This window comes from Diabrotica undecimpunctata, chromosome 2 (genome assembly GCF_040954645.1).
Source record: "Diabrotica undecimpunctata isolate CICGRU chromosome 2, icDiaUnde3, whole genome shotgun sequence".
NCBI lineage: Eukaryota > Metazoa > Arthropoda > Insecta > Coleoptera > Chrysomelidae > Diabrotica > Diabrotica undecimpunctata.
Window position 1 is genome coordinate 56,962,613 of NC_092804.1, and position 266,467 is coordinate 57,229,079.

Sequence of the window (266,467 nt, forward strand, 5' to 3'; positions counted from 1 at the left end):
ACCTTAATAATATCTTACAAAGAAATGAAGGAAGCGCGATATGGTAAACAGTTAAAAGGTAAAAGAAATGTATAGAAGAATTGTATAACAGGAACACAATATCTGAGGAAGAAATTGTGCTTAGCTAGAAGAGGGAGATCCCGTCGATAAAAGAGGAAAGTAGTAGAAATGGTCATTCAAAAATCTTTGAAAGAAGAAAACTACATCAAATCTACACACATTTAGTTCAAAAACGTTTATGATAATCAGCTAAGCTCTATATTTATACCCTTACCGAAGTAAATATCTCCCAAAAAATACAAACACCGCATAACCATAAGCTTTCTGAGCCACATATTAAAATTCTTCTTATACATCAATATACAGGCTGTCCGCAAAAATAGTGCGAAAGGTATAGGTAGAAGGTAGAACGTAGACAGTCACAAGTAAACAGATATTTTGGAACAATCGTGTTTAGTGTCATCGCGAAAATGTTTCGATCGATTCGTGAGTACCATTATATGTTTATTATTTATAGCAAAGCTGTCCAAATTTATGTGCATTCTTATCCTGAATGCTCGAACTTTTGTGAATGTTTTTCAAAGTTTATTAAAAACGGGTTCTGTTGAACCCAAAAAAAAATAACCAAAGAACAGGAAGCAGCAGTCGATTAAATGTAGAAGTCGATATTTTAGATGCTGTGGAGAATAATCCAAACTTAAGTACACAAACGGTGGCTTAAATGGTTGGAATGTCGAAAAACGTTGTTCATGGAACATTTCGGGACAACTTCTACATCTATACTACTATCAAAGAATACAATATTTACATCAAGGTGATGTTTATCGTAGATTAACATTTTGTAGATAGTTTTAGGATAAACTCGTCAGAGAACCGGAATTTTCATCTAACGTGTTATATGCGGAAGAAGCACATTTCAGAAACGGTGTATATAATTTTCATAATTGCCATCTATGGGGCGACGAGAACCCTTATTTAATATGTAGGACAAATTTTCAACGAAAATTTAGCATAAATTTGTGGGCTGAAATAATTAACAATCGTTTGATAGAACACTAAATGAAAAGGCTTACTATAATTTCCTACAAAACTTTTGTCGGTACTTTTTGAAGATGTGCCTTTGCAAACACATCGTGAAATGTCGTTTCTTCACGACGGAGCTCCAGCCCATTTTACTAGAGACGTTAAAATATAGAACATTGAGGACACAACTTCTACATCCATACCACTATCAAAGAGTACAAGATTTACAAGGTGATCTTCCTCTAAAAAAACACTAAATGGAAAGGCCTACTATAATTTCTTACAAAATGTTTTACTGGTACTTCTTGAAGACGTGCCTTTGCAAACACGCCGTGAAATGTGGTTTCTTTACGACGGAGCCCTAGCACATTTTACCTGAGCTATTAAAAATCTTCTTGATACCACTTATCCTCGTCGTTGGATTGGTAGGAATGGACCCATTCTGTGGCCATCACGAAGTCTCGAATGCAATATACTGGATTTTTTTGGGGACATCTGAAATCGTTAGTTAATGATAAGCGAGACGAACTCGAAACAGAAGCTGAATTATGGGAACGAATTGTTGAAGCTGCAGAAATTATCCGACATATCTAAGTTAACTATGGCATAACTAACAATTGAATTCGTCGTATCAATGCATGTGTTCGCGCAAGTGGAGGCCACTTTGACCATTAGTTTATTAACCGAAGATAGAATTATTAAACGTTGTCTGTCGTATTTAATTTCCTCTGAAAACTATGTAATTCAGTTAAAGCACTCGGCATTCAAGATGTTTGAAGCGTAATAAATACATAATACTAACCCAGTTAAAAGATAAAGTATTTATTGTAAATAATTTACATTTTAACAATTCGTTTGAAATTCTGCCATATTTCAATACATTGCAGAAAAACATTACAAATAATTTTTCTTAGTTGCATTAATTACTTTTTAGAAATTAAACTATTATTATTTACTTATACTTACTTACTTATACTTATTACTAACTTATATTACTTAAGTAAAAATAATATTGTATTTAAAATTTCGAACTTTCTCCAAAAGCTTAATTAATTTAGATAATAGCAAATGCCATTATTAAAGAAAGAAATAATTATTTTTCAGATAATAGGTACATTTCCTCAGATGTCAACAACCTTGAATAGTGAATAAACAAGGGTTGGATTATGTTAAATACCCTAAGTCACAAACGAGTTTTTATTTAGAAGGGCTTTCATTGCGTACGATTTTCTGAAAATAAAAATTCCCGTATATGGAAAAAATGTAATTTTTTTTGGAAACGGTTAACTTTGGAAAAAAATATTATAGGACTTTTTTGTTCTAAATTGTGTGTTATATCCATACCTTGAAAAAAAAAGCATCATTTTTGGTGACACCCTGTATACATGGACAGTGATAGATGGATTCCAAAGTTGGTTACCATAAGTACAAATAGGTCTTAGTGTAGTACTTGTTCATAAAGTTAAAGGCTTATTGTGTATAGATAGACGGGACTTTCTTTCAAGCATCCGATACATTTTTTTGTATCTTATGCCAAGTTTTTTTCTGAACTTGAATTTTTCAGCGCAGTTGTGCATCTAATGTTATTCCCAGGTATTTTGCCGTATTTGTATATGGTACTTGTTTATTAGTAACTGTAACAGGAATATTTTGTATCTTTTTATTGTTAAAGTTAACGTGGACAGATTTATTTTCGTTCAGCCTAATTTTCCATTTTTTCTGTAGAAGAATGTATTTAGTCTTGAATTTGTACGGGAGTGAATCGGCAAAATCATTATATATGTAAGATATAGGTTAGAGAGAGACAGAAGATATATTTTCTCTCTCTAGAATAAAAATGTTCCTTTTGTAAATATATTTAATATTTATTAATATTATTATTATTTTTCCATTCTATTCAGATTTGTCTTGAGCCTCGTTAGGCATATTAAATTATAAATTAAAACTTGTAAATATCTTAAGAAAGTTCAAATGTGTACTTATATCACAGAATATTAAACAATCAGAATGCCCACTCTGCTTGAAAAAATAAGTACGCGCATCTCGTTCGCGCAAACCTAATCAGCCATGTTTTAGTCGGAACCAGTGCTGTTCAGTAACATTTTATCTGGTGTGCATAGAAAAATTAACACGGTTTAATTTATTTACAGCATAATATGACATAATAAGACATAATATGCACTATTTTATTCGTACTTTTAGTTGAAGAATAGGTTAAATTATTGCAAATGTACTAAATTATTAATCTCTAAAAATTTAAATTACAGTTCTGTCGTAGATTGTCACAAATTTCTCAATTCGAGTCTGTTTCCGTCTAAAACATGGCGTTCGCGTGCTGACAAACTTCAAAGGCGGCATCTGAGAGTGGGCATTCTGATTGTTATTTATTCTGTGCTTATAGTTCGTCCCAAACCCTTCTTTTAGTGCGTCATAGTTGATCGAATTCTTTCTAACACATTAAGCTAGAAGTGACAGAAAAAAACGTGAGTCTGTGATTATTATACACAGAACTTAGAAAATTTTTTATCGTTCACGGGTATTAGCATATTAAAGCTAATTCTTTTTACGGATGTATAATTGGTTGGAGTTTAGAACACGCTAAATAGATATCCAATCAATGATGCATATAAATATAATTTGACGCAGATTGTCTCGATCGTGAAAGTACTTTCACAATGTCAACTGATAATTGTCATTCTAGGTTAGTATTAAAATATCAGACATTTTACAGTAAAAAATTAATTTTGTATTTCTTGTCATAAAAATATTTAAATATGCCGAGATATATCGAGAAAGAACAAAGACTAATTATTAAATTATTTTCAATTAGAAAAAGGAAGATTACGATCCTGCAACTCTCAAATTTAACTAAAATGTCATGCAATAATTCTCGACATTCTTAAAATTCTATATGACGTCAAAATTAGTGACGCACTGAAAGAAGGGTTTGGGACAGACTGTATATACACAACAAACAACATTTAAATTTTGTATCTGTCAATGTCAGACAAATTGACAGTTGTATCACGAAATAATATTTTTATTTTATTAATATTATTAGCATGGTAAATTAAACATTCTCTTTTTGCTCTCTCTTACCTATAGCATTACATATGTAATGATTGTGCAGATGGACTCTATGGACAGATAACTTCTACCAGCAGTCCCACTGGACTGCCACACCCGTTTCCTTTTTTTTATATATGGCTGCTGATTACGAGGGTGGATTTTAATCCGAGTGGTCAAAAAAATTTTTATAAACAATTTATTTATTAACAAGGCTCTATCTCGTAAAATAAAAGAGCTAAAAATTTTTTTAAATAAATTTGTTCCTTAAAAAAAAGGCGTTTACTAAACTTTAATCCAATATAGTATTTTTCATATAAAAATGCGTGCACGTCACAATTTATATAAAGTGACGTCACTTATATTCAAAATTTCCAGAACGTCAACCTTAGAGTTCAAATTTTCCTAACACAGCTACTAATACGAAACCCATACGGAACTGCTCGATCTTTCATAGGCGTCAACATGGTATAATAATCAGAAAAATGTAATCATCATTATATTGGGAATTTTATGATTAAATAACCAAAAACATTTGTTATTATTAATAATATAAATTTTATGAAATAACTCCATAAGTCTAATATTTAACAAAATAATAATTTTAGTTAAATATATTAGACAATTGTACGCAACTGATACGGGTATACTTCAAATTTTTTGACAGTTCAGCGTGTGGCAAAATGGTTGCCGCTTTTTTAGAGTAAGAATTTTGTTTATGTTTTGATTTCTTATACAATTGAATCATAATATATTATATATTAATAAATTGTATTTATAAATAAATATTAAATTTATATTAATAGCTTTAAAAACTAATTATTGTTGTGTATTGTGATTGTGATATGCCAAAACAGCTAAATAATCTGTAGAAAGCTGATAAGCTTTCATATAAGATAGATTATTTTGAACAAGAAATAATGGCGGGACGTTTTTACTATTAATGCTCTAAAAGTGGTAAGTTTAAAACTTAGAATATATAATTTTGTATTAAAATGTTTTCTTATGTATTTTAGTGTGTTGAAGTAATCTTAAAACTAAGTGTATTTACTGTTAATATAATAGTTTGACAAATAGTTGACATTTTAAAAATTCCTCACTTACTTACTATTCTGATGTTTAAGCAACGCTGTGGGGTTCTGACGTCGTAAATCTTGAATGACTTGCACGCATTTTTATATGAAAAATACTATAACTAAAACTGGGGATATTGTAAAATTGATGCAAAATGGTTGCAAAATAAGTATTTTTAGAAAATTCTTCATCGTCACTTGCCTTCTATGCATGCAAATGAGCTTTACAACATCTCATTTTAAAGCTTACTCTACAGATTTCCAAACAAAATTACTTATCTGTGTACTGTTAAACTACTTTATCTTTATTTGTATTAAAGTTATACCCGTTTAAATTTGTAAATTTCTTTTAAAAATGTAAGTTAATTTTTGTTAAAAAGGATTTTAAGCAAATTGGAGCATTAAACATTAATGATAGAAGAACCGAAAAGAAACAAAAAGTAAAGTACGTGCTTGGTAAAGTGCTTAGGTTTATTTTTGGCCAATATATCTATATTTTTGACATGCGCCTCGTGTTCTGAGGCCTCGCGAGAGTCTCCGAGACCCCAGACACTACTACACTGATCACCAACCAACCAATGAATTACTGCCACTGGGAACAGAGGACAGTTCATTTATACCGTCGATGGTGACGTGGTTTGGGTGGAGGTTGGCGTGGTGGTTAGCGTGGAGATTACCGTGAGGGTTGGCACGAACATTTCTGATAGTAGTATTTTGATTCGCGGGTGGAGCGGACGATATTTTCTTTATGAGAGGTCTCCATGTCGAAGGTAACCGTATGCCGTCATCTCTTTTATTGAGAAAATTTGGTCTTTTTTAAATTATTATGGCTTCTTGGATAATTCTTGGTTTATAGAAGCGGATGGGGGCTATAGATATGAAGTTATAGAGTTTTCAAAATCAATTTTGTGACCAGTATGAAGTTGGTGTTGACGTAGAGCTGAAATTGAATCGGAATTGCGAACAGAAATGGAATGTTCCTAAATCCTATTTTAAATTCTACGATTTATTTGGCCTATATAGGATCGGGGGCAGTCTGCACAAGAAATTTTATAAACTTCTTGTTGTTCATTTGGGATGTTGTCTTTGATTGATCGGACAAGAGATGAAAGTTTTTGTTGGGGGGTAAATATTGTCTTTATTTCTCTTGATTTAAGAATTTTGTCGATTTTGTCAGAGACACTTTTGATGAAAGGAAGAAAAGCTTTCATATGATGAGGGTCCGAGTGTTTGAGTTAAGATTAAGTGAGAGATTATTGTCTGTGAATGCTCCTATTGATGTGATTTTCGCGGTAAGCGTTTTCGATGAGGACTTGTTTTAAACTAGAGAGCTCAGCGGGTCTACTTGCATCATCGCAAAGGCGTATTGATCTAGAGATAAGGGTATTAATGACTGAATAAATTTGTGAAGGTGGCTGATGAGAGTCGGCATGCAAATAACGATTTGTATGGGTGAGTTTTCGATAAACAGGGTCATGGAAACCTTGGGATTGGTTTTTTTTTATGATAACGTCGAGAAACGGTAGGGATGAATCAGTTTCCACCTCCATCGTAAACTGGACACTAGGATGCAAAAATCACATCAATAGAAGCAGTCACAGACATCAATCTCTCACTCAATCTTAACTCAAACATTCAGACCCTCATCATATGAAATTTTCTTCCTTTCATCAAAGGTGTCACTGACAAAATTGAATTATTAGGAATCAAATAGACTACATTGAAGTAAATAAAAGATTCCGAAACAGCTTTACATCTGTCAAGATTTATCCTGGAGCAGACTTGAAGAGAGACCACGTTCCACTGGTGGGAGTATTTCGAGTCAAACTCAAAACAGTGCAGATAAGGAAAGCACAATCATATCACTTACATATGCTGAAGAACCTTGATACGAGGATGAGAGTCCAAGACACGTTAAACGAGCAAGTGACTGCAATTAGAGACGAATCGAACGAAGAACAAACGATCAAACATATTACAGAAATAGTGCAAAATGTAAAGGATAAACAGATAGATAAGAGTGCAAAATGTAAAGGATAAGACAGATAGATTAATAAAGAAAAAATCATGGATGACAGATGAAATCCTGAAACTAATGGACGAGAGAAGAGAAGCCAAAAATGACCCAGACAAATATAAAACCATAAATATATTAATAAGAACGAAAATCAGAGAAGCGAAAAAAAAAGATGCGAAGAAATTGGGACTCTGCAGTCAAAGTGCGATAGTCACAATGTACATAGAAAAGTTAAAGAACTACAGGGGGACTAAGACGAAGGCAGAAGGGAAATATAACTGATTCTGACGGAAACATCATCTTGGGCAAACAGAGTAAAATAAGAACGTGGAAAGAATATTTAGAAAACTATTTGAAGACCAAAGAGGTAACACCTTTGAGCTAGAAGAAGAGGTAAATGATGGACCAAGAATATTACAGCAGGAAGTTTATTCCTCAATAACACATTTAAAGGATGGCAAAGCGGCAGTCCCTGATAATATAGAAGCAGACCTACTCAAACTAATGCACAACGAATCAATAACAATAATCGCAAAGATATTCAACAACATATACAACTCTGGAGAAATACTTATCAGAATCGCTGAAATCTGAGTTTATTGCACTTCCAAAATCCAGGAGCCAAGAAAGCCGAAGATTACCGTACTATAAGTCTCATGAGTCATCTCCTAAAATTGTTCCTAAAGATAATTCATAAGAGAATCTACAAGCTGTGTGAAAGTCAAATTTTCCCCAACCAGTTCGGGTTGACAAATGCTGTTGGTACTAGAGAGGCTTTGTTCTCAGTACAAGTCTTATTCCAGAGATGCAGAGACGTCAACTGCGACGTATAGGCATGCTTGATTGATTACGAGAAAGGGTCTGATCGAGTACAACACGCCAAGATGATGCAAAGATGATGCAAATAAACACACTAACTATGTGGAAATCGTGTGTGGTACAAAGCTGTATTTTATTTCCCCTAATCTTCAATCTGTACTCTGAAAGATCATTTATCGAAGCTTTACACGAAACTGAAAAAGGTATTCTACTAAATGGTTACCGGCTAAACAACATCAGATATGCAGATGACACCATAGTATTTTCGGACAACTTAGAAGATCTACAAGTTCTTATGTACAAAATCACGTATTACAGTCAACAAAATGGACTCAATATATCAAGAAAAGGATAACAGAAGGTCAACTCTACGTCAACCAATCCCATGTAGAAAGAGTGACGCACTACAACTACCTCGGCACCATAATAAATGAAGAATGGACCAACAACCAGGAGATTAGAGCACGCATCGGAAAAGCTAGATCCACCTTCAATCAGATGGGGGCCTTCTTCAAGAGTCACAACCTCTCTCTTGATACAAAAGTAAGAATGCTACGATGCTACGTCTTCTCTGTCCTTTTTTATGGTGTTGAATCGTGGACCTTGAATGAAGATATGTGCAGAAAACTGTAAGTATTTGAGATGTGGCTTTATCGGAGAATACTTAAGATCCCGTGGACTGACCGAGTCACAAATAAGGAGGTCCTCAGAAGAATGAATAAGAACCGAGAGGTACTGACCACCATCAAATCTCGAAAGTTACAATTCTTCGGACATATTATGCGAAATGAATCCAGATATGCTCGCCTTCAAGCCATCCTGCAAGGAAAAATATTTGGAAAACGAGATCCAGGAAGAAGAAGAACATCTTGGTTAAATAACCTCAGAATCTGGTTCAATACAACATATGTGCAGCTGCTGCAGATAAGACAAAGATTGCCATGATGATCGCCAACATTGGTAACGGTTATGCACATCAAGAAGAAAAAGAAGGATGTATACTATTCAGATGGATCTAAAAAGATACCAAAGTATCCCTGTCATGTGGATAGTGCTCGTACCTTGAAGTCTTCCATAAAGATATTGGCAATTACTGAAGATAGCGTGGAACCCATTGAGGCTCCATTTGTTTGTCTGTAGAATTGATTTTGGAAGATGAAATAAGTGTTGGACATACGGTGTTTAATAAGAGATAAGTGGTCTTGCTGATACTGCATTTATTTTTCAGAATGTTTAGACTTTTGTCTATAGGGATGTTTCTAAAGAATAAAACGACATCGAAACTTACTTGAATGTCTGACGGGTAGATAAGGTATTGTTTAAGAAGTTCGACGAAATGAAAAGAATTTTTGACGAAGAATGAAGCATCTTTGGCAAAAGGTTGTAGAGTTTTGGCCAAGTACTTGGGCAATGGTTATGTAGGGCAGTGGTATGAACTGACAATGGGACGTAGACGAATATCGGATTTGTGAATTTTGGTAGGGGGTATATTCGAGGTGTTCTGAAATACTTTTCCGGAGGAATTAGAGATTGTTCTATGTCAATAGGTCACATATGTCTTCCAGAACACCTCGAATATATGGCGTGCCCAAAATTGACAAACCCGATATTACTCTACGTCCCATTGTCAGTGCATACAACTACCCTACGCAACCATTGGCCAAGTTTTTTGCCAAAACTCTACAACCTTTCGCCGAAAATGCTTTATCCTTTGTCAAAAATTCTTTTCATTTCATCGAACTTCTTAAACAATACCCTATCTCTCCGTCACGATATAGCTTCGAACTATAGAATATACCAGGAACCAGATATCATCAAACAAGTATAGCCAATCAAAACCACTTTTCTAGGAGCTTCCAATTCACACTCGTTTCCAATACAAAAATTTGGGACAGTAAGGAGTAATTAGTATTCTTTTAACGTTAATTTTTTTCTTATTTGCTTAAATAATTTTGTTTTGTTTGTTTAAATTGACAAGTCCCTCCGTGGTTGCGTTTAATATCTTCATCTTTTTAATTAAATTTCATATATACCATTTAAATAACTTTGGAAATTCGTTTAAAGAATATTTAAATAAAATTACCAATATTTTATATTATTACATTTTATTTGTTTAATCAAACGATAAATTTACAATTATCTACGGTTACAAATTTTCAATAAGGCACGAAACTTAACAATAATGTTCTAATAATGTTATTTTAAAATAAATATCATATAATGGAATTTTTTATATACCAAACTTGTTTTAAAACAATTATTTGTTACAATTACTATTTCGCTAGAAGTATTTATCATTAAAAATGAAGTAAAATACATTTTATTATATAGGATGACGCACATTTTTGGTCTAGGAAAATTGTGTAAATATGATGAAGCTATTATAGTGCTATTATATATATTATATTTCAACAAATGTTCTTCATTTTGGAGTTCTTTATTTCCTCAAACTTTTAGAATTTTAAAATCAATATTTTTTAGGTTGTTGATAGGAAAATAATTACTTATTTATTCTCCGTCGATATAGTGGAAGATTTAAATTTACTTCTTCTAGTGTTTTCGTTATCTACGTTTCTATATTTAACATCAAATTAAATATTAGTAGATTCAACTCTTTCCACAAAGTTTTCTTTAATTCCTTGCAAACATTCTTCAAAGTGGAAATTCGAGAAATTTCCTAGCTAGCATTCTGAGCTTTACTGAGCTGTAAATAATTTTGAGAAACTCACTTACAACATCGCTGACAGAATCTAAGATAAAATAGTTGCAGAACAAGCTAGTTTTTGGTTCAATAGGAGCTGCAGCGATCAGGTATTAGCCCTGATAATCTATATCAAATATTTCTGGCGTTATAGACATGGCAGCAGATTTTGACACAGAGCTAGCAAAATAGCTGCTTGAATAATCAACCAGATGTTATATGGCATGAGGTTATAAGTTATTATGATCGATAAAATAAGCAATAAAAAAACTAAATAATGTTTATTCCAAGAGGAGCCTATTGTTCACAGATTAAAAAGCTATTAAAAGTTATATCAAAGAATATTTAAATTAAATTTAAGTGAAAATTAAGTATTACTTTCTAAGACAAAACACCTTTATATCATAAATACCTAGGAATTACACTACACCGAACCCTCTTCTGTAAGAAACATCTTAAAAAAGCCTCTGTCAAAAACTAGAATTAATATGTTAACCATAAGCTCTACAGAATAACCAATACATCTTTATGTAATCGTCTGCGATGTTTAACGATGAACCTTTTGTATTTACAGTTGTTATATGTGTGTAGCATTTTTTGCCAACCCTATATATCATAAAAATCTCATAAGGTTTTCGTTAAATACTTTAAAACTGCATTTTATTTTCAAAGAAGAATAAGCATAATGTAAATGTTTATTTACAATGCCAAATTGCTTTTGTCGAAAGCAATCGCTATCCCTTTTTTGTATCACCTTTTTCTGTCAATGTTACATGAATTTTAAAATAATATCTGAATTAAACAACCAAAATATGCGAGGGACCTTTTGCACCTCAGAGAAATTCTACGTCAGGTTCCCCACCAAAATGTTGAAGGCTAAGGGAATTCTTATCATAGCGAGAAACATTTTACTTTACTTTCGTTTAGATCGTTTTCAAATTCAATTATGTTTAAATTTTTTTAATGTACCCGTGAAAGCCAAACTAAGCCAAAATACCAACGAGTTAATAGGTAAATGAAGACAGCTGACGGAAAAATACGGCTCCAACTACACAACAATGAAGATATTAAATAAAGATATCCACCGGTCATTCCGAAAAGACGTAAGAGAAACCAATACAAGAGAAATAACTAAAATAAGTAAAGAAAACAAAAGATTAAAAGTTTTGAGGCGAAATATGAACAACATAGACAAGAAAAATATGTACGAAATAAAAAACAAAGATGAAAACATTACCACTGATAGAATCTAAATCCTTGAGCTCGTTGAATCCCTTTATCGCGAAATGTATGAGAGCACCGACGAAAGGACCCCTGCGAGAAATTACAAACCAGGGATCAGAATTAATGCCAGAAATAACTCCATAAAAATTAAAACGGCACTTTTAGAAATGAAAAATAACAAATCCCCTGGCGATGACGGAGCAGTGATCGAAGCGATCAAACTAGGTGGAAATAAAATTATCCAGGCTTTGGCCAAGCTTTTCACCGAATGCATCTACTAAGGAAAAACTCCTTCTCAACGGTACAATGCAGTCATTATTTTATTACACAAGCAAGGGGACATAACAGATCTAAAAAACTACCGTCCTATCAGTTTTGCTTTCACATATATATATAAACTTTTCACAAAAATTATCAAAAAAAGACTGGACGCTAAATTAGACTTCTATCAGCCTAGAAAACAAGCTAGATTTAGATCGGGATACAGCATTAACGACCACTTATTAGTGATAAAAAACCTGATAAAGAAGTCTGCAGAAGACAACAAACCATTGGTACTGATATTTGTCGACTACAAGAAAGCATTCGATACCATAAGCCATCAGAAACTGTTAAAAGCATTGACAGAATGCCGAATAGATCATCGCTATACTAACATAATCAAATATATCTACCAAAATGTCGCAGCTAGCGTAAGACTATCTAAACAAGAAACAAATAAATTCTGTATACAGCGAGGAGTATGGTAAGGAGACACCGTCTCTCCAAAGCTATTCACGATTTTTAAAATATACTTGTAAGAAGGCACATCTAAACGATCATGGTATCAACATAAATGAAGAGAAACTCAGTCATTTGAGATTTGCAGATGACATCGTCCTTATAGTCGATCGTATGGATGATGCAATAATATTGTTTGAAAAATTATATCACGCTTCTTTGGAGGTCGGACAAATGATTAATATGAACAAGACGCAAATTATGACTATTGTGCAGACTACATCATATAAGTACTTAGGACATGAAATTCGGTTGCGCAGAGATAACCAGACATGGACATAACCAGAGATAACAGACATGTAAGCTGCCACGTCGAATTGGGTGTTGGGAATTTTTCACCGTTTAATTTTTTAATGTTGGGTTGGTAGGTTTTAGTAGGTAAAGATTTATCTCATATTTAATTTAAAAATTATTTGTTTTTATTAGATCCATATCAAAAATATCTCTCTAAACTAATGTTATGGGTTAATGTGTCAATGTGTAAACAGATGATATACAAAAAATAATATAAATATTTTATGAACAAAAATATTGATAATAACTAAAAATGATAATTAGTTTAGGAAAATTAAATAACTCAAAATAATATTCTATATTACTCCAGTCGTCAGAGACGAAAATGCCACTAAACCTCTAAAAATCCTACGAACAAGCTGAATTTTGCCGAGAATATTAATTTTGGGACCCAAAAAAAGATGCAAAAAAGTTTAGCACTTTTACGCCCGGGCTGCTCCCTAAAACCCCCCTCGTAGGGAGATGAATACGAAAAAAAAAATCGATTTAATAAGAATCTGTACGCCGTAAAAAAATGTGTCAAATAAGAAATGTAGCCTAGGTAATTTTAAAGAAAAATGTTTATTAGCACTTTTTTGGTAGAATTTCTCTCACAAAAAACGCTTGAAGCTACCGTCGATTTTGAATGTTAGTTACGCGCGCGAAATCAATGTTCAATAAAATTTGTTTCAGGTTGACGGTAAAAATTTCATATCTTTTGATGCAGGTGTCCTATCGTCAAAAATCAAGGTGCATTTTAAATTTAAAAAGTTTAGCTTTCGTACGAACTTTTTGTATTTTGAATGGGATGACTCGATGACTCTCATGAGATCAATACAGTCTATCCCCTTCATTGACTGGCCATTATAAAGGTTCGATTACTAGAGCCTAACCTTCAAAACCTATAGCATGAAATTTTAGTTTTAAGTTTTGGCAACAAATGTAAGGTATTTGAAATATGCTTAAAAAAGCTGAATTTAACCTTTCACATAACAAACGACCCAAAAAGTTTTTTTCGAATTACACTAGTACGTTTTTCAAAAGTACCAAACTTCTGTTATAAACAACACCCAAAACCGTCTTCTTGGAGGCATTTCCCGTGACGTGCGAAACGTCCCATACTTGTTGCCCCATATGAAAATTGAAATTTTTTGTCATAGGTTTTAAAGAATGATATCTAAAAATGAAAATTTTACTACGACTTGTCAATGAAAGTGATCAATTCTATTGATCTCTGATCGTGCCACATTTATTTATTTAACAGCTTTAAAAACACTTAGTTTATTCGCGGCAAAATACAAAAACTGCGTACGAAAGCTGCACTCTTTACCTTTAAAACGCATCTTGACATTTGTCGATAGGACACTTGGATCAAAAGATATCGAATTTTTACCGTCGAGCTGATAAAAATTTCATCAAACATTAATTATCGCCCAAACTGACAATAAAAATCGACAGTTGATTCAAGCGTTCTTTTTGAGAGAACGGTTCATTTTACACAAAAAGTTGTTATAAACTTTTTTGTGTAAAATTGTGTCAGCTACATTTTTAATTTGAAACATCTTTTTCTACGGCGTACAGATTCTTGACAAATCGATTTTTTTACGTTTTTACCCCCCTACGAGGTTAAGGAGTTGGGAGTACGAAACTGGAAAGCCAAGTCGAAGAATAGGAGAGAATGGAGACATCTGGATTCTTGAGCAGGCCAAGACCCACCATGGGTTGTGGAGCCAATGATGATGATGACCCCCCTACGAGGGGGTTTTAGAAAGAAGCCAGGGGGTAAAAGTGGTAAACTTTTTTTAATCTTTCTTGGGGACCCAAAATTAATATTCTCGGCAAAATTCAGCTTGCTGATATGATTTTTAGGGGTCAAGTCTCTGACGACTGGACTATATCCTCGGAATATCAGATGCTTTAAAATATGCCTAAATAATAAAAAATACGTGATCGCATAATGTATGTATAAAAAAGGGAATATGGAAAGAAATAAAAAGAGTTTTATAAATTGTGCAAACTTTTTTATTACACATATTTTCACAATTTTTTAGACCAGAAGTTTAAGACACTCTGTACATTTTTTATTTACATTCCGTGCAACGCATGGATTTAATTATAATTTTAATAATTAAGAATTATTTAACGAATCTTTACCAGATCCTGCATTTATTGGACGGATTCATGTTGCTTCCTACAGAACAGTTGAATGCTTCAGAAAACTCCTCCATATTTGAAACTACTCCATTTACTCTATATTTCGAATTAGCGTGCTCGTTAGTGGACATTTGTTGTAGATAGTTATTGGAAGGATTGTTACACCACAGCTTAAATAAAGAATTAAAGTATATTAAAATAACATTTGTATTTAAAACCATTTAAAAATAAAACTTTTCTGTGTTAAAACCTAGTTCAAGAAAATTCTAATTAAAATTTTTGATTATAAAACACTTTATACTCTCATTATTCACATAGAAAGTTTTGATTTACTCTTTCAGTATTATTAGTGTTGATAAAAGAAAAGGTGCAGCCTTAGAGGTTATGCTAGACCTTCTTACTGTACATATACACGTAGAGGATCGCTCCAGAAATCTCCTATATGTTAAAACGGGCTCAGTATCCAAAACCCAGCAACCTGATTGGACATTTGGAGATTTTCAGTGCTGAAACAACGCAATACATGAATGTATCCATACACCTTATAGCTCTCGATTGATTTATGGTCGAAAACAATATTTCGAACTCTCACTAAATTTACCATAAAAAAATTTGAAACTCTAATTAAGTTTTAGTGAGAATTATTTTTAATCTCTCTGTTTATCCCTCCATGTTTCACTTTAGTCGATTTGAATAATTTGTTATTACTCAGCAACTTTCTTTTCTTCATCACGATCTCTTGTTTTGTTTTATTCGTATTTTGAGAATCTATAACATTCTCGTCAACTATCGATATGGCAATAAAACAACTCTCAAACGATAAATAAAGTGAGGCAATCATCATTATAGACTACAAGCCCGTAGGACATTTTTAATGGGTCATTTGACCCAGCATGAAGCACATATAAATCAATACTACAATATGTAATATTAACTTTAGAAACTATGTTGTCAATTTTTATCGGTACAGGTGACTACACAAGTAAGGAAAAGTTACCACTCAAGGGGGGGCACTTTGGCCAAACATATTTCTTAGGTAGGTATAGTGAGGGACAAGATCTGTGCGAAATTTTAAAGACCAACCTTCTGATAATCCGCTATTGATACCTATTGTAACACAGACTTCTAGAGAGACCTTACAGGGTTGTACTAACCTTTATCCAACATTCAAATAAAATTACCGGAGCAGTGTTGAATTTTGAATTATTAGTTTGTTTAAATGTTTTTACAAATTGATCGGACCAATAGTTTTTAGCAGTAAACAATCTCGCAATATACTATTAGAAAATACTTGCGTTCATCTTTTTTCTAAACTTAGGACTGACAAAATAAAATATTTTTTAGTTACGAAAATAAGTAGACATTTTGTTTTGTGGGTTCGTCAACACTAATTATTGATATACACAAAAAGAAGTAAAACTTATTCCAAATCATCGTCATTTAATATTTTTGTGAAATGTTATCAAAAATATGATGTCTTTGTTTATAACATTTAAAAATAATTAAGAGAAATTCCTGCGGTTGACCTAAATAAAAATTTACAAAGAATTTTATATTTCCGGTATATTTCCAAAGAAAAATATGTGGCGGCCATGGGAAAGTGATGTGCGTTTACCTGACGAAAATGAACCTTCGGATAATTTAGAAGATGAAGATGAAAGTGCGGGACCAAGTACTCAGCAAAGGAAGAATTTGTATGTAGCTGAGCAAAATATGGTGTTACATGTATTTGATGGACTTTCTAAAAAAAAAATGACCAAATATGAAGCTGTTAAGCAATCGGCGGTTTTAAAAAAAATTCTTGTGCAACAGTGTACCGTTTAATAAAGACAGGTTCGAAAAGTAGAACAGCAAAAAAGGATTTGGGAAGCTCTAAAAAAAATCAACCTCACCTCTTGGAACCTATTAGTGAGACAATATATAATAATATGTATGCAGCTAAAGTTATGCCTAACCTAAACAATATTATGGCAAAATTAAAAGAAAAACATATTGTTGATGATTGTTTCACAAAGACTTTGGGAAGATTTTTGACCAAAAATGTTTTAAATATAAAGCTGTCAATAAGAGACAAACCATAATGGAAAGTAGCCGCCTAATAAAATGGAGGAATGAGTATATCGAAAAAATTTCACAACATGGCAGTGATTGTCGAGAAATTTATTATCTGGACGAGACTTGATTTTTTTTTGCAGTGCAGTACATATCGGCTGGTACAGGGGTGAGAAATCTAGGGCGTACCCCTCTACTTTAAAGTAGTACAAGGGAGATGATTCGAGCCAGTATGAAACACACTAATTTAAATTTAGTTGCATACAATAATAACATTTTTGGACATACCGTACATTTTTCAAGGTACATATGTTTTTAGAGGAAAATTAATTTCCCTCTAATAGGTGGGATATTACGATCAAAAATTTCTGTACGGCATTGATACATTTCGTAAATGTTGACATCAATTATCAACAAAAACAAATTTCCGGCCCACTTGGAAAAATTAAAAAAACATACATTTGAACTTGAAAAATATATACAATCGAGAAAACAAAGGTTTGGTGCGGTAAAAATGCAAGAAAAAATTAGTCGGTATATGCCGTTTCTAAGCGTCTTTTTAGAGGTAAACCACTAGCCATGCCTGGAAAAACTCTTACCTCACAAGCACAAGAACTCGTTTTTAAATGTAATCGAGTACGAATTAGAAAAAAGGAATTGGGGATCGTTGGAACCGTTGTCATCTGTTCAAGAGGTACAAAAAGTACAATTTTCAAATGAATACTATTATAAAGCTTTAATGATGACAAGCATATGTAAACCAACTTTCTGTTGAGAATTACCAGTAGGACTTAACATGTTATCATCGTCATCATCATCCAGCCTCAAGAGTCCACTGCTGAACATAGGCCTCTTACTCATGTTTCCAACCCCGTCTATCTTGCGCCGCTCTCATCCAGTTTTTATTGAGTCTTCTTAAATCGTCAGTCCATCTTGTAGGTGGTCGACCGACGCTTCTCTTGTCTTCCCTTGGCCTCCATTCCAATAACCTCTTTGTCCATCGCCCATCTGTCATTCTGGCTATGTGTCCTGCCCATCTCCATTTTAGGCTATCTTCTCGATGATGTCAGTCACTCCGGTTCTTCTCCTGATGTCTTCGTTGGTTATTCTGTCTCGCAGAGTTATTCCTAACATGGACCGCTCCATTCTTCTCTGAGTGACTCTCAGTTTGGTAGCTGCTGCTTTTGTTAAGGTAAGTATTTCTGCTCCGTACGTCAAGACTGGGAGGACGCACTGATCAAATACCTTTCTCTTTAGGCATGTGGGCAGCTCACTTTTAAAAGTTTCTCTCAATTTTCCAAATGCTGCCCACCCAAGGCCGATTCTTCTCTTCAGTTTATGAGTCTGGTTATCCCTGCCAAACATAATTTCATGTTCCAGGTATTTATATCTATCTACGAGTTCTATTTCTTTCCCACCAATACTGATGTTCTGGTTGGGTACCAAATTGATCATGATTTTTGTTTTCGAGATATTTATATTTAAACCTACACTTTCTGTAGCCACAATGAGTTCCTGTACCATCTCTCTTGCCATACCTAGATCTTCAGCTATTATAAGTATATCATCGGCGAAACGTAAGTTGTTTAGATATTCTCCATCTATTTTTATTCCCTTTGTCATCCAATCCAAATTCTTAAAAGCATGTTCTAGCACCGTATTAAAAAGTTTAGGTGACATTGGGTCTCCTTGTCTAACCCCCCGTTCTATTTTTATGCGATTACTGTTAGTATGTAATCTGACAGTGGTTGTTGCCTGCAGGTATATTTTGTATAATAATTTAGTATATCTATAATCTAGCCTGCATTCTTTAAGCGCCTGTAATATTTTGCTTAGCTCAACTTTGTCAAAGGCTTTGTGAAAATCGATAAATATTAGAACTAGAGGTTTATTGTATTCCACTGCTTTCTCTATTAGGGTTTGTATACTTTGTAGATGGTCATTTGTTCCGTAACTTTTTCGGAATCCTGCCTGTTCCCTTGGTTGATAAGTCTCTAATTTTCTTTCCATTCTCTTAACTAGTATTCGCGTAAACAACTTATATATATGGCTGAGGAGGCTAATCGGTCTGTAATTCTCTAAATTTGCTTTGTCTCCTGCTTTGTGTAATAGAATCATAGTAGCGTTGTTCCAGTCTGTTGGAATATTGGCGCTATGAAGGCAGATATTGAAAAGTTGTTTAATTTTTTCAAGTAATACATCCCCTCCAATTTTTAGTGCTTCTGATACTATTCCATCTTCACCCGGGGTTCGATTATTTTTCATTTTCTTCAGGGCTTCTTTGATTTCTGATTTTGTTATATCGTTATATGATATATAACATGATGTTATATGTATCCGAATGATATATAACATATAACATGATGTTATATGTTATATGATAAAATAAATAACTTTTTAGAGAAACATATCTCGTGAAGCGTTGATCAATGAGCTGCAGGGTAAAGAAATTGTTTCTACAAGTAAAACATCCTTGAGAAGAATATTAAAAGATTTGGGCTTTAAATTTAAAAAAGATAATCATCGAAGAGCTTTAATTGAAAGAACTCATATCGCAGCACAATGAGCGTGTTTCTTACGTAAATGCATGGAAAACAGAAATAGTACGTATCCACAAGAAGTTGTATTTTTAGACGAAACGTGGATTTTTTCTGGGGAAAATAAAATGATGTCATGGCAGGATGACAACAGCAGAATTGTACGTAAACCAGATGATTAGGATGAAAAAAGATTTATTGTGGTTCGTGCCGGTTCAGCCAAAGGTTGTATTTCATAAGCCAGTTTGTTATTTTGTTGCAAATTCTCGACTGCAGATTATCAAGGTGAAATGAATAGTACAATATTTACTAAATGGATAAGTACACAATTACTTCCTAATTTAGAACACCCAATTTTGATTGTCATGGACAACGCACTGCCATAGTGAAATCATAAATAAACAACGTTCTGCTAAATGGTTAAAATCAGAGACTATAGATTGATTGAACAAATATAATGTTAATTTTAATGAACATCGGTTTAAACCAGAATTTTCACAATTGGCCAAGATAAATCGACAAGAAAATATTTTTTTTTAAATTGTTTATTTATTTAGTAATCACTAATGAGATTAAAAGAATTTTTTAAGCTACTTCAAACGTAGATGTAATTCTGCACCAAAATTTTAAAGCAAAACTAACATTTTACATTCTATTTATTTATTAGATAAGGTGAAATTTTATAGTATAATCCGTGATCAGAGCAGTAGAAACTTTCTGTGACTTGCTGTTGCGTGGAGTAAATTTCCGACTTAATTCGTATGCTTTAAATGCTGACGCACATATCCAGCAACTAAACCCAAATAAATCTGCGTTCTGGAAGCTATCTAAAATACTAAGAAAAGATAAAAACCGATTCCACCCTTACATGGAGAAAATGGAATGGAAACGGAAAGTGCACGCAGAAGAAGACAAAGCGTAAGTTATGAAAAACACGCTAGAAAGAGGATGTAGGAAAAATTATCATCCTGATGAAGAACTCGACTTCACAGAAAAAGTAAAAAAAAAGATACAGGACAATAAACATGAGAATGGGCAACATACCTTCCCTGAAGAAGTCAGACAGTTGATCAAGCGTACTAACGCCAAAAAAAGCTCCAGGACCCAACCATATTACGAATAGAGCTCTGAAGAATCTGTCAGCAAAAGCAATAGTATACGTAATAAATGTAATCAACCACATCCTAAGATTAAGACATGTTCCTGGCAGATGAAAGGAAGCTCACGTAATAGTGATCAAAAAAACCGGTGTGGCAGTCCAGTGGGACTGCCGGTGGAAGTTACACTTCTATACACGCATTCGCCGTTACAAATTTATTTGGGAGGCAATCTGCACAATCATTACATATGTAATTTTATAGGTAAGACATAGCAGAAAGAGAAACAGAATTAATACCAACTTACTAACAATGATGGATTAAATCAATATTTTGATGAAAATGTATATTTTTATTTTCATATATGTATGAAAGGAGTTGAATGCAAAATTTTTTTACACATACTCTGCAGTAAAATTCATTGTTTATTTTGTTAATAATATAATAATACAATACAAATTAAACTGCAATATTCATAAGTATTTAAAAATGACAATAATATACATAAAAAAATACACTACAATACAGTGCAACATAATTCCATATAATAATAAAATACAAATTAAAATGCAATATCCATAAGTATTTAGAAATGACAATAATGTAATAACATTAATAAAAAAGTCCTCCCCGACTGGGAATCGAACCCCGGTCTCCCGCGTGACGGTCGGGGATACTGACTACTACACTACCGAGGACATAACACAAATGTATTTCAAAATTGACAGTTCTGGATCATACAGTGATTTATTGAGATTATTATTTTGAAATACAAAAGAATAATATAATTATGAACATTTAATAAATAATACAAAACATATCACATAAATAATAATATTAATAAATATTTTATTATATGTATAATATTATAATGTATATATATATATATATATATATATATATATATATATATATATCTTTATATAATATGTATAATATTAAATTATATATACAAAAGGAACATTTTTATATTCGAGAGAGGAAGAGAAAGAAAATATATCTTCTGTCTCTCTCTTACTCATTATCTTACATATGTAATGGTTTCACAGATTCACTCCCATACAAATTTCCAACGTGGAGCGCGCGTATATAAGTATAACTTCAAAAACCAGGGAAAACTGTCACATTTCCACAGAATTAGCGGCCGATAAGCTTAGTACCAGCAATAAGCAAAATTGCAGAGCGGGTCATACTAGCTAGACTAAAACAAGAATCAGAAGAAATCGGAACAATACCTGAAGAACAATTCGGATTCAGATCCGAACACTCATGTGAACTTCAGGTACTTCGTCTAGCGGAATATATCACAAAAGGGTTCAATGAAAAGAAATATACAGTAGCCGCCTTTCAAGATGTCAGTAAAGCATTCGACAGTCTGGCACGACGGCCTGCTGTATAAAATGAATCAATATAGTTATAGTGAGGCGATAACATGTCTTCTCTCGTCATACCTAGCCGACAGAAGGTTCAGAGTTCGGATAGAGCCAACCCATATCTATGCACCATATACACAGCAGACACCCCAACCGAACCCAGATCGTTGCTAAGTCTATACACAGACGATACATCGATAGCTATTAGCAGTACCAACCCAGATCTAGCAACAAGACACCCACGAAGGGCACTTAACGAAATACAAGATTGGTGTATTCAGTGGAAGATACCTGTCAATCCTGACAAAACACAGGCCGTCATGTACCAAAGAAGAAGAGGCGGACTAAATGAGGTTCTATCCCTATTTGATACGCAAATCGAATAATCAAATTAAGCCTACATTATTCTGTATGATTATTTTTGTTATTGATTATAAATAAAATTAACTATTGTATGATAATTTTAAATGCTATTGCTTAGGTGACATAAATATCACCCACTATAATAATGACGTAAATGTCCCTGACTATACGACTAATAATTCAGGTTTTGAGAACCTTAAATGCTATTATTTATTTTTATGAGAACGTTCTGAGTCGTAATCTGGGGCGAGGACGTACTTTATCTACTATAATTTTATTATTGCAATAAAATATTATTTTAATTTAATAAAAATTACCCATTTGAGCAAATATTTTTCGAGTTATCGGCATTTCAGAAAAAAATCAATAAAAGTTTTATAAACTTTCTACAATGATCATACTTACTGTCCCAAATCCGATGAAAAATTCTTGTTCCGGAGTAAAATCTTTTGTTCCTTTAGTGATATTTTTTCTCAGCATCATTTTTTTCAGAGCTCCGTATGCTTCCCTTACTCCACCATTGTCCGCTATGTTTTCATTTAAAGTAATAGTTCCATTGACCTAAAAATGTTGTAGTGATAAATGGCACAATTGGTTGCATGTATTCGTAGAGAAAATCTGGAAAACTTTGAAAAGATATTAAATATAAGACAAAATGAACATACTTTAACGGCATTTTATGTAATTTGCAAGGTTCTATTTTTATACGCTATTTGGTTATAACTTTCAATTATACAATTGGTTCTATTAGAACTATAACACATAGAGTGAAAAATAAATAATACAAACAGGCGTTTGTCGAAATAAAACTGTATGTCAAAGACACCTATAATTTAAAATTATTTTCGATTATACAGGGTCAGTCAGAACAACGAAAGGAACCAAAGTTGTGTTTTATAAATGGAATACCCAGTATATTCAACCATTTTTGAGTATATTTTCTTAAAATATGATGAGTTTGTATATTTTTTATAGTGAATAATTTTTTAAATTATTTACATTTTTATTAGGGAAAGGTAATATTTAAAGGGATGTTGATTAGGTTTCCGAGATAATAAAAGTGTAAATAAAAATGTAAATGTCAAAGTTGTTCTTCTTTCTTCTTAAAGTTCCATCTCCTATCGGAGGTTGGATATCATAACGGCCATGGTCACTTTGTTGGCTGCAGCTCTGAAAAGTTGTAGTGAACTACAGTTAAACCATTCTCTAAGGTTCCTCAGCCAGGAGATGCGTCTTCTTCCTATGCTTCTTCTTCCTTGGATCCTTCCTTGCATAATAATTCTCAGCAGCTCATATTTTTCTCCTCTGGTTATGTGACCCAAATACTCTAGTTTTCTTCTTTTTACGCTGTTCATAATTTCTAACTCCTTATTTAGACGTCGTAGTACCTCAGCATTGGTAATCGTTTGAACCCACTGAATTTTTAATATTCTTCTGTAACACCACATTTCCAACGCTTCTATTTTTCTTATGTGTCATGTAATATGCACACTGTGTTTACTATTTTCAAATATACAATTTTTTAATTTTTTTTTAATGTAGCAATAATTGTATTTTTGTAATTTTAAAAAAAATCGTTTTTTTTTTAGCTTCTATACTGTCCTATACTGTACTATCTATAGCGCCACACGATGACATCGTCACGGGTAGCGTCATAAAATAGCGGTTCTTCACATCGATTTACTACTCTTGATCAGTTCATGATTAAAAATGGGTGAAATTATGTCTGTGCCTTGATAGCACATTATGTTTATGTTACAATGCTCCAGTATACGCGTTCTGATATCTCCCAAAATATGTGATTCGTTTTTTACTCATAACTCTAACTCTAACTATAACTTATAAAAGCTAACTAATATGTGATTATTTAGCTTTTAAGCTATGAGGTACTCAAAAAACGTTTTTGTGGGTTTTTTAAGGACAATAAGATCTTTTAAATAATTTTTCTAATTTATTTTAAAAGGGTTGTAGTTAAAAGCGCTTGAACGAGTTACTAATCACGACTGTATGCAAACTTTGAACAGCAATATATTAACCAAATTTTTTCTTACAGAAAAACAAAAAACATTTAAGTTATTTTGAAAAAAATGCATTTTTTTCAAAATTTAAATTTTGTTTTTACTTTAAATCCATTTGTTTTAAATAATCACTTTAAACTGGTTAAACTCACAGATCATATAAACAATATATAAATACAGTAAATTTTAAAGCTGTAATGAATAATGTTATTTGGGGTGTTAATTGGGGGATGATTTTCACGATGCTGTTACCAAAAAAACGGGACCGACTTTATTTTGAGCGAAACTCGGTTAATTTTAATGCTAGAAACTTTAAAAGAAACAAAAATAAGGTTTTGTATACAAACTTTTAAATGTTTTGATAAGTTTCCTCTGAAATATGCTTTATTTTTTGTTTATTTCACGTTGAAATATTTGATTTGGGATTTGACCAATAAGAACCTACTTTTCATAAGCTACAACTCTCTACTGGGTATACTGACTTTATTTTTACACCATGTTTAGTTTTTTTTATAAGCTGCACATTTGCTAAGAATATTTTTTTTACTAAATACTTACTTTTTGACTTATTTGTGAAAAACAGTCGTAAAAACGTGGTTTTTATTTTGAAAAATGAACATTTTCACTTGAAATTATTTCAAAAAGTATTAACTTTATTTTGAATTGACTTTTGAAAAAAATTTCTAGAATAAAAGTTGCACATAATTAGTCATTTATCCATTTCAAAGCAACCCTGGGCTCAAGTCCAAAAGTGAAGAAGAGGGTAAGAGGAACCTAAATCCAAATTTTCAAGCAAATCTGTCGTGACGAGGAAAATTACATTCCAAAATGGTCACTTACATAAGTACAGCGGAATAAATACGGCACATTTATATTTTTCATATAATCTTTATTTAATCAAAAATTATATTATTAGAGTAACAACTGTAAAAAGGTATAAAGCACTATGTTTAAGTTTTACATTAAAAAATGCTAGTTTTTCACGTACAGCTCATGAAAGTGTCATTAAATATATCTCATTATGACAATCGACAACAATCGACAGTAATCGACGAAAATCAACAATCGATCAACAGCAAAACTGCTGACCAATTTCCATTGTAGCCCCTTTCAATGTGCAATATATCCTGGTAAAATCTTTAACCATGCTTATCTTATACGGCATCCAGATTTTCGGAAAAAAATGTATGTGCGAATCTAAAATTGAGAATATTTTTGTTTGCATAAGTAAGATTTTAAAATGGCTTTCAAACTAATCTTAAGGGCATCAATAAAAGTCTTTATTCTTCATATTTTTCTGGAAAATTCAGTTCTTCAAAAAACTCGGCAGCATCATTTGAATACACCAAATCATCCTCTTTGGAAACTTAACTTCGGAATTCTACCTTTCCTGTTTCGAGTTTATCTTCGATTCTACTATTCTCTGATGAGTCAAACTAGACTGAAGCATGTCGTTATGTGAACGAAGATAGACTTGTAAAACGAAAAGATGGTTACTAATGCTTTCTGGTAGACAATATAGTCTACAAGCCCTTGGGAGATTTTTAATAAGTCATTTGACCCAGAATGAATCACATATAAAACAATACTACTGTAACCTCAGAAACCTTTTTTGGATGGTGGTAGAAAGGTCACCAATGGAGACACTGCGGACGGTAGCCAGATGGTTGGTAGAGAGCGAGTCGTGGGTTCGAAACTAGCTTTTGGAACCGGGAATAGGTCCAACGGACGAAATACGTAAAGATAGGGCAGGATAAGATATATTAGAAAAGATACAGAAATAAACAAAAAGATAGATAGCTAAAATTACCAAAGAAAAGATAAGATAGAAAAAGAGCGCCACTTAACTTTTCGGGGTTCAAGGGGTAAGTTAAGAAACCGTAGAAACGAAAAGAGATAAGGAACGATATTTAGGTTCTGAGACCGAATCCAAGGAAAGATATCAACAGTTAATTATTAAATACATTTTGTCAACACACTACATAAACAAATAATAAATATATTAGGTGTACTCCGTCCACCTATTTACCTACGAAACTTAATCAGCCTGATCTTTCTCCTGGTCGAAGGTATAATAATAACTTAATGTAATAAGCAAATATTTAGAAGTATTATTTTATCAGGAAACTTAATACGACTGGAGAAATAAAATTCATGGATAAAACAAAACAATATATTCAACATCACACTTAAATACTCGGCTGAATGTAAACAAGTTAAAAAAACGCACCATCAATTAATAAATGGTTGTATACATATATGGAAATAAACAGTATTCTGATCAAGAAATACCTTTACAGATACAATATAATAAAATCATGCACAAATTAAATTATCAGCGAAGACAGCCTGGTAATCTTTAAAAAACTGCAACTTAAGCTGATTAAAGAAGTTTCTCTTCGCTGTTTATGGGCTTATCTCGAGATAACGGCTACAGTGCATTTAAAAATGGGTAGCAATTATGCAAATGAAACAAAATTAATTAAATTTAAATTTAAACGAATACAAAAAGATTACAAGAATTATCAAAACAAGTATTATTAGTATACAAGTATTATCAAAATGAAACCAACCTGCACTTGGTTGTAAGTTAACTGTCTATATCGCACTGGTTTTAGTTTAATTAATAACTGTTCGTACTGAATATGGAATGTTCGTAATTATTATTTGTGAGAAGTTCTTAATAACTGATTGAAAGTTCGTATGAAAATATTAAATGTTCTTCTAATTGAATTGTTCAATCGGTAGTTAACCTTAACTACAGGTGAGGAAATGGTAGACGCAGATTCGTCCAGGATTGGATAATATTATTACAATATTATTCGTCCAGATAATTAAAGGTAATATGATTACGATAACTTAAAATAAATCTCGATGACTGCTGCACTATTTCACTGATTCTACTATACTTTACTAGTATCCAGCACTGAAGTTAATTAAAATAAATATATTTTATAACAACAGTTAATCTAATATGGTATTAGATTAAGATATTTCAAATATTTAAGTGTATACACACTTAAAGAAAAAATTCACAGAGAACGGTAAGATAAGCAAGCGTCTTTACTCGAAGACTGCCCTTCCCAGAGTCCCTTTCCTCCTGTCAAAATTTAATAAGCTTCCCAAAAAAAAAGTGGGATATCCCCAGTCAAAAATGTCAACTTGCCTAAAAGAACGTCAAGCTTTTTCCATCTCTAGGTAGATACCCGAACATAGAAAAGTTATAGGTAAGTAACGGGACTCTTCTAGTTGGAAACGTGAGAAAAGATAAAATCTTTTGAATTAGGTTCTTTCAAAATGATAGCGTAAAGAGCTTTTACGACTTTGTTTACCAAAGTTCAAAAAGGGCCGAGTGAAACCGAAAAAGATTAATCACAGCTCTGCCATAAAATATTCTATTTCGGCTTCTTTTGAATGAGTACGACCATCCGTACATTGCGAAACCCGTGATAGTCGGTAGGTTCCAATAAAATTTGATAAGGGTAAGCGAAGCCCACCAGCAGATCTATTCGCGGATACGGCCATGGGTGTATTAGCAACAGGGGTAAAGGGATTAAAAAAGCATTTACTATTTTAATTATAAAAAAAATGTTACACTAGAATATGTATATCAACTTAAAAATTATGCCGTCAATTCTTATCGGAGAGTCACAGGTAAGATAAACTTACCACTCAAGGGGGTAAGCTTTTTTTGGCTAAACATTTTTGTATGGAATTTATAACTTAGGCAGGTAATACAAAAATAATGACCTGCGACCTAATGCCGTACAAAAATATTGATACCAGGAGTAGGGAAAATTTTTTATTTTCGGAACACTTATTCCCAATTTTTGGCAATTTGAGACAGTACGCATTTATACACATAGGTTCAGATTGGTATATATATTGATTTTTTTGCAATTTTTTGTACATTTTTGCTGAGACAGAGGTGGATCTAAGGCGCAACACTTAGTTTGAACCCCCATTGCTTTGTATACTGATTGAGAATTTAGAATTTAGAAATTTGAACTGATTAACATTGAGATATTTATATGAGAATTGGCGGCATAGTCTCTAAAGTTGTTATTAAATATTGTAGTATTGATTTATATGGGATTCAGTGTGGATCCAATAACCCATTAAAAATATCCGATGGGCTTGTAGTCCAACACGCCACTCTCTATACAACGAAGTATTTGTTTCTGGAAGACAGATGTACTGAAGAGTGACTAAAAGAATAAATCAAAGTAATTATAATTATTGTAGACTACGTTTACACCAGATTCGAATTTCCTCAATATCATACTGAGATATTTTAGATGGTGTTGAGAAACAAAGGCTGAGAAATTAATAGAATTTATCTAAGCAACTGTACCAGAAGTCCTTTCGACAAAGGTAGAATCGACAAAATTACAACAATAGAAAGTGATACTGATAAAGCAGCTGTAATAGATGGCATAACAGTGGAACTGCTTAAATACGCTGGCAAAAAAAATCTGGAAAATCTTAGCAGGTATATTTACGAACTGCCTAAGATCAAGATGCATACCAGACCACATAAATACAGCAAACACAATTTTCATTCCTAAGAAAAATAGCAAAGTGAATATTAAAAACTACAGACCTATAAGTCTACTACCAATTTTATATAAGATATTTACAAAGATCATCAACAACAGATTAACAAATGCATTTGATGCTCCACAGCCAAGAGGGCAACCTGGCTTCAGAAGTGGATTCAATACCCTAGATCATATCCATACGCTTCGAGAACTAATGAGTAGAGCTAAATAATACGAAATACCACTAGCATTAACCCTCATATATTTCGAGGAGGCTTTTGATTCTATATATCCCAAGGCAGTAATAGAAGCTTTGACCAACCAAGGCATTGACAAACCGTACATAGAGACAGAATTTCTTACTACCAAAGGCGTCCAACAAGGCGACACAATATCAACAAAGCTCTTCACTGCATTTCTAGAAAATATATTCAGCAAAATGAATTGGCAGAACAAAGGGCTATTTATTGATGGAGAATACCTTAGCCATCTAAGATTTGCAGACGACATCGTTCTGATTGCTAATAATTCTGCAGAACTACAAAAACATATAACCGACCTAAATGCAGTTAGCATGAAGTTGGTCTAAAAATGAAATTGACAATAACGAAAATCATGTACAACGAGCTAGTGAATGTTCTAAATCTAATAATAAACAACACTACACTTGATACAGTAGACGAGTATGTATATATGGAACAATTAATACATAAATCTGGATTCTCACTCCCAGAAATTAACAGAAGAATCAAACTGGCTTGGGCATCTTTTGGTAGAAGTGCAGGTATATTTAAGTTGAAGATGCCACTCCACCTGAAGAAAAAAGCATTCGATAAGTGTATACCACCAATCATGACATACGGCTGCGAAACTTAGACATTAAAAGTAAAAAGCTCCACAATGGAGCGATGAATGCTTGGTATAACAAAGAGATATCGAAAAAGAATCAGATCAGATAGAATGAATCAGACCAAAAACCAAGGTCACTGATGTAATCCAGAGAATTAAATCTTTAAAATGGCAGTGGGAGGGATAATAAGCGAGAAGAACTGACAATAGATGGTCCACTAGAAATACACTGTGGTATCCACGAGGTGTCAAGAAGACGTCTAAATTTAAGATGAGACTATAACATAAGGACATGAGCCGGTACAATATGGCACAAAAAATCGAATATGACAATCGTGGACAGGAATGGAGAACGACTGTGTAAGGGAGGCTGCACCATAATCGGTATAATACGCTGAAAATGTTGATAATCAAATCAACTAACCTATATTTCCTCGATTTAGAAAAGCTCTTGGATTAAAGATAAATATTCTTTTATTTGTCTTTACTCTTTGTAATATTTCTATTTCAAACTACCTGATGTAAATGGCTCAAAGCCGTTTCCGTTTATCATAGTTTAGTGTTTTTAAATACCGTAGATACTAGACTCGTAGATCTATACATCTGTTTTCTGGAGTAATTTATTTATTGCTCTATAAATCGCTATTTTCAGGTTCTTAGAATGGGCTAAAAACAAATAAAAGAATATTTCTGAAAATACTATATAGTAAAAATTTGAATTATTGTAGATTACATTCACACCATAGTTGAATGGCCTCAAGACGAGATACAAATTAAAAACTGCTAACAACTTAAAGTGTCTTGAAGCATATCACCAAAAAAAAAAGTGTAAATGATGTAACCACATTATAGTTTATTTTTATAACAATAATTTTTCTATTTAAGTAATTGACCATAACACGACGTGCAAATTATTGTCACACCGACAAGAATCTCCCGATTAACTAACATTTGGAAAATAGTTTAATGCGATTTAAAATAAATGTACACAAAGAATATCATATAATAATTAAGGACAAATAGTATTGTATTCTATGTTTTATGACCTCTACTTGTGCGAAAAATATCTAGAATTATATTGACAAAACGTGTTATTACCATTCAACCGCAACTGTAAAATTATGCACAGGTACTCAACCCTACTAATGATTTAATGATTTATAATAACTATTTTTATATATATGGTCTGTCTCTCAGTTCATACGATCTAATATATATATATATATATATATATATATATATATATATATATATATATATATATATATATCTATATATATATATATATATATATATATATATATATATATATATATGTATATATATAATATATATATATATTATATATATATATATATATATATATATATATATATATATATTTATATATATACAAAACTTAGTTAAAAAATGTTTATATGAATTTCTGTGTAAAAATCTGGATGCCTTGTGATGTATTGATGTCATACAATAATTATTTAAAGTTTAAAAGAATTAGGTATGATCAGTAATAAATCAATCATAATATGAAGTAATTTTGTAATTTCATATGGCACAAAATATGTATATTATAGCTATAATATAAATTAGTTAAACACTCTTCTCAGACCAAGTAAACCAAAAACTCCCATATCTCCCTGTCCCCAAACATACCTTCAACTTTTCTACAATTCTCTGAGGTAGTATTAGAAGCAGGGCACAACACATAAAAAAATACAAGCGAGCTTTTAACAAATTCAGACGATGTCCTACTACAAAAAATCAAATAGAATATAAAAAACTAAGAGCCGAATCTAGATATCAGATTAAGCAAACTAAAAAACTAAACTGGAAATCTTTCGTGGCATCCATCAACAACTCTACTCCCCTGTCTGCATTATGGGGGAAAATTCGTCAACTATCTGGAAAACAGCAAAACGCCCGAAGTAGTTTCTTAAAACATATACATAGATATATTAATTAATTGATAAATAGATATAATAAAGAAGGAGTTAATAACTGCAGAGAACACGGATGACTACATGAACTCCAATTTCACCAGAAGAACTGGACGATGCATTTATCATCCAGCCTCAAGAGTCCACTGCTGAACATAGGTCTCTTCCTCATGTTTCCAACCCCGTCTATCTTGCGCCGCCCTTATCCAGTTTTTATTGAGTCTTCTTAAATCGTCAGTCCATCTTGTAGGTGGTCGACCGACGCTTCTTTTGTCTTCCCTTGGCCTCCATTCCAATAACCTCTTTGTCCATCGCCCATCTGTCATTCTGGCTATGTGTCTTGCCCATCTCCATTTTAGTTTGGCTATCTTCTCGATGATGTCACTCCGGTTCTTCTCCTGATGTCTTCGTTGGTTATTCTGTCTCGCAGAGTTATTCCTAACATGGACCGCTCCATTCTTCTCTGCGTGACTCTCAGTTTGGTAGCTGCTGCTTTTGTTAAGGTAAGTGTTTCATGGGGGGGGGGGGGGGGATGCATTGTTTGGCATAAAAAACTCTTCTCCGGGTCCAGATGATATACTAATAATTTTTCTCCAAAAACTAAGCACAAACGCTAGAACATACCTCCTTAGTGTTTTGAGCCAAATGTGGATACAGCACTTTCCAAAGTGACTTTCAACTGTCAAGTGACAACCAAATGTGACTTTCCAAAGTCTTGCTCAGAATCATATATTATCCCAATCCCTAAACCTCAAAAACGAAAAACAGATCCCTAGTCCTAGAGACTAATATCCCTAACGTCGTCAACCTATAAGCTATTCGACAAGATTATAAACCGTCGCCTTACATGGTTTCTGGAAGATAAAAAACTACTTATAACGGAGCAGAACGGCTTTCGTCAAAATAAATTAACGACGGATAACCTAGTTGATCTTGAAGTTCACTAAGCACTCATTAACAAACAACACTGTCTGGCTATTTTCTGAGATATAAAAAAAGCCTACGATTGAAGTCTTCACTACGGGGGTATTATTAGACAATTCCCAAAATTTATTCAAAATTTTCTTTAACTCAGAACATTTAAGGTACGAGCAAATGGAACACTATCATTAACTCGAATGCAGGAAAACGAAGTCCCCCAAGGATCGGTGTTAAGTATAACTGTATTTCTTATTGCAATTAACGATATTTTGGAACAATGTCAAAAACCATTTAAAGGAAGACTGTACGCAGACCACCTGGCTCTGCTGCTAAGAGGAACAAATCTAGAATCCACCCAAAGAATTCTTCGAAGCACATTAAATAATATTTAAAAATGGTCTGATAAAACAGAACTCAGCTTCTCTAACGAAAAAACAAAATGCTTGTTGTTCTCAAAAAAGCGAAAAGAGTATAATCCAATTTTTACATTGAATGGTAAGAATCTGATCTTTGAAAAAGAAATAATTCTTCGGTCTTACATTTGACAAAACATGGGTTTGGAAAAGTCACATTGAAAATCCATCCAAACCAAAAAGTTATTTGCCAGCAAAGCATTATTATTTTGAGGACACTGTCGAACATTACCTGAGGCAGCGATATGGCAACTCTTCTACGAATCTGTTCATTCTTAGTTCGATCAAAAATTGACTACGGATCAGTGCGAATCCTCGAAATACGGGACTACGAGCTCGGGTGCCTTTCGAACAAGCCCCATACTAAGTATATGCAGTGAGTCAGAGCAAACCTCTCTAGAATTTAGAAGAGATTTTTTAGGTTTGTCGTTTGCTTGTAAAGTTCTATCCTCTCCAGATAACCCAGTCTACCATAATTTTCTAACAATAGTTTCAGCCACTACTTCTCATCTCACCCTCAATGCAATCCGCCTTTCTATGAACGAATTAACCGATTACTTCATAAAGATAGCATATCATTCCCGACAATATACAATCCTTCTAAAAACCGTCCTCCTCCGTGGACTACAAATAAACCACCAGTGATCACTGATCTATCAAAATTTTATAAACACACCAGCCATATTAATAAACCACTTCAAAGATATTATGGATAGATTTAGCGACTACCGACAGATCTACACAGATGCATCAAAACCAACGGACGGAGTGGGGGCAGCCATTTTCTGTAATACTCATAATGCTAAATTTAACTTGCATAACAACTGGACTATCTCCAATGCAGAAGTATATTCAATCTTTGAATCTCTAAAATTTATTAACAAAACGGACCAGAGAAATTATATTATCATAACTGACTCAATGAATGCCCTTTGTGACATCCAAAACATATACTCCAGTAACACTTTGCATAAAGATATGTATAAAGAACTTCAAAATGCTGCAAAGGAAAACAAACACGTGTTATTAATCTGGGTTCCATCTCACATTGGAGTACACGGTAATGAGGTTGTGGACCCTAGCTCAAGAAGCAGCGACAAGTGATGGTCAAGTTCAACTATAGGCGTAATAGCAAGTTTTTAACGACTATAGGCATAAAAGATATTTAAATTAAAACCTAGTTTGTATCAAAAATTGTATCAATCTTTTTTTATGTTAGTATGTAATTAATATTGTAACCTTTCTTTGTTTTAAACATTGTATTTTTTCATTGTTGTTCCAATCCCAGTGGTTCGGACGACATTAAATAAATAAAAAAAATCTGTTCTTGCATTATAAATCGGTTTGTGTACAAAACATTTCTGTTTTAATTCCATTATTATTATTATTAAAGTTCTTAGAATCGCAAAAATGTGACTAGGCATTTCTTTGACTCTTTCATGTATTTTCAACTGACCTATTGCTGATAGAACTTGAATCATTTGTAGTCCCAATTTGTTTGTAGGTATTAAGTTAGTTATTAAGCGAGGAAATAAAACACTAAAAATACTTAACCTACCAATTTTACACAGCAAGATGAACCGCTGTGAAACTTTTTGCATTCGATTGGGGAAAGTATCAGGAAAGTTTGTAAATAACAGGAATGAGTTCAGTTATCTTACTCGGGGGGTTTCGAGATCGCCGAACACGAATATGAGAACGACAATGCTCCTCGAGCTGCTTGGTGGTCAGGGTGGACCTCGTTCACCGTAGTATGTAAATTTTCTTTTAAATCTGTCGAAAATCATTACTCGGGGGTTTTCAAGGTCACTGACCACAATATAATAACGATGATCATCCTCGAGTTACATTGTGCCTAGAGTGGACCTCGTCTCCTAGACTTTTATTTTATTTTTATTCGAAATCAGTGGAAAGTCATTACTCTGGGGGTTTTAGGGGTCTCTGAATACGAATATTATTACGGCCATGGTTCTCAGGCTACCTGATGAACCTCGTCTCCTGAAGTTTTTATAATATTTTTATTCGAAATCAGTCAAAAAACATTACTCGGAGGTTTATGGTGTTGTTAAACATGAATATTACGACGACGATGGTCTCATGTTAATTTCCGCTGAACTAATCACCGCTGAACACGAATATTCCATTGATAAATGACCTCAGAATACTTCATGCATCTTTGTATAAAACTTCAAAAAATGATACAAAACATTATTTTTTTTTAAATTTGGCGCTTTTAAACACTTGGTAGCACTGATGAAGTGATACGTGATACATGTTATATCACTAGACACAAAGCTTGAGGTAACATGTGAGCTTTTTCCGTCCGATAGATGGCATGGAGTGTGGAGAAACGAGGGAGCTGAGCGGGCCATAACCTTTACTATAGATGAATTAGTCAAAGCATTGGATGCACTTAAGACACGTAGATCCCTTGGACTAGACCAGATACCGCTCGAAGCGGTAAAGAGTCTATGACGCGCGGAACCAGGGTGGTTTTTGGTGTAAATGAATGCATTGCTTAAAACACAGACATTTACACACATACTATTAATTGTCGGCCTGATGTGTGTCCCAAAATCACAATTTATATATAAATAAAACAAAGGTGCATACCTCCAGCAACCTTCTACAAGACTACGACAAATTTAAATCGTCGTGTTATTGAAACAAAGATTAAGGCGTATAGTAGATTATTGAACAATATTTCATCGGTGTTTACGAAGACATAAACTATGCGATATTCTATAGTTTCGGAATTACAAACACAATTGTTCTGAGAAGAAATTGTTTATGACAGATTAAACAAGTCAGGGAACAAAAGAAACAAATATATTATCTAAAAAAGCCTTATTATTGTGCATTTTAAACGTTAAAAAGTGTTGTGAAAAATTTAGTACTTACTTTTACTAGGTGATCTGATAAGTTAAAGGGACGATAAGGCATACATAGATATGGCTGCCGAACAATTTTAACATATTCAAGAGGATCAGGAAAGTAGTCAGGTAGAATGATAACCTTGCAAATCAAAGGACAGAAGTTAGACGAAAATTTAATTTTGGCAAAAGATCAGGTGAGTGAGAGATTAGGAACTGAGAAGGGCAAACTAATGATCTTGAAGAAGGCATTGTGAGGAAATAGAACAGACTGCAGAAATATCAAGGCTCAGAATAGTGAAGATACCCGGAAAGAACTGTTTAAGGTGCATTTTCCTGAGTCCGACAGAAAACTGATATCACTAGACACATGGCAAAGTGGATTGGATACGATGACTTATGGTTCTAGGGAAAACTGGCGTGTAGCACAAAGAACGTTAAACCAGGACAAAATAAAATGGCAATAATTTTATCTGAGAAATATAAATCACCGTGTCTGGATGGAATTTATCCAATACTTTTACAAAAGAGAAATGACCTTCTGTGCAAAAAATTATACATGACACTGCAGGTTAGCTTAGAACTGGAAGACCTGCCAAAATCATGAAGGATAATAAGGCTTTTATACCCAAACCAGTCAAAATCGGACTAAAAAAAGTTAAGTTCCTACGGCCGATAAGTCTGCTGTCATTCGTAGTGAAAACTCCCAATAGGCATATTGGGGAATATGTATTGGTTTAATGTCCGATACATTAGGGATAGTATGCTTATCGACCAGGAGTCTTCACAGAAACGGCACTGTACCATCTCGTACAAAGGGTGGAGTACGTTCTGGAAAACCAAGAGGTGATATTAGGTGTATTTCTCGACATAGGAGAAGCATTCGACAATAATTCCTACGAAGCAATCACAAGAGCGATTCGTCTAAAACAAGCTGCAGATGAATAGCCTGCATGCTGAGGAATCATGTGATGATATACACACTGTATCCCCTTGCTGGGGGTCCACAGAGGGGAGTTTTATGTTCTCTCTTATAGAATCTGGTCATGGATGGGCTGATAGCTAGACTCAGCAACGGCAGGCATTATGTCCTGGGATATGCGGATGACCTAGTCATCTTAGCACATGGAAATTTTAATGGCACAGTAAGAGACAGAATGCAACAGGCTTTGACAGTAGTTATAGAATGGACTTCAAATGTTGGACCTAATTATAAGATAGGAAACGAGGATAGGATATTATAGATTTCGCGAAAACCAAAGTAACGTACCGGTTAGATCAGGACATATAAATGAAACAATAAAATACTTAATAAAACTAGATATGCCGAATGGAGAATGATTTCTAACAATATGGCATCCAGATACAAGCCTAATATACCTTTCCAAGTAGACACTTGCCAACGAGAGGCATAGGGCAGGAAAAACTCTCCACTTAGACTGCAAAGTTATATCTGGTATACGGATGGGCCTTAAACTACAGAAAGGTCAGTTGTAGGAATATTCGGTAGTGATGGAAACTTAAACATTTCTATTTCACTAGAAAAATGTACCTTTGGATTTCAGGGAGAGATTTTGGCAATCTTGTAGTGTGCAAGAAAAATTAATCCGAGGGCTTTCGAATTGAAGCGGATCAATATGTGCACAGATAGCCAAGCAGTCATGGAGCTCTCATAAGCCCCCCGATTTCTTTATTCCATCGGCCATCCGTAAGCCGTTCGTTATATCCAGCTCATTTCCATTTCAGTTTAGCTGCCAGTTTGACAGCATCTTTTACTTTTGTTATATTACGAATGTTTTCATTGGTTTTATGGTCTTTGAGTGAGATACCCAGCATCTGCCGTTCTTTAGCTCTCTGAGTTTTTCTGATCTTCTCCATGTTTATTTTAGTGAATGTCCAGGTTTGAGCTGCATATGTAAGTACAGGTAGGATACAGGAATTAAATACTTTAGTTCGCAGTCTTTGAGGTATATTTTTATTTTTAAGTAAGCTGGTTCAAGTATCTTCCGTTAATAGGGATTCCCTTATTTTCTCAGTCTAAAGTCTTGACTTAAAGATATGTTCTAGGGAAGCTGTAAATAATTTTGGAGATATTGTGTCTCCTTGTCTTATTCCTGGGTTGATTTTTACTGGTCTTGTTTCGATTCCATTACCCAATGTCACTATCATTTCAGCTTGTTCGTAAATATTATGTATTAATATTTTGTACCTGGAGTCGATCCGGTTGTTGACTAATGCTTCTTCTACTGCCCACAGTTCTATCAAAAGCTTTTTCATAATCTATAAAAGCCAGACATAATGGGAGATTGTATTCGTTTGTCTTTTCTATTAGGAACTTTGAAAAATATCGAGCACAATTGTAATAATCAAATCTTGCCCAAGTACTTTCGCTTTCTACAGCATCATCAGGGGCATTTCGTCAAATTTGGGCTATCCAGCAAGCGCAGAATGTAATAAACATGAAATTGAAACATAAATTGTACATAACACTACACTAGAACAAGGACAAATAGTTTAAAATTATTTAAAAAGATTCTACGATACATTCTTGTACATTTCAAGAATGCTACATTTCAAGAATGAAATTCTACGCTACATTTCAAGAATATAGCGTAGAATCTTTTTAAATAATTTTAAACTGTTATTCCTTGTTCTAGTGTAGTGTTATGTACAATTTATGTTTCAATTACATGTTTATTACATTCTGCGCTTGCTGGATAGCCCAAATTTGACGAGATGCCCCTGATGATGCTGTAGAAAGCGAAAGTACTTGGGCAAGATTTGATTATTACAATTGTGCTCGATATTTGCCTTTAATTTTTCAAAGTTAATTTATTCGACCATTCAACCTTATATCAGTTTTTTATTAGGATTTTAAAAGTATATAGATGGTTACAGGTGCTGTACCCTTTTCTAAATCCGGCTTGTTTTACTGGTTGATATTCGTCAAATTTAATTGTTAACCTATTTGTAGTAATCTTTGTAAAGGTTCTGTAAAGTTGTGAAAGAAGTAAAATTGGTCGATAATTTTTCAGATCTGTAGTGTCTCCCTTTTTGTGTATTAGTATTGTTTTAGCAGTATTTCATTTTTCGGGTATGTTGCCTTGGAATAGACATTTATTAAATAGTATTTTTAGATATATGATGGCTTCTTCTCCGCCTACCTTCAGCATTTCTGCTAGGATTTCATCGCTTCCAGGAGCTTTATTCCTTTTTATTTCTTTTACTGCTCTTTCTATTTCTTCGTGGCTTATTTTGGGCATCACTTCTGAATTGACATTTGTTATCTGCCTTTTCAAGTTCTGCTTTGAGGAGTTAGGGGGATCGTTTCTGGAACGGTACAGATCGGCGTAGAACTTTTCAATTGAGTTTGCAATATCAGATTTAGTTTTTCTAGTTGTCTTTGTTCATATTTAATGGTTATTATGTTTTTCTTTCCTAGTTTCGGTTTGGTGCATTTGAGACTTGCCACTTCTGAGCTTGCATTTAATAGTTTTTTTGTTATGACTTCATTGATTTCATTTAAGCTAAGTTTATCTAGATTTAATACTTTCGCGGGTTTTAACTTGCGTTTATATTGTTCTTGTTCAATATATTCGAGGAATATATTGCAATCAAAAAGCTGATACACTTGTCAGAAAAGCATCAGCTAAAACATACTTCGGTTCAGAGCTGGCCGTGGGAGTACGAAACAGTATCGTTCGTGACCGAAAAAAGGCCTGGATTCGAAGCCAACACAACTAAGACTGTGAAAATATAAACATATACCAAGATGTATATTGGATGGTTTGACATGCGCCAGTAAAGAGACACCTGCATATAATGGGACTGTTTCATGGATACTTAAGCTACAGATTTTGTTTCAGAGGACTTAAAACAGTCTATCATTCGATGCGTTAGATCGCAGGCGCCAAACACTTTTTGGAGAGAACGAAGTGACTACAAATGATCCCTTTGACCTGTATAAGCTAGTATAGGGTTCCAGAATTCTGGAATGGGTATCATAAAGGAATGGAAGATGTACAATATGTTAATTGGCGTTTAATAAATGAACAATAATTTATAACAGGCCATTTACAAGAAAAGAAAAAACCTCTATTGAAAGGAAAAACATGTTTTTCCAGAAAATTCTTTTAATTTAAATTTAATATTCTCGTTTTAGCGCAAGTAATACGATTATTATGAAAGCTCTACAAAATAAGTGTTTGTCTCGTCAATTATCTGTTTGTTTGAGGGGGCATACATATTGGCCTGTATGACGTACGTTCAGTACGTTATCACACCGGTCTTTGGTATGTAAGTGAACCTCACTTTTTGCCACGGCAAATCAATATATCTTCATGCTAAATTTGTTTTAAAGATTTTATTTGCATAGGTGCAGTAAAAGCACACCATAGCTCTTCTATAGAAGAGTTAGAAAAATTAGATATATAAAAACACTGTTTTTATTTTCCTCATAATATAGCCAATTGAAACACAGAACTTAACAAGTTGTTTGAGCGAAATATGTGAAGTAAACTATATTGTATGTTAAGTTATATTTTTTATGTTATATTATTGATAATATTTGAAAACTGGTAGCTATTACATGGCTTTAATGATGACCAAAACAAATAATGGATGCTGTCACTTATTTATTAAAAAACCGGGATATGCAATTGTGTAAACTAATTAATTCCTACGAAGCATTCTCCTAGAACCTATACATATAATATACAAAGTTTGAATAAAATGTGTTGCCTTAATCATTAAATTAATAACAATTTTTTATCTAAAAGGTATAAATATACTTACATATTCTTGGATTTCAGGTACATAAAATTTGTTATATTCATCTATAAAACAGTTTACTTTATTAGCGAATTCGGTTTTGGTTTCATTAGTCCACCACGAACGTCTGGTACCATCTGCATCATATGTTTTACCATCATTATCAAATCCATGAGTCATTTCATGGCCTATTACACTTCCAATTCTACCATAGTCCAATATACTAAAAACACAATAAATAAACTCAGATTTCATTTAGATTGCTTTTCTCTTTTAAATATCAAAGTATGTTAAGATACGGCAAAGTGAAACATAGTTTCTTCTTCTTTCTTGACTCTACAACTTTAAGTGAGTCTTGGCCTCGTTTACTATTTTCCTCCACTCTTGCCGGTCTTGTGCAGCAATATCTAATTGGTGCATACCCATCTTATGTAGATCACGTAGTTACTGCATCTCTCCATCTTTTTCTTAAGCAATCAACTGACCTTCTGCCATTAGACCTTTCCCATAAGGTTGTATTTAGTAGTCTTCTTTAAAAATTAATCACTTGAAAATTTGAAAATAAAACGAAAAATAACGTTTGAAAATTTATCTAAATTTAGTGAATGAATTTACAGAATGGTCAAGTGCTACATATGGTCCATCTTGTTTTATGGCATGGAAACGTGGAAAAACATCTATCAACAAACTTGAAGCATTTGAAATGTGGTCATTAAGAAGAATGATGCGCATACCTTGGGGGGATAGTGTTCGAAACGATGACGTCCTTAAGAGAGCCGGCGTGGAAAGAGAACTCTTTAAATTAATTAAAAAACGCAAGATTGGTTACCTTGGGCACATATTGAGAGGAGCAAAATATAAAATACCACAGTTAATCCTACAAGGGAAGATCGAAGGTAGGAGAGGTGCCGGCCGCAAACAATTATGCTGGTTAAGGAATATTAAAGAATGGACAGGAATACACAATACAGGCGAGCTGTGTCACGCCGCCAAGAACAGAATTCTAGTAATGAGATAGTCGCCTACGCACTTTGGTGTATGGCATGTTAAGAAGAAGAAGAGGCAGCTAAATAAATATATCGATGATGTTTTAAATTCATATGTTAATTATTTTTAAATTACGTACCTGTTACCGCTACCAAAAAACAGTGGATTCAGCATAGCTATAGGAAAAACTGTAATAAAAATAAACTTTTGAAACCAAAATAAAAACATTTTACAGATCGTTATACTTACTCATTTTGTTATTGGGTTTATTATAGTAAGCATTTACTTCAAACGGTGATTTATCCCAACTAAAACAAAGAGAGCAATATGATCGGTAAATAAGGTTTATTAATTATTATTAAGGCTTTACTTTTTTAAATTGTTGTAGATATTTATAGATATATTAGAATTAGAATTATAACTATAGGCCATGCAGTTAGGCGAGGAAATGAAGCACTAAGCCTACCAATTTTCCGCAGCAAGATGAATTGCTGTGAAACTTTTTGCATGTGTCAGGAAAATTTGTGAACAAAATTCATGGTGGTAAAATATGCATAATAAAATGCATTTCCAAATTGCATAGTTCCCTGGTGCACAGGGAGGACCACGTCTTCTGGAGTTTTATGTTCTACTGAACACGAATATTATGATGGCGATGATCCTCGAAGTACCTGGTGCCCAGTAGGAACCTATTATTTTAAAGTCTTATATTATTTTCATTCGAGAAAAGTCATTACTCCGGAATTTTCAAGATCGATGAACACGAATATTATGACAGCGATGATCCTCGAGCTACCTAGAGCCCAGTGTGGACCTCGTCTTCTCGAATTTTATGTTATTTTTATTTGAAATTAGTCAAAAGTCATTACAGCAGACCTCGTCTACTGAAGTTTTTTGATAATTTGTTATTTACGATTTTTATTGACACAAAACTAGATGAGACGAGACTTATAGAGCGTGTGCAGCATTTTTGTAGCTTTATCAACTCTATCAGATATTAAAACGATGTCATCGGCAAATCTTAGGTGGTTCAGATCTTTCCCATTTATATTAATTCCCATGTTATCCTCTCATTCCATTTGCTTGAACATATATTCAAGAACAGCTGTAAACAATTTAGGGGAGATAGTATCACACCCTGTCTAATTCCATGTTCTATTCGAAATTTCTTGGTATCTTCATAAGGGCGGACACAGGCTGAACCAGTTTCGTAAATACTTTTAATCAAGGCGATATATCGGTAGTCAATGCGGCAGTCAGCCAATGCTCGAATCATTTTATGATGATCTATAGTATTAAACGCCTTTTCATAATCTACGAATATAAGAAAGATAGGCTTGTTATACTCTGTACACTTTTCTATTAGAGTTTTTATAACTTGTAGTTTGTATGTATGGGAGAGCAAACTAATAGGTCTGTAGTTCTTTAGGTCTGAAATGTCACCTTTTTTGTGCATTATGAACCTACATTTTGAACTTTTGGTATTTGATTTTGAGCAGGATCTGGAAGTTCTTCTCGCTTATACAATTCTGAGTAAAAATCTTGAGCAATTTTTAAAATATCTTCCTTATTTGTTGTAGTTGCTCCTTTTTTATTTACAAGTTTACAAATATTTTTCGATCCTTCAGTCATTTGTCGGCGCAGAACTTTTAATTAAACTTTTATTTTTATCAATAGCTTGAGTAATGTATTCAGTGTTCTAATTTCTGACATCTTTTCGAATGGATTTTGTGATATCTTTGTTTAACTGTCTAAGTGATATAAAATAGACATAGGGAAATTCAATTAAATCACAAAAAAATATATATTTAAAATCATTTTTTTATGTACTATATATATGATATGTTATAAAATGTTTTTGTCAATGAAATAATTATATTTAAAATTTACTTACAAATCTCTTTTCCTTTTAGATATTTGAGATATTTGGTAAGCGTTTTTAAAAGCTTTGATTCTTATTGAATTCCCGTAATGATCCCATTTGCAGATTTTCAAGTTCTCGTAAAATTGATCTAAGTTGTCCTTGTCGTAAGAAACGTCTGGATGTCCCAATATCATTATCATGCGTTTTAATTTACCAACTGCGTTGTCCTTTGATTCTTGATCCATCCAGCTAGTATTTTCTATTATTTCTCTAAATGAATCTGTTAGGTCTTCTATTAACTTGATCACCTACAGCCAAGAAGATGAATATATTTAGCACTGTTATATAATAAGAATTAGTCAAATTAATATTCATACTTCTGTACAAGAATAAAGAACCTATAATATTTTTTTTATTTAGAATTGCCGTATTAACCATTAAATGTTATTAGCGGGTTTTACATATTTTACAGTAACAAAATACACTAATTACAAATTAAATTACAAATAATAAATTATAAATTACAACATAATATATATAACTATTAAATTTTATGTAACATACGTATGTCCTTAAGGAATTTGATTGTATTTGGTATATTACAGTTTAAAATATCTATATTAAGTTTATTTGCTTCTTCTGGTATGTTGTTGATGGCTCTTTCGTAGGAATGAAAACTGCATTCAATCAATATAATATATTCCAGCATATTATGCTGGATAGTTATTGAACATTCACAGTAGGAACATTCAGGTGGTAGCTCTTTTGTTATGAGATGCTGGTAAGTTAATGCCGTATGTATAATTCTTAATCGGTTTATAATCACCTGTTGCCTTCTATTTTCTGGAAATTGCAGTTTAGTGCCAATCCTAGTTTTAACATTTTTAAGTTTAGCCGTAGTAGAATTCCACATTTGTTGCCAATTTTTTACACAATGTTGTTTAGTATTGAGCTGGATATCACTGAATGGAATTGTTGTCATTATTTCAGTTTGCTCGTCAGTAACAGCTTTCTTTGCCAATTTATCCACTTTTTCATTTCCTGCGATACTTGTGTACGACGGTACCCAAAGAAATTTAACTTTTGCATGTCTGTTTTGTAGGTGGTAGTGCCAATTGTTTTTGTTGAAGGATAGCATATGCTGGATATATTTGTCTTAAGCTCTGAAGAACAGATAAAGAGTCAGTAATGAGAAGAAAGTTTGAGCTTGTATGACTCTCACATATGTCTAGTGCCTTTAAAATGACGATTTCTTCTCCCGTAAAAATACTGCAGAATTGAGGGATACGAATTGCATATTCAGTATTTTCTAGTATAAACGCCGCTACATGTCCATTTTCAGTTCTTGATGCATCCGTAAAAATCTTGTTATAATCAGTGTATTCTGATATCGTATCAGGTATAGTTCATTGTGTAGGATAAGAAGGTGTCAGCTGCTCCAGGTCAAAACCATATCTCGTTAAACGTTCTTTAAGGGGAGGATATTTTAATTTTTGAGGGAAATGTCTAGGTGGATGTGTTTTGTAAAAAAGTAGGTTGTTTAAGTTATTAGGGTTGGAAGACAATCTCGCAGCACAATTTAAAGAAATGTGTTGTCTTCATATAGATAGGGGGTTCATCAAAGATAACCTGAAAACTTGAGATAGGACTAGTTCGGTAAGCATTCAGAACAAGTTTTAAACATGTACTTTGCATAATGTCTAGTTTTTTAAGAATATGATTAGTCGCAGTTGAATTACATATTGCACGGTAATCCAGTTAACTTCGGATTAACGATGCAGCAATTATATGGTGTCCGCTCCCCAAGATCGGTTCGATAGCATTTTAAGGAGATTTATTTTAGTTTGACAGGAAACGACTAGCTTTTTAATATGTTCTGCCCATGTTAACTGACTGTCAAGTCTCAGGCCAAGAAAGTCAATGCCCTCTACTTGTTTTAGGTTGATACTATTTAGAGTAAGTGTTGTTTTGCAATCAGTTTGTTGAATATGATGAAACGAGATTTATCACTTGAGAACGTAAAACCAATTTTTCGGGACAAGTCTTTAATCAATTAATTTCTTTAGTTATAAAAAAACGTTTCTTGGCTTATTTCAGATGCCCCTTATACAGAAATGATTGCATAATTTTTAAGGCTAGTGTAATATTACAGCTACTAGTATATACAACTAAGTAATCTGCATACAGATTTGCTTTCAAAAGTAGCTTCATCTCTTGTGCGATATTATTCATTGCTATTAAGACAAGAGTGGGGCTTAAACGTGAACCCTGTGGAATTCCGTTTTGAAGACATTCTGTTTTTGAAGTGATTCTATTCACGCGGACTTGGAATACTCTATTATTCATGAAATGTTTCACAAAGGCAAGAAAATTTCTCTGGATACCCCAGTTACACATGGTTTGTAAAATGCTGTATTTCCATGCAGTATCAAATTCTTTAAACTCCGCCAAAGCCGGTCCCAAGCCCGGTTGAGAAAGGAGGGTGAAACGGCTGACTTTGGCTAGAAGAGCTACCCCCAGAATGGAAAACTGCATATATCAGCAATCTATACAAAAATAAAGGCGGCAGAAAAGATTGTAAGAACTACCGAGGGCTTAGTGTAACTAACTCAATCTGTAGAGTCTACGGGAAGATAATTAAAAGCCGAATTGAAGATTGCTGGGAAGACGCTGAAGATCAGAGTGGCTTTCGTACTGGTCGTTCTTGTATAGACAATGTGTTCTGCCTAAAACAAACAATAGAAAAGCGTTTGGAACATAATATGGAGACACACATGGTATTAATTTATCTTCAAAAAGCGTATGACAGTGTCCCATTAGCCAAGCTATGGCAGGTGCTAGAAGACAAGAATATTCCACCAATTTACATTAATGCTGTAAGGGAGTTGTACGATGATATGGCGAGTGTAATAAAGATTGAACAAAAAGTGACAAAAAAGATAAAAGTGACCAAAGGACTTCGCCAAGGCTGCTGCATTGCGCCTACACTCTTTAAGATTTATTTGGAGGGGGTTTTGAATATTTGGAAAAGAAAATGTGAACCTATGGGTGTTAAAATTGGAGACCATACACTGTACAGCTTGCATTATGCTGATGACCAAGTAATACTTGCAGAAGATCAAGATGATATCCACTACATGTTACGAAAAATAAATGAAGAATATACTAAGTGGGGCTTATCAATTAATCCATCAAAAACAGAGTACGTAGTAGTGGAAGGTGAAGGAAAGCACTAAGAACTAGGAAGCAAACAAATTCAAAATACTGATAGCTATAAATATCTCGGTATAAACATTACAAACAATGGTCGGAATACAAAAGAGATAGCTATTAGAATTATTCAAGGAAATTCAGCAATACGTCAACTGAATAGTATACTTTGGAATAACCACATCACCCGAAACACAAAAATTAGGATATACAAAAGTATCATAGAAAGCATTGCTACATATGGTTCAGAGCTTTGGGTAATAAATAAAAATGACGCATCCAAAATAAAAGCAATGGAAATTAATTATTGGAGAAGATGTTGCCAACTCACTAGAAGAGATAGAGTAAGGAATACTGAAATCAGAGAGCGTATGGGCATAGACATTGACGTCCTGCAAACTATAAAATGCAAAAGGCTGAAATGGTATGGCCATGTAGAAAGGATGAATGATGAACGATGGCCAAAGAGAATGTTACAGTGGATCCCCACCAACCGCAGGAAAAAGGGAAGACCAAGAAGATCGTGGAGACAAGAAGTAAAAGGTGCAATGGAAGATAGAGGTCTACAAGTAGATGACTGGAACGATCGCAAGCGTTGGAAGCTAGGTTGCGAGAAACGGCGGCAGCTATAATAAACTCGTTATATATATATATATATATATATATATATATATATATATATATATATATATATATATATATATATATATCAAATTCTTTATTTATATAAAAAAATATGGCAATTACTTTTTGATTATTTGTAAAGGACTCACATATATTATTGTCAATAGCTACTAAGGGATCATGAGTTGATCTACATTTTCTGAAACCTCTTTGAAAAGGGTTTAATAATTGGTTTTTTTTTCAAGAAACCATATTTATCTGTTATTTAACTTTTTTTCTAGTAGTTTGCATGTATTATTTGTAAGAGAAATTGGTCTATAGGAAAGAGGGTCAGTTTTTAATTTGTAAGGTTTTAAAATTGGAATAATTGTTGATTCAGACCAGATTAAAGGAAATGTTTTATTAAGAAATATGTGATTGAAAATATCTAGGAGAATTAATTTTTCTGTGTACGGCAAGTTTTTGATAAACATAATTGGTAAATTATCAGGACCCGATGAAGCGTTTTTTGATTTATCTAGAGCTTCTTCAAATTCTTAATATTTGATGGGAAAATTTAGTGGATTATCGGTATTTGGTATATATATACATATATATCGGTATAATCTAAAAATGCGGGATTAAAGTTTGCATTGCTCGAATTTGTCTTATATACATCTGATATAATATTAATAATTTCTTGTTTGGGAGATATTAATTTGTTTTGATAAGAAAGAGTGGTAATGTGAATTGAGCTTTGTTCCCCTTTGAGTATACGTAGACTATTTCAGACTGTAGTCATAAGTGTTGATGAATTTATAGTAGAGACATAGTTTGACCATGTTTCTTTTTTACTTTTTTTAGGTTTTGCCCCAAGTTTCAAAATATTTAGTTTTTGCCCTAAGTTTTTTAAAATTGTTAATGTTTTCTGTTGTTTTATTTCTTTTTAAAACATTAAAAGCATGTTTGCTAGATTGCATAGCTAGAGCTATTTCTTCGTTCCGCAATGGTACCGGTTTTCGTTTACAAGGTTTTGTTTTTCCCACCGCAATATTAGCACATTTTAGTATCTTCTTCTTCAAGTGCCATCTTCGTTCCGAAGGTTGGCGATCATCAGGGCTATACGTATTTTCGAAACTGCTGACCGAAACAATTCGTTGCTGCTACAGCTATACCATTCCCGTAGATTCTTTAGCCAGGAGTTTCGTCTTCTTCCTATGGACCTTTTTCCTGCTATTTTCCCTTGCATAATTATTCGAAGCAGTTCATATCTTTCGCCTCTTGTAATGTGTCCCAAGTATTGCAGTTTTCGTTTTTTGATCGTAAATATGACTTCCTTTTCTTTATTCATTCTTCATTTTAGTATAGTATCATTGAAATGCTCAAGGGTAGAATCTATGCTATCATCTGGAATAAAGTTCGTAAGATAATTATTTATATAGTATATATTATATAAGTCCCAGTTTGCGGAGTTTAATTTCCAGTTTCAATTGTTAGAGGAAAATGGTCGCTATTATGCAAGTAATCAAGACTGTTCCAAGAGAAACTTGCAGTTAAAGAGTGATCACACAACGATATATTGATGGCAGAGAAAGTATTATTGTGGGAGCTAAAATGAGTAGATTTACCAGTATTCATTAGTATTAGATTTTGATTATCTATTAATTTCTGAAGAAGTTTTCCACATTTTTCCATTTTTATACTACCACATGTGATATTATGACAATTCAAATCAGCAAGTATTAGTTTGGGAACAGGAATATTATAATAATAATAATAATATATAAGTCCCAGTTTGCGGAGTTTAATTTCCATTTTTGGTAAATAGGAATATTTAGTGGATCATGGCCAATGGTTTCAATTGTTAGAGGAAAATGGTCGCTATTATACAAGTAATCAAGACTGTTTTAAGAGAAACTTTTAGTTAAAGAGTGATCACACAACGATATAACGATGGCAGAGAAAGTACTATTGTGGGAGCTAAAATGAGTAGATTTACCAATATTCATTAATATTAGATTTTATTGTCTATTAATTTCTGAAGAAGTTTTCCACATTTGAGCGTTTTTATACCACCCCATGTAATATTATGACAATTCAAATCACCAAGTATTAAATTGGGAGCAGAAATATCATCGATTAAGCGCTGTAAGTCTTCAAATAAAGAGGGAGGTAAATATTACATATGTTAATAGGTCTTCAGTTGATATTGCATGATATAGATACAGCAACGGCTTCCAAATTAGTGTTTAGGTTAATTTTTCTTGCCTCTACACAATTTTTTTACGAAAATAGCAACTCCGCCGCTGGCGTGTTCTTTGTCGCGATTTTTGAGAAAGTTAGTATAGTTTTTAATATGCACGTTGTTGGTTTTAAGATGTGTTTCTTGTAAACAGATTACTAGGGGAGATAATTCTTTAGTTAAAATATTAAGAGATTCTATGTTGTTGTAGTAGCCGTTTATGTTCCATTGTAAAATAAATGTATTATCCATTTTGGATAGGCGAATGAGAAATAGAGATATCACTTTCTACATAATACTTTTATATCCGATGAGGACTCAGTGCTATTGAGTTGTAATATTTTTCTTAGTCTTGTTAATTTGGATTTTATACCGCGGTCTAAAATATGATCATGTGAAAATAATAGAATATCTCTAAATGATATCAAATCCGTTGTGTAGTTTTCTACAATGGAGTTAGGGATTTTTGAGCTTAAGTCATTTTGTATCTCATCACAAATAACATTAAAACCAAGAGAAAATTTTGAGGACCTAGACTCAATTTTGTTTTTAATGGACTCTAGCTCCTTAATAATATCAAAGGATGAGGCTTTTTTTTCGTTTAATTGTGTGTTTAGGTTTTGCATGTCTTGTATATTAGGTGAGGTAGATATCTGTCTTTTGGTTGAGTGGAGGGGTACTTCGATATTCAATTGAGGACAATTTATTTCTTTGGTCTTTTCTGTGGACAAAGTGTGTTTTTCTAATGATAGTTGATTAGATACCTACTATGTTTTCAGCATTAGAAATTTGAACGTTAGTGTGGTGAGTATTACCTGTACAATAACCTCCCGAGTATGGGAGGTTTTTGTACAGTTGGAATAACATTCTCGGGTTGATATTGATTATTTATGTTGAGGGTTGTTTGTTGACATATTGATGGACAATCGGTTTCCCGATGTCCTTTTGTTGCACACTTAGTGCAAATTAAGTTGTCGAGGGTAAAATATATACGGTAGTTGGTGTGGTCATAGGAGATTTTAACAAAGTCTGGGATAAAGATATTATTATCAGGAGTAACAAATACTTGGCGGCGAAAACTTAAAACATGGTTATATTCAGTATCCGGCATGTCTACTTTCAAAAAAGTTATTCGAGATACTGTTTGAAGTCATAGTTTTTTTAGTTCATCTTCTATTATTAGACTTCTAATTTCTATTTTGTATTATTCAATATTACCGAATTATGTAGTAAGGAATCCACGACGTTAGTACTGGTGAGTTAAATAAAAACTCTATTGTTGGAGATACATAAGGTGAATAGAATATTTTTCTTCTTCTTTTTCTTCTTTATTTTCTTCTTTTTATATAGACATGACTCTGTCTGTTTTTCGATGTGCCTACAGAAAGTTGTCGTTACATCGATTTCGTGGTCTTTCTACTGATCGTCTTCCTATTAGGGAACTGTCTCTTGCCGTCATTACTACTTTACTTGTTGTTATTTGGCGAGAAAAGATCAAAGAAAAGATCAAAGAGCAAGCGATAAAAGGCAAAATCGGGGAGGATCAGGCAGGCTTCACGGCAGGAAGATCATGCATAGACCACATATACACACTGGAACAACTGTTGGAAAAGAAAAAAGCAAAAAATAGAGATATACACTTGGCATTTGTGGATCTGAGAAAGGCGTATGACTCTGTACCAAGGTCAGAACTATGGGAGGCAATGTACAAATTAGAAATACAGACGGAACTCATAGAAGCAACAAAAGCTCTGTATAAAGAAAATAAAGTGTCCATTAAAATGGGAACAAGAATCATAGGAGACTTCACCACAACAAAAGGGCTCCTGCAGGGTTGTTCCACATCTCCAACCCTATTCAAAATATACTTAGAGAAAGCCTTGACTACATGGAAAAGAAAATGCGAAGGCATGGGAGTACCGGTACGGAACGAATACCTATATACGTTAATTACTATTTAAATGGGAATAAGCCACATTTAAAGGTTAAAATACGTTTATTGACGTTTCAATTTCCACTTCGGAAATCGTTCTCAAAATACAGACATTAGTAAATTAAACAAATTTTGTTTTTGTTACTTAGTGAAAAATTCTTCTAATAATTTAATTTTATCTGACTCATCTATATTGAGAATTCAGACATACATTATACATTTTAAAGTAGACGACTTTAAAATAATATTGCCAATATTGTTGAGTTGCGTTCCTGGGACGACTTTACTTATAAGATAGTTCATTCGATTACATGAAATCAACTTTAACTTGAGAATATCCGTTAGAAAAGATCATAACATGTAATTCGTCTTTAAAAAGACAAATACATGCCATGATGACAGTACAATTCTCCTGTTAGTGATTCCATAGTAAATTATGAGGGAAAAACCAGGAAAAAAACCTCATAATACTATCCCGACATGGTAAGTATTTGATCTTGCATTTAGTTTACCTTCAATAAATACCAAATTCCGATTTTATATGTTTGTTATTTAAAAAATATAAATGATGTATTCTCTATATGTTACTGACTTACCAATACTGGTATTTTCTTTTTAATAACTTCCTCTTTCAATATGGGTAACCAGATCCTACTACATTCTGCCGAGGAATTCGCGACACAATTGGTCTCATTTAGCATAATTAGAGCCGCTTCTTTGATTTTTCTCTTTTTACCGTCCGTTTCTTTTAGGACTATATTTGAATCATTCCATTGAACCCTATGTTCATTATCCCATGCATGTTTACATATTTGAGATCTATCAAATTCTCTATTTTTAATATAGGATTGATGTTCACTTATTCTAACATTTAATGGCCTTGATGTTTCACCTAAATAAAACTGATCGCATTCACAAGGTGTTTTATAAATGCAATTCTTTGTCCTTTCTTGTTCATTGTTAGGTTTAGTTTTGGACAAAATAGATCTCAACGTGTTTGTTGTTTTGAATGTTGTTGAAATGTTGAATTTATTTCCTATCCTTATATACGTTATATTATATACGTTAAGTTTTGCAGACGATCAAGTAGTGATTGCACAAGACCAAGACGACCTCAGCTACATGATGAAGAAACTACAAGAAGAATATAGCAAGGCTGGCCTAGATATTAACCTCGCGAAAACAGAGTACCTATCTACAAGTGAAGAAGACATAGAAGATCTACAGATTGATGACAACGTAACAATCAAAGGAAAGGATAAATTCAAATACCTGGGGTTCATAATCACGAAAAAGGCAACAACAGAGGAAGAAATTACACAAAGATTAGGACAAACAAGAACAGCAATCCGACAACTTAACTCAGTATGGTGGGATAGACACCTAAATATGAAGACAAAAACGCAGATTTATAAAACATTAGTGCGAAGTATTATGACATATGGGGCCGAAAATTGGATCATAAACAAGAAAAACAGCAGTAAGATAATAGCAACAGAGATGGAATGCCTGCGAAGATGCTGCAGAGTAACAAGAATGGATAGGAGAAGTAATGACGAAATAAAGCAAAGAACATCAATAGAAACAGACATACTAACATATATAGAACAAAAAAGACTAAAGTGGTATGGACATGTAAGAAGAGCTAGCGACAGCAGATGGATAAAAAGAATAACCGAATGGAGCCCCATAGGAAGGAGGAAAAGAGGACGACCCCGAAAATCCTGGAGGAACGAAGTAGACGACGCCATGAGTAAGAGAGGACTAAACGATGGAGAATGGAACAACAGAGAGAGAGATGGAAACGGTTGAGCGAGGGAAGGCAGTGAATACTGTAGAATCCCTAAATATATATATATATATTTGGCAATGATCGTTCCATTTTACTCTTCTATTCCTTACCCAGTTCTTATATTCTCCACTTTGCATCTACGTCGTATATCTGTACTTAGAGTTCTGTCCCATAGTGTCTTACCATCAATTTTTCTAAGTGTTTTCATCTCTGCTGTTTCTAACATCTTTTTTGTCCCCTCTTTGTCAGGTCTTGTTTCTGCCGAGTATGTCATTATTAGTCTGATGACTGTTTTGTAAATTCTGCCTTTCGTTTCTTTCCCGATATTTTTATTTCTCCATATTGTTTCATTTAGGCAGCCTGCGGTTATGTTTGCTCTATTCACTTGATCTTCCACTTCAGTTTAGAGCTTTAGATAGTAGTAGTTAGATAATGTGATGCCTAGATATTTAAAGAGTATTTTTCGGTTTCACTAAATTTCCCACAGCAATAATGCATTCATGAATTTTTAAGTCATTGATACTAGAGAGAACAACAGCTTGATCTTTTGTTCTATGTTTGAAAGAGGTAAGGGCACTGAAATATGTATTTGGTTAGTTGGGATGGTGAGAAGCCGAAGCATTTCCATTAGGGTTGTCATCCATTTTTTAATTTATTTTTCATACTTCCCCAACTTATATCCTCGAGACGGTCCTGTCTCGAAAACCAGAAGGTTTAAAAGGTAATAACAAAAAAAATGGTTCTTATCGGTACTCTTAATATCAGCTTTTGAGGTTACAGTATTGATCGATAGTTAATAATTTAGAAAGATGCTACTTACAGTTATGATTTATAGCACAAATTAACACACTAACTATACTGGTTTCACTGATGAACTAAAATGGATCTTTGTTGAAATTTTTCATAAAAATATATTAATTCAGAAGACGTTTTTAAAAGAATAATTTGATTGTTCTTACAGTGAAAATACAAAATAACACAACACGTGTGTGTCATACACCATAAACTAAACAACAAAATTGAAAATTTAATATTCAATAATTATTCTAGATTTTTGGTTCTTATGCAAAAATTTGAATCTTAAACAACGCTTGCCACTTATTGAATTAAATAGGTAATTAATAGTGCAGTCGTTAAAATTTTTTTTCTCTAAAAAACAGCTGTAGTGATAATAAGTTATAACAAATTTTGTGGATGTGTTGAAAACAAAAGTTTCTATTGTTTTATTGTTCTTCAAAATGAAGAGTTTGAATATTATCTTGTTTTAATGTCTGTAGTAGGTATATTGTGTCAGAATTGAACAGTAAAATATTTAAACTCAGTCGATATATCACGAGTAAATAAAAATTATAAAATCAAAATTTTGCTGTTTCCTATATTATGTATATAAGTACATATTCACCCACTCCAATCAAAAAAATTTTCCTTAAAAAAAGATTTTATTACGAAAATTTAGGTAGCAAATTTAGCAAATCCGGTAGCCGGAGAGTTATGGGTTTGCGAGTTTTAAAAAATTGTGCTTACCTCTTGATAATTATTAACATTAAAATGATTTAGTTGATATCCATACGCCACTGCAAAACTTAAACCTGCTGTTCCCGTAGAGTCCAATATTTTTCTTACACAATATTCTTGCCTAAAAAATGATATTAAGAAGCTGTAATACTAAAAATATTTTTTTAAATTGTTTACGTTTCTTCGCATTGTAATTGAGTCGTTGCTACTTTTATTTTTTTAAACTCTTCTACTCTATTATATCTACTCCTTAGTTCACTTTGCAATTGTATCTTAATCCACTTTATCCACGTGATAGTATTTAACTAAGCAGATGTCCCGTCTAAAATTCTTATTGCAATAAATTCTAATATAATAGATATGTTTACTTTTTATAAAGACTTAAAAAAAAACATACCAATCAATATTACACAAACGATATATTGTACTGGTATACAGTGTATACCAGTACAAAGCAAAATAATATAAGCAGTACGTAAAGGTCATGGTTACAGAATGGAAAACAAAGAAATCCAAATATTATGTTATGCAGACGACGCCGCATTAATCGCCGAGACAAAAGACGAACTCCAAAGATTAACACACATCTTCAATACAATAGCCAAGAAATACAATATGATAATATCAGCAGAAAAACCAAATGTATGACAATATCTAAATACCCACTACGATGTAAAATCGAAATTGATGGGAAGATAATAAAGCAGGAAGCAAGGTTTAGATATCTGGGAATAGATATAACTAGTTACGAAGATGTTGAAGAAGACGACAACAAAACTTAAAAGCAAGTAAAGCGGCGGGATCTCTTAATGACACACTCTGGAACAACAAACACCTAAGACAAGACACAAAAACAAGAATTTATAAAGCAGCAATTAGATCTATATGAACATATACGGCGAAGAGAAGACCTGACACATCTAAAACGAGACGACTACTAGAAACAACAGAGATGAAAATACTCCGACGAATATCAGGAAAAAGTCTGTTGGATACAGACCAAAGAGTCACCAAATGGACAAAGAAGTATTGGCAGTCCAAGAAAAAGATGGTGCGACAATTTAAACAACTTAGGAGGCCAATATTGAAGCAGAAACAGGTTTTAAAGCCTATATACAAGAAGGAGGAGAAGAAGAACTTTTTCCGTTATTAAAAATTTAAATTATGTCAAGATGTTTGTGAGTTGGCCAACATTTTCGGCAAATGTTTCGCCTCTGAAGATGTAATTCGCTATACACTGTTCTTTGTTTTTTAAATTATGTTTAAATTCTGTTCAATATAAGAAATCTAAAAACGAAATACGTTTTAAAGAAACAATAGACCTACACAAATCACAGATTGTGTTATTAGAATAGGTGACTTAAATGTAGGGATGCCGGCAAAATTCAAGACTTCGGGAATTTCGTCTTGTCTCATCTCGAATTCGAGACGATATCGACACAAGACTTTTGTATTAAGTTTTAACATGAGACAGGATGTTGGGCTCGAAAAATTTTAAAAGTAAATTCAAATTCAAAAGATTTTTTTTTAATTTAAACATTATTTTGGAAAAATTCATGCAACTAATACAATAGCAATTTAAGATGAAGGTTTGAACGGGTTTAAAACTTTTAATTTTTAAATAATAAATGTAATTGTCTCCCTGATATACAGTAATTGTTATAATTAATCCTGCTGTAGAAAATAATCTTTCCGATGGAACCTACGTTGCAGAAATACACAAAAAGTCTCTTGCCATTTTCGATAAACAAATCTTTTGCAATTTTCGGAAAGGATACGTTTGCGTCGACTATCATTCTAAAATATACTCACCTTTATTTGCTCTCTCAGAATTCAAATATTCATTAAGTTATTTATGCCAATCGTTATTATTGGAAGTTATCTCATATAATGAATTTATATCAATAGTATGTGGATCGTAATTAGAAGTAAAATTGTTCAAATCAGATTTATCTTTATTAAATGATTCGAAGTAATTTTCTTTACACATTTTTTTGAATTTTTCTAACGATTGACAATGCTGCTCTTTTCCCTAATTAGTTAATATTCCTAACTTATGTCTAGGATCTAACAGCAAAACAGCACAATAAATCCAATTGGTTTTGTTAAAATATTAAATTATCCCTTGCTGCTTTAAATGCCAAAAGCAAATTTTCATCAGTTTGTCATTTTTCTTCTTTGACCTGAGACCGCATGATCGTCGAACCGACCGATGAGAATTCAGCGGTTGAGGGGCAGCGATCGATGTTGCCTTTGAAATCGAGCCGAAATGTGCACGACCTTAACAGACGTGATTTAATAGATCGATCGATCATTACTGGTCACAGGTCCAGTCGGTACTTATCATCCATGGTAACAGGTATGAAAAGTTGTGAGCAGTCATAAGATTAACCCTGTATATTTTTTAATTAAATGATAATGAAATACTATTTATATACATAATTATTAATGAAATCGATATTTTTAAACATATTACATATCGAGAATTTCGAGACAAGACAAGATTTTCGGGTTCGAGATTAAAACAAGAATGTTCAAATTCATTTCAAGATTTTTTCGAGTCAAGACGAGATTTCCTGAAATTTCGTCTTGTGTCATCTTGCGGCATCCCTACTTAAATGCTAGAATCAGAAACACTCTATTGACGTTAACTACAACGGTCCATGAATTAAGGCACTTAGCTATCAAGAACAAATTTAAAATCACGAACACGTTCTTTACACATAAAGATATTCATATCAGTAAACACAGACTGCCCGAGGAAAAAGATCGAATAAATAGTACAAAAAAAATACAAAATCGAGTATAAAATACTCGAGTATACAGCAAAAGTGGCATATATTCCAACCACTATTTATTAATTACAACAATTCAACATTGAATCGATGTAATAACACAAAGAAGAAGTATTCAATGTGTATTTCCTACAAAAAGAACGTGTAAAAATTTTTAACGATGTAGCATAATAATTTCCTTTAAAATGTAAGTAAGTAATAAATGTATATATAAATTTTGGAGTCTTGTTTATATTCAAATTCCCCAAAGAAAGAATAAAATCATCAATATAGTACGTGTTTATTTCTACGATTTTAAAAACTGGAAGTGATTCAAGGTTATTTTCGATAGTTTTGAAGCGGTCTAACAACAATTTATGGTTTGCTAGTCCCCTTTTGATGCGCGGGGAAAAGGGCGGCATAGGTAGCCGGCCGGTATTAGACCAAGGTCGAGGGGAATTAAAGTCAGGAAGATGGCCCATTGAAGACAGACGTCGTTATGTAGTTTGCAGAAGTCGACAAAATTTGTTGAAAATAGTAAATTTTACTCTATGTAATATGTCAAATTTGGAAGAGTAATCACTATTTCTATTTTCCAAAGCACCTAAGAGATTTGTGTCGCTTGCAAAAGCTCTGAAAAATACCGGCATGTTTTCAGTTTTTTGAAGGAGCCGTTTCCAAGCTGTATCCAGTGCCATCCGTTCATGAATAGTTTCATCTAAAAAGATATGTTTATTTGTAATAATTTTTTTGCCACAGTTTAAAGCCCAGTATTTTTTTTGTAAGTTTTGTAGTATCTTGTAAACGCATTTTGTAGACAAAAAGGACATGTAAGTTTTTCTTTGTTATTTTTATATTTATCTTTATCTTAACTATTTATATAGTAAGTATTTTGTGCCATTTATAATTTGTAACTGTTTGTGTTGAGACATTAATAAATGTTTAATTTATTTCCCGAAATCATTTTTGTTTACTTATTTTAGAAGAGTCTCCTAACCCCTTTTAGGTTTCTTTTTTAGGAAGAAGGAGCCTCTTTCCTTCATCCAGCAAGACAAGGGTCATTCGAAGCAAAGTTCTTATTTTAAATAGCTAGAGGCCTTTCTTGTTGTTTTTGTAACCCATTTGTCTAGTAGATTCATGTAAGTACCCATTTGTTTAATTTTTTATAGTTGCCCCAATCCAATCCCCTTGCCATTCACTTATACACGACCCCAGCTCTCCAAATAAACCCCGAGTGCCGTTCGCATAAGTTTCGATTTATTCTGCTTGCCCTATCTTTGCCCCAATAATTTCCGTCCCCAATTTTCAACCCCTTATAACAATACCCTATGTGGTAGGCAAAATATTTCGTTACAATGACATGCTTAAATCAGTAAAAGAACTAACGAAGACCAATGAAAAAAACCAGCACAGAGAACTCTGGCACAAATAAGAAAAGATCATAAATAATAACACAGATGTAGACGAACCTAATGAACGAAATAAATAAACTAACTTTTTCTTTTAAAAAGCCTTATGTGGGGTTAACGGATGTGCAAAGATGAAATATTATTGGTCTTTTGAAGCAAGGAATCTATCAGAGGGACATAGCTACAGTGGTAGCCATAGCACAGGGCGTTGTGTCAAAAACCTATGCTAGGTATCAGGAGTTAGGAACCCTTAAAAATAGATCAAGATAAAATCCCCAAAAAGTAACAACAGCTTGCCACGATCGTTTTATTATCGAAGTAGCTAGAAGAGAACAAAAAATTTCTCACCAGCAACTCCAAAAGCAGCTTTTGGAAGTCTAAGTGTTTCAGTTGAAACGATACGAAGACTTCGTGCTCAAGGACTATATAGTAGTAGACAGTTACAAATCTTCCAGTTAACCAGGCAGCACGAGATTGATCGCTTAAATTGGTGTCCTCAATACCAAAATTGGAACATTGGAAATTCGCAAAATGTACTATTTTCAGATGAAACCAGGATTTGTTTAAAATCTTATGACTGATGAATTCGTGTACATAGAAGACGAGGAAGACAAGCAAGAAAGGAAACAGCTAGATCTGTTTACAGACCTAGTCGGTGGAAAAACTTCTTCAATTTCCATTAAACCAACTTTAATAGCTCGAGAATATGTTAATTTGGTTCTAGAACCTCGAGTTAGACTCTGAAAAAGTGCAGTGAAAAAAAAAATTTAATTTTCATGCATGATAATGCACCTTTACATAGCAGAGTTACTACAGACTTCCTTGAAGCAGAAGATACCGCTATTCTGTAGTGACCTGTTTGCTTACCCGACCTTAACGCTATAAAGCATTTGTAGGATATGCTTAAAAAAGAATTCGACCTCGCCGGGATATCCAAAAAATACCATACAGCTAGTACAAGTTGATCTTAAAGAAAGGAAACAACCTACCACAATAAAATGTTAACAATTTGTTTAGGATAATGCCTGCGCGAATTGGAGCTTGCATAAGGCGTAGGGATAGTAACACTGACTACTTAAAAATAAACATAAATTATTAAAAACAATTTAAACATCATTTCTTGTACACTGACATTTTGTAAGCTATTGACTTTAAAACAAATAATTTCAAGTTTATTATTTAAGAAATTATGAGTTTTTTGGTGATTAAATTGCTTTAAAATAAATATTCTTTGACTTGAATGTTGAATGTTGATTATTGGCACGTGTTTTTGTTCGTTCTTACTTGCTTCTTTATTTTTAAAATGGTTTATAATATCAAAAATTATAGACCATGTTGTGAGACCGCTTCCGGACGAAAAATTTTTCAGATTCGGTTTCTTTGCGGATTCTACCTCTTTAAACAAATCTGAAGGGTACTGGGCGAAATTTTTGGGCAGAAATTGTTTAAACAATTTTTTGAAACAAAATACCAAAATATCCTTTTTTGCTCCGGAAAGCATTTTTTTAGGTTTCTGGTATCATTTTGAATAAAACAGTTGCGTTATTTTTGTCTTAAGTTGACAGTTTTCGAATTATAAGCGATTTAAAATTTGAAAAATGCGAAAATACACTTTTTAGAGGCGAAAAAATTTTTATTTTTAAAGTTGCCAAGTGCTTAAATTGATGTTTAAACATTCAGTTTCAAGATTCTAAAGAGCAGTTGGAGCTTATTTTAATTTAGACTGTTGTTTTTTAATTGTTAATTATGCGCGTTCACTCGATTTTTAAGGCAGCACGTCGCACTATATGGTGGATTTCTATCGAACCTTTATCTATATAAATAATATACGTACTTACGCGAAAAATTCTCAACAAGTATTGACATTTATTAAAATTTTGCAACAATAGTACACAATAAATTTCAAAATCAACTATGTTAATAATAAATTGCAAAATTTTAATAAATGTAAATATTTATTGGGAAGTTTTCAGGTAAGTACGTATATGTATACAGTCCATCTAATTTACTTACCGTTGCACGTCATTATCATTGACAGAGATCGAAGTTTACATAGTTGCCAAAGTATAAAAAAATCCTGAATCCATTTTAAATCAAATTCATTCAAAAGAAATTTTTTGTGTATCGTAATTTACTTTCGGCCTACAGTAATAATGTAGTTTTTCATTCTGGGTTTAAATATTTTAAAAATAGTTATTAGTTTCGATTTTGATACAATTTCGATTGTATTTATTGAGTTATTATTGGTAAATTTCTTAAGCCTGGTACGTTTTTTGGGCGGTGATAGAAGTGTATTAGAATTGAACTCACAGTTAAAATATGTAAATTTAAAGCTGCAGCTACACGCTTAAACAAGAATGTATATTTTAAGCATCTACAATAATATACAAAACATACATTTACATACTTCTTTAACAGTAGTCAAGGGTAGTACGGGGCTGTTATTATCACGTTCCTGTTTAAAATAATGAATCGAAGAAGCTACCATCTCTTTACAACGACTATTTAAATTCTCACGTGACATTTTTGAAATAAAACATACTAATTTTGTTCTAAAAAGAACAGATTTTACTAAATAGGTAAAAATATAGAACAAGAGGTATTCACTTTAAAATTCAAAATAATAAATTACAAAAATTGTCAACACCGCACCTGTCAAATAAGTGTTACCAATTTTTGCCAAAATATCACCTTCGTTCGATTATAGTTACAGTGTGTTCCGAACAAATGTTCTTCATAAAAACGCTTTATATTGCATTTATACAAATTAAATGAAACAAATTATTGTGTATTTTTTTAAGTTAACATTAATATAAATCTTTAAATATTATTTCTACGTGTATATAATAAAATATGTCTAGTGGCTGTAATGCCAGCGTACTCGGCAAAGTGATTCTAAAAAAGAACACACCTACCGCCTAAATATTTCGTGTTGGTATCATGTGACCTCATGGGCTATGACGCTGATGACGTGCAACGGTAAGTAATTTAGATAAAGTATAAGTGCGACAGAGACATACCATATAGTATAACGCACCACCGCCGCAGCGGCTTATAAATCGAGTGGACGCGCATAATTAACAATTAAAAAATAACGGTCTAAATTGAAATAAGCTCCGATTGCTCTTCAATTTGCTCTTGAAACTGAATGTTTAAACTTTAATTTAGACATTTCGCAACCTCAAAGATTTCGTATTTTCACATTTTTCAGAACTCAAAAACTCGAAAAATGTTAACTTTAGAGAAAAATGACAGGAGACCTTGTTTGTTTAAAATGACACAAAAAACCAAAAAAATTTTCCAGGGCCAGAAAGTAATTTTTGAAATTTGTTTAAAAGATTGTTTAAACAATTTCTGCCCAAAAATTTCTGATCCTTCTTCTTTATCTTTATCCTCTTCTTCTTCTTCTTCTTCAGATTTGTTTAAAGGGGATATTTTTGAATAAGAATCCACAAAGAAAATGAATCAGAAACATTTTTCCTACGGAGCGGTCTCACAACATGGACTATAAACAAATGTAGTTTTTCATTAATATTATTTATATTCTAAAATAGTTTTTCTTACCTAGAGTAAATTTCAACATTTTTTTCAGCAAAATAATTCTCTATGAACTCTCTTGAGTCTGCATCACTGTCAAGTGCCAAATGTGTAAAAAGTCGCATCATTACATAACTTTTAATCACATGATCTTCAGTTGATTTTACCATATTCAATATGCCGTATAAAAGTTTTTCCAACCCTGAATAATTCAGCAGCCTTGTGGTTGCTGTTATATCTACACCCGCGTTTGCAAAGTAGTGTTGGAAGAATTCAATCCAATTTAGCTAGAAAAAAAAAATAAAAAAAAAATAAAGTATTAGATTTTTTTTTTCGATACAGGGCAGCGACAAGCCGCTTATACGTATTTCGACCTCTTTAGGTCTCCTCAGAGCGTATGTAATATATATATATATATATATATATATATATATATATATATATATATACATACATATATATATATATATATATATATATATATATATATATATATATATATATGTATGTATATATGTATACATATAGTAAACTCTTATATATTGGGGAAAGCTGCAAGAAAGACTCTAATGAGTATCAAATGTTTCGCCAAACGTTTTCGACAAAGATAATTAATTTGGCTTCTTCAGGGCTGAAAGAGAAGAAATTATAATTAGGTACCATATATTATCTATTTAAACACACTGGAGATCTTACCGTAACTTAGAATTGTATAGTTAGGATGTTAAAACAAAAAAACTTAACTAGTAATAACATAGTGGTTTTTTTTGTTACTATGTGAAAAAAGTTATCGTTGGAAATGTATGGTAGCTATGTACTAGAAAAGTAAAGGTGTACCCACGGCTGACCGAAAAAACCAATGCAACTACAATTAAAAGAAAATACTTAATTCTTTGAGTTGTCGGCAATAAATAAATTTTCTGATTGTTGGAAAGTTCACATGTGATGTTCTGTTTTACCAGAACGCATGCGCTGACAAGTCAAAGTAGTTCTTGTGATTCCTTATAATGTCATTAAGGTTCATTGGTGTAACAAAATGAAGTCAATTCCCAGTTTAGGGTAAATTATTATTTAAGATTTTTCTTAATCAAAATTTTTTTTGTTTTAAATGTTATATTGTTCATTTATTATTATTATATATCTTATTTAGATGTATCTAAGAAAAAGCAAGGGAATAATATCTTTTTTTAATTACTGAAAATTATTATTAAAATATATATATATATATATATATATATATATATATATATACATATACATATATATATATATATATATATACATATATATATATAAATATATATATATATATATATATATATATATATATAAATATATATATATATATATATATATATATATATATATATATACTTTGTCACCTAACAGGCAGTATTGTTACAAGAAGGATATTAAAGGACAATATCCAGAATAATAATAATTATTATTTCCAATCTAGTATCTTGTTTAGTGTAAAATATTAACAATTAAACTTACTTTAACGGTATCATTAAATTGTTGTGTAGTCCAAGTATTTATATCCTCCAACGTTACTGAATATACGTCATCTCCCAGTATAGGTGATATAGTAGCATTGTCCACATACTAAAAGGTTTTATAAACATTTAAAATTATCATACTCAAATATTTTCTTTAAATATTTAAAAATATAATTCTATAAAGTAATGCCCCAACAAATTTTCCCTACAAACTTGTTAATGTAATACTTCTAGTCACAACGCAGTAGAAAAAAATATTTTAAATACGTTTTCAATGTTTTTTCATTCTTAAGATTGTAAATATATTTTTTCTTACCAAAAGTATTAACTTGACTCTTAGTGACTAAGAACCTGCGTTATGCCCTATTATAGCATAAACGAAAATTTGGTGCAGTCTGATTTTTTTGTACCATATAATCAATCTACATCTTTTAGGGCAAATACAGAAACATGATATACTAATTATACCAGGTGCCAATCAAATACGCCATTTAGTAATAAAAGAATCAAAATGATATCGGTTTATAACATTTTAATAGCTCTCCGTACATTTTAATTTGTAATTTGCGGTCCTCTGTAACAACAGACGTATTTACGATACGTTGTAGCAAATTCAAATTTGGTCAGCACATTTTATCCCAATCCTTAATTACTTAATCTCGGCGTTTCATAAAGGCATCTTAAAAATACATCATAAAGTCTACAGCGAAATTTGAATTTTTTTGGGACATTTATTTGAATGGAAGATTTGGTAGATCATTGTCTCAGACAGAAGGTAGAACTTATTCTCGGCTGCGATTTAAACTCTCACCATCTAGGTAGGGCAGCAGAGATCACAACGCTCGAGGTAAGTCTCTTTATGACTACAATATTAAAAAATATTTTTATATTTTAAATAGAGGCGCCGAACCTACCTTTATTAATGTTCGTAGCCAAACAGTCATAGATATCACGCTAGCAATAGCTGAAATATCGAATAAAATTTAGAACTGGCAGGTATCGGAGGACGTCTCTATGTCTGACCATCGCTGGCTAGCCTATACTATTAGTCTTGAAAAAAAAGTCTTATCAAATCTCGCGACCCTATAAGAACGGATTTAGAATTCTATAACCGACTCTTAAAAAGGCTTCAACTCAAGAACTAATACAGAATATGAAAGGTAAACGATATCTATCTAAAACAAAATAAGCCATGCTTATAAAAAATCCTGTCCAATAAGGATGGTCCAGGAAAGTCGCAAAAACAGCTCTTTATGGTACACTGAACTGGAACCCCTTAAAAGGCAGAAACGGGCGCTAGGACGGGGAAAACACATTTTCCCGGTCCTAGCGCCTCAACAGCACCAAAGTGGACGGAAGAAACAATCATACCCTCACTGAACGACTGGCATCTGGCCAGTACAATGACTAATGAGGAATAGAAACATGTAAACAATACATACAATTATTTATTTACTTTATTTAAAGACGAAAAGCAAACAAAATATAGAACTATGTAATAGTAGAGAAACTGGACCCAGTATAAGAAAAAATCATCTAGATATGATATAGAATAATATTAAAACTTTACTTTAATCAAGTTGCAGCTGTAAAGGTTAGCAACGAGCTATCAGAAGAAATAGAAATACAACAAGGGATAAGGCAAGGATGCATACTTTCTCCGCTGCTTTTTATTCTATATTTAGAAGAGATAGTTCAGAAAGCGCTAAAGAAAACATCAATTAAAATTAAGGTCAACGGAGAACCTGTGAATAAGATCAGATACGCCGGCTATACGTTAGTAATCGCAGAGTCAGCTGAAGAATTGCAGGTTCTGATTAATAACGTTATAGATAGTAGCGAAGAGACCAGACTTACTTTTAATATCAAAAAGACGAAATTCATGACCACTGGAAAAGGCACAACAACAAGAGACGTGATGGATTAGGGACGAACTCATTTAAAAGGTAACTAATATACATACTTGTAAACAATCGTAACCGAAAACAACGATTATAAACAGGAGATAAATTCACGTATAGGAAAATTCCAATCAACATTTAATAATATGAGAAAAGTACTTTGCAGCAATGATCTGAGTCTGCAACTAAGAGTACCATTACTGAAGCATTATCAACTTGTTCAAAAGGTGGACAGATATACATACTTAAGAACAATTGTCACTGAAAACAATGATTACAAATAGGAGATTAAATTACGTATAGGAAAATCCCGATCAACATTCAATAATATGAGAAAAATGCTTTACAGCATTTATTATATGGAATGGGGGCTTGGACGCTTAAAAAGAATATAAGTAACAGAATAGAAGCGTTTGAGATGTGGGTTTATAGAAGAATTTTAAAAATAAGTTGGGTCGACAAGGTTACGAACAACGACGTTTTAAAAACAATGAACAAGGAAAATGAGATTAAGTACAATTTAAATAAGGAAATTTCAGTATCTGGGTCATGTCATGAGAGGTAAGGGATACACATTGCTGCAGATCATTATACATTAAAATATACTCAGCAGAAGAAGCATGGCAGAACAATTTGAGACAATGGTACAATTGTAACTCTGTTGAGCTGTCTAGAGCAGCAGGATCAAATATAAAGATAGCCGTAATGATAACTTGTTATAAAAGACGGTACTTGAGAAAAAGAAAGAAGAAGAAGACAATATATTTTGCTGTGATCTCGCCACTCCTTATTCCTGCCAATCGATTTATTTTTTTTACTTGATCTCTTACTTTTTTTTCTACGCCTCCATAGCTGGGCAATATAATCCCTAGGAACTTTACTTCCATTACTTGTTTAATACTAACTTCATTCACCTCCAGTTTACATCTTATTGGTTCTTTACTGATTACTATTGTTCCTGTTTTCTGCGTTGAAATCGTTCTTGTGACAATTTCAATCATTGACATTGTGTCCATCAAATAATGAAACTTAACATTACAATATAAAAAAATGACACTTTACATTTAAAATGCAAAGTTGTCATTATCGACTGCCAGCGCATCCCTTTTTGCCGTCTTCTATTGGACTAAGTAGATGCCGTATATTATCAAACTTTGTGTTATTCCCAGCCCTTCCGAGGTATTAATTTAATATACTCACGAAAAAAGAAAGACACTTTCTAACCAACTTGGGTCAAAAGCTGAGAAAATTAGGCCTAACAAATACGAAAGCTAACCAGCAAACTGCTCCTTCAGTGTAAACAACAAGAAAAAGGTTCGATGTGTGCCCCAAAAAAACAGTAAAATCAGGAGTATTTTAAATTCAAAATTTTAAAAAGCGTTTGCAATCGGTGTAATCACTTATTGTGTAATTGATATTTTCAGTAATTATAAAACTTTATATAGCATTACAAATATGCCTCGGAACCTTTAGATCCAGTCCTGAAGAAAGGCTTCGCTGTGGAGACAGGTGAATTTCTCCTTCGGTTTCACAGATAACTGCTTATAACATATTTTGCTAGGGTAACTTCAAATCGGAATAACCTTGCATTTTAATTAATTCACAAACCCCATAATTGTGAGCCTAGCAATAAATATCAGACATTAACTCAAGTTTTATTTCCCCTTCGATTGATCTTTCCGTAACAGATGCTCATTTACTATCGTCAACCTCTTCTTGGACAGTACAGTCCAAAAATTAACATTTCGTTCAACAAGTACCACAAAAAAAACGCAACAGCCAAATCTTCAGACAATGTTTCCTAGAGTTGGTCAACAGAATTTCATATGACGAGAACCCCTTCACATATGCATCCAAAAGTAAGATAGTAGTTGTTATCAGTATTATCCAAAACTTTTGTCTTTCTACCATCCACCATCCACTTCCATCCTACAACTAATAAACTGTTTATCTAACGAAACTAAAGCTAAGAACATTGCATTATGTACAAGCTAGATGAACTTTATCAACCCAATTAAAAATATATAAGTATTCCGAACATCTATTAGCTCATGCCATACATGAAGTAACAAGCCGTTTCACTTCCTCTGGAACAAACATAAAATTCATTTGGATTACTTCTCACGTTGGCATTAGACAATGAGACCGCTGACAATGCTGTAGAGAAAGCAATTATCACCAATTAAGATGTCAAAACTGTTTAACTAGCATCAGACCTAAAACCACTTCTCAGGAGTGATCCAACACCACTCCACCAATGGAGCCGATCTACCTCGAAACTACGTAAAGTACAACCTACCATTGAAACCTTTCAGCTATCCTATTTAAGTAGAGGACACAAATGTATCGTCCGCAGGCTAAGAATTGGACACACGCTGCTGACCCATGGACACCTAATGGCTGCGGAGGAATCACCTGACTTTAGAAAGTGCAGTGAACTATTAACAGTTCAACATACTCTTACACAGTGTATCGAGTACGAGCAAGTGCGAAAAGAATATGGTACGTAAATAAGGTTGTACGAATGCGATCCTCAGCCAACCAGAATTTTTTCAGAATGTACAGGATTTCCTAGAAGAATCAGATTTGTATCTCAACAGTTAATTTGTTTTCCCTTTATTGCAAATTATAACCTTATGTAAAATTTATTGTAACAGAATTTTTCCCATTCTTGTAGTTAGGACACAACAACCTAAATTTAAAACTTTTTAAATAATGAAAGGTTGCTGGTGTGAGCACATATTCATGAACGTTGGGAAAATAAATAAGTCTTTTACTCACAATATGTGATAGGTTTTATTAAAGTTGAAAAAACAATGGGCTACCAGTTTCGCCTGTTTACAAACTTTTAGATCATTTTTAGCTCCTCAAGAAACTTCAGCTAAAATACATAGTGTGTATAAATGAATGTGCATGTGACACACCAAACAATTATTTGAGTAGTACAGAGGACTTAATCAATAGTCCAAATGTTCTTTATGACATCAAACAGATAAAATAAAAGAGAAGTATGTACGTGTGTTTTAAATTTAAATTAGATTTTAAGATATTTTGGACCAGCTTCGCTCTGGTGTTAACTCTATAAGTCATTTTCATACATACTTCTATTTTATTTTATGTGTTTGTTGTCATTGTTGACTGTCTATTATTCTCTGTACTACTGTACTGTACTGTTAGCTTCTTGGGGCCCTGAAGATGCTGTAAAAGTTTGTAAATAGCGAAACAGGTAGCCCATTCTTTTTTTAACTTTAATAAGACCTATTACGGATTGTGGGTAAACAACTTATTTCATTAACATCCATTTAAAACTTTTGATTTGTTTGTAGGTACTTACTTACAATATCAATATAAAAAAAAACAATTCACACAAACTTTCAGTTTTAATGTTTTTAAGACAAATGATTTAAATTATACATGGAATTTTCTTTTGTATTGTATCTGACAAATATAAAAAAAAGGAAATAAAAAATGTGTTAAGAGTTTGAAGCTAACATCTAAGCTTAAATTTATTTTTAAAATCTCCGTGCTTATAATGGCGTATAAAACTGTATGTTTTATATGTACATAGATTTTATTACTTACACCGCCAGTAAACACAGCCCTTGTAACCTGGACGACAGCTTCCAAGTTAGTAAAAACCTGACTATCAGTTAGAAAACTTTCAGTGGCATTCCTCATCTTTAATGACATTTGTCTAAGGAAAATGTCAAATGGTTTTAAAACTTGTGAACTTTTACTCTCAGATGTACCTACACATACGAAACCTTCCTCGATTAGTTTTTCGTATGATGTGCCATGGTTGTGCCGAATTTGTACAGGGGTCAAACTTTGAGCATCTAACATAGATAACTAAAAAAAAAGTTTGATATTAAAATTAGATGTAGTTGACATACGTCATTGCCGACACAACTTTTATATTATATTTTTAGTTTTGATTCAGCTATTGATCATATTACATATTAAATTAACTAAATGTGTAAATTGCCGGTGTAAATAGTCTACTACTACCAATGAATGAGTTGGAGCTTGAATATACGGAGGGAAACAAAACATAGTGAAGGACAACTTCTTAAGTAGACAGATCAACATAGCGAAGGGACATCGACAGGAGTGTCACAGGGCTTGATCCTAGGACCCTTGCTCTAGAACATGTTTTATAATAATATACTGAAGGAAGACTAAGGGTATAGCTTATGCTTATGTATAGCTTATGCGGATGACCTGGTCGTCTACAAGAAAAAATAATGCCGCTAAAAAAAGATAAATATCTAGGAGTAATTCTGAACAGTAAACAGATATTTGGCGAACCTGTCAAATATGCTGCAAACAAGGCTGAATAGAGAGCAACAGCATTAGCATATGACAAATATAGAAGACCCAGGTACGGGAAAAAAAAAGGATTCTGATGGAAGTGGTGTATTCCACAATTATACATGCGGCACCAATGTGGCATCAAGTAACTATCAAACAAAAGTAAAAACCAATTTTAGAGAAGGCCCAAAGAGAAGCCCTATTAAGGGTCGTATGTGCCTATAGAACGATTTCGACGGTAGCTCTAGCTAGAGTACCACCGATACACCTGCAGGTAAAAGAGAGGGTGAAGACATACGGCAAGAATAATCGAAAAAAGGCAGAAGAAAGAATAAAAACCATCACAAAATGGCAGGAAGACTGGGTAAATGAGCGAAGGGTTTCATGCACAAAGACTCTAATCCCAGTTGTGGAGGAGTGGGTGGAGTTCGAATATAAAGGCACGAACTACTTATTCACGTAATTCCTTGCGGGACTCGGGTCATTTAGAGCATACCTTAAGAGAATATGTAAGCTAATAGATGCTAGCTGTGTGGACTGCGGAATAAGCGACACAACAGCAAACTATATGTTCAAATGCAGTAAGGTCAATAACGAAAAATCGGAGCTATATACAAAAGTGAGTATCTTAGGCGCACACACTTTTATGGCCGTAGTAAGAAAGAGGAAGTTTAAACAAAATTGAACTTTAAACGAGTTTAATGAAGTGCTGAAGGCTATGACCAAAATCGTTAAAAGAAAAGATATTTTAGAGAGAGAAAGAGACAACAGGGGTAAAGAAAAGTTGCATAAGCAACGGAGCAAAGGTGAGCTGCGCGAGCGAGAAAACGGTCTGGAAACACTTGCCACGCACGTAACCTGAGAGTGGTTTTAGTTGCGTGGTTGATAGGCATTATACCATGGACGCATCCGAAGGCAAGACTCCCAAAAGAGGAATTGCGTATGGATGTACTCCGTCTACTCTGAATCCAATACACACCAGGTACGACTCGCCTTGTACGGTCTTTAGAAGATTTCCACTTTCACACACAAAAAAATTTAATATTATGTTTATATGGGATATAGTTACAATTGATTGTAATGAAAATTGCATTATCAACTAACTAATCTTTGACTTTTCGATTTCCACTCCGAAAATCGTTTTTAAAAAGATTTTAAAAAAGTCTGCCAAAATGTATAACCAACAAGTTCTGGTTTATAGGTTATGTTTTTCAAAATTTAACTTACTTAGCCTCGATCTTGTAGGCAATAGGATACATGTGGTAAAATATGAAGGTGATGTTTTTTACCCACGGAATATCAAATTCTGACTATTTTGTGTGTTTTTGTATATGTTTTGGGTAAAGTGTGGAAATGTAATCTAACACAAATAAATAGGGTGAGAGCTGCTTAGTTGACTTTTCATTCTATTGTACTCAGTGTTGTTCCAGACATGTTTGCATATCCGTGGTTCGTCGACGACTCTGTTTTTAACGTATATTTTATGCTCATTCATTCTGGCCCTTAGTGGTCTTAGTGGTCTTACGACTATACGAATAATACACTTGCCAGAGACAAGAGGGGATTTTAAAACGTTATAATGTGCTCTACTGCCTTCTATGATGAATTAAAAACATTTGTTTTTTTTTGACTTGATTATTTTATTATAAAATGAAAAAAAAATATTTTCCAATAAGTAGAATTCCAATAGGTAGAATTTTAATTTAAAAATCTATACTTTTTAGTATTCATTTACTTAAACCTGATATCCTTAAAATTCTCGAATATTTACGTCTGTCTAAACAAAAAGAAGACAAAAAAAACAAAATTTACTTACATAAAGTATATTATTGGAAGCATTTCCAGGATTTCCAGTAGTTATAACGTTAAACAGCATCGGGATACCATACTTGCTTACAGCATCAGCAATATTTAGAAAACTATAGTTTGTGGCTTGTTGTTGACATGGTAGCTGTGTTAACGGAAACCCTTGTTCATCGGCTACAATTATTTTTTCGGGGTTTTTCCTTTGTGCTAGATACTCTTCATCTATACATGCACTGTAAGCAGATTTTGCTTTTTTCAAAGCTATTGGATCGTCGTCACGTTCAGGCTCTGAGAGGATTACTAAATCATGTGTATAATTTGTCAAGAAATAATATATAAAATTAAAAACAAAAATATTGGGCATAATGTTAAATATTTTTATATTTTATTCAAAATCAAATAGATTACAGAATTGTCCCAGATTTATTATTTGCAGATTAATTATCGGTTGACCATAAAATCATGTTTATTACTTATACATCTAATAACGTGAGGTAGGTTAAAGATAAATTTTATGAAATATCAAGTTTTAAAATCTCATGAATTCCAGAAGATCCTGATGAATTAAGACAAGAACTAGCCAATATTAAACGCAAGCTCATCACAAGTCAAAATCTTCTATGAAAGTTGAATTAGAGAACGTAAAAAGGAAAATAATATTTAAAAACATTGAAAATTTAACAGCCAATAAAAATAAAGATATTGGTCCGCAATATCCCAAAAAGGTTAACGTTTTGGCAGAAATTGTTGGAGATCATATTATAGACACCTTTTTTATTGATAGCACTTTGAATGACGATAATTATTTAGTACTGCTCCAAAATAACCAAATCCAGCTAACCATAAATTATAGCAAATACGATATGGTCTCCGGAAGGTGGAACACCGCCCCATTACCGAATCAATGTCTAGCAGTACCTCAGCCGTATCTTTCCAAATCGGTGGAAAGGGAGATTTTATATGATTTCTTTCTATGGGATTATGTCAAAATTATTGTATACAAAATTTAATCCCCTGACTTAACTGACCTAAGAAGACGCTGGCCTATTATATTAAATATTAAATGGAAATTATTTCTACGTCGTACTGGCAACCCCATTTAAATTCGGAAGGTACGAATGAATCGCAGGAGAAGAATTCACCACCGGATTTAAGGATTAAAGCAACATTGGTGCTAATAGCCACTTAGATTTAGAACATATCCCCAGGAATCGACACCTTGTTCCTATCTGTCTGAAAAGGAAGTTGTGCACTTTGCTGGCGGTAGCTTCCACTACCATTTCCTGAAGTACAAAAATCAAGACTTAATTATACTTTTTGTTGCCAATTTACATTTGCTGAAAAACAAGTAAGTTTCCTTATGTAAAATTGTTTGTTTCATTGGTATACAATTATTCGTTGGAAGTTTACTTCCTATTGTTTTTTTCTGCACTATTTTCCATATTGTGTTAGTTTTAAACTCTATTGTGTTTGAAGATTTAGCCAAACGACTCACACCCCCTTTAAGCGGAAAATTCACTCATCCCAGATACCTATGGTATAAAAAGGATTGAGCTCTAGTGGGACCCTTTCCTTGTTATCGAGCCCTAGGTGACTTGGTATGCTGGAGTATCTCCCAAAAATTTTCATACACATCTGGACGTCGCGTCGCGGGGAGTACAGCTTTCTGCATGTTGTGTTTGCTATTATTAATATTTGTATTAACATCATTATTATTAGCATAGGTATTTGTATTAACATTATCATTGTAACCTATGAATAATGATATACTGATGCTATATTGATCTGTTTCTTTTAATAATTGTATTGATTTTATTATTATTCGTATATTTATCGCTGATTGCATTGTACATGCCTTTATTAACAAGGTTGATTTATTCCATTATTGATTATTTGAACTGTTATTAATAATTTACTGTATAATTATATGTATGTATTTCGATTTTTCACCGAGTGTATAAAAATAATTACATATTGCTTGCATTATGGTTTTACGTTGTTAGTGCATATAGCAATCAACTGGCAATGGCTTAAATCCATTTGTTATTATTGTGTTTTAATGATTTTCACCGGAATATGGGTACCTAAATCCGGATAATTTATTCACAGCCTGCGTCGGTTATTACTCCTTGTGCGTTTTACCGATTGTTATTATCAATGCATATTTTTGCCTGTTTATATTATTGTGGTTTTGTATATTCACCTTTGTAATTAATCTCAACTTAAAGAAATATTTGTTGTAGTCGGATTACGTCGTATATGTTAATTTTGTAGAACTTGATGAGTTAGAATTGAATGTATTATATTATATTTTCTTCTTGTATATATATATATATATATATATATATATATATTTATATATTATTATAATATTATAATTATATATATTTCACTATAGTATATTTGCTTATTTTGTTTGTATGTCGTAATATACATACTCAATTCGAAGAGGAGAAACCAGCATGTTCTAGACTGAACGTATATATCCAGATTGCCTTTCTGATGTCCTCATATAATATTATAGAGGCCACCGCGGCAGATATTTTGAATATCCTCTACATTAACATTAAGTTTCCCTTTTTTTTTGACATTATCAACATAATTACTTATTAATTGTTAAGTATGCCAAGTTAAGGTTAACGCAAATTTTTCCAATGAATTTGAATACACATAATATTTCGGAAAGAGTTAAAAAGATAGGTATGGAACATTGCACATGAAATGTGCTTAGAATGTTATTAATATACATTATTAATATACAGGTTATTGTGTTTAAAATAAGAAAGGTGGTATCGGCCCCTGTTACATGAGACACCTTGTATAAATTGTTGTTAAAAAATGCATAATAAAAGATACTGATCGATATGTTCTTTCTCTTTTTCGAATACAATTCGAATACAATAGCATGGATTGCGAAGCGGAGATTGTCTAAACGTCAAAAACTACAATTTGAAGAAAGTTCGTAAATATTTTGTAGTATTTCCTGTTGCATTTTTTTTTTATAAGATCAAAAGGCTTGTTTTGGGTTTTCAAAAATTATTATGCAATATTCAAATCTGTAGTTATCAAATTATAGAAATGTAATGATTTGATCTGTAATTTTTCAAGTTAAGTTCAACAATGATTGTTTTTAGATTCCAGATTTTGTCGAATTTTTTAATAAAACCCGAAAAGTTTACTTATACGAAAAGTATATAATATATATATATAAATCCTGAAATAGGTCGATTTTTTTAATACTTTGTGAAAATGATGACGTCGCCAGTTTTGACACGGTAATTTTGATCTTTGACCTTTAATTTTTTTATTTGAAATGGGACTTGTAATACCTCATTTGAAAGGTCTTTTAATAATTTATTAAGTAGTATTATACCTAAATGACTCATGCTTATACAGAGAAGATAAAAAGTATTTGAATTTAATTAGTGAATAATTGTTCAATAGACAAACTTCAATATTAAATTAATTATTACATAATACTCTTTAGCTAAATTATATGCTCAAATACCGGTGTCTTGATAATAAGCAAATCGACTAACACAATGTTTTTGCACATTACAAAAAACTTCCGGAGTACCAAAACCAGACATGAACTTACTGAAGGAGTTTCGTCTAAGCCTTGAAACAGAGTAGACGTATTTTATAGCTGTGTATTGGTGACAATATATTATATATAGTGATATGTCTGTTAGAAAGGAAATTAATGATCCGCATGGGACAATGATGGATATTCCTGGTGAGTCCGTTTCAATTAAAGATAATTATAATAAAGATATTCCTAGTTCTGAGAAAAAACATTATGACAAAAACATTCGTTATCGCTTAAGCGAAACCAGCCCATTTATTGTTTACGTAGAATTTACCAACAAAAATGTTGGTAAATTACTCCAATTAGAGTTGGTGAGCAATAATCACAAAGATATTCAACAACATATACAACTCTGGAGAAATACCAACAGAGAGTGGCTGAAATCTTAGTTTATTGGATTTCCAAGAAAAACAGGAGCCAAAAAATGCGAAGATTACCGTACTAAAAGCCACATGAGTCATTTCCTAAAATTGTTCCTAAAGATAATTCATAAGAGAATCTACAAGCTGTGTGAAAGTCAAATTTCCCCCAACCAGTTCGGGTTCACAAATGCTGTTGGTAGTAGAGAGGCTTTGTTATCTGTACAAGTCTTATTACAGACATGCAGAGACGTCAACTGCGACATATAAGCATGTCTGGTTGATTACGAGAAAGCGTTTGATCGAGTACAGCACGCCAAGATGATGAAAATACTAAAAGAAACAGGAATTAACAACCAAGATCTGAAAATAATTAGAAATCTTTACTGGAATCAGACAGCAAATCTTAGAGTTGAAGATGAACTCACTGACTGTGTGAAAATCATGCGTAGATTGAGGTAAGGCTGTATTTTGTCTCCTCTAATCTTTAATCTGTACTCTGAAATAATATTTATTGAAGTTTTGCACGAAACTGAAAAAGGTATTCTACTAAACAGTTACCTGCTAAACATCATCAGATATGCAGATAAGACCATCGTATTTGCGTACAACTTGGAAGACCTACAAGTTCTTATGAACAAAATCACGTATTAAAGTTAACAATATGGACTCAATATAAACGTTAAGAAGACAAAACTTATGATAATAAGCAATAAAAGGATAACAGAAGGTCAACTCTACGTCAACCAATCTGCTGTAGAAAGAGTGACACACTACAACTACCTCGGCACCATAATAAATGAAGAATGGACCAATAATCAGGAAATTAGAGCACGCATCGGAAAAGCTAGATCAAACTTTAATCGGCTGGGAGCCTTCTTTAAGAGTCACAACCTCTCTCTTGATACAAATGTAAGAATGCTGCAATCCTACGTCTTTTCTGTCCTTTTTTATGGTGTTGAATCGTGGACCTTGAACCAAGATGTGGGTAGAAAACTAGAAGCATTTGAGATGTGGCTATATCGGAGAATACTTAAGATCCCATGGACTGACCGAGTCACAAATGAGGAAGTCCTCAGAAGAATGAATAAAAACCGAGAGGTACTGACCACCATAAAATCTCGAAAGTTACAATTCTTCGGACATATGCGAAATGAATCCAGATATGCTCTCCTTCAAGCCATCCTGCAAGGAAAAATATTTGAAAACCGAGGTCCAGGAAGAAGAAGAACATCTTGGTTAAAGAATCTCAGAATCTAGTTCAATACAATATCTGTGCAGCTTTTCCGCGCTGCTGCAGATAAGATAAAGATTGCCATGATGATTCCTAACATTCGTAACGGATAGGCACATCAAGAAAAAGAAGAAGAAATAAAATTAAAATAATTTTGGATAATACTTTATCTGCTAATAATTTTGTAAGTAACGACTTTTTCGAAGCCAACAATTTAATTGCCTATGTCCCACAGTTTTTTGTGGAACGCCGTATTTTAGTTAGATCAGTTGATAAAGTGTTTAGCGAAGCATATCTATTAGAAAAACTTAAATCTGAGAATTCAGATAGTAGTATTAAAGAACTAAAATGACTAAAGCTTAGAATTATTACAGAAACAAATAAGACTATACAAGTAGATAGACTTGTATGTATAACATTCATCGGCTCTTCTTTACCAAAGGATGTCATAGTCAATAGTTGTATTTTTTCGATGGAACCGTACATATATCCCGTTATACAGTGTCAGAAGTGCTTAAGGTATGGACAAATGACACAACATTGTAAAGGGAAAAAGTGTTGTAAAAACTGCGGTGGAAATCATAGTTACAAATGTTTAAAATTTTCTAAAATACTTACATCTTGCAGTTTTTGTGAGTTTTTCCTCTAATAGTGTAAATTGGTCAATGGTTGATACTCCTTCATTTAGTGGATATATTTTTTTAAAATTTCCGCAGGTGTATTCAAAAAAGTCTTCACATGGATCTGAACTTAGATTCATGTAATTGTATCCTGGAAATTCTAAAATCAAATAATGAGAAAAAATATAAACTCACAAAATTCTTAAAATAGGTTTTATTTAGCTGTAAGTGTGGATGACATATATAGTGAATAAACACAGCACATAAACATACATATATACAAATGACCAATCCACGCCAACTGAAACCAAGAACTTCCTTTACGCTGATCTTGCAGTATCTGCAGGGAAAAGTTTTGACGAAACGTAGAAGAATAAGTCGAAACTGCTTTAAAACGTAACATTTAATCCTTCTAAAACCAAAGTCTGTACCTTCCACCATCGCGCAAATGTATCTAAGCGAACACTCCAAATTGCTTAGAATGGCAATACATTAGAACACACAGACCCTAAATATCTTGAAGTGACTTTGGACCGGCCCTTTACCTACAGATAACACTGCATTTAAACGAGAGGGGAAGTAATAACTAGGGACAGCATATTCAGGAATTTAATGAGAAGTAAATAGGAGTATGTCCTGTCCTAGCGTCTTAAGAACAATGGCACAGGTACTTTGTTTTTCAACTGCTGAATATGCATGCCAAGTTTGGAACAGATCTTAGCGTATGGGTGTTTCTTCAATAAAGTCATTCCATAGTGCTGTATACGTTCCTTAGTCATACACTAGTACCATCACTTATCATCACAGATCAGCAGCTAGAGATATATAAGTTGTCCTACAGAGCCTATAAATAATATTATTTCTCGTTTTCAATTTGACAGAACTTTTTCTAGATATTTCTTTAAGAAAAGTTTATGGTCTAGAGTAATTCCTAAGTATTTAGAATACTGATTATTTGGGACATAGTCTCCATTTTTCATGATTTTTTAAGCCGACGGTTAAGATTTCTGAGGTTTCTATAAATATATGTCTAGTCGTAGAGTCTATTCTAGTCGTTTAGTTTTTTTTTATTTATTTTGTGACCCATAAAAATTTGCAATCTTTTGTCACTCAGCATCTGATTGAGCAGTTTTTTGATAGGAAATGATATATAAACACCACGCATGTTTTGAGGTGATTCTGAAAGCCAGCATTGATATAAGTCGTTATTGCTAGTACCTAGTCACAACAGCTCCGATTGGGTCGAAAACCAATTTGCTACTCAACTAATTTCTGTAAGATTCTATCAGCGAATTTGTTATAAATAAGTTTTTCCAGAAGTTTATCTGTACAGCTCAGTAAAGATATAGGTCTGAAGTTCTCTGGTTTGTCATTTGATTTGGCAGGTTTTAAAATAGTGATTTACTTTACGAACATAGAGAACTTTTGAAAACAGCTTGGGGCGTTTATTTTGGAATTTGTTTCGGTAGCGGTTGTATGTTAAAATTATAAAGTATGCCAACTCAAAATGTGGTCCTAACTAAGTCGTCAAACAAAACTAATGGTTAATTATTGAAACTATAAAATATCTTTCCTAGAAAGATATTTATATTTATATAATTTATATAATTATTGTTTGATTATATTTCATCAAATTAGATTTAGATCTTATGTTGTCCTAAAATGAATAAAACTAACATAATTATAAATGTTCATGTGTTAATAACGTATGTGTATATAGTTAAATTATAATGTAATTTGTTAACTTGATATAATTTGATAAATCATTCATATACAACGACTACTGTTTGCCATTTAATTTGCAGTGTTACCTTAAGATATTAACAAAACAATATTTCTGTATTTTTCTAATTATTTTTGTAATTAAGCACTAATTACAGAAAAACGCACATTTAAAAAAAAATACTGCGTAATATATCCAATTTATATAAATCCGTATAGAATGTAAATCTTCATAATATTTTGGAGACAAAAAAATACAAAAAGTAATAAATATTTTAAGATCATAATATGGTCAAAAAACTTATCTGTAAACATTTAATGATACCTGCACACACACTCGCAAATATATATACATATATATATATATATATATATATATATACATATATATATATATATATATATATATATATATATATATATATATATATATATATATATATATATATATATATGTATATATATATATATATATATATATATATAGGGTGGCCCATCCTATACGCCTCGGTCCCTGGACGGAAGGACGGAAAACTACTTAATATTTACAGTTTTTTTCTTCATGGAACTATACAGGGTCATTAAGTCATTAATACTAAATAATTTTCAACATTTTTCAGTCACAAAAATTTTATTATTATTTTTTTGTCAAATTGTGGTTAATTAGTTTTAAGAAAACCAAAGCAAAAAAAATACATCAAGGTTTATTAAAATCGAAAAAACTACATAGATGCGGAAATTCAAGTTTTGACAAAAACTACGTTTTTAAAACTAGAGGACAGTTAATCTTCAGATCTAGTTAATCGATTTTAATAAACATTGATGCATTTTGTTTGTTATTACAGGCGATTACAGCGCAAAATATACAGATTGTGGTTTACAACTAATAACAGCTAAAGGAACTGTTCAAATCTTGTAAACAACTAAATTGGTAACTAAGCTACTAGTAATATAATTTCAAATTATTTTAAAAAGATGTGAACTATAATACTTTAATAAGACGTGAACTAAGATCATTTCCCTGTTCTGATAATCAGTGACGAAAAAATGGAAAAAAAGTTACCACCTAGATTAGTGAATAAAAATACTGACTGAATAATCTTCTTTTCAAGTGAATTGACTATCAACTTTTCTGTTTCAATAAAGAACAACTTGAGGCTGATCCAGATATTTTCATAAAGCAGAGTCAGTAAGCAACCTGGAATAATACTCCAGGTTGATTGATTTTAAAAACAATCTCCAGCAAGAAGCAATCAGATAATATTTCAGAAAATGGACCTAGCGGCTCGGTGTCACTCATTCCATTGATCCTTATCGGAGAGAGCATACAGTAAAAGCTGTAGGACCGCTGCACAACATAGGTAGACGAATCAGTTCATATAAGAAATTTCCTTCGTTGAAGATACTCAATGACCAGATAGGAGAAGTTGTTGGTAATACAATATTAGAAGGAGTTCAACGGCTTCTCAGTGCAGACAATTTACGGTTTTAAAGTATAGGTAAATTTCTTTACCCTTGATTTTTCCGCGAAGTTAATACCAGAGCCCTTTTATAAGGTAACTTTAATTCGTTTATGGGAATATCAGACAAAGGATAGTTTTTACTATAAAAAGCGTATTTCTCAAGATTGAATGAAAAATAAGACATATATATATATATATATATATATATATATATATATATATATATATATATATATATATATATATATATATATACAGGGTGTTTCACGACGAGCTTACAGGAACTATTTATCAAAAACTACTTAAACGATATTTATGAAAATTTGTTTATAGAGATTACAAGTTGTGTCAAACTTACAGAAAATATTTTGACAGACATGCCACTTTTAGTTATCAATAATTTTAAATAAAACACCCTGTATTTTATAATCTTAATGAAAAAAAAAAAAGAAATTAGTTGTCTTTAGTACAAGTTAATATTTTTGGAGATAATTGGGATTTAATGTTAACAATAAGTTGTAAGTAATGTTATTGTTTTATTCTATGGTGATGATGCCAACGAACGTACCATTTTATGTTAAACATTTATAATTTCCCGAGCATTTGGCTTTTGCGACAATAAACAATAAACAAATCGCAAAGCCAAATGTTGGAAGTTTGCGAAATTACTCTCTTATTAGAGTTTAAATGTTTCTTGCATGGACAATTATTCGTGTGTCGGAAAACCGTCTTCGTTGTATCTTTATTTAACGCAAAATAAAATAAAAATAATTTTAAAAGAAAGCATTAAATTGATTTTACTTATTCATAGTTATTGGCACTTTTACACAGTGATATATATATATATATATATATATATATATATATATATATATATATATATATATATATATATATATAATATATATCACTGTGTAAAAGTGCCAATAACTATGAATAAGTAAAATCAATTTAATGCTTTCTTTTAAATAAATTAATGAAACCTCGCTAGAAGTAGTAGATGACTACATATACCTGGGACAGCTCATACATAAATCGGGATCACTACTTCCGGAAATCAACAGACGAATAAAACAAGCGTGGTCAGCATTCGGACGAAATTCCATAGTCTTCAAGTCCAAAATGCCACTATACCTCAAGAAGAGAGTATTTGATCAATGCATATTACCCGTCTTGACATGGATGTGAAACTTGGATCTTAAAGAGAGAAATAACGTCGAAACTCCAAGTAACTCAAAGAGCAATGGAAAGATGTATGCTAGGGATAACAAAGAGGGATCGTAAAAGAATTGAATGGATACGGAGGCAAACCCAGGTGACTGATGTAATCCAAAGAATAAAATCCCTGAAATGGCAATGGGCAGGACATATGGCAAGAAGAACAGATAACAGATGGACCACTAGAACAACTATGTGGTACCCCAGGAACGCTAAGAGACCAAAGGGGCGCCCAAATCTCAGATGGGATTATGATATTAGAAAATTAACAGGAACAACGTGGTCTCGAATAGCACAAGATAGAAAAATATGGGCGCAAATGAGCGCAAATTATTAGAACAACGTATAACTAAGACATCGTCGAATAATAATAAGAACATAAAATAACATTGAAATAAGGGAGGCTGCACCGTAATTGGAAACGGTTGATAAAGCTGCACATGATGATGATGATATATATATATAGCTCATTTAGAATTATTAGTACTAGAATATGTATTTTATTTGCTAAAAGATATCCAGATCGATCATGAACCACCGTGATACTATGGATAAATTACTTAAAAATTCAACACATTTTGGTTGTTTTTAAAGGCGAAGCCTATTGTTGATAACTAGACTTCGGCAAATATGCATATTGCATATTTTGCATATTGTGCAAATTTTATGCAAATATTTCATATTTTGGCATATTTGTATATAAGTTTGCATAAAGTGCATAAAAGTTCAGATTTTTATACTGTATTTGAAAATTTTTAAACATACCAATTTATTTCAATTCTTGTATAAAATTTTGTAGTCATTTTAATCAAGAAATGATCTAAGTACGTAATCTCTACAGGTACAAAACATTTACAATTTCAAAGAAGATCAATTTAAGTAGCCCTCAACATTCTTAGAAAGTCTCGGTCACTGAGGCATTAAGTTATTGGATAATCGCTAATCATTTGCATTTTATGATCTAATCCCCAAATCTATCTACAATTGATTGTATCTTAACAGCAGGTAAACGGCTAATAGTGTTGTTCCTAATTTAGGGATTTTCCAAAATCTCCCAGTTTATTGAATTAGGTACCTAAACATTTCTAATTTGATGCTCAGATTTGTAAATCATTTTTGTTTTGATATTCAAAGCGTAAACACTCGTTGTGCGTAACAAAAAGGAAGATTGTGATTTTATAATGCCTAAAACAACCAGTGCTTTAACTTGGATTAAACCTTATAAAGAGCTGTCTATGGATATGGGAAAAATCTACTGTTCAGTCTGTGGCAAAATTGTAAGTATCTAATATTTTCTAATATATAATAGTCTCCCGTTTTATACCGCTGTCGCGGCTTTGGGAGTATAGCAGGGTAGTCTGCTATATCTAGGGCCTACGGTATACAAGGAAGGTAACATGGCCAGTGCTACGCTTCAACCGTCTATTATTACCCCTGGTTTTACCCAAGGTACTCATTTTTATTCAGGCTGAGTCGACCTGGGGCCTATAGACATTTTTAAAATGTCTAGATGTTCTTGCCGGCGGTAGGATTCGAACTCCGGACCACCGGCTTGCGAGGCAAGCATCCTACCGCTTGCGCTACGCAGGCCCTAATATATTTTCTATAATATTTTCTATTAAATATCTAATATTTCATACATACAGGGTGTTTCCAAATGACACTTACAACGTTTGACTGTAGATACTTCTCGAAAAATTGAACAAAACGATATAGTTAATGAGGGGTCAAACTTATTTACTTTTCGAGATACAGGGTGTTAAAATTAAAAAAAATTAAATTCTTTTAGTTAATAACAACAATAACTTTAAAACCAATAAACGTATTTACTTGAAATTTAGTACTCGTAGGTTGTTTTTAAATGAAAAATAGCTTCCTTTAGTGAGAAAAAATTGTCCATGGTACAATACAATGGTGTGTATTTAGAAAAATTTTTCACCTTTACTTTTTTTTATGAAGTCAGCTATTCTAAAACACAATTATTTTTATTGTAATTGAATTAACAAAAAAAAAACTTTTGTTGAATTTTAAAATAAGTTATATGATGTACTAATGGTTAGTAACAAAAACTAATTTGTGGATTAATACTGCATTTAAAACACTTAGCGAGTGTTTTTTTTTCCAAACCAGTTATTTGATTAACCAAAAACACCTTGTATATTTTTATATTTTAAAGGTTGGGTTAAAATAAAGGTTTTTATTTTTATTTGTAGATAGCATGTGAGAAGAAATTTCAGATAGACCAACATGTGAGAACTGCTTCACACATTGCAAAAAAAGGAAAAATAGTAGGAAAACATCAAACTTCAATGGCTAAATGTTTCCAATCTACTTCAAAAAAATTAGATGAGCAAGAAACTTTTAATGAAGACTTGTGTCGCGCATTAGTGTCTGCAAACATACCGCTTTCAAAATTAGCAAATGTAAATTTTAGTTCGTTTCTAAAAAAATATTACAAACTTAATGTTCCAAGTGATCAGTCTCTAAGAAGAAATAATGTGAACGGGCTATACTCGTCGGTGTTAATTAATATTAAGGAAGAAATTGCAGATAATTATTTTTACATATCTGTAGACGAAACCACTGATTCCTCAGGAAAGTATATTGCTCATTTATTGATTGGTGTTCTTAAAGAAGATACCTTACCAAAATCTCATCTTATTTCATGCCAGCAACTTGAGAAAACAAATGCTTTAACAATTTCGCGTTTTATACAAGAAACATTAGCAACTTTTTTTCTTCCGACAACTATTCCTTCTAATAAATTACTGCTTATTTTATCGGATGCTGCTCCTTATATGGTGAAAGCAGGACAAAATTTAAAAATATTTTTCCCAGATTTAATACATGTTACTTGTGTAGCGCATGGATTAAACAGAGTTGCAGAGGAAATACGAAAAAAGTTTCCTCTTGTAAATACCATGATATCCAGTGTCAAAAAAGTATTTCTTAAATCTCCTATAAGAATTCAACTTTATAAAGAAATGCTACCTAACATTCCTCTTCCACCACAACCTATTTTAACGCGATGGGGAACATGGTTAGAAGCAGCTAATTTTTATGCAGATCATTTGGTTAAAATAAAGAACATAATTGATACGTTAACAGATGAAAGTTCCCAATCTCTTTTGGATTCTAAACATACTTTTCAGAGTAACTTGCCTCAACAAGAACTTTCATTTATAAAATCAAATTTTAGTTTTGTTCAAAAAACAATTACTCAGTTAGAATCACCAAAACTGTCATTGTTCGAAAGTACAGCATTAATAAAAGAATTTGCGTCATGTTGTCGGAACGTTAGAGGTAATGTTGGAAAAGATATTTTAAAAAAATTTGAAGCTACTATGGAAAAAAATAAAGGTTACCATATTCTTTCTGAAGTAGTCAGTGTTCTAGCTGGAAATATTTCGGAAACAATTAATTTAGAACCAAATGTTTTGGTTAGTTTGAAAAATGCTCCCGTTACATCAGTTGATGTTGAACGAAGTTTTTCCATATACATATAAATATATGTACTCAGACAGAAGCCACAAGTTTTTGAAGAAAATTTTGAACACCACTTGGTCATTTATTGTTACCATAATTCTAAATAAGTTTATTCATACTTAAAAATGATGTAGTTACTTAAAATAAATGTAAATCTTAATGAATAGTAGGAAATATTTAGTTATGTACACTTTTTTTTTAAATAAAATTGTTACTATTTTACGATTTTTTTATTTATTTGTATGGATATTTTGTAAAATATTTGCATATTTTCGGGTAAACACGTGCATATTTATGCGCATATTTTCTACATTTTTATTTGCATATTTGCCGAAGTCTATTGATAACAATGATCATACTATTAATGTTCTTGGTTATTACGCTGCTTATCCCGAAGCGTCATTAATCAATCGAAAATTATGACAATTTTGACATCTTCATAACGGCCTGCTAAAATAAAACAATAAATATATTATCTTTATTATTATCTACAATTATCTCCAACATAGAAATGTATTTTTCCTTTCGTTATGGCTAATAAAATAAAACTATAAAATGGAATAAGGTAAACGTAATTCTATGGAAGAAGTATTAGAGCTGGATGTAATGCAGTGTTGCAGGATGTTCAATCAATGATAAATTATAAGAGAATATAAATTTATAATCGTGATTTTTGCAAATGGATTCAGTGTCCGCAGTCATATAAACCCAAACAAACAACAACAATTATCTCCAAAAGTATTAACTTTAGGTACAGAAAATCCCAATACTGAAAGATAATTGATTCCTTTTTTTATTAAAATTATAAAATACAGAGTGTTTTATCTAAAATTATTGACTTACTGTAGTTTGAAGTTTAAAGAAACGGCGTTTTTTTATTTGTGAACGCCCTGTGTTTATAAATTCGATTTCGATGTAAAGGTACCTACTTTTTGTTTGCAAAGGTTTTCAAGATGTTATACTTGTAAATAGATGAGGTATTTGAAAAATTTGTCTTTATCTGTCAAACTTTTTGAAAAAATATGAATAAACAAAGTTGCTGTTCATTTCCGGTAGGACCGGAAGTGACATGTGCTAATTTTCATAAATATCATTTAAGTAGTTTCCAATATAGATAGTGTAATCTCGTCGTGGGGCACCCTTTATAAATATTGATGGAAACACGAGATAGAAACATGCGAAATAAGAAATGATGAATGATGTATAAAGAATAATAAAGATTAAAAAGGAATAATCCGAACATAGAAGTAAAACACTTCTGTTGTAATTGGTATATTTAATTAAAAATTAGTCTGGTTCGGATTGATTAGTCCAAAAACGTTCTGAACTTGAATACTTTTGGGTTTTTTAAATTTAATTTTTTAATTTAATTTATTAATTTTAATTTTTTAATTTAATTTAATTAAAGTAAAAATTACAATAGAATTGTTTGACGTTACGATTTCTACTTCGGGAATCAAAAAATAAACGTATTTTCAACTGAAATTGATTTTGGCTCTGATTAAAGATTATAAATAACTTAAAAAAGGCCACAAGAGAATAGCTTCAGTACCATACAAAGGAATAACTTGCCTATGTTAGTGATATAGAAAACCATATTGAATTCTAAGTAGATACTCTCCATATCGTTTATAAGTAAAACAAATACAACAGATTTTAGACTTACCATCATTAGCATCTATGTTAAATCCTTTTAAAGATGACACTATTGTTAAAATCAATAAAACTATGGGCAATTTCATCATATTGTAATATAGACAGTCACCACATACTTTTTATTGTCTTAATACATATATGTATAGCATAAAAAAATCAATGTGAGATTTCAATAGAATACGATAAGATAATCAAGATTTAAGCGAGACTTGTAGAAGCGCAGTACAAAAAGGTTTGAATAGTCTTATCATTATTGATATCTTACAATTTGAAATATTAAACTAAAATTTAAAGTAGATATATATTATCGGTATTTTTTGATTTTTGATTTTGGGATATAAAAGCATATCTATAGTACTTCAGTACACGTAAACAAAGTTTTGCAAGTGATGTTACTATTTAAAAACTTAGCGGCTGACATATGAGTAACAAAAGTATTTATAAGATTCAGTTTTTTAGTTTTTTATTTAACATAAAAACGCAAGCTGGAATATGTTGGTCACATCTTAAGAAATGATAAATACGAACTCCTAAAATTATTAATAGAAGGAAAGATTAAAGAAAAGGGACTTCAAGTCGTAGCCGTAATTCCTGCCTAAATAGCCTTAGATAATGGTATGGCACAACGCACAACGACATATCCTGTATCCTCTTTTGTGATTAATACATCTAAAAAAGAAAGTGGATTGTTGTTTTTTTTTATCGTAAATTTGTCAAATCCTCCTTTATTGTCAATGTTCATCAGAAATTTATTCAATGCTTCTGGTCCGCGAGGAAAAATAAAGAACACATCATGTATATACTGTGTGTTGTTTGTCTGGTTTCTGTACAATGTTTTGTTCGAAACCCTCCATAAATATATCTGATAATATGGAGATATGGATAAGTCCATGTCTAATACAAAATTTTGCTTATAGAAATCATTATGTAGTAGTAGTATTATGTAGTATTATGTAGTGGAAAATAAGCATTGTCTGTGCAAAGACATATCCAAAAGACCTATAAGTGAGTTAAAAGAAATGACCAAAAACAAAGATCTTTGGAGACAAACAATACAAGACATCACGATGACCACTACATTCCCTTCGGATGATCAGGAATTTTTCTAGGATAAGGAAAGAGGGATTCTTGGTAAGACCAGCGACCTGTCAAAATACGACGATTTTCTTATAGAATAAACAAACCGTCTCAGATCAGGATGGTTATTTAGCTAAGAAGACAAGTGAAAATAAGGAAAAATAGTAAAAATAAAAACTAATAAGAAAAGGAACAAAATAGGTGAATCGCGACTTTAAACATTAAAGCATTTAATGACAAAAACAGAGACCAAGAGATAATTAATTCTTCTTCTTTTGGTGCCTATCCTCTATGGATTTTGGCGATCACGTTAGTCCATACAACTTTGTAAACAGCTGCTCTAAATAGATGTATGGTAGTCATTCCTGCCCCTTTGTCTGATGTTCTTCAACCACGATGTCCTTCTACGCGCTTGAGATCTTTTGCCTTCTACCTTGCCTTGTTAAATTAGTTAAATTAGTTGATACTTCTCATTGAGCATCACATGCCCTAAGTATGTCATCTTTCTGATTTTCACGATACGCATAATTTTCATATCTTTATTCATACGTTCGATCACGGTGTAGTTTGTAACATGATAAATATAGAAAATTCTGAGCATGCGGCGGTAGCAGCACATTTCGAAGGCTTCTAATCGTTTGGATGTTGCCTCCATCAAGGTCCAGGCTTCGACTCCATATAAAAGGGTAAAAAATACATAGCAACTCAAGACTCGTGTTTCAGGTGCATATTACATAAAATCTTCCTGAGGCGATTGAAGACAGCTCTCGCTATTTCCTGTGTGGTCCAATTTCTTATTTAGGCTGTATCCAAGATATATAATTTTGTTGATTATTTTTAATGGTCCATTATTAGCTGTGAATTGGTGCGATATTACGTCGTTTTTACTTACTATAAAAATTTTGGTCTTCTTACAGTTTAATTTCATGCCGTATCTGTCACAGGCTTCCACTACACGGTTTATTAATGTTTACAGATCCTTCGCATTTTCTCTCTCTTTAAAGATCTCTTTAAAAAAGGTGTTGACAATGTACAGTTTGCTCTGATAATAGCCAACGTTTGTCATGAATATGGTACTTGAAGTACAAGTTTTTCCGTTTTCTATCAGTCTGTCCATAAAATCCTTTTAAATTATTTTATAGGTATATTTTATATATCTACTTTCAATCACCCATTCAAAGTTATTGAATTTTTTCCCACTCTTATTTTATTATAAATCCTTTTTAAAATTAATTGCTTTTTATTTTTTAAGTTATCCAAATTCATTCATATACCATAGTGCTTATTATTATTATAGCATGTTTAATAATAAAAACGAGCGGTTCTAATTTATAGTTATATAGTAACTCCAACAGTTGCAATAACTCCATCACCTACACAAAAACCAGATCCACGCTAACTCCAACAAATTAAAGCATTCCATCGCCTCGGTATTTTATAAACTATTCTCAACACAGATGGCAGTATCAAAAATGAAATAGATTATATCATAACAAACAGAAAAGATATAATCAAAGACATCAAAGTACTCAACAAATTTTCAATAGGAAGCGACCACCGATTAATCCGAGCTTAGATACTATTAAATGTCAAATTGAAAAGAACAAAGATGATCCTAAAAACAAGAAAAAAGAAATGTATTCCCCAGAAAACAACAACCTGTATGAAGATACACCAATCAGACATATACAAGACTTGCAAGATGAAAGAGAAGATGTAGATCAAACAAATGATGGCATAATGAAGGCTCTAAACGAAACAGAAAGGTAGTGCTCCCGACTGTTCTGACCCATAGAGAAAAACTAAGCCAAAATACCAAAGAGCTAATAGTTAAAAGAAGACAGCTGATGGAAAAATGCGTCTCCAACTACACAACGATGAAGAAATTAAATAAAGATATCCACCAGTCAATCAGAAAAGACGTAAGAGAAACCAATACAAGAGAAATAAGTAAAATAATTCAAGAAAACAAAAATTGTAAAGTTTGAGGCGAAATATGAACAACATAGGCAATAAAAATATATACAAAATAAAAAACAAAGATGGAAACATTACTACTGATAGAACCAAAATCCTTGAAGTCGTCGAATCCTTTTATAGCGAAATGTATGAGAGCACCGACGAAAGGCAAGATCAGCCCCTGCCCAAAATCACAATCCAGGAATCAGAATTATTGCCAAAAATAACTCAATACGAAATCAAAACGGCAGTTCTAGAAATGAAATATAACAAATCCCCTGACGATGACAGAGTACTGGTCGAAGCGATCAAACTAGGTGGAAATAAACCAGAAGCTTTTCACCAAATGCATCTACCAAGGAAAAACTCCTTCTCAATGGAATAATGCAGTCCTTACTTTATTACACAAGCAATGAGACATAACAGATTTAAAAAACTACCGTCCTATCAGTTTGCTTTTACACGTATATAAACTCTTCAAAAATTATCAAAAAAAGAGTGGACGCTAAATTATACTTCTATCAGCCTAGAGAACAAGCTGGATTTAGATCGGGATACAGCACTAACGACCACTTACTAACTTACTAGTGATAAAGAACCTGATAGAGAAGTCTGCAGAATACAACAAACCATTGGCACTAATATTTGTCGACTACGAGAAAGCGTTCGATACCATAAGTCATCAAAAAATGATAAAAGCATTGACATAATGCCGAATAGACCATCGCTACACTAACATACTCAAATATATAAACCAAAATGCCACAGTTAGCGTAATATTATCTGAACAAGAAACAAATAAATTCTGCATAAAACGAGGAGTACGGCAAGGGGACAGTCTTTCCAAAGCTTTTCACGAAAATAGCTTTCCAAAGCTTTTAGAACATACTTGTAAGAAGGCACATCTAAACGAGCATGGTATCAACATAAATGGAGAGAAGCTTAGTCATTTGAGATTTGCAGATGACATCGTCCTTATCGTATGGATGATGCAATAATGATGTTTGAAAAATTATATCACGCTTCCTTGGAAGTCGAACTAAAGATTAATATGAACAAGAAGCAAATAATGACTAATCTGGTGCTAAATCGAAATATTGCTGTTGATGGAAGGGATATTGTGCAGACTACATCGTATAAGTACCTAGGACACACAAGCGTTTGGGCAGAGATAACCCGACATGTGAGCTCCTACATCGCATAGGATTAGCTTGGACAGCGTTTGGTAAATTAAACTATGTATTTAAATCGGATTTACCCATATACCTCAAAAGGAAAATCTTTGACCAATGTGTGTTACCTGTACTCACTTATGGAGCGGAAACATTAACACTCACAAAAAAGGTAGTTAATAAAATTCGCGTGACTCAGATGGCTATGGAGCACCAGATGTTGGGTGTCTCTCTTAAGACAGACCCTGAAGATCCCCTGAGGACAGACCCGGGAGAATTATTAGGAATCAAATAGACTACATTTTAGTAAACAAAATATTCCGAAACAGCTTTACATCTGTCAAAACTTATGCTGGACCAGATTTGGAGACAGACCACGTTCCACTGGTGGGAGTATTTCTGAAAGACCTTGATACGAGAATAAGAGTCCAAGCCACGTTAAACGAGCAAGTGACTGCAATTAGAGACGAATCGAACGAAGAACAAACGATCAAACATATTATAGAAATAGTGCAAAATGTAAAGGATAAACACTTAAAGACAGATAGATTAATGAAGAAAAATCAAGGATGACAGATGGGATCCTGAAACTAATGCACGAGAGAAGAGAAGCCAAAAAATGACCCAGACAAATATAAAACCATAAATATATTAATAAGAACGAAAATCAGAGAAGCGAAACAAAAAGAAGAAAGGGAAAGATGCGAAGATATTGAGACTCTGCAGTCAAAGTACGATAGTCACAATGTACATAGGAAAGTTAAAGAACTCACAGGGGGACTAAAACAAAGGCAGAAAGGAAATATAACTGATTCTGACGGAAACATCATCTTGGACAAACAGAGTAAAATAAGAACGTGGAAAGAATATCTAGAAAAACTATTTGAAGACCAAAGAGATAACACCTTTGAGCTAGAAGAAGAGGTAAATGACAAGAATGTTACAGCAGGAAGTTTATTCCGCAATAACACAGTTAAAGGATGGCAAAGCGGTAGGCCCTGATAATATACAAGCAGCACTACTCAAACTAATGGACAACGAATAAATAGCAATAATCACAAAGATATTCAACAACATATACAACTCTGGATAAATACCAACAGAATGGCTGAAATCTGGGTTTATTGCACTTCCAAAAAAACCAGGAGCCAAAAAATGCGAAGATTACCGTACTATAAGCCTCATAAGTCATCTCCCAAAATTGTTCCTCAAGATAATTCATAATAAGAGAATCAGAAGCTGTGTGAAAGTCAAATTTCCCCCAACCAGTTAGGGGTTCACAAATGCTGTTTGTACTAGAGAGGCTTTGTTCTCTGTAAAATTCTTATTCCAGAGATGCAGAGACGTCAACTGAGACATATAAGCATGTCTGGTTGATTACGAGAATACAAATGCAAATACTAAAAGAAACTGGAATTAACAACCAAGATCTGAAAATAATTAGAAATCTTTACTGGAATCAGATAGAAAATCTCAGAGTTGAAGGTGAACATACTGACTATGTGAAAATCATGCGTGAAGTGAGGCAAGGCTGTATTTTGTCTCCTCTAATTTTCAATCTGTACTCTGAAAGAATATTTATCGAAGCTTTTCACAAAACTGAAAAAGGTATTCTACTAAATGGTTACCGGCTAAACAACATCAGATATGCAGATGACGCCATCGTATTTGAGGACAACTTAGAAGACCTACAAGTTCTTATGAACAAAATTACGTATTACACTCAACAATATGGACTCAATATAAACGTTAAGAGAACAAAGCTTATGATAATTAGCAAGAAAAGGATAACAGAAGGTCAACTCTACGTCAACCAATCCCCTGTAGAAAGAGTGACGCACTGCAACTACCTCGGTACCATAATAAATGAAGAATGGACCAACAACCAGGAGATTAGAGCACGCATCGGAAAAGCTAGAAATACCTTTAATTGGATGAAGGTGGAGGGGGCCTTCTTCAAGAGTCACAACCTCTCTCTTGATACAAAAGTAAGAATGCTGCGATGCTACGTCTTCTCTGCCCTTTTTAATGGTGGTGTTGAATCGTGGACCTTGCACGAAGACATGTGCAGAAAACTGGAAGCATTTGAGATGTGGCTATATCGGAGAATGCTTAAGATCCCGTGGACTGACCAAGTCACAAATGATGAGGTCCTCAGAACAATGACTAAGAACTGAGAGGTACTGACCACCATCAAATCTCGAACGTTACAGTTCTTCGGACGTATTATGCGAAATGAATCCAGATATGCTCTCCTTCAAGCCATCCTGAAAGGAAAAATATTTGGAAAACGAGGTCCAGGAAAAAGAACATCTTGGTTAAAGAACCTCAGAATCTAGTTCAATACAATATCTGTGCAGCTTTTCCGCGCTGCTGCAGATAAGATAAAAATTGCCATGATGATCACCAACATTCGTAACGGATAGGCACGGATAGGCACATTAAGAAGAAGATGCACAAAACCTATATATATATATATATATATATATATATATATATATATATATATAGATATATTATATATGTGTATATATATATATATAATATTAAGTATTTACTTACCTTCATTAATTCCTTCAAAACATGTATTGTCACATCGCAGGTTTAAATTTATTATTAAGGAAAGACTTTGTTTGGAAATAGCACTATGAAACTTTAGATCTTCTAGAGATTTTTAATCTCTAGATACCTTAATAGTATTGAAAGCCGTTGAAAGGGCCGCCTTGAGTATGTAGACTGAACATTTCAAGCTTGTTTTTTCATCTCTTATTCGAATTACTCTTGTGATTGCTTCGTAGGAGGTAACACCTTTTGGTTTTCTAGAACGTAACCAATCCTTTGAATCCTGCTTTATACGGTTATTTATCGAACTTTTAGTCAGATTTTCATGGAGAAGTTCTTCTAGAGTCTTCGGTAGGAATGACATCAAACTTATCGGTTTCAGGATTTAAAATTTTTCTGTCCAGTTATGCCAGGCCTGGAGATAAAAACTACTCTTATGACCCACCATGCTCTTGGTATGTATATATTTTAAATTAAAAATAAACTTTTTGATAAATAAATTCATTTTAAAAATTAAAAACTCAGATTTTTACTGCTACATGGAGAGGCTATTATTTTGACCATTTTAAATATACATAAAAATATTTTGAAGTTCTTGTTAGTAAAAATGTTTAAAACGATAATAATTACGGTAAATAATTACCTTTATAATACCAATAAGTTTTATTTTTGAGAATTTAAGCTACAGAATAAGAAATACTGTATAGATGGTTGCCTATAGAATAGATATGTCTTTTATCTATCTACCTAAAAAAAACATGTTTTTCTGCTTTAAATAAAAGATTAAGATCGATGTACGTTGATAGATTGTAATTATAAACGATATTTATTGCAACGTTTTTAACCGAAATTATTGAAACGTTCCAAAAATTACAGTTACTTAATTGAAAATACGAAAAACTGAAAATTAAAAAAAGTTATTGTCGTTAAAAATTACATACCTAGTAGAGAAACAAGATCAGATCAAGGTGGATGTTCAGGTAATTCATAATAAAATAATCAATACTGTTTTTATAAACATTCAAGCATTCTCAGCAAGTCTGCTTTATTCTTATCTTCTTATCAGAAATAGTTAAATGTTCTCTGTTGATTGGAGAAAAGGCTTCTGGTTCAATAAGCTTATAAACTGTATTTCGGACTGCAACTCATCCTCTTGGTATTTTTAGTAAAGATGATGTCTCTCATGCTTGCAGGATATTAAGTGTTTGTCTTATCAGCAGAACAGTCAGATCGTTTGCTGTGACCTGTATCCAACGTACTTCTGTTATTTTATTGTTGTCTTTTTTAATTTGACTCTCAACTGAAATCAGGTCAACAAAATCGTCCTGTTTCATTTCAACTACTTAAAAATATTTTCTTGATGTTGCTAATTTGATAAGCTCAAGTACATTTTGAGTCTGGATACCAAAAATGTTTTATTTGCTTCAGTAAAGAACTTTGCTGACAATAGATAGTGACACAATGATATCATCTTCCAATTATTATGTTGACCGACACATCGGTCAGACCATAGTATAAGTTTTCATTCTAATCCAGCCTCTAGTTTCTTAAAATTGTCAAGAACATATCTCAAAATACAAAGTAGCTTCAGATATTCCCATATTGTGTATAGCAAAATTGTAATTTGCGTACTGATGCTGGTAATAAACATCGAAATGTAATAAATTAGGTATAAAAATGAAGAATTCAATTTGGCTCCTTCTTCAACCGCCTTCAAAGATGCAATATATGCATTTTGTATATTTGCCTTAGTCTAATTATACTTAAGTATAACCGTTTAAAATGGGCACGGAGTGGAGGGAGAAGGATGATGTCCTAATTTAATTTGTTAATTACCAAAGACCAGGTGAAATTTCTAATAGAAATACTATACAAGAATGTCGTTATAAAAATAAAGATAAATAATTACACATTAGAAGCAGCAGACAAATTTTAATTATATTGGTACATGTAGATAGTTTTATATATTTTTAGTTATAGAAACAAAGGATTTTAGTAGCAGGCATATATTTAAACTTTATAATTAGATTAGTTATTTATTAGGCAGCTTATTTGATTACGGATGAAGTTCTTTGAAACACAGGTACATAAAAACTATTTATCTTAAAGTTTTTTAGTTATAAAATGATAAGTAATCGTCATCGTCATCATCGTAGCTATCCTCATTGCCTGGTTCGCCCAAAGCGTTAACGAATTCTAAAATAAAAAAAGTAACATTTTAAATTTGAATCTAATCTAGTACATTATTTAGAAAATTTGTTGCTTCAATTTTAGAAATACATACATGAAATGATTTCTTTTACCGTATGTAAGCATTTACTGTAAAAATATTTTCCAGTGTTTCACTCATCTACATTAATTCTATATTAAGTTTAATCTGATCTATTCTCTAAAGCAGAGGAACGAACCTCAAAGAATTATTCGAATGCTTTAAGCTTTTCTTCTTGATTTTGGGCCACTTGCCTGTTTTATCTTTATACACATGCCCTTCCTATGGTCTCGTGCTGAGGCTATCGCTTCACCTCTTTCGTGGACGGCCAACGCTGCGATGTTTTACTGAGGGTTTATCGCCACCGATTCTCAACACACTTTTCTTCTCTCTTAAATCCAATTATTGATGTCTTCAACCTTGCATGAGTTTCTTGTGTTTTTGCTTCTTGGCCTGTCGAAAAGTCCAGTTCCAGTAATCCTACCACGTGTCATTATTTCAATTGTTTTTATAATCTTTTGTTTTTTTATTCTCGTTTAGTACATCATATGTGATAATAGGTCTTATAGATATCTTATAGATTATTGATTTTGTCCCAATCATAATGTTTTATTTTGTCATTTTGTATTTATTAGAGATCGTGCTATTTTTGCTTCTATTGTTGTTTGTTGCCATACTTCCGACTCAATATCGTAAAAAAATTCGTTTCTTGCTTCAAAATTCACTTAATCTCTTTCAAGCATCTTACATTTTAGAAGTATCTTTGATATTCTTGCATTTTGATTTAGAGGCTTAAATCATTATGTTGTAAGATTTAGCTCTTCTACTAAACTGGTGCAGATGTCTTTGCACATCGTTTTAGTAATAATTTAATCAAAAATTAATAATCTGTTTTTCACCAAAATACCAAAAAATATAATAATAAACTTAAATTATATAGAGAATATTCTTACCATAAAAATCTATTCGTCCATCTCCATCTACATCAACTTCTTTAATCATTTCTTCAACTAAAAAAGCAAAATATTTACGTTACCAAAAATAAATAAATATTGTTAAACTGGCAATCAAAATTTAAAGATCATCAAAATTAGTCTTCACTTTAAAAATAAAAAAGCATTTGGGATTACTCGCCTCCTACAGCCAAGAGGGTCAATATAATTAAAAAACTTGATTTTGTGCAGCGTGTGTAAAGGGTGTTTTTTAGAGGTATAGTAATGTATGTTGGTAACACTTTTTTTTAACTGCCAACTATTTTGACAGCTGTCAAGTGACTTATGTTAAGTTTGGTTTGGCATTTCAGCACGAATAGACTTGACGCCTGAACAACGCTTCGAAATTGTACAAATTTATTTTTAAAATTGTGTACCCGTGGAAATGTTTTGTACCACGTTTACTCTAAATGATAATATGCATCCAAAGACACGTCGTAGAGAAGAAGTTGTTGCTGGTGTAGATCGTAGCTTACAGGAAACCCGAATCAGTCTATCTGCCATCGTGCATAGCAGTTGGATACGTGTCCATCCACTTTATGGAAGATTTTGCGCGAAGATCTTGCTTTGTGTGCTTACAAAATCCAACTTACGTAAGAATTAAAAGTACTTCATCACCTAGCAAGGCGTAAATTAGTAGATTCGGTGAGTAAGTCCAAAACGAGATTGCCGTTGATTTCGATTTTCATAAGCGACTTTGGTTAGCAATGAATCTCACTTTTGGTTGAATTGCTACATCAACAAACAAAACTGCCCTATTTGGAGTTAAGATAATCCTCAAATGTATGTTAAGAAACCATTACATCCAGGAAAACTGACTGTTTGTTGTGCTTTGTGGCCTGGTGGAATCATCGGACAGTATTTTTTTCACACAGCTTGTACCACAATTGATTTATTGAAGGAAACGTTAGGTAACCGCGTAGTTTCACGTTTCGGACCGTGAATTAGCCTCCAAGATCGTACGATTTGACACTGCTAGAGTATTTTATGTGGGGATATATGAAGGTGCTAGTCTACGCCGATATGTATGAAACGATTGACTACTTGGAGGATAACATTCACCGCGTTGTTGCTAATATACGGCGACAAATATTGATAAAAGTGATCGAAAATTTAACCTCTAGATTAGACTACGTCAGAGCCATCCATGACGGTTATATGGCAGAAATCATATTTAAATTATAATGGCAAAATATTATCTTTCGAATAAAGGCAATTTTATGTCAATCTATAAAAATCATTTTTGTTTTATTTCATTTTAAAATTATATACCTCTAAAAAACCCTTTATATTTTGTCTAAAATATAACAAACTTATAAAATATTTTTTGGATACAGCCGAACCTGCTTATAAGAATACCGATTATAGGAATATAATAATAATAAATTTATTCGTTTTTAGAAATACGTTTTAATAAAATAATATTACTTAATAGATCATTTTTGGGTAAACGAATAACTAACTGTACATGTACAATGCCCTAAAAATGTAAATGATGTCAGGTTTATTAGTGTATAGACCAGTCGTCAGAGGGTTGACCCCTAAAAATCATACGAACAAGCTGAATTTTGCTGAGAATATTAATTTTGGGACCCCAAAAAAGATGCAAATAAATTTACCACCTTTACCCCCGGGCTTCCACCTAAAACCCGCCTCGTAGGGGGATAAAAACGCAAAAAATCAATTTACCAAGAATCTGTTCATTGTAGAAAAAAATGGTTCAAATAAAAAATGTAGCTAATTTTCAATAAAAATGGTTATAAACACTTTTTGTGTAGAATGAACCGTTCTCTCAGAAACACCGCTTGAAGCGACCGTCGATTTTGAATGTCACTTACGCGCGCGAAATCAATGTTCAATAAAATTTGTATCAGCTCGACGGTAAAAATTCGGTATCTTTTGATCCAAGTTTTGACAAAAATTAAGATGCGTTTTAAAGGTAAAGAGTGCAGCTTTCGTATGCAGTTTTTGTATTTTCTCGCAAATAAGCTCAGTTTTTAGAAAAATGTTAAATAAATAAACGTGGCGCGATTTTTGCCTTTTTTACGAATCTCGTGAAATCAATAAAATTGATCACTTCCATTGACCAGTCATAGTAAAACTTAAATTTTTAGAGATTAGTCTTTAAAACCGATCACATGAAATTTCAATCTTGAGTTGAGGCAACATATATGAGGCATTTGAAATATGAATAAAAGCGCAGCATTTAATGTTTTACATTATCGCACGTCACGAGAAATGAGAAAAAATTTTAGATCGTTTGTTATGGGAAAATGTAAATCCAGCGTTTTTTAAGCTTATTTAAAATACCTCACATTTGTTTCCAAAACTCAAAACTAAACTTTCATGCTATAGATTTTGAAAGTTAGGCCCGAATAATCGAAACTTCATAGTGGCCAGTCAATGAAAGGTATAGATCGTATTGATCTTCTGTATCTGTAGAGTAGGGAGGGCGAGTTAAGTTTCACAGCACTTAGGCCACAATTGACCCATTGTGCATCCTCCCAGGGAGCTGTTACCCTTAGCTCATTGTCCATCCTGCCATTTCTAGGAAGGTGGACAAGTCACCAGGAGACATCTCTCTTATGTGGGCAGGTGTGGGCCAGGACTCGCCGAACGCGTACTCTCGTATTAACGATAACTCTGGGCATTCACATAGGACATGCTCTACAGTTTCGTCTTCTCGTTCACACTTTATACATAGAGGTGTGTCTGCTAGCCCCAGTGTGTGGAGGTGTTTGCTTAGTTGACAATGACCAGTTAAAAAACCAACTGCCAGACGTAGGTTTTTTCTGGTCATTCCCAAGTACTTCTTTGATCTTGACTCTTCAAGGTTGCTTAGTGTTACCCTGGCAAGTTTACATCCTTTCCCTTCCCATCTTCCTATCTTTTTACGGTTTGCGTATGGGAGTGACATTTGACAATTTCCGCGATTGTTGTAGTTGACCAACCAAAAAGATCCCCAGGTCCTAAGAGTCTTAGGCACTTCCGCCTTCCTAGATAATTGGTCAGCAATGCGGTTGCCTTTATTCCTATTGTGTCCTTTAACCGACCTCAGGATGATGGTATTACCATCCGAAGCTTGAGTTAGTGACTCGTGACACTCCATTACTAAACCTGATGTGACACGTGGTCTATTCAAGGTTAGTAGCGCTTGTCTGCTATCTTTGCAGATCATTATAGTTTTCCCTGATATACCTTTTTGGGTTATCTCTTTTGCGGCTATGGAGATACCAGTCAGTTCTGTCTGAACTACTCTGGCATTTTTGCCCATACCCCACTGTATTCTTAGGTTCAGTGATCTGGAGTATATCCCGCATCCTGAGCCTTCATTTATTTTGGAGCCATCGGTGTATATGCAATAGGCATTTGCCACGTTTGTCTCCATATACTGTCTTTTTTCAATTTTGTAGGGTTTGTTAAAGACAAACTTTGGTTCAATTGAGTCGCAGCCTGCCTGTAGCAGTGGTAACGCATCCAGCTCTCCCTGAATTGACCCATTTCTACATCAAGGTTTGCACCAGCTGAGCGCAGTCGCATCATTGTCACTAGCGCCACCTCTTTGACATATATATCTAGAGGCGTAATGCCAATGATCAACTCCATTCCAGCAGTTGGTGTTGTTTTCATGGCACCTGTTATATTTAATGTTTTGCGCAGAATTTAATGTTTTACATTATTGCACGTCACGAGAAATGCCTCCAAGAAAACGGTTTTTGGATCTAGTTTATGGCAGAAATTTGGTTCTTTTGAAAAAGGTAATAGTGTAATTGAAAAAAAAGTTTTAAAAATTTTGTGTGTGTGTGTGTGTGTGTAGATAGTGGATGGCATTAGAACTTGTCTATTTGCCACAGAATATTTGTATTTTTTTTTATTATTATTATTAAGGATAGGATAGGGATAAAAACATGGCCACTCGTTTCTTGTCTAGGGACCCATCAAGACATTTTTATTAAGACAAACGACTAGGTCACGGGCAGGAGGTATTAACAAATGGGGTAAAACAGAGGTTTGGATTCTAATTACATTACATATTTAAAAATTTTAGATCGTTTGTTATGGGAAAATGTAAATCCAGCGTTTTTTAAGCACCTCACATTTGTTTGCAAAACTCAAAACTAAACTTTCATGCTATAGATTTTGAAAGTTAGGCCCCAATAATCGAAACTTCATAGTGGCCAGTCAATGAAAGGTATAGATCGTATTGATCTTATGAAAATCGTAAAAAATGACAAAAATCTCGCCACGTTTATTTATTTAACGCCTTTATAAAATCTGAGTTTATTTGCGGCAAAATACAAAAATTACATACGCAAGCTGAACTCTTTACCTTTAAAACGCATCTTATTCATTAATCATTTGAAACATTTTTTTCTACAATGTACAGATTCTTAATAAATTGATTTTTCTGCGTTTTTACTTCCCTACGAGGGCGGTTTTAGGCAGAAGCCCAGGGGTAAAAGTGGTAAACTTTTTGCATCTTTTTTGGGGTCCCAAAATTAATATTCTCGGCAAAATTCAGCATGTTCGTATGATTTTTAGAGGTTCAGGGGCATTTTCGTCTCTGACGACTGGAGTAGTATGTCAGGTAAAAAATACTTTATTATTTTGTTATCAGTATCAATTCGACCCTCTCCCGAAACATTTACAGGTCGTAAAGCACTTTTTCATTTGTCCAATAATTTCTATTGCTCACTTCATTGCCGTTCATATTTTTTTAAGAAAATGAAGATAACTAATTTAGAATTCATACAGAGACCTACGTTTTTGCAAGTGAATCATGGCTTCGTTAAATTCGAAGAGAAAGGATCTTACTTCAAAAGAAAAAGTTAATGTAATTAAATACGTGACACAATCCAAGTGCAGTTAAATAAAATTGAAAAAGTTTGAAATTAAAGAAGCTCAGGTGAGCAAACTGTAAAAAACCAAGACAGTTTCATTGGCGAGCTAATTCAAATTTAATCCAAAGATGAAAAGTGGGAAACATTTAGACGTCGAACAGGCATTAGGTTAGTAGTTTACTGAGAAGAGGGTCTTACATGTTGCTTTCAGCAGTCCAGTTTTAAAAGAAAAAGCTGAAGAAATAGCCAAAAAATGGTTCTGCAGATCGAAAAATCGTTCAAAAGTTTCCTTCAAAAAAATTGCTAGGGAAGCAAAAGATGCCAATTTATCTGCCACAAATACATGGGTAACGGGTGTGTACCTTCATTAATTAAAAATTATGAAGCAGTGTGCTTGTACAATAATTGTGACGAAACTACGCTCTATTACCGAGCTACTCCGGATGACAACTTTTGTTTCTCAGGTGACCAAGCTATTGGCTGAAACTTTAAAGGACATATTGACAATTATGTGCCGCGCTAATTTCGATGGATGCCATAAACTCTCACTGTTTAATATTAGACAATCAAAAAATCCAAGGTGTACTAAATGCGTGAAATAATTGCCGTAAGATAAAGTTTCAATAAACATGCTTGAATCACAACAATCCTGATTAAGGATTGGTTTATTGAAGAAAAGAATAGAAACGTGCTGATATTTTTTGGTTACTGCTTTGCCCATAAAACTGACGGGAAGTTGAGTAATTAGAAAATCCATTTCTTGCTTGCCAATAGACCTATTTAACCGATGGCTTAATGAATAATTTTTGGTTTTAAGAGAAATTATTGAAAAGAAGTTATAAGAAAAATTATAGCAAATATGGATTTTTATAACACGACGTCGTCAGCTAGTTCTAATGATATGGCAAAAAAATTTTAGTCTTCTCTGCTATTTAGATGACGAACAAAAGTAGGCGTAATATGTCCGAACATAGCATAACAAACTGTTTTACAAAGTACAAATTTTTCAAAGAGGCAGGAACTATATATCACATGTAGAAAATGAGGAAAACCCAGAACTGACAAAATGACGGACGAAGATTTGTTTCTTTGATGATAATTTATCTGTTTTTGAAGATACTAAAGATCTACAATGAGCCAGCCAAACAATGAAACTACACAACTCAATATTGAAGTTACAGATGGGACAGAAGACAAAGAACTTTCCGATTCAGTGATAATTCCATCCAATCAGCCTATAAGTCCTAACCGCTAGTAATATTACAAGAAGTTTTCAAGAGGGCCAATTTCATGTCAACAGTTCTAATTATTATATTTTAATGACTAGTAATTAAGTGACTAATATTTTATATAAAAAAAGTAAGGCTAAGATTAGGGATTATTTTTCAAGAAAAAATAAGTAATTTTGTTGTATGTATTTTAATAAATATGTACTGCTGCGGTCACTGAACCGTTTACACCTTCATTTTTACATTGTAATACTGTAAAATCGTCGTATCATACGGATTTGCTAAATGACAAAGTGCTTGTCAAAAATTTCGGGCGTATTGAAAAATAAAATACAATACTATTAAAGCTAAGGCAATTTGCTGCAAATTTGAACGTGAGCTATATGTGCATATGGAAAATCAAACAAAGAAGGCATCATTTTCACTTTATAGCACGGTTGGGTGGATCAAAACGGCAGAAAATCTCCACAGAGCAGTAATATGAGGTGAGGTGTATCAAAAAGATAGCGTTTCCGGGCAGCATTCGCATTGCACGTAAAAATATTAAAGCAAGTGAATTAGTACATTGTGCAGCTGCAAAGAAATCTTTTATGACTGAGGATTATAAGAGGAGACGAGTTGCAGTTTGTAATGAATTCATTAACCATGAAGACAGCTTTTGGTCTAACGTTGGATTTTTTGAAGCAAAAGTGTTTCAATCATATAGCAAAGGTCGAATAAGGTTTATAGGCCGAGAAATCATAGGTTTAGTGAACGAAATACTCATTATTTAAGAAATAGTGGAGGATTCTCGGTCAGTATGAGGATGGATCTGAAGACCCGGGCGTTTGTTTTCATATAGAAGAAAAATTAACAGGATTATATTACAAACATATTCTTGAGAATATAATGTTGCCATCAGTGATCCAGAGATACCCCAATAACAACACCATCTTCCAACATGACAATTGCCCGGTGAATACGAGTAGAATTATTCGAGAATAGTTGAAAGAAACTCATGTTAATGTTCTTCCGTGAACTTCCGAAGTTCAGACCTTAACCTTATCGAAAATGTGTGGGCAGAGTTGACAAAGAAATTAAATGAAAGAAACCTACAGGCCACGGAATAGAATTGAAGTATTGAACACGCTTCCACCAAATATTAGTGTTGTTACTGTTCATCATTATTAAATATATACATATATATATATATAAATTATGTAAATATATAAATAAATAGATTTAAAATAAAATGAATATTTTAACCCTTAACTTATTAACTTTAACTTATTTTTGTTATTAAGAACATAATCCGTTTTATTCAAAAAAACTTCTTTCTATAATTTCCATTTTGTTATATTTTGTAAAATACATTTATTTTATTTTGATTGTTTAATTTTAATCAACCTATTCTTGGTCCACTACTGGTGATTAACGCCACTTTGACGTAAAATGTGAGTAATGGGGTAAAAATTCAAAAAATTGGCTATTAGATATGGAAGCGTGTAATTTATTCAATGGCCACATCTAATTTGGTAATTTGGTTTTTTAATAACATAATTAATATTTACACTACTGTAAAATTGACATAAAAAGACAAACCAAACATACATAGTATATCATATTATTAGGTATATTCGGTACATTTAAATTTGCTAGCCATCAACGATCGGATATTAGAATATCGCAATATAGAAATATTCTTACTTGGCACAAAGGCTATTCCAATAAGCGACTTTATATACTTACTTTCTTCTTCAGATAAGTCTTCTCCAAGACAATGCAAAACGGCTCGGAGGTCTGAAGAGCAGATATAGCCCCTGTTGTGTTTATCAAATACACGGAAGGCATCTCTTAGCTCTTTTTCTTCTTCCTCCAAAGATATAGTGTGATTCGGATCACGTCCTGAGCTTGCAGACCAAGCTATATCTACAAATTCTTCAAAACTAACATTACCATCACCTAGAAAAAGACTTTTTTTAAAAATCCATCATTTATTAATTGATTTCAAACTTAAGTGCCAAGTACCACACACATAACTTATTTAAAAAGTTTAGCATTATTGTTATTACCATCGACATCGATTTCTTGAAGCATCTGTTTAAGTTCTTCAGTACGAGCGAATTGTCCTAACGACCTCATCACTCTGCCCAATTCTTCTTTTGTTATACTGCCATCACCGTCTTTGTCAAACAGTCTAAAGGCTTCCCTGTATTCTAAAAAATATATTAGTGGATAAATAAAGCACTAAAATATATATCTTAAAATGAAATATAATAACTTTAAAAGTAATTTTACATTGAAACTTTAAATCATATAAAGGTATGAACTCTATCATCATATAAAGGTATCAACGCTTAAACGCCCAAGGTGGGTAAAAAAGGTCCACCTCATGCGTATTATCTTGTAACATATTAATTACGTGTTTTAACGAATGTTAATTTGGTTCTACCGATATTTTTCAAAATAAAAGTAATATCTTGTGTTAAATATGGGTGGGCACAAAATGTCCACCCTTGGTAAAACTTGTTACTAAAGGTTTCTATATAATTTCTCGTTGACAGGAATTTGTTTAGAGTTGCCTACCCCTTCAAAGAAAGTGCTTGGTTATATATTGTACTAAGAAGTAGTGTAAGTTAATACGAAGAAAAGAAAGTACATGATAATCAGTAAGCGCGAAATATTAAATACACAGCTTTTGGTTAACCAACATCCAATTGACAGAGTGGACAGCTACACATACCTTGGTACCAACATTAACAGCCAATGGGATCACTGCAGTGAAATAAAGCAACGCATAGGAAAAGCGAGATCGGCGTTCATAATGATGAAGTCTCTTTTCAGAAGTCACGATTTACCACTTGCTACCAAAATCTCTCTCATTAGATGCTATGTATTTTCTACGTTATTATACGGAGTAGAGGCCTGGACACTTTCCGAAGCTTCTTTAAGAAAACTCGAGGCATTCGAGATGTGGTGTTACAGACGTATTTTAAGAATTTCATGGGTGGATCGTGTGACTAATGTTGAGGTCCTACGTAGAATAGGCAAGGAATGCGAGATTATTAACACCATCAAAGAGCGCAAACTAGAATATCTTGGCCATGTTATGAGGAATGAACAGAGATACGGCTTGTTGCAACTCATTCTTCAGGGCAAGGTATTTGGAAAGAGAGGATCTGGGAGAACAAGAATATCTTGGCTTCAAAACCTGAGAAAGTGGTTTAATACATCGACAACCGGACTATTCAGAATAGCAGCAAGCAAAGATAGGATAGCCATGTTGATCGCCAATATCCGGAACGGATAGGCATCGTAAGAAGAAGAAGAAGAAGTAGTGAACGCAATTGATTCAAAATGAGTAAGTATTTGTCAGAACGCGAGTTGAAATTAGAAATAGAGAAGATATAGAATAGTGCTTGTCATTCAGAAATTGAGTATGACGATAATGATTTCTATGTAAGCGAAACAGAAGATTCTATTGTAGTATGTGAGTAAAAGAGGTAGAGCATACTTGACAGAAGATCGAAGCAGAACATCTTCCGAGATCGAGAAGGTCTTCGTAACTAAGGAATCGTTACGTATATAACAGAGTCATATTTCGGAATCACTATGGTTGGTACAATAACACAAAACCGCGAACATATACCTGACGTTATTAAAAGAACTTCAGAATATCAAATATATTCGCCTTTACGGATTCTCAGTCCGAAACTCCACCAGTTACCTTTCTCTCCTATGTCCCTAGGGGAAAGCCCACAAAAATACTAATTTTCTTATCTACACTACATGGTGATGACATGGTGAGCAACTATGCCAAGAATAAGTCTGATATAAATCTATTCTATAATGCGACCAAGGGTGGAGTCGACACAATAGACCAAATGGCGAGGAAATACAATTCCAAGAGATCTACGCGAATGTGGCCATTGTCAACATTATTTACATTATAAGACAGACATTGCTTCCTTGAACGCATTTTCTTTATTTACACTTAACCACCCACAATGGAATATAAAAAAAAACGTAATAGAAGGGTTCTTTTCCTCCATCGAAATAATAAGGGCTCTTGTCCAACGAAAGGCTAAGAACCAGAAGGAATTCCATCTTCATATTCTAGTTTCAATATTTTGGGGTAAAACCTTAAAGGAGTAAATAAAGCTAAATCTGAAGATAGTCCTCACACTACAAAAACGAGGTGTTCCATTTGCGTCGAAGAAGCTGAAGGTGTAAAAAAAACTGACAACCATAGTGTGTAAGAAGTGCAATATGTATGTGTGTCGCAAACACAGTGAAAAAACCAATGTCTGCTTCAGTTGCAGATATGTTGCAGTTGAACATTGGTAGTGAGATTAGCCTTCTTATTTAAGACGGTTTTTTAAATAGTTCGTTAGTTTCGTAAGGTTTGTACATCGTTTATATTAATATTTTAGAAAATGCTGTGTTTAATAAGCATACGATTTCTAAGTTTTATCCATTTCTAAAATTTATAACAACTCTCAATAAATATATTAGCAATTTTCGAGGTGGACAATTTTACCCATCCTTGGGCATACATGGGACCTAAAATTGTTGGGAGTTTAAGGGTTAAGGAAGAAAGTATTATTAAATTAGTTCTCATCATCTGGGAAAAACGCCATTTACTAAACGATCTAGACAGGGGATTTAACAACTTTTTCCGTCGACCGTCCATTTATGATTAATTTTAACACCCTCAAAATCGTTGATTAATGACCCCTATTAATGAATGATTTTCTATTAATGAACAATTTTATTATAGGCAACACAACATACATTGCTTGTATAAATTAATTTAACCACATTTAACGCTCTGTGATTGGCAGTGACCTGTGGTGTAGGCAACCAAACATATACCTATATATTATATTCCCACTAAAAAATTATTTAGAATGAAGTAGCCGCTGTAAGTAGGCTGTCTCTCATTGTATGTCATTATTTATCGTTAAGTAAATAAAAATTTAAACTAAGATATTTTTATTTCTGAAAAGTACGGTCGACGGAAAATTTTTGTAACGAACTAGTGAATTAAAATGGCGATTAACAATCTCGAACATTAACGCCCTCGCTTCGCTCACGCGTTAAAATATCTCAATTGTTAATCGCCCTTATTAATACACTTGTTGGTTAAATAACTATTTCCGATCGCATCTCGTAGATCTTAGATTGCAACTATCGGATCTTACTGGGATTTAAAACTTCCTTGTCATTTACCATCCTTTTTAACACCTAAACATTAGTTACTCGATCTACTCACATTATTGTAACGTGACTTGTTCTAGAAATTTAAGCGTTGGAAATAATTTAAAATATGGCGCAGTAGGTGGTCGGTCTAGAAAGGTTATCTAAGTTATTTAAAATTGTAAAAAACCAGTGCTCAATGTATAACATTATATAATATTGTATCGGTGGTAATGTGACTAAATTCTCATATTTCACTTGACTACATAAATGTTATGTTAAAAACAAAAAATACGCCTTATTTTTTCAATTGTTGCCAATAAGCACTTATCTATAAAAGCTGTAAAAATTTTCAAATGCATATGCAAATGTGTAAATGCATAATTATTAAAAAACTCTATTCATTACTAATAACAGTGCTTACAAGATATAGAGGTCATCTAAAGAAGATGAATTAACCGGATATAAGTTTATATAATATACGGATATAAGATATAATTTTAAATAAAAATAAGTATTTACCCTTCATTTGGCTTCTGGAAACCTGCATATTTCTGATAGAAAAGCTCTGATTTCTTGAGCGGTCCTCTGGTCTTAGTTTACTAAGTTCGTCAGACGGTGATCTGGAAGGAATTCCATCGGATTTTTCAGTGTGTGTTTCAAGTAGCATTGGTGGAGATGATTTAATATCCACAGATTCACTTTCATGTGACATTGTTTTGATTTCGGTATCTGAAGAACTTGCTTGTTTAGTCTATAAAAATTTAAAACGGTGTATGTACCTAGATATTTTTATCTTAAATTTAAATTTTAAAGTACTTTATGAATTATAACTTTAAACATTAAATATATTTTATGCGAATAAAATAAAGTAATGGATACTGAGGTTTAGGTAGAACACAAAGAAAACAATGATAAAAAAGTGGGTATTTGTAAATTATAAAAACGTGAAATTTAGCTTAGACATCATGGCTAATAATAAATATCGACTTACTGCAGTTAATTTTACATATTACATCTTATTTTAGTTATTTACTTTATTTTCACTAATCATTTAAAACATAAAAACAAAAACCCAAAAACATATACACTGGATGTGTGAGAGCATTATACACTTGGGAATGCACATCCCACCCACCCTTAAACCCCACCCTATTATTTTCACCCAAAATCCCCACTAACAAACAAACTGTTAACTTTAAGGATTTAAAGAAAAAATAGTTAGACACAGATCCACACGTCATTAAAGCCAAAACCCTTCAGGAAACAGCCCTTCAGGACCAATTGCCCTAGGCAAACGCGAAACCTAAGCATTGAAGCCGTGTGCGACAAGCACGGGCTTGATGGCCAGACCCATCGATCACTCAGCCGGCAAGGAGACCAAAACTAGTTTTTGCCAAATTGGCGACTGTTTGATCGAGCACACAACTTCCGAACAGGAGGCCGTCAGCCTGCTGCCGACCCCCTGATCGGACACACATTTTTTTCCGGGACACAGAGCCCAAAGTCATGCAAAAATTAAACTCAGTAAAGTAAATAGGGAGAAAAGCTACACTAAGCTACCCCTACAGTCAGGTGGCCTAACCACAAGTCAAGAAAAACGGAGGGTGTTTTCTTTTCCCAAAATCGCCCGCCGTAACAGTTCATAGCCTCCTCTGCGTATGTCAGACGTAGAGGAAGGGTGGAGGAAAAACCTGGGGGTCAGATAGGTACCGAGCCAAAACGATTAGCTCTTTTGGAACGTGACCGGTCTGATCTTCGGACATGGGGGTCCCAATGACTAGCAGTGGTACACTCATGTTCCTAGGGGTTGGGATGAACTCATGTGTGTGTGTGTGTGTGTGTGTGTGTGTGTGTGTGTGTGTGTGTGTGTGTGTGTGTGTGTGTGTGTGTGTGTGTGTGTGTTAATTTTACAAAGCGAGACTAAGGGCAAGAGAGAATCTGGACGCAGATCAGAAGTTTTCCAAAAATTTTCCACTGAAACCTTTTATTATATTTATTTATAAATTTTTTTAACAAATTATAAAAAAAGAATTGCTTCGAAACTGCTTTTTATTATAATTTGGGCTATGTTAATACGAAATATATTCTTGTCCACACGATAAAATGCCAGAAACAAGCAGTGTCGAATCTGATTTTTTTTTTTTTTTTTTTTTTTATTAAATTTGTAAATTTACAATCTGCTATTACAAGCTATTAGTAAATGTGAGTATTGCAAATACATGAGAGGAGAAATTATCCACTGATAACACTCCCAATACTAACACTAACAAATAAAATCAGTGTAGGATTATAATTTGAAACTAGAATTGAAATGGAAATTAAAATTAAAGGTAAAATTAGTGAATAAAGTCTGTTGGCCACTGTCTCTTCAATCTTCGTCTGACTTCTGGTTGTAGGTGTAGTTGTCTTGCTTCCTCGTTGGGGTGGGCTGGCAGATGTTCTAAATAATTTCTTGTTAGTCTGCTGATTTCGTCTTCAACGAACGGTATTCCAGAGTCATCATGTAGTGTTTTATTACTAACGTACCACGGCGCATTGAAAATCATTCTGAGTATTTTGGATTGGATCCTCTGAATGATTTTGGTATTAGAAGGCTTTGCACAGCCCCATAGTTGCACCCCATATGTCCATATAGGCTTTATTATGCACTTATACAAGAGAAGTTTATTATCTGTGGATAACTGTGATTTTCGGCCTATTAACCAATTCATTTGACGTATTTTCATGTTGATTTGGATTTTTTTTGCCAAGATGTGTGCTTTCCAAGTGAGCTTTTGATCAAGTGTCATTCCCAGGTATTTGACTTCTGTTTTTACTGGTAGTAATGTGTTGTTCAGTCTAATTCTTGGACATATGATGTTCCTGTTGGTGAATGTAATTTGATTAGACTTAGTATGGTTAACTTTGATTTTCCATCTATTCATCCAGTCTTGTAGTAGGTTCATGTGTATTTGAAGGTTTCCTGATGCTACTTGGGGGTCATCATCGATGGATATTATGGCGGTGTCATCTGCGAACATGGCTACTGTGGTCGTATTTGTTGTTGGAATATCAGCAGTGTATATGAGGTACAGGAGGGGACCCAGGACACTTCCTTGAGGGACACCGGATTTTATGGGATAGTAATGAGAGGTTTCTGTAAGGAATCTGACTTGAAAGTGACGTTCTGTGAGGTATGATTTTAAGAGTAGATAGTGAGGAGTGGGAAAGGATGACTTAAGTTTATACAGGAGACCATCATGCCAAACACGGTCGAAGGCTTGTTCTATATCCAGGAAGGCAGCAGTGCAAATTTTTTTCTCTTCGAGGCATACATTAATGTTTTTAACAATCCTATGACACTGTTGTAGAGTTGAATGGGCTTCGCGGAAACCAAACTGGTGTGTGGGGATCACTGAATTAATTCCGATGTCTTCTGAGAATCTTTGGAGCAGAAGTCTTTCTAAGATTTTTGACATTATTGGAAGTAAGCTGATTGGTCTATATGAAGTAGTAATATTTGGTGGTTTATTTGGTTTACTAATCATAATTATTTGTGCGAACTTCCAATTAATCGGGTAGTAGGCTAATCTTATGATACTATTATATATCATTGTTAGTAGGACAATTGCTTTTCTCGGTAATTTTTTTAATATTAGCCCAGTGATCATGTCAAAGCCTGGTGCTTTGTAGTTATTGCATCTAGAAATTTGTTCTTTGACATTATTAGGAGTAAAGTATTTGATTGGTAGCATCATTGGGCATGGAGCGTCTAAGAAGTTTTTAACTTGTTCTTCGTTATTATTGTTATTAAGTTCAGGTGCACCAAAAACGTGTGAGAGATGTTCAGCAAATATTGATGCCTTTTCTTGTTCAGTTTTTCCCCAGCTTCCATCGGCTTTCCTTAGAGGTGGTATGTGCTGTATAGGTCTCTTGAATGATTTCGTTGCTTTCCACATGCTGTGGTCTTCTTTTGACAGGCTGTTGATGAATAGTTCAAATGTATCATTCCTCGCGTCTTGTAGAGCAGTTTTAAGTTGCCGTGTTAATCTATTGTATTCATTTTTATCTATAGGATTGCGACTTCTTTGCCATATGCGCCTGGCTCTTCTTTTTTGTGCAACAAGACGTTTTATATATACGGGTATGTTGGTGTCACTTGGTTCTTTGTCATTCTGAGGGGGTGTAGCTATTTCAGCGGCTGCATGTATAGTTTGGGTGAGAAGAAGCACAGCATTATCGATATCGTCTGGTTGCTTTAATCTTATATTTAAATTTAAATTTTCATTTATGTAAGACTCGAATATATTCCAGTTGGTTTTTGATGTTGTCAACTTAGGGATATTCGGACGTTTTATAATTTGCGTAGATAGTGTCACAATTATGGGAGTATGGTCGGTGGACAGATCCCAGGATGCTTGTATGTCAAAATAATTTAAGGCCATGTTATGGAGGATAAAGAAGTCGAGTAGATCTGGGATTTTGTTTGGATCTGATGGCCAGTAGGTGGGTTGCCCTGTAGATAAGTAAGAGCTGTTTGTGTTAGCTATGGCTTGTCTGAGATTTTTTCCCTTTGTCGTACATAGTCTTGATCCCCAGTCTGTATGCTTGGCATTCCAGTCACCTCCAATTACGAATTTGTTTGATAGATGTTTGAAGAAGTCTTCATATTCTGCTGTGGTGATATTATGCCTTGGAGGGCTGTACATTGCCGCAATGTCAAAAGACCATGATTGAGAACTGATACAGATTATTGCAGCTTGTATTTTTTCCGTCTGATACATTATTTCCTCATAGTGTGGTATAGTGTTACGTACAATAATAGCAGCGCCACCGTGTGCTGTTCCATCAGGATGGTTGGTGTTGTAAATAGAATAATGAGGGATCTTGAACATCGTTCTGTCAGTGAAATGGGTTTCCGATATGAGTAGAACATCAATTTTGTTATGTTTAAGAAAGTTAGTAACTTCTGTGTTATGGTTTCCTAGGCCGTTGGCATTCCATTGTGCAATTCGTAGTGACTTAAGTTCCATTACTAATTTTATTTATTACTGTGGAAAGCATGTTTAAGATCACGCTATTTTGATTAATTAGTTGTGAAAACATAGCTTTGAATTCGTTAAGGAAACTCTTCATCATCTCTCCAATGTCACTGTTTGTATTACTTACATGTGTTCCACTTGTTATTTGAGCGTAAGTTGCATGATTCTGGTTGTATGAGTTCGTATTTTTATGGACATTATTTACATTTATTCCACCCGTTGCTTGTGTGTAAGTCGCGTGATTTTGATTGTTTAAGTGCGGATTATTCTGTACTGTATTTCTGTTATATTGTAGTTGATTGTTCGCTGGAGTGTGCGATGATACTCCTCTTGCTCTGTTTCTACTGCTAATTAACTCTTTATATACCATGCATCCTTTGTAATTTGCGGTGTGTGCTCCATTGCAGAGAGCACATATGGCGGGTGTGTCTCTAGGTTTTTTACAATCAGCTGACATATGGTTGCCTCCACATTTGACACAGTGATAAGGTCTATTACAGTATGTCTTAGAGTGTCCATACAATTGGCATCTGGTACACTGGACAATGTTATTCTTTTTATACGGTGGCTCAATAACTATTTTCGCATTGTTTATAAATTGAATTTCATATATTTTTTTATTATTTCGATTAGGTTCTATATCGACGTAGAACATCATTAGAGGGTCCTTACTTACTCTGTGTTTTATATTTACAATATTGCGTACTAAATGCCCATGTTTTTCTATTTCGCTTTTTATTATATTAATGGGCACTGTATGATGTAGATTACGAATTACAACTCTGTATGCTCTATCCTCTTTCATTTGGTACGTATGATGCACAATTTTTTTGCTGTTTAAATGTCTTACCAGTTTTCGGTATGTTTCTGAGTCACGGGAATTTATTTTTATTGTGTTGTTCTTTAATGCTGTACAATAGAATGTCTCTGGTTGTGTTACTTCCGATAGGCTATTAACCATTTTATTGTATTCAGTAACACCATATATAAAAATTGGTGGGGGTTTAGAGGTTGCTGGAGTTTCGTTGGTATTTTCTGTACTGTTATTGTTGTCGTTTTCGTTTTCATTTTGTAGAATCTGAAATTTATTGCTAGTTACTACTGTGTCTTCGTTTTCTGTTGGTGTCGGAGGATTAATTTTGCGTTTTTTGTTACTATGTTGTATAGTTTGCCATTCGTGGATGTCCGATGACTCAATGTCGCTGATTTCCCCTGAAGATTCTTCACTTTGTAATGTACGTGTCATCTCAATCGAATCGTAAGCTCCATTTTGAGGTGAAGATAATGTGGGATTTATTTTAGGATTGTATTGACAGTTTGAGGAAGATTGTGATAGTACTTGGTTAGGAACATAATATATTGTTGTTGGTGGGTTATTTAAAATTTGTGCTGAATTTGGTTGTAAATTTTGTGGAAAAAGGACATTTGGGCATTCTGGTTGAATTTGCTGTTGCTGATATTGAGTATTTATTATTTGACCATTAACAGTAGCAGTATAAAAAGGAACACTCACCGATAAATCTGGTGGAGCACTCATTTTAATTGTTAAAACTGTATATTTTAATTTTTAAATAGTTTATAAATAGTATATCCACTTGAACGATAATGACGGTAAAAACGCGGCCGGAGCCCGTTTTTAATCACCACTATAAACTTTCGCCTAATTCGTATCGATGTTTACAGGTCGAGAGTCAAATGAATACTGAATCTGATTTAAAAAGAAAAAGGATAAAAGTGACAAATTTACAAATATGTTGTTCAAGAATACATGGTAACATCTATGTTAATGCAATGCTCCTTCTTCTTATGAACTATTATCAGGTTTGCTCCCTCAGATAGCCCGAAAATGGACCCAGAATCTTCGACATCACACCAGTTTCGTATGTTTCTAAACCAAAAATATAATGTTCTTCCAGACCTCCTCTCCCCTTAATCTTGCTTGTGAGTAAAAATTTTAAGACCTTGATCCATGCAAGACATGTCCCAAATGAGAAACCTTGTGCTGTTTCACCACACTCAACAGTTCTCTCCAGCCCGTTGTAATACCCCCTAATTGGTAACTCTTTTAAAATCCACATTTAACATATTTCAAATGCATTGCTTAAAATTGGAAAAGACTAGAAAGAAGGCTCATTGACAGTGATACAAGAAATTCGATGGATACTACACAGGTCCCTTCACTGATCATTGTGAAATAAGAAAATATAAACAAAACAAGAAAAGTGTGTCTATAGATACATACAAATAGAGCATGTTGAAATTATATATATTTGATAGAGTACTACAAAACATATTATTAGAGAAAAAGCTTTCAGTCAACATTAGAGAAAAATATGAAACAACTAGAGATTTTTGCAAGTCATACATATTGATTGGTTATCATTAGAAATTAAATTTTGAATACCATTAGATATATTTTTACACATCGATATGATATGTATTAAAATAATTGAAGGGTAATAAAAACAAATGATGTTCATTTTATATAATAAGAATTTCAGGTCATCAACTTATTATGTTGACAATATCCGGTCCCAAACACGTGCTAAATTGTACGGGAATAACACCAACGATGTCCAAATAACAAACCATTAAAAAATACCCATACTGGTTAAAAACAAACGTTGTCCACGCGGTACTGGTAAACAACCGATGTAGTCCAACTAGTTGCCTAGCAATGACTGCTAACCGGGCCTGACAATCTTCCATGTTTGGTTCTTTTCGCGGCAGTTTATGTCGAGATAAGTTCGAGTGAAAAGTATGCCGGGCCTGACAGTATTCATCTTCCATGTTTGGTTCTTTCGAAGATAAGTTCTTTGGAGTTTCTTTAGAGATAAGTTCGAATGAAGAGTATGTGTGTTGTAATCTGTTAAAAAAACCAAGAAACGAAAGAAAATTGGCTGAACTGCAGATGTAATGAAAAAGTTGAGGTTGCAGTCTCACAAGGATATGATTGTAAGGGTAGAAGATTAAAGTGTTTTGAAAACACTACTGCTCCAGAGAGGCAAAACATACTTAACGCATTCAATCAATTAGGATTAATAGATGTTCAAAATATTTATTTAGCTGGCTTGATTGCTATATTGCCAGTTGTAAGACGAAGGTCACGATAATTCGATGGAGAACAACATCATGACGCTACCTATCTCTACAGAGTATGAGTGAAGAGGAAAAATATAATAGAAGAAATATCTATCTACAATAGTGCCTTTACTTCAATTTATGGTATCTCTAGATCTAAGTTGGTCCATATTCAAACCTCACTGAAAACTTCCGGAATTGCTCCTGTCGAGAAAAAAGGAATGCATTCTTTTAAACATCGTCAATTAACTTCTGATTAGAGTACCCAGATTCAGCCACATATTGCTTCATTTCGGGGCAGGTTGAGTCATTATAGCATTCATGACTCCAAAAAAGTGTATTTAAGTCACGAGTTAAATATTATGAAAATGTTTCAAATGTTAAAAAAAAAGTGTTTTACTGCATCTGTTTCGTATGACACCTATCGGAATATTTTTTTAATAGCAAGTTTAACATTTTATGTATATATACCCTACGGCAGACATCTGTAGCAAGTGTGATGAGTTTATTGCAAAAATTCAAGACTCTTCATTTTGTTGATAATGCAGTGCAGATAAAAGCTCTATCTATAGAAAATAAATTGCACAAAACTCGTGCCTAAGTTTTCTATGATAGAAAACGATTCAATATGAATCAATCGTCATGGCCCAATAGAAAAACATTTTGCTACCCAACATCAGCACTAACGATGTTTATTATGGGAGATAACTTTCTTTGTTTTCGTTTAACATTCACGTACTATCTTCAGGAAAATCCTGTTTTTACATATCCTGAATATATGTCAAGGAAAGGATCTGACAAGGTTCGATCATCGTTTCTGTTCTTCTTTATTTTCAATGAAGTGCCAAAAGAAGTACGTCATCTTCACAATTTCTGCGACTCAGCTGGCGGACAAAATAAAAAGTTCACGGTTGTTCGGGTATTTCATTACATTGTCCACGATATAAAGCGTCCAGATACTATCTAGGAGTGACATTGCACCAGAATGGAAAATGGGGAGAGCACGTGCGGGAGGTGGTCCGGAAGGCTGCAAATAGTACGGCTGTGTTGGGGAGGGTGATGCCGAACATTGGAGGACCCAAATCCGAAAGGAGGAGGGTCTTACACGGTGTTGTACAGTCAATCGTCCTCTACGCGGCACCAGTCTGGAGCGAGGCGGTAGAGATAACTGCCTATAGGAGTCTCATGACACGAGTAGATAGAACAAGTCTGTTGCGAGTGGCATGCGCCTACAGGACTGTGTCTGCGGCAGCCTTATGGACCTTCACTGGATGTGTTCCGTTGCATGTTTTGGCGGTGGAAAGAAAAGAGCTTTATGAGAGAAGAGGTCCAAACCTTACTGTGGCCGAGAAAAGACAGGAAAGGGAAAGGTCAGTTGAAAGATGGCAAGAAGAATGGAACAACATGGAAGATGTGGCACAGTGGACGAAAATGCTGATCCCGAACATAAGAGATTGGGTGGACTGTGGCCACAGGCGACTGGATTATTTCCTGACGCAGGTGCTCACAAAACGGGTGTTTTAGGGCCTACCTCTATAGGATCGGAAAGGCTGATACAGATGAATGCCTATACTTTGGATACTCGGACACTGTGACACATACGATGTTAGATTGCAGCAGATGGATAGTGGAAAGGAACAGAATGGAGAGAGAGACAGGTGTGAATTTTGTTACAGTGAGAGAAATGATGGAGAGAATGATTGAAAATAAATTAGTTTGGACTAACATACACAGCTATATCCGTACAGTGATCAAGAAAAAGGAAGAAGAAGAAAAACTGCTAAACCAACGCTAAAGGTAAGAGTGAATGATGCTGAAAGGTGAAGCTAGAAAAGTGGGTCACACTGTATGAGTTGGAATGCGTGAGTCAGACTGTGGGGAAGGAGGAAATAATGCCGAGCTAGGAGCGATGAGTGTCTTCTACGCGCTACCTGGATTGAGACAGGGAACCTCCTTGCTGATGAATAGAGTGTGGATGTGTATGAATGGAGAATGAATGAATAAAGGTAGTGATTCGGAAGTGATGCCGGCCTTACAGCGGCCATTCCGCTTCCGGATCGCTGGATGACAGAGGAGGGTCTGGTTTAGCAGGTAGGCGTTCGGCGTAGACTCGGCGACGAGAGGGCATTCTAAAGTACCTCGGGAACTATCGCCGGGAGTACGAAGAACGAATCCTGCACTAAAGTTAGTCAGGCGGCGTCTTGGACTGAGATGTCTTTTGAAGATTCCAGACCCCCCTCTATAAAGACGAAAAAAAAAAGATACTATTTAGAGGACATTCGTGTTTAGAATGTGATAAAAACATAGGCTTGATAAATTTGAAGACTAGGATGTAACTTAGTTACAAGATGCAAGCAAAAAGCCGGAACCGTTCAAAGCTATAGACGTTAACCAGAAATTAACGAAACAATGGACTACTTTTCTGCAAGAAAAATTTATTCGTAAGTGTCCAATAGCTCTGCAGCAAGTAAGGGAACTTCGAGTGATGAAAGTTCGTTTTTACGCGGATTGGTTTTTACCGAACCACTTATAATGACATTTGGAAAAGCAAGCAAATAACCAGTAAATCAATAAAATCTGTTATTCCTGGAAGATGGCGAATTTGAGCTGCCAAGTCAAGCATACCATAGACCATTACCAATTTGCCAAGCTAACATAATATGAAAGTAAAAGATTGCATTTTATTTTAATTCGAATTCCATCATTGTTCTACACGTTGTTCGAGTTATTTAACTCCTCATCAGGAACACTTAAGGAAGAACTGGCACTGAAATTCTTACGAAAGAAGATGTACATTTGATTAGAAAAAATATTTATAGAGACAGAAAACTCATTAAACTCCATGGAAGTGGCAGACAATTAAAAAGAAAAAATTTTATTAAAAAATGATCTGGTACAAATTTGTTACTTTTTCTTATACAGATTGAACCAATTTAAAACGGAACATACAATTTAATATATGTCTGTTTGAACTGCATTTGAAATAGTGGACCAATATAAAACTTGGACAAAAATAAATCCATACCCGGTGATAGACATTGTATAAAATCTCGTTCAACTATCTGTCTTCTTTAAAGGAAAGAGGAGCTTGCCTAATAGTCGGAGAGATAGAGCCGAAATTTTGAACTGATCAGTAATATGACATTTCTCTATTGGAATATATTCATTGTAACTATTGGAATATATTCATTGTAACTGGGTTAAGACTTTGCCTTACAGGCGGACGCCCCTCGTGGTACAGGGGCTGGCTATACAGGGATGAAGTTGTAATTTTTTTCGGAAAAATTAACGATCGATAATATGGCTGAACATTTGCCCAGAGTAAGATCTTGGTATAACTAGACGAAATCGCAAAGGGCGAACGCGAGAGTGGATACATAAGGGGTGGCGGACAGGGGTGAGGTTGCAATTTTTTGGGGAAAAATGAACGATAAGTAATATGTCCGCCATTTTCATGGCTCATTATTTAGCCCCTAAAAACTCTAAATATAAAAGGGCGGACAGCTGGGTTGGTACAGAGAGCCATAAAACGGGGTCAAATGTACCACTTGCCTGCGCATTTTAGGTCTCGGTAACAATTTTCAAACTGATTTTATTATGATATTTTTATACCGATTGATTTGAAAATTTGTATGCTCACTTCTGTTACTATTCTGAAAAGCGTCAAGTAGAGTTTTCCTCAAAATTTTCCAAAAAAATTTCCGTAAATGAAAATTTTCGTTATTTTTTGAGGTAAAATCTAATTTGTAGAATCCTTTCGATTTTCTGTCAGTTATACCATGATTTTTTTCCAAAAATTTTCAAACGATTTTTCCGGTAAGAAAAAAAATTTAGAAAAACTTTAAAAATTTCGTCATTTTTCTCACTCTCATTGATGTCATCACATTCTTCATCTTCGTCATTTTCACTTTCAATAATATCACATTCATTATCTGCTTCATTTTCAATCACTACTTCTCGAACTGATTCTGGCATCTGAGGTCCACTAAATCATTTGAATTTATATGTTTCATCTTCAAACTCCCAACCATGTTCTTCAACAATCAATTCTGTTGGTACTTTTTTTTATGAGTATTTGTCCAAATATTTGAAATATAATGAGCTCGCAGTAGATGTTGGTGTAATTCATCTTGACATGGTGGTAAGCTTGAAGCATCGAAATTTTTTAGTTTTTTTTTAAGGCTCGTTCACATCATGCAACTTATACTGCCGGTTAAATAGTGAAACTCTGACATCGTTTACTTTTCTTTTTGGAATTGTTCTCGTCAGTCCTGTTCCATATAAGTGACATATGAAAGTTTCTAAGGTTTCAAAAACTTCATTACAATCGAAGTCAGTTTCACCAAGTTGAATAAAAGCATCTTGATACTTATTACATTTAGCGCATGCGTCTAGAATTACTGATCTAAATGAACGCGCATCATTATTATTTTAATATTTTAAAATAATAATGATGCAAAATTAATGTCCAAACAGAATTTGTAAAATTATAATTAACTAATGAAAAAAAATTCAATCAATTTGAAAGTTAAAAAAAATATTGAAAATATCTACAAAGTAAATTTCAAAACTTAAAAAATTGATACTATTAAATTGATTTTTATTAATAATTATTTGTAAAATGTTGAAGGAATTCTACAAATTTAATTTTACCTATTGATAAATAGAAATAATATATTTTGTAATTGATTATTAATGTAATAATAAATCAAATTTTTCTTATATCTGAACAATCATTATTTATGCAATATAAATTTAAAAACCTTTTTATTGTAATAAAAAATAAGTAAAATTACTATTTGTTATACGTTATACCAAAAATATTTAATAGTTAACATTATAAAATTACTTTAACTTAATAAAATATCAAATATCAAACATTTATTCAATTAAAAATTAATTCGTAAAATATTTATATTTAAGAAAAAAATGTGATTTGTAAAGTAAATATGACTTTAGTTTGAAAAAAAAAACATTATCATAATATCATTTTAAAACTACAAAATATTCTATAAAATATTCAGACGATGACGTAGAGTTTTATCAAATGTTTTAGAAAAGTTTTTCTAAATTTTTTTTTCTTATCGGAAAAATTGTTTGAATATTTTTGGAAAACAAATCATGGTATAACTTACAGAAAATCGAAAGGATTCTACAAATTAGATTTTACCTCAAAAAATTACGAAAATTTTCATTTACGGAAATTTTTTTGGAAAATTTTGAGAAAAACTCTATTTGACGCTTCTCAGAATAGTAACAGAAGTGAGCATACAAATTTTCAAATCAATCGGTATAAAAATATCATAATAAAGTCAGTTTGAAAATTGTTACCGAGACCTAAAATACGCAGGCAAGTGGTACATTTGACCCCCAGCTATCCGCCCTTTTGGATTTAAAGTTTTTAGGGGCTAAATAATGAGCCATGAAAATGGCGGACATATTACTTATCGTTACTTTTTCCCCAAAAAATTGCAATTTCACCCCTGTCCGCCACACCTTATGTATCCACTCTCGCGTCCGCCCTTTGGGATTTCGTCTAGTTATACCAAGATCTTACTCTGGGCAAATTTTCAGCCATATTATTGATCGTTAATTTTTCCGAAAAAAATGACAACTTCATCCCTGTATAGCCACCCCCTGTACCACGAGGGGCGTCCGCCTGTAAGGCAAAGTCTTAACCCAGTTACAATGAATATATTCCAATAGAGAAATGTCATATTACTGATCAGTTCAAAATTTCGGCTCTATCTCTTGGACTATAAGGAAGCGATAAGTGGTTTGACAGCATAATAACTGCTTGTTTAGTCTAGTTTTTTCAGTGATTCTAGGCAACCTATTTGGGTGGAGTTTTGACTTGTTCTTGAATGAGTTCCGAATCCAGCAGCCCGCTGAAGTATTGGATTTTTATAATATAATTAGTTGACAACTTTTTGTTGGCCAACCATCTAGAGCGGAGTTGAGCCGAAATACATTGATTTCGTATGTTCCGTTTTAAATTCGTTCAATCTGTATATCCAACTTAGCATTTTTAAGTAAATTAGAAGGTATTTATATTAATGGAACTTTTAAAAATACTGCATAAAATTGTTTACTCAACTATTTACAGTTTATAGGCTTGAAAATGGACACTATTTGCCGTTGGTATTCTTTTTGCTTTATTGAAATTAGCAAATGGAAATGTAACTGTCTTAAGTTGTTTAAAGACGGCGTGTCAAAAATTCAACCTAAATAGTCCCAAGATTAAGTATGCTGATTTCCAAAAAGCAATCTATGCAGTTGAGAGTGAAGTGTTTCCATCTCCGAAAATAAAAGGAGGTAGATTTCATCTCGAGCAATCATGGTGGAGAAAATTTTAAAAAGTTGGAATGACATCGGAGGATATCCCGAATGTTTTTACACTTGTATTGCCTTGTCTTATATAATTTCGAATTAGCACAAATTATTTCAGTAATTTTTATAAACAGAATTAATATCCAAATAGCTAACAAAATTCCTAAACCAGATAAATTTCCTAATAAAATTTTTAAATCAATCATTAACATTTTTCAAAATAGGGACAAAAATGAACTGAATATAATCTAAATCCACTAAATTCCACTGTCTCATAATTAAATATGAATAACCATTATTTTATTTAATTTCTATATAAAATACAAAAGTCACAGTACCAATTTTGCGATATTCCTAGAACTTGGTAGATAAATACTTAATCCGCTTAACCATGGGAGTGAACTAGTATACGGTCTTCGGAGCGAACTAGTATATAATTGAAAGGGTTTTTCTAGACCTCGGGAATAACTAGTGTGCTCAGAAAATGGTTGTAAAAAACGAACTGATATTTTTCGTAATATTGTAAAAATATACTCTTTTTATATTGTTTATCACAAATTTTTTGTATTAAATATAAATTATACTTACAACTAAGTCTTTAATTTGGTTCACCAACGGTGAACTAGAAAAAAAATTATTTACGGCAGAAAAAAATTTTCCCTCGAACCTCGCCACTTTCTTGAATTTCTTCTCACTGGGCTAGAAATCTAAAACAAAAAAAAAAAGTTTAGAAAATTATTTTTAAAATATCAAATATAATATTAATACCTTAATATTTAAATACCTAGTTATAATAGATAAATAAAATTTAAAACATTTTTTGAGAGACAAGAAATTTACGCAATTTTTTTAAATTTAACGTTTTTGCTATTAAAGATTTGTATATTTTTACGATTAGTAAAACGATCTGTAACGTAAGAACGTAAGTAAATTATGTGATGATCACATTATTTATTATTATAACTACTAAAAACGAAACAATAGTTAAACGAATTTGTTCCCACCAGATGTTGAATTTTAAGGAAATTTTAACTTACTATTATAAATATGATGATGAAATTAATCATGGCATAACTGACACTAGGTAAGTATAGGAGAAATCTAGCCATGTTAATTTACTTGTTATATTAGGAATTTAAAATTGTGCATTTTGTGAGTGTAAAATTCGAATATGTCAAACATCATATTAGTGCGTAAGGGGTTAACACTTTAACTAGTTAAGAACTACTAAAATAATTTCTCTTTTGAATACAACACAAAATATATAGAAGCACGACGCCGACGTCGCACAAATCATGCCTTCCAAATAAAAGAAGAAAACAACAAAAGTAAAAATAAATTAACTTTTGACCGTGAAATTTTAAAATGTATATATATATATATATATATATATATATATATATATATATATATATATATATATATATATATATATATATAGACGACTTTAAAATGATATTGCCAGTACAGTTGAGTTGCGTATATTAATAAAAAAAATCATCCTTAGGCGACATCACAGAACGTTCTCGTAATAACTATTCCATTATCAGTGTTCTGGATCTGGATTTGCATGTTTGAAATCACTAAATATATGGATAAAAATTCTTTAAATGTGGATAGATTAACTTGAATAACTTCTTTGATATTAAAAAACTATGATGTTTAAGTTATAAGGAATTGATCACATAGTATCGTAGCACTCCACTGGGGTTGCTAGTCCTTAGACGAAGTGTCTGTGATGACTTCTTGATAGCAAGTGTGTCAATAAAATGACATATTAGGGCGGAAGTCTGAACAAAGCAGTCAATGTAACCGGAGGTATGTGTCTAAATAGGACTATAGCCAACATTATGTATAATTAAATATATTAAAATTTAATGGATTATAACAGTCCTCCTCCTCATTCCTTGAGCTCTTGTCAGGGGGTGGTAACACTAAATATTATTGGCTTGCTACCTCCATTAGCTGCGATGCTGTAGGGCGATCTTATTTTTATCGATTTTTTGGAGTGTCCATATTTCAGCTGTGTGTGTAGCAATAGGAAAAATAAGGGCATTGACCAACCTGAGCTTAGTATTTCTTGTTATTGTTCGGTTTTTCCATATTTTTCCATATCAGTTTAGTTGTTGCGGTTCGGGCCATTGCTAGTCTACGCTTGATTTCTGAGGAGCAATCGGCATTGTTGGTTATCAGGGAGCCCAAGTATACAAATCTGTCTATCACTTCGAAATTCGCCACCTGGTGTATGTGCGGTAGATTATTATTTGCTCTGTCTACGACCATTATTTTTGTTTTTCCGTTGTGATGTTTTTCCGTAGACGTTCAGTGATGGTAATCATTTCGACTTCATTCGCTGCTAGTATAAGTGTATCTACAAATCAGAGCAGCATGGGTATGTTGTGTTCTTTCGATTTTTCTATTATCTGTCTGGTATTTAGTATCTGTTCTTCGGCTATCTCAAGGAATATAAAATTCTTTAGCTGTTTATTGATTATAAATAGTAGGACTTTGCTTGCATGAGGAATAAGGCCAACAGTTCTGTAATTGTTGTATACGGTTAGTGATCCATTTTTATTGATAGGGATAAATCTTGATTTGCACCACTCATCAGGCCATTCACCTGTGATCCATATTATGTAGCTACATATCAACAATATGTTGGACTTTAGAGTGTGATTTATCCTGAAAGTTTGTTAAAAAAAATGTAAATATTAGCTCCGGTTACATTGACTGCTTTGCTCAGACTTCCGTCCTAATATGTCTAACCAGTTGCTATCAAGACATCCTCACAGATACTTCGTCTAAGGATTAGCAACCTAACTGGAGGCCTACGTTACCATGTGGCTAATTCCGTATATAACATCCTCGTTTTTTTATCGTGATGTATCGCGATAGGATTTTTGTATTAATATATATTTTATAAAGGAATTTTTTTGAAACAAAAATTTTTTGAATAATCTTGTCCTTGATTAAAAGCTTGACCTTGCATTCCTCGTTTATTTAATTGTTCTTTCACTAATTGCACACCATGCTAAGGAACCATGTGATATACTTAACGTTACTGGGGGAATACAGGGTCGAAATAAGTAACTAGAGGTTGTCCGCAGTGGATTCGAAATAAATATATGTAGGATAGTTACACAGGGCTGCGTATTATCGCCGCTTTTATTGAATTTATGTTCTGAAGAAATATTAAAAGGTACAGTCATTAATATCAAAGCAGGAGTTGCCGTTAACGGAAAATTATTGTACTATTATTGTATGAACTTGCGATATTCAGATAACAATGCGATGATTGCGGCGAACATAGAAAACGTACAGCATCTAATGGAAAACTTACGTATAAATAATAATGAGATGGGAAATAAAATAAACTTTAAAGAATAGGAAATATATATTTATTACAAAGAGACCAAAAAATATCGAACAAACATTAACAATAAATATTAAAATATTTTCATGTGAAAATAAATAATATTTTTTCAAATATTTATAGTTCGGAAAATAGTATACCTCAAGGATCCATACTTAGTCCAACATTATTTCTAGTAGTAATAAATGATATAATCAAAAACATTCAAGCCCACTTTCAAGCCAGTTTATACGCTGACCACCTAGTGGTATCTAAGGCAAAAATATCTCCTTAACGTACTCAATTCTTCAAAACTTGTTAGATACTCTCAACAATTTGTCCTACCTTACAGGTTTTTAATTTTCAATAGAAAAATCAGTAAAAGTTGTATTCTTTTAAAGCTCCTTATCACAACCCCCAACCCTGAGAATCTATGAGAAATAGCTAGAGTTTAAAGATTATCACAAATTCTTAGGTTTAATCTTTGATTCAAAGATAACATAAAAAGATCACATCTCACAACTCATATTTTCCTGTAATAAAAGATTAAATGTATTAATCTACTCTACTTCTTCTGTATAAATCTTTAATACGTTCTAAGCTAGATTATGCAGCAATTGCCTGTTCCACTGCTAATCGATCTCTTTTTAAATCATTAGATATTATTCATAATAAAAGTCTTATATTAATCACAGGAGCTTTTCCAACTTCCCGTGTACCCAGCATTTATGCTCTTTTATGAAAACCACCGCCACATCACCACCGCATGTTCCTCGACCTCAGCCTCAGTCACTTGTAATATTTCAAAACCAATATATTAAAACACTTTTACAAACAAATATAAAAACATATTCCAAAATATTCGCGATAACATGAAATCTAATAAGAGGGTCAAAATATGAAACACTAAGAATTAAATTACAGGGAAATATCCAAGAAAGAAGATCTATAAGCCGAAGAAGAATTTATGGTTAAACAATCTGCGTAATTGGTATCAAAACAGTGATTTGTTTAGAGCAGCAATTTCTAATATAAAAACAGACATTGTGATTGCCAACTTGACTTGCACTCTTAGGAGAAATAATTCACATTGAATATTACTGAAGAGTAAAATAAAGAATTTTGATCACTGTTTATCTTGAAGAATGCCTATTGGATCTGTCCTTTGTATATATTTCACACACGTTTATAAGCTTAGTTAATAAGTATTGTTCTATTAAAAAACACACAATCTAAAAAAAGGGTTAAAATTATGAAATATGAAAAGTTAAAATTATAAAAGAATTCATAAATTTTGTATCATGAATTGAAAATCAATGGCATGACACAACTAATGGAACCTCACGACGATATAGCTTATTACTTATTGTTCAAAGGAAAACTCCATAAAGAAAGGGAATTGGAAAATTTTTCACTCTTTTACAATTAAATGATAAAAGGCGGACAACAATTTTAAGACATTTTATATATTAGTCACACTCTATACTGGGAAACTATAGTGGCCCGTCATTCTCTTTTATTTTTCCATTTTAAAACTCTAATGGAATCCTGCATTACTTTACTTTGCTTAAAAACGCTAAATGCTTTGACGTATAATGAACAACAAATTTTATTGGCACACATTTTAAAAGACATGTATTGATTATATTTCATACAGTAAAATAACATTTTGCCACTTTTATATAGCACATACCACTTTATCTCCCGGCTTCCCCCCTAAAACGTCTCATAGTAGGGGGGAGTCCCATAGTAAAAACGGTTGAAGCAACCGGTGATTTTGAATGTTAGTTACGCGCGGTAAATCAATTTTAAATAAAATTTGTATCAATTAGCCGGTAAAAATTCGATATCTTTTTATCGGAATGTTCTATCGATAAAAATCAAAATTATTTTTAAAAGCAAAGAGTGTAGCTTTTTGTATGCAAATTTTGTATTTTGTCGCAAATTAAGATAGTTTCTATAAATCTGTTGAATATTTTAACGTTGCAGGATTTTTGCAGTTTTTTACGATTCTCGTGAGATCAATAAAATTTATCACTTTCATTGACCTTTCGTAGTAGAATTTCTATTGTTACAACCTAATCTTTAAAATTTATAAGATGAAATTTCGATTTTGTGTTTTGGCAACAAGAGGCATCTGAAATATGCCAAAAAACGCAGAATTTAGGCTTTTACATTACAAACAATCGCACGTCACAAGAAATATTTCCATGAAGACGGTATTCGCTGAAATTTGTAGCTGATGTACAGTTTTAAAAAATGTACTTGTTTAATTAAAAAGAAGCAATCTAAACGTTTTAAATCGTTTGTAATGTGGTCAGTTTAAATTCAGCATTTTATAGGCATATTTCAAATGCCTCACATTTGTTGCCGAAATTTTATGCTATGTCGTTTGAAGATTATGCTCTAACAATGAAAATTCCATACTGACCGGTCAATTAAAATGAATTTTGTGGATCTTACGAGAATTGTCGAGAATTAAAAACTGTCTGAATTTGCGGCCAAATACAAAACTGCATATGAAAGCTGCAGACTTTATCTTTAAACCATTAACGGCCGGAACAAACACAAAGAGAAATTTGATAATTTATTAATTAGATTGGATTAAAAACACATAAATAAAGACTAATTTACAACCAAAAAGAATTTCTTTTCCCATAAAAGAAAGGTGGGTGCGTTTACGCACCTTTGGCCAAATACGGGTACAGTTTTTAATAAAGGAGCATATTGTAACTTAAATGTAAATTAAATATTAAGATAAAAATTTTCGGAACATTCGGTGTGTAGATGCACTCTACACTTTTTACATAAATAAATAGTATTACTTTTGCTAATCAGACATTTTTTCTTGCACTATTATCACTTTTTTATAATTTGGCAAATATTGTCCAATCTAGTTTCATCTGGTAAGACAAATTTAGATGGACGTCGATGTATTGAGTGTGACACTGATGTAGCGGTTTCTTCACTATTCTCGGCACGTCCACTATATTTTAGTAAGTTAAGAACTAATCTCGAACGAAACTTCAGTTGGAAAATTTTAGAATCATTTGTAACTTTAAAAATTTTTGTAACTATTGACCCCCATACTGTCAATCATGTTGGTAAACAATGGCTACCACCACTTTTTTTCTCTTATTTTAATACGGTAATTCGCTATGCCGTTATCATGCAGATCCACTCCACCGATGTATTGGTTATATTGGTGAATTAAATTAGGCTAAGGTATAAGAATTTCTTTGTTTTCTTTTCGATTATAACGGTTAGCTTACATAAGGGGTAAAATTTCACACGTATGTGTCATTACAGTCACTACTGAATTATCCTTCCATCGTGTCATCAAAATATCTAAATTTGAATCGAATGCACATGTACAAGAATCTCTTTCCTTTTTTTTTTCATAATTTTGTTTTCTTTTAGAGGGTAATTAGCAGTGCAATTTTCCCTTACTGTTCCTGTTGCAAAGAATCCTCTTTATTTTAATAGTCCAATAAGAGCAGATGACGTAAATAAGTTGTCGAAAAAAACCCTATGTTTAACTATTGAAACTATTATTTTTCATTGTTTTTTCCTTGGACCTTTTGATCTGCGGTTCAGAGGAATATCATAATCAGAATCATCAGAATTCCCATTCACTTGTATTTCATCTTCTACCGCCGCAAACTTCATCTGTTTCCGGCAGCACATAAATCACAATCAATGATTTCACAATCTGAGTCTTCTTCTAACAAAGTCATTAACTCCTTTTAATTTATATGGAATATGAAACAAATAAACAAATGGAAACTTTTAAACTGATTCAAGTTAAAAAAAAAACAAATATAACGTTTACAACACAGAGAAATTCTATGATGAGATCGTATGCTAAAATTTCAGACTGTTTATGCATTTTCATTTTAGTCAATGGGACACTTTGATCAAAAGATATTGAACTTTTACAGTCGAGTTGATACAAATTTGACTGACATTCAAAATCGCCGGTCGCTTCAAGCGCTCTTTCTGAGAGTTCTGTTGATTCTACACAAAAAGTGCTATTAAACATTTTTGTTCAAAATTATCTCAGCTACACGTTTTATTTAAAACTTTTTTTTCTACAGCGTACAAATTTTTGGTAAATCAGTTTTTTCCGTTCTCTCTTTTCTCTCTATCTCTTTAGAAGTTCAGTGGCATTTACATCTCTGACGGCTGGACTATATTTCCGGATTGAAAATCGAAACGTCCAAAAACAAATGTTGTTGTCGAAAATCAGTTGTTGTTTTATTCCAATTGCAATTTGTTCCGAAAATTTTGTCCATATTAATTTTTAGTTCAACAAAAAATAAAAATATATCTTCTGATAAACTACTGCGATCTACACATTTTGAATGTTGCCAAAGAAAATTTTTTTTCTGGAAATGCATGGCAATGTTTTAGGCGAGTCTCGACTCGAGGTGTGTTTATTAAATATTTAACAAAATTCAAGAAATTTATAATCATTTAATCTCGGTTTAAATGTATCTTAAATTAAACTATTTTAAATATACATATCTTGATGTATTACTACACTTAATCGGTTTTTTTAATATTTATTGTGCTTTATCATATTAATCAAGTTTAAAAGCAGGAACAAAAAATTACACGTCCTAATTTTCATATCTTATACGGAATGAGTGGGTGGTTCTTATCAAAGGATTACAGAAAGTAAATTTATTTCGTGATTTAAATGTTATAATATATATTGCAAATTGTTATTAAAATAATAGCTGCATTTTAAAGCGATTTTCTCGTAGTATTTTATTTTTGTCATATAAATTGGGTATTAAGAAGTGTAAGATCGACCTAACACAATTATTAAGATCAGATAAGCTAAGATAAGATTCCTTTTTTCTTTATAGTAAAATGCTGAGACAACCGTCACGGAATTAGCAACACGGTGAAGGCCTCAGGGTTAGTGTCACAAAAATATGTGCATGAAAAATAACTAACAGAATACAGACATTAAATGAGAAGTAAAAAATTTTAAAAAATATATAATATATTAATGAGAGATTCGATTCGTACCGATTGTCAAAATTTAAAAATCATAAATGCCATCCAATTAGTAACAATATTGAATCATTTATTTAAATGTTTATGTCACTTTTTTAAAAATCTCGCTCGCGCTAGTTTTAAAATAATTTCGTATAAATATAATTACTATTTTTAAACATCCTATTTAGTTTGTACAATAATTAAATTTACGCTTAAATAATATCTAGTTATATTTTAATATTAATTTAAGATCTCGTCTGAATTTGATAGGTCTATTAGAAGCAAACAACTTATACTCTGTGAATACGTTAGTAGATGGCGTTAGGAGCAAACATAATAATTTATAAAATATTTTAATATAATATAATTTGTTTAAAATATAAATCATAAAATAAATAATAAAGTTACTATATTTAATTTTAAAAATATTATTTAAATTTTAAAAATACAGAAAATATAGTAAGAAGCTTCGCGCTAGTTCTACTACTACTACTACTTTCACTATTACTACTACTACTCTACTGTACCACCTACTGCATCATTTTTTTTCTATGTGCAAAGCCCTAACTGTAAGGTTGAAACTGTTGTATTGACGTTTAGATTTCTGCGGCAAAAGCGGTTTCCAAAATACAAGTTTTTGAAAAATTAAACAAATTATTTTGTTTTGTTGCATTGGAAATAAAATTTTTCTAATAATAATTTATATAAGTTTTAAAGTAGAAGACATTCTTAAGACGACTTAAAAGACTACATGCAATAAACTTTCACATACAAAAATGACAACACGTGATTAGTATTTTTAATTAATATATATATCAATATTTAATCATAATAGTAAAATTTACTAATAGAAGTAATTTTAGTGTTAATCAACCAATAAAAAGGAGTATCGAACGAACCGAATGAACGATTTTACCCTATCCTTAATACTAAAACAGTGACAGAGTCGTTTAGATAATAGTAGTGGAAGTTAACCTAATTTGTGACAAAACTAACTAAACATCTAACAAACTAAATATCTTTCGAGACTCTCTTCATCTCTATTTGGAGTTATCTGTAACTTTGGTAATCTTTTACCCATTGATCCCAAATTCAATAGGTCTATTCCTTGAACTAAAGAAAACCTATATACCAGTATTCTAGCTTTTAGGACGTCTTGTGGCATGTTTAAGTTAAATATTATTTTATGTGGGATTCTAATGAGAAATACATTTTACGTTTGTTTTTAAGGCCGTAATTAAGGTTAAGATTATTCATAATTTAATTTTAGAATTTTTTGAAAATGCTTTCGGGATTGGTAATCCAAACGTAAAACAATTGTGGCAAAACAAATTGGATACAATTGTGGCATAACGCCATAAAAAAACAATATTTAACTTATCGCTAAGAAACTCAGACTGTAAAATAGCGAAACAATTTCAAGAAGGACTTGTCGTGTCCTTAAAAATGAATAAACAATATAAACAAGAGATAATATGTATTCTGGTAGATGCCAGAAGGGGTACTGGGGTAGTAACTACTTAGCCGTTAGAAGCCTAAGAGGGACGGATGGAGACAAGGATCATTTTCTGGTAAAAACGAAGGTAGGAACAAGAACAACTTCCCAAAAATCCACAAGAATACGAAAATAACAATATGCAACAGTGCAGAAATTTCAAAAGGCCAAACAAACAGCGGTAAAATAGACAGGGGATTATAACAACATAGACTCTGCTTGAAAAAACATAAAATTAACTTTGACAAGCGTATCAGATGAAATACTAGTACACAAAAAGAGAAGAGCGAAAAAAGTCGTTCCATTTCATGAAGAGTGCCAGAAATCCATACAAAAAAGAAACATGCTACAAGATTCTTCGCATAACAACAATGAAAGGTAGAAATAGACAAGAGCAGAGACAAGAAAACTAATGAAGAGGAAAAAAATGAGTATAAGAAACAAATAATCAGAGATGTAGAAGAAAATCGAAAGAACAACCAAGTAAGACAATTCCTTAAACGAATTTCAGAGATCAAAGCCGGGTACTAAGCAAGAACAGGAAACTTCCTTCAAAACTGCAGCGAACAGTTTATAACTAATGACAAGAATATGTTAAAAACTTGAAAGGAATACTTCTATTAACTATTAAACGACCAATCTAGCAGAAATACATCAAACATAGAATTGCATACAGCTGAAATAGAAGATCAATATTCCACATACGACGAAGTAACCCAGGCAATTAAAAAACTTAAAAATAATAAGGTAGTAAAGAAAGCTATACCACTCCGGCCTATTTCTCCATGTTAAATCCCATAAGAAATCGCTAAGGTTCAATCTGCTCATTTTTTGAGAGTTTTGTGTTGGGGGTAGACTAGCTCGTCGGATCGTCGTGTGCGAGGTATCATATGTCAGAATTTAAAGAACAGAATTCAATGAGAAAAATTGGAGAAGACCAAGCAGGGTTCACAGTAGGAAAATCATGCCTAGATCATACGTACACATTAGAACAACTGATAGAGAAGAAAATGGAAAAAGGTAGACCAGTCCATCTGGCCTTTGTTGATCTAAAGAAAGCATATGACTCAATACCTAGAGTCAAATTATGGGAAGCAATGAATGATCTCGGAATCCGACAAACACTAATAAAAGCAGTTAAAGCACTATACAAAGAAAACAAAGTAGCTATTAAATGTGGAAATAAAGCCTACAATCCATTTAAAACGACAAAAGGACTTCTACAAGGCTGTGCTACGTCCCCTACTCTGTTTAAAATATTCTTGGAAAAGACACTCAAACCATGGAGGAGAAAGTGCGAAGGAATGGGCATACCAGTAAGAGACGAATACCTATACACCTTAAGTTTTGCCGACGATCAAGTAGTCATCGCACAAGATGAAGAAGATCTCAGCTTTATGCTTAGAAAACTAGAAGAAGAATATAAAAACAACGGAATGGAAATAAACTTAGAGAAAACCGAATACCTAACAACAGAAAACAAGGATATGAGAAACCTAGAGATAGACGAGGGAAGACAAATAAATGGAACAGATAAATTCAAGTATTTAGGAACCATAATATCGAACCAGGGAACAACAGAAGAAGATATAAACAACAGACTGAGACAAACAAGAAACTGTATAAGACAACTAAACTCAGTGTTGTGGGATAAGAACATTACGATAAAGACAAAAAAGAGAATATATAATACCCTGACAAGAAGTATCCTGACATATGGGTCCGAAAACTGGACAATAAACAAGAGAAATAGAGGTAGAATAAGAGCAGTAGAAATGGAGTTCCTGAGGAGAAGCTGTAGACTTACAAAAGAGACAGAATTGAAAACGCAGAGATTAAGCGGAGAATGGGAGTGCAATCAGACATAATCGACTATATAGAGGAGAAGAGACTATCCTGGTACGGCCACGTCAGAAGAGCGGACAGAGGACGCTGGATAAATAAAATCACAGAATGGAGCCCGATTGGAAGAAGAAAGAGAGGAAGACCCCGAAGGTCATTCAGAGATGAAATCGAGGAGGCTATGGAGAAAAGAACCCTACGAGATGGAGACTGGAATGACAGGGAAAATTGGAGAAAACGGTTGAGTGAAGGAAGACAGTGAAAACTGTGGAAATCCTTAGTAGTAGTAGTAATTCGATGACAAAGAAAAATTAAACACAACGGCATGCCAAAGGGGCTTTAGACACAAATCTTTGCTACTATCGAGTCAATCGCGTCGTGCGAGGTGTCATATGACAGGATTTACCGAATAGAATTCGATGACAAAGAAAAATTATACATGGCGGCATGTCAAAGGAACTTTGAAGACGTATTTCTGCTACTATATTAAATTGTCGAATAGATAGGTAAAAGGTGTCATATAATTGGATTTGGCGAATCGAATACTATGACAAAGAAAAAAATATGTATCTTTACTTTGTCCCTTGACGATACACAGGCGCACAGTCCTGTTATAGATACGTGCGATATTATTACGAACGTAAGGTAAGTAAGGGGATTCAGTTAGATAAGGGGATTAATTTACATAAATGGATTAAGTTACATAGGGGGATAAGGGGATTAAGTTACATTAGAAAATTAAGACAGAGAAGAAGAAGGGGATTAAATTATATTAGGGGATAAAGTAAAAAGGGGATAAGCTATTAAATAATATAAGGGGATAATGTTATAAGTTATATAATAAAATAGTTAATTGTATCCATTAAATCCTGTCATACGACACCTCGTACGTCACGATTGGTATAGTAGTAGCAAAGGTACGTGTTTAAAGCCCTTTTGGCATGCCGTTATGTTTAATTTTTCTTTGTCATCGAATTCTATTCCTTATACCAGTTCATCGGATCGTCACGCTCGCACGTGACGATCCGATGAACTGGTCTACCCCTACCACAAACTCTCAAAAAACGAGAAGATTGAACCTTAGCGATTTCTTATGGAATTACACATGGAGAAATACGCCGGAGTGGCATAGCTCCTTTACTAATAAGGCACAGTCAGCGATGATATACGCGCAGAGTGCTTACAACTCTAAGGAGAAGGTTTGTACAGTTTGTACATAGTTTGTAAATAAACAAGTTACTTCAAGGCATTTGGCGAGACGAAACAATGCCAGGTTATTGTACCAATCCACAAAAAAGGAAACAAAAAGCAATGTATTAACTACCGGAGAATAACGCTCCTAACTACCACCTGTAGAGTACTTGCAAACATCCTGCTAGACAGAACCAAAATATACACAGAAGAAATCGTTGGGGATTATCAATGCCAATTTAGACCGAACCGCATATTGACCAGATATTCGCATACAGATCGAACAGATAGTGAAAAATGCTGGTGGGAGTTTGATCATGAGCTTCTCCAGATGTTCATAGATTTTAAACAGGCATTTGATAACGTATGCACAGTTAGACTGTAAACAGTGATGCAAGAGCTTGGCTTTCCAAAAAATCTAGTCAATTTGATACGGATGCGTATGGAAGTGTGACGATGTAAGATGAGAGCTGGACAATAAAACTCGGAGGCATGTTGTCAAGTCAGCTAAAACCCACGAAGGTTTGTAACGATACGGAGTAAGTAAGTAATATGTATGTAAATTATAATTAAAAAAAATATATCAAAGTTTCAAAAATTAGAACGAAATAACGGACAAATAACATATGCATATAATATAATTAATAAAACGAGCTGCTGGAAACTTCTGAAGCTGTGGTGGCATTTTACGTTCTCATTATTTTGTTTTCTGGAGCCTAAACCAAATGTCATTATACATATTTAAAACGACGTTGCGGTTTGTCTCAATTTCAGCTCAAAATAAACACAACAATGAATAGGAACGAACAAACAAATACCTTGCAAATGCAAAAATTACATTTAGATAAAATCTCAAGACCAATAAATGTTAGAATAAATGGACATGAATTGTACTATAAAAATAGAGAATTTGATAGATCTTAGATATGCAAACACATACATACATTTAAAGAAAAAATGACTGAAAATAGATAACAACATTGGTAAGTTAATAAACGAATAAAAAAAAGTACGTATCAGGAATACATCTTAATAATTTAAAATAATATATTCATATAATTTAATAATGTAAAAATTAAAATTTGACGTTGATTTGATGTTAAATTTGATGTTTTTAATTAAATTACAAACGAGATAATTTTACTATCATAATTGGGTATAATGAGTTTCTGGTATTTTTTAAAGCCAAATCGGATGCTTTTATTGCTGTTCAGACAGGAGCCGCTTATCCCTTGATGGCAACAAAATCATTCACGGAAAGCTTCCCAAAAATATTAAAGCATCCATTTTAAAATTCTTAGAGAACTAAGAGACTTCCGGGTTGAACCGAGTCGATTATCACTAAACCCGGATGCCTGTTGAGTTTAATATTAATTCTTGTAACATTATTAATCTTAGCATTAGCTTTAGGTTTGATTGTACTAACCGCGGAAATCTTTCGAAATCAGAGGGGTTGTACTTTTGCTGGTAAGAGCAAACCATTAAAATCTCCGGTAAATGCCTGATAGTGACGAACGGGTTACAGCTGATCTGCAGGCTGCTCTGCCAACGAATCCTACCTCCTACGTTCACGAAGATGTAAGTCGCGCGATCCTTGGGCAATATACGGCGTATTATGGGAGTATGTTATAATGCAAAAGAATGAGGATTTCTGCGCTATATAATTGGAACACACCAGCGAAGCCAGGAGGGCAGAAAGTGCTAAGAATCTGCGGAATCTAAACCGCTCTCCAAATAAAACAACAACGCTTTATATAGCGATATATAACTGCCACTCGCTATCAAATCAATCCAGACTTGTAGAATTGAAAAAAGAAACTGAAAATATAAAATACGACGTCATAAGAATCAGCAAAGTAAGATAGAAAGATGAAGAGCTATTGAAATTAGCGTCAGAAAACACATTCCACTACCGAAAAACATCAACGGACAAAACAAATGGTATTGGGTTCCTAATTAACAATACGTGGAAATAAAGTGTATTAGAAAAAACTAGTATCTCGGATAGAGTAGCTAACTTAACCTAATAACTATCAAAGAGATACAATATACAAATTTTGCAAGTATACGCTTCAACGATTAGTTGCAAGATAAAGGAATAGAAGAACTCTACAGTAACATTACTAATGTATTAAGTAGCAATAAAAGTCACTTCAAGTATGTAATTGGTTACTTTATTACTAAGGTGTAAAAGAGAAACGACGCAGAACAAGTCATGGGAAAGTATGGAGTCCTGGAGAAAAATGAAAGGACAGAAAGGCTGGTTCAGTTTGCACACAACAAAACATGCTTATTGTAAATATATTCTTTAAGAAAAAATCGAACAGAAAATGGACTTCGGTAGCACCAAATGGAACCACTAAGAACGAAATTCACTTTATTCTAACCAATAAGATTTCTGCTATGATGTCGGTGTAATAAATAAATTTCAAATAGGCAGCGACCATAGACTAATCAGAGCAAAAATTATTCTAGATGTAAAACTAGAAATAATAAATGTAATCACAAAACCACCAGTAACCGGTATAAAAATTAACAATCTAAAAGAAAACTCAGATCACTTCAAAGGACAATTGATGAAAGATTACATAACCAAATCGACAGCTCTCAATTAATGGAAATAATTCTTGATAGTGTCAAATTCATTCAACACAATGCAAAACAAAGAAGTGAAATTAAAGTAAGTAGCAACATTCAAAGAATACAACACATAGATCTTTGTAAAACAATAAGGAAAAGTATTAAGGAAGACATAAGAAAAAACATTCAAAGGCTGGTAAAAAATGCAATTAAAAACAAAAAAAACCGATAAGTAAACACGAAAAGCATTAATCATTGGGAACAAGCAAATCATTGGTATAACAAATGAAAACACCAGAATTATATAAAGGACAGAAATGAAATAATGCAACTCTTGAATGAAAACTAAACAGTTTTTTCGTATGTTGCAGTACACGTTGTAGAGAATGTCAAAGTTGTTATATTGGTCAAAGCCAACAGTGGCTTAAGCAACGTGTCATTCAACACAAATTGACTGCAACATACGATAAACTCTTGTACCTTAGTGGACCACCACTTAAAGTCAGAACATAGATTTGGCTTTAATAATATAAAAATCTACGAACAAGTTATAAAAACTGGCTCTTCCTTAAGATGGTACATATTAACAACTTCTGAATCTATTAATTATAAGACTGACACTAACGATTTGAGTAATATATCCTGCAACATTCTAAGTAACACATGACATAATAGAACATTTATTAACCTTTAAAAAACAAACACAATACTCACTTAATCTTTTAGGTACTACATTAATTTTTATTCCATTTCTGAATATCAGTTTTACACTAATTCACTATGTACGATCAATTAGATTTTATAGATCAATTTAACATGCTCCTGGTCCTTCTTATTTCTCTAACATTAATTGTACCTTTCCACCTCACAATTTCGATAATGTTTCTTGTTTGTTTCAACCTAGTCACTACTAATTTTTCAATATCATACTGCATTCTATTAAAATAGAATGTATTGCAGTTACCATAACTCCCAAATAAATCAAACTCAAAAAATTATTTAATCAATGTCATCTAGATATACTACAACAAATTTAACCTTCTACTCATATAGTGGTAAGTAATGAACTATTCAAAATTTGTTAGCATCTAATCCTACTAAATTTGCAGTTTTCTCCCTGCAGTTTTATTTCTTACTGACCGAATTGCTGATATTTTAAACCCATTTCACACAGTGCGGTATATATATATATAATATATATATATATATATATATATATATATATATATATATATATATAATATATATATATATAATATATATATATATATATATAATATATATATATATATATATATATATATATATATATATATATATATATATATATACAAATTAGACCAAATGTAACTATTATTCAATTTTTGAGTTGGAAGTCGAGACTTCAAATAAAATGCTGCTAATTACAATTGTGGTTGATTCCCAAGAAATATAATAATTAAAATTTACATTTTTTTAACAATTTTACCAGAAATTTAGTTTATAATAATCTAAAAACTATAAACCATTAACAACACATTTAATTGTCTGGATTTTTGAAATGTTTTAAATAAAAGATGTTTTAAAGAATATTAATTTCTAGGGACTATAACAAAAGCCCTGAATTAACTTTCTTTGAACAGGCAACTATTAATGAAAATCATATTTCTTGGTCAGCCAAATAATTGTACTTTCAATTCAAATCTATTCATCAATAATCCACAAATAGTAAATACAAAATACATGCCCAAAATAGATCATTTAACAACCGTGGTTGTGGTCATATGTTTGTTAATAATTTTTGTAAAAATTATACTTTATCAATTAGGTATTTCAAGTGCAACATTCTACGTTATAACAATAATTTTAAGCTTTTTACAAAAACAGTCCCGACATGAAAAATTTACCGTCTTTTAAATATCGTTTTCAATCATACCTTTTATTTAATTAATCAGTTTTAATTACTTACAGTTGGATAATTACATCCGAAACGGCTTAAACAACGATAAACTTCACTCTGGAGACCTCATTCACAGCTTGCTGGTAAACACTGCAGAGAGGTGTGTCAGATTTTCGTTGATTTTCTCTCCCCCACCACCTACTCACAGATTTTCCATTTATATATTATATATTTTTTTATTTTTATCAGTCGCCGAATTTGTTTTGATTGCTACAGCTGATGAGAGTGATTCTTAGGGCATCCTTTGTTTATTTTGATTGAGTTTTTTACTGGCAGATTAAAGCGAGCACAGGGTTGGATTTTGGCTCGGAGGAAATCAATATAACGGACACCTACGTACTCTTGAAACTATTCGTAACTTCTATTTCAATGTGAAAGGGCAGCAAATGTTCTAATTTTATTAAATGATTGAATTTTTATTTTAAAAAACAAATTTTGAATTGTATTTTTAGATTTTTACAGGTTGTTTTCAGATCACGAAGGCCTGGATAAACGTATGAATATCTTAATGTACATATTTGTCAACTTTTTAAAAACTAGTTTGTCTTCTTGGAAACGAGTTCATTGTTTTTCATTTTAAGTCTTTTTTAACTACCCTATAACATCTATTTTTGAGCACTTCTTCTTCTGAGCCTTTTACCATCCATTTTTGATCTCCATAGACCTCTCCCAACCCCTTCCATCGATCTGTATCCTGTGCAACATATTTGTTCCGTCTATTTTTATAATCTCATCTACCCATCTCATCTGTGGTATACCTCTTGGTCGTCTACTTTTGTAAGGTCTCCTTTGTTGTATTGTAGCGTTTCAACGTTTGTTTTTTTGTCCAGCAGTGTGACCTGCGAAGTTCCATTTGAGTTTGGTAATATTTGTTGTAATATCCTTGACTGTTGCTTTTGGTCTTACCCATTCATTTCTCTTTTTTCTAAGAGTCGTATACCTTGCTCTTTCCATTGTCCTTTTTGTTTTAGCTAGTTTACTCACATTTGCTGTGTCATGAGTCCAGGTTTGACATTTATATGTCATGATAGAAAGGGTGTACTGGTTGAATACTTTACTCCTGAAGTATTGAGGTATTTTGCTGTTCTTAAGTATCCAACTTTTCCAGTTTTTTCCAGGAGTTTTCCAAATCCTGTACATGCCAGTCTTGCTCTTGTTCCTAGACTAGACTCGCGTTCCAGTCTTTAAGAATTTTGCAGTTATGGAGACATCTATTAAATAGCTGTGTTAGTATAGAAATTGTTACTGTCTTGATTGTTTTCAAGACCTCGGCAATTAGACCGTCGTGTTCTGGATCTTTATTATTTTTAGCTCTTTTAAAGCTCTTTCTATTTTAAATTTCTCTATATTTGATAGAACCTCTAGAATTGTAGTGTTTCTGATCACAGCCTCTAATCACGTCATAAAAAGTAGATTCGATAGTGAATTACTCTTAATCTGTAAATATTTACAATGGTTCTATCTATTATTCATCTGCTCTTACTGTAGGTATTATTTTCCAGAGTTGTATCCTTCCTAATCTGTTTAGTTTTTTGGTTCTTATATATTTTACATTTGTACGTTTACATATTTATACATCCAGCAGGGGAGGCAGTGTAGCGGTCAGAGCTTCTACATAAGTCGCTCTCAGAAGACCTTATAAGGCCTTATAGGACCTTATGCGAAATACGCATAAACAGATGGCAGGAGCCCTGTATTGAAATTAAATCTCAAACGTCTTTCTGCTTCATGCATAGGTCTTTCGCATATTCCTGTAATTGGTCGATCAATCTTGTTGGGGATCTTTCTCGTAATATTCGTCCTTCTGCCTTTTCTTGGAAAATAAGCCTTTCCATGTGTTCTGTATCTGCTCTAATAATATGTCCAAAGTATTTTAAGTGTTGGAGATCTCTTTTGCTGAAGAAGTTCGTTACATTCTTCTCCAACAGAGTATTTCAGTGGTATCTATCTTTCTTCTTTCCGCTTGAAATTTAAGAGTGCTTCCACGTTTCGGTCATCTTTTCTACGGCGACTTTTGTTAGATCACACATCTGCGTTTTATTTTTTCCTGCAGTGACCCTGTGTTTGTGATCAATGATCCCAGATATAAGTATTTGATGACAACTATAAACCGGCCAATCGTGGTAATGTGTGGATAATTTTTATGTAATACCTATATCCACTATCATGATCTCATATTGCATGATAACCATGCAATTTTTTTGTCACTACCCTACTTCTGGTTTTACGGGAAATACCCTCAACTTATTTAATTTAAATGGAACACTCTGTATGTTTAGGAGATTTTAAAATAACTTATTATTCCTAAGAGCCTGTACACATGAGGGAGTTAGACGCCACGTTTAGCATACGTTAGAAAAAAGTGGTATCGTACACGACAGCGCTTAACGCTGCGGTTTACGAGAATGTCGACACCCGGTAGGGTTATGGAGTTAGAGGAGTTAGCATGTGTTTGGTTGTTATACCGTAGATTCAGAGTAAGTCAAAGACGACAAAGAAGATGGTGGGTGCATCCTTTAATTAATGATAGATTGACCATGGGTTCTTTGTGGACTCTATATCTCAAGTTGAGAAAATACCCTCAACAGTTTTTTAACTATTTCTGACTTAGTATAATATCTTTTGATGAACTGTTAACTTTATTAAAATACTGTCTATTCTACGAACGCCACGTTTTGATGACGTTGGTTCTAAATGCGCGCTTGCATGCGAACGATATCATTTGTTCCTTGGTACTTGGAACGCGGCGTTAGGTAAACGCGGCATCTAACGCCCTCATGTGTACAGGGCCTAATTCTCAAATATCAAGTTTTGTAGAAAAAACTTGTTAAAACGAGAAATAAATCATTTTACAGTTAAAGAATAAGTAAGTTTATTTACTGAGGTATATGAGAATAATAATTTTAAAAAATCACTTTAAACGTTCAAAAATTTTCGCATCTTGACAATGTGTACCTAATAGACAAGGCAAAAAGCTTGGGTTCGTTCAGAAAAATATTCCTATGAGATTCTTTTGCAATGACATGAGATACCCCAAATAAGGTTCAAGAGGTCAAAAGTTGTTTAAATTTTTTTTAACGATATTTTTTTAAACAAATTGTAACAATAAATTGTTTGGAACCAAATAAATTTTTTTAGGTTTTTTGGATCATTAAGAACAGAAAAGGTCTGTTGTAAGTTTTCTCTAAAGTTGATCTCTTTCGAGTTGAATGACGATTTTCACTGTTCAAAAACACAAGTAAAAAATATTATTTTTGAAATTATCAATTGCCTAAATTCAAGTTCTAGCCTTCTTCTATCAGCTCCCTATGAAAATTCTGGGTTTGTTTTATTTTAAAACATTGTTTTTTAATTTTTAATGAAGCGCGCATGGCAGGGCGGGCGATCATTTGTACAATGAGAATTTAAACCAGCAAATATGTGTGCTATAGATGTTGTTTCTCTCTCTTATACACGCCGCAACCCGAGCGCCCGTCCTGTCATAAGCGCTTTATCAACGATTAAAAACAATGTTTCAAATTGAAATAAGCCCAAAATATTTATCGGGGAGTGAGAAGTGATAGAACAAGGTTTGAACTTTAGATCCTTGGTGAATTCAAAAATGATATTTTTTACTTGTTTATAAATTGTTTATAACTTAAAAACGATCAAGTTTACAGAAAAATTACAGGAGACCCATTTTGTTCAGAATGATCCAAAAACGTACCTAAAAAATTGATTGATATAATTTGTTTATAACAAAATGTTTAAAAAACTTTTTGCCTATCGATCTATTGAACCTTATTTTTTGCTATCTCATGAAAGTGATTATGCAAAACCAATTTGCATAAGAAAATGAAAATGAAAAATTGAAAGAACGAACCCGAACTTTTCGCCTTGTCTATAAGCCTATATTAATTTATTTACTGGTGTAATGAGAATAAAAATCGTTGTAAACTCGTTTTTTAAGTAGATAGATAACAGGCTCCGTGGCGCAGTCCGGAGGAATTGTGACGTCAGTCACATGTAAAGGATGGGAGCTGAGGTCACAATTTCAGTAGTTTTTGGGAAATTTTATTCATCTATATTTTAACTGTAAGGTGTTTTATTTCTCGTTTTAACAAATTTTTTCTATTAAACTTGGTATCTATGAATTATGAATAATAATTTCTTTTATTTTGATATGTCAGGTTCTGTCGGTTTGGAATTAAAACAATTCTATTATCTAGTCACTTATTATTTCGTCAATTAATTATTCGCTTTATCAGAAGTGCACTGAAATTTATTGAACAAAGACGTAAGCAACTTAAAAAGAATAAAATTACATGAATTTGTATTTACAGAGGTGGAATTGTTTACAAAAAATATATAGCAAACATTCATATTACACTTTTTACAATTAAGTTATTAATTTTTGAAATAAAGCAATGTCAAAGTCAAGTTTGGTAGATATATGATAAACTAATTTTAAATTAAATAGATTGCAAAATATTACAATAGATGAAGTAAAAGATGTGATCAAGATCACCTAGTTTTCCGCAACTACTAAGTTTATTGGGGTCTGTTTTATAGTTTATTACATTTTTTGTCTTTGTAATGTATCACATTTCGAGGAATAGCCTGTTTTATAATTATTTACAGTTTGTAAAATTGTATTATTATTATAGTCAAACTGGTGACCTATGTAAATGAAATGTTCGCCAATAATGCATATGCCTTTACCTTTGTGACTTTTGCCAATATATTCATTGTCACTTTTGTGCTGGGTAATACGTTGTTTTAGCCATTGGCATGTCTGTCCAATATAGCAAACAATTATGAATATAATTGTTGAAGGTATAATATTAATGTTTGTTATATATTTTTTGTCAGCAATTTCTCCTCTGTAAGTACATAATTATGTAACTTTATTCGTAAGTTGCTTGCTTCTTTGTTTAATAAATTTCGGTGCACTTCTAATGAAGCCAATAATCAATTGGTGAAATAAGAAAAATAGAATTGTTTTAATTTCAGACTGACAGAACCTGACATCAAAAAGATTATATATATACATATATATATATATATATATATATATATATATATATATATATATATATATATATATATATATATATATATATATATATATATATATATATATACTTCTCGAAGAAATTAACGCACCACTTCAATAAATCAATTTTATTTGTAAACAGGCAAAGAATAAAAAATAAAACTTCACCAGATTTATTCTACATTTTATTAGTAATTATAACAATTTGTCTAATCATCAGAAAATGTTGAAGTACAGGAGAAAAACAATAAAACGGAAAATTCTAAAAAAGTAATTATAAGAAAAGTAAACTTAAATATAAAAAAAGTCTTAATAACGAGTGTTTCCACCTCCACTACGTATAACAGCCTCACATCGTTGGCCCATACTTAAAATTAATTGCCGTATTTCATTTTGCTCTAGTTCTCTCCAAATCTGGATCAGCCTCTCTCTCACTTCCTGTAAGTTGTTTGGTTGGATCGGTATCGCTCTTAATCGCCTACCAAGGATATCCCAGAGATTTTCAATCAGATTTAAATCCGGACCATGTGCTGGCCATTCCATAGTGTTAATTTCTATCTCCTCTAGATAATTTCTGACGATCTGTGCATCGTGAGGTCTGGCATTATCTTGCATTAGTAAGAAATTTTCACCGATATAAGGAGCGAATGGTACTACATGTTGCTCCAAAATCTCTCATATGTACCTTTCAGCTGTAACAGTTCCATTTTGTATGACCACTAGGTCCGTACGTGCGATCAAAGAAATACCACCCCACACCATAACGGATCCTCCACCAAAAAATGTGGTGTGTGGAAAGTTACACTGAGCATATCGTTCGTTGGGTCGTCGTAACACACGAACACGTCAGTCGTTATTGTACAGACAAAATCGGGATTCGTCAGTAAATAGAACTCGTTCCCAGTCAGCCTCTAACCAATTAACGTGTTCTCTGGTAAAATATAGTCTCCCCCTTCGATGCTCTGCAGTTAATAGAGGACCTCGGGCAGCAATCCTAGGTGTTAAGTTGTATTCCCTAAGTTGCTGGCGAACAGTTTCAGTATTAATTTGTATAGCATGCGCGTCTCGAAGCTGAATTTGTAGACTTCGATGTGCTACAAAACGTTTCGAAGAGCAGATATTCCTAAAAATCGAACTTGAATAGGGGTAGTTACCCAGTTTCGTCCTTGCCCTGGTCTGCGAGTATGATCCCTTGTTTCGAGGAATCTTTCTAACACCCGTGAGACGGATATGTGGGACACATTAAACCGACGACAAATTCTTCGGTAACTCCAACCTTCTTCCGACAGTATCACTGCTTGGGCACATTCATCTTGGGTTAAGTTACGTGATTGACACTCCATAATAAACACAATTAACAATAATCAATAATTAAATAGTAGCCGAATAAAATTCGTGAACACTTGGAAATTAGTATATTTATAGAATTAGTACATTTTTTGGTTCTTTTTGTTTTGTTGCAAAAAAAAACTATAGCAATAAAAAACAGTCAATAAATATAGAGTGTACGAATAGCATACACAAGGGGCATGGAAAATATAACATTACAATGGAAATTTTTATTAACGCTAATAAAATATTTTAATATTTCAAAGTCTTGAGTTAAATTCTTGGAGAAGCATATATATATATATATATATATATATATATATATATATATATATATATATATATATATATATACATATACACATTTATAATATGTATGTAATAAATTTATTATAAAAATTTTAATTTTTCAAAAAATTATAAATAAAACAAGCATAAACTAGATTTTATCTTTTTGAAAAAATACTGAATTCGATAGAAAACGTTAATCTTTGAAATTTTTCATAGGTTTTACCAATGTTTTATAAAATTAGTTTTAGTTGGCGTAAAAATTCTTTTTTAATTTTTATCTTTTCTCCAAGATAAAAAAAAATGGAGTTTGTCAAACATTAAAATGTCAAACATTAACCAACAATTTAAACTTTTGGAAGACTAAATAAAAAGAAATAATTTACATACCTCTTTAATAAATTTTAATATACTGAATGACACGTTTTTAAATATTTTAACCGTTTATAGTTTAGTTTATTGTTATCAACAAGAAATATATAACATTTTAAATCAACACATGTTCGTTCATAGGTCATCCAAACAAGATGTAGATTGCTTCGTCTGCCGTTCAAATTTTTTGCCTCTTAGTAATACTCATTAACAGAACAATAATAGTAAATTAAAAAAATATTTACTAAATACTTTTTAAACTTAAATTACTATAAAACAATTATCAAATGATATCGCTAGAAATTTTTTTTATCACTTGTAAATATGGTATTCTGTGAACTCTGAATAATTAAAAATCGCTAGAAAAAATTATTTAATTTCAAAAATATCTATTTCGAAACTAAAAGTATTTTCAATGCGTTTTTAGGAAAATGCTAACATAAATTTAAGAAAATATACTGGGGTGCAAAATTACCCGACACTCAATTTTTTTTGTTTTTTGTTCTTGTTTAGATCGAAACTTGTTTAATTTGTTTGAAATTGTATTTTATGCCTTATTAGCGACAAGTTTTTTTCTTGTTTGAACTTGTTTAGATGTTTTTTGCGAACAAAAACACTTTTACACATACGTTTTTTTATTAATGTGAAATATTGACTTAGTATTAATTTAAGTTTATTGTGGTACTGTACCTGATTATAATTTCGGCTGTAGGTTTTTGATTGTCTCCTGTTTGAAACTTGCATTAAAAAAATTATGACACCAGAAGCAAAGTAGCACAAGCTATTGCTTTACAGGATGATGGGCGGAGCATTCGTTACATCGCAAATGCTTTAGGAATTTCTCGAAGTACAGTGTTTAATGCAATACAAATATTTCGGGAAACAGGACAATACACTAGGAGACCAGGTCAATGTAGACAAAGAACCACAAGTCAAGTTGAAGATCGCTTTCTTAGGTTACAAGCATTATGCGATCGTACATTATCAGCACCAGTACTTGTTCAACGATTAAATGATGTCTATAGAAATACAGTTTTCGTTTATACCGTTCGAAGATGCTTAAATGAATATGGATTAAGGTCCAGAATACCTGTCACGGGACCTATATTAACAGCAGATCATCAGAGGCAACGTTTACACTTCGCTCGCGAACATCTTAATTGGAGTGTTGACGATTGGAGTGCTGTGCTTTTTACGGATGAATCAAGATTTAACAGATACTCATCGGATGGACGGCATAGGATATGGAGAAGAACTGGTGAACGTTATCAGCAATGTTGTTTTGTTCCGAGAGTTCAATTTGGTGGAGGTGGTATAATGGTGTGGGCAGGCATTTCCCTAGAGGCTCATACAGAACTTGTTACAATTCAAGGAGGCAGTTTGAACGCTCAACGGTATATTCAGCAATGTTTGGAAGATCATGTAGTGCCATTTGCCCCATTTATTGGAGAAAACTTTGCTTTTGGAGAAAATGCTCGTCCGCACATCGCAAGAATAACACGGGATTACTTGGATGAAGTTGGAATTCGTTTATTACCATGGCCGCCAAGAAGTGCAGACTTAAATCCAATAGAGCATGTATGGGATATTCTGGGACGACGTATTCGACGTAACCATGGTGAGTTTGAAACCATGAATGATTTGGAGCAAGCAGTTCGTGACGAATGGGAGCAAATCCCTCAAGCAGACTTTGCTACCTTGATCCGAAGTATGCCTGATCGAATAAGGGCCGTAATTAGGGCTCGTGGAGGTAATACACTCTACTAAACATTGTTTTCCATAAAAATTGTTTATATTAAAATAAAAAATAATATTTTTTTCTTTGCGGATTTTTAAATTTTTTGAATTGTTTATTGTTTTTTCTGAGTAACATTCTTGACTTGTAATAAATTTGACTTTTAAATTTTGTCTATTATTAAATACTTAATTGCGAACATCTTAAACTCTTTTAAACTCCAGTTTTTAGGAAAAATCATAAGTGTCCGGTTAATTTTGCACCCCAGTGTATATATATAGTGAAACAAAAATTATAAAACATGTATAATATGCAATAGCAATGACTAAAACTACTTTTATGAAAATGACATTTCTTTGCAATATTCTTCATCTCAGTTTAGAACTAAGATAAAGAATGGTTAAGTGTTTTATTTGGTATGTACCTTTTGTATGAAGCAGAAGTGTGGACACTAAAAGTATCAATCATGAATAGAATTGAAGCATTGGAAATGTGGATTCATAGACAGATACTGAAGATATCTTGGACAGCAAGAAAAACTAATGAGGAAGTACTAAGGAGGGTCAACAAAGAAAGAGAATTGCTAAAGACTGTTAAACACCGGAAAATATATTATCTGAGACATACAGTGAGGGGAAATCGATATAGAATACTACAACCCTTAAAGGCAAAATTGAAGGCTCTAGGTTTCATAGTTAAAAAACATTCGTGAGTGGACTCAGATATCAAATGCAGGGCAATTCTTCCATGTGGCAGAAGATCACGAAGCCCTCGCAATGGTGATCGCCAACGTCGGATAACTCCGATGTGGTACGTGAAGAACAACTTGTTATAAAATAAATTTCTTAACAATATAAAAGTAAAGTCACTAATGCAACTAGATTGGTGTATCTAATATAATGCAAGAACAATTTAAGAAATGTTTGAAAGCAAAGCTAGAATGTAAATAAAGAAAAAAGTAAATAGAGTACAGTACAGAAGTTAGATCCCCCGAAAAATCTGTGACGTGAGCATTAACCTTCTCCCAGCATGAATGGCCCTGTCGAGATTTATCATTTTTATTCATCAAATATCTGTTCCTTAGCTTTTCGTGGAAGAAGAATAGATTATGAACATATAAAAAAAGTAGCTCCAATGATTAGGAAAATATGAAACTAGATCCCGTTAAAAGTCATACTTTTAAAGACGGAAAAAAGTCAGCAAAACCACGATAAAGCTCAACAAGAACCGAAAAAACTCAAGTGAGCGAGAACAAATTGCGTAGCGAGAAAAAGGGGAAGGCACCTGTTAAAGTAAAATAACGACCCGAAAGAGGCTTTATCGCCTGCTATTTAAAAGTTACAAACATGGTTGTAAGGTATAGACAAAATATTTTTCAGGTCGCAGTATGAAAAGCTCAAGAACGCCAAACGACTTCTTTGAAATATTCTACAATGCCCAAATAGGATACGGACCATCAAATTAAAACAAATAGAACAACAATAAGAAATAAAAATAATTCCATTTATGGAAAGGGGAACAGAATCAAAGGGCGTAGACGGAGAAGAATGTCAAAATTGCCTCAGCGGAAATTTCACCACAAATTTTGGGGTAATGTTCGGCATTACAAAAGAGGAAGATTCACCGAATTTTAGCCCAAAATATTGACACATAACCTTAAAATTCCATAAAAAAATCAATACTCTCTTTTTAAGAGTTTCGACAGTCAAAAATGATGGGCTTTTTGGGCGGCTGAACAAAACAACACAGCTGGTCAAAATAAGAAAAAGACACAAGTAGAAAGACAGAAATATCTAAGGTAAACGTGGCATAGCTGTTAACAAAGACATAACACCAAATATGGTAGCCAACATGGTATTCAACTATCGATAACATAGTTTCGATTTCATAGTGGTTTCTGAATCATGGGCTTATGCATTTTAGCTCATAAAAGCTGGAGCTCACTGCAGTTAGTTTTAAAATATAAAGAAGACGCGTTCTGGACAATAGTTTTTAATATCACTTTAGAACAATTTATTAGGAAGATCACAAATACAGAAGAAAGCATTTTCACAACAATCTGCCAAAGTGTAGCATATACAGACGATGTCGATATATTTAAATGGACGTTACAAGACTTAGTTACTTAGAAGAAATAGTTACTTATTTTAAAAATAGAACACTAAGTATGGGTTAAATCAAGTTTTTAAGTTGTGGAGGTATAAGACAGGCAGGATCCATAAAGTGGAGCCATCCAAAAGTCTTACAACTTCTCCTTCTAGATCGTAGAAAATACTTTCTGGTGGTGAGTATGCTTACTAGCCACTATAGACTCAGTTGACACCTTCAGCTGCTTGAATTGCACGTCCCACATTGCCGCCTTTGTAATAAGGAGGAGGAAATATCCTCACATGCATCTGGAAGTGCCCGGCCCTGGCCTAACAGGTGTGGAAGATTCTGGGTTCGGCCTTTACGCAATCAAGCCAAATGAGAGAGTTGCCCTTAAAGAGACTTGTGGCTTTCTGAGAGGCCACAAGGTTACTAAAGGATTAGATGCTCGAAACAACAGAAAAATACCCAGATTTGGAGCTCCTGCTGATTATAGCAGATATGGGATCCCGAAGCAGCCTGGGTCCCAGAAACGCCAAAGACTAGGTCCTTATGGGCCTAGTCCGTATGATAGGGATGATACAATAGACCTGTCTTAGGAGTTCTAAGTGTCTGAATTGCTCATAAATCGGCGTGCCCTATCTACCATAACAATAACCATAAATGTGGGTTTAGAAGTTCTCTATCTCCAAAACAAAATCCATGAACTCATCAAGAGGCAATATGTCTATTATGAGCTTTCACACAACATTGAGAGGTCAAATATTTTTAATGTAGTTGGCTATTGCAAATACCTTGGTTAATAACTAAAGGCGAAACAAATAAAAATAAACAATTGAATAAATAAAATGTAAAATCAAATTATAAATGAAATGCAATGAAATTTATATGAAATCTATTAAAAAGGAAATACAAAGTAAACGACAAAGCCCGAAATACAAAAAATGGATGATAGGAGAAATACGAAAACAGTATTGAAAAAAGAACTAGAGAATAAGAGACCAACGGACGGTAAAAAAATTGATCGCTGGTATAATTCACGACATAAAAGAATTAAGAATAAAAGTAATGTAAGAGAGAGCAAAAATGGGCAATGATAGTGAAACATGCAATCCTGGCATTAAGGCCAAAAACAACTAGCATTAGGACCGGGATTACTACCTTACTTTTAGCGAGACAAAATAGTATAAAAAAAAAGAAATGGAGTGTGTAAGCGGTGACCACATTGTTTAAAATAATAAAGCCGAGGACATTAAGATCTAATTTTTAAGTTTCATCAGAAACACCGTATAAAAGAAGGACTTTCATTTAAAATTCAATTTCATTTAAAATAAATAATTTCTTATATTTATCTTACCTACTTCTAGCAGCAAATTTTAGGTCTCTTGCAGGACTAAATAATTACAACATCGTATATATTTTAGTCTGGAGTTATTACACTAATAAGATTTTAGATATTGTTAATCTTGCATAATCTTGCCGGAAATAAAAACAAATGTTGATATATTTAAATCAACATCCACGTGTAGATAATAATAAAATAATCGATCACAATCGTGAACTAAAAATTGCATACAGTATTATAAATTATGGAATTGTCTACAATAATATGGCAACATAAAATTTTAAAATATAAATAACAAAAATTAAGTACATAATAATAAATTCACAATCGGGGTTACGTAAATTATAATTCGCAAAAACATTTTTTTAAAATGTATTGGACGGAGAATGATACTATGATTACTTTTTATGGTTTACATTTATCAAAAATTTAACAAGTTTGAAGGATTTTATACCGCTTAAAATAATTTTCTCGCGCATCGTTTTTTAAAGTTTTTAATAAATATTTTAGAATACTTTGTCTATAGTTGTAAGACAACAAAAAAAGATCTATTCATATTAAATTGATCGTTTATCGTTTATTCGTTTCCAGAGTATAAATTACTTTTTTTAGGTATACCCTACTGTAGCAATGTCGATTAGCCTAAGCACATCCATAGAGATCATACTTGACCCTCCATATATGTATTGGAAATGAAACGATAATAGGAGCATACAGAAGGCGGATAAGATGCCACAAGCAGAGCAAAAGGATACCGGGATAAAATCTGGACTGGAGCGATATTTAAAAAATCATCCAGAGTAGGAAATAATACCAGATACTTCTTCTTCTTAGAGTGCCATATCCCTACGGAACGTCGGCGACTACCATGCTTATAATATTGTTATACTGATCTCGGTCTTGCGCTACGTGTAGCAATTGGTCCGCTGTCAAACCTGTCCACTGCCGCAAATTAATCAACCAAGAGAGTTTCTTCCGTCTTATCCATTTCTTTCCTTTTTTACCGTTGAGAATTAGCCGAAGGAACTCATATCTTGGTCCTCTTGGTCCTCATTCTAGTTTACGCCTCTTAATAATATTTAATAGAGTTCGTTGATGTCCCATTCTTCGAAGAACTTCTTCGTTTCTGGTTCTACTAGTCCATGGAATTTTTAGTATCTTTCGATACAACCACATCTCAAAAGCCTCGATTTTATTCAACCTAAATAAAATTTCGAAAAGTCGTTTACCGTCATCTTTCCAGCAAGAGAGTGAGGTTAACGGAAAGAAACCAAGTCTAAGCTTTAGTAAAAGCCTAGATAATCACTCCACTATCTTTCAAGCCGAAATTTATACTATATAGATGTGCCTGCAGGAACTAATAAACTGGAACTGCTGGGATAGATCTATAAAAAAGGCACGGGAATCAAATCTAGTTAACTCCAAGTTAGTTTGAAACTGTCTTTAGAATCTGATTCGAATCGAAAAAAAGTAACAAAGTACGTTTACGTGTGTCTGGACGTACTGGTATTGAAGTAAACGAAAAGCGGACCTACTTTCCAGGGGAAAGGTAAAAGAAACATGGAAAAGGTAAAAAAAAACACTCATAAGTCCAGAACATGTCGTTGGACTAGCAACAAGCACATCTAAAAGAATGATATCGGACTGCGATGAAAAGTAAACACTGGTACGACCAAATGGGTCTTAAACATTCGAAGACATATAAGCGAAGGTGATACATGAACTTTCTAAGAGATTCAAAGATCTACTAGATATAAATACGAATGATCTGCGAATGATCGTAGGTCTCCTAAGAGGACAGTGTCGTCTCAAGAGACATGAATAAAATCGGACTGACAGAAAGTACAGATTGAAGATTTTGTCAAGCAGAAGACAAGATGGCGAAACACTTTCTGTGGAACTACCCAGGGTTGGATAGGATAAGGCTCAATACATTTGAGCATTATCAATTTAAGCCCTAAGACTTCCTTCAAGTGTCAACAAAGGCCATAATAGAATTTGTTAAAAAGACTGTGTTAAAAGGACAACTTTAACACAGGAATGAGCCACAACAAACCCGTTTATGTCAAGTGGAAAAATGGTTAAGCGTCCATCTTATTGAACCTAACCTAACCTTTTTTTACATATTTCAAGAGAAGAAGGGTTCTTAATACCCTTACAAAGGTGTGCCAGGATGAGATGCCAACACGAGATGCCCAAGAAAGTTAGACCTTTGACACTTCATCCCGTCACCACTCCGAGACGGTTGGCGTCCTACGAAAACCTCTCCATGTTACTCCAGACATCAGGATGGAAGGGCTAATTAAGGAGAAACATATCTCCTGCAAAACTGCTATCACCCAATTCTCATTATTTCTGCCACACATTCATCGAGAAAACCATACCCACACGAATCACAAAAAACTTTCACCGCCCTGCCTTAACGAGGCTGCAATCTCTCTCTCGTCGTCTGCCTCTCATTTTATCCTAATACGACCCACAACAGTCCGAACCCTACCAAGGTGCTACTCGCTCGTTTCAGAATTCTGTTGCGAGGTCCCTCTGCTCTAGTTTTTTTGAAGAGAGCATCACCCAGATAAATTTGTGGATCTGTATCCACCACCACTCATTCCTCATCATTTTCTCCACCATTTTTTTCACGGAATCAAACATTTTGCAGTTATACTCTCTTTTAAACTTGACGTGTGTGCCATAGTATCCAAAAGACCGTAGTAAAGGCACTGATTGGACTGTCCCTCCTAAACCAGAAAAGGTAGCTACGGAAGCAGCCATAGCTTTTGAACATTTGCATCAACTAATAATCCAGCTGCCTATGCCCACAGTCCATCCAGCTTCGTAGGTTCGGGATTAGTGACTTCGTCCACTCCGTCACATCACGTGTTGCCTACCACTCTTTCAGTCAATGGCCGATTAAAACTTATCTCTCGGCCAGAATTATCTTACTTACCTCTCGCTCTTCAATGTTCTGCCCCCTACGACTATAAATCCTGGCCTTTTCACCTGCCAGCACATGTAAAGGAACGCAGCAGGTGATCACCCACAGAGCGGCAGCTGACAACTTGAACCTAACTTAACCTGAACCTAACCTAACCTAACCTGGGTATACCCTAAACTAAACTGTTAAATCTCTGGTCTGTCCCGTTTTCCATCATCGAGGATTTATCATATTCTTCGTTTTTTATACAATCAAGAGCTTTTCGATATGATCTGAGAGAAACGTAAGCGGAGCGCCGTAAATTTTTGTCATGAAGGACTTTACGTAGAGAAGGAAGGGGACGCGATTATCTGGTCACTTTAACATAAAGTCCCTTAGATAGCGATACAATCTCTCGTCGGTAAAAAGTATTGCCAACATTGCCCCTTCGAAAGCTCTGATACACAACACAGATATTATGGAGAGGAGCTACCTACGCTTAATGTTAGGTATAACAAATCAAGAAGCTATTCCTTAAGAGTGTTTAGTTTACGAGTATTTTTTGAGTATTTAATATACTCAAGAGAAATTTCTTTATGTAAGCTCTCTTAGATCTATCTAAACAAATGATAAGATAATGATGTGATCTAAAATTCATTGTTTATGCAAGCATTGCATCCAGCCTTTTTTTTGTTATTTTATTGTATGAAACCAAAAACCAGGAAACATCTACAACTGTAAGTTATAAATGTTTCCAATATTATTTCCTCCGATAGCAAAACATGCATAGATGTGTGGTTATACTATCATTAAGTTCATAGATTTTGTACCAAATTTTTTTCAGTGGTAAATAAAAATAAACTTTAAAAAATAAAATTTTTTATAATTAAGTAAGTATAATTTACATTTTTTATAAATAATACGAGTGGTTATAATTTTAAAAAGAAAAAATAACATTCTTTTTAGAATTTTAAATTTTATTAAAGTAGTCCAGTTTTTTTTTGTTGATATAATACAAATAGTCAGTAAGGCAAGTTATTTAAAATGTAAAATTAATGGGAAAATTCCAGTAGTTGGCTGTATATTATAGTTAAAACTGATACAGAAGTAAAAACTTCAAATTTGTATATTGGTATAAAAACTTTTTTATTAAAACTTGTTAAAAGTGTCGTCCAAAAATTAGAAATGCATAACTTTTTCAATCTGAATCAGATCATCCTCAGTGCATTCTGTTAGTACTTGTAGCTAACACTAAAATTGCAGTGGAGACATCAATATATGGTTTACATATTAGAAATTTAAAATATAATGCGACCATAGGTCGATGACAATGGTGGTAAATGTTAATACTTAAAGAGCAACATGCTTCCTTGCTCGACTGGAACACGTGGTTCTTGTCAGTTCAAACGACACAGACCAACTGAACAAAGTTGGTCTGTGTCGTGTTCCAGTCGAGCAAGGAAGCATGTTGCTCTTTAAGTATAAACATTTACCACCATTGTCATCGACCTATGGTCGCATTATATTTTAAATTTTTAATATGTAAACCATATATTGATGTCTCCACTGCAATTTTAGTGTTAGCTACAAGTACTAATAGAATGCACTGAGGATGATCTGATTCAGATTGAAAACGTTATGCATCTCTAATTTTTGGACGACACTTTTAACAAAGTTTTAATAAAAAAGTTTTTATACCAATATACAAATTTGAAGTTTTAACTTCTGTATTAGTTATTTAAAATGTATTACATATAATCAGGTATGCCAATCCACTTTTTTCGGGCCCATCTTTTGAGATTTTGTCGAGATTATCTTAACTTATTGAAATAGTTTAGGGGTTGTGTATAGTTTAATAGGTTAACAAAAAACGTAGCAGTTAATAACAAATGTTTCATTAATTCACGATTAAACGTTTTACTGTTTACAGGAGAGAGAAAATACAGAATTTTTGTACTCCGCTCCAAAAGCTTGATTGCGCTTTCAGAGTAATGTTCAGAGCTGTTTTTTACAAGTTGGAAAATAAATTCTAATTTATAATATGTTTTCCAAAGTAAAATCGGATAATCTTGCTTAATATACTGATCCATTTAAAATGGCGGTGCAAAATATTCAAACTAAGATTTTGGAAAAACTATTTGTCGGACAGAGTCCACCTTACGAATGTTTAACAAAATATTATAAATAAACATTACCCAGAAAATTACCTTTCCAGCTTTTAAGTTCATAGTGCCTAAGTTATGAATTTTTCAAAAAAAAAGGTCGCTTTAGCAATTTTTTCGAATTTTTCCTACGATAAATGCACTGATAAAGTTGTATAAAAAAATTATTTGCTTTTTAATTCTCTACAAAAGTATCAATCGCTTTTCAAAATATCACTCTCAAAAGCGGAGGTTTGCTGTTAAATTTTAAAAGCCAAAAAAACTTTATAGTTTGGCCTATTTGGCGAAATGAATAGAGCTATAGGTTTTCTTCAAGCTGGTATGCCGCAAACTGACGTAACCGTACGTAGCCTACCACATAAGATTCTCCCTAAAGTGTTATAAGTCGATTAGGGTGGTGTTTTCGAAATACTGGGAGCCCCCAATATCTGTAAATATCCGTACTGAGCACTATTTAGGACATGGACGTGCTACAACTGCATCTTAAGAACTATTTTTAATTTTAACTTCTAGAAGACAAGCTACAATTACAGCATCTAAATTGGTTACCCACTTACAGCAGACGTATTAAGTAATTTTAAGTCGAGATACTATAAAAAATTATCTCCACAAAGTCAATATTTGTACCTCTCAGATACCTACCTCTTTCCAGAAGTAAGCAAGCTGCAAAATTGGAGTGATGTGGGGAATATCAAGACTGGGGAGAAAATGACTGATACACAGTTTTATTTTTATTTACGGATGAATTCAGATTTAAATTTCATCAAAATTCGCATAAAATAGGAATACGGTGATCAGAATATATCGAACATGTAAGACATTTCCAGGAAATCTACACATACAAAGGTGTTACAATAATGGTATTAAGTGGAATATTTATGGGTGGCAGAATCCACCTCGTTTTTCCAAATTGATTCCTGACAACTCAGCAGTATCTTAATACCATTCTTCAACTTATTGTTTGTCCATTGGCAGGTACGGTTTCATACGACAGAAAAACTTTCAGTTTATGCATAGTAATGCTCCTCTACATGTGGCATGTAGCAATGTGGCAATGTATTATGTAAAACTGGTCGATCAACGAGGGTATTGATCGTCATAAACCAGCACAATCTCCAGACCTTAATCATATTCAACATGTATGGGAGATGCTTCAACACTAAATCAATCTACATAGGAGCAAACCCAGCAATATAGTTTGTTTCCGGCAGCTACTTAAAATGGATAATTATATACAATAGGCAAATTTACTTCAAGTGGGCATTGACAATAAAAATAATCATTGGAGACATGAACGCCCAGATAGGTAAAGAGATATGCTACCAAGATTATATCGGTAAACGCAGCCTTCGTGATGTTACTATTGATATTGGGTTAAGACTTATTAGTAGAGCAGCTGCCAAAGACCTTAATTTAAGAAGTACATGTTATAATCATAACAATTTTATACTTTTTTTACGCTTAAAAATGTCAAGTTATTTCAGTGTAGATTATAAGATTTTTTTAACAGTGAATATAGAACATAAGAACTCATTTAACCTATTAGCATTAAACAACTAAAACAAAACAAATAATAATTACGGAAATCATTTACTTAATTTTTAAAGTGGACTTAATCTAGGTTTTTTCTATGCTAAAGAACATTCGGTTTCCCTATTAAAGGAAACATACTGGCAAATTCATACTACACGAAGTTTACGGAATTTATACAATTAAATAAGTACGTTAAAAAATACTTAGGACCGTTTATTAAGTCGTTAACCAATGGCTAAAAGGTTCATTTATGAAAAAATTACTTAAAAACCAGAACGACAATAAAATCTATAGTATTACTTAAAAGGTGGTTATTAAACTGCAACTAAAATATTTTTGATGAGTTGGGAATATCAAACTATATCCTCTAAATATAAAAAATATAAGGCATTAAAAAAATGGTAGTAAATAATGCATACTTTTAAAGCTAACCATATATGTCAATAGATAAACTATAAACTACGCCATTAAAATAAAACATAATAAACAGGAAAATGTAGATTAAAAGTAACTGCCTAAAATTGAACTGGCACAAACATTTCACGAAACTTACTTCAACCTAATTACGTGATGAGCACCATTTGAAAACAAGAGTACTTCCGTTTGTCATAAAATTATACTCGGTGACATTAGAAGTGTTACACCAAGAAGGAATAATTTCTTGAACTTAATTTTTTGGCAACATGCTAGATTTACGTCAAGAATGAAACGATAATGTTGTCAAGAATTTTTATTAACAAGTAATCAAAAAAAAATTAATAATGCGTTTGGCGACCCCGTAGCTGAATACACTCCTGTATACGTCTAGGCATTGACAAAATGACATCATCGATGTCTACTTGTGGCACCTCGTTCTAAGCAACTCGAACTTCATATATTAACTGTGCCAGAGTCTGTGGAAGATGGTGCAAAGTGGACAGTTTCCTTGTGGTGCAAAAGTCCATACTTTATTGAGCAATATGGAAACGCGCGTTGTCTTGTTGAAAAGCACGTCTCGGCGACCGTCGAGATAAGGCAATAAAGTGGTTTGTAAGATGTCATCAACATAACGCTATTCATACTGCCTCGAATAAACACAAGTAGTGAACGGCTACCGTAGGCAATAGACCCCCAAACCATTACTCCAACTGTCCTGTGCATGCCTCTCAATAGGAAACTCGATATCTCGTCGTTCTCCACGGCCGCGTCTTACCATCCTACGACCATCATGCATTCCTAACAGAATCGTGATTCATCGCTGAATGCTACCTTACGCCATTTTGACGCCCAATGCTGCCATTCTTTGCAACAATTCAAACGTTGTTAACAGTGGTCCGCAGTCAAAGGAAGCACTAGTCCTGGGCGGATGGCGGAATGAAATCAGTCCAATGGCTCGAATTCGATGATGTCGTGTACGCATACTAACAGGTCTACCTACTACTTCAAACCATTGGTCAGCAGTTTGACGCGTAGTAGCAAAACGGTCTCGCAGATCCAGTAATCTAAAGCGCCTATCTTCACGCTATGTGGCACGCCTCGGTTGACAAGTTGGTCTTCTTCGTGTTCCTCTACCTTCGTTTGTCCACACACGACAGACACACATAACCTTCATTGCCGTAAAATTAACACAATGGCCAATTTCGCGATACGACAAACCCATATCTCTATACTCAATAATTCTACTCCTGCCAAATTCGCTAACATGGTAGTAATTTTGGTGTCTTCTGTGTAGACTGAGGAATAATAACTAAAAATTTCTATACGAACCGGTTTTCACAAATCGGTCTCTTCACAAAAAATTTAAAGATAAAACTTTATTTTTACAAAAATTAGGGAAGATAAAACATTGGTATTTTTATCATAACATGTTTTAAATATAGTCATTCTGTTGTCAAAAAATTAAGTTCAAGAAATTATTCCTTCTATGTGTAACACTTCTAATGTCACTGAATATATATACCAAAACAACACCTGATAGTTTTAAGAGTACCTGCCCTGGCCAATAAAGGGAACGATGACCAAAAAGAATAATATAAATACGATCTTAGAAACGTGAATAACTAATTGGAAACGTAGCCGAAATATTTTTTATTCCAGAACAGCAAACAGTCCAAAACACCGTATGATAGGTTTGGGGAATACACAATAAATGATAACGGAGTATAACACCAACTTAAATGTGAACAACATCAATATCGCATAATGAATAATGGATACTATAACATCCATAGTATTAGTTAACTCTAGAAAAACTCTAAATCTAAAATATATCATTAATTTAATATTTAATTATTAAACAACAAAAAGGATGAAAACTTAAGATGGTAAAGCATACAAGGGAACGAAATAAGAAACTCGCCGCTAAGTGATTAAGTGCTCACCGCTAAGTGCTAAGATTAAGATGCGGCTTAAAACACCTAGATTAAAGATTCGAAGCAAAGAAGAAACAAATATCAATATGATAAAGATTAACAACAAAAGTAAAATCTGGAAAATTTAAAATGCGAAAGTATATTATTACTATAAAAAATCAACTTAAAAGAAAAGAATATGAAATATAAGAAGCAAAAACTTAAAATACTTAGATGAGTACAAAAGAGCAACAATCAGCCTCTTAAACAAAAAATCACAACAAAAAATGAATAATGGGAAAACAAATGCAGAGAACTAGATCTATACGTTGAAGGAAGAAAAAGTAAGGACGCTATCACCGTTTCGAGAAGTATCAATAGCAAAAAAATAGCTGCTTCCATTCTCGACGGAGCTTATCGAGTCCACCAGTGGAGGGATCCGTTCACATCTTGGTCCAAATCCGACGTGCAAGGATCTGGCATCAAGTCAATCACTATTATTTAATTTATATTCATATTTCCATAGTCTATGTGTAGTTTTCATTTCCATATTTATATTATTATTTTTTTTTCATTTCCTCATTTTTATTTATTTTATTCCATTTCTATTTATTTATGATTATTTTTAATTTAATTCGAATTTTCCATTCTCGTAATGAGAAGGCCGGCATCAAGTCATCATCTATTACCATTACTTCGGTAGGGGAAAGGTTTAATGGTAAAACTCAACAACCAACCTCAACAAAAGATTCTCTTCTTTTTGGGAACAAAGTCTATGAAGAGAATAAAAAATAAGAGCAGAGCTCTTAATATAGAAATCATATATTGGGGATACCTGGCTAGGCAGAAGGCTCGTGGAGCTCTGAGAACTGAGAGAGTGATTGCCTCGAATCTGAACGTTATAACCTTGTTTAAGCTCCTTTTTCTGTGGGAGCTTTTGAGTAGGGCGAGCACATTAGTTGTGAGTCCATTATTTTGGGGTGATACGCGGCTACAGAGCAGGGGCTTAGAAGATGGTGATATAGAAAAGAAGCGCTATGAAGGAGAATTTAGATTAGTACGTACAAACGTACGTACGGATTTGAATTAGCGTGTTTTGGTGTGCAGTCAATTTATCTGCGATTTTTGAGGACAGTTGCTTCGAGAATATCATAGTAAGTAGTCATTAGGAAGTTCGTTTTAGCAATGTGTAGAAGCTTGGCTGGAGGGAATGGAACTTTTGTTAGGGGAGCCTGGTGAGTATGTTCCCTCGACGGTGACAGGGAGTGACAAACAATGTTTGTATTTTGAGAACGATTTCCGAAGTGGAAATTGAAACGTCAATAAACGCACTTTAACCTTTAATTGTGGCTTATTTCCATTTAAATAGTAATTACTTTAAAATGTCACAAGAAACTAGCTTCAGAACAATGATAATTGTGTTATATTGAAAGATACAGAACTTGACATGGGTAAAGAAGCTGGTCCTATTAAGGCCCACCGGTAAAGTTGTAAACAAGGTCCATGGGCCTTATTTGGTACCTGTAGATTTTCAGTAATATTTATTTATTTAAAGTCAGTTTTGATGACTATATACACAATTCTTTTTAATTATTTTTGATAATTTTTTTAAATGAATTTTTTTTTAAATACATAATTTTGCTATAGATTAATCTAATAAAGAAAAAGCGTGCTCTTTCTAATGGACATCAGTTGAAAGAAGCACTGGCAGCTGTAAATGGTAGTATGCCAGTAAGGACTGCTGCAATAAGATACAAAATTCCTTGTAGAACGTTTTGTAACCACGTAAGTAGTGGAAAAACTATAAGAAAATTGGGAAGGGGATCATATTTATCATCGTTCAAGGTAATAAATATTATTTAATTATTTAATGACTTTAAAGATATGGCTAGTCGCAAATGGTAAAAAATGTTTTTAAAATGCCACCCAGGTGTTGCAAAAAGAAAAACGCAAAGCATGAACCCTGGAAGAGCAACTTATAGTTAACAACTATTTCAACAAGTTAAACAAGTTTTAACAAGTTAAAAGAGGTACTATCAAAATTGGACATTTTTGATAATCCGTTTTTGATTTTTAATATGAATGGGATGTCGACTTTCTTTATATAAAAAACAATCAAGCTATGCTAAAAATGACCAAAAAGGGTACATATACAGAAGATGATGAAAATGTAATTATAGTTTTATGTGGAAACGCACTGTTTAAGTCATAACTCCAATGATCCTCTTTAAAGGAAAAAGAGTGAAGCCAGAATGGCAAGATAATCTTTGGTAATGATAATGGTTTGACCATTAAAATGACAAAAACGATTAATGACAACATGAACTTTTATGAAATGGGTACACTACTTTGCAAACTTCACACTGCAAGGTCCCGTCTTACTGATTTTCATTGGAGCTAAGTCTCACTTAAACGCAGGTATTGTTGATGAGGTTACTTACATGGGATTACACTTTTTTCTGTTCCTATCAAAACTACTTACGAGCTACAACCTATGGACAAATCCCTATTTACACCTTTTGAAGAATATTGGGACCAAGACGTTTTGTTGTACTGGACCAAAACTATTGACAGCCGTACGATTAATAAAAGAATTTTATTAGAGAAGGAAATGATGAACAAACTCCATCGTAATCGAAGACCAATGACGGTACCCAGGCACTAATGATACAAAAGCGAAATTTATAAATAAGTCTCTTCCTAAGAAAAAATGTGACAAAATAAAGAGTTATTCTTCAGACTCAAGCATAACTTCAGTTTTCTACATCGTGTCTTTTCACGATGATTCCAGTTATGATGAAGGTGTTTTGGAGACTTCCTTTCAGGAAATTCTTCGAACCCCTCAAGTGAAAAAAGAAATTGTCAAGCCACGAACAAAATATCTTAATTATACAGCTACTACAGTAACTAAAGCTCTGACAAGGAAATTAAGAACTCTACGGCGGACGATGAAAAACAAGAAAAAAAAAAACGGGTGTGGCAGTCCAGTGGGACTGCCGGTGGATACACGCATTCGCCGTTACAAATTTATTTGGGAGTCAATCTGCACAATCATTACATATGTAATTCTATAGGAAAGACAGCAGAAAGAGAAACAGAATTAATAACAACTTACTAACAATGAAGGATTGAATCAATATTTTGAAGAAAATGTATATTTTTATTTTCATATATGTATGAAAGGAGTTGAATGCAAAAATTTTTTACTCATACTCTGCAGTAAAATTCATTGTTTATTTTGTTATTAATATAATAATACACTACAATACAGTGCAACATAATTCCATATATAATAATAATAAAATACAAATTAAAATGCAATATCCATAAGTATTTAAAAATGACAATAATGTAATAATATTAATAAAAAAGTCCTTCCCGACCGGGAATCGAACCCCGGTCTCCCGCGTGACAGGCGGGGATACTGACTACTACACTACCGAGGACATGACACAAATGTATTTCAAAATTGACAGTTCTGGATCATACAGTGATTTATTGAGATTATTATTATGAAATACAAAAGAATAATATAATTATGAACATTTAATAAATAATACAAAACACGTCACATAAATAATAATATTAATAAATATTTTATTATATGTATAATATTGTGTATATATATCTTTATATAATATAAAGGAACATTTTTATATTCGAGAGAGGAAGAGAGAGAAAATATATCTTCTGTCTCTCTCTTACTCATTATCTTACATATGTAATGATTTCACAGATTCACTCACATACAAATTTCCAACGTGGAGAGCGCGTATAGAAGTATAACTTCAAAAAGGATAAGGGAAAATACACGAAACTGAAAAAATCTCTTAATGACAAGAAAAATAAAGGAAAAATTCAACCTTCATTAATAGATAATCTTAAAGGAGGTTTCAAACTAAGGGAAAAAAGAAGAATGCTGGTGTTGTTACTTATGTTAAGATAACCGAATAGCTAACGTGAGACTCTGAACCAATTGCCTTGTACCTACACGAGGAATGTATAGGACTAACAAGTAGAGACAAAAGACCTACATTTCTTTGTCCAAAGAGTGATTTGTAGACTGCAGATTATCACAAAACTGTGTAAAATTTCTTAAATGTTAATAAGTATGTTTCTGTAAATGCCTTGATTTAATATCTTGCAATAAAATACCACAAAACAGTTAACGATAATTAAATTAAAGTTTAAAATCAATAATCAAATTAATGAACAAAATTAAACAACAATTAAAAAAACAGGTGGGCATTTTTTGGAATCACCCAATAAGGACTACAACACTGATTTTGAAAAAATTGTTAAAACTTTAAAAGTATTAAGATTTGATAAACTTTGCCATAGTTAAATAAAAGAGCATACAGCGTTCATTCGTTTTCCACTGCTTTACGCAATTATAAAGAATATTTTAAAAAATAATTAAATAAGACGAGTCTTATTTGGGGTGGGGTACCTTATATAAATATCCAATACATTCAATTGGCATGGTCACCTAGAAAGAATGCCAGATAATCGAGCTGTAAAAGTAGTCCAGAGATGGAAGCCCCAAGGAAACAGAACAAGAGGAAGGCCCCGTAAAAGATGGATAGACGACGTAGAGAGGGATCTTAAAACCATGAACATCAGGCAGTGGCGAAGGAAAGTATCCGACAGGGCAGAATGGAAGAACATTGTTAAGCAGGCCAAGACTCACAAAGGGTTGTAGCGCCATTAGAAGAAGAAGAAGAATACATTCAATTTAAATTTGTTTTTTATTAGCTATTAGATTTAATACCGTCAATTATTTTGATGATTCATGTCTTCCAATGTATCTAGTTTTTTGAAGATATGTATTAGTGTTATTCATCAAAAATAATTTATTTATTATTCTTGTTTTATCATAGATAATAATATTTACAAAACTTTACATAAAGATCATGTGTATGTTTCTATTTAATAAAACATGCCCAACAAATATGCAACACACAATACAATTTAACACTAGCATTACGATTAAGATATAAATAAACGGTCAAATTCTTATAAAATCCAACATTAATGGAGATAAACAATATAGATTATGTAAAGAAGATATTTTAGCTATAATAGCCTTAAGCCTGGTTAAGAAAAATATTTTAGCGTATCTACAACTAGTTGTCGAGAATAACTTTTTGTATTAAATTTTATAAAACGAAGTTTAGTTAGTAAATAACTATAATTATTTTCCCTAAGCTTCGGAAACAAATCCAACCCTGTGCCCTTTAAGCAGATATTGACGCATTCTGGACCAGGATGCCTTGAGCAAGCGCGTGCGTTACGCGGGTTTAAAGTTATTATTTCCATCCCCGTTTATTTGTTGATTCCACCAGTGATGCCAGATTATAGTACCTCCAAAAAATTTTTCCCATATGATTGTGGGGCTAAAAATTGATTAAAGCAGTTCAAGTTGTAGGTACTAAGAGATACCAAACAAAAAGTTTGTTTTATCTAAATTAAATATATTTTTATCTACTTATAGCTAACCACAAATTTAAATGATTTTTAATTCTTCGTCTTCCTAAGGTGCCTAATCAATTCCACTTGACGTTGGCTATTACCACGGCGAGACTATCTCTGTCTTGAGCTATTCTGAGTACCTAGTTGTTCAACAATATCATATATTTCCAACAATTGCAATAATAACCACAAATATACTAGTCTACGAGGAATATTCCAAAGGCATTCCACCATCGTTGATGTTTTTAACTGCTTTATTCTTTGTCTTTATTAAATTATTTAATTATATGTATATCAGCAGCCTACGATACCCTATGAAGACGCGGGGTAATATATAAATTAATGCGAGCGATTCCATGCAGAAAGATTACTGATGTCATTAAAGCTATGCTATGCAACATAAGTTTTCAAGTCATCATCTGAACAACGGCCTCCCACAAGGACTTTAGTCTTTATGTGCTGACCACTTTACTCTTTAGTCTTTATATAGCAGATATTCCCGAAACTACATCAAAGAAGTTTTAATATGCACACCCCTGGGCGCTTGATACGAACCATAAAGAATTAAAGACTACTAAGCAAACTTTATCAAGCGATCTAATTATCCTCGGAAGATATTTTCATATATATATATATATATATATATATATATATATATATATATATATATATATATATATATATATATATATATATATATATGTTTGGAAAAGTATCAAGACTGATTTAAATATTTTATTTTTAATATTCAGAATATGACCTTATTTAGTTTTAAATCTTTTATTCAATCATAGCATATTAGCTAAGTATAGTATGGCTTTAGTTCATCCTTTAAATTCTCGAACTCAAATTGGCTGATTAATTATTGTCAAGTTCTGAGAATTCACTTGTCTGAAAACAACATGTTTTTGGGAAACATTTATCAACCCAAACACGTCAGAGTCCTTAAGGAAACGTACCCATTCTTTGTGTAGAAAATTTAAAATGCCACTTTAAGCTTAATTTACGGCTATTCACGGAGGTCCTAAGAACAGAAGAACCACCCCAATGGATTCGCGTACATACATATTTTGTTTCGTATGATCGGCCACTTTACAACAACTTCTCATCGTGGACAGAACCAAGAAAACCAGCATCGGGTGTGCATCCCATTTTTTACCCTTAGATCTTAGACTCCGAGCGAGGCCCAACCACAGACAAAAGGTAAGTGAATTTCATATAGAATTGACAATAAGATATTAAATCTGCCAATTGTTATTTGAATTGCATTTTATTTTACATATCTATTTACGAACATTTGCTATTTTTCGCTAATTTACTTACAAACAAATTATTTCATTTTTTCGTTATTATTATTTATCGATTATCATTTAACCAGCGACCTCATTAAGTTTTATACAAAACATTTGGTTACTTCGGCCGGATGATAAATAATTATAACTTCAATTCATTTTGTTTCATTTAATTAATTGTTTTTTTTTCTATTCGGTCCTTCGGCATTATTTTTAGACTTAATTTAGATAATTAAATTTGGTCATATTTACGTAACAATTTTTAAATTTATTTCGACTTTTATAATTTATAATATCAATAGGTACTTTTATATTACACATTTTGACTTATATTATCATATATATCACTTTTATGATTTATTAACGTTGTATTACATTTTTTTTTTGTGTTGATTTTATGAATTATTTTTATTCTACTTTTATCACTCTTTCCAACTTATTCTCTACGTCTTGCATAATAATTTAAACACAGTTCTTTTGATTTCTTTTGTCGCTATACCTTTCGTTAGTTAGCTTTTTATCGATACTTCACTTGTTTGTTCAGAATTTTGTCTGAAACCAAGAAGAGCATTTCTCGTCTTTCAATCTAAGGCATTTCTTTAGTGTTCGATTTGCTTAATTTTGTTTGCATTGTCCTCTTTTTCGTTTCTTTTATCTTACAATGTCCAGCAAAATAAACAAAGCCAACTTGGTGCGTCAAACAGCGTATTCTAGATTAAGGAAGCCCATGAGGCAGGTATTCAAGCCTCAAGGGATGATACTGTCAAATCGTTATTCTTAGCCAGGGCAGAGGAAATCGATGCTATTTACCAAGAATTCCATACAGCTCACAATCTAATCATCGGATCAATAACCGATAAGGAATTTTCAGAGCAAGATAAGTTTAGGGTGGCCGCCGATCAGGCATACTACGGAGTAAAATCCATCAAGAGTGATTTTTTAATTAGGGATTCGTCTTCTTCTTCGAATATCTCCTCACATTCCAATGCACAATCTTCAAGGCCTTCAGTTAGACTTCCAAAGCTTAATATACCCACATTTTCAGGCAACTTTCGAGATTGGCCTAGTTTCTTTGACCTATTTAACAGTTTAATTCATCACAATCACGATTTGTCCCATGTGGAAAAATTCCGGTTTCTTATTACGTCTATTAGTCAAGAACCTTTGGCTCTTATTAAAGGCATCCCCCTGACCGATGCAAATTATCAGATTGCTTATGAGATTCTAGGGAAAAGGTATCAGAATAAACGAATTCTTGCTACCCAATAGTATAACGATATTTTCAACGCTTCGGTTATTAAAAATTCCACTTCTTCTAATTTAAGAAATCTCTTAAATACTTTCACGGAAAATGTTGCTGCTTTACGTGTTCTTGATTTCCCGGTTGAACAATGGGATTTCCTATTATTCAATATGTTGTCGAACAAATTGGACAATAAAACTCGTACAGATTTTGAATTAGAAAACAGTCGAAGCTGTGACATTCCCACTTACAGGCAATTGATTTCATTTCTAGAAAGACAATGTATAGCTTTGGAATCTGTTCAGTTTAATTCATTAACCCTTTCTACCTAGTCTCACTCGCGATCATTTGCTCATCATTCTAATAAAAAACCGTTTACATCTAGTTTCGTCAGTGCCACCAATCGAACGAAGGTAACTTATCAAGGGGATAAATGTGTCTTGTGTTCTGATGTTCACCCTTTATATAGATGTTCATCCTTTCTCGCTAAAACGACGCAAGAACGTATCTCGTTAGTTAAACGCCATAATTTATGCTTCAACTGTTTGGGTACATCTCATCCCGTCGTGAACTGTAATTCTTCGGGAACATGTAGGGTTTGCCAATCACGACATCACACTGTTCTTCATTTCTACCCAAGTTCCAACAAATCTTGTTTATTCAGTCAACCGCCTCCTCAAATTCCAACTTCTAATGAGAATCACAACCCTACATTAGAGACGCCTCAAACCTCAACGTCTAGTTTTGCGCCGACGTCTCTAATAAACGCTAACCTTTCCACACAATACTAGACCGGTCACTAACGTATAAATTCCACTGTCAGAACACAAGACAAAAGGTTTCTACGAGAAACAACCTTCTCCGGAAACTTGTAGGGAGCAAGTGGGGTGCAAACCCCCAGGTCTTGAAGACAACAGCTGAGGCCTTATGTTTCTCAACAGGGGAATATGCTTGTCCCGTCTGGGGTAGATCTAGACACGCCCAACAAGTCACCACGGCGTTAAATGAAACATGCAGAATAATTACCGGTTATATGAAGCCTACCCCCCTACCCCTACTGTACCGGGTAGCTGGATTCTCATCACCAGATGACCGTAGATGCGCCTCACAATATGTGGAGAAGTTCAGGCAAACTTTCGATGAAAGACACCAATTATACGGGTTTGACGAACCACCAGGAATCAGCCGACTTAAATCAAGGAAAAGGTTTATGAGAAATGTCAGCGTCGAACCACCCGAACTGTTCCCCCTACATCCAGAACGACCTAATGGAATGAACCTGGACTGGAGAACCTGACGGACACTGAATCGCATACGCACAGGTGTTGCCCCTGTAAAACAGAACCTCATTAAATGGGGCATCAAGACAGACAGCGACGCACTTTGTGAATGTGGGGAAATACAGAACATGGAGCACCTGAAAGTATGCAGACTTTGCCCATCACAGTGCACCCTCGATGATTTATGGCTCGCAAATACAAAGGGTGTAGACGTAGCCCGATATTGGGCAGAAAAACTGTAGTCGGATCCAGACACGAAAAAGTAAAGTAAGTTCCACACAATCACGTTTAACATTCTCGTCTGTATTATTGTCAACATGTTTGATACACATTAAAGATGTCTACGGTAATTTTCAGATAGTTCGTATCCTACTGGATACAGGCTCGATGGCTAATTTTATTTCAGATAGTTGTTTTCGACGCTTAGGTCTTTCCCGTAATAATTTATCAATCCCAATGGAAGGTCTAAACGGAATGTCGACGTGTACCACTCAGGGTACCACGTTCTGTCATATTAAACCGTGTGATCGTGACGGCCCGATCTTCTCGTTGGACGCAATCATTGTGAAAAAGGTGTGTTCAAATCAACCTAAGGTATTTATCAATCCTCACGATCTTATTCATATACGTGATCTGAAATTAGCAGATCACACATTCTATCAACCCGGTCCGATAGACATGCTGATAGGTGCTGAATTAGTTCCTCTCTTTTTAAAGTCTGGTCGAATTCTTGGCGAACCAAACCAACCTGTCGCTTTAGAAACCATTTTCGGTTATGTGCTACAAGGGCGAGTCTCTACGGATCTTTCAAATTGTAATTTTACCGCTTTACATACGTCTATGGATAAAAACATAGATAGTCTTTTACAAAGGTTTTGGGAAGTCGAAAATATATCTAAACCTGTCATTTTGTCCCATGACGATCAAGTTTGTGAAAATATTTATAAGGCATTTACTTTCCGAGAGTCAACAGGCAGATTTTCTGTTCCTCTACCGTTTTGACAACCCAATCCTGTCTTTTGCGATACTTATTCTCAAGCATATCGTCGTTTTTGCATGTTAGAGAATCGTTTTAAGAAAATTCCGGATCTCAAAAAAAAATATGTTGAGTTTATGAATGAATATATTACTTCCCAACATATGGTTCCGGTTCCTGAATCCGATTTTAAATCGCCTACCTCGTATTATTTTGCTCATCACGCAGTTTTCAAAAAACAACTTGTTAATTCGTCTCTTGTTTCCAAAATTCGTGTTGTCTTCGACGCCAGTCTACGTGACGTTCGAGGTGTGTCTCTCAATGATACTTTATATACAGGTCCTAAGCTTCAAAAGGACATCTCTTTGCTTTTACTTAATTTTCGATATTTTCGTTACTGCTTCACGTGCGATATAAAGCAAATGTATCGACAAATTAAAGTAAACAGAGAATTTTGGAATTGTCAAAGAATTCTCTGGAGGTCGGATTCTTCTAAACCTCTCCAAGAATACTTTTTACGTACTGTTACGTACGGTGTTTCTTCTTCACCTTATCTCGCATTAAAAACCTTACAAGAGTTAGCTGAGTCGGCAGAGTCTCGTTTCCCTAATGCTTCACAAGCTTTAACGCGACATTTTTATATTGACGACGGTCTATTAGGAAGTGATTCTCTGTCATCTACCCGCTCTCTACAGTTAGAGCTCATTCAACTTTTAAAGCTCGGGGGTTTTGAGCTAGGCAAATGGGCCAGCAACCATCCCAGTCTACTCCAAGATTTTGGCTCCGATATTCTGACATCTTGTTCGTTTGATAAAGAGGAACCTTCCGTTATTAAGGTGCTAGGCCTGAAATGGGACCCGTCGACTGACGTCTTTTCTTATTCTTACTGTCCCCTTGACAAAACTTGTACAAAGCGGGCTATTCTTTCGGAAATTAGTCGTATTTTTGATCCTCTTGGTTTCATCTCCCCGTGTCTTTTAAGGGCCAAACGTCTGCTACAACAGTTGTGACAATCCAATGTATCTTGGGATGATGAACCACCTGAACAAATACAACAGGTATGGCATCAGTTTAAAACCGAGTTACCTGACCTTGCAAACATTCAAATCCCTAGACACTTCGGCTTTAATAAATCTTCTAAAGTTGAGATTCATGGATTCTGCGATGCTTCAGAGTTAGGATACGCCAGCGTTGAATATTTCCGATTTAGTACTTCTGATAAATTTGAAACTGTACTTGTGTGTGCTAAATGTCGAGTTTCTCCTCTGAAGACACAATCTATTGAAAGATTGGAACTGTTGGCAGCTGTATTGCTGGCGGATCTAGTCGCCTTCATTAAAGAGTCGTTTAAGCATATCTTTTCCTTTTCCGATATTCATGTTTGGTCGGATTCCACGATTGCTCTTACTTGGGTTAATTCTTCTCCGCATAAATGGAAAACCTTTATTGCCAATCGAGTAAGACACATACAAGAACTTATACCATGTTCTTCTTGGCATTATGTGCCATCTAACCAAAACCCTGCTGATTGTGCTAGTCGTGGTTTGACACCGGCACAACTACTACAATTTTCACTCTGGTGGCGTGGTCCTGATTTTCTTTCGAAGTCAAGGGAGTGTTGGCCCTCTCAAGTTAATTTTTACTCCTCCCACTCCACGGAAATGTTAGAAGAAAAATTGCCCACTGTATTATCATTGATACCGGTCATTTCGGATAATATCATCTCTACTTTACTTTCAAAATTTTCATCCCTGATAAAAATTCAGAAAGTCATGGTTTACGTCTTAAAATTCGTGGCTAAACTTCAAAGAAAAAACAATGCTGCATCTTTCGATTCCCTGAACAGTCATTTAGAGATGGAATCTGCGTTACGATACATTGTTAAGCACGTACAAGCTGACGTTTTTTCGGATATTTTCCTCAAAATTCAACAAAATTCGCTGTTACCCAAACCTTTTCGTAAACTTGCACCCTTTATTGATGAATATGGTCTTTTGAGAGTAGGAGGTCGATTACAAAAGTCTCGGTTGTCTTTTGATGTAAAACATCCATTGCTATTACCCAAAACTCATCGTCTCACCGATTTAATCATCGAATGGACTCATCAAACGCATCTGCACCCTGGTTTAAAGGCTATGCATTATTTATTGCTTCAACGTTTTTGGATTCTGTCTCCGAAAAGTGCCATTCATCGCTGTTTGTCGAACTGCATTCGTTGTTTTAGATGCCGACCTAAATCTTACAACCCCTTTATGGCAAACTTGCCAACTGTCCGAGTTACTCCGTTACGGGCTTTCCTGTCTGTTTGTGTGGATTTTGCAGGACCATTCTCGTTATTAATGTCCAAACATAGAGGTGCAAAAACATATAAAGGATATGTTTGTGTATTCGTGTGTACGAGTACAAGGGCCATTCATCTGGAAGTAACTTCAAATCTTAGTTCTGAGTCCTTTTTGGCTGCCTTTCGTAGATTTGTATCTCGACGCGGTAAGTGCCTAACCATTAGGAGTGATCAAGGTACCAATTTTAAGGGAGCCAGCAACGAAATCATTAAACTAGCTCAATCTGCTGCTGAGACTCTTTCTATTACCTGGGATTTTAATCCACCCGGTGCCCCTCATTTTAATGGGTTAGCCGAGGCTGGGGTCAAATCATTCAAGAACCATATGTATCGTGTTTTGGGTACACAAATTTTGACATATGAAGAGTTCTATACTCTTATGGCTCAAATCGAGGCAGTTCTTAACTCCCGTCCTTTGTGTGCAGCAAGCTCTGACCCTAATGACTTGCAAGCACTGACTCCTGGTCATTTTTTAGTTTTTGAACCCTTAGTGGATTCAATTCCCGATCCAGATCTAAGCGCTTTAAAGATTAACCGTCTGAATCGTTGGCAGTTAATCCAAAGGATAAGAGGGGACTTTTGGAAAAGATGGTCTAAAGAGTATATTCATTCTCTTTAAGAGCGATCTAAATGGCATAGTCCAACCCCATCTCTCATTAAAGGTTCTCTAGTCCTCATAAAAAATGAACAACAGCCTCCTCTTCGCTGGCAATTGGCCAGAATCATTGAGTTGCATTACGGCGCCGACGGTATTGTACGCGTTGTTAGTCTGAGGACAGCTTCAGATGGCATCCTACAACGTCCGGTGGTCAAGATCTGTCCACTACCTATTTGTTAACAACTATATTTCTCTTCATTTCTATTGTTATTATAGTAATAGTTAAGTGTTTGTTTTTTGTCCTTATCATTGTAGTTGTTTTTGAAAACATTCGTTTTGGGGCGGAGAATGTTTGGAAAAGTATCAAGACTGATTTAAATATTTTATTTTTAATATTCAGAATATGACCTTATTTAGTTTTAAATCTTTTATTCAATCATAGCATATTAGCTAAGTATAGTATGGCTTTAGTTCATCCTTTAAATTCTCGAACTCAAATTGGCTGATTAATTATTGTCAAGTTCTGAGAATTCACTTGTCTGAAAACAACATGTTTTTGGGAAACATTTATCAACCCAAACACGTCAGAGTCCTTAAGGAAACGTACCCATTCTTTGTGTAGAAAATTTAAAATGCCACTTTAAGCTTAATTTACGGCTATTCACGGAGGTCCTAAGAACAGAAGAACCACCCCAATGGATTCGCGTACATACATATTTTGTTTCGTATGATCGGCCACTTTACAACAACCTCTCATCGTGGACAGAACCAAGAAAACCAGCATCGGGTGTGCATCCCATTTTTTACCCTTAGATCTTAGACTCCGAGCGAGGCCCAACCACAGACAAAAGGTAAGTGAATTTCATATAGAATTGACAATAAGATATTAAATCTGCCAATTGTTATTTGAATTGCATTTTATTTTACATATCTATTTACGAACATTTGCTATTTTTCGCTAATTTACTTAAAAACAAATTATTTTATTTTTTCGTTATTATTATTTATCGATTATCATTTAACCAGCGACCTCATTAAGTTTTATACAAAACAATATATATATATATATATATATATATATATATATATATATATATATATATATATTAAGGGATTCTACAGTATTCACTGCCTTCCTTCGCTCAGCCGTTTCCATCTCTCTGTGTTGTCCCATTATGCATCGTTTAGGCCTCTCTTACTCATGGCATCGTCTACTTCGTTCCTCCAGGATTTTCAGGATCGTCCTCTTTTCCTCTTTCCTATGGGGCTCCAGTCGGTTATTCTCTTTATCCATCTGCTGTCGCTAGTTCTTCTTACATGTCCATAACACTTTATTCTTTTTTGTTCTATATATGTTAGTATGTCTGTTTGTATTGATGTTCTTTGCTTTATTTCGTCATTACTTCTCCTATCCATTCTTGTTACTTTACAGCATTTTCGTAGGCATTCCATCTCTGTTGCTACTATCTTACTGCTGTTTTTCTCGTTTATGATCCAATTTTCAGCCCCATATGTCATAATACTTCGCACTAATGTTTTATAAATCTGTGTTTTTGTCTTCATATTTAGGTGTCTATCCCACCATACTGAGTTAAGTTGTCGGATTGCTATTTTTGTTTGTCTTAATCTTTGTGTAATTTCTTCCTCTGTTGTTGCCTTTTTCGTGATTATAAACCCCAAGTATTTGAATTTATCCTTTCCTTTGATTTTTACGTTGTCATCAATCTGTAGATCTTCTATGTCTTCTTTACTTGTAGATAGGTACTCTGTCTTCGCCAGGTTAATATCTAGGCCAGCCTTGGTATATTCTTCTTGTGGTTTCTTCATCATGTAGCTGAGGTCATCTTGGTCTTGTGCAATCACTACTTGATCGTCTGCAAAGCTTAACGTATATAGGTATTCGTTCCGTACCGGTACTCCCATGCCTTCGCATTTGCTTTTCCATGTAGTCAAGGCTTATCTCTAAGTATATTTTGAATAGGGTTGGAGATGTGGAACAACACTGCAGGAGCTCTTTTGTTGTGGTGAAGTCTCCTATGATTCTTGTTCCCCTTTTAATGGACACTTTATTTTCTTTATACAGAGCTTTTGTAGTTTCTATGAGTTCCGTCTGTATTTCTAATTTGTACATTTGCCTCCCATAGTTCTGACCTTGGGACAGAGTCATACGCCTTTTATCGCTTGCTCTATCTTTTCTCGCAGTATCTTCTCATATAAGCTTCCTATATATTTCAGATATTCCAGATATTTTCACTGGAAATTAAATCACCGCCAAGACGGAAGTATCGTGCTTTCATTTAAACAGTAGACTGGCCAACTACCAATTAAAAATCCACTTTGAAGACAAACTCCTCAACCACACTAAACACCCAAAATATCTAGGTGTGATACTTGGTAGAACGCTAAACTTTAAAGAACACCTTACAAAGATGATTACAAAACTTTGAACACGAAATAACATTCTGCAAAAGGTATGCGGTATGCGGGTTTCTTAGCGTCTACACTTCGACAGCACTGGGAATCATATATCTCGTTGCGAAGTACTGTGCACACGTGTGGCTCAACAGCCCACACACCAAACGTGTTGGTGTCCAACTAAACTAGGCTTTACTTATTATATTGGGAAAAATAAAGGCCACACCAATATACTGGCTTCCAGTACTAAGCCACATAGCCTCCTCACAGCTTGCCGAGAACATGCCCTTGTCAGGGAGTATAGAAAATGAACGCTGATCCTGTACTCCACTCCCACGTTGGTATCACCAGCAGAGATATAAAGAGACTTCGTTCAAGAAACAACCCTCTAGATTATGTAAGAAGTCTAATTGAAAGGAACTTTAAGACAATTGACCGTTGACAAAAAGATTAGGAAAAGAATACACCGCCTAACAACCGGAATATGTCATGTATCACAAGTAAGCCAGAGGGTTTCGACCAACCAAGACGAATCTGGGCCACACTGAACAAAATCAGAACAAACTATGACAGGTGCTCCGACTCACTTTTTAGGTGGGGCAAAATACCTTCTTTAAACTGCAATTGTGGTGCTGAAAGAAAAACCGTTAAATATCTAGTGGAGAAATGTCCAATCAGATCCTACAGTGGTAATCCGTCCGATTTCTTAGTTGCGACTACCAAAGAGTTAATTTAATATATTCTTCAACTAAATGTTTGATTGTAAAAATTAATTATTATTATTTACTCTTTGTAATGTATTAGGTATACAATATTATATTATTGTACAATATTATATTATACCGAACTTAACTGTGATATAGCCATACGCTAAATAAATAAATTTGTCTTTATCCCTTCCTTTGTGTTTTCAACATCTGCTGTAGAACTTCTAGCTTTAAATAGATATAATTCTGCATTACTAATTCGTTTTCCATTTTTTTTACTCTTCAGTGACTATTCGTCTGTAATTGTCACACACTTTTATCACCTTTTTTTTTAATAAAATCCCTTTTATCTCTTGTTTCATTTCTTCTCGTTGCTCTGATACCTTTAATGTTTGTTGTGCATCTTTGCATCTAATAGTGTTTCTACGTATTTATTGTTTCGGTCCTATCTACAAGAAGCAAACCTTCTTTACTTATATAATATATGATGCTTTTACTGATTATGGTTTGCTTTTTTGTTTCGCTTCTAAATAAAACTATTTTTACAACAGTTTTTAGCAATTCTCTATCTTCGTTGACCCTCCTTATGACTTCCTCGTTAGTTTTTGTTGCTGTATAAGATATCTTCAGCATCCGTCTATAAATCCACATTTCCAATGCTTCAATTCTGGTTATACTTGACGACACTTTCATCATTATTTTACAATATTCCACGGTCTACACTGAAGAATCGAGTCAAAGGAACGCGTGGGACTGGACTGATTTGAAAAGAAGGTAACAGTGGTGGGGGAGTTCAGGCATATTTGTCGTCTCTTGAGGAAATAAAAATTGCAGATTGCATAAAAATTATGGACAAAAATAGTTTGGCCTATTTAGAGAGGAAGTATTAGACTTAGTACAATGGTATATAAGACAGAATAATATCAAAAGTAGATTTAAAGACCAGAGACCAGGCCGCCCTGACTGGTTTAGATCGTTTAAAACTAGTACTTTAATTATTTAAAAATTATTTAAAAACTTATTTAAAACTTTTTGAAGTATTAACAAAACTGTGGAAAAACTAAATCTTAAGGGAAAACCAGAACAGATATTTAATTGCGACGAGACGTCATTTTGCCATGACCCTAGTAAAACAAAGGTCGTTGGTACAATTGGTACAAAAAGCATACGGAAGACCAGTTCATCTGGCCTAAAAAGCACATCTGTTTTGTTGTGTTGTTCTGCTGATGGCAAATGATACCTCTCCTTTGTGTAACGTAAATACGTAATGGATAATTGGATTAATGAGAATGGATGGAAACTACTTTGTTTTTTAATTGATTTAGATACGTAATGGATAATTGGATTAATGAGAATGGATGGAAACTACTTTGTTTTTTAATTGATTTAGAGATGTTTTTTACCTAATATTACAAAGGAGAGACCAGTTTTATTAATTTATGATGGCCATGCTACCCATGTGTTCACAGATTTGTTTAAGTTAGCACAAAAAAATGAAATTACTATTATGAAGTTACACACGACACATTTATTACAACCATTAGATGTGTCACTTTTTAGAGGGTTGAAAAATAGTTGTGACAAGGCACTCAATAAGTAGCAGAGGGAAAATCCTCGTAAAAAAATTCCTAAAGAAATCTTTGTACAAATGATTACCAAGCTGGCACATGAAATACCTAGTATTAATATTATTAACGGATTTAAAGCCACAGGAATTTATGATGCCGATAAAGTAGGTCCTAACAAAGATGCAATTCCTACGTCAATATTAAAAAAATATGATTTGCTTAGGTATAAAAATAATCTTTCCAATCCCACTACAGTACACTTGGAAGCCACTACTTATTTGAATGTCCTACATTCAGTAACTATCCCTTCCTCAGCCACAGTACAATCAGAAGACAGTAGGCCTACATCTTCAGCAGCACTACAACCAGATGCGAGTCCTGTTATAGCCACTGAAAATCAAGAAGACTACAATTATTCAAATGTAGGGCAACAAGCATCCCATACTTCTTCAGATACAGTACAATCAGATGTCTCGAACGCTTTAATCCTAACAGAACAACCAGAAACCTCTGTCTCTACCTTTGCAATGGTTAAAAGAACAGAAGCTAGATCTACAAACGAACTTCAAGTAGAAAAAGAAAGCCCTGTCTCGCCAATTGGACCTTCTTTACAAACACGTAAATCATTTGAGGAATTGTTGTTAGAAATTATGAAAAAAGATAAAAGACCACAGAATTTAGAAAAGAAACTAGAAAGGCTGGTCACTTACTGTGAAATTATCACCTACAAAGATTACCTAATATAACAAGAACAAGAGGAGAAAGAAAAAATGAAAGAAATTGAAAAAAAATATGAAAAGAAACGCCATACCTAAAGCTAAACGAAATAGGCCTACACTAAGTTTTTAAAACACAAGAAAAATAATAGAACCTAAGACTACCAAACAAACCCAATCAAAACAAAATTAAATGTTTTAAATTATCTGGAGAGCGTCTTTAAATAAAGTCCCATAAATAATATTCGTTAATTAAAATATTTTCTTAAAGGATATCTGTTTAATTATCTAATATTAAAATAACATTATTTCTTTATTGTATATCAGAAAGTAGTGATGATGTTGATTTGCAAGATATTGTAGAAGAAAATTAAAGATATTTAGATAGCGAGAAGAAATTTGAAATGTAATAATATTGATAAGCAGACCTGTGGAAATTTTCAGCAACTAGGCCTTAATTAAATTGTCAAAAAAGTTGGTAAATATGTAATCTTTAAGTATGAAGAAGATTATTTTCCAGGAAAATCTTAAGTTTTACAGATGACCAGGTTGAAATTTCATCGACGCAGAAATCTTTGGCAGCATTTGTGGGACATTATATGAGATTATAAACGATTCTTTACTGTCCTATTTTTCAACTTGCAGTTTCTGTTTCATGAAAAATTTTGTTTAGGAATATATTAGCTTTGATTTGTTCAGTTTTAATAAACTCTTTATATGTAATGGCATTAAATACAAGCTGTTAGCTGCAAACTGTGTATAATTTGTTTATAAACCTTATCTGCTATACGAGACGATACCCTTACATTGAGTCTGATTTCAAATCCGCTCAATTTAAATTATTGTTTGAGGTTTCTTTGAAAAGTGTAAAGACGTGCAATCAGGCCCAGATAGCCCACAATGATTTCTACCAGCTCTTATGAGATTTTAGGCAGGCTGCTCCAGTTACCCCTGTTAATTGAGGTAACTGTACCCACCGTACGTAAAATTTTATTATTTATTTTATTATTATTGTAATACTTTTAATCAAATTAAGGTTCCATACATTTAAATAGGTCATGTTTTTATACATGACCTATTAAACAGTTAAAATTTACTTATACTTTGATCATTAGATAACTAAAAATCTGAGCCGAAGGCAGATTTTTTGTAAACTCATGATCCAATTACCCCACCTAACCCTACACATAAAGGAAGAAAATAATAATATCGTGGCTGAAAAACCTAAGACTACCAAACAAACCCAATCAAAACAAAATTAAATGTTTTAAATTATCTGGAGAGCGTCTTTAAATAAAGTCCCATAAATAATATTCGTTAATTAAAATATTTTCTTAAAGGATATCTGTTTAATTATCTAATATTAAAATAACATTATTTCTTTAATGAAATAAAATAGTTCCCTTATCTGTAGTTTATATGACGCACCATTTTCAATCAAAATCGATTTGAACTCCAATGACTCACAAATTAATAATTGTGATACATAACTGTAAAATAAACAAAAAAAAAATATTGTGCAGATAGAGATATTATTTATTAGTTAGTGATATTCCAAACTGGTATTCTAAAACTGGTTTTTCTATAAACGTCAATTTCAACAACACAATATTTTTATTAATAGGAACATGACAAACAAGTTCAAATTGAATTATATCTCTAAAACGGTGCCTCATCGGTATTTCAGACAACGCAGAGGTTTAATTTTTGACTGAAAAATCTAAATTTCACAATTCTTACGTCAAATAAAACTAATACAATTGTTTAAAAAATAATACACCGCCGGATTTCAATAGAAGTTCATCCACGATTTTATCCCTCATGCCTTCGAGAGTACTAAGATGAAATCAAGAAGGGTAAAATTTGTGAAAACTAGAGTTTCCTAGGAAAATCTGCGTGAAAACTAAATTTTATTTTGTAAAGCGAATCGAATGTGCTGCAACGATTTCTCCCTTACATGTAATGTTAATAGGTCAATGTCAATGTCCCAGATTTTCTCCTTTATGACACTTGCAATTTTGTTAGTTTTCACGATAAGGAACCTGCAAAAAAAGGTAGAACGGGCGGTTGTAAACGAAAAATTGTACCTTGGAAAAGTTACAGAGAATGAGAAAAATGTTACATGCTTTAAATGATGACGCACCGGTAAAGAACCATGGACTCAACTGTATAAAATGTTATCACTTAAAAAGCAACTATTTGGAAGATTGAGTTCAATTAAATTGATGTTAGGGCGTCATCTTTAAAAAATTCCAGCTTCTTATGATTATATTTATTTTTTTATTTATTGATAAAAAGTGTCTGCTCTTTACAATTATTAGTAGCCCTTTTTTGCCTTTAAACCTTTCAAGGTTCCCTAAAATTTGATTTGAAAATTAAGTGATTTTTCAAGTATTCAAATAGTATTGTTTGTGGATTTGGTCAATGATGGTGAGAAGCTCTAGTTTTAAAATTATATAATGCGATATATAGATTCAATAATTTCCTGAGAAAGTATCCTAGCTTATAGGAGTCGTTAGAGTGTTTATATATTGGAGATTTAGTAGTTTTTAGTTCGGAAGTTTGTTTTTTAGAATTGTCTGTTAAAACTACCTTATTCATGTAAAAAAATCATTTTTCTTCAGTTTCTTAGTCAATTTCGCGTTATAGGGTTGGAGTTGGAAGTTATAACACTACAAAGATGTTCCGATTGTTCGTTATGTCTCATGTAAATTAAAGTTATGTATATCTTTTTTAATTTTGCAGTAATATTCTTGAAACATTTAATTAAAAAGATTTAATTAAAACATTTAATTTAAAAATTAGTTTTTATTTAATCTGCTAACATATCGATGCAACAAACCGCGTGAACGAGTATTTTTTTTATTAATGAATGTGACTTTTATTTTCGTCTAAATCATTAACATTTCAAATATGAGTTAAAATCTCAAGCTGAAACACAAAAATCTCATTTTCTGAAAAGAATGGACACTCACAGTTTGTCCTCGGGACTCTTCGAATGGTGTTACGTTAAAACATTAAAAAATGTGTTGAAATCACGAAGGAAAAATTTAGTAGAAGAAAAATCATACGGAATATTTCAGCGGTTTTGTAATAATTAACTTTAAAAATACTTATAATTTTTTAAATATCACTGCTTATTCAATATCTTGGCAACGCCGCAATAATATTATCGAGATGATGAGATTTATCTTGAAGAGGCAACAATCTGGAAGAATGAAATACAATGAGCTATGAAATGTGAATTTCAAATCTCGAATGCTTTCGGCACGTTTCTAAATTGCTTTATATTCGACTTATGCAAAAATTTGTTAAGGATGCTGTCAATGTTAACAGCATTTTCTAAAATTTTTGAAGAGCAATAAGCTCTTTGTATGTAGCAAATTGTATACAACAAAAATATTTTAAAAATGTAAAAAAAATAAAAGATCATCTATATTTTCTATAACTTATTTAACTTTGAACACAAGAAGTACATATAATTAAAGGAGAAGTTATATCAAAAATTAACATTAAAATTAACATGGACGAAAATTTTTATTTTTTAAAATCCACAAGGAAAATAATTCCTGCAGCTGGCTGTATACCACGTACCTATCACAAAAAAGAGGTTAAATCTTTGTAAATGGGTATATTTAAAAAACCCTTAAAAGGGCTCCATCAAATAACACGAACGTTTTCGGAATAATCATTCCATCATCAGGATAAAAATGCAGGTTGACATGCCTGAGCCACCAAAATATTAGGGTACAAACCCTTTAAAATACATAAGGTTAACAAAGATTGTACATAATGTTGTTATTAATATTTGATGTTTAATATTTAATTAAATTTTACTTTAGGTAACATACACCCATGCCTTAAGTGAGTTCCAGCGTCCGGAGTTTACCGGAGTCCGAAGTCCGGAGTTACCAGCTGAAGTAAGTTTGAAGAGGTTTACTCTCCGGACGCTGGAACTCACTTAAGGCATGGGTGTATGTTACCTAAAGTAAAATTTAATTAAATATTAAACATCAAATATTAATAACAACATTATGTACAATCTTTGTTAACCTTATGTATTTTAAAGGGTTTTTACCCTAATATTTTGGTGGCTCAGGCATGTTAACCTGCATTTTTAACCTGATGATGGAATTATTATTCCGAAAACGTTCGTGTTATTTGATGCAGCCCTTTTAAGGGTTTTTTAAATATACCCATTTACAAAGATTTAATCTCTTTTTTATTTTTTATTTTTATTTCGGTTGTAACACAGTTTACTTACTGATTACTTAAAAAAATATTTTTATTGTTCAAAGTTTATTAAAATAAATAATGAAAATGAACAATTTTACTTTTATATTCTAGTAAAGAATTTAAATCTGACCAATTTACTATTTTTATTGGAAATAACCCACACTTTTTCTTTAAAATGAGTTTATATGACGTTTCAATTTCCACTTCGGAAATCGTTCTCAAAATACAAAACATTAATAAATACATTTTATTAATGTTTTATATCTTGACAATGATTTTCGAAGTGGCAATCGAAACGTCAAATAAGCTTATTTTAAAGTAAAATTGTGACTTCTTCTCAATAAAAATAGTACATTGGATCAAGATGCCACAAGAAAATAACTTCAGAACAATATTTAATCTGATATATGACCAGACCAAACAAATCGCATGATTTGAACCTCGTCAAGATACACAGTAACAAACCGAGCATTATAGGACCATGCATTGACCATGAATATGCTGAGATTTCTTCAAGAATAAACTTGAATGATAAAACATGGTCTTCTAGAACCTGTGTTAGGTACCTATTGTAGTCAACTCATTCTCGATAAAAAAACTCCGTTTGAGCATCAAAAATATGCCTCTCCATGCCAGAGCTGATCCTTTACTAAATAAAAGTTGCTCGGCATACACGCCTTAGCCTTTCTCTCGCCTAGTCATCTCCACTTTCATATCTACCTGAGCCCGTAACACAGAATAGGGATTTATAGCAAAATAATACACGACTTCAATCCGCGATTGTCCAAGCCAAGTGTTCTGTGCAAAATTCAATCTGACAAACCGATATTCAGGAGAAAATGGCGGTGCAGTAGCTCTAGTAAAAGATAATTCAGCAGCATCAAATCGCCTCCTAACTGTCCACTCACTTATATTTACATTTTTTACTTCTTGAAGATGATTTCAAAAGTAAACTACCATGGGCGTTCGGTTTCTCAAACACTCAAAACGGTCATGTCTAGCTGTTGTAATCCTGCCTTGCCCTGAATTAGGTCTTTGGGTAAGCAAACTATCGCCACTATACTCCAAAGACCACAATTTATGCCGCAACAACAAAACTTACGCTATTTCAATGCACTAACAATAACAACACTACGTAAACAATTTGCAATCGAAAGATAAAACCACAGAAACAAAAGCTATGCTTGTAATGGTTTTTATGAATTTGAGTGACGGACCCTTTTGTGTAAATTTGTTATCGAAACAACAACGATTTTTTTCAATAAATCAATTAGTAATAAACTACGTTATAATACAAGTTAAGACTAAGGACCCCGTAATGTTAGCAAGACCAGGACCAAGACGGACCGTGCAAGATTTGACCAAGAACAACACTAAGGGTACGGATATATCGAAGATACATGGATGTGAGCGGTGAAGGTCGCGGTCGCGGTCGAGGTTTACATTGATGACGGGCAGAACATACCGAAGACACTTTCCTTTCAGTGTTATTTGCGGTTTCTGAGTTAACTGACAGGTTTTCGGGGAAATTTAGCTTTTTTACATTATAAAATGATGTACTTATATAAAAATCCTAAGAAGACATAGATGGTCCTTTTCACCAGAAAAGAAGAATCACGCGCTTAATACCCCCAAGGATTCTAAACTACAGTCTAAACTTTTCTGACAAGGTAAAATAGTTTGGTATTACCCTTGATGGGAAGTTGACATGGAACTCCCACTTAGATGGTAGAGCTAATATAGCATATATTGCTTATGAGCAGTGTCAACGAACGGTCGGACGCACCTGGGGTGATCGCCTTTCGCCCAGAATCGTCTGCATCTACACTGCTGTTTTTAGGCCAATGCTAACTTACGGCGCTATTGCTTGGATAACAAAAGTGTTACAGGCAACAGCGATTAACAAACTAAATCATATTCAGCGGATGGTTTGCATAAATATAACAGGTGCCATGAAAACAACACCAACTGCTGCAATGAAGTTGGTCATTGGCATCACCTCTCTAAACATAAATGTCAAAGAGGTGTCAATGGCAATGATGCGACTGCGCTCAGCTGGTGCAAACCTTCATGTAGAAATGGAACAATTGGGAACTCATTTTTGGCGGGAAAAGCTGGATACGCTACCCCTGCTACAGGCAGGCTGCGACTCAATTAAACCATAGTTTGTCTTTGACAAATCCTACAATATCGAAACAAGACAGTATAGATGCGTATTGCATATACACCGATGACTTCAAAATGGAAAAAGGCTCAGGATGCGGTGAGATACTCCGATCACTGAACCTAAAAATAAAGTGGGGTGTGGGCAAAAATGCCAGCGTAGTTTAGAATAAGCCATAGCCGCAAAAGAGATACCACAAAAAGATATGGCCGGGAAAACTATAATAATCTGTACAGATAGCAGACAAGCGCTACTAACCTTGAATGATGGGTTCTTGAGGTGAGAATCTTGAGGTGGGTTAAAGGATACAATATTAATAAAGGCAACCGTATTGCCAGCCGATTAGCTAGGAAGGCGGTAAGCCTAAGACTCTTAGGACCTAGGGATCTTTTTGGTTGGTCAAATACAACAATCGCGGAAATTGTCAAATGTCAATCACACACCCAAACCGTGAAAAGATGGGAAGAAGAACAAGGATGCAGACTTGCCAGGGTAATACTAAGTAACCTTGAAAAGTCAGCATCAAAGAAGTACGTTAGAATGACCAACGAAAATCTACACTTAACAGTTGGTTTCTTAACTGGTCATTGTTAACTAAGCAAACACCTTCACACACTGGGTCTAGTAGACACGTCTCTATGCAGAATGTGTGAACGAGAAGACGAAACTGTAGAGCATGTCCTATGTGAATGCCCGGAGTTATCGTTAATACCAGACTACGCGTTCGGTGAACCCTGTCTCACACTGCCTACATAAAGGAGATGTCCCCTTCCTAGAAATGGCAGGATGGACAATGAACCAAGGACGACAGCTCACTGGGAGAATATACAGATACAGAAATATAGATCACAATAGACAACTACCAGTAAAGCTGTTTGTGGATGTCTTTACATATTTGGGTACAGAAATGAATCAAAAGAATTTCTTAAATAGCGAAATTAATGCACGTATTGCCAGTAGGAATCGTATATATTACATATGTTAATAAAAGATGACATCTAAATTATTAGACAAAAGAACCAAAATAACTATGTAATTACATAATATTAATTCGATTCGAAGTAGCCTATGGAGGTGAAAGCTGGGCAATGATAAAAAATATGAAGAACTCAAAATATTCGGCAAAAAAAAAAAGAAAAGTACATGGTCTAGAGGAAGACGAAGACGGCATTTGGAGAATAAAAAGAATCTGCTGGGCATTTAATGAAGGGCACGATATTACACGATTTGTAAAAAGTCAGAAGCTGTCATAGCTGGAATATGTCGAGAGATATACAAGACAATATAAAAGCAACAAAGAAAATGTTACAATGGAAACCGACAAAAATGACGACGAAAGAAATAAAGATCCAGAACAAGATGGTTGGATGACATGGAAGACGACCTGAAAACTATAAATGCAAGACAAAGGAGCATAAGGGCACAAGAGAGGTCTGAATGGAATGACACAGCCAGATAGGCAAAGACCCATCCATGGTTACGATACCAAAAGAAGAGGAATAATTGTTTGTTTAGAATGAAAACGTGGTAGCATAACTTCATCTTTAATGTGGCATATTATATTAATAACAATCTAAAATGTGTCATAAATATTTAAATAAATTCTTAGAAATGATAGTAATTTCTGCATGTAAAGAAAATCTATTCATAATATATTCCGTAAATTGTGCTTTTAGGTGATCCCTAACAAACAATAGATATAATAACAACTGTACAAAGCTTTTATTTAACCTAATAGTAAACCAAAACAATACATATTATTAGCATACATATTTTTAGTTACCGTTAGAAGCGATTAATATAATGATAAGGTTTGTATTGTGTACATATTTTCTTTTTATTTGTATCATGTAATATCACGTACTAGTCTAGGGGCCAGTTAGGTCACCGTTGCCTTTTCAATTCTGATGGGTCCAGTCAAGTTTTTTATGTATTTTTGACTACTGAATATGAAGTTCGAGGGTGTATTTGTATTTCGATTCGAGTGGTAAAAAAATTGTCATAAACAATTAAGTTGCTTATACGGTTTTTGTTGTTTTTTGAAATTAAATTTATTCTTGAAAATTATTCCCTATTGGCTAGGATGATTCTTCTACTATATAACCTCAGCATCTTTAATGTTGTCCTTTGTGATGTTGACTTCTAAATAGATAAAGCTATCTACTTTTTCTAAGTTCTCAACTGTCAGGTAGGGTCGTGTTGCTCTTTTCGATTAGCTTTGTACTAGGATTTTAGTCTTTTCTTCGTTTATTGACAGATCTATTTGTTAAGCATGTGATTTAAGTTCCCTATTCGTATTCTCACTTGTTGCTTCTGTTCTACAACGGCTATATTGGTATAAAAAAAATTGCGCCAGTCAGTCACAGACTTCATTCCTATAAATAATCGAGTCTTCTTCTTCTTCTTCAGATGCAAATCCATTAATGGATGTTGGCCATCACATTTTCCATTAATTTTCTATTTCTTGCAATATGTATCACAGATTGTATGTCGTTAATCCCTGTCCATTGCCTTATGTTTCGGAGCCAGGACATTTTCTTGCGTCCCATTCCTCTCTTGCCTTCAATTTTACCCTCGATTATAAGTTGGAGGAACTGGTATTTTTCATTTAGCATGATGTGACCTAGATATGCCGTTTTCATTTTCTTGATGGTTTCGAAAAGTTGGCGTTCTTGGTTTATTCTTTTAAGGACATCTATATTTGTGATTTTCGCTGTCCATGGTATTTTTAGGATACGGCGATAGAGCCACATTTCGAAAGCTTCTAATCTGTTTACATCCCTCGTTTTGAGTGTCCAGCCCTCTACGCCATATAGCAGCACTGACCACACGTGTCATTTAGTAAACCTTAGTCTCAGTTGAAGATCGAACTCTGAACAAGTCAGTACCTTCTTGAATTTTACGAAAGCTTGTCGAGCTTGCTCAATGCGACATTTTACTTCCCTGTCCGATGCCCAGTCTTCAAAAAGCCACGATCCCAGGTATTTAAATTTACTCACTCTTTCAATGGACTTAGTATTCAGTGTTATGGTGGAGTTTTCAAGTGCATCCAAGTTTCTGGAGATGATCATAAATTTGGTTTTTTTGGTATTAATCTCTAATCCCATTCGCTTACTGTATTCTCCGATTATAGTGACAAGTTGTTGAAGATCGACTATGTTATCACAAATTAAGACACCATCATCAGCATATCTTATGTTGTTCATCAATACTCCATTCACTTTGATTCCCATCTTTGCATCCTCCAAAGACTCTTGAAATATGGCTTCCGAATAAATGTTAAATAAAAGAGGGGAAAGCACACATCCCTGTCGAACGCCCCTTCTTATATGTATGGGTTTGGATATAGAACTGTCTATTTTTAACTGTGCCGTTTGATGCCAGTACAAGTTTTCAATGCATCTTATGTCTTTTTGGTCTATATCAACTTTCTTGAGGATTTGCATTAACTTGTGGTGTTGGACACGATCAAATGCTTTTTGGTAATCTAAAAAGCATAGGAACACATCCTTCTTCTGATCGTAACAATTTTGGACCAGCACCTGTGTTGCTACTATTGCTTCTCGTGTTCCTAAACCTTGCCTAAACCCGAACTGGGAGTCACTGATGTCCCATTCACATTTTTTGTATAATCTTTGATGTAGTATTTTTAAGAATATCTTTAAAGTGTGACTCATCAGGATAATGAGTCTGTGATCCCCACATCTTTTTGCATTTGACTTTCTTGGGCAGGGGAATAAAGGTAGAGCGTAACCAATGTTGAGGATAGCAGCCAGTTTCATAAATTAAGTTAAATATTTTGTGTAGTTTGTGTAGTCTGAAATTCCCCTTTCATCCAGTAATTCGAGTATTTCTGACGGGATTTCATCTGGTCCAGGTGCCTTATTGTTTTTTGAATTTTAAATGATCGAGTAGCAATCTTAAAATTATTACATATACTGCACACCAGAATTAAGGCGTAATTTTAAAATTATAATTTTAGCCGATAAATCTTTACTATATACCGATATATATCGATTTATTGTAAAGATTTATCGGTAGAACTGCAAAAACGCTAGTTTTTATCATTTTTGCAAGTAAATTGAAAACATAATAGCGGTTCTTCATTTAAGTTCCAATTTAATTTTGTTAAAAAGCGTTTTGCTAAATCTTCAAAGGAGTTTTTCAAGTCCATTTAGTGTTTTTCCTTAAAATAAACTATCAGCAGCAAGAAAATCGAAATTTGTCAGAATCTGTCTATATTAGAATCGATTCTCTTCACGAAGAAGTATAGTCACGTAGTCAACCATTTTACGAGTTTTAACACGTTTTGCTATCACTGGGACTAACTCAAGAAGATCCGGTTAAGATCGCAGCAGGGTTTTAACTCCTGATCAATTCTTGAGACTTCGTACATTGATACAAATGTTTGTTACCAGTACTTCTCTACAAAACAAATTTTTGGATTGTTACAATTTTAGAATAAGCCAAAATGCGATAAGGAGAAAAAGAAGGGCATCCACTGGCCCAGTATTGGCCGGAGAGCATAGAAAGCAAAGATTGCACTTTTTTCGTGAACACTATGTTTGTAATAATGAAGATTATGCGAAACAGAGTGTACAGAACACCTGGGGAATGCTACGCACAGTGTAACATTGTAGTGACTGTATAGTATGGTGGCGGCTCACTAATGGTGTGGGGTGGGATTAATTTGGTAGCTCGTAGGCGTTAATTCGAATAGAAAGAGGAAGGCTCACAGCATAAAAGTACATTACGGACATTTTAGAAGAACATGTTTTGAAATAGCCATTTTTTTAAGCCCTTCTCTCTATTCGGATGGCCGAATATAGGCCTCTCCTAATTCTCGCCATTTGCGGACTTTCTCGTGGTCTTTTGATTTCATATGGCCGCCAATTCCCGATTTCTTTATTCCATCGGCCATCCTTAAGACGTTCGTTATGTCCAGCCCATTTCCATTTCAGTTTTGCTGAATCTTCGACAGCATCTTTTACTTTTGTTCTATTACGAATGTCTTCCTTGGTTTTATGGCCTTTGAGTGAGATATCCAGCATCTGTCGTTCCATAGCTCTCTGAGTTTGTCTGATCTTCTCCATGTTTATTTTAGTGAATTAGACATTCATGGTTTGAGCTCCATATGTAAGTACAGGTAGGATACAGGGATTCAACACTTTGGTTCGCAGTCTTTGAGGTATATTTTTATTTTTAAGTACGTATGAGAGTCTTCCGAATGGTGTCCATCCCATTTTTACATTTTTACACGTCTGCTTATTTCGGTAATCGGATTTTCTTTGCTTACCTTGACATTTTGACCAGATATGTATATTCCTCTACGTGTTCTATCTCAGTCCCTTGGATGTTTATCATAGGTTTGTCATCTTTGTTTGACATTAGTTTAGTTTTGCTGAAATTCATTTTCAGTCCTTTTTTTAGGGATTCTGTGTGTAGCTCCTCAATCATCGTATTCAGTGCATTCCATGTGTTGGCTATTAGTACTACATCATCTGCGTATCTAAGATGGTTCAAGTATTTTCCGTTAATAGGGATTCCCTTATTTTCCCAGTCTATTGACTTAAAGATATCTTCTAGGGCAGCTGTAAATAATTTTGGAGATATTGTGTCTCCTTGTCTTACGCCTTGGTTGATTTTTACTGGTCTTGTTTCTATTATATTACCCAACGTCACTATAATTTCAGCTTGTTCGTAAATATTATATATTAATATTCTGTGGTGTCTTCCTTTTTGTGTATTAGTATTGTTTTAGCAGTATGTCATTGTTCGGGTATGTTGCCTTCGAATAGACATTTATTAAATTGTATTTTAAGATATGTGATAGCTTCTTCTCTGCCTTCCTTCAGCATTTCTGTTGGGATTCCATCGCTTCCAGGAGCTTTACTCCTTTTTATTTCGTGAACTGCTATTTCTTTCTACTATCTATTTCTTCGTGGCTTATTTCGGGCATCACTTCTGAGTTGACATTTGTTATCTGCCTTTTCAAGTTTTGCTTTGAAGAGTTACGGGAATCGTTTCTGGAACGATACAGATCGACGTAGAACTTTTCATTTGAGTTTGCTATATTGTAACATTTTTTTAATTAATATATTAAATTAATTTTAATTCCTTTTACCCATGTGGATGATACGTTGATGGTCGTGTTTACGATCAGAAATTTTTATTGGGAAACTACCGAAATATGACTGAAGAATCTACCTTAGTATTTATTTAAAGACGCCGGTCTGGCGAATCGTTAGTTAATCCTTTTCCGGGTTCTTTGTCATAAATTCGGTAATTGTCGTCGAACGCCCGTTGTAATGTTTTTCGGGAAAAACCTAATCTAGGAGATTTGATATTTTATCACGTTTGTAGGTAGAAGGATACCGTTATGTTCAATGTTAATTAGAACTTTTTACCTTCTCAGAAATACATACAACTGGCCTATGATTTTTGAGTGGAAGATACCCTCACCTTTTCTTGGGTAGTTTGGTAAAATTTTAGAGGAACCAAGTCACTTCTCGGTGGGCACTCGTAGAGAAAACAGGTTACTTTTTGGTGGGACAGTCCTTGCATAGGGACTAGATCTTACTGTATCTCTGTTATCGTACCGTTCTCTGTGCACTTTCTTTAGATTCTCTCTAGATTAAATATAGTCATAAATTCAGTGTTTAATACAAGTACAGTATTAACTTCAGTGAATTAATACAGCAGTCGTCAGGAATTACTGTAAGTTAACATAATCTTAATATCTCTACCTATCTGGGCAAGTAACATGGTATGGCATCATATCATCTTCCATTATCTGGACGTATCTAACGATCATACATGTCTTCAAATGTAGTTGAGAGTAACTACGGAATTTTGCATTAAATTTAAAGAACAGTCAGTATTTTGTTACGAATCAAATAATCGACTTAACCAAGTGCGGTTTGGTTAAATTTTTATGTTTTCACTTCAGTAACTTTTTTGTATTTTTGTAAATTTAAATTTTATTAATTTTTGTTATCTTTGGTGTTTGTTATAATTTTTTATTTATTTTTTTTTTGCTGTAATATCTCGAGATACGCCAAAACTTTATTTGTGCATGATTGTGTTATACTTATATCTTTGTAAAGGTATTTTCTAATTATATTTCTGCTTATTTTTATATGTGTACCTACCACCATTTCATAGTTGTTTGTGTATTTTTATTACTTGTGTTGCATTCAGCAGCGTCATAATTTTGTTGTTGAATATATTGTTATTGTTTTATGTATGTATTTTATTTGTCGACTCCTAACAAAGTTCCCTGATATAACCATAACTCTGAATATTTGCTTTTTACCTTTAAATATAACTATACCTTTGACCAGTAGAAAGATCAGGCTGATTAAGTTTCGTAGGTAATAAGTGTAATACCTTATATATTTATTTTTTGTTATGTAGAGTGTTAACCAAATTTATTTAATAACTAACTGTTGATATCTTTTCTTGGGTTTGATCTCTGAACCTAAATATCTTTCCTTATCTCTTTTATTTTCTAAGGTTTCTTAATTTTCTCCTTAAACCCCAAAAAATTAAGTGGCGCCCTGTTCATTATCTTATCTTATCTTTGGTAATTTTACCCATCTATCTTTTTGTTTATTTCTGTATCTTTTCCAATATCTATTATCGTATCTTTACTTATTTCGTCCATTGGACCCATTCCTGGTTCCAAAAGCTAGTTTCGAACCCACGACTCGCTCTCCACCAACCATCTGGCTGCCGTCCGCAGTGTCTCCATTGGTGACCTTTCTAGCACCATCCAAAAAAGGTTTCCGAGGTTACAATATTAGATTTACTTTCTTCTAGTTGTACTTATTCATTTTTAATGGTTATTATGTTTTTCTTTCCTAGGTTTGGTTTGGTGCATTTGAGACTTCGGTTTTTCTCTATGACTTGCTCTATACGTGCTTCATGATGTTTTTTAATGTCTTCTTTTATCTGTTTTCTTATTACTCGATTAAGTTCCTTAAATTCTGCAGTGTCTTTTTTGTTTTGTCTCACTTTGTTTTGTCTGGCACCATTTAATGGAAAGAATTTCATGCTCATGCATTGTGGGGAGTGGGGCTACACATTGCTGCGATATATTCAGGAGGTTGGAATTCCTGCCATGGTTTGGTCTGCGAGAAGTTCCGAGCTCATCCCAATAGATGTTCTATTTGGACATTTGGTTTGGAAATTAACCCAGTTTGGGGACCTAACCGACCAAATAAATTAAATAATATAATGTTTTTGCATTTAGTTGAAATTTGGGATCAAATTGATCAAGATGAAATAATAACCGTAACTCGTTTTTAATTTACCTAATTGTTTTTATCTTTATAGTTGTGATATCAGTCTTAATACAATGCATTTCTTGTAAAAAAAAAACAACATATTTTATTTTAGTTGTTCTAAAACCAACCCTAAAAAATAAAAGAAAAATAAAAATTATTATTATTAAATATTAAAATTTATTAAGCTGAAAATAAAATTTTAAAATTATGCGTTAATTATAGTGCGCAGTATATTAATCTACATAATATTCTGTATTAGCTCTATAAGTTTTATATTTATTGACTTCTTCCTAATTACCTGTTTTAGCTGTATCTTTAAATTGGATTTTAATAACGCATCTACTTTATTAGTCTGTCAATGTTAAATTCGTCTAAAATCTTTTGGTTTTTATTTTAGTTAATTTAAACATAAAAGTACAGTATCCCCTTTTAAAGCCGTCTATGAGTAAAAATACTATAAATAGATATATTAAGCCGGATTTACGGAATAAAAAGCCATTTTTATTATATAATTATAATTAAGCGATTCAGAAGTCCATTGTCAGTAATCAGTTGAACTTCTCATTTATTTCGAACATGCGAGTAGGTACCCTGTAATCATCCTATTCCCCCTCAACAAAAGTTTATTTGTGTTTATTGAAACTCACGCTATGTTCCGTAAAAATGATTCATACCATTTTATTATTACGCCACCAATTGTAGGTCGAATGGACTTGTCAAGTTATTGTTTAACGGGTATTTCCATTAATATTAAATTAAAAGGTAGTGTAATTTTCTAGTAAATAAAGCGCTAGTAAATATAATTTATTTATAGTGAAAAAATCAAATAAAAAATTAAAAGTTTGGATGGCTTTAGAACTCGACAAGTTTTGTAGTAAAAAAATATGTATCTGGTGGTCTTATAAGTAACCTCCTTCTCCTTCACCGATTAGGGCGCTGTTATCTCAAAAAAGATTAGTTTTAAAAAGTCTTACCTTTTTTTGGCTAACAACTTTTTATTTTATAGTAGTTTTATTTATTTTTTATGTTAAAAATATCTATTTCTAACAATTATTAAAAGAACGTAAATTAAAATGAAAACTCAAAGAGATACACGAAACTGAAAAAACACTAAAATATAGGAAAACAGATACAAAGAAACGGAACAAACACTCAAATTTAACCAAAGTATGTAATGTTATAGAATTCTTTACTTGTTAAAATACTCGAGGAATCAGGAATATACATCGAGGTTTCTGCAAATATAGAATAGATAAGGCTGATTTATTTGCTGGATTTTGTGCTTTTTTCCTATAACGTTGCTTATCTTTAGGCGTAATGGAATATGCAGAGATGTGATTGAAGCTCTTTTTTATAAATGAGGTATCGAAAGACTCCGAGACAAGTCTGCAATATAAGTACTTTCTTCTTTGCATAAAAATTTGGGTATTACAGTAATTAACAAAATATTGTAAACGGCCATCTTTACTTTTGCTAGTTACTAAATATTCTGCTTTGAGTCTTATGTTATTTTAATTCCGTATTTTGCCAGCTTGTTAGCAATATATTTTATAAACTGGCATCTTTCTAGGAAAACCTTTAACATCTCGCCAATTTTTATATGTTACCCCAAAATGTAAAACTCTAAGCACTTCTGAAAGAATCTGTCAAATTTCGTACGTATTGGACCCAACTTATCAAATTCTGCTTTATGCTTTCTGGTACTGCTATCGTCAAACCTAATAGTACATAAGAGAGTGTGGAATCGCCTTTTAAACATCACTACAGGAAAAAATTCAGGTGCGGTTCCATCACTGGCCCATAAATCATAAGTCTTGAGATGATGACTTCTTTAAACACCTGCCATATATAAAATCCCAATAAAAGCATTAATTTCATCAAAATCTGTAAGCTAGCAACAACAATCTCAAATTGTTTTTAAATTTTTACTGGTTAACCTAACCCCAGGTAGCTTGTTTATTATGTTAGCTTGTGATGTTTTCTCTCTAATTACATTTCGTTTCACCTTCATTACACTGCTCATCCTCCACTTTATCTTTCACAGTATCAATAGCATCGTCAGTATCGTCATCAGTCATCACAGTCTACCGGCACTTCCTCATCGGACGGAATTTCTCCGTACCATTTAAATATTTAGTGACTCTGTCCGATACCCTTGGACATGCGCGTTACTACACTCTTCTCCGAAAGATTTACGAGTGGAAAGCTATGTTGTCAACTTTTTCACCTAAAAGTTATCACCTAAAAGGATAAAATGTTAGATTTTTTATAACAGCGAGACGGATCCCGGGTTAAACATTATTATTTGAAAAATAAAATGGCGAAGAAAACAAAAGAAAAGTTGGAAAAATATAGGACTAATGCTCCTTCAGACTGTACTGTCAAATTTTATTTCCGAGAATTTGGTAGTGACCGTACCTATATCTACATTGGATAAACTACTTACTGTACAGCCCTCGAGGCAGTTACACTGGAAAATGTAAAAAAAATCAATACAATGGTTTTAGATGATGATAAAGTGAAGGTGCGTGGATTGGCAGAGGCAACAAGAATTAGTAAAGAGCGCACTAGTCATATTTTGAACGAAGTTTTGGATGAACGCACGGCAGTGAAATTAAGCCGACAAAAGTGCTCCGAAGTGGCTATAATTTGAATTAACTATGTTGAAAAAGGTAAAATTATCAATACCCAATATTATTATACATTATTGGACAAATTGAAGCAGGAACTCAGTAAGAAACGGCCCCATATCCAGAATAAAAAAGTGGTGTGTCTCCAACACAATGCACCGGCTCACAAGATCGTTATGCCAATTCATGAGTTGGGCTGCGAATTGCTTTCTCAGTTGGCTTATCCTCATGATTTGGCCCACTCTGATTATTATGTGCTCCCAAATCTAAATAGATAATGCGTAAATAAAAAATGCAACTCCAACGAAGAGATAATTTTCAAAACAAATACTTATTTTGCAGAGCTTCTAGAATCTTGTTATTCGGATGGATTAATAGATCGAATAAAATAAAAGATTTTTTTGGAAAAACATGTGTTTCATTTCAAAGAAGATTACTTATCATAACACCTATTACAAAAGGCAGTAAAAGAAATTGAATGCTATTGTACTGATTTAATCCAGAAATTCGAAATGGTTTAGGTCAAATATTCAATAATTTCCATAATAACACTCAATTTACTTATGAACTAGAAGAAAACAATAAAATTACTTTTCTTGATTTAAGTTTAGAATATAACAACCGAATGATAACAAGTAACTGGTTTACAAAAGATGTTTGGTCCAGAAGATCTCAAAATTTTAATACCAACGCACCTATAGCCATAAAAGAAGTGTTGTGTTCAGTCTTACTGACAGAGCAATTAAGCTATCTAGCCCACAATACCATTCCGCAAATCTGAGAGAAGTTAAAGATGTCTTAGAAAAAAATAATGATCCACCAGAATAGAAGTTGTATTATCAGAAATCAAACTAATTCCAATCCCAAATTTAAACCCAAGATCCCCAATCGTTAATAAAGATCATCAATCAAATATTATTTATAAAATAAATTCGAATGAATGGAATTCAACATATATTTTGGTTCTCTAGAAAATTCTATTGTTCTCTATTATGCTCTTATTGTTCTCTATAAACATTCTCTAGAAAACAGCCATTCCTTTGATTTTGAAAATGTACAGATTTTGGAAAAAGAACAAAATTACAACCAAATTACAAGCATATTGGAGATGATTCACATAAAAAGATCCAAATTCTATCAATATTAAAACTGAAATTAAAGATCTTTCCAATATGTATCATAATTTAATAAATTGAGTTGTTTTTAAATGCACCATGGCAGATATTTAAAATACGACCTTGAACCACTTGTGTTTTAAGATACCTGCCAGATGTCATCTGTCAATGTCAGATACCAATCCATGTTAAACTTCTAAAGAGTGTAAACATGAAATATAATTGTATAATCCAATGTTTATAAAATAAAGTGTTTATTGAAAATGATAAATAGCCAAAACGTCCGACAAACCAAGGAAATAAAAAGGTTATATATATATATATATATATATATATATATATATATATATATATATATATATGTCTAATATGTTAAACTACTGCCACTTATGGCAACAATGGAAGCGGCCTCAACTACTAGTTATGTGATGTTAGGCATGCGTTTAGTTCTTTCGCAGCAGTTAATTGGAAATAATTATTAAATAAGGAATAGTCTGAAAATAGAACCATGGCTCCACCACACATAGTTTTGATTGGCACGAATATCTTTTAAAGTTCTGTCCAGCCCTGTAATGATTTCTTGTGGGCAACATTCAACCCAAACGATTATTGCATACCTGTAAAATCTTCGCCATTGTTATATTATTGGCGATGTTGAAATCTGGTGTTTTATTGATTCATATGTTTAATGGTAATTTCAAGGCAAAATTTATAATTGGTTCGCTTTCCAATATAGTTGCAGATATTCCAGATAAAGCCAACGCTAGGACTACGGCGATATGGTACTTGTCAATAAAAATAAACTTAGTAATGTTTTTCTGTCCATCAAACATTGACAGCTCTTATCGCAGTATCTATCGTAAGCAATCCTTTGTTGTTGATTCAATTGTAGAAAATTTGTATAAACCATTTTGACAAATGATTTGGTATTGAACTATTGTTCTCTTTGTAATGGATTGCCCGGGTTCGAACCCCGGCACCGACAAAATTTACAATTTCTAATTTAACTAAGCTGCCACCGTGCTTCGGAGGGCACGTAAAGCCGTCGGTCCCGGCTACGAAAGTAGTCGTTGTCATGTTAGGGGCGCTTGCGCGACCTGAAAACCCTAACATTAGACCTTGGCCAGAAGGTTACACGAACTTTACTTTTTTTTTGAAAATTATCTTTTACACAAAACTTCTCCTGATAATAACAAACACAACAAAAAAGGAATTATCTAATTTGGTGCAGTCGTTCTGAAGTAATGCCCGTACAAACATTTCATCGATTCATTTTTATTAATATAGATATACATACAACTGTACATATTGTACATACATATTGTACATTATAGTCTTAAGATCAATAGAGAGATGGAGGCAATTGTAGTTATATAGATACCGTCTATTATCAAAAAGCGAAAACTTAATATCTAAACGAGATCACCATTCCCAGAGTTAACAAAGCCATATTATTATAGTATACTTTTTATAATATGTAATTCAAATCTAAAAATATGTTTAGATTGCCAAACTCTAAATTCTCAGTATTTTGGTTGTGTCTGTTTAATGTATTGTATTTTCGACGTAAAAGCGGATTAATTTCAGTATTGTCGGTTTTGTGAGTTGAAAAGAGACGCAGTCTCTTTATATTTATCTAAATCATATTTCGTTAATTAAGTATGTCTTACAGGTTCAAAAGCGGAAGAATTATATTAGTATTGTCCTAATATATTGTTTATTGTTGTTGATAGTATTTGTCCTTATTTTATAAATACCATAATTTCGTTTTCGCTTTCTTAACTCAATTGTCGTTGAAAGTTCTTTTTCATTTTTATACAATAGAACTCGCGTGTGTATAATATTGTCTTACATTGTTATTTACAGAATGTCGCATCATATTTTACGTTGTCACTCTGTAGTATACTTCTAGTTGTCGCTTATCCCTAGCCAATATTCTATTATACAAATGTATAAATATTACCTTTTGCCTCTTTCGCCTAATGTAGTATATTACTGTTCGTAACATTGTTCTGCTGTTGCATATTACTTTTGTCATCATCATCATAGAGCCCTTAGCGTCTACTGTTGAACATAAGCCTCCTTAGTTATCTTAAGTGCTTCTGATCTTGTGCTATGTAAATCAAGTTTGTTGTAACTTTTTTTATACCATCGGTCCACCGTGTCCTTCCCCTATCCATTATGCTTATACTATGGAGCGTTATTCATTCTCTCCATGTGGCCAGCCCAATTTCGCTTGATATTTGCTATCCTTTCCACAGTATCTGTTATCTCTCTTCTCGCTTCTATTTGGAACAATTGGAACTCCCTACTCCGCCTCCTTAGCGTTAATCCTAGCATCGAGGGGGTTAAACATATCGATATATTTTTTAATTAGCTTCTTCTTCTTCCTTCTCTTTATAAGCAATCGTCCTACTTCTTTTACCGATTGGTAATTTATCTCTTGCTGGTTTGACTACACAGGTCTCTCCCATTCTGCTTATGTGGTTATTCCATTCTTTTTTCTATTTAGTGTCCATTCGTTTATATACTGTACTCTTATCTCTGTCTTGCTTCTGATGTATATGGCATTATTGGTCTTAACACTGGTTTTATGAATTCTTGACTTCATCTCACTTTCGCCTCATGTCAGTTTCGCCATATACTGTTATTAAGGCATCCTGACAGTCGGTTTGCTTTTTGTACTGGATCTCTCACTTTTTTGTTCAGGTCTCCATATAGTCCAGTCGTTAGAGTGTTGACCTCTAAAAATCATACGAACCAGCTAAATTTTGCTAAAAATGTCAATTTTAGGTACGTAAAAAAAATGCAAAAAAGTTTACCACCTATACCATTCAGCTTCTCCACGCCCCCTTGTAGGGGAGGAACTAGAAAAAATCGATTTATTAAAAATCACTACGCCGTAGAAAAAATGTTTTAAATAAAAAATGGAGCTGAGAAAATTTTGAACAAAAATGTTTATTAACATTTTTTGTGTAGAATGAACTGTTCTCTCAGAAACAACGCTTAAAGCAACCGGTGATTTTGAATGTCAGTTACAAGCGCGAAATCAATTTTAAATAAAATTTATATCAACTCAACGGTAAAATTTCGATATCTTTTGATCATAGTATCCTATCGACAAAAATCAAAAAATAAAGACTGCAGCGTTAGTATGCAATTTTTATATTTTGCCTTAAATGAAGTTGGCTTTTATAAAGGTGTTAAATAAATAAACGTTGCGCAGTTTTTGCCAATTTTTTACGATTCTTATGAGATCAATAAAATTTATCTCTTCCCTTGATCGGTCGTAATGGAATTTCTACTTTTAGAGCCTAATCGTCAAAACTTGTAACATGAAATTTTAATTTTGAGTTTTGGCAACAAATTTGAGGCATTTGAGGTATGCCTAAAATACAGAATTTAAACTTTTAAACTACAGAAGATCACACGTCACGGGAAAGGCGTCCACGAAAGCGGTATTAACTGAAATTTGTATGTGAAGTTGTGTAGTTTCTGAAAACGTCCTTGTGCAATAGAAAATCGAAGAAGTTTTAAACGTTTTAGATCATTTGTAATGTGAAATTTTAAATTCAGCGTTTTTTGGCATGTATTAAATGCCTCTCATTTATTGCCAAATCTCAAATTCGAAATTTCATGCTTTAGGTTTTAAAGATAACAATATAACAATGAAAATTCCATAGTAATCGGTTAATGAAAGTGATAAATTTTATTGATCTTATGAAATTCATAAAAATAGACAAAATCGGACAACGTTTATGTATTTACCAACTTTATAAAAACTGACATTCATTTGCGAAAAATACAAAAAAAATTGATTTCGCGCGCGTAATTAAGATTCAAAATCAAAGATTGATCTCGGGAAAATTCAGCTTGTTTGTACGATTTTCACAAGTTCAGTAGCATTTTCGTCTCTGACGACTGGAGTAATAGCTTTACAGTGTAATTCCAAGGTATTTTATTTCTATTACTTATTCAATACTGATGCCATCGATTTCTAGTTTATATCTGGTTGGTTCTTTGCTGACTACTATTGTTTTAGTAGTTTTTTGAGATGATATTGTCAAATTAAATCCTTTTGATCTTATATTAAATCTATGGACTATCAATATCTTTATCTTGGGCTATCAATACTGCGTCGTCTGCGTAGCAAAGTATTTTTACCTCTTTGTTTCTCATTCTGTATCTTCTTCCTTTTTGACACTTGTTAATTATTTCCATGATTAAATTGAAGAGCATATCGATGTTGATTTCTATGTTCTCCTACTCAAGTTTCTTAAACATTTATTTCACCAGCATTGTATACAATGTTGGTGAATTTTTATAACTTTGTCGTACACCGCGTCCAAGTTTCAAAATGTCTTAAGCTTTTATATATACTTTTAATTAATGTTACATAGCTGTGCTCTATTCTACAATTAGATAGAGCAGCAATTATTTTGTCTTAATTTACCTAGTCAAACTCTTTCTCGTAATCCACAAATATAAGAACCATTGGTTTGTTGTATTTTACTATTTTTTCCAGTATTTTCTGGATATTTTCCAGATGTTGAGATTCTTTCAGAATCTAAACATATTAAATAGGACTTTAAAAGTCCTATTATATGTAAAACAATGTTTTCCCCCTGTTTTAACACTTTTAATCTCAATGTCATCTTTAGCTGAGTCGATGTTGTTTTTTATTTCTCTTAATACCATCTTATTTTCTGATCATGTAATTTTCGGTATATTTTCTTAGTACTGGTTTAGAAAAAAAAGACAACAAGCTATTCTGACTATTGCTCACACGTATTCGGTGTACCTGAACCTAAAAACAACAATACCAAGTAACAAGTTAAAAATTTCTTAGATACTGCCTGTCAAATAATACTACTAATTAAATTCTTTACTCCTAACGGTGTAGAATACGAAGTATCTAGAGTCAACAATTATAAACATCCGGCTTTAATATTATCACCGGATTCATATTAAAAAACTACCCAGGAAAGCAATTGCCCTACTAACCAGCCTATATAAGAATTTTCGAAGATTAGCCCATTAGAAGTTCGAACAAAATTTTGGTCAATACAGAAAATAAACGGCCAAATATTACTACCTATTATAGACCAATCAGCTTATTAGCAATTATGTCTGATATCTTGGAGAGGCTTATCCTTCGAAAAATTTTTAGAACATACTAAAATAAATTCAATAATCCCAGCACATCAGTTTAGTTTCCAAGAAGCCCATTTAACTCTAGGATATACATATTCGCACAAACCTCGAAGAAAAGAAAATATGCACCTTTAGCTTTCTGGATAAGGATTCGACGGTGTTTTGTATGGTGATATCCTGTACAATTTTAAATTATCCTTTTTATCTTGCTAGATACCTTGCTACACATTACTAAAATCATATTTTACAAATTAACACTTTCAATTCAAATTCCATACGTATCTTCCAATTATTATCCTATAAGATCAGGTGTCCCTCAAGAAAGTGTCCTTAATCCTCTCCGGTATATTATATTCCCGACTCATATCCCAACGATAAATACTACTTACACGTTTGCTGATGACACTACCATAATATCAATAGATGGCGACACTTCAAGCAGCAGCAGAGATTCTATAAGCACACCCAACTCTACTAAAAGATTGGATGAACAGATAGAAAATCAAAGTTAACAACAAGACCACCTCAATTACTTCATGAACCGGCCAATATCATCTACCTTAGAATAACCCTGAATGATGTTATTTTATTGCCTTGACTACTACCATAACAACTCTCGGATACCGTTTACTGCAGAAGAAATCAGTAGATTTATAAGAAACTATCTTGAATATTTATCAGCCGACTCCAACGAGGAAGCAAGAAAATTGTACTTATAACCAGAAGTCAGAAATATATTAAAAAACTTACTTATAACTTTAAAACCAGGATTGTAAATTTACAAATAAATATTTTAAAATATATGTAAATCATTTAGAGTATCGAGTATATAACCAAAGTTTTTTTTAATGAAACACCCTATATATATTTAAGCATGTTTTAATATATTTTTTTAAAATATGGTTTATTTTATTATTTAGACCTATAATATTCCTTATATAGGGGTTCAAAAGGGTAGTGAAGCGCAATATAAGATGCTGTTTCCAGTTAGCAAACTCTAGCCTCTCCTACTAAATCCCTATCTTCACCTCCACGAAGTGCGGCTTGGGCTGCAGAAGTGAACCCTGGAAAACCTGAGCAACCTTGCTGGAGATTGGGTAACCAACTCCAATGGAAGGCAGGGTCAGGGCTGACGAAGAAGGGAGAAATGGTCCTCCGAAAAGGGGGTTGGTGAGCAAGGTTAGCAGCCTACCTACTGTCAAAAAAATCAATGCTCAGAGAACCGAACAGAAGCTTCGGAATTGGACGGATAGACAGATGACGAACCACGCAAGAAAAAGGACAAAGTGACCAAATAATCTACGAATTGGTACTTGAACATTGCATCGTGGAACAAACGGGAACAGGAAGTTGTGCAGGAATTGGAGCTCCATAAAATTGATATATGTGCCCTAAACGAAACAAGTAGGCCTCTTAATGCACAATAAATATAGTAACTATATTCAAGAAATAAGATACATCAACGAACACATGATGCAGGTTTGCCTTAAACTTCACCAGACGATACTTAATATTATCCCCGTATATGCACCGGATAATAGCAAAACAAGGAAGGCAAAGATGTTTTTAATGGACAGCTCCAAGATCTACTGGACACCACAATAGCCGGTAGTAAAACAATAATTCTCGGCGACCTAAACGCCAGGGTAGGCGACATACCTGTGGCGTGAGTTACACAAAGATTTAACGAAGAAACGCTCAACGACAACGGAGAAAGACTTCTAAAACTTTGTTTAATGAATAACCTCCGAATTAACAACACATACTTTGACCACCGAATACAACATAAGATCACCTGGTCAGATACAAGAGGACGTATCTCTATGATTGACTACATTATAACAAACAGACAAATACACCCCAAGGATATAATAGATATGTGCACTATATCTTCCGCCAATGTAGGATCCGACCATGGCCCGGTACTACGAAAAATAAATATAGCAATCACCACACAAGGTAAGCGAAATACAAAAGTATAAGAAAAGTTAAACATAGAAAGCTTAGAAGAAGAAGGGACACAAAACTTGTATAGAATCAGACTAACAGAAAAGCTAAACAGCCATAACCTAGAGACTAAAAAGAATATAGAAGAATCCTGGAAAATTAATAAAAAAATGTATCGTACAAGCAGCAGAAGAAGGTGTAGGTAAAAGAAAAGTTAACAGAAATAAATGGAAATACAAAATTCCATGGTACGACGAAAGGGTGAAAGCACTAGCAAATGAAAAGAAACAAGCTTTCCTAACATACAAAGGAGTGAAGAAACCGGAGGCGCGAGAAGACTACGTGATAATCAGGAATAGAGTAAACCAAGAAATAGATAACATCAAAAAAGAACAATGGGAGAAATTTACCAAAGATATGGAATACGATCTCTATGGATCCCAGAAAAAGGTGTGGAAGATGATAAGGAGACAAAAAACAGAAATGAATGAATCTTTTACGCATAGATAACATTAAGGAGGAACAATGGTCTGAGAATTTCACGAAATTATATGGAGAAGGAGAAGAAGAGAACAAAGAAAGAATCGACGATAGAGTACTAATATCAGAAGAAGAGCTACAAGAACGAATAAAAAATTAAAAAACAGAAAAGCAGCTGGTCCTGATAAGATAAACAATGAACTGCTAAAATATGGAGGAACAACACTACGCAAATGGCTCCTAAAATTATTCGTCGATATAACAAATACCGGAGTAGTACCAGCGGAATGGAAGGAAAGTCTCCTGCTACCGATAATTAAAAAGGGAGACTCGAGAAATCCTGAAAATTATAGAGGCATTCCGGAAGAACCGCAGCACAAAAGATGCAATTTTTATTATTAGACAAATAATAGAGAAGTTTATTAAATATGGAAAACCAGCATACATGTGCTTCGTAGATTTAAAAAGTGCTTTTGACAGGGTGAAGCGAAATGACATCTCAAATTTATTACAAGCTGAACAAATAGACCATCAGATAATAAGGACAATTAATGAAATTAACAAGAACAAGAAGACCAGAGTTATAATGCTAACAGGGGAAACAGAATGCATAGAACTAAAAGGAGGAATCCGCCAGGGAGACTCGCTCAGCCCATTGTTATTCAATATGGTGATGAATCAAATAATTTACGAAGTAAGAAAACGACACGGATCCACATGAGAGTGCATAAAATCACGATACTGTGCTATGCCGATGATGCAGTACTCACTGCTGATAACGAAGATGACCTATAAAGGCAGCTCCACACCTTAATTATCACAGCAAACAAACTTAATATAAGAATATCAGTAGAAAAAACTAAATGTATAGTGATCAGTAAAGAGCCGCGTAGATGCAAACTAGAAATAGACGGCAAAATTGTAGAACAAGTAATGAAATTCAATTACCTAGAAGTAGAGATCATTAGTGACACGGATATAAAAACAGAGACCACAAGGCAAGCATCAAATGCGGCAAGAGTAAGTGGTTGCCTCCGAGAAACCATATGGAGAAACAAATATCTGACCACGGACAGCAAAATGAAAGTATACAAGACAAGACCAATCCTAACATATGCAGCGGAGACAAGGACCGATACCAGAAAGACGAAACAACAAATCAACAATATCGAAATGAAAGTATTAAGATCAATAGCGGGCATATCATTAAGAGACAGATAAACCAACAGAAGTATACGCGAACAATGCAAAATTAAAAATATTACCAGTTGGATAAAAACAAAAACAAAAAAATAAACTGGAACGAATGGGACCAGATAGATTAGCGAACATCTGTAAAAACAACAAGCCGTATAGCAGAAGACCCGTTGGAAGGCCGCCAAAAAGGTGGAAAGATAGTGTACAGTCAACAACGACTGAAACAGAATAAGAGGCAGACAAACAGGAGTAATCCTAGTCGCACAAAGAAGAAGAAGAAGAAGAACATTTCTTATAGGTCTTAAGATCAAAGTGTGATCACTATTTTCAAATACAAAATTTTCCCTTTATTTAAATCGAATACACTGTATATTAGTATTGTCTTTTGTAGAGAATATTACAACCTTTCTTTTAATATAAGGTCATGTATACCTAGCGTGTTTCGTTTTGTGGATATTTAGAGATGAACTATAGATTTTACGTTTTTACATATTTTTTATTAATAAAAAATATATAACAAACTAATATACCAACTAATATATAACAAACAAAAATTATAAAAATTATAACCTTATTTTATAAACATAAACTAATATAAATCAAAATATCAAAAATTAAATAAAACTTGCTAATAAAAAATTAGTTGCAACGTAATATTTACATAAATAATAACCTATATTAATAAATGCATTATTAACTATGCTAATAAATGTTCAAAATGTTGCCCATTATGCTCAAGACACAGTCGTATACTGTTAAGAAAGGACTGTCGAATGTCTTATAGTATTTCAGATCAAATGCTGACAAAAACATTTTGTAGACGAATTTTCATATTATCCCGTTCATCGTTGCATACTATATACTTAATGTACCAAAAAATAGTCCAGTAGATTTCGTGTAATTCCCAATGGAACATCCTCTAAAAAGCTAGGTAAATCCTCCGTTAAAAACCTACGACAATCATTCCCAGTGACCCTGGTCGAAGAAGTAAGGCTCAATAATGTATGGTCCAAAAACATCTCCCCAGACATTCAACTACCGCCTGTCCTGAGACGTGACTCGAAATATGTAACAATTTTCATCGGAGTAGTAATGACAATTATGTGCATTAACAAACCCATGTCAGTAAAATGTCGATTCGTCAAAGAATAAAATATTTTCCAAAAAAATTACATTTCGACTTAACATTTTTTCCGCCCACATACAAAAATTCATTCTTCTTTGAAAATCATTTGCATTCAACTCCTGATATTTTAAATGGATGAAATTTGTTTTTCTTTATAATTCTTCGAATTATCGTTGCACTTAACTCTTTATTTTTGCTCAATTGGTGTGTACTTATTTGTAAATTCTCTATTACATAATAATAATATCATAACTTAAAATCCATTTATATTGGCTAACCCTTGGCTAAATAAAACCCTTGTCGGTATTAATCCTTTTCAAGTTTTTCGAAGGCTCTTTATGAAGGACGTCTTCCACTGACTAAATCTTTTACTAAGTCTACTTACTGACTAAGTCTTTTATACACTTGTGGAGCTAGTAAACAGTTTCTAAGGCATTCTCCCAAAATAATTGTCATGTCAACCAATTCATCAGTTGAAAAATTCATATTTAAAATATAAAAATTTGTTAAAAAAAATTCAACTACAAAAATATTACTAGCTTTTGTGACACTATAAAGTATCTATTATTTATTTTAATAAATATTTTTACTGATACATTTAACATTCATTTGTTTTAAAGTATACTTTATACATTCTCACAATGTAGGTACCTACATTAAAAATATTGTTCTGAAGCTATTTTCTTGTGGCATTTTTAATTAATTAATATTTAAATGGGAATAAGCCACAATTAAAGGTTAAAATACGTTTATTGACGTTTCAATTTCCACTTCGGAAATCGTTCTCAAAATACAAACAATGTTTGTATTTTGAGAACGATTTCCGAAGTGGAAATTGAAACGTCAATAAATGTATTTTAACCTTTAATTGTGGCTTATTCCCATTTAAATATTAACTACATTAAAAAGTTATTTAACTGATCTTACTCGTAAATAAAATTTAACTAACAATAAATTTAGTACAGGAAAGTTGCTAGGGTAAACGATTACTAGAGTAGATTTTAAAATTGGTTGTTTATTTAATTTATTAATTAATTTGTGTATATTGATTACATTTATTAGAATGGTAAAGATTATTTTGTAACATGAGTTATTACATTTAACTAAGTTTTTTATTTTATTCTTTAATTACGTTTTTATCTTAATCTTGGTTATTTTAATGTATGTATCTAAAATAAGATTATAATTATTATTATTTAAGAAAATCTAAAAAAAATCGAAAAAAAAAACATATAAAGTTATTGTTTTTTCAAATATCTGCAAAACGAATCATGCTAGGTATTTACAACCTTATACCAAAAGAAAGATTGTAATATTTCCTAAAAAATACAATACTAATATATAGAGTGTTCCATTAAAAAAATGAGAAAATTTTGTATTTGAAAATAGTGATTATACTGTAAATGAATTCAGTATTGAAAAATATCACTACATTGGAAAATATTAGCATTTTCTCAATATAAGGGTAAATATTTCAGAAATTGTTAAATTTAGACTTACAAAACCGTATAACTCTCTTCATATTTTAAAAAACAAATATTCAAAAATGCTTTAATGTACAGGGTGTTGTATTAAGAAGAATTTTAGTCAATTCCGTTCTTCCGACTGACCCTGTATTGTCAAAAATAATTTTAAATTAGAGAAATATAACTGACAAAGCCAGCCATACATAGTGATAAAGGCAAAAAAGTTGCTAAGGAAAACAGTTGGACATCCTGTACCTTACGTATGTTTAATAATTATGTTGAAGTCACTATTAACTTATCATTATATAATTTTGTAAATTACACCTGTTATTAAATATGAATATCATGTAATAAGATACACTTACTTACAAAATATTAAACCAATTACACAATTTGGCCTTGTTATTATTGCAAACCATATTTAAAAGGTATGAATGAAATCAATATGTCATATTAATAAATTGATTAAACTAATTATTTTAAATATTAATGTCAATAATAGTAAATATTTGCACCAATAACGCTGATATAGTAAAAGTGATTAATAGAACCGAAACTCATATTACCATAATATGTTAAAGAAGATCAAAACCTGAGAAACCTTTGAAATAGTGTTTGGTGTTAGCATAAGTTAAAATTTGGGATATCTGAAAATGTGAATATATGGTTCTTCTAACAGTCTTTTTTTACTTCCCCATTTTTTTCTAATACTGTACTAGATACTTTTTATAACCTAGAAACACACAAATATATCATCATTTTCATCTTTAGATCCTTGCATTAACATTTAATTACTAAATAGTACTTCCCTAGTTCCAACACCGTCTAAATCCAAGCTGAAATTCATCCAGCTGTTGTTCGGGAATTGGGTATAATTTATCGTGTATAATAATAAGATCAGTTGGCTGTTGCTGCTCTTACTAGTCAAACACACTGGTTGTCGCCATATTCTAGTGAAACGTTCAAAACTTTCCGTTTTAGTTAAATCTTTAATCAATTAGCATTTTAATGACTGCTGTACGGTGTCCTGCTGTGATCAAGTTATCATATTTGAAGCCACAAATGGTTCTTCTTACTAATTTATGCTGTTGCCTTAAAATTCTTCTTGTAAAACCAACTGAAGCAGTCCGTTTCGATATCTGTTTCTCACAACATCACCCAGAAATTCTAGTTTGCGTGTTTCAATTGTATTCAAAATTTTGCACTTTTTTCCAATTTTTCTAAAGAATTCGTAAAACCGAACCGAAAATACATAACTCTGGAGCATGTTGCTTTTAGTTTCCAAGGTAAGATCGCAACTTTTGAAGATGGAATCGATTTTTATAAAAGCCGTTTTAGTTTTTGCTATGTGTTGCTTGATTCATATCAAATGATTCCATTGGATGTTGACATTATAGCCAAGATTTTTCAGATGGTAATTTCATGTTAATTACAGAGCCTACATTTTGAGTCGTGGTCATGAATTAATTATATTTCCGCAAACTACTCCTTTAACTATTAATCTTTCATTTTTCGATAGCTGTCTTTATTTCGTTGTCACACACACAATACCCTTCAGGTAGGTCAAAAGGACCAAGCTCGACGAAAAGAATAAAAATTATTTTACCAATTCGGCGACTGAGTGATCGAGTACACACAATCCGAGAGGGGAGTCACCGACTTATCTCGGTGATTCGCTGTCCGGAACACACAATTTGGGATACAAGTCCAAAGTCATGTAAAAATTAACATCAATCATTCATAGGAAGAAAAGCTACTCTTCTAGCTACTCCCAAAATCAGGTGGCTTAATCACATAAAGTAAAACAGAGGATGTCCCATTACCAAGGGCATCCAAATAACTTTCAGTACAAGGCCTGCCCACTCGTTATGTCCTGCGATGGACAGGGGTGGTTGATTATAGCTTGAGGGTCAGATAGGTACCACTCCATTACGGAGTGTAACCAGTTTGATCTTCGAAAATGTGGGTCCCACTGTTCCATTGGAACACACATGTCACTCGGAACTGAGCTTCTACAGACATTTTTATTTTCACTGAGTCGGTCTTTCATCATTTTTAAAATTTAGTCATTCATCCAGACTTTTCACTTGTTAAATAATAAAAATAATGCCTTTTGTCAAAGGATACTGTGTACTTTAATAAATTCTTTAAAATTGTTAAATTTTCCAGAAAAGTAGTTTTTAACAATCTAAATATTAATGGAACTTCAATTTGTATACACTGTTAAGTTATAATATTCTAAAAAAAAATTCTATGAGTTTTAAATTCAGAATGTTTAATACTTTAATCCTTATTCACAAATTCAGATTCACAGACATGGGGTGACCGGGTTCAGCCAATGCTAGTGACCCTGTCGTATATTACTGTTTGCCTTTACTAATACAAAATTGTCGAAGGGACAACGACAAAGCTCTAATTTAGATCTATAAATACGTAACCATTCATTGTTAATTGAACTTAATTTGGATGTCTTATTATTCAATTAGAATGATGAATGCACGAAGCTATTTTTCAGCGCATGAGAAATATTCCTTTTAAGACTCGTATTAAGCTAGTTAAATTATTGGATTTTTTATTTGGATTCATTTACGTCAACGCTTTTTCGAATAATTGCAAATTGGGCGGGTCTTTTATTATTCTTTTTTTTTTATATTGGTCTAATATGTCTGTCATTCCATATGTCTTTAGTTTATTGTAGTTCTGTCGTTTTTCCGTGTTCTCTTTAATATTCTTCTTGCTTTTCTAAGTTTTCAGTGTATTTTAATCAAATAAAAAGGTAAAAAAGAAATAATTAGACTTACTCACAATCAGTTTAATTTTACTACCTCAGACGACCGGTTTCGCTTTCTAAAATTTGCAAAGCATCATCAGGTCGGTGGTACAAAGTAAATTAAATGCTGAAACTATAAAAAGCCCATATTAGGGTGCTGTCTTATAAGGATATAGATCAAAAAGTTATAGATCAAAAAAAGTTTTAGTAATTAGGCCAATATTACATGTCTGTGTTAATTAATATGCATAAATTGCATTAGGAGACAGAGTAACAACCCACAAATTGGTAAGAGAAAAAGTCTGTTGAATTGTGATACATTAGAAATAAACAAAATACTACTTACATTCCGGCACAAGAATTACTATATAGTGATTGGTTATTCATAGTTCAAACTATCCCTTATTACTGATAATGAGTGATCTTCGGAAATCACTGCGGCTTTGTTTGCTCTATTCACTTGATTTGTCACTTCCGTTTCGAACTCTCCGTAGCTAGATAATGTGATGCCTAGATATTTAAACTCCATCACTTGTTCTATTATCTGACCTTCCAGCTTCAATTTACATCTTAGTAAATTTGCTGTTGTAACCATGCATTTTATCTTTTTTGGGGAAATTAGCATGTTAAATTTTCTGGCGATTATATAAAATTAGTGCAGCATATGTTGTAAATCATCTTCACTTTGAGAGAGTAGTATTCTGTCGTCTGCATAGCAGATTATTTTGAGTTGTTTTTCTCCCATTTGGTATCCTTTTTTAGTTCTTACTTTTTTAATTATTTCATCCATAATCAGGTTGAATAATAGAGGACTCATGAAATCTCCCTGTCTTATCCTATTGCCAGCTTCAATAGAGTCGATTAGTTCTTCTTCTACTTTTACTTTTATTGTGTGGTTTTGGTAGATATTTTCAATCGTTTTGATTATTCCTAGAGGTATCTCTCTTGCGTACAGTAAGTGGATAATGTCTTTTAATTTGACCTGGTCAAATGTCTTTTTAAGGTCCACGAAACATATATATGCCAGTTTGTTGTATTCTAATGATTTCTCTTACACTTGCCTCATTATAAATATAGCGTCTGTGCATGATCTTCCCGACCTAAAACCTAGTTGTTCAGTTCTTCTGCACTTTGGTTGTTAATTTTAGTGTTGTATTTAATAAATTAATTCCTCTGTAATTTTCCAGGTCCGATTTGTCTCCCTTTTTGAAGAGAGGTATTAGGATGCTTGATCTCCATTCTTGAGGAATTCTGTTTTATTCTATTATTTTTTGGATTAGTTTTAATAGTTGTTTGATCAGATCTGGTCCTCCGTACTTTAGGAGTTCGTTCGGTATTTTATCCTCTCCTGGTGATTTTCTATTTTTTAATTTCCTTAATGCTTTCTTTACCTCTTCCTCCTCAATATTTATTTCTTTGTTTGTGGTCACCTCTGGTGTTGGTGGTTCATTATCGTCACCTTTAGCAAATAGAGATCGAAAGTAGTCTACCCATGTTTTCTTCTGAATGATGAACTATTATTGTGGTCCTTAAAACAAGATATTTTTCCGCAGTAATAAAACTGTATTTGGGAATATTTGCAAACAAGACGTATCTGAACTGAAATTTACCCATCTGACTGCAAGAGATTATATTTATTAGCAGGTAAGTGTAAACTTTTGTTACGTTCGTCTGAGGTAGCTAATCATATTGAACGGTTGTTTTATTAGAAAAGTATTAGCGGCCTAAGATTATTTCATGAGAAAATCTTACAAGAAATTGAAGTGATGTACAGGGTGAAGTGAAATGAAATAAAATAAATAAAATAACAAAAATTGGACAGGATCAACAACCAGATTTTTGACATGTTACAAGTGGGTTAGAGGCCCATTTCAAAATCATATCGAAAGGTTCTCCGCTACCGAAGAGGAACTCCTTATAGATTTTACGACAAAACACAATAGACAATTAGTAATAAATTTGATAATAAATCACTCTTTGAATCTTGGCAAAGTTGGAACATGAGTTTTCTGCGCTAAAAACAATCATTTCAAGTACTATTACCATTTCGAAACCTAATTTTTGCGGTCGCTAAAGTGAAGACAAAACATAGATCCTAGCTAAATATAGAAACGGAGATATAAATTAGCAATTTATATATGTTGTATCGGTACATTAAATGATTTTTTTTTCTCAATTTTTATATGTTTTCACTCACATCTATCACATTCTTCTAGGTCGGCACCCCACATGTTGAAAATAGCTACACTTAATCATATTTTATAGGAACGAATATCTTGTGAACCTAAATAAATGATCGAAAGGCGTATTATTTCTTATTAATGGTCTTGTGGTTAAAACAACTTGTCGCCGAGTTTTCTCCTAGTTACTTTTATGTTCATAATTAAATGCTGATTAATGTTTTCTACTCGCAATTGTAATATTTTAACATCATTGTGTTTTATTTTTGCCACTGACGCAAGATATGGAGCACATTTTCATTTGCATTGCGCTTTCTATATTCCTTTAGTATTCATTTTCATATCTTTTAATGAAGCCTCCTAGGCAAAAGCACAAGACGAAATTCATAAACTTTGGAAATTGCATAATACCGTTCTAGACAAAAAAGTATAATTATTTTGTATAAAAAGACTATGCAGAGTTGGTTCTTTAACAAAAAATTGAAACTGAAAGCAAATTAAACGTCAATGGCATATAGTCACTACAGACAGTTTAAAATAAGCCAACAAAAAATATTTTTTTAAAAAAAATCAGATACACGATCATTAAAACATCTTCCTGGTAAACACGCTCAGATGTTTTCTGTTTTAACATTAGATCATTACATTGGGCTTCATCACTATTCTCACTCAATTGGGATCACTAAATCATTCAATTTGTCTACACCTGACTTAGAGAATATCATCATCAATGAAATAGACAATATTATTATTTAAACATTGAAAGAAGCTGAAAAGAAATACTGCCTTTGTGCTGAAAACAAAAATGAAAAATTTCTACACAGCACAAAACATTTTCTAGAGGAAAGAAGAACACTTAAAGAAAATCAAGATCATATATAACAAAAATAAACTAAGAATCTTGAATAAGAAAATTAAAATGAGGTTAGAAAGGATCTGAATGAACAGTAAAATAAAATTCTAGGTGAGCGTACTAGCGTGAGAGTACTCAAACAGAACATGTCTATTGGAAGAAAAACATTCACAAATTAAGAAATGAACAGGGGCAAATCATTAAGGATCGAGATCAAATTATGAACGTTATAGAGAGTTTTTAAAGAGTTTTGAGACTATCCTAGAGAGCTTTAGAATTTGTTAGAATTACCTGGACTCCCACCTAACAATTTACAATTTAAAGTAGGATCATTAATCATTAACACCTTGACTGCGGCGGTTAAATACTTAATATACTATTTCTTGCGTCACATGCCCCCGAAGATACGTTATGGTCTATTCTGTCTGTGCGTCACATGCCCCCTATGGCATGTGTGTACATGTAAGTACTTCATGCCCTCTAGTACACAGAAGTATATCTTTTGCATATATTACATACAGAAAACTATTATAGAAGTATTATTCTACTTTCCTCTCAAACAGGACTTGCCGCCAACACCCGGAGTAGCACAGACAGCTAAACAAATTTTCTCTTGGAGGTAGTTGGATAAAGTTACAGGTATTTATAAATACAAAATACTTTATATTAAAAGAGACAGAACAAACGCATTTTAAAATCGATTGGTAATTTCTGCTTCTTCTTATTAATTATGTGCCTTATTAAAATAAGGAAAACCGTATCTAGGTTGACCAGGGCAATAGGAACAAAATTTATAATCCTACGAACTTTTTTATCCACTTCGCGGTAACGTTAATTGAAGATTTTAATACTTGATAACATCCTCTACATGGCTTTCGTCGTTTCCTTCAAGGTCCTTCAGGTTTGGTAACAGTATGCACCCTTTTTTTGGAAGTGAATTTTCTTCAGGTGATTGTGTTACATTATAAGCTAACTGACTTCTAAATTCTGTAATGCTCATTTTTGTTTCAGAGCACACATTGAATATAATTAAACTATTAACAATAGCTCTTCCGAGTATCATCTCAAATACTACTTTCCTAAAAAAATTAATAAGAAAGAGATTATAAAATTATAACTTATTTTTTTTTACCGGTACCATTTCAAGCTTCGACGTAGCACTGTATGGTAAGATGACATCTGGTCAGAATAGTCTACGCCTTTTTTTGCAGAGTTGTAATCAATTATACATTTCGGTTTCACAATATCCTCTTTTTGTTTATTCTGCTTTCCTGTTGGAATCAACTGTTTAGTATGGGCTGAGACACTTAAAATCATTAACACAGGTCCTTATCCATCCACTTAATAATTATTAGTCCATCTTTCTTTTTTCCAATGACCTCTGTTGACTTCATCTTCTTGGACTGGTTAAAAATAGGTGGTATTCCTTTTCTGTTTCCTCTTAGAGTCCCACAGTACATCATATTTTCTGCTAACAATCTTTTAACGAGAGGTATTCCTGAATAAAAGTTATCAGCAAATAATATTTTGTCAACTATATCTGTAATACACTGAAGTAATTTTAAAACAACTGCTTCATAGTGTGCTATATTAACTGGTTGTTGTTAATTTTTTCCTGTGTACATACTTACATTGAACGTATAGCCTTCAGTAGAACAGTTTGTATAGTTTCACTCCATATTTATGAGTCTTGTTAAGGATGTACTGACGAAAATGGAGTCTTTCTCTGAAGGTACCACAGATTCATCTATAACGAGAATGTTGCCAGGCTCCATTATTCTTTGAAAATTTTGAATTAACTTCGTAACTAAATTTTCTATTTTGCATAATCTATTAGTTTTATCAGATGTCTCATTATTTTCAAAATGAAAAAGCTTCAATAAAAGCAAAAAGCGGTCTCGAGTTAAAACGATAAATTTATTATAAAATATTTCATCTTTAGACCAATATAAAGTTAAATGTGGTACCTGAGTGAGACCCACTGTGATTATTACCCCTAGGAAGGCTCTTATTTCAGTTTTATTTGTGGCTGTGCATAAATTTAACCTGTTTTTTTTTAGTGTCGCATACTTAATTGTTGAACGGCATAAATGTTGGTTTCATTAACAATAATATCCAATATTCCATCAGTTAAGAAATGACTAAAAACGTCTATTGGTTTCTTTACCGCATGTGGTTCAATACCAACTAATGTATTCTTTCTTACTACATAATCGTCACCATCTACATCTTTTTCTAAATCACACCATTCATCACTATCACTATTCTCAGCACTCTGTTCATTATTATCTGATAAAACTTGCTAATATGGTGTAGTAATAATTTCGTCGTCACTATCAATAGAAGAATTTAAATTGGAGGATGAAGAAGATTTAGGAAAATAACTTTGTTTGACCAATTTTACTACAACACAGTTGAAAAATTATGCACATGTCCATGGGGATACGTGACGCAGTAAAGGTGTTAATCAACCTCGAATGTGCAATGAAACGAGATGACTGTGAAAGGCTAATGAATAATATCATTGAGGCAACGATCATCAAGAAAAAACACAAAATAGAGAATGTCTTGATCCCTCGTATACCGACAATTCCAACGAACGTACCATTTGATTTTAAACGTTTACAATTCCCCGTGATTTTCACTTTTGCAATGACAATAAACAAATCACAAAGCCAACCATTGGAAGTTTGCGGAATTACCTTAGATTGTGGAATTAAATTTGAAGTTTGTGCACAGACAATTATTCACGAGTCGGAAAACCGTCAACGTTGTATATTTATGCAACGCAAAAAAAATAAAAATATTTTTATCAGTATTAATTTTTTTGTTTTATTTTCTGTTAATTTTTTAGACACATTATTTGAATCAGTTATTTATGAAACATAGTAAGTTATAAAACGTAAATTTTATAGGAGAAACAAAAAACCGTTTCCAGGAGATTAGTTGTTATAAATTATTTTAAATATATAAAATACTGACAATAGGGTTTAAATGAAACATGACAAGGGTAAAATTGCAAAATTTTTAATCTTAAGAATAATTTTTCAATTAAATGCTATTATTTTTTATCTAAAACATGAAATTAATTAACAAGCTATTAAATGTGAAATAACAAGAAACTATTCCCTATTGCCGAGTTGGCCAGTCTTGTAACGTATTATAAAATTCTTTGTGCTCTTCTGGTAAGTACTGAAGTGTCTTCTTTAAATCGCCCATCTTTTCTTTCAAAATGGGACATTTCGACTTATAAGCTTGAGTAGTAGATAGTTGAACATCATATTGCCCTGGCTTTTTTAAAGTAAACGTACTCCTTATTCGCTCCGTGCGTGACTGACGCGACACCTACCGCCTTCATCTGACAGTTTTGGACCTACCAATTTTCAGGTTAAATATATGACATATGTTTGACATTGTTAAATACATGCGAAATTGACAATTATTAATAATTAACTTTTTAATTATATTTTTTCAGTTTATGTACAAAATAAATGTAGTATTAAAAACTGGGTTTCTCAAAATTCATCATAATATATCTTTTCAACCACAAACGGAAAAGAAAGGGAAAAGTCTAGTACTGGCAAATCAAGTTTTTCACGTGAAAGAGCATATATTTAAAAACAGTAATAGTAAAAGTTATGATATAAAAGCTAAAGTCATCAGGCACTCTGCAGTTAGCTTGAAGCCTTATGAAATATCATTTAAGGTAAATTATTTAAGTTTCTCCTATTTCAATTGCATAAAAATGAAATTATGTGATATTTACTTTTTCATATTAATAGCACGGATCCATCTTTTTGTTTTCTCTAATTTATATGTAATCTTTGGGAACCTATAAAAACTACACTTACTATTTTTGCTATTATTAGCACAATTAAATACGCAATATGTATTTGCACACATTTTTGATAAAATTTATGCGTAAAAAGGTAGGTCCAATTTTTTCATATTTCGCCGCTACGCACGCTGGCATCGTTTCAAAGTACCCCTACCATGGTCACGCACGGAGCGAATAGCGCCACTAATAAAATTACTAACAGTAACAGTACCTTTTGTTTTTGAGTCAAATACAAATTAGTTGTATTCTGAAAGTTTAATAGGTTCTTTAATAGGATTAAAGCACGGATGTTGCTTGTCTCCCACTTTATTTAAAATATACCTCGAAAGTGCTTTAAAAAGATGGAAACAAAAATGCAGGACAATGGGGATACCGCTCACCAATACTATGCTATATACGCTTAACTTTGCAGACGATCAAGTAATAATGGCTCAAGATTATGACGATTTAAACTATATGGCACGATAATTAATTGCAGAGTATGATATATGAGGTCTAGAAGTAAATAAAAAGAAAACCGAATACCTGTGCATTGGAGCAGAACAAAAAGATCTCATATTAGACGATAACACTACGATAAAGCACTGCTGGACTACAAATACCTAGGTATCACTATTTCACAAGATGGAACATTAGACAAAGCCATAAGAGAGAGAAATACGTCAGGATATATGAGACTATAGTATATACGAGAGGATATATGAGACTATAGTAAAAAGTATCACTTTATACAGCTGTGAGGTATGGACACTGAAAGAAAGAACACTGCCAACGCTGAAAGCGACAGAAATGGATTTTTGGAGAAGAGCCGAAGGAAGATCTAGAAGAGAAAGGATTACCAACGAACGCATTAGAGAAATAATGGGAATCAAACGAACAATCACAGATGACCTAACAACAAAAAAACTTATCTGGTTCGGGCACATACAAAGAATGGACGAACAACGAATGAAAAAAGAAATACTAAAGTGGCAACCAGAAGGAAAGAGAAAACGAGGTAGACCGAGAAAAAGTTGGAGCGAAGGAATAAATAAAGAACTGAGAGAGAGGGCCATAGAAGAAGATCTATGGAACAACCGGTCTAAGTGGCGATTGGAAGTCGGAAAACGGCGGAGAACGTTATAAACCGACAAGTAGTAGTAGTAGTAGTAATAGGTTCTTTCCTTTGTGCTCTGCAATACGTTTAATAGAAATGTACTATTTTACATTTCCTGGATAAGAATGCATGGAAGTGAAATATTCTGCATATACCCGAATGTTAAAAAAAGTGATGTGCCCTTACTCGCTTTACATAGTTCTGTTGTATTCCTTATATATTTGTAAAATTTGTTACTTCGTTTTTTGTGGATAAGCAATTCGGCAACAGCACCACGTTTTGCAGTATCGTTAAGTGTTGTTTTTTTTAGTCTTAACGTTAGTCTTTCACATTTTACATTTACTTGTGTAAAAACATGTTGAAAACATTAAATGTGATCCATTATTTGAGCAACAATGTTGGCTGAAGTATTTTTCCTATTACTCTGCTGCTCTCTCTTATCTTCAGGAGATTTTCCCAAAAGAAGTAAATTTCGTAAGCGATTAATTTTGATTAATGTGACGACATGGAAGCTTTCAAACGCTTTCTTGCAGATCATTATTTTACGTTCTCCCAAATGAACATTATAAACAAATAAACTCTTTCTTTCTTTAACTGATCTTTTCCTCTTGTTTTCTAATTTCCTTGTATTCGGTTTTATCTTGTTCGTAGGTAAATATCTTGTTCGTTTTTGGTCTTGAAGAAATATATTTTCTTCAAAATGTGCAGACGCTGTTCTTCCGTAATTGTATCCCAGCATTTCATCTTGTAGCTAAAATATAACCTAATTTTACATAACTTGCCTGTGTATATTAGTTAAAACTATTTACCTGCACGGTTTTCCGGTTTTTCTTGCAAATACTATATTGCTTTTGTAATTAACATACTCTGCTCCAGAAAGTATTGCATTTTTAATTCTATTGACTTTATAGTCGTCAGTGTATAGTACACCTTTTCTCTTCTTCCGTTTAACACTTTCACTATCACTCATTTTCGTTACTAAAATACGAATGTAAAGCAACAATAATGCTTTAGCAACGACAAAGAACAAATAAATAAAAGTTAAGTTAGAGGTTGTATGAATTCTGTCAAATAAACTGAATGAAATACGATATGTTAGTGAAGGGCCTGTAATAATAGTACTTATTATGTTTCCTCAGCAAATGATGCGCCTGTATGTAAACATTGGTTTTCTATCAAAATGTCATTTTCTGGAAATGGATGACTTAATATGTTTCATAAATAACTGATTCATTTAATTCTAAGACAGTACGAAGTTCTCCGGATCACCTAGTTTATTTATATATCTTTATTTTAAACATCGTATAATTTCTAATCTACAGTTTGGTTTAGTTTTAATACTTTTAATTTTATTTTATTTGTTCTTAAAAAGGCAAACGAAACATTTTTGTGGACATAAAATTATTCCATACCTTTTCTGTAGCTAAGGATGAGCCGATAACTCAGCCGAAATTCCTGCAATCTGTAGTTTAATTCGACCCCGGGGCGAGGAAAAGGGATAAATTTAAACGACCATCACAAATCACAGAGGGAAACTTAATGCGTACAAATGAGAAATTTTAATTAAGCTGCCATTAGAATTAATACTGATTTACGTGGTAAAAATCTAATAAACTCCTTAAAAAGACAATGGTAAATTAAGAACAAGGGTAATCAAGGTAATTTAAGTTGAGAATTGTTTAATGTGTGGATGCACACTTTATTCAAATAAATATTAAAACGAGCAAAAATTTGAAAATTAAATACACAAAAAAATATCAAGGTGATTAGAGCCATAAAAACTAATTATTGACAACATAAAAAAATATGAAGAAAAATTAAATAAAAATATAACGTGTTTTAATGGCTACTTGGGAAAGCTAATCCAGCACTAGAAAAACAAGCAGGTTATAGGAATTAACATAATAAGCTAATTTTAACTACAAACAAAAATCACTACGAAATTTAAACAAGGATATGAACAGAATATACTATCATAAATCGATTATCTTTCTTCAATACTTTAGTCTTTAATTAGCCAAAAACTTCTTTGAAGTCTAGAAACAACATGTGTCTTATTCATAAGATATTTCCAATATTTACTTCGTGGTCCAGAACAAGTAGGTAGATACAAGAAAACTTAAAGAAAATAAAAAATATGTTTATGAATAGTATCGCTAACAATCTCAAGAAAAATCGATCAACTAAAAAACAAAAGTAGTTGACTAAAGATAGATCTTGCAAATCTATCTATGGAAAAAAGAAGACAATATAAACATAATAAATTGCCCTAACGTGTATGGATTTGGAGTAAATTTGATATAATTTTCCTTTGTTTTGATGTCTATTTAATATTTTACTTTGTGTATATTATTCCGCGGGATTTGGAGACCTTCAACTTTGTTTGATTTGAATAATTAATGTATCATCTGCATCCATGTATAGTTGCATTAAGCAAAAATATTAGTTATTTTATTCCAGTGCAAATTCTTAATAATTTTAATATAATTGTTAATAATTTTTTTTCAGTATTTTAATTATTCTATAGGACTGTATTAAATGATTTTTTGAAATCTACAAATCACACGACTTTTATGTAGTTCCCACTAAATTTCTGAAACCAAATTATATTTCTTCATATTTTTATATGATTGTGATATATATAATAACCAGACACTGACGCTGAACACTTCTATAACCAACTACGAAATGCCATAAAATCAATAAAATCTAATAAAATAAAAATTATTATTGGTGACTTTATTTGGTTTATTAAGTGGAATATGCGATTACAAGTTTAAAAAATAATAAAGCTGTAGGACCCGACAACGTTAGACAACGTAAATGTAGAAATAGTTCAACTCTTCAATTTAATTCAACCTATGCAAACTCTTTAATATACCATAGTGGAAAAATTCCATCAGATTGGCTGAAGTAAATTTTCGTAGCATTTCCGAAGAAGCACAACGCCAGTCGTTGCGAAGATCATCGCTTATTCAGCTTAATGAGTCGTGTACTCAAAGCGTTGTTAAAAGTAATTCATAAATTCATAAATGTAGAGAAGAGAAAAGGGTACACATTCAGTTTGGTTTCAAAAACAATTTAGAGACACGGAAGGCACTTTTTTGCATGAAGTTATTGGTGCAAAAATGCTATAACCAGAGGATAGATGTCTTTTTTGCTTTATCGATTACCAAAAAGCTTTTGAAAATGTAAGACATGATGTGTTAATACAGACGTTAATGGAGATTGGTCTTAATAGAAGAGATATTAGGATGATCCAACAGATGTACTGAAATCAAAAGGCAGAATTAAGGATCTACAACAGTCTATATACACAAGAAGTAGAAATAAGTAAGGGCGTAAGACAGGACTGCATCCTCTCTCCTCTGCAGCGTTTAACATTTATGTAGAAAAGATATTTTAACTTGCACAGCAGAATGATAAAGGTATCAAAATAAATCGAATTCCCATAAATAATTTGCGATATGCCGATGATATAGCTATCAAAGCAAACAACATAGAAGAATTACAAGAAATAGTCAATAATATTAATATAGTGGGAGAGAAATATGATCTCAACATTAACATTACAAAAACTAAATAAATGATAATCAGCCGACAGTCCCATATGCAACCACAGTTGTACATAGTTGAAAAACTTTAATATCTTGTAGTTAGCTTAAACAGTAAATAGGACTGCGACGAAGAAGTGAAGAAATGAGTAGCTGTAGCTAGAAATAGTTTTACCAAATTCAATAACTACTATTGTCAGTGCGAAACTCCTTTGGGACTTCATATTCGCGTCCTAAAATGCTACATAGGCCAATAATAATACACGGTAGCGATACCTAGTCATTTAAAGTAAGATCGCTAAACCGTATTGAAGAGTTCTAAGTATGGTGTCTCAGAAGGTTGCTTATAATTCCATGGGTAGACCATATTACAAATGAAGAGGTCTTAAGAAGAACTAATACCGAAAGAGAGCTTCTAAACATCGGTAAACTGCGAAATCTCATATCTAGTCCATATTTTAAGAGACGACAAATACCTATAATCTGGTTAAAATCATTTTAATAGACAAAATTGAAAATCGGAGCGGACCACGTCGTCAACGAGACTTATGGTTCAGAGACAATAATCTGTTGCGACATACCTGGTATCAATACAATAATAAAAAGAGCAGAAGAAGGATCCTTACCCATAATCCAACCAGCATGAACGCCTACACACTGCATAGCATACATCACCAGAGCAAAAAGATACATAATATTATATTTTGAATAATTGATTTTTAAATATATTTTTATTTGATTGTACTGTGAATTATTGCTAAAAAATATTAAGGATCTAGCTCAGAAATGAGCAGAGTACGGCCTGCAGGCCAGGTTAGTAACTTCGAGCTAGTCAATCTGACCTACAACATCGTTTGGAGTAATCCCTCCATATTACATATATGAGAAAATGTATTTTCTGCCAAGCCAGAATACAATAAAGTTTTTATTCTCTAATTGAGCTCTAAGTACGATATTATCGCATCTAATATTTTGAATACGGAATCTCACATAGTAGCCGTAGTAGATGTCTAAAAGACGGTAGTATGGCGATGTGGAGTACAAAACGTGTGTCACTTGGCTAAAAGTTCATAATGAATCGTGGGCTCAGCCTTTAATCATTTTTCATTACTAAAACCAGATCTTAAATAAAATAAACTTAAACCTACTAGAATAGCTTGAAATCTCTTCATAAAGAATTTTAACAAAGATTTCAAGGGTTTAAAGTTATCGAATAGGACCAAGATAGTTTCCATTTAAGATACGTTTTATAGTATATACCCTATACCAATTCATGAATTCATGTATATGTATTAGAACAAATAAAATCTGCATTTACTTAAGTTAGTAAATAAGTTCTTTTTGGAACGGATTAACTGTATGTCAAATAAATAAGTATGGAATAAAAAATAACAACGTTTTATACGTATATAAGGAGAATGCAAAATGAACGTTTATTAATTACATTCACCTTCAGTCATAATTAAACTTTAGAGACTACAAAAAATATCAATATAATCGAATAACATAATATGTGGTTCATAAATTAAATGTGACGTAAATCTATTAAATATAAAATTAAAAGTGACATAAATCTATTAAACATTATGTAAGTTATTGTCTCCAGTTTCGTAGTCAGCAATAGAAAGTCTTTAAACTCAAATAAAGAAGGTATAAAATATCTGTTATCTCCATAAATATTATTCTGCCTCAAATTCAAAGAAAATACTTTCAATCGAATACAACAAACCAGCATATCTATGTTTCGTGGACCTTAAAAAGGCATTTGACCAGGTCGAATTAAAGGACGTTATCCACTTATTGTACGCAAGAGAGATACCTCTAGGCTAGGAATAATCAAAACGATTGAAAATATCTGTCAAAAGAACACAAATCCTTTATTGTTCAACCTGACGGATGAAATAATAGAAAAAGTAAAAACTAATAAAGAATACCAAATGGGAGAAAAACAACTAATCTGAGATGCAGACGACGCAATACTACTCTCTCAAAGTGAAGACGATTTACAACGTATGCTGCACCAATTTAATATAATCACCAGAAAATTTAATATGTTAATTTTCCCAAAAAAAAAAGATAAATAGCAAACAAAACAGCAAATTTGCAGTAAATTGGAGCTGGAAGGTCAGATAATAGAACAAGTGATGGAGTTTAAATATCTAGTCATCACATAATCTAGCTACGGAAAGCTCGAAACTGAAGTAGAGGATCAAGTGAATAGAGCAAACAAAGCCGCAGGCTGTCTGAATGAAACAATATGGAGAAATAAAAATATCGGGAAAGAAATGGAAGGCAGAATTCACAAAACAGTTCATCAGACCAATAATGACATACGTGGCAGAAATACAACCTGACACAGAAATGACAAAAAGGATGTTAGAACCAGCAGAGATGAAAACACTTGGAAAAATTGATGGCAAGACATTATGGAACAAAGCTAGAAGTACAGATATACGACGTAGATGCAAGGTGGAGAACATCAAGAACTGGGTAAGAAATAGAAGAGTAAAATGAACGATCATATAAGCCAAATGACAACAAATAAAGTAGTAAAGACGGTAAGAGACGGTTTCCCAATAGGAAGACCACGGAAACGATGAAACGACAACTTACTGGAGGTACATTAATAATAGACAGAGTCATGTCTACATGAAAAGATGAAGAAGAAGTTTAGTATTGACCAAAGTACCTTGTTGAAATCTAATGAGAATTGGGGTGGATATTTAGCTAATCACCAGTAGAAATTAAAACTATTGTTAGGGGCAGTTTGGCAGGTTACCAGTCAAAATTAAAAATAATATTGGCGGCGAAACTTTGCAGAGCATCGGTGGAAATTAAGACCCTGTAATAAGTAACAATAATGTATCTGAGAGGCAAAAAAACGAAAACACAAAAATAAAAAACAAATATTTTAAGATAATTATAGTATATCTTACCCAATTAAAAAAGGAGTCGTTCACCATTCAAGGGGTGTTACATCTTCTCAGTCGTTCTGCAGTAAGGGAGAAATGAACGGAATCAAAAATTTACATATATTTATATTGGCAAAAAAACTATCTAGCTTGAACTAACGGTTTTGGGAATTGCATTCAACAAAGGTTGAATCCGAACCGAGGTGGTCGAAATATATCTATGATAAGGCAGAGTATTGAAGATCATTATTCAGAATATTTCAAAATATCTAGCATTAATATAACAATTGACACAGTGGTCATAAAAAATATCGTGAGAAACTTATACTTTTGGGTAAAGAAAAAATAAAGAGAAAATAATGACATTGAAACGTGGAAGCTCTTTGACATCAGCCCAGACAACGAAGTAGGCCTGAACCATCAGCGTTTAGCATTGGATCTCTAATCAAGGGTTTCTTAATATTATTCTAAACTTTTTCTTGTGGAATCTGATTACAACTTAATATTTTTACTGGAAAGAAGCTACAATTTTAATTTAAAATAAGTTTATTTTGACGTTTCAATTGCCACTTCTGAAACTCTTCGCAAAATACAAAACATTAATAAACTAACGAAATTTTGTTTTTTGTTACATGGTAAATATATATGTTGATTACCTGCTGGAAAACTTATATTACAATTATATTTCAATTAAAACCCATTATAGGCCAGTGTCCTATTAATAGATATAGATAATAGATTTTTTCAATACTTAAAATTTGTTTAAATTTAAAGAAAAATTTTCCATAGATATTTTATGCTTTGGTAAACTAAATTGCAATTTTAAATTTGTATACAAGTTTAAATTATAAACATTGGGCAAATTTGCTGACTTCATTTAGAATTACATATTTAATAATAAAAATTTTATATCGATTTTTTTTTAGATCTACTGGATTATTCTTGTTAAGAACTGTTTATTATAAACTATATTCATAAATAAATCTCGGAAATTTAAATTGTTGATTTGTCATTATAGTTCTATTTTACTGATCTATAAATAGGATACTGGTACTTAGCGTTATCAAAATGTGCAGAATTTCAATATTCAGTTGAATGTGAATATATGCCCAAGTGGTTGTATTTTTTTTTACTTTAGATTTGCTTATTGCCATTTGCACAGAAAATTTTATACTTTTTCCATAGCTAATGTTAAAGTGTTGCTATAACAACTGTTTTAAGCAGATAAAGTATCACTTTAACCGCAAGGGTAGATAAAGTGACACTTTAACAGCAAGAGTAGATAAAATGTTTTAACTTTTTTTTATTCAATAAAATTTACAAAGTCAAACACATTAAGGATTAAAAATAACTGAAATTTTACAATTAACATTATTATAAATATCTATTTTTGGAGCATCACAACTTGTACTCGTTTGCTTAAACACTTGATTCGAGGTACTGGATTGATTTTCTGGTCCGCCAAGTATACACTTGTATACAGCAATCTTATTGCTTATTGACTCTTCAATGTAAGATTCTGCAACAGATGACGATTTCCATCCACCTAAACGTTTAACTTTTACTAGATCAGCTCCAGAATTTGCGAACATAGTAGCTGAAGAACGACGGAAACAATACCCCGTGTACATTTCTGAATTTGCAAGTTTCAAAAAATCTGCAATCTTCTTGGGGATATTATATAGTGTTAATCCCCACCGGTGGTGTTGTGCACTTTTGCTGTCGGTAATTTACAAAAAACTTACTGTGAGGTACGTTTTTGGGGCGCAAGGCAATATACTTTCTCACAATTTCCAAGAAACTCAGTCCACTTTTCTTGTCAGTAATACAAAACGACCTTTCCTGCTTGGTTTTAGTATCAGATAATGAAACGGTTATCACCGATTTTCTGTCGCCACGTTAAACACTTCTAACTTGTACAATTCATCAGACCTAGTCGCTCCATGCACACCAAAAATAGCAATAACCTTCATCAACAAATAGACGTCATCAGGAGCTTCTGTCAGAAATTTAATAATGTCATCTGACTCCAGGATTTTGGACTTTTTAGCTTTGTATCCTCCACTCAGGTTTTTTAGTAAGGTGTTTAACTTGCTGAATTTAGAAATGTCACAATTTTCATTCACCAACAACGTACGCTTCAGCATCGAATAATATGATCATAATGACGATGGCGTCGCTTTCTTCGACTTTTCAGAAAAATACGCCAGAAGTATTTTTTCACTCACGCCATTGATATTCTTAATGCTTTTCCACTTTTTAAAAGACTGGTATTCTTTCTCATACATCATCCTAGATTTTTGTGGCAACAATAAACTTTCTGCTTCCAACGCTGCATTTTCTACATCTGATGGCAGGTTTTCCTTCTCTTGTGTCAATTCTTTTCCGTCCATTTCGTATTTATTCACTTTGTACACAAAACGCAACAATATTCTCCGCAAAAACCAAAACGTAACATTTGTTTGACATTTGTTGACAGAGTAATTCATGTCTCTAGCAACGGAGCAACACAATTGCGATTTTTGTGCTAAAAATTACAATTTTCTTTGAAATTCTATTTTTCACCTGAACTTGAAGTCTTGCTATCGAAAAAAATGTTGTATTGCACACGACGATAAAATCGCATTATCTTCTCGAGCATAATTAGCGTCTCGACTGACGTTTCGACGCTAAAAAACGCTCTCGAAGATAAAGTACAATTTTATCGTCTTGTACAATAAATAACTATTATCATATTTAGGAGAAATTCTTCGGCAGTAACTAATATTTAAACTAATATTATTTTGGATAATAAATATAAAAATAAAGTAAATGAATTGTGAAATAATATGGATATAACTCAATGAAACAATTTATACGTGGAAAGTTTATTCAATTCGGCTACAAATTTTGGATATTTGTGGAAGTAGTGAATACGGTTATACTTTTAACTTTTACACTGGCAAAACAATCGGTAAAAATGATCGCGTATATTTGACCTTAGGATAAAGAGTAATATTTAATTAGTTTATACAAAAACTTTTGATAAAGAAGCTCGTGGATCATATGATTTTCGATTTGATGTAAATGGAGAAATACTTTTTGTAAAATGGAACGATATTAAGTGTGTTATTATAATAGCATCTAATTTTAATAACACAGGATCTCTCGCCATCCATCCATCCAATCCTTCCTTTAACAGGCTTCTCCAATCATCTCGATTTACCGCTGTTCTTTTCCATGAACGCGTTTTCAGGCAGTTCCTGGCATCCTCATCGACTTCGTCTTCCCATCTCTTTTTAGGTCTTCCAACAGGTCTTTTTCCCTGCATTCTTGCATTTAATAATTTTCTGGGGATTCTATTCTCATGCATGCGGACCACGTGCCCTGCGCACCGTAATCTCTGCAGTTTAGTGTGTTGTGCTAGAGTTGGTTCGCTATATTGCTCGTATATTTCTCTATTATACCTAATTCGCCAGTTGTTGTTTTCACTTATTGGGCCCAGGATCCTACGTAATATTTTTCTTTCAAACATATCTAATGAATTGGCAGATTTCTGTGTCACCACCCATGTTTCACAACCATAACTTACTATGGGCCTGATTATTGTTTTATAGACCCGGAGTTTTGTTTTCCGGTGTAAGTCTCGCGATTTGAATATGTGGCCCATCGCGAAATAGGCTTTATTTGCCAGCATAAGCCTTCTATTTATTTCCGGTTTTTCTTCATTGCTTGCGACCAGATCCATTCCTAGGTATGTCAATCTATTTACATGTTCTATATCGTCAATAAAGTGTTGTTGCACCGGTCTATTTGATCTGGTTTGTATGAGTAGTTTTGTTTTATTTGTATTTATTGCTAGCCCTACTGCTTCTGCACTCTGTTTCAACTCAACGTAGGTTTCTTCCGCTGCATTCACTGTTCTGCTTATTATGTTTATATCATCTGCGTATGCTGCTGATTGGGTAGACTTGTTTGTAAGTATGTTATTTCCGCTCACCGTCAACCGTCTAATTACATATTCAAGAACAAGATTAAAAAGCGTTGGAGCTAGTCCGTCGCCTTGTTTCAGTCCTTGCGTTATCGTAAACGCATCAGTGATCTGTCCCTGAATACATACCTGTGCTTCTGTTTCTGTCATTGTCATTTGCACTAGTCGTATTAATTTTGAAGGTATGCCAAATTCTTTCAATATATTAGGTAGAATTGTTCTATCTATTGAATCATAGGCTTGTTTAAAATCTACAAAGAGATTGTAAACGTCCATGTCATATTCCCATGCTTTGGCTAGTATTTGTTTAACTGTAAATAGTTGGTCAATGGTAGATCTATTTTGCCTAAACCCTGCTTGATATTGCCCGATGATTTTTTTCGTGTCTCTCTCGCACAAACTAGTAAATGAAATCATAAGCTCAAAGTAAAACGTCCATTTCTTAACCGCAAGTATATATATATATATATATATATATATATATATATATATATATATATATATATAATATATTCACAGGAGGCATGGATCCACACTACCGGTTTGTTATTCCTTACCTAAAATTGGTACAAGAAGTAAATTAGTAATAAGTATAAGAAGATTGGTAGGAAAAATTGACATCAACATCTAAAGTATTTACGGACATAAAATTTTATGGGAAAATAACGCTTTACGGAAAAACATGAAGAGCAGAGACGATGTCCAGGAGAAAATTGTAAAGCCAAACCACTAACATATTGTGAAAAATATTGTAAAATTGTGTAAAAATTGTCTTGTACAATATCATGAAACATTTTTTATTAAACGCAAATAAATGTTAATTCCCATAACTGTTTAAAACTCATTCATACGTACTTGCAATTATGATAACACTAATATCCAGTGATCTATTTAGAGGAGACGTAAAAATTCAAAAATGAAAAGTTATAAAACAATTTTATGAGTACTTCAATATTAAGAACAATATTACTGATAGTTACGAATAAAGAAAAATTTGGAAATTTGAAAAAAAAAATAATTCGGGCGTTAATGGGTTTCCAACTAAACAGCGAATTTCAATTCAAATGACTCACCCTGAAAAGAAAGGACAGTTCATAGTGAGGTTTAAAAAAAAATCACGAAACATGTCAACTTTGGTTTCCCGGGAAACACATTTCATTGTATTAATCAAACCTACATCAACCGACTGTTTCCCGTACCAATCCTATATCAAAAATTTCAAATAGAAATTACAGTCGAGTGATCCCTTATTTGAAATGTCTCTCAATTTTGTGTCTAACCCTGTTTGTTTTGTTTTTGACACTAAATGAAATGCCACAAAGATAAATTATATTTCATTTGTTAACATTTCAAAAATAACAGTAAAAACTAAACAGAAAAATTACTTTAATACATATTAAAATTAAGCAACATCAACGTTCAATGGTGCAAAGATTTGTTGTCACCCTAACAATCTTCTAGGCTATCTTTCAATAACGAAACAGAAGGTAAGTTGGTTTTAGAAAACGTGACCCTCCAATTTACATATATTTATCTAAATTTTTCTCTATTTCAAACACACAGGAGCTTGCGTCACAATGAAAAACTTAATTGGATCAGCGGGATAAGAGTTAGCTTGGATCACATTATAGCTATTTGTGTAATAAGGAAGCAAAGTGAGAGAATGAAGTTTACTCCATTGCAGTAATCATTCAAGGGAGGAAAAGGCACTTTACTTCCATGTTATACAAATGATTTTTGCACCTCCCTAAAAAAACAAGTGTTTTTTCATTTTTAAATAATTTATTGGAGAACTAACAAAATTTATTAAAGAACTAAAACAAGTATATACAGTATAACTGTATTTTCATCCTAAATATGTTTAATTTTTGGTTGGGCAATTATTTATATTAATGTTAAATGTGCAATTTTTATTTTCACTAACACTTTTATTATACACTTGGTATCCCCCAAAAGTACTTGTATTTGGCTAATTACAATCTACTTCTTTAGCTTCAGTGACTCCCATAATTTGGTCTGAAATTTTTCGCTTTTTTGCAATAGATTACTCTGCATACCCTTCATCGAGATTCATAGACTTCCAAACTCGGTGTTGCTTTAAAGCAAGAATATCTGCTCCAGAATTTGCAAATAAAGTTGCCGAGGTTTCTGAAGCTATGCCCGGTATAATTTATGGTATTGGGCAATTTTAAAAATTCTTCAATTTTTGTAGGAATTTTAGCGATAGAATTTTTCCAACCAGTTGTTTGATACATTTTCCTGCTCTATAGCAGACAAATAAAGGTGACTGATCCATTTAAGGACGTAACGATATATATTTCCAATAAATGTCAATATAATTAAGGATATTTCCCCGCGAAGTATTGATAAAAACGTTCTTTGCATATTTGTTTTAGTATATGGTATATTTACTATTAAAATTGACCCTTTATCTTTAACTGTAGTGATCATTTTAACGAGCTCGTCGCACCTGCATGCTTCTGAAATTCCGAAAATGTGGAGAACCTACAAAACAAAGAAAAACTTCGAACTTGCATCTACAACGCAATTTTTAACAGTGTCACAAACTCATGTGTCTAAGATTTTACTGCTACATTAATTTGGTCTACAATATCTGGTGATGTATTATTAAAATCTTCAAATTCGCTTAAATCACTCATTTTTAAATAATATTTTATATTCTGTAGCAGCATTGATATCTCCTATCGCCACCTATGCTTCAGACACTTGGACAATAAAAAAGCCGATTCAAAGCGTTTAAAATGTGGGTCTACCGTAAAATGTTGCGCATACCATGGACTGCCCATCGCACAAATAAGTCAATTCTAGCCGAACTTAACATAAAAACTAGACTCATCACAACTATCAACCAAAATATACCGAGATATTTTGGACATATAACTACAAGAAGAGAAGGCATGGAGCGAAATGATAGTTGAAGGTAACGTAGCGGGTAGAAGATCTAGAGGAAGACTTCCAGTACGATGGTCGGACCAAATAAAGAAGATGACTGGTTACTCATTCTCCGAAGCAAAACAACACGCACAGGAGAGAGATAATTGGACAGAAATAGTCAAACAAATTACATGACGCCACTACATCTTTACGAAGGAGAAATGATTGAGGATGAGGACTGTTCTGAAGCTATTTTTGGTGGTATATTAATACAATTTATTTTTTTATTGGGAATACGCCACAATTCCACTTTAAAATAAGTGAATTTTTACCTTTCGATTTCCACTTCTGAAATCGTTCTTAAAATACGACACATACATTTATTAAACAAATTTTATTTTTGATATATACACGCTATACGCTCCCAAAGAAGCTGAAGCTGTTTTTACTTAAAGATCCTTTTTGTGTAAGATCATCCCATTCTGGGTTTGGTTTTACAGTTTCTGGTATGACTTCACTGTTTCCACCACTTTTCTCCATTCTTTTCTCTCTTTGATTGTCCTTTCTATATTTCTAATTTCCATACTCCCTAAGTCTTCTTCCACTTGTTGTCTCCATCTCAGTTTAGGTCTGCTTCTAGTTCTTTTACCTGGTGGTATCCATTCCGTTATAGCTCTTAACGGATTGCTCTTCTCTCTTCTCATTATGTGTTCAATTCTTTGTGCTTTTATTGCTCTCACTATGTTCACTTGACCCATCCATTCTTGTATTTCATGATTCATCCATTGTCTTGCATCCTCGTCATTTTCCCTCTTTGGTCCCAGTATTTGTCTGATAGTCTTCCTCTCAAAAACTTTCAATTGGTCTTCTTCTCTTACTGTTAATGTAAATGTTTCTGCAGCCTATACTACTATTGGTCTTGGTCGTTTTGTAGATTTTCATTTTTGTGTTTCGGCTTATCTTCTTATCTCTAAACTTTTTGTTATTTCTATAAAATGTTGTATTTCCCGCTTGAATTCTTCTTTTTATATCTACACTTTCATTCCTTGTGTTGACTAGTACTCCCAAATATTCGAATGTTTCAACCTCTTCGAAACTGTGTGCATCTATTGTCAATTCTGTCATTTGTGTCTTCTTTTTCTTGCTTACGTTTATGTATTTTGTTTTATTTTTATTTATTTTCAGTCCTCTCAGTTTGGCTTCGTTTTCGATTTCTTGGAAAATTTTCTTTATTGTCCCTTTTATCTGTTGCTACTATGGTTATATCGTCCGCATATCCTGTTATTTGTATTACATTCTTGTTTATAGTTCCTTTGACAGCTTGTTTATTATCTTGTCTAGTGATAGAATAAATAGTACAATTGACAGCGCATCTTCTTGTCTTACTCCATTTTTCATTTTTATTATTTCTGTTCTTTCTCTTGCGGTATCTATTGTTGCTTAGGAATCTTGCATTGTCATTTGGCTGTTTAAAGTCTAGGGAAAGTATATATGTTTCTCGTATTTTCTATCACTTGTTTTAGCGTATGTATAGCTTGTGGATCTTCCTTTTCTAAAACTGTGCTGGTAATCTCCTATGCTTTGTTCTGTATATATTGTTAGTCTGTCTCTAATTATAACTAGTCATTACTTTATATGTTATATTCAGTAAATTCATTGCTCGGAGTTTTTGCATATTCTATGGTCTCCTTGTTTTGGGATTGTCACTATAATTCCCTTCTTAAATTCTTCGGGCATTATTTCTTTGCTCCAAATCTTTCTGTATATTGCCTCCCCACTGTATTTTAAAAGTTCTGCACATATTCCGTCTTCTTCCGTTGTTTTCCCGTTTTTAAGTTTGCATATTTTTTCTTTCACTTCTGTATAGGTCAATTTTTCTTCTTCTGTACCTTGTTCTCTGTTCGTTATTGTTTCTCTCTTTCTATTTCTTCGAAATACTTCTGCCATTTTTCTGCTTCTATAGCTCTATTAGCTGTCCGTTTTCGGTTACTTAGTTTTAAGTATTGATACAATGGTTTTGAGTTGTGTCTTTTATTTTATGTTTCTATCTCGTTCATAATTTCTTCTATTTTTAAATTTTTTTCGATTTAAATAATTTCTTTGTCTTTTGTCTTTGATCCTGGCAGTTTTCTCGTTCCTCTTCTTTGCTTGTGCTTAACCATTTCAATCTTGCTTTATTCTTTTCTTGTTTTTGAAACTTTGAAACAAATTCTTCCAATAATTAATTTTATCTGACTTATTCATATTGATACCGGAATTGTCAATATGAATAATTTCCGAGGTGGAAATCGAATTTAATTTAAAATGGAATTGTGGCTTATTCCCAATAAAAATAGTAAAGTGTTCTTCGCACGCATAATAAAAAAAAATTAAATACTCGGTATATTTGTCTAATTTTACAGTGAAAGTAATTTAATATTGATTTGACATAATTTATGATTTTATAATATGATTAATATTGTTGTCAATATCTACCCACGTAAATCATTTAAAACAGTTTATAATATTATCTATTTCTCCAAATTTGAAACAGATCCCTACTATAAAAGTTTATGGATGTATTAATTGTTTATATTAGATAGTAAAAAATTCGTTATGCCAAAGTTCAAAATAAAACATTTTTGGATTATACATCGCATGGTATGCATATAGTGTTTTAATAAAAAATATACTCAATGTAAGAAAAAAGCACTGAAAACTTTTTTTCTACAATTTAAAACTAAATTTATTACAATTTATTATCACTACCGCTGTTTCAGCAGAGTGCCTTTCTCACGTGATGTATTTTTACTATGCGTCTGTTAGTGCAGGATATATAGGTTTTCTGCACAGAATTCTTTTTATATGCATCAATTTGCTTGAAATTTTGACAATAGTTAAAAAAATAGCTTAAAGATTAAAATATACCCTGTGAAAATATGTGCTGCCTTTTCTCTGGGGGTGATTAGCACCCCAACTCGGGGGTGGAAAAAGTTTATCAAAAAAACACCATGTACTCCATGTACACCAGTCGTCAGAGACGAGAATGCCACTCAACCTCTAAAAATCATACGAACAAGCTGAATTTTGCCAAGACTATTAATTTTGGGACCCCAAAAAAGATGCAAGCAAGTTTACCACCCCCGGGCTTCCCCCTAAAACCCCTTTCGCGAGAAAAACCAAAAAAATCGATTACTAAGAATCTGTACACCGTAAAAAAAATGTTTTAAATAAAAAATGTAGTAAAGATAATTTTAAACAAAAATGTTAATTAGCACTTTTTGTGTAGAATGAACAGTTCTCTCAGAAACAACGCTTGAAGCCACCGTCGATTTTGAATGTCAGTTACGTGCGCGGAATAAAGTTCAATAAAATTTGTATTAGCTTGACACTAAAAATTCGATATCTTTTGATCCAAGTATCCTATCGGCAAAAATCAAGATGCGTTTTAAAGTTAGAAAGTTCAGCTTTCGTTTGCAATTTTTGTATTTTTCGCAAGTAATCATAAATTTTATAAAGGTGTTAAATAAATAAACGTGGCACGATTTTTGCTATTTTTTATGATTCTCATGAGATCAATACAATGTATCCCTTTTATTGATTGGCCACTATAAAGTTTCGATTACTAGAGCCTAACCTTCAAAACCTATAGCATGAAATTTTAGTTTTGAGGATTGACAACAAATGTGACGTATTTGATATATGCTTAAACAATGCAGGATTTAAACTTTCACATAACAAACAATGTAAAACGTTTAAAACTTTTTTTTAATAAAACTAGTACGTTTTTGAAAAGAAACAAACTTCTGTTATAAACTACACCCAAAGCCATCTTCTTAGAGGTATTTCCCGTGACGTTCTATCGTTTGAAATGTAAAACATTAAATTCTGCGTTTTGTATTCAAATTGCAAATGCCTCATATTTGTTTCCACAACTCAAATTTAAATTTCATTTAATAAGTTTTAAAGATCGATCTCTAAAAATGGAAATTTTACTACGACTGGTCAACGAAAGTGATTAATTTTATTGCTCTCACGAGAATCTTAAAAAATGACAAAAATCGTGCCACGTTTACATATTTAACACCTTTATAAAAACTGAGTTTATTTGTGGCAAAATATATAATCTGCATACAAAAGCTGCACTCTACCTTTAAAACGCATCTTGATTTTTGTCGATAGGACACTTGGATAAAAAAATATCGAATTTTTACCGTCGAACTGACACAAATTTTATTGAACATTGATTTCGCGCACGTAACTGACATTCAAAATCGACGGTCGCTTTAAGCGTTGTTTCTGAGAGAACGGTTCATTTAACACAAAAAGTACTAATAAACATTTTTGTTTAAAATTATCTCATCTACATTTTTTATTTGACAAATTTTTTTGTACAGCCTACAGAATCTGAATAAATCGATTTTTTTGTGTTTTTACCTCCTTTGGTGGGGGTTTTAGGGGGAAGCCCGGGGGTAAAAATGGTAAACTCTTTTGCATCTTTTTTAGTTTCCTAAAATAAATAATCTCGGCAAAATTCAGCTTGTTCATATGATTTTTAGGGGTCAACTCTCTGACGACTGGACTGATGGTAGTCGCTAAAATAGTGAATTTTATGACAAAAATATTCTATAGAGTTTTTTCGAAAAATTAATATTTTTGGAGTTATTCGTGACTGACAGTTCACAAATTATACTTCAAACAATCATATTTTTAAAAGGTTTTTTGCGAATAACTCCAAAAATTTAGATTTTATCGGGAAAACTGTTTGGATATATATAATGAAGATTATAACGCAAAGAGATTAATTTTTTATTATTACCGTAAACTTAATATTAACAAAGGTAAGGCTGTTCGATAGTAGACTTTTATTCATCGTATTCGCTCCGTGCGTGACTTCATCTGACAGTTTTTGACCTACCAATTTTCAGGTTAAATATATGACATTAATGACATATGTTTGACATTGTTAAATACAGGCGAAATTGACAATTATTAATAATTAACTTTTTAATTATATTTTTTCAGTTTATGTACAAAATAAATGTAGTATTAAAAACTGGGTTTCTCAAAATTCATCATAATATATCTTTTTAAGCCCAAACGGAAAAGAAAAGTTAAAAATCTAGTACTGGCAAATCAAGTTTTTCACGTGAAAGAGCATATAATTAAAAACAGTAATAGTAAAAGTTATGATATAAAAGCTAAAGTCATCAGGCACCCTGCAGTTAGCTTGAAGCCTTATAAAATATCATTTAAGGTAAATTATTTAAATATTTTAATTGCATAAAAATGAGGTTACGTGATATTTCCTTTTTCATATTAATAGCACGGATCCATCTTTTTCTTTTCTCTAATTTATATGTAATCTTTGAGAACCTATAAAAACTACACTTACTATTTTTGCTATTATTAGCACAACTAAATACGCAACATGTATTTGCACACATTTTTGATAAAATTTATGCGTAAAAAGATAGTGTCCAATTTTGTCATATTTCGCCGCTACGCACGCTGGCATCGTTTCAAGGTACCCCTACCATGGTCACGCACGGAGCGAATACAAAAAGCCATACATACATATGAGGTTGAATAACCGGAAAACAGTAGGTTTTTCAGGGAAATCTTATAAAAACTTTATTAAAGATGTTAAAAAAACCTTGACCACTAGTAAAAATGATTTTTGCATGAAAATTAAGTAAAATAATGTCCGCGTATATTTTTTGGGACGAAGAAAGTCACAAACTCACCCCCGCCAAAACCAGCATGGTTGAAAGTATTCATTATTTATTTAAAATTTACTTTATTTATATACAAACATTACATTGTGTCAGTTTAATTGGTTTAGAAGGTTTAGTTTTGAAATAATTCGAGTCTAAATTAAAGACACTAGATTTTATATAAGATCTTTAAAAATATTTCTATAAGTTTTCCATGGAAAACTTATTTCCAACCATTCAACATCATGTTTGAATTTTTGTATTCAATGAATAAAAGTGTACTTTATAAATACTACTACTTTTTTACCGGTAAATCTCTATATTTTTTAATGTTAGGGAAAAGGGTCTTATACTCACAATCCGTGTTAAGTTGTTATACAACAACTCAACACGGATTGATCTTAAAAAAGATCAAAAATTAAATCAATAATAAAACTGACATCAAAGATCTTTCCAATATAAAATAATAATTTAATAAATTGAGTTGTTTTTTAAATGCAGAATGACAGATATTTAAAATGCGACCCTGAAGAGTTCAAACATAAAATATAATTGTGTAATGTAATGTTTATAAAATAAAGTGCTTATTGAAAATGGCAAGTAGCCGAAACCAACTCTAATTGGTTGTTGCCAATCAGGGCGTAAGGTTCCTTTTTTGAGCTGGGAAATTGTAAATTCCCTTAAAAACTGTAATCCCTTATCATCCACCTAGTGTCTTATTAATTGTAATGTTTGTTACTCTAATTGTGTAATTTAAGGGTCATCTGACCTCATTATGTGGCTAGTTCCAATTACTTTATAGACGATCTTATAGGATCGAAAACATTCTGAAAATTTATAGATCCATTTTGGATAATTTGACTTTTTTTATAGTTTTTTTAAACTATGGTATACAACTAACCACTGGAACTTTCCCTTTTAAATTTTATATATTTAAGTAGTATGAACATGTAAGAAGAGTTAGTCAGCAGATAACAAATAACATATTGGAGATCCGTAGGTACAAAGAAGAAAGACCGACCTAGATTACCCTGAAGAAACACAATAGAAAAATGGTATCATAAAACAAGCATAAGATACGGAAAATAGAAAACTAATATCCTTTAATATATGTTTTGAGGACAATTAAATATAATCTAAACGACTATATTAAGGATAATCTAAAAGAAGAGGTGCTTTCAAAATGTGATTAAAATTTTTATTCATATTTTACATTTTAATTCATAAACATACTCATATTTTATTAACAAAATGACAGAGGTGTAGAATAAAATAAAATAAACTTTCTAATGTTATCATATACCAATACTCAATACACTAAACACCAAAAAATATTAAGGAGTTGCCAATCACAACGGCCTTTTAGCTTTTCATGGCTCAAAATAAAATAATATAATTTTTGATAAATATAATGAAAGATCATAATAAATTTAATTCGCTATCAGATTTGGACGGAGAACGCATTAGATTTTTTTTATTAAAATGTGATGTGATGTGAACTAGTCAATGCCATTTCTAAAATGTGATGTGATGTGAACTAGTCAATACCATTTTCTAATAAAATGACATTTATCTGTGCCGTAAAGTATCGTTTTAAAAACCGATTTAATAACCTTCGAATAATAATAAAAATAGTCATTTTTTGTTCCACATATTTAAGATTAAAAAAATAAAAATAATAAAGTTAATGTAAACTTACTTCTAATATAATTGCGACATGTTCTTCTTGATAGAATAAACACAATTAACAATTACACGTGTAACAGTAGCTGCTTAAACACTTATAATTAACTAAGACAACTATAAAGTTAAAATGCTATTAAGTGTTAAGTGTCGGAAATTTGAATTTTTCCAGATTCAAGCTTATCTTCAGTAAATCGCAATTAATAACCTAGTTAAACCCACTACTTTCCTGCTACATTTAACTCATACTCAATTTTTGCATTTTCCGGCCGAATTTTTTTGGTGAAATCTCATTATTTCGTTTTTTTAATTCCATTTTAATCGAGGACTAAAACAAGGTTGTTGTTGTAAATGCACAAGTTTTAATCAAACTTCAGATTAATAAATTTAATAAAAATCTAATTTACTAATAATTAGTTTTATATTGTTAAAAAATATTTTCATATTTTCGTAATACCAAAGTTTTCTTCTGTTAGATTTGATGAAATTCTCTGTATAATAATAAAATATATTTATCAAAATATAAGTTGCCTTTATCCATGCATTTTTTAAAAGTTGTCATTTATGGTTGAACAGAAAAAGTTTATGTTACGTTATCCTCGATAAATGGAATATCTTTATACGTGATGAGTGCCGTAAGAACCGGCAAAATAACGCAAAAGATAGAAAACATAATACGTTGTGAAATAAAAAGAGATGAAAGTAGAAGAGGTGGGAAATTATCGATAGAAACCTCTAATTTACATTATATTAGGACTATCGATAGTTTCCCACCTTTAAACGTTACCTTATGAGCTAGTTGACTTCAGTCATAATATTACTAGTATGACGTCGAACATTAACATTTTTTAAATTTCGCATAAAGTAAAAACTAATTGAAGGCAATAAAGCAAATGTAAATAAACAGTTTAATTAGTAGTAATTTGATTATTAATTCTGTGTTGACGAATACAGTATAACAAGCTATGATAATTCTGTATTGAGAAAAGTGTATGCGACGTCTCAAATCATAGTTTATTTTTGATCAATACTTTAATTTTGGATAAAAAAATACTCCTACTTAAACTGTTTTTACTTACATTACGTGATACGTATAACTATGACTGAAGTCAACCAGCTCATAAGCTAACGTCTAAAGGTGGGAAATTTTCGATAATTCTAATGTAATGTAAAGTAAATTGTAGGTTTATATCGATAATTTCTCACCTCTACTACTTTCATCTCTTTTTATTTCACAACGTATTATGTTTTCTATCTTTTGCGTTATTTTGCCGGTTCTTAAGGCACTCATCCCTGTATATAAAAATCTCGTGTCACGATGTTTGTCCAAGCTAATATTCAAAAACCACTGAACGGATTGCAATAAAATTTTGTGAAAGTGTATTTGTTGGTTGTAGAAGTAAATTCAAAAAGTTTTATACGACTTCACCTCTACAGTTTTAGTTCATTTGATCCGTTTGTTCAACGTCATTTTATGATATTTTATACATATAAAACATTATTTTATATGTAGTTATTATACATAACTACATATAAAATATCATAAAATGACGTTTGTGAAACGTTTTTATAACTTTTTTTAAAATAAATCGGGAACGACTAAATCGATTTCGCTTATTTTGGTTTTGAAATAATTATTTGAAATCCTAGGAAGGTCTAATAGGCAAGAAATTATGTTGAAATTATAAAGAGAATATAACAACGGTTTTATTTACAAACATTTACAAACAGTTACATTATACCCTTATACAAAATGTTTTATTACTAGATTACTAGATTATTATTTAAGACTACCTGTACTACAGTGGTAAGTAGTTCATTTAAACATAAAGTGGCGTTTAACAAACGTCATGTCTATATACTTTTTTCCTTTAGCATAAACTATAGAAAATATTATGAAATTGTAAGGAAAATAGTAAAAGCAGTTTTATTTTGCCATGCAAACAGTTATAATATACTGACCTATAACATAAACCATCAGATATAAAAAAATTTAATTTTTACTCGAGAGTAAAATAGATTTATTTTTAACAGAATTATGTATGATTAGAATAAGAAATTATTTTAAAATGTTCAACATTGTTTATTTACAATAAAAAACGATTTTTCAACATTTTCTCTGCAGTAAAGTCAAAAATATAAGTTTGTGCATTAATTCAATACATTTTAATAATTATAAATCTAATGAAAGATTTCTAAATAAACTTAAATTTTAAAATCTACTGAGAATGTTAAAAAATGTTAAAATCTAATTGAGTATACTATTTCCAAAAAAAAATTTTATCGTCCCAATTGTAATATATTATAATCATAATTTATGATAATTTACAGTCGTTGAGTTGCGCCAAATGTAGGCAACTCACAGTTGTTGATTCAGGAAATTGTTAGATGGTGGGCGAACAGCACATTTTGTACTCAAGCTGTGTGATGCAAACGAGTTCAATTATTATCTGGGATAAATGTACTATGGCTCATAAAGATTCACTCGAAGCATTAGATAGAATTATGCAAGATTTAAACGGCAACGACAAGCTGTTCCGTGATGCTGTACTATTACCGTATGGTGACTTCCCACAGACATTACCGGTTATTCCTTTCTTTACATATGCGGATGAGATTAATGCATATTTAACACAATCGTTTTAATGGCGAAATGTCGAAACAGTTTTATTGACCATTAAGATAAATGTACAAGTGCAAAATGATTTATCGGTGCAAATATTTTCCAAACATTTGCTAAATATTGGAAACGGTAAAATAAAAATGCGTCCAAATACACAATGCATCAAACTTCTAGATAATTTCTGCACATTTGTTAAAACCAAATATGAATTAATTGTAAGTGTCTTCCCAGCTAAACTGAATAATTACTTGAATCATACTTGGCTCATTGAGAGCACAATTTTGGCGGCGAAAAATATTTATGTTACCGAAATTATCTTCCAGATTCAACAGTTGTTACCAGGTGATCTGATATTTTTTAAATCAGTGGATGGTAGTGTTAATGACGACTGAGCCGCAAATTATCCAAAAGAATTTTTAAATTCTCTGGATATACCGGGGATGTTTTCACAGATTTCATGATATTTACTTAACTCTGTTAAATAAATTGAATATAATATTAGTCGTATAATAATCAAGCCACAGCAAAGCGTGGCCTGGTCAGCTAGTTTACTTATAAAATAATGCTTGTTAAATCGATTGTATCTCTTTTTGGCGTATTGTTGGCAACTCTGCCTGTGTTAGTTGTGGAGTAAACTGAGTACCTTTACACCCAATACAGCCGATTCACAGCCCAGAAAAAAAAGAGGAGAGGAGTGACACCTTCCTAAAAACCCAGAGTTCAGCTGTTTTGCCTGATAGCGCACTGTGAGGGTCCCTTGTCTAGGGTTACAGATGAAGACCACATCGGCAATGAAGACTGATAAGAAGCACATTCAAAATGGTAAATTCGGCGGAAGTGGCAACCAAGCAATTGCCGCTATAAGCAGTCACGTACTTATTGGTCAACAGCTTTGTGTGGAAGAGCTAATAAATAAAGGGCACTCTTTTGTCCTGGAATTGAGAAATTGTTTCCGAAGGCGGTGACTATACATTAGTCAACAGCATAAGGTTGCAGAAAGCAAAGGAGAACTACTGCATTAAAGACCTTTTGGCACTCATAGTTTTAAAGATTATGGCAATAAATAATTTAAGTCAAAACATTAATTATCATGGACTTTGGAACCCAATATACGACAGGGAAGGATAATCCCAAGACTGTAGGGCCTTTCAGCTAGTTAATATGCGAAATCCTTACAAAATACCATATGGAACGTTGGAAGTATGCTTGACGCAGGTAAAATCCACATTACCATAAAAGAAATGAGAAGAATGCAAATCAGCATCTTTGGAATAAGTTAAATGCAATGGCCGGGATCGGACGTCTGTGATTTTGATGGGTATCAAGTGTATTATGCCTGAAATAACGATGCTAATCACCATAACGTATTTGCAATCGTAGTCGCCAAACACATATCTCAATTGCTAGTAAACTATATCCCCATCTCCGATATAGTCTACAAGCCCATGGAAGATTTTTATTGGTTCATTTGACCCAGCATGAATCACATATAAAACAATAATACAATATTTAATAACAACTTTACAAACTATGCCGTCAACTGTTATCGATACATGTGAATCACAGATAAGATAAACTTACCACTCAAAGGAGTAAGTTTTTTTGATCAAACATTTTTGTACAGCATTTATAACTTAGGTAGGTAATACAGAAATAATGACATATGACCTAATGCCGTACAAAAATATTGGTACCAGCAGCAGGGAAAATATTTTATCTTCTGAAAAATTTTCCCCATTGCTTTGTGTACCGATAAAAATTGGCAGCATAGTTTCTAAAGTTGTTATTACATATTGTAGTATTGATTTATGCGTGATTCATGCTGAGTCAAATGACCCAATAAAAATGTTCCATGGGCTTGTAGTCCTTGTGAGATTCAGTTCAAAGCTGTTCATTCCAAACGTAATTCGGGTTTATGTCCCAACATCATCCAGTAATGACAATGATATAGAAGTATTTTACTGATCTGATGTTCTATATCTTGCTAAATTAGCAGAAAATATCATATTCCTCGGAGATTTTATTGCCAAAGTCGGCAAAAGACGCTGTTTGAATATTGTGGAAGATTATGGTCTTGGGAACAGAAATAAACGTGGGGATCGACTTGTTCAGTTCTAATACCCATTTCAAATTATCACCGCGCAGACTCTCTACATGAAAGTCAAATGCAGAATCCGAGAATAATTATTAGGAAGCAAACCGACTTCATTCAATAAAAAATCGATTTCAAAACTGCATCAAATCAACTAGAACTTATCCAGGCGCTGACATCGGTTCTGATCGTAATCGCTAGTAGCTGTAACACAATTCAAATGAAAAAGATGATCAAAAATAAATCTCACAAAAAGATTGATACAGTCCAATTACAACAGGAGAAACGTAAGGAAACGGTTCAAAGACAACTGAACGAAAACTTAGTTTGGGAAAATATCAGTGAGAATGTCGATAAAGACAAATAAAAGTATAACACTATATGGATGATAAAGTAAAACGTATTGTAGAAAATTACAAGAAAAAGGAAACAAAAAATTTACGAAGAGGTAAAATTCATTAAAACTGGGTATAAGGGAATAATGATGAATGTAAAAGATAAGCAAGAATACCTGATAGTGGACGAAGACCAAATATGTGAAAGGTGGAAAGAATATTTCGAAGAGATGCTAAATGACAGAGTGACTTCTTCTTCTTCTTCTGGTTCCTATCCGTTTCGGATGTTGGAAATCATATTGGCACTCATGACCTTGCTCGCTGCGGCTCGAAACAGCTCCGTTGAGGTTTTCTTAAACCATGTTCTTAAATTCCGCAGCCATGATATTCTCCTTCTACCGGGTCCTCGCTTACCTTTGACTTTACCTTGCAATATAGACTGCAGCAGGGAGTAACGGTGCTGATTTCTCATAACGTGTCCCAGATATTGCAATTTTATGCGTTTGATCGTAAACACAATCTCTGGGTCCTTCTTCATTTTTTCTAGAACTTCCTTGTTCGTGATCCTTGCTGTCCATGATATTCTCAGCATTCTTCTATAAAGCCACATCTCAAATGCTTTTTTTGCAACGATGCAACGACCAAGTTTTTTAATAGTGGTGTCTGTAAGCGTCCATGCCTCCGCCCCGTACAACAACACAGAGAAAACATAGCATCTCAAATGTCTCATTTTTGTATCCAGGGATATGTTGTGACTTTTGAAGATGGCGCTCATTTTGTTAAAGACCGTTCTTGCCTTTCCTATGCGGCACTTTATTTCCTGTACATTGCTCCACTGTTCGTTTATAATAGTTCCCAGGTAGCAATACTGTTTTACTCGCTCTATCTGCGTCCCATTAATGTATAGATGAGCCCCATTTATATTCTCCTTGCTGACAATCATTTGTTTGGTTTTGTGGGTATTAATGTTTAGTCCGTACTGTTGACTGTACTCGTTTATTCTGTCCATTAGCCTCTGAAGTCCCTCTAAACTATCTGCTATCACCATGGTGTCGTCGGCATATCTAACATTGTTTACTCTTTCACCATTTAGAAGGATGCCTTCGTCTATTCCGTAAAGAGCCTCGTTAAAAATTTTTTCTGAGTACATATTAAATATCAACGGCGATAGAATACATCCCTGTCTAACTCCGCGTAGTATTTTTATGTGATCTGTTTCTTCTCCGTTAATTTTCATGTATGCGGTCTGATTCCAGTATAGTTCTGAAATTATTCTGAGGTCTTTGTCATCCAGGTCTGCTTCTTTTAAAATGTTTATCATCTTTTGATGTTGAACTCTGTCAAATGCCTTTTCATAGTCGATCAAGCACGCGTATACGTCGCAGTTAACGTCCCTGCATCTTTGAATCAGTACCTGTACTCCGAAAAGTGCCTCTCTGGTACCCACTGCGTTAATGAAGCCGAACTGTCTGTCTGATATTTGTTCCTCGCACTTCTTATAAATTCTTCCATGGATGACTCTAAGAAACAGTTTCAACATGTGGCTCATTAGGCTGATTGTTCGATATTCTTCGCACTTTTTAGCCCCCTGTTTTTTAGGTATCGCTATGAATTCTGATTCTAGCCATTTATCAGGGATGATTCCTGTATTGTATATTTTATTGAAGACAGCCGTGATCCAATTTATTCCTTCATCCTCCAAGAGTTTTAAAAATTCAGCTTCGATATTATCAGGCCCTACAGCTTTTCTGAGACAGACTCTGACAGAGTGACTACTGAAGAAAATTATAATGTTCCTAAACCTCAAATATTAATAGAACAAATAGCAAAGCCCACAAGAAAAGAAATTAAAGAAATAATAAAAGATATGAAAAATCAAAAAAGCCCCGGGGAGAGCGGCATTGTGAGAGAACTTAAAATATGGAGAAGAGGCTTTAATAAACCAACTTGGTGAGCTAATACTAGAAGAATGCCGAACAAATGCCTCAAGCATGGAACAAGTCTATTATAATTCCTATATACAAAAAGAGAGATAGAACTGAATACGCAAACTATAGAGGAATATCCTTGTTAGAGGTAATATATAAAGTGCTCGCTATACTAATTAAAAAACGATTAGAAACATATGTAGAGAAGATTCTAGGAGAATACCAGGGAGGATTGCGCAAGGGAAGATCAACAACCGATCAAATTCTTATGCTAAAACAAATTCTGATCAATTGCTATGAATACAACATTTCAGCACAAGTACTTTTCATTGATTACAAAGCCGCCTACGATACAATAGACAGAAACAAATTAATAGAAACGCTAAAAGAATTCCAAGTGCCAGAAAAAATAGTAAGATTGGTAAAAATGACAATTAGACAAACCATTTGTTCTGTGAAATGCAACGGTACAGTCTCAGAAGAATTCGAAGTGAAAAAAGGGGTTCGCCAAGGAGACTCGTTGTCTACATTGCTATTCAATATAGTTCTAGAAAAAATAGTAAGGGTTAGTGGGATAAATAGGTCCCGTACTATTTTATACAAAGAGAAATGAAAAAGAATTCGCAAGTACAGCAAAAAGACTGATTCTGGAAAGCATTAAAATGGGACTGAAAGTTAATATTAATAAATCCAAGTACATGGAAATCTCGAGCAAAAAGGAATAAACACCAGGGGCTCCTTTAAATTGGAGGTGGAAGATGGCAGTTGTAGAATTCGAGAAGATGGATGAATATATGTTCTGAGGTACTCTTATTGATCAGACATGTAAGGAAGAGACTGAAATCAATCTGAGACTGACCAAGAGCAATAGGTGTGCTGGAGCCATGAACAAAATAATTAAAGCAAAAGATATATCTTGTAATACAAAAATAAGAGTATACAAAACTATAATTAGACCCACAATGCTATATGCTGTCCAGACATGGACTATGAACAAAGCTATACAGAACAGATTGGAAGCATGGGACAGAAAGATACTTCGCAGAATGTTTATAGGGGAGAATGGAGAAGACGAACTAATATAGAAGTGTACCAATTGTATGCTAACTCTACAATAACAAAAGTGGTAAAAAAACGTAGACTAGAATGGCTCGGATATCTAGAGAGAATGCAAGGTAATAGACTAGTCAAGAATATTGTATGGTGAGTACCTTAGGGCAAAAAAAGAGAGGAAGACCAAGAAAAAAATGGAGAGATGTAGTAATGGAAGATGTCAGAGAGATGGGAATCAAAGATTGGAAGCTGATAGCTAAGAACAGAAAACGATGGAAATTATCCATCCAGCAATGGGCCTAATAGGCCTGTTAACGCTATACATGCATACATAACCACACTAAAGGAATTTAAAAGTCAGTTCATAGGTGAAAAAATAAGGCTTATATGATAGAATACATATTAGATTTTATGGATTAACAACGACTAGCAAAAGAAACTGAAACACTAAAAGTATACAAAAAAAATTCGATGTAAAATACGAGAAGCAAAGAGTCAACATATAGCCAAACAATGTCTTGAAATATTTTTTTTTTTTTAAATTAACGTGTCTCGGCAGCTTATGGTCATTGACACGGGTACAGTAGTTTACAACATTATACATATTTTATATAGGTATAGGTACAAGAATTTAATATTTTTTTTTTATAGAAAGTTTAGAACAATAAAGCTTATCACTATGCACTGTTTATATTAGCTGAAATAAACTTGTTTCTTTTAAAAATCTAAGAACACTGTCAAAACGGTTTGGAACACTGAGAATATCTTTTAGATTTCCTTTTAGGTTGTGCTTGTTTCTGGAAGAGTCATACTGGCAGCAGTCCACTATCACGTGTTTGATGGTCAGGACGTTATTACAGTAGTGGCATACTGGAGGGTTTTCTGATGCCATAAGGTATCCATGTGTGAGACGTATATACCCTATTCGTAGTCGGTGAATAACTGATTTTTCTTTCCTGTTCATAGAGGAGATATTGACGTGAGATAAGCTGGGCTGAACTTCATGCAGCTTAGTTTTTGTTTTACTCCACAGGTCCGCCCATGAGCTGAGGATTTTTTGTTTTACCAATATTTTAAGATCCGTATGGATTTGGACCTCTTGGAAGGCTATGTCAGAACATGCTGCTTTAGCGGCTTGGTCTGCTTTATCGTTTCCCAATATACCAACATGAGATGGAGTCCAGATCATTATGACTTTTATGTTAGCAGAATATAGTTGGTTACAGATAGTGTGGATTTCCTGGACTAGTGGGTTTTTCGAGAAAATGCATCTTATTGAATAAATCGAGGAAAGAGAATCAGTGCAAATGGCGATTTTTATGCTTTCATTTGAAGTAGGGCGGATTGAAGTCTTTAATGCTTGGAGTATTCCATATAATTCTGCGGTATAGATACTACAACTTTTAGGCAATCGCACAGAGCTTATTGTCGTCGTCAGTGTGGACACAGCGGAGCCACAACAGTCTTCATTCTTGGACGCATCGGTGTATAAAATTTGATCAAATTGTGTTAAGTTAAGGATGTTTTGGAAGGATTTTCTAAGGATTAAGTTTGGGGTTTCTGTTTTGTCGAATCTGCATAAATCAGTATTGAAAATTGGAAGATTGTCCATCCATGGAGCTGTCTTGGGGGTATAAATAGAAGTAGTATTGGAGAGGTTGATGGAATCTAATAGAGGAGATAATATTTGTGGTAATGTGAGAGACTGATTGGAAGCGTTTACTGGGGGAGGTTCTATGGGATTGATTAGATTTATTACCGGGTTACTTGGGTTTGCTGATATTCTTACAAAGTATGAAAGTAGAAGCTGCTGCCTTCTTAGATGGAGTGGTGGCTCTGAAGATTCAACGCACAGACTTTCAGCGGGGCTTGATTTGAAAACACCGAGGCATAGTCGTAGGGATGTATTTTGAATCGTGTTTAGAGACTTTAGTAGGGAGCTACTAGATGTCATATAAAGAATACTGCCATAATCTAGCTTAGAGCGAATTAACGCTCTATATATTTTAAGAAGAGATTCTTCGTCAGCTCCCCAAGAGAAGCTAGCAAGAGATTTAAGTAAATTGATTCTTTGGGTACAGTTTCCTTTAAGTTTCTGAATATGCTGTCTCCAGATAAGCTTTTTATCAAAGGTGATACCAAGAAGTGTCAAATAATTAACTGTTTGTAAACGAGGTCCGTTTAGAATTATAGAAGGTGGATTAGGTCTATGCTTTTTGGTAAAGTGAATTACTTTGGATTTAGGAGCTGAAAACACAAATCCAGCACGCGTAGACCAGGTGTCTATTTTGTTTATTGTGTTTTGTAGCAAAGTGCTGGTGGTAGCTGTGACTCTGCCTCGGCAGTATAATATAATACACTCAGGTGCAAAAAAATCGATCCATGGGTATTATTTGCTGAAAAAAGAAAACGTTTGAAGATATTAGTTTTAAATCAGGTATATATGTAAGTACTTATATGTTAGATTAAAATAATGTTTACAGAATATACAAAAAAATCATTTATTTATAGAGACATACGCCAAAACTCAAAAATACAAGAATATTCAAAACTTTCTGAAATTAAGAAAAACATTGATAAGTAATTAATATCTAGTGTTTCCCCCTCGGGCCCTTATAACAGCCTGTACACGTCTAGGCATTGAGGTAATTAACCTCTGGATATCAAATTGATCCAATTGGTCCCATATTTCTTGAAGAGCCGCTGTAAGTTCAGCCAAGTTGTTTGGACGGGGTACTCGTGCTCGAAGACGTCTTCCCATCATATCCCATAGATGTTCTATGGGATTGAGATCGGGACTGCAAGCTGGCCAGTTCATACGGACAATTCCCACCTCCTCTATATATTGGTTGACGATTCTAGCACGGTGAGGACGCGCGTTGTCGTCCATAAAAATAAAATTAGGTCCAATGAATGGAGCAAAAGGTACCACATGCTGATCTAAAATACTTGTTATGTATCTTGCAGCAGTCATAGAACCTCTATCTACAATAACTAAATCAGTATGGGCTTCTGAACTGATACCAGCCCAAACCATAACGGAGCCCCCCCGATAACTTATTCTTTCCGCAATATTACATTGAAAATATCGCTCTTCGTGTCTTCTCCAAACCCTTTCTCGGCCGTCTGGTGACCTTAGACAAAATCTGGACTCATCTGAGAACAATACATTGCTCCAATCTGCATCACTCCAGTTTTCATGTTCTCTTGCAAAAGCAAGGCGAGTTCTGCGATGTTCTATGGATAGTATTGGAGATAGGGCTGGCCTTCTGGATAATAAATTACCTTCTACAAGTCGTCGACGAACTGTCCATCTAATTACATCCACATTTCTCACTTCGCTCAGACGATTTGCCAGTTCAACTGAAGTTTGATGCCGATTTCTCAAACATGATGAAACCAGAAATCGATCATCTCTTTCGGATGTTACCCTTCTACGACCTGATCCTGGTCTTCTTGTGAAGTTACCGGTGTCGATAAAACGCCGAACTGCTCTTTGAACCGAAGATCGACTAACACCCAACATTTCAGCTGCATAATATTGGCTACGACCATCTTGAACTAAAGTTACCACCCTTGCAGCATCTGTCGGAGTTAGAGACATTTAGGAAGGATAATTAAATAAAAATGTAACACGTTTTAAAAATAAAATCACTACACTGGTATGGTTGTTGAATTAAAAACAACATTCAATAAATAATATCTACTTGCTTCAGACCCTTTTTGACAAAAACCTGAAATACCAATTTGTTTTAAGAAATATAAAAAGCAATATTAAAAATATTATTTTATTTCTCGTATACGAGGGTACACCTAAATTTACATACGTAATTTAATGTCTCTAAAATTATACAACTTCAAATAAATGATAAATAAGGAATGGATCGATTTTTTTGCACCTGAGTGTATCATCAGCATATATCGAGTACCTGACTGGTGGTTCTATATATGAGGAAAAGTCATTCATGCTAAGTAAAAATAAGGTAGTGCTTAAGACTGAGCCCTGAGGCAAATCGTTGTCCAAAGCATGTGGTTTTGATATTTTTCCATTTGTTAATACTCTAAAATATCAACTTGTTAAAAAATTTTTTAAAAATAAATAAATGTTACCAGTTAAATTATATTCCGTTAATTTTCTTAGAATTAGAGGTCTTTGTACAGTGTCGAAGGCACTTTGGATATCTAAAGTTACTGCTATGACTTCGCTTCTATTCGAAAATGCATTAACAATGTCAGTATGAAGTGTGACCAGGTTATCCATTGTACTTCGATTTGATCTGAAACCTGTTTGGAATGGGTCAAGAATATTATTTCTTTCTAGATACCATAGTAAGCGTTTATTGACCATCTTTTCTAACAGTTTACATAGTGAACAAGTGAGAGAAATTGGTCTATATGATTTTAGAAGATTTGGAGGTGAGTCATTCTTTTTAATAGGAATTGTAGTTGCTTGTCGCCATAACGTTGGGAACTGGTTTTGAGACCAGATCTTATTATACAACTCTTGCAGTTTGAGATGTGTGTCTGGATGGAGATTTTTTAAGAATATTGATGGGATATCGTCAGGACCGGCTGCTGAGTTTTTCAATGAAGATATGGCTTCGTTTAATTCTAGGAGATTAACAGGAAGATTCATAGAGCTGGTGTTAGAAAATATTTTGGGGCTGGAAATGTTGGTATCTGAGTTATTGGGAAGATTCGGAATATTTGACTTATCTGAAAAGTGAGAGGCAAAGATATCTGCAATATGTTGATCATCGGTAACTGTATGATCCTGCAGGGAGATGGCGGCTATTTTGCTGGATGTATTATGACCTTTCATACGTCTTATCTTTGACCACATTTGCGCGGGAGAAGTATCTTTTGTGATTGAACTAACGTATTGATTCCATGAGGCTTTCTTACTTTCTTTTAAAATACGCCTAGAATTGGCCCTAAGTTTTTTACTTACTTACTTACTTAGTCCTAAGCCTTTCTACCGTTAGGTGTAAGGCTGGTGGGGTTAAGATTTGCACTGTTGTCTCCATGCTATCCGGTCTTGTGTTAGATTTCGTGCACTTTCCCATGTCAATCCTTTCTTCTCAACTTCTTTTCTGATTTCGTCTACCCACCTAGCTCTTGGTCTTCCTCGTTTGTTTTTCCCTTGCATTCTCGTTTCAAACACTCGTTTTGTTAATCTTTCATTCGACATTCTACACACGTGTCCGAACCATCTTAGTTGCCCCTCTACTATTTTTTCGTTTATTGGTTCTAGTTTTAGGTTTTGTCTGATTGTTTCGTTTCGTATTTTGTCTGTCCTCTTTCTGTTTGCTATTTTCCTCAGGAACCTCATTTCCATAGCATTGACTCGAGATTTTTGTCTCCCAGTCAATGTCCATGACTCGCTATTATACATGATTGTAGGTCTAACTACTGATTTAACGACTGCCGTTTTTACCTTCTCCGGTATTTCTTTTTTTCCCAAAAATGTTGTTTTCATAGTGTTAAATAAGCTTCCTGTTCGTCCCATTCTCTCATTTATTTCCATGTCTTGTTTACCGTTTGATTTAATTATTGCTCCTAGGTATTTAAAATGTTCCACTTGTTCTAGTTGTTTTCCGTTTAATTGTATTGCGTGTGTCTTTCTCTTATTTGAAATTATCATTGTTTTTGTTTTCTCTGTATTTATTTTCATATTTATGTTTGACAGTTCTTCTTCTAGGATTTCAAGGTTGTTTTGAAGGTCTTCTCTGTTTTCTGCTATCAAAACCATGTCGTCTGCGAATAGAAGCTCTGATAGTTGAGTCTGTTTCATTTGCCAGTATCCTAATATTAGTTTTCTCATTCTTCTCTTGGCTTTCTTTATTGCTGTATCCAGTACCACTGAGAACAGCAGTGGGCTCAACACGCATCCCTGTTTGAGGCCTTGACTTGTAGTAAATTCTTCGGATTCCTCGTTGTTGGTTCTCACCGTATTTGTATTATTATTGTACATATCCTTTATTACATCAATTGTTATCCTGTCAACTCCTCTTTCCTTTAATGTCCTCCATACGTCCTTTCTTTGTATTCTGTCAAACGCCTTTTCCAGATCAATAAAGCATATATGTATTTCTCTATTTTTATTGATTACTTTCTCACTTATTTGTCTTATTGTGAATATGTGGTCTTGCGTGCTTCTGTCCTTCCTGAATCCACATTGTGTATCTTCCATAGTTGGTTCTATTTGGGTTTTTATTCTTGTTTCTATTATTCTTGCGAATACCTTCCCAGGAATACTTGATATAGTAATACCTCGGTAATTATTACAGTTTCTCTTGTCGCCCTTTTTGTGTATTGGTAGTATAATGTCTTTCTTCCAGTCCTGTGGTATTTCTGCTCTTTTTATGATATCATTCATTAGTTCTTTCATGCTGTCCACTCCCTCTATTCCCATGAATTTTATCATTTCCGGGGTGATATCATCCTTGCCTGGTGCTTTGCCTAATTTAACTCTTTCAATTGCCTTTTCTAGTTCCTCTGTTGTTATGGGTTCTACTTTTTGTTCTTCATTAATTTCTTGTATCTCCACTATGTTGTCTACGTCTGTATGAGTTAGCTCTTTGAAATGTTCTCTCCATCTTTCCATTATTTGGTTTTCTTCTGTTATTACCTTTCCATTCTTGTCTTTTATATTCGGCATCATGTGTTCTTTCTTTTGTCTGAGCTGTTTTAATGCGCCATAGAAGAGTTTTTGGTTTTCTCTATAATTATTTGTCATTTTTAGTCCAAACTTTTCCCATGACCTTTCTTTTTCTGCTTTTACAGCTATTTTAACCTCTTTTCTTTTTTCTTTATATGTGTTACGATAAATATACTGGCCTAACTTTTATGACTAATTATTCTGTTTTATTGTAGAAATTTCGGTGGAAGTCTAGATTCAAATTATGGTGAATTCTCCAACTTGATGTTCTCGACTATTCCAGTATATCAGGATTTCGTATATAAATACAACATTTTTATATGGAGAGACAGTTAATTCTGAATTCTCAAGAGCCGCGCTCGCGAATTTGTCACGTACGAATATAATAAATTATTGTCAGATAAGTTAATATAAATAAAGAAATAAATTAAATCCGTAAGTGTTATAAATATTGAACCTTTTAATAAATTCACAACAAATGGTGTCAGAACAGTGGAATACTTAAGATAAATTGCGAAAATAAATTACAAGTGAATATAAAATAAATTGTGAAAATGGCTACGATTTATGAGCTGACAGTGACTAATTTAAGAAGACATCTTGAAGACAGAGAATTAGCTTCTACCGGAAAAAAGGCTGAGTTAGTCCAACGACTAAAGAACGCTTTGCTAGAAGAGGGACTAGATCCAGAGACCTATATATTTGAAGATGCTGTCCTCTCGTCGATTTCGAAAGTTTCTTCTGATGTAGCCAAAGTTTCTGGTGATGTAGCCAAAGTTTCCGGCGATATCGCTTCGTTGGAAGACAAAGTTTCTAACGAGATTTCTTCGCTGGAAAGCAAAGTCTCTGCTAACATCTCTTCGGAAATCTCTAAAGTCACTTCTGAGATGTCTGCCCTCGACGATAGAATATCTTCGTTAAAAAATCAAGTTGCTGCCGATATGTTGGCCTTCGAAGAAAAGATGAAAGAAATGGAAAGGAAGATGGAGGAAACAGGGACAGCAGAGAGAGGTAACAATCCGATTACAGTGGAGATAAAAGAAGACGAGACGAAATGTAAGTTGGAGACACGGCCGAAATTTGAAGGAAGTGGAGGTTCTATTCATGTTAAAGTCCCAACTTTCGACGGAAAATCATCATGGAACAACTACATGAAACAGTTCGAATCAGCCGCAAGAGCAAATGGATGGTCTGAAAAAGAAAAGGCGGTAAACCTGACTATCGCTCTTCGAGGAGATGCCTTAGATGTGCTTCAGACCATAGCCGTAGAGGAGACCGATGATTTCGAACAACTGAAGAAGAGGTTAAATATGCGATATGGCCACGAACATTTGGAGCATGTATATCAGTCACAGCTTAAAAATCGTAGACAGAAGAAAGATGAGGCTCTTCAAGAATATGAGGTAGATATTGCCAGATTAGTACGATATGCTTATCCAACAGCTCCCGAAGACATGATGGAAAAATTGGCCGTGCAAACATTTATTGATGGTCTTCGTGATCATGAAATGCAGAGAACACTGCGATTAGCTCGTCACAAGACGCTGGTTGATGTCCTATCCGCCGCCCTCGAATACGAGTCAGCTACGCAGGCCTCTGGCGGGTACAGTAAAGTTAGGACTGTAAAAGAGGAAGAAGATGAAGATAAACTTGACCAGCTCGTTAATATGATAAAAAGCATGACATACAAGAAAACGAAGACCATCAGATGCTGGAATTGTGGCGAAATAGGACACGTACGAAGCTCCTGTAAGCACCCTAGGTACGACGCAAATCAAGAAACTCACCATCAGGAAAACTAGAACGGGTCAGCCTTAGGGGGGCAGCTTCGACCCAGAACTTTTCCAAAGACCCTCTCATACTAATAGCTTCTTTGAAATGTCGTGAAGATAGTGTATATGTAGATGGAGACATAAATGGTAAAAAGCATACGTTGTTGGTGGATACCGGAGCGACCAGAACCATTATACGCCCGACAGTTATAAACAGCCGAAAGAAACTGTTACCAACGAGGTTACGACTTCGGACCGCTACAGGTGAAAATGCCAACATTCATGGAGAAATCCAGGTACAATTGGGAATTGGAGCAGAAAAGTTCGTCCATACTGTTATAGTTGCTGACATCGAAGAGGATGTTATATTAGGAATGGACGTAATGAATATGCATGGATTCCAATTGGATTTTAAGAATAAGGTAATCAAAGTTGGCAACGAGGAGGTATTTCTCCATCCACATAATGACAACACTGTGCAAGCAGCCATTACAGAAGATACAGTCGTGCCTGCGAGAAGCGAAACGATCATAGTAGCGCGACTACAGGGAATTGTAGACGAAGGGACACCTGTTATGATGGAGCCTTGGAACCACGACGATGAGGTTGGCCGTGGAATCATAATTGGAAAGGAATTGGTGACTTCGGCTAAAGAAATTCCTGTGAGACTTATCAATGTTAACGACTACCCAGTGACCATCAAGAGAGAGACAAAAGTAGGAACTTGTGTACCTGTGACATCCATAATCCGTCAGGCGACAACATCTGATAATTCCAACGACAAATTCGACCAAATGGTTGCAGTTGCAGGACAGTCTCTAAATCAGATGGAGAAAAGGAAATTAAGGGAATTTCTTCGGCAGTATCGTGATATTTTCGTACCGAAAGGAGGAAAGACGGGAAGAACTACCGTTGTTAAGCATAAAATTGATACTGGTAATGCTAAGCCAATTCGTCAAACAGCTCGACGATTACCACAGGCGAAGAGAGAGGAAGCTGAAACGATTGTTCAGGAAATGAAGAAAGACGGGGTGATAGAACCTTCTACGAGTCCATGGGTCTCTCCGGTGGTCCTGGTTAAGAAGAAAGACGGAACGACGAGGTTCTGTGTGGATTACCGTTTGCTGAACAACGTTACCAAGAAAGATAGTTATCCTCTGCCTCGGATCGATGACACATTGGACACATTGGCTGGAAGTAAATTGTTTTCTACTTTAGATTTGAAGTCTGGATACTGGCAGGTAGAAATGGACCCAGTCGATAAAGAAAAGACAGCCTTCACCACAGGATCTGGATTGTGGCAATTCAACGTTATGCCATTTGGACTTTGTAATGCTCCTGCGACATTTGAGAGGCTTATGGAAAATGTGTTGAGAGGGTTATCTTGGAAAACATGCCTGGTTTATTTAGATGACATAATCGTCTTGGGGGAGACATTCGAAGATCATTTGAGGAATTTAGAAAACGTTTTTAATCGACTTAAAGCTGCCCAATTGATGCTAAACCCCAAGAAGTGCCAGCTATTTCAAGGTAAAGTCAATTATCTGGGTCATATAGTCAGTAAAGAAGGAGTGGCCGTGGATAAGGGAAAAATCGATTCTATTAAGGAATGGCCAAAACCAACTGACAAACATCAAGTGAGAAGTTTTCTTGGACTATGTACTTACTACCGGAGGTTTATTAAGAAGTTTGCAGATATCGCTAAGCCATTAACGCGACTTACAGAGGAAGCAAGAGAATACCGCTGGGATATAGACTGCCAAAATGCCTTTGAAACGTTGAAAAAGCATTTAATAACAGCACCAATTTTAGGGTATCCACTGCCAGAAGGAGAGTTCATCTTAGATACGGATGCAAGTAATGTGGGAATTGGAGGAGTGCTGTCTCAGATTCAAGGAGGACAGGAACGAGTCCTCGGATATTTTAGTAAAGTTCTTTCAAAACCTGAGCGGAATTATTGCGTCACGAGAAGAGAACTTCTGGCAGTAGTGAAATCAGTAGAGCACTTCTATCAATACCTCTATGGAAGGAAGTTTTTAATCCGAACCGACCATGCCGCCCTTAAGTGGTTGATGCAGTTTAAGAATCCAGAGGGTCAGATAGCCAGGTGGATCGAACGACTCCAAGAATACGATTTTAAGATTGAGCACCGAGCCGGAGTTAGCCACAGAAACGCTGATTCTCTTTCCAGAAGGCCATGCCCAGCAGAGTGTTCCCACTGCAACAAAACGGAATCCAAGGAAGCAGCAGTGCTAAGAACGACGATTCTCAACGACGACTGGACGCCTACTAAGATAAGGGAAGAACAAGAGAGAGATCCAGTTATACAGAAAATCCGAAAATGGAAAGAGGAAAACCGTCGACCACCTTGGCAGAAAATATCGAACCTATGCTCAGTAGTTAAGACGTATTGGGCCCAGTGGGACTCATTTATCATCGAAGATGGCTTGCTCAAACGAGTCCTGGAAAATGATGACGGTTCAGAGAAGAGAAGACAGTTGGTGATCCCAAAGAGCAGAATAGCCGAAGTACTTCGTCAGTTACACGACAGTCCATCGGGAGGGCATTTTGGTGTAAGGAAAACCCTTCAGCGAATTCGGGAACGGTTTTATTGGATGAACAGTTCCGACGATGTAAAAGACTGGTGTAAGAAATGTACTATTTGTGCCACGAGTAACGGGCCTTACCGAAAAAGGAGAGCTCCTATGAGACAATATAATGTTGGAAGCCCGTTTGAAAGAATAGCTTTGGACATCGCTGGGCCATTTCCAGAAAGTGAAAATGGAGGCAAGTACATGCTGGTAGTAATGGATTACTTCACTAAGTGGGTCGAGATTTACGCACTTCCAGACCAGAAGGCCGCCACCGTTGCAGATAAGTTGATCCAAGAATATATCAGCCGATTTGGAGTGCCTTTGGAGATCCATAGTGACCAAGGCAGGAACTTCGAAAGTGATCTATTCCAAGGAATATGTGATAGACTAGGCATGAAGAAAACAAGAACTACCGCGTATCATCCGCAATCGGATGGTATGGTAGAACGAATGAATAGGACAGTTGGCAAGTATTTGACAAAGATGGTGTCCGATCATCAGCGAGACTGGGACCAATACCTTCCGTTCTTCACAATGGCCTACAGATCTGCTGTTAACGAATCAACGGGCCAGACACCAGCCAGAGTCCTATTCGGACGCGAAATGCGACTACCTTGTGATCTAGAATTTGGGTGTCGACCTGGAGAAGATGTAGCAGGTGAAGATTATGTGATCGAATTACGAAGAAGAATGGACGATGTACATGAGTTGGTCCGTTCCCACCTTCAGATCGCTAGCGACCGAATGAAGAAACGGTACGATACACAAGCCGAAAAGGGTTGCTTTAAGAAGAACGACAAAGTATGGCTGTATAATCCCAAGAAGCGAAAAGGTTGTTCTCCCAAATTGCAGCAGTTTTGGGAAGGTCCATACCTCATCATGGAGAAGATCAACGATGTCATCTACCGAATAAGCAAGATTCCGAGGGGAAAGCCGATGATAGTACACCATAACCGGCTGGCGTCTTTCGAAGGTGACCACGACGTAGATGAAGAAGTGGAAGTAAACCAAGTCCAAGACGTGTCTGACCTCACGTTTGAGGAATTCATGGGTGCCTATGGAGGTACCGGTAAAGCAAGACATGGTGTTACCACTGAAGAAAAGCAAGATCTACTCGCGCTCCCCGATGACTACTCGCTGGCCCTCACCATCCCGGCCAGTATCAAAGACGCACCAGGGTTGGCATCCGTCTTTCGAAGGAAGTTTGGTCGAGTTGCAGAACTTCAATGCCAGGTGCCAGCTCCCGGTAAAACCTTGAAACTCCAAGATGCATCACGTTACCTTTTCTACCTGGTAACAAAAGACACTGCCCGTGACCAACCTACCTACCGAGATGTATGGGAAGCCTTACTTCAATTGAGAGAGCACGTACTAGAGTCCGACGTGCAAAAGTTAGCCATGCCAAAGTTGGAGTGCCGCCAATTAGATTGGAGGGTTATCCGAAATATGGTGGAGGAGATCTTTAAAGACACCGAAGTCCAGGTGTTAGTCTGTTGCAATCCGCATAGTTACTGGTGCGGAGAGAAAACCGTCCCTTGTCATTTTTATACAACTGGAAGTTGTAAAAGAGGGTCCAGTTGCCGATACCAGCATACAGTTCCGGTTCCAGTCCCGACAAGGTTCCAGGAGGAACCATCTTTTAAGAGGGGGGCAATGTTACGATAAATATACTGGCCTAACTTTTATGACTAATTATTCTGTTTTATTGTAGAAATTTCGGTGGAAGTCTAGATTCAAATTATGGTGAATTCTCCAACTTGATGTTCTCGACTATTCCAGTATATCAGGATTTCGTATATAAATACAACATTTTTATATGGAGAGACAGTTAATTCTGAATTCTCAAGAGCCGCGCTCGCGAATTTGTCACGTACGAATATAATAAATTATTGTCAGATAAGTTAATATAAATAAAGAAATAAATTAAATCCGTAAGTGTTATAAATATTGAACCTTTTAATAAATTCACAACATATGCCTCATAATCTTCAGGGCGCTTTGTACTTAGATATCTCTTCCATTTTTCTTTTTTGTTCTTTACTTTCCTTCGTATTTCGTCCGTCCACCATTCAGTTCTCCTCATGCTATTATTTGCTATTTTTGTCTTCCCGCAAGTTTCCTCAGCAGCTATGATTAAGCTGGTCTTGAGATTTTCCCACTTTTCCTCTATACTAGCAGTTTTTGCCCTACCTTTCAAAATATTGTCTAATTTTTCTTGGAATATCTGCTTATATCTTTCTTCTTTTAATTTGTAGCTTTTTACTTTTTCATTTACTACCTTTCTCCTCTTTTCCTCATTTTCTTTTGCTGTTCTCATTCTCATTATTACTAGATGATGATCACTGCCAATCTCTGAGCCTCTTTTGACTTTCGTGTCTTGTACTCTTTTCCATTTGTTGCTACTTACCAAAAAGTAATCTATGATTGATTTTTCATTTCTACTTTCTTGTACTCTCGTGTATTTGTGTATATTTTTATGTTTAAATTTTGTATTTGTTATAACAAGTTTATTCTCCATACATATTTCTATTATTCTTTCGCCATTTTTGTTTAGTATTTCTTCTCCTTCTTTTCCCATGCATTCCTCAATTCCATTGTTATTATTTCCGACTCTACCGTTTAGATCTCCCATTACAATTATATTTTCTTCCCCATTGTCAATTTGCATTTGGAGCTCCTCGAAAAATTTATCCTTCTCTTCCTTTTTTGCATCTTCATTTACTCCGTAGGCTGTTATTATTGTCCATATTTCCTCGTCTATCAGTTTCATTTTCAGCGATAATATTCTCTGGTTAACATATGTTTCTTCTATAACGTATTGTAGACTATTCGGTGCAATTATTATCCCTACGCCTTCTTTTGCTCTCTCCTTTGCATCAGCTCCTACCCAAAATAACCAATATCCTTTGTGTATCTTCTTAAAACCTCTTCCTTTCATTTTCGTTTCCGTTATTCCTAATATTTCTATTTTTTGTCTGATCATTTCTTCTACAAGTTCTACCTCTTTTCCATTGATGCTTCTTACGTTCCATGTTCCCATTTTTATCTCTCCTTTTTTCTGTGGTATATCTTTCATCTTCTTTCTATTCTCATCCTTGTTTACCTTTGCATCGTGCTTTTTCCTATCGTTATTCCTATTCGTCGCCCTGGTCGTCATTGTCAGATCCTTTCCGTTGCTTTGGTCGTTATCAATGTTCCTCGTGTGGGTGTAGTTTTCTAGTTTTTTGGATGTTTTTCAAGTTCCTTTTTTATTTTGTTCCATCTCCATTCTTCTTGGTTTACTAACACCTTGTTGTAACCAATTTTGACGTCTTTGCCTTTCTCTTTTTCGTTTTTTGCAAAATTTCTTAGGTGTTTCTGCTTTTCTTTCTCTTCTCTGGTCAAATCATCATTGATGAATACTTTCTCTCCTACGACGTTTTTTAGTTTATATTTTTTTGCCATAATCTCGTGTTTTTCCTCTTCATTTCTTAGTTTTATTACGCATGTATTCTCGCCTATTTTTTTTACTGTTGTAGGTGTAATATCAATTTGAAGATGTTTATTAAAAAGTCCGTTTATTCTTTCTTTTAGGCTGCTTGGTTCATTTGTATCCATTTTTAGACCATTTATTACAATGTTGTTTTTTCTTCTATTTTTTTCGATTATTTCGACTGCTTTTTTCATTTCTTGTAACTCTCTCCTTATTTCTGAATTCTCTTTTCTTATATCCTGATTTTCTTTTTTTAATTGTTCGTTTTCTACTGTCAGTTTTAGTAGAGCTTCGTTTGTTTTGTTTTGTTGGTCTTTAATTTCTCTTATTTCAGTTTTTATTTCTTTCTGTTCTTGCTTCATATCTTTTTGAGTTGTGTTCATTTCTTTCATCATTATTAATAACTGGTCTAATTTCTCAGATTCAGTTGTTTGGCGTTTTGTAGGAGTTCTTGGTGTTTTTTTGCTGTTTACAAAAAAATCTATATTTTCTCCTTTTCTTTTTCTTCCTTCGTCTGTAGAGTATTCGTCGCTGTCCATTCTTACAATATTTTCTTTGGCCTTTTCTTGTTATTTCGCTGTTTATCTCCTTCCCTGTCCTACACCGCGAAAAGAGTCGTCGACCAGTCAACCCGTCGAATCTCCGACCCTTATCGGTGTTTATATGTGGGTCACTTCTACCGAGTTACTTTTCGTTGTAAGTCCCGTTTTCCGAGTTTTCTTACAGCCGAAAATTAAAACGATATTTATTCACCAACGCCACTTTGCCGTCGATTTTAGTGTGTGGACATCTTTGTTATAGCGAACCGTAATTACTGTTTGGCACAAAAAGTTACAATATAAAAAGTTAATATGTTAAAGTTGATAATACTAAAACTTTTACTTTAACTTTAAACAATAATTTAAGAATTTTAAACTTTTCTCTTAATTTAAATTATTTTCCCTATTATCCCTATTATTTAAATTTAAATTAATTGTTATTATAAATATTTACCTTAGGTTTGTTGTCTTAACTAAGTTTTTTAAAATTTATTAAATCCGTGGTGGTACGGGTCTTCCGGAATTTATTTAATGCTTTTTTGCATTGTTTGACAGCTATTTTGCACGACTCATTCCACCACGGAACAGGTTTCTTGGAAGGATCAATCGCGCATTTACCAATACATTCCTCAGCAGATTCAGTTAAACAGTTATTTAATAGTTTGACATCTGTATCTATATCATTGTTAAAAAGTAATTCATCGGTTTTTCCCTTAACAGTGGTTCTTAAAAGATTCCAGTTTGCTTGAGTAATTTTCCATTTTGTTATAATTCTTGAGGGCACTTTTGACTGGTCAGAGATAAGAATAGGAAAATGATTACTATCATAGAGACTGTTTAATGTGTACCATGAAAGTAAAGGAAATATTCCGGGATTACAGAAAGATAAATCTATGGAAGAGAAACTACCTGATTGGATGTGAAAGTATGTACTACTTCCTGAATTTAGTAAGTTTATATTTACGTTATTTAGGAAATTTTCGATTGTTTTACCTCTTCCAAATGTGTTTTCGGATCCCCACATAGTATTATGTGCATTAAAGTCACCTACTAAGATAAAAGGTGTAGGAAGCTGAGAAGTTAAATCTTCAAGATCGGAACTTATTAAACAGTAGTTTGGAGGGATGTATATGCAACAAATTGTAATTTTGTAGGGACACCAAGCTGTAACGGCTATAGCTTCGAGATTTGTGTTTAGCGGAAATGCTTTATGGAAAATATCAGTGGAAACAAAAATTGATGCTCCGCCACTGGCACGAAGTTGGGTAGTTCGAATATAGTGGTAACCTGTAAAATTTTTAAGTTGTCCGGAATATTTATCAGTGAAGTTTGTTTCTTGTAGGCATAGAAAGTCAGGAGAAGACTCAGATATGAGCTGTTCAAGGCGTGGACGACGGGGATAAAATCCGTCACAATTCCATTGTATCAATGTGAAGGTTGAAATTAATATGTAGAGTGTTTGGATGTTTGCGAGGTTTGTGAACTATCAGACAGGTATTCTTTATCACAAGCATCCTGGGAATTATCAAGACTGTTTATACTTTCAGAATCATCTGTTGCAGAATGTATTTTAGTTTTAATTTTTTTAATTAAGCGTGTAATTCTGATTTTTGTAGACCTATCTTTAAAATTAGGGTTTATTGATTGCAAAGTTAGAATGAGTGATTTAATATCTGTTGTGAATTTAAATGCTTCTGAGACAGGGTCACAGCTGCCGTAAGCGTTCTCGATAAAGGCAATTA

At 33.3% G+C, this 266,467-nt stretch overlaps 3 protein-coding genes and 1 pseudogene across 6 annotated transcripts; 2 read left to right on the forward strand and 2 right to left on the reverse strand.

Moving 5' to 3' along the window:
- Nucleotides 1-14,975: 14,975 nt before the first annotated feature.
- Nucleotides 14,976-87,822, reverse strand: LOC140434584 (neprilysin-11-like). The gene is made up of 13 exons (XM_072522953.1): nucleotides 87,615-87,822; nucleotides 78,058-78,219; nucleotides 72,268-72,557; nucleotides 69,723-69,989; nucleotides 64,238-64,345; nucleotides 62,768-63,027; nucleotides 55,030-55,141; nucleotides 43,756-44,033; nucleotides 42,111-42,169; nucleotides 42,001-42,049; nucleotides 40,899-41,097; nucleotides 22,958-23,113; nucleotides 14,976-15,300 (listed from the first exon to the last, which is right to left on the reverse strand). The coding sequence occupies exons 1-13, from the start codon at nucleotides 87,691-87,693 to the stop codon at nucleotides 15,127-15,129; spliced, it is 2,193 nt and encodes a 730-aa protein (XP_072379054.1). The 5' UTR covers nucleotides 87,694-87,822; the 3' UTR covers nucleotides 14,976-15,126.
- An 8,464-nt stretch (nucleotides 87,823-96,286) lies between these two features.
- Nucleotides 96,287-153,027, reverse strand: LOC140434585 (neo-calmodulin-like). Of its 4 annotated transcripts, none has more exons than XM_072522954.1 (7): nucleotides 152,872-153,027; nucleotides 123,847-123,965; nucleotides 109,346-109,577; nucleotides 105,697-105,840; nucleotides 105,374-105,586; nucleotides 97,537-97,593; nucleotides 96,287-96,570 (listed from the first exon to the last, which is right to left on the reverse strand). In XM_072522954.1, the coding sequence occupies exons 3-7, from the start codon at nucleotides 109,536-109,538 to the stop codon at nucleotides 96,488-96,490; spliced, it is 690 nt and encodes a 229-aa protein (XP_072379055.1). In that variant the 5' UTR covers nucleotides 109,539-109,577; nucleotides 123,847-123,965; nucleotides 152,872-153,027; the 3' UTR covers nucleotides 96,287-96,487. The 4 variants fall into 4 exon arrangements, with proteins under 4 accessions (XP_072379055.1, XP_072379056.1, XP_072379058.1 ...); XM_072522955.1 differs by having other exon boundaries at nucleotides 152,876-153,015; XM_072522957.1 differs by lacking the exon at nucleotides 152,872-153,027 and adding an exon at nucleotides 147,710-147,734.
- A 19,456-nt stretch (nucleotides 153,028-172,483) lies between these two features.
- On the forward strand, nucleotides 172,484-175,021 carry LOC140433689 (uncharacterized). Its single transcript, XM_072521668.1, has 2 exons — nucleotides 172,484-172,897; nucleotides 173,120-175,021. Exons 1-2 carry the CDS (start codon nucleotides 172,484-172,486, stop codon nucleotides 175,019-175,021), a joined length of 2,316 nt encoding a protein of 771 aa, XP_072377769.1.
- A 3,757-nt stretch (nucleotides 175,022-178,778) lies between these two features.
- LOC140433690 (uncharacterized) lies at nucleotides 178,779-180,436 on the forward strand (annotated as a pseudogene).
- The last annotated feature ends 86,031 nt before the right edge of the window (nucleotides 180,437-266,467 follow it).

Excerpts from the sequence above, each read along its gene's own strand:
- LOC140434584 (XM_072522953.1), bottom strand. The coding sequence starts at position 87,693 with ATGATGAAATTGCCCATAGTTTTATTGATTTTAACAATAGTGTCATCT. Across the intron at positions 69,990-72,267 it reads CTTCCAATAATATACTTTAT|TTATCTATGTTAGATGCTCA; the intron begins GTAAGTAAATTT and ends CTTTTTTTTTAG. Across the intron at positions 63,028-64,237 it reads AATTTAATGATACCGTTAAA|CTAAATTGGATTGAATTCTT; the intron begins GTAAGTTTAATT and ends TTTTTTTTCTAG.
- LOC140434585 (XM_072522954.1), bottom strand. The coding sequence starts at position 109,538 with ATGTCACATGAAAGTGAATCTGTGGATATTAAATCATCTCCACCAATG. Across the intron at positions 105,841-109,345 it reads TTCCAGAAGCCAAATGAAGG|AATACAGGGAAGCCTTTAGA; the intron begins GTAAATACTTAT and ends TATATTTTTTAG. Across the intron at positions 96,571-97,536 it reads TGGACGAATAGATTTTTATG|AATTCGTTAACGCTTTGGGC; the intron begins GTAAGAATATTC and ends TTTTTATTTTAG.
- LOC140433689 (XM_072521668.1), top strand. The coding sequence starts at position 172,484 with ATGTATCGACAAATTAAAGTAAACAGAGAATTTTGGAATTGTCAAAGA. Across the intron at positions 172,898-173,119 it reads AGGAACCTTCCGTTATTAAG|GTATGGCATCAGTTTAAAAC; the intron begins GTGCTAGGCCTG and ends CAAATACAACAG.